We start from the raw sequence: 279,193 nt of genomic DNA, 5'->3' as shown, positions 1-279,193 counted from the left end.
AAGCCACCACACCTGACTATTTTCTCCTAATTTTAGAAGCTGGACGTCCAGGATGGAGGTACAAGCAGGGTATGGTAGGTTGCTGGTGAGGCCCTTCTTCCTGGCTTGTAACTTGTAACATCTGCCTTCTGGCTGTCCTCACGTGACCTTTCCTCTGTGACTGTGCAGAGAGATCTCTGGTGCCTCTTCATATATATATATTTTTTATATATACACACACACACACACACATACACACACACACACACATATATATATTATATATATGAAATGAGAAATGTGTGTTTAATGGCAAACTTTGGCACATTCCAACACCAGGAATGGCATGAGGTCACAGAAGCAGGTATGGGTAGGTGCTCTCCATGGAGCTTCACATGTTAAAGAGGATGAGGAAGGCCACCATCAAACAGAAGAGTCCCATGGACTCAGACAGGACAAAGCTGACAATGGCACAGGAGAAGAGCTGCTGCCTGAGAGATGGGTTCCTGGCATAGCTTGATCAAACTGCCAAGCACTCTTATATTTATTTATTTATTTATTTATTTATTTTTGAGGCAGGGTCTTGCTCTGCCACCCAGGCTGGAGTGCAGTGGCACAATCACAGCCTTAACCTCCCAGGCTCTACCGATCTTTCCACCTCAGCCCCCCAAGTAGCTGGGACTACAGACACCACTATGCCTGGCTAATTTTTGTATTTTTTTTAGTAGAGATAGGGTTTTGCCATGTTGGCTAGGCTAGCCTTGAACTCCTGACCTCAGGTGATCTGCCCACCTCGGCCTCCCGAAGTGTTGGGTTTCCAGGTGTGAGCCACAGTGCCCAGCCTGCTTAGGCTATTTAGATGAATTCTCTGGCCTATTCAGGAAGGAGGCAGATGCAGGCTGGATCAGAACTGGAAAAAGAAGTAGAGGCCCAGTGGTCTGCATCTTTTCAGTCTGCACTCCCACTGCCCTGCAGCCCTTTCTCAGCCTTGCCCAAGGTGATTTCTTCCTGTTCTTATAGGGACACTAGTCCTATGCGATAGGGCCACTCTTACAACTTCATTTAGCCTTCATTACCTCTTTTCAGGCCCTATTTCCAAATACAGGCACATTGGGGGTTAAGGTTTCAATATATGAATTTTGGTGGGGGGCACAATTTAGTCTGTAACAGGAAGGAAGGAGACAGATGAGGGCACAGTGAGAAGGTGGTAAGATGAATGCATTGTAGATAATGATCACTGGAGCTGGAGCATTAGGTGTGAGCTGAAAATAGGAGAAGCTGATTGGAGAATGGGGTGTGTGAAATTGGGAGTAAAGAAAGGTTGCAGTAATTTGTCATAACAAAATCTAGGGTATGACTACAGGGATGAGTGGCTGACTTAGTGGATAAAAAGACCACAGGAGGAGCGTATGCTAAGAAACCAAGAAGCCAAAGCATTAGAAGGAACATCTCTACTGAAATTAGCAGGAATTATCACATGAATGGTGCTGAAGAGAGTCACAGTGAGCCAGGTGTTAAATCTTCAAGGAAGGAAGGAGAATAACCTAAGGTAAAATAAGGGCAATAAGGCAGGGGTACACTGTGTTGGGGGAAAAATGCAGCATAACCAAACCCAAGTCATAGAGGAAAATATCTGCAATGCATATAACTACCAGGAGGGTCACAGATTGGATTCTCCAGATGCAGATGCTGAGATGGAATCTGAGGTGCAAAAAGCTTAGTAGGGATCAACTCTTGTGAAAGGAAGGAGAAGGAAGCAGGATTGGGCAGAGGAAGAACTTGAACTGAGAATCAGGCCCCACAAAGCCTCAACCAACCCAGCAGGGAGCTCTGGAGCAAACACTGTACATCAAAGTGTTCTAAGTTAGGCCAAAATAGCTGGGCCTTTCTACCAGCTACGGATTGCTGGGAAGCGTATGACCTTGGGTGAAGCAGCTCTCTGCAGATGAGGCAGATCCTGAAATAGCTGACAGTTGGAGGCTGTCTGCCTAATGCACTCCCTGCAGCTGGGCAACAAGTTCTTCCTTGAAGGGGGATCTGGGCAGTGCATCTCTGTGTCTGCCACAAAGAGAGTTATATTTTATTTTGCAAACATAAAGAACCTGTACAAATCACTATGAACTTCTGAGTTGCCAAAGATAATAGTGGCTGTCCAAATCGGAATTGCTTCATATCCCAAGCAACCATATAGAACAAAGGTCAGCAAATAACATCCTGTGGGCTAGGCACCTGTTTTTTTCAACACATCAATTAGTTCATGCATTGTTTGAACTTCATGTTACAAAGGCAGGTTGAGTAGTGTGATAGACAGTATGGGATGGGTGCGGTGACTCACGCCTGTAATACCAGCACTTTGGGAGGCCAAGAGGGGCAGATCACTTGAGTCTAGGAATTCGAGACCAGCCTGGCCAACATGGTGAAAACCTGTCCCTACTAAAAATACAAAAAGTTGGCCGGGCGTTGTGGTGCAAGCCTGTAGTCCCAGCTACTGGGGGAGCTGACGCGGGAGGATCCCTTGAGCCCGGGAGATCAAGGCTGCAGTGAGCTCTGACCATGCCACTGCCTGGGTGATAAAGTGAGACTCTGTCTCAAGAAAAAAAAAAAGAAGAGAGAGAGAGACAGTATGGCCTGCAAGCCTCAATTATTTACTATAAGGCCCTTTAAGAAAAAATCTGCTGGCCAGGTGCTGCCACACCTGTAATCGCAGGCAGGAGGATCTCTTGAGGAGTTCTAAACCAGCCTGGGCAACACAGTGAGATCTTGTCTCTACAAAAAAAAAAAAAAAAAAAAAAAAAAAGATTTGTTGACTCCTGATTCCTGATATAGAAAAAAATAATAACAAAAACTAAATTCTCAGCATAACTAGATGACAGAGAATTCCTAAACTTCAAATTACCTGTAAGTAGAAAAAATAAATGCCAAATTCCAGTGAGATGGCTTTCACAATTCTACTGCAAATCTTTGTGGAGAGCGAGGGCAGTCCTGGAAAAACTGTGGAAGAGAAGAGGGGGCAGGTAACAGCAGGCCAAAGATTGATCTGAAATCATTGTGTTAAAGAGAAAGTCCGACCTAAGAGAAACAACACGAAAACGAATCCTGTAGATCAGAGCACTGACCACAGGGAGGGACTTAAAAGGGCAGCGTAGCCTCAAGGAGATAACCTCAGAAAAGTCGCAATTCTGGGGGAATAGAATGCAAGAAAGGAAAGGAGAGGCACCCTTTGAAGATTAGGTGGTGAAGGGGAAAAGAATCAAAAGGTGCTATAACCAGTGAGTACCAAGGGGGAGAAAAAAAGAATCAAAAGAGGAAAATGTAGGGCATGTAACACAAAACAGAACCCAAAATTGCAGGAGTTACAATTCCCACCACACACACACGCACGCACGCACACACACACGCATGCACACACACACACAGAGCCATCCGTTAAAGCAGCAGTTCTCAGACGTTTTTGGTTTCAGGACTTTGTTACACTCTTAAAATGAGTACCCTAAAGAGCTTTCGTATTTGTAGGTTATATCTATCAACATTTACTATATTCAATATTAAAACTGAGAATTTAAAAAGTATTTTAGGAATTAATTTAAAAAGAATAATAAACTGATTACATATTAACATAACTAATTTTTAAATGAAAAATAACTATATTTTCCAAAACAAAAAATTTCATGAGAAGAGTGGCATTATTTTACATTTTTGCAAATCTGTTAATATTTGGCTAAACAGAAGACAGCTGGTCTTATATCTGCATGTCTAAATTCAATCTGATGCAATATCACATGTCCTGTAGCTCCTAGAAAAGTCCATACTTGTGGGCCAGGCACTGTGGCTCACACCTGTAATCCTAGCACTTTGAGAGGCTGATGCAGGTGGATCATTTGAGGTCAGGAGTTTGAGCCAACTTGGCCAACATGGTGAGACCCCATTTCTACTAAAAACAGAAAATTAGCCAGGCATGGTGGCACGCACCTGTAATCCCAGCTACTTGGGAGGCTGAGGTAGAAGAATCACTTGAACCTGGGAGGCGGAGGTTGCAGTGAGAAGAGATCGTGCCACTGCAGGAGACTCCATCTCAAAAAAAAAAAAAAAAAAAAAAGAAGAACAAGAAAAGAAAAAGAAAGCTCCATACTTGTTAAGAGAATGAAGGTCAGAAAGACAAAAATATATTAGTATATTATTAAAATAGTTTTGACTTTGCAGCTACTTGAAAGGTTTTGGGGACCCTTAACGGTTCTTGAATCACACTTTAAGAACTGCTGTATTCATTGCTTGAGCCTAGGAGTTTGAGGCTGCAGTGGGCTAGGATGGCATCACTGCACCCCAGCCTGGGTGAGAGAGAAAAACTCTGTCTCAAAAAAAAAAAAAAAAAATCTGAAAAACAACAACACACACACACACACACACACACACACACACACACACACACACTCTCTCTCTCTCTCTCTCTGCCCACTTCTCTCCCCCAAATTTAAAAAGAACTACTGCATTTAAAAAAAAAAAAAAAAAACTTGTACTTCGGGCAGGGTGCAGTGGCTCACACCTGTAATCCCAGCACTTTGGGATGCTGAGGTGGGTGGATCACCTGAGGTCGGGAGTTCGAGACCAGCCTGACCAACATGGAGAAACACCATCTCTACTTAAAATACAAAATCAGCCGAGCATGGTGGTGCATGCCTGTAATCCCAGCTACTCGGGAGGCTGAGGCAGGAGAATCACTTGAATCCGGGAGGCTGATGTTGTGATGAGCTGAGATCGAGCCATTGCACTCTAGCCTGGGCAACAAGAGCAAAACTTCGTCTCAAAAAAAAAACTTGTACTTCACTACACTGACAGAAGGGGATGCCACTCAGCTAAGAATCTTGGAGACCACTCTCATTCCAAAAAATAAATAGCCAAAAACAGATTAAAAGTTTCTATAAGAAAATAGAAAATGAGAACCAAAATAGCTCAAGTGATGAACATTTCTACATTTCCCTCCAAAAGAAAAATTACCATGAAGCGGAAGAAAAATGCTGTAACACAACACACCAAACTCAATGAATTGTCGTCTTCAGGCAAACATTTGAGGATATGACAAATCACCCTTTGGCTTTTTTTTTTTCCTTTGAGACAGGGTCTCATCATGTTGCCCAGGTTGGACTTGAACTCTTAGGCTCAAGCAATCCTCTCACCTCAGCCTTTCGAGTAGCTGGGTACCCTTTACTTAAGGGGTACAATGTATGTGACTTGAGTGGTAGACCCCCTAAAAGTTCTGACTTGACTACTGTGTAATCTATGCATGTAACAAAATTATACTTGTATCTCATAAATTGATCAAAAAAAACAAAAAAAGGAAAACCACCTTGAAACCAAAATTCAAAAATTAAAAGCAAATGGACATCCCCCTGCTCTGAAGGAATAAATTAAGAGTTCACTGAACTCAGGAAAGAAGAAACAGACAAAATGATTTCAGAAATAAAGCCTACATTATAAGGTACTCAAAGGAGAATAAATTCAAGTGGAAATGTAATAAGGGGCATTGAAGAAAGACAGTTTTGCTTGATGTGATCCTATTTATCCATGTTTGCTTTGGAAAAACCAAGAGGATGAAAATGAAATCAACAGAAAAGTGTTGGGAAGAAAGACTTCTCCTCTACCAACCTAAGTCCAGCTGGTTGGGGACCTGTGAATTAAATGGCAATAGAGTAACAGGCGGAAAATACACATGTGGGTGTACCCTATAGAGAGAGTAGCTCCCTGAACAGCTGGGGGTAAAAGTTTATATACCAACCTATATACTACCCCAGCGGGGCTTTAGGACTTCAAAGAATGGAAGCTTCTTACGAGTCTTGTTTATACAATTTTTTATTTTTTGGAGACGGAGTTTCACTCTTGTCCCCCAAGCTGGAGTGCAGTGGTGCGATCTCTGCTCACTGCAACTTCCGCCTCCTGGGTTCAAGCGATTCTCCTGCCTCAGCCTCCCGAGTAGCTGGAATTACAGGCATTTGCCACCACATCCAGCTAATTTTTGTATTTTTAGTAGAGACGGGATTTCACCATGTTGGCCAGGCTGGCCTCAAACTCCTGGCTTCAAGTGATCCACCTGCCTCTGCCTCCCAAAGTGCTGGGATTACAGGTGTGAGCCACTGCACTCAGCTTTATACAATTTTTTAAAAAGTGTCTTGATGTTCAAGGTCAGTGCTTTTGTGACCAGAGACCTCTGGAGGAGGGTTTGTGGCAGCTATGTCTCCTAAGCTCTGCGTTAGTTAGATAAGGGAAGTTTCAGATAAGATTTCTCTCTGAGTCTGTTGTAGCTCAGATATTTTTCATTGGAAGTTATCTCTTTACCAAGTTAGTGGACTGTTTTCTTCAGAAGTAAAAAGAGTCAGAGAGAAAGTGGTTGAAATGGAAGACAGGCAGAGAAGAAACAGTCCAAGTTAAACCTTGGACAACCTGAGTCTGAACTACGTGAGTCCACTTAGATGTGGATTTTTTTTGATCAAACAATATTCGCCAGATGCAAAACCCATGTATATGGAGAGGTGACTTTTCATATACCACGATTTTGCAGGCTGACTGCAGGACTGTTGGCCATTAGTATGTCTTCTTTTGAGAAATGTGTATTCAAATCTTTTGCCCATTTTAAACATAGGTTACTTGTTTTTTTTTCCTATTGAGTTGCTTGAACTCCTTATGTATTCGATTATTAATCCCTTGTCAGATGGGTAGTTTGCAAATATTTTCTCCCATTCCATGGGTTGTCCCTTTTCTTTGTTAATTGTTTCCTGTGCTGTGCAGAAGCTTTTTAGCTTGATGTGATCCTATTTGTCCATTTTTCTTTGGTTGCCTTGTGCTTTTGTGGTCTTAGTCAAGAAATCTTTGCCAGACCAGTGTCCTAGAGAGTTTCTCCAATGTTTTCTTTTAGTGGTTTCATAGTTTCAGGTCTTAGATTTAAGTTTTTAATCCATTTTGATTTGCTTTTTGTGTATGATGAGGGATAGGGGTCTGCTTTCATTCTGCCTATGGCTATCCATTTTCCCCAGCACCATTTATTGACAACATTATTCTCTCCCCAATGTATGTTTTCAGCACCTTTGTCAAAAATGAGTTGACTGTAAATGCATTAATTTTATTTCTGGGTTCTCTATTCTGTTCCACTGGGCAATGTGTCTGTTTTTATTGCCAGTACCATGCTGTTTTGGTTACCATAATTCTGTAGTATAATTTGAAGTCAGGTAATGTGATGCCTCCAACTTTGTTCTTTTTGCTCAGGATGGCTTTGACTGTTCTGTGCCTTTTGTGGTTCCATACACATTTTAGAATATTTTTTTCTAGTTTTGTGAAACATGTCATTTTATTTTTTTATTTATATCTTTTTTTTTTTTTTTTTTTTTTGAGACGGAATCTCACTCTCACCCAGGCTGGAGTGCAGTGGTGCGATCTCAGCTCACTGCAAGCTCTGCCTCCCAGGTTCACGCCATTCTCCTGCCTCAGCCTCCCAAGTAGCTGGGACTACAGGTGCTTGCTACCATGCCCGGCTAATTTTTTTGTATTTTTAGTAGAGACTGGGTTTCACTGTGTTAGCCAGGATGGTCTCGATCTCCTGACCTCATGATCCACCCGCCTCGGCCTCCCAAAGTGCTGGGATTACAGGCATGAGCCTCCATGCCTGGCCTATTTATATCTTTTTTTTTTTTTCCTGAGACAGAGTTTTGCTCTTATTGCCCAGGCTGGAGTGCAATGGTGTGATCTCAGCTCATCACAACCTCCACTTCCTGGGTTCAAGTGATTCTCCTGCCTCAGCCTACCGAGTAGCTGGGATTACAGGCATGCGCCACCACACCTGGCTAATTTTGTATTTTTAGTAGAAACGAAGTTTCTCCATGTTGGTCAGGCTGGTCTTGAACTCCCGACATCAGGTGATCCACCTGCCTTGGCCTCCCAAAGTGCTGGGATTACAGACATGAGCCACCGTGCCCGGCCTTTTATATCTTTTTTTTAATCCCTCAAATATTCTTCTATCCAAATTGTTGGTATTTTGATAGGGATTGCATTTAATCTGTAGATTGTTTTGGGTAGTATAAACATTTTACCAATATTGATTCTCCAGTCCATGAACATGGAATATCTTTCCATTTTCTGGTATCCTTTTCAATTTATTTCATAAATGTTTTACAGTTTTCGTTGTAGAGATCTTTCCCTCCTTTGGTTAAGTTCATTCCTATCTATTTTTTTTGTTTGTTTGTAGCTATTATAAATGAGATTACTTTCTTGGGGTTTTTTTTTCATATTGTTCAGCTGTTGGCATATAAAAATGACAAAGTTTGTATGCTGATTTTATATCCTGCAACTTTACTGAATTTGTTTATCAGTTCTAAGAGGTTTTGGTGGAGTTTTTTGTTTGTTTGTTTTGTTTTGTTTTTTTGAGACAGAGTCTTGCTCTGTTGCCCAGGCTGGAGTGCAGTGGCCCAATCTTGGCTCACTGCAACCTCTGCCTCCCAGGTTCCAGTGATTCTCCTGCCTCAGCCTCCCGAGTAGCTGGGACTACAGGCGTGCGTCACCACGCCCAGCTAACATTTGAATTTTTTGTAGAGACAGTGTTTCACCATGTTGCCCAGGCTGGTCCCAAACTCCTGGCCTCAAGTGATCCACCCACCTTGGCCTCACAAAGTGCTGGGATTACAGGTGTGAGCCACTGCACCTGGCCTTGGTGGTCTTTAGGTTCTTCTAAATCTAAGATTATATTGTCTGTAAACAAGGATAATTTTACTTCTTCAAATTTGGATGCCCTCTACTTCTTTCTCTTGTCTAATTGCTCTGGCTAAGACTTCTAGTACTACATCATTTTGAAAAAAATTTTTTAATTTTTAAATTAAATAAATTTTTGTCAGACGGATAGATGCAAAAAATTTCTCCCCATTCTGTAGGTTGCCTGTTCACTCTGATGATAGTTTCTTTTGCTGTGCAGAAGCTCTTTAGTTTAATCAGATCCCATTTGTCAATTTTGGCTTTTGTTGCCATTGCTTTTGGTGTTTCAGTCATGAAGCCTTTGCCCATGTCTATATCCTGAATGGTATTGCCTAGGTTTTCTTCTAGGGTTTTTATGGTTTTAGATTTTATGTTTAAGTCTTTAATCCATCTTGAGTTAATTTTTGTATAAGGTGTAAGGAAGGGGTCCAGTTTCAGTTTTCTGCATATGGCTAGCCAGTTTTCCCAACACCATTTATTAAATAGAGAATCCTTTCCCCATTGCTTGTTTTTGTCAGGTTGATCAGATGGTTGTAGATGTGTGGTGTTATTTCTGAGGCCTCTGTTCTGTTCCATTGGTCTATATATCTGTTTTGGTACCAGTACCATGCTGTTTTGGTTACTGTAGCCTTGTAGTATAGTTTGAAGTCAGGTAGTGTGATGCCTCCAGCTTTGTTCTTTTTGCTTAGGATTGTCTTGGCTATGTGGGCTCTTTTTTGGTTCCATATGAAATTGAAAGTAGTTTTTTCTAATTCTGTGAAGAAAGTCATTGGTAGCTTGATGGAGATAGCATTGAATCTATGAAGCTCTTTGGGCAGTATGGCCATTTTCATGATATTGATTCTAATGTAGATGACGGGTTGGTGAGTGCAGCAAACCACCATGGCATGTGTATACCTATGTAACAAACCTGCACTTTCTGCACATGTGCCCCAGAACATAAAGTATAATAAAAAAAGAACAAAATTTAAAAAAATTTTTGTGGGTGCATTATAGGTATATTCTAGTACTATGCTGAATAAAAGTGGTGACAGTAGGTTTCCTTGTCTTGTTCCAGATCTTTGAAGAAAGTCTTTCTGTTTTTCCCTTTTCAGTATGATACTGGCTGTGGGTTTGTCATATATGATTTTTTATTGTGTTGAGGTATATTCCTTCTATGCCCGGATTTTTGAGAGTTTTTACCATAAAAGGATGTTGAATGTTATTAAATGCTTTTTGATATCTATTGAAATGATCATGTGGTTTTTGTCCTTCATTCTGTTGATATGGTGTATCACATTTGTTGCTTTACATATGTGGAACCATCCTTGCATCCCTGGTATGAATTCCACTTGATCATGATGATCTTTTTGAGACAGAGTCTCACTCTGTTGCCCAGACTGGAGTGCAGTGGTGTGATCATGGCTCACTGCAGCCTCAAACACCTGGGCTCTCTCCCACCTCAGCCTCCTGAGTAGATAGGACCACAAGTATGTGCCACCATGCCTAACTAATTTTTTAGTTAGTTTGCTTATTCAGACTTAAGATTTCTTCATGGTTCAATCTTGGTAGGTTGTATGTTTCTAAAATTTATCAATTTCTTCTAGATTTTCCAAATTACTGGCATGTAGTTTCTCATAATAGTCTCTAATGACTCTGAATTTCTGTGGTATTAGTTGTAATGTCTCCTTTTTCATCTGTGCTTTTATTTATTTGGTTCACTCTCTTTTTTAATTAGTCTATCTAAAGGGTTGTTAATTTTGTTTATCTTTTCAAAAAGACAACTTTTTGTTTTGTAGGTCTTTTGTACTTTTTTAGTTTCAATTTTATTTATTTCTCTTCTGATCTTTATTATTTCTTTTCTTCTACTAATATTTTGGTTTGTTCTTGCTTTTCTAGTTCTTTAGATGCATTGTTAAGTTGTTTATTTTAAGTTTTTCCCTTTCTTAAATTATTTATTTATTTATTAATATTTATTTTTAAAATAGAGACAGGGTATTGCTATGTTGCCCGTGCTGGTCTTAAACTCCTGGCCTCAAGTGATCCTCCTGCCTTGACCTCCCAAAGTGCCAGGATTACAGGCATTAGCTACTGCACCTGGCCCTTTCCACTTTTTTGATGTAGACATTTATTGCTATAATCTTCCCTCTGAGTACTACTATAGGTTTTGGTATGTTATGTTTCTATTTTTATTTGTTTGAAAAATTTTTTAATTTTCTTTTTTATTTCTTTATTGACCCAGTGATCATTCAGGAGCATATTGTTTAGTTTCCCTGTGTTTGTATAGTTTCCAAAGTTCCTCTTATTATTAATTTCTACTTTTATTCCATTGTGGTCTGAAAAGATACTTGAGGCCAGGCATAGTGACTCACACCTGTAATGCCAGCACTTTGAGAGACTGAGGCAGGTGGATCACTTGAGCACAGGAGTTTGAGACCAATCCCAGGCAACATAGTGAGTCCCCATCTCTACAGAAAATTTTTAAAAATTAGCCAGGCATGGTGGTACATGCCTGTAGTCCGAGCTACTCAGGAGGCTGGGGCAGAAGGATCCCTTGAGCCCAAGAGCTGATGGCTGCAGTGAGCTATGATCATACCACTGTACTCCAGCTTGGGTGACACAGTGAGATCCTGTCTCTGTAAGAAATAAAAATAAAAAAGATTTAAAAAGAAAAAAAAGCCAGGGCCAGGTGTGGTGGCTCATGCCTGTAATCCCAGCACTTTGTGAGGCTGAGGCTAGTGGATTGCTTGAGCCCAGAAGTTCGAGACCATTCTGGGAAACATGGTGAAACCGTGTCTGTACAAAAAATACAAAAATTAGCTGGGCATGATGGCACATGCCTGTAGTCCCAGCTACTTAGGAGCCTGAGATGGGAGTATCCCTTGAGCCTGGGAGGTCAAGGCTGCAGTGAGCCGTGATTGTGCCACTGCACTCCAGCCTGGGTGACAGAGTGAGACCCTGTCTCAAAAAAACAAAAAGAAAAAGAAAAAAAAGAAATAATACTTGATATGATTTCTTTTTTAAAAAAAATTTGTTAAGACCTGTTTTGTGGCCTAACATATGGTCTATCCTTGAGAATGTTCTATGTGCTGAAGAGAAGAATGTGTATTCAGTAGCTGTTAGATAAAATGTTCTGTAAATGTCTATTAGGTCTAGTTGGTCTATCTTGCAGATTAAGTTCAGTGTTTCTTTGTTGATTTTCTGTCTAGGTGATTTGTCCAATGCTGAAAATGGGATGTTGAAGTCCACAGCTATTATTGTATGAGTCTATCTCTCTCATTAGCTCTAATAATATTTGCTTTATATATCTGGGTGCTCCAGCATTGGGTGCATATATATTTACAATTGTTATATCCTCTTGCTGAATTGACCCCTTTATCAATATATAATGATCTTCTTCATCTCTTTTTACAGTTTTTGTGTTGAAATCTCTTATCTGATGTAAGTGTAGCTACTTCTGCTCTTTTTTGGTTTCCATTTGCATAGAATATCTTTTTTCATCCTTTCATTTTCAATCTACATGTGTCTTTATAGGTAAAGTTAGTTTCTTATAGGCAACATATGGTTTGGTCTTGTTTTTCTACCCATTCAGCCCCTCTATGTCTTCTGATTGAATAATTTAGTCAATTTAAATTCCATATTATTATTGACAGGTAATGACTTACTACTACCGTTTGTTGTTTGTTTTCTGGGCCTTCTGTTCCTTCTTTTCTGTCTTCCTTTGTAAAAGTAATTTTTGTAAATGTAATTTTCTCTGGTAGTATGTTTTAGTTTCTTGCTTTTTATTTTTTGTGTTCTATTATAGTTTTGTGTGTGTGTGTGTGTGTGTGTGGTTACCATGAGGCTTACAAATAACATCTTACAGTCAATTATATTAAAATTTTTTTGAGACAGGTCTTGCTCTTTTGCCCAGGTTGGGCTCAAACTTGTGATCCTCCCACCTCAGCCTCCTGAGTAGTTGGGATACAAGCACACACCACTGCACCTGGCTAACCAATTATTTTAAACTGATAACAACTTAACTATGATTACAAAGAAGAGAAAAAAAAATGAGCAAAGAGAAAAGTAAAATACTCTACATTTTAATTCCAGCCCCCTAACTTTTTGTTGTCTCTAGATCTTTTTATATTGTCTATCTCTTAAAAATTGTTGTAGTTATTATTGTTGATAGATTTGTCTTTTAGTCTACCTACTAAAGATATGAGTGGTTTACACACCAAAATTATAGGGATGGAGTATTCTGTATTTGTCTGTGTACTTACTATTACCAGTGAGTTTTATATCTACAGATGATTTCTTGTTGCTCATTAATGTCCCTCTCTTTTAGATTGAAGAATTCCCTTTGGCATTTCTTGTAAGACAGGTCTGGTGTTGATGAAATCCCTTAGCTTTTGTTTGTCTGGGAAAGAATTTCTCCTTCATGTCTGAAGGATAATTTTGCTGGATATAATATTCTAGGTTGAAAGTTTTTTTCTTCAGCACTTTGAATATGTAATTTCACTCCTCTTGGCCTGTAAGGTTTTTGCTGAGAATCCACTGCCAGATATATTGGAGCTTTATTGTATGTTATTTGCTTCTTTTCTCTTGCCACTTTTAGGATCCTTTCTTTATCCTTGACTTTTGAGAGTTTGGGTCAGGTACAGTGGCTCATGCCTGTAATCCAGCACTCTGGGAGGCTGAGAGGGGAGGATCACTTGAGCTCAGGAATTGAAGATCAGTCTGGGCAACATAGTGACATCCCATTTCTACAAAAAATTTAAAAAATTAGCCGGGCATAGTGGTGTGTGCTTGTAGTCCTTGCTCCTTGGGAGGCTAAGGCAGGAGTATTGCTTAAGCCTGGGAAGTTGAGGCTGCAGTAAGCCATGATTGTACCACAGCACTCCAGCCTGGGCAACAGAGTGAGATCATGTCTCAAATTTAAAAACAAAAGAAAAGGGAGAGAGAGAGAATTTGATTATTACATGCCTCAAGGTTGCCTTATTTGGGTTGTATCTACTTGGTGTTCTTTGACCTTCTCATATCTGGATATTCATATCTTTCTCTAGATTTAGAAAGTTTTCTGTTATTATTTCTTTGAATAAACTTTCTGGCTCAATCTCTTTCTCTACATCCTCTTTAAGGCAAATAGCTCTTAGATTTGCCCTTTTGAGGCTATTTTCTAGATCTTGCGGGCATGCTTCATTCATTTTTTAATTCATTATTTTCTTCTCTTTTGACTGTATATTTTCATGTAGCTTGTCTTTGAGCTTACTAGTTCTTTCTTCTGCTGCTGAGAGACTCTGATGCATTTTTCTTTTTTTCTTTTTTTTTTTTTTTTGAGACAGAGTCTTACTCTGTCACCCAGGCTGGAATGCAGTGGCACGATCTCGGCTTACTGCAACCTCCACCTCCCAGGTTCAAGCTATGCTCTGCTTCAGCCTCCTGAATAGCTGGGATTACAAGTGCCCACCACCACTCCCAGCTAATTTTTGTATTTTTGGTAGAGATAGGGTTTCACCATCTTGGCCAGGCTGGTCTTGAACTCCTGACCTCGTGATCCACCCGCCTTGGCCTCCCAAAGTGCTGGGATTACAGGCATGAGCCACCGTGCCTGGCTGCATTTTTCAGTTTGTTAATTGAATTTTTCAGCTCTAGAATTTCTGCTTTTTAAAAAATTATTTCAATCTCTTTGTTAAATTTTTCTGATAGGATTCTGAATTTCTTCTCTGTGTTATCTAGAAGTTTGTTGAACTTCCTTAAGACCGCTATTTGAACATTTAAAAAATTAAATATCTATATCTCTATCTTTTTTTTTTTTTTTTTTTTTGAGACAGAGTCTTGCTCTGTCACCCAGGCAAGAGTGCAGTGGTGCAATCTCGGCTCACTGGAAGCTCCGCCTCCCGGGTTCACGCCATTCTCCTGCCTCAGCCTCCCGAGTAGCTGGGACTCCAGGCGCCCACCACCGTGGTCAGCTAATTTTTTGTATTTTTAGTAGAGACGGAGTTTCACCGTGTTAGCCAGGATGGACTCGATCTCCTGACCTCGTGATCTGCCCACCTCGCCCTTCCAAAGTGCTGGGATTACAAGCGTGAGCCACTGCAACCGGCTCTATCTATCTATCTATTTTATATATATATATTTTTTCCTCCTGCCTCAGCAACAGTGCCTGGTCGGTGGATGTTTGTTGATGTCTGATCATTGAGGAGTTAGGTATTTATTCCAATCTTTGCAATCTGGGCTTGTTTGTACCTATTCTTTTTGATAGGGCTTTCGATGAGTTTGAAAGGGATTGAATGTTGTGACCTACATCTGCAGTCATTGCAGGCATTTTAGCACTAGGGGATGTCCTAAGCCCAGGAATGTTCTGACTCTTGACGCTTCCTAGATATACAACCTTGGTGAACTTGGGTAAGATAAGGGAGAATTCCTTAGGTTACCAGGCAAAGTCTCTTGCTCTTCCTCTTCCCTCTCTTCCCCTCATCAGAAGGAGACTCTCTAGGTGCTAGGCTGCTTGGAGTTGGGGGAGGGGTGACATGGGCACTCCAGTGGCCACTACAGCTGGCACTGTGCAGGGTTGCACTTGTAGCCTTGCAGACCAGCACAGCGCTGGGGCTCGCCTGAGGTCTGCTTTGCTGGTTAATTCCATCATCTCTGCCATTTCTGGATTTATTTCTACTGACTGATTTTTCTTTTTGTTATGGGCCATATTTCTCTGCTTCTTCATATGTCTAAATTTGATTAGTAAAGAATTTTACATTGTTGAATAACTGGACTTTTTATATTATTTTAAAGAGTCTTGGGTTTTATTCAGGCAGGTAGAAAAATTAAGCGGATCACCATAATCCTTCTGAGGTATATTTTAAGCTATTTTAGGGTGGGTTTAGAGTAGAATTTATTCTAGGGCATTCATTCTCGACAAAATAATATTTCCCCCAAAGGGGCAAAAATCTGTTTGGGAGGGTGAAAAAATTTTACTCATTTAATGTATAAAGCACAGACGTATATATGGTACATAACAGATATACAGCATACCTGTGGTATTAAAATTTCATGGAGGGACAATTAGGAAAATATGTCTGAAAAGGTTCTTTCAGTGGGAGGGATGATAATGAGAAAAAAATTATGGCTGGGTGCAGGGGCCCATGCCTGTAGTCCTAGCACTTTGGGAGGCCAAAGCAGGCAGATTGCTTGAGCCCAGGAGTTCAAGACCAGCCTGGGCAACATGGTGAAACCCGTCTCTACAAAAAATACAAAAATTAGCCAGGTGTGGTGGCAGGCACCTGTAATCGCAGCTACTCAGGAGGCTCAGGTGGGAGCATCACCTGAGCCCAGAGGTTGAGGCTGTGGTAAGCCATAATTGTGCCACTGTACTCCAGCCTGGGTAACAGTGAGCCTCTGTCTCAAAAAAAAAAAAAAAAAAGTTTGATAAGTACTGTTCTAGAGCTCTCTCAGAGACACTTCCCCCTCTCTAGTACTTTGTCTTACAAATTTCATGTACCTCAGTCTTTTTATCCTTCTTAACCATCATGTTCTTCTTTGGTTTGCCTTCCTTGCTGTTAGAAAGTAGAAACCATTGAAGTGCTTGCCAAGTTTGTTTCCTTTCTCGTAGGGATCACAGTCTCATGCTGCCTATTTTCAATGACTGAAAACAATTGCAAAAGGGATTTTGTCCAGTTTTCTAGTTGTTTATGGAAGGAGGTCATATCTGGTTGTTACCAGATGGAAAGTCTTGACTGTGAGTTGTCCACGTTCTTGATGCATTGAACAAATAATTGAACAAAATGCACAAACAAAGCAACAAAAGAATGAAACAAAGAAAGGAGCAATGAAAGCACAGATTTATTGAAGTGTAAGTACACTCCACAGAGTAGGAGCAGGCTCGAGCAAGTGGCTCAAGAGCCCGAGTTACAATGTTCTTTAGGGTTTTTATTAAGTTAAAAGAATTTGGTAACACCCCTAGGTGCCCTGTAGAGGCCTCCAATTGGTTACGCCCTATGGACTGGCCCATGACCAATCAGAAGCTGAAGTGGAGACTTCTGTCCTGTTATCACAGGAGTGAGGATGTGGCCTGTGTATTGCCTAATCTTGCCTAGAACTGGCTGCATCTGCTGTTCTTTTGCTTATATCTTAACCCTTGGTTACTCTAATTCCCTATTCTCCTCCCTCATAGTCACAGTTATTCCATTACAGCCAGAAGTAGAAGTTCTGATGGATACTTCTTAATAAGATAAATTGCATCTACCTTAATTCTTAAGCCAGTGTTTTAATGAAGAAACATCAAAGACATTTCTACTAAGTTCAGGAACAAGGCAAGGTAGCTCACTAGCTCCATTACTATTAACATAGGCTAATACTAATTTTTAGCCTATGCAATTAGACAAGAGAAATCAATTATAGGCATAAGAATTAGAAGTAAAACAGTAAAACTACTTTTATTTGAATTTGATATAATTCTATTACTGGAAAACATTAGAAAATTAATAATAAAACTAACTTATTCAGTAAAAGAACTCAATAAGATGCGAATACAAAATTATACCAGGCAGAAACCAATAGCCTTCAGGTATATAAACAATAATCTGTTAGTGAATATAATGGTAGAGAAAAAAACGCTTATGATAACAGTAAAGAAGATAAAACACTTAGGAATAAACTTAACAAGAAATGTGCAAATTCTATACGAGGAACATTTGAATACTTCCTGAAAAATACAAAGGTAGACATAAGCAAATGGAAAGATATCCCTTTTTAAAAAAATTTTTTTTTCTTTTGAGACAGAGTCTTGCTCTGTCACCCAGACTGGAGTGCAGTGGTGCAATCTCAGCTCACTGTAACTTCTGCCTCCCAGATTCAAGCAATTCTTGTGCCTCAGCCTCCCAAGTAGCTGGAATTACAGGCATGAGCCACAGGCTCAGCTAGTTTTTTGTATTTTTAGTAGAGACAGGGTTTCACCTTGTTGCCCAGGCTGATCTCAAACTCCTGGCCTCAAGTGATCTGGCTGCCTTGGCTTCCCAAAGTTCTGGGATTACATGGGTGAGTCATTATGCCCTACTTACTTTTGGATAAGATGATTGACACATTAAAATATTAGTTCTCTCTGAATTCGTTTATATATTTAATTGTAATCCCACAAAATGCCAAAATTTGATACTAGGGTTCATATGGAAAAATAAACATGCAAAAACAAACTCGGAAGTGCTATTGAAAAAAAGGTATGAGACAGAACTAGCTCTATTGGTAATCAAAACATACTTCAGGGCCAGGCGCAGTGGCTCACACGTGTAATCCCAGCACTTTGGGAGGCCAAGGCGTGTAGATCACTTGAGGTCAGGAGTTTGAGACCAGCCTGGCCAACATGATGAAACCTCATCTCTACTAAAAATACAAACAATTAGCCGGGCATGGTGGCATGCACCAGTAATCCCAGCTACTTAGGAGGGTGTGGCAGGAGAATTGCTTGGATCTGGGAGGTGGAGGTTGTAGTGAGCCGAGATCGCGCCATTGCACTCCAGCCTGGGCTACAGGAGTAAAACTCCGTCTCAAAATAAAACATACTTCAGGCCCACACTTGTAATCCCAGCACTTTGGGAGGCCAAGGCAGGAGGATCAGTTGAGCTGAGGAGTTTGGGACTAGCCCGGGCAACATAGGGAGCCCTCATTTCTACAAAAAATCTAAAAATTAGTTGGGTGTGGTGGCGCATGTCTGTAGTCCCAGCTACTTGGGAGGCTGAGGTGGGAGGATCACTTGAGCCCAGGAGGTAGAGGCTGCTGTGAGCCGTGATCACGACACTGCATTGCAGTCTGATAGAAGGAGACTTTGCCTAAAAAAAGAAAAAAAAAACTTCAAAACCTCTCTAATTAATAATGCTGGATTACATTTGTAAGCCATGAGTAATTTTTAGAATAATTAAGATATGTTATCCTTTGATTTATTTTGTGCATTTTCCTATTGACATTCCTGTGGTTTCAATATTTGGGTTCGAGAACCTGACAAGATAGCATTATCTTATGTATTTTATTTGCTCAAGCAAATCAGTTCTGAATTTTAGTTGTGATAGATAACCAGAGTTTCTGTTTGTTTTGAGTAAGGGTCTCAAAACAAACTCTGCACCCAGGTTGCAGTGCAATGGCACCATCATAGCTCACTGGGCCCCCTAATTCTTAAGCTCAAGCGATTCTTCCTCCTCAGCCTCCCTAGTTGCTGGGATTATAGGTGTGAGCTATTGTGCCCAGTTCACTTTTTTTTTTTGAGACAGAGTTTCACTCTGTTGCCCGGGCTGGAGTGCAGTGGCACCATCTCGGCTCACTGCAACCTCCACCTCCCGAGTTCAAGCAATTCTCGTGCCTCAGTCTCTTGAGTACTGGGACTACAGGCGTGTGCCACCACGCCTAGCTAATTTTTGTATTTTTGGTAGAGACGGGGTTTAGCCATGTTGGCCAGGCTGGTCTCAAACTCCTGACCTCAGGTGATCCGCCTGCCTTGGCCTCCCAAAGTGCTGAGATTACAGGTGTGAGCTACCACGCCTGGCCCAGGTCACCGTTTTTGTTTTGTTTTTCGAACATAAATTACTTACACTGGCTCAGAGTTTTAAATTAAATGTTGCAGCATCTGATTATATTGATACCATGCATAGACTAAAGTAATGCAGAACAATTACGTAGATTGATGAATCAAGGTAGTCACAGTTATAACCTGTGTGTGCCAAACATAAGTCTTAAAAAAAAACACACAAAAATTATGTTATCAAAATTGCCAGTTGCCTTGGTAACTATGTGCAAGTTTATCTCATTGGTACTATTCTTTGCCAAAGTATTAGAAGGCTTAATAACCTTACACTGTAGTGTCAGTAACTTGACTGTGATTGACAGCAGCATTGGCAGAGGATCTCCCCAATATTGGGAGAATTCAGCAAGTCTGGCTGTAAAGAAGTCACAAGAGACATTTGCAGAGGGGATTGGTTAAGTTTGCAGGTTTTCTTTTGAGGCCTTTTATAATTAAATGAAGAATAGAACATCGCTATTCAGCTAATATGTATATATGTGTATGGTTTTCATTTATTTTGTTTTTACAGTTTCTCTCATATATATATTAGATATGCTATTATTTGAAGGAATGACTAGTTCTACAGTTTGCTCTGAAGAACTTTCGTCACTGCACTGAGTGTTGGAGTTTTTTAGTGATCATTCATTCCTTTCCAACTCTTCTTTTCCAACCTTTTTTTTTTTTTTTTTTTTTTTTTGAGACAGGGTCTGGCTCTGTTCTTTTGCCCAGGCTGGAGTGCAGTGGCATGATGTTGGCTCACAGCAACCTCCACCTCCCTGACTCAAGCCATCCATCCTCCCACCTCAGCCTCCCAAGTAGCTGGGACTACAGGTGTGTGCCACCACACCCAACTATTTTTTGTATTTTTTGTAGAGATGGGGTTTCACCATGTTGCCCAGGTTCGTTTTGAGCTCCTGGGCTCAAGTGATCCACCTGCCTCAACCTCCTAAAGTGCTGGGATAACAGGTGTGAGCCACCATACCTGGCCTTCCAACCATTTTTACATGTTTTTTTTCTTGGTCAAAATGGAGAAATGTTATTTTATTATATTTATTTATTTATTTATTTATTTATTTATTGAGACAGAGTCTTGCTCCATCGCCCAGGCTGGATGGAGTGCAATGTTGCGATCTCAGCTCACTGTAACCTCTACCTCTCGGGTTCGAGCAATTTTCCTGCTTCAGCCTCCAAAGTAGCTGGGATAACAGGCACCTGCCACCACACCCTGCTACTTTTGTGTGTGTGTGTGTGTGTGTGTGTGTGTGTGTATTTTAGTAGACATGGGGTTTCACCATGTTGGCCAGCCTGGTCTCGAACTCCTGACCTCAGGTGATCCACCCGCCTCAGTCTCGCAAAGTGCTGGGATTACGGGGATGAGCCACTGCGCCTGGCCTATTTTGTTTTACTTTAGATTCTGGGGTGTATGTGCAGGTTGTTACACAGGTATATTGTGCAATGGTGGGGACTGGGCTTCTATTGTATTCATCACCCAAAGAGTGAACATTGTACCCAGTAGGAAAATTTTCAACCCTTACCCACCCTGAAAATGTTTTTTTGATAATGAAAAGTTTAATATGCTTAAGTTGGAAATAGTTATTTTAAGTTCATAAAGACAATTTACTGAATCTGAAATTTTTTATGAATTTTCATTTAAAATGAAGTGAAAATGAATTAAAGAAGAAATGTTTAAGTGATAGTTATTATTAACTTCCTTTAAAAAAGTATATGCATCTTTTAGGCTGGGCGAGGTGGCTCATGCCTGTAATCCCAGCACGTTGGAAGGCCGAAGTGGGCAGATCACTAGGTCAGGAGTTCGAGACCAGCCTGGCCAGCATGGTGAAACCCCATCTCTACTAAAAATACAAAAATTAGCCAGGTGTGGTGGTGCACACCTGTAATCCCAGCTACTTGGGACGCTGAGGCAGGAGAATCACCTGACCCCAGGAGGTGGAGGTTACAGTGAGCCAAGATCACACCACTGTACCCTAGCCTGGGAGACAGAGTAAGACTCCATCTACAAAAAAAAAAAAAAAGAAGAAGAAGTATACACATCTTTTATTTAAAAAATAAAAAAAAAGTGGGCTGGGCGCAGTGGCTCACGCCTATAATCCCAGCACTTTGGGAGGCCAACATGGGCGGATAACTTGAGCTCAGGAGTTAGAGACAAGCCTGAGCAACATGGTGAAACCCCAGCTCTACAAAAAATACAAAAATTAGCTGGGCTTGGTGGCGTGCACCTGTATTCCCAACTACTTGGGAGGCTGAGGTGGGAGGATCGCTTGAGTCCTAGAGGCAGAGAGCCAAGATTGCACCACTGCACTCCAACCTGGGCAATATAGTGAGACCCTGCCTTAAAAAAGAATTAAAGTGAATAAGACCAAAAATCTTTTAGAATATGGGCAAAAGACATGAACAAATACATCACAAAAAAGATATGAAGGCCGGGTACAGTGGCTCACCCTGTAATCCTAGCACTTTGGGAGGCTGAGGCAGGCAGATCACCTGAGGTCAGGAGTTTGAGGCCTGCCTGGCCAACATGGCAAAACCCTGTCTCTACTAAAAATACAAAAATTAGCTGGGCATGGTGGCACAGGCCTGTAAGCCCAGCTACTCGGGAGGCTGAGGCAGTGAACCCGGGAGGTGGAGGTTGCAGTGAGCTGAGATTGCACCATTGCACTCCAGCCTGGGCAACAAGAGTAAAACTCCATCTCAGAGAAAAAAAAAAAGATATGATAATAACCTTAAACATGAAAAAATGTTCAACCTCACTTATAATAAGAAATGCAAAGAAAATCTACTCTGAGATACCACTTCTCACCCACTAGATTGGTAAAAATTAAAAATCATGACACATTCTGTTGGTGAGGCCGTGGGGAAATACATACTCATACATGGCTGGTGGGAATGCAGATTGGTACAACTCTTACAGAGGGGGATTTAGAATACTTACCAAAACTACATATGTATCTGGCCAGGCGCGGTTGCTCATGCCTGTAATCCCAGCACTTTGGGAGGCTGAGGAGGGTGAATCACTTGAGTCCAGGTGTTTGAGACCAGCCTGGGCAACATGGTGAAACCCCATCTCCATAAAAAATACCAAAAAAATTTGCTGGGCATGGTGACGCATGGCTGTAGTCCCAGCTACTTAAGAGGCTGAGGCAGGAGGATCACCTGAGCTTGGGAATTTGAGGCTGCGGTGCGCTGTGATTGCGCCACTGCACTTCAGCCCGGGTGATAGAGTGAGACCATGTCTCAAAAAAATCAAACGAAAAAACAAAAACAAAAAAATGACATATGCATTTACTTCTTGATCTATCTTCCCATTTCTAGAAGACATGCTTCCACAACACAAAAACATGTACATGGTTATTCACTGCAGCACTGCTGGTAATTGCAAAATATTGAAAGCAATCTAACTGCCATAGCCAGGAAAGTGATGGAATAAACTATGGTAAATCCACACAGATGAGTACCATGAAACTGTAAGAAATAATCCATATGAATAGTTGTTATTTCCAGTATATATTGGGTTTTTTGCTTTTTGTTGTTGTTGTTGTTTTTGTTTTGTTTTGTTTTGTTTGAGGCAGGGTCTTCCTCTGCCACTCAGACTGGAGTGCCGTGGGATGATCTCTGCTCACTGCAACCTCTGCTCCCGGGTTCAAGCAATTCTCCTGCCCCAGCTTCCTGAGTAGCTGGGAGTACAGGCACATGCCACCACACCTGGCTAATTTTTGTATTTTTAGTAGACACTGGGTTTCGCCATGTTGGCCAGGCTGGTCTTGAACCCCTAACCTCAAGTGATCCACCCGCCTTGGCTTCCCAAAGTGCTGGGATTACAGGCGTGAGCAATTGTGCCCGGCCAAATGCATATGTAGTTTTGATAAGTATTCTAAATCCCCCTCTGTAAGAGCTGTACCAATCTGCATTCCCACCAGCCATGTATGAGTATGTATTTCCCTACAGCCTCACCATCAGAATGTGTCATGATTTTTAATTTTTACCAATCTAGTGGGTGAGAAGTGGTATCTCAGAGTAGATTTTCTTTGCATTTCTCTTATTATGAGTGAGGTTGAACATTTTTTCACGTTTAAGGTATTTTTAGCGGCCGGGCGCAGTGGCTCAGGCCTATAATCCCAGCACTTTGGGAGGCCAAGGCGGGCGGATCACGAGGTCAGGAGATCGAGACCATCCTGGCTAACACAGTGAAACCCCATCTCTACTAAAAATACAAAAAATTAGCCGGGCATGGTGGCGGGCGCCTGTAGTCCCAGCTACTCGGGAGGCTGAGGCAGGAGAATGGCGTGAACCCGGGAGGCGGAGCTTGCAGTGAGCCGAGATCGCGCCACTGCACTCCAGCCTGGGCGACAGAGCGAGACTCCGTCTCAAAAAAAAAAAAAAAAAAGATTATTTTAAAATCTTTTTTTGTGATGTATTTATTCATGTATTTTACTCATATTTCTTTTTTTTTTTTTTTTTTTTTTTTTTTTTTTTTTTTTTTTGAGACGGAGTCTGGCTCTGTCGCCCAGGCTGGAGTGCAGTGGTGCCATCTCAGCTCACTGCAAGCTCCGCCTCCCGGGTTCACGCCATTCTCCTGCCTCAGCCTCCCGAGTAGCTGGGACTACAGGCGCCCGCCACCATGCCCGGCTAATTTTTTGTATTTTTAGTAGAGATGGGGTTTCACTGTGTTAGCCAGGATGGTCTCCATCTCCTGACCTCTTGATCTGCCCGCCTCGGCATCCCAAAGTGCTGGGATTACAGGCGTGAGCCACCATGCCCGGCCGTCTTTTACTCATATTTCTAACAGGTTTTAGGTCTTATTAACTTCAATTTTTTTTTTTTTTTTTGAGACAGGGTCTCAACATGTTGCCCAGGCTGGTCTCAAACTCCTGGCCTCAAGTGATACACCAGTCTTGGCCTCCCAAGGTGTTGGGATTACAGGCATGAGTCACTGTGCCAGCCAACCAATATACAGTGTTACATGAAAAAAGCAAAGTGCAAAAGAGTATCTATAATATGCTACCTTTTATGTGAGAAAGAGAAAACAAGAAAATGTGGGCCGGGCAAGGTGGCTCATACCTGTAATCCCAGCACTTTGGGAGACTGAGGCTAGAGGATTGCTTGAGTTCAGGAGTTTGAGACCAGCCTGGGCAACACCATCAAACCCCGTCTCCACAAACAATAAAAAAATTAGCCAGGCGTGGTGGCTCACACCTGTGGTCCCAGCTACATGGGAGGCTAAGGTGGGAGGATCACTTGAGCCCAAGAGGTTGAGGCTGCAGTGAACTGTGATCATGCTGCTACACTCCTGCCTGAGTGACAGAGCAAGACAGTCTTCTAAATAAATAAATAAATAAATAAATAAATATTTTTAAAAAGAAAATATGCATATACCTACTCATTTGTGCAAAAATAACAAAATAGAGAGACCAGAAATAAATGAGACCAGGGCCAGGTGCAGTGGCTCACACCTGTAATCCCAGCACTTTGGGAGGCCAAGGCAGGTGAATCAGGAGTCAGGAGCTCAGGAGTTCGAGACCAGCCTGGCCAACATGGTTAAACGCCATCTCTACTAAAAGTAGAAAAATTAGCTGGGTGTGGTGGTGCACGCCTGTAGTCCCAGCTACTTGGGAGGCTAAAGCAGGAGAATCACTTGAACCCAGGTGGTGAAGGTTGTGGTGAGCTGAGATTGTGCCACTGGACTCCAGCCTGGGCGACAGAGCGTGACTCTGTCTCAGAAAGAAAAAGAAGAAAGAAAGAAAGAAAGAAAGAGAGAGAGAGAGAGGGAGGGAGGGAGGGAGGCAGGGAGAGATTGAGACTGGGCTGGGTGCGGTGGCTCATGCCTGTAATCTCAGCACTTTGGGAGGCCAAGGTGGGCGGATCACTTGAGTCAGGAGTTCGAGACCAGCCTGGCCAACATGGTGAAACCCCGTCTCTACTAAAAATACACACACACACACACAAATTAGCTGGGCATGGTGGTATGTGCCTGTAATCCCAGCTCCTCAGGAGGCTGAGGCAGGGAACCTGGGAGGCAGAGATTGCAGTGAGCCGAGATCACGCCACTGAACTCTAGCCTGGGTAACAGAGTGAGACTCCATCTCAAAAAAAAGAAAGAAAGAAAGAAAGAAATGACACTGGTGACCCGTACTGGGTCAGATGGGGTAGAAAGAATGTGGGAGTGGAAGTGAGGTACAGAGGATGGGAAACAGAAGAGACGCTTTGCTGAGTGGACCTTTTTGTACAGTTGAGTTTTAAAACCATGCTAATTTATATGTTTTATAAATTGAAACAAAAACAAGTAAAAATCTAAAAATGAGGGGGGAACCTACGATGCAATATAAAGAAACAAATGAAACAAAATGTATTTCAAATGAATAACATAACCACACTGGAGGAAAAAATAAAAGAACTAATTTGATTAACTTTTATAGGTGTGAGCCACTGCACTTGGCTGTTTTTTGTTTTTGTTTTTGTTTTTTTTGTTCTTGTTTTTTTGAGACAGAGTCTCAGTCTGTCACCTAGGCCAGAGTGCAGTGATGCAATCTCCACTCACTGCAACCTCTGCCTCCCGGGTCCAAGCGATTCTTGTGTCTCAGCCTCCAAGTAGCTGGGATTACAGGCATGAGCCACCACCGTCCAGCCCATTCTATGACTTTAGACAACAAAAGTATAATGACATGTATCCACCATTGTAGTATACAGAAGTTTTACTGGCCTAAAAATTCTCACATTTTTAGGTTGATATCTAACATTTTCATTGTAAATTGAATAGTTGCAAAGGATATAATCTCTGGAGTTCTATAAACATTGCCATTTAAAAACACAACTACTACAACACTCTTCTCTAATACCATCTAAATACTAGGACTCTAAGTACCTTCAGAATTTTTTAACTTTTTATTTTGAAATAATTTCAGATTTACAGAAAGGTTCCAAGAATACTACAAAGAATTCCCATATACCCTCACTCAGATTCCTCAGATGTTAACCTTTTACCACATTTGCTCTATCCACCTACCTACCAATATCTTTATCTCAAAATACAGTGTAGATTTCCTAAAAATAAGGCCATTCTGTTACAGAACCACAATGTAAACATCATAATCAGGAAACTAATGCTGATATTTATACTAAATGGTCTTATTCAAATTTTTCCAGTTGTCCTAATAACATTCATTATAGGCAAAGAGAATCTTGGACCATGAGTTACCTTCAGTTGTTATGTGTCACGTCTTCTTTATGACTGAAACAGTTCCCTCCGTCTTCCCTTATCTTTTATGACCTCGACATTTTGAAGAGTACAGTCAGGTTACTTTGTGGAATGTCCTTTAATTTGGGTTTGTTTGATGTTTCCTCATGATTAATTTGAGTTATGCATTTTTTGGCAGGAATACCAGATAAATGACGTTGTGCCCTTCTCAATGATCACGTCAGGAGACACATGGTATCTATTTGTCTTTTTACTGGTGATGTTAACTTTGATCACAAATTTCTCCACTATAAAGTTACTATTTTTCTTGATATTTTAAGAAAATTAAATCATATAAAATGCTCAGTTAAAACCACAAAATGCAGCCAGGCAGGGTGGCTCATGCCTGTAATCCCAGCACTTTGGGAGGCCGAGGCAGACAGATCACTTGAGCCCAGGAGTTTGAGACCAGCCTAGGCAATGTAGTGAAACCCTGTTTCTCAAAACAAACAAAAAAAAAAACAAAAAAACCCACAAAAATTAGCCAGGCATAGTGGCATGCACCTGTAGTCCCAGCTGCTCAGGTGGCTGAGGTGGGAGGATCACCTGGACCCATGAGGTCGAGGCTGCAGTGAGCCGTGATCATGCTACTACACTCCAGCCTGGGAAATAGATTGAGACCTTGTCTCAAAAACAAACAAACAAACAAAAGAGTGGAAGTCAAAATGGGAACAAAGAGGAAGGGCAATGAATAGAAAACAAATATGGTAGATATTAATCCAACTATATCAATAATCACTTTAAATGTCAATAGTCTAAATATACTGATTAAAAGATTTTCAGAGTAGATCAAAAAACAAGACCCAACTATATATTCCTACAAAGAACCGACTTTAGGCCAGGCACGGTGACTCACACCCATAATCCCAGCACTTTGGGAGGCTGAGGCGGGCGGATCACTTGAGGCAGGCAGATCACTTAAGGTCAGGAGTGCGAGACCAGCCTGGCCAACAATGGTGAAACCCTGTCTCTACTAAAAATACAAAAATTAACCAGGTGTGGTGGTGGGCACCTGTAATCCTAGCTGCTCAGGAGGCTGAGGCAGAAGAATCGCTTGAACCCAGGAGGTGGAGGTTGCAGTGAGCTGAGATCCTGCCATTGCACTCCAGCCTGGGCAACAAGAGCAAAACTCCATCACACACACACACACACACACACACACACACACACACACAGAAAAAAAAAAGAAAAAGAAAGAAAGAAAGGAAGTCATAGCACGAACACCAGGAGTGAGTCCTAATGGAAACTGTAGACTTTGGGTGATAATGATCTGTCAGTGTAGGTTCATTGATTGTAACAAATGCACCATTCTGGCGCAGGATGTTGATAGTGGGAATAGCTGTGCATGTGTGGCCAGAGGGGTGCTCGGAAACTTTCTGTACTTTCTACCCAATTTTTCTGTAAACCTAAAACTGCCATAAAAAAATGTTGCTTGATATCTTGTCATATATATAATATAATATAATAAGCTTATTTATTTAAATGTGTGGAAGGACACAGAGTCTTTTACAGGTAAATGAGAAAAATAATTTGAGATCACTTCCCTAGAGGATTTGTGGCATGTTCGCCAGAATGCTTATATGAGAACAATCATAGCAGCAATTTTTTTTTTTCCAGAGCTAGCTGAGGTTTTATTTTGGACACACACACAAAAAGAAAAAAGCCATTGAATTGTTTTGTAGCTGGAGACATGGGCAAGGGGGTATCCCCAGGCAGTAAACTCCTCCGCAGGTGGGCTGAGGGCCAGGGCTGAGCCTCAGGTGGGTCTCCTGTTCCCTGTGCTCTCCTGCACAGCGGCCTCCCTCCCGGGCTCTGGGGCAGCCGCAGGAGGGGCAGGCTGGGAGGGGCTGCCCCGGCTGTTCACTTGGGCAGGACGTCAAAGGACTCGGACACTGGCTTCCCGTTGCAGGTCTCGATCTTCTTCACAACCACGGCCCTGGTGGAGCTGGTGCGGCTGAAGGAGCTGGAGCCCATGCCAGAGCCAAAGCTGGAGCCCAGGCCGTAGCTGAGGCCGGGGCTGGTGAGGCCCCCATAGGCCGATCTCAGCGCACCTGCATAGCCGCTGGTGGTCTTCGTATGGATACTCATGTTCTGCATCCCAGACTCCAGCCGGCTCTCCTCGCCCTCCAGCAGCTTCCTGTAGGTGGCGATCTCGATCTCGATGTCCAGGGCCAGCTTGACGTTCATCAGCTCCTGGTAGTCACGCAGCTGCCGCGCCATGTCCTGCTTGGCCGGCTGCAGGGCGGCCTCCAGCTCGGACAGCTTGGCGTTGGCACCCTTAACTGCCAGCTCCTCAGGCTGCTCGGCATCTGCGATGGCGGCCTCCAGGGAAGCCCTCTGGCCTTTGAGGCCCTCAGTCTCAACCTGGAGCCCACTGATGTTCCAGTTTATCTCGGAGGTCTCAGTCTTTGTATGCTGCACGTCATCCCAGTGCTTCCCAGCCAGTGCCTGCAGCTTCTCATACTTGATCTGGTACATGCTCTCAGCCTCAGCCCGCCTGCGGTTGGCAAACTCGTACTGCGCCTTGACCTCAGCGATGATGCTGTCCGTGTCCAGGGAGCGGCTGTTGTCCATGGACAGCACCACAGACGTGGCGGAGATCTGGGACTGCAGCTCCCGGATCTTCTCTTCATACAGCCACCTGAGGAAGTTGATCTCGTCAATCAGCCCTTCCAGGCCAGACTCCAGCTCTAACTTGTTCATGTAAGCTTCATCCACATCCTTCTTGATGAGGACAAATCGATTATCCATCTCTGTACGCGTATTAATCTCATCCTCGTACTCGTTCTTGAAGTCCTCCACCAGCCCCTGCGTGTTGCCAAGCTCTGCCTCCAGCTTCAGCTTCTCCTGGCCCAGAGTCTCCAGCTGCCGCCTAAGGTTGTTGATGTAGCTCTGGAACATGTTGTCCATGTTGCTCCCAGCCGTCTGCTGCTGCTGCAGGAGGCTCCACTTGGTCTCCCAGCATCTTATTCTGCTGCCCCAGGAACCGTACCTTGTCGATGAAGGGGGCAAACTTGTTGGTGGGGTTCTCGATCTTCTCCTTCTCTTGGGTGAGCACGGCCTGGATGTTGGGATCCACCTCCTAAGGGGGCTCAGCAGACTCTGGTTGACTGTGACAGCGGTGATGCCTCCCATGCCACTGGTCCCACCATAGCCTCTGCCCAGGCCAGCCCGGAAACTGCTGCTGCCCACTAGGGAGAAGCTCGAAGAGCTGATGCAGGCACTGGGCCCACTCATGTAGGAGCGGCATAGCAGCATTTTTACAATAATCCAACAACCCTGTTGTTCATTAATAGCATAATTGAGAAATATATTGTGATATATTTATACGATGGAAACTATTCAGCAATGGGAATGCCTGAACTACAGCACTATGAATCTTATAGATTGAGTACATGAAGCAAGATACAAATCACTCCATTTATATAAATGTAAAAAAAAAAAAAACAAAAAAACAAAAAAAACCCCCAAAAAAAACCTAGGCAGCATAGCCAAACACTGTCTGTACAAAAATGTAAAATAAAATTAGTCAGGTATGGTAGAGCATGAGTCCTAGCTACTCAGGAGGCTGAGGTGTGTGGATCACTTGAGCCAGGCTGCAGTGAGTCATGACATGACAGAGGGAGACCCTGTCTACTGTCTGTCCCTATAGAAAAAGAAAAAAGTAAGTCAAAAAACAAGCCAAATGAAACTATATTGTTGAGAGATGTGTATATAAGTGGTAAAATGGAAAACAAGCAAGTAGCTAACATAAAATTCAAGATTGTGGTTACCTCTAGAGATAGAACGGGGTGTGTGACCTGAGGGAAGTCTCGTATGGATGAGGGGCTGCTTTTGGGGTGTTGGGTAAATTCTAATTTTTGAAGTGGGTGGTGGTGGAATGTTTTAAAAACATTAAAAGTTCTTAAAATGAATGGTGCTTATAAGGGATTTAAAAAAAAAAAACATGAAGCATAACCTAAAGTTTTCATGATGCCAGTCTCCTGGTATCTTTTCCTGAATTTGGCAGACAGGATGGCCCGAGGAAATGCATCAGTGCAGAGGGACAGAAACAGCAGTGTGGCCTGGGAAAGGTGAGTGGCCACTGCTTCAGCCGTGGCATTCGCTAGAGCAGTGCTTCTTTTTCATTATTTCTTTTCCTTTATCATCTTATTTTAAAAACATTTTGCATATATATATTTTCAAGTTTCCACACAATGCATTGATTTACTTATATTTTCCATTTTTTTCTAGAACAATGCTTCTTAAACTTTAGTGTGCACACTGGGACTCTTACTAAATGCAGATTCTGGTTTAGTAGGTCCCAGGGAAGGACCTGGGATTCTGCATTTCTAACAAGCTCCCTGGTGAGGTCCTTGCTGCTGGTTCACGGAACCCCACTTTGAGTGGCCAGAAGCTAGAGCATTTCCAAGTGAAAAGTGGCCTCTGCAGCCAGGTTCAGTGGTTCACGCCTGTAATCTCAGCACTTTGGGAGGCTGGGGTGGGAGGATTGCTTGAGCCCAGGAGTTTAAGACCAGCCTGGGCAACATAGTGAGATCCCATCTAAGGAAGGAAGGAAGGAAGGAAGGAAGGGAGGGAGGAAAGGAGAGAGGGAAGGAGGGCAAAGAAAGCAAGCAAGCAAGCCACCCTGCCAGTTTCCTACCCGTGTTGACTGCTGAGTGAGGAGACCTCATCACAGGAGTACACTCATCCTATTCCTACTTCCACTCTCCTTCCATCACCACTCCTATCTCCATACTGGTTCTGAGCTCATAGGTCCCAGGGAGGGGCCAAGGATCCCTGCAGATCCACCTGCCCATCTCCATTCCACTCCCACTTATCTCCTCTGTCCCTCTCTCCATCCTCAGATTCTTCCCCAACCGCATCCGCATCTGGTCTCCATTGCGTCCATATCACTATCTTCATTTCTGTCTGTTTTCCCATCTGTTGCAATCTCCAGCTCCAGGTGAATCCCAGCTCCCATTGCTATCTCTAGCCTATCCCCACTACACCCCATCCCTATTCTGATACACTTCCTTTTCACCCTTACTTTCTCCAGAGTGAAAATTGAGGCAGATTCATAAAGAAGTCTAAGAGTTTTGGGGATGCTGGGGACTATCAAAGTTGACAGTCTCTCCATATAGAAATTCTTCCCCAGATTCCAAGGAGAAACTTTGAAAGAAATTACTCAAGTCAAGATTTCAGATATAACTTATTCACTGCCCATGGTGAGTATGGGGGAGGGCTAGGACTGGGATGGGAAGGAGGAGGGAATAAAAGGGAGATAGGGCTCTCCGGAGAGACAAGAAGGTAAAGATTCAACAAGGGAAGCTAAGAAGTCACAGACTGGGAGACAGAGGCAAAAGAGAAATGTATGGATAACAGATCTCAAATCTAGTTTAACCTCTTCCCCGCCCTCCCATCCCCACACAGGTCAGGCTTTGACACAAGGAATTTAGAGAAGAAAAAAGGTGTGGTCTGCTGTTTCATTCAATCCATTATCTGTTGAGCATTCCTTTTTTTATTCAAATGAAGCAGAAGAAAGGAGCTTGAAATGGACAGTTATCTCTGGTTTATCTGGCTGCAGAGTGCAGAGATGATTCTCTTTCAGGATGGGAGAGGGGGTGGGGAGGAGGAGAGAGGTGGGAATGTAATGATGATGGTGATGGGTTGATGAATGTGAGACCGGAGTTTTTTTTCACAGGAAGTCTCTCTCTTGTCCCCCAAGCTGGAGTGCAATGGCATGATCTTGGCTCACTTCAACCTCCGCCTCCTGGGTTCAAGCAATGCTCCTGCCTCAGCCTCCCAAGTAGCTGGGATTACAGGCGCCTGCCACCATGCCCAGCTAATTTTTGTATTTTAAGTAGAGACAGGGTTTCACCATTTTGGCCAGGCTGGTCTCGAACTCCTGACCTTAGGTTATCCGCCCGCCTCGGCTTCCCAAAGTACTGGGATTACAGGCGTGAGCCACCGTGCCTGGCTGAGACTGGAGTTTTAAATTACAGTAGTCCTTCCTCCTGTATCTGTGGTTTCAGTTACCTGAGGTCGACCACACTCTGAAATTATTAAATGAGAAAATCCAGAAACAAACAATTCATAAGTTTTAAATTGCATGTTGTTCTGAGTAGCATGGTAAGATCTCAAGCAATTCCACTCCGTCCTGCTCAGGAGGAATCATTTCTTTGACTTATCCCTTTGTCCAGCATTTCCACTCTGTCTATGCCACCCTTCATTGGTCGCTTGGTAAAGGTCTCGGTTATCAGATCAACTGTTGCGGTATCGCAGTGCTTATGTTCAAGTAACCCTTATTTTACTTAATAATGGCCCCTAAGTGCTAGAGTAGTGATGCTGGCATATTGTTATAATTGTTTTATTTTATTATTACTGTTAAACTCTTACTGTGCATAATTTATACATTAAACTTTATCATAGGTATGTACGTATAGGAAAAAAACATAGCATATATAGGGTCTGATATTATTCAAAGTTTCAGGCATCCGTTGGAGCATCTTGGAAAGTATCCCCTTGGATAAGAGAGGACGAGTGTATATTGAATGACTAGAAGACAAATGAGCCCGCCCAAGATACTGTTAAGGCACAAAGAAGGGAAATGTGACAAAACTGAGTTGAAGGCAGTGACTGGAGGAAAATAAAACAGTTTCATGTTTGTGCCCCCACTGAGTTTCAGATTGTTCAACTAACCAGTCACCTGCTGTGTAGAGCCTCTTTCTTTCCCAAGATCCTGCTGTCTTGCTTAGAGATTCCAGGTTTCTTCCCTTATATTTGTGCTGGGAATTCAGCAGTGGAAGCTCTGTCCAGATGCCTTCAGTTGGAATTAGCAATAGAATCTCACAAATTGTTTAAGCCCAGCTATGTCTCTTCTCGACTTCTGGAGTGAATCCCAAGAGGCATTGGAACTTTACTTTTGCTGACTGTTTCCCCATTTTTCCTTCTGATTCTTTCAGTTTCTGGTTATTGGCTAGGGCTGTTTGTGACTCATCTAACTTGTATTTTGGCTGTTCCATAGCCTGCCCATGAATTCAGGGGATCGGGATGAGAAGGCAGCCCACGCATTCAAGTTGAATTTGTGCAGGGTGGTGAGCTTCCCCCTGGGTAGGTAGCAGACTTGGTTAGGAGCCTGGTTTCATGGTTTGACCACTGGTGATCTCTGCTGGGTGGCTGGTGGGATCTAGTCTCTGATAGGTGAGAGATAACAGAGAATCTGGTTTGTTAGCTCTTTTTTTTTTTTTTTTGACAAAGTTTCCCTCTTGTTGCCCAAGCTGGAGTGCAATAGCATGATCTCAGCTCACTGCAACCTCTGCCTCCTGGGTTCAAGCGATTCTCCTGCCTCAGCCTCCCAAGTAGCTGGGAGTACGGGTGCGTGCCACCATATCCTGCTAATTTTTTGTATTTTTATTAGAAATGGGGTTTCACAATGTTAGCCAGGCTGGTCTCGAACTCCTGACCTCAGGTGATCTGCCCGCCTCGGCCTCCCAAAGTGCTGGGATTACAGGTATGAGCCACCGCACCCAGCCTGTTAGTTCTTTTTGTATGACAGATTGTTTATTTGTGAGATCAAGTCACTTAAACTCTTTTGTGCCCAAAAGAAGGAGAAGAGCCATTTGAGATCTGTCTGAACTGGTGAGTTTTTGTGGTTCTGTGGCTACTGACCGATGAGGAGTTATAAAAATGAAGCTGCAAACTCTGGGATCTCTAGGCCTGCAAATGAGAAAAGCCTTAAATCTCATTGTGTGAATGGGGAAAATTTTTCCACCTCCTGAGGGTATTAACAAATTAGATTATAAAGATTTAAATTAAAGGAGCTTTGTCCTGATTGGTTTATAGAGACCAGTAAGAGCTTTCGTAAATCCAATTTTGCCCAAACTCCCAGAAAACAAAGAAGCTGAACTCCTAATACTTTAAATGGGATAAGCAAAACAAAACAAAAACCTTTTTCATAGAAACTGCTAGCTCAGAAGCAATTTTATACAATAATCCATGGTTTATGTAATCAGGAAAGGTTTAATCCTTTGACAAATCAGACTGATTTGATGATTTTGCCCTAAAAACTAACATCTTTTTACTGATTTTACCAGTGTAGAGTATAATACAAACATATGTTTCAGTTTATTTTATTTTTTTTAGCTGTATCTGCTAGAATAGGATTAGTTTGATTTTTAAGAATTGCTTTTGTTTTGTTATGGAGAAAATAATCTGAATACCGAACACACAGACGTACTCCTCTGCCTCTGTTGGTCCTGGTATCAATCACCCTTCTTCCAACTTTATCAATCACCCTCTTTCCAACTTTACCTAAGTAGCTAAGTTCTGTTTCAGGGAGGGAGAGAACTGGGAGTTAGGGCATTGAGAACTATCCATTATATACAAACATTTTATCAAATCAACAGTGTTTACAAAGCCACATACATATATCTTTTTTATACTTTTTTTTTTTTTTTTTTTTGCGGGGGGGGACAGAGTCTCACCCTGTCACCCAGGCTGGAGTGCAATGGCACAATCTCGGCTCACTGCACCTCCGCCTCCTGGGTTCAAGCAATTCTCCTGCTTCAGCCTCCTCAGTAGCTGGGATTACAGGCATGTGCTGCCACGCCTGGCTAATTTTTGTATTTTTAGTAGAGACGGGATTTCACCATGTTGGCCAGGCTGGTCTCAAACTCCTGACCAGGCCGGGCCTGGCCTACGCTTTCTTAAAATGGCAATGATGAACACACTCATGAAAATGACCCAAGGGTTAAGCCACTCTATAATATAGAAAAGTAAGAAGTAAAGGTAGACAGACTATGCTTGGTGACCCATGTTTGAGCATTCTATCTTAATTAGAAATTATCCAGATACCCAAAAATTATTATTTAATATTTAACCTAGGTTTTAAAGTTAGCTGGCCGGGTGCAGTGGCTCATGCCTGTAATCCCAGTGCTTTGGGAGTCCAAGGCCGGGCAGATCACCTGATGTCAGGAGTTCGAGACCAGCCTGAGCAACGTGGACAAACCTCGTCTTTACTAAAAATAAAGAAAAAATTAGCCTGGCGTGGTGGTGCATGCCTGTAATCCCAGCTACTCAGGAAGCTGAGGTAGGAGAAGCATTTGAACCCGAGAGGCAGAGGTTGCGATGAGCCGAGATCGCGCCATTGCACTCCAGCCTGGACAACAAGAGCGAAACTCTATCTCAAAATAAATAAATAAGTAAATAAATAAATAAGTAAATAAATAAGGTTGGCTAAAGAAGAAAAAAAGTTAGCTAAAGATCTTGGGGATTATATTTAAACGGATATATTATAGAACCTAACTACTACTTATATAAAAAAATTGGTCATAATTGTGCTTCAGCTGGCATGGTGGCTCACACCTGTAATCCCAGCACTTTGGGAGGTCAAGGCAGGAGGATTTCTTTGAGCCCAGGAGTTTGAGACCAGCCTGGGCAACAAAGCGAAACCCCATCTTAAAAAAAATAATAATTTAGTTAAACGCATTATTTTGTTTTTCTTTTTTTGGAGATAAGGTCTCTCTCTGCCACCCAGGTTGGAATGCAGTAGTGTGACCATGGCTCACTGCAGCCTTGACCTCCTGGGCTCAATTAATCTTCCTACTTAAGCCTCCCTAACAGCTGGGACCACAAGTGCACACCACCACTCCCAGCTATATATATATTCTTTAATGCTTTGTAGAGATGAAGAAGTCTCACTGTGTTGCCCAGGCTGGTCTCAAACTCCTGGGCTCAAGTGATCCACCTGCCTCGGCCTCCTAAAGCACTGGGATTACAGGCATGAGCCACCATGCCCGGCCTATGTTTTTCTTAATCTTACTATCTCAAATTAGGTATCTATCATTCCCATGAATGTTTGTATGTCTTTATTACATATGTTGGTGTATCCATAAACAATTTCTACTATTTTGCATGTTTTAAAGCTTTTTGTAAATGCTGTTATTTTGCATGAATTCCTTTGCAACTTGTTTTTTTTTTTTTTTTTTTAAGCTTATATTTTTAAACCTTTTTATTTGGGAATAATTTTAGGTTTACAGGAAAGTTGCAAAAGTAGTACAGTTACTGTATGCCTTTCAGTCAGCTTCTAATGTTAACACCATACATAACTGTGGTGCATTTATCAAAACTAAGAAATAGCCTGTAATCTCAGCACTTTGGGAGGCCAAGGTGGGCAGATCACGAAGTCAGGAGTTCGAGACTGTCCTGGCTAACACGGTGAAACCCCATCTCTACTAAAAATACAAAAAATTAGCTGGGTGTGGTGGCACGCTCCTGTAGTCCCAGCTACTCCAGAGGCTGAGACAGGAGAATCGCTTGAACCAGGGAGGCAGAGCTTGCAGTGAGCTGAGATCGCGCCATTGCACTCCAGCCTGGGCAACACAGTGAGACTCCATCTCAAAACAAAACAAAACAAAAACTAAGAAATAAACATTGTACAATACTATTAACTAAGCTATAGACTATTCAGATTTCACCAGTTTTTCCACCAATGTCCTTTTCCAGGATCCTACCCAGGATACCACATTACACTTAGCAGATTGCATTTTTGAGATTTATGATGACACATGACATTTTAATTTATTCATTCTAATTGAAGTTGGATTCCCATTGTTTGACCATACCAACATGTATTTATTCTCCTATCGGTAGGTATTTAGGTTGTTTCCAAATTTCTTTTACTATTACAAACAATGGTGCAATACTTGTACCTCTGTCCTTATCTTCTTTACACTGTCAGGAAACAGAGAGCATCTATCTATAATTTACGATGAAGTCTAAGCCTGTACCTTTAAAACCTGGCTCTGACTTTTTCTTCTAGCCTCATCTTCATCTCCCACCACACCTCCAGGTTCAGGACCGGTTACTCCAGCTCTCTCCAATGTTTTCTTTTTCTTTCTTTTTTTTATTTTCTTTTTTTATTTTTTAGCATCAGGGTCTCACTCTTTTTGTCCAGGCTGGAGTACAGTGGCTCGAACACAGCTCATTTTAACCTTGAACTCCTAGGCTCAAGCAATCCTCCCACCTTAGCCTCCCAAGTACTAGGACTACAGGCACTTGCCACCATGCCTGGCTATTTTTATTTTTTATTTTTGAAGAGATGGGGTCTTGCTTTGTTGCCCAGGCTGGTCTGGAGCTCCTGGCCTCAAGCAATTCTCCCACCTCGGCCTTGCAAAGTGCTGGGATTACGGACGTGAGTCACTGCCCCTGGCCTTGAGCCTTCCCTTTTCTGGTCATCTTTCTTACCCCACTGCCAGCCCCAGCAGTGTCTATTTGAATGCTGTGCAATTTAAGAGTAAAACAGGGTTAGTAAGGAAAGCTTGGACTGGGCATGAAAGAGACTTATGTTCATGTCTATCTACCTCTTCATTTGACAAAGGGTTCCTAATTATCTCCCATGTGGCAGACACAGTGCTAGGTACCCAGAGGTTTGTCCTTAGATGCTCCCCTTTTCATTCCACATCTCAGGGGCTCTTGTTCATTCTAATGGCTTCAATTCTGAAATCCATAACTCCAGCCCAGACTTTGCTTCCTGAGCTTCTAGCTCATATATCTAACTGCTTCCTGGACATTCCCATTTCTCATAGGTAACCTCAAAGTTGATTTGTTCAAAAATTACTTCATGGCTGGGTGCTGTGGCTTATGCCTGTAATCCCAGCATTTTGGGAGGCTGAAGTGGGAGGATCCCTTGAGCCCAAGAGTTCAAGAAATTTCAAGACAGCTTCTTTCAATTTCTGTAGCTATCCAGTTGCAGACTGGTGAAATTTGCAAACCATTGTTAACCACAGACCACACTTTGAGTAGCACCAAAGAGAGGCAACAGAACAGAATGTACATATGTGGTCCTTAGAGCAGGACGGCAGAAGGCAGAAAAGAAGATTCTTTTAAGCAAACAGATAATAATGACATCGTCAGTAACTACAGTTACTGATGTAGTTCTCTACTAAGTTCTCTGTACTCAATCAGTTCTCTGTACTAAGATATGGGTAACCCGGGGCAGTGCAAGTGCAGAGGAGGCACCTAGGCCAGCCTGGGTATCAGGGAAGGCATAAGACAGGTAGGAGTTGGGTGGGGGAAGCATTAGTGACGAGTGGGAAGGACACTCCAGGCAGAGAAACAAGTTCTGGAGTCATTCTGCAGCATATGGGTTAGGGGATGACCTTTCCTGTGATTCGATGGCTACTTGTCTCTGAGCATCAGCATTAGTTTCCATGTGTATAAAATGGATATGATAATCCTTTCTTTGAATCACAAAAAAAGATGAAGCATGAGATGTGCCTGTACAATGCCTGGTGCTTGCTAATGTTGCTGTTCTGTGTGTAAAAGATACAGGAGTCACAGCTGCCACAGACAGCAAGTTGCAGCGCTTTGCAGGGGACAGCTCATGGACCCAGGACTGGAGCCCAGAATGACCAGGGTTCTGGGAGGTAACAGGGAAAATGGCAGTGGGGTAGGCAGCATGCCTGTCCCTGAGTCATTCCCAGGCCTAGGTGTGTGTCTACAGGATGGACTGTCAGTGGAGGATAGGGTGCGTTGTAAGGTTGGGGGAGGAGGCAGGACCTCAGGGCAAACTCCTCTGACCCACAAGCCCCAGGCATTCCAGATGTCCACACAAAAATTGGCTCTGAATTAAAAGGCTGCAAGGTGGGGCTGGCTCTGTCCTATTTTGATATGCTTTGAGGCATTTGATAAAGATGTTAATGGGATCATTCATAAATCAGGAAACTAATCCTCTGAGGTGCTGGTTGTTAATGAAGCAAGTGAGAATCAGTAAGATTAAATCACAGATTTCAAAATCTCAGGCTGGAATTTAATCCCAGACCTTGAGTCCAGACTTCATCTCAAACAGATGGCATGGTTCGAAACATATCCCGACTGCAGTAGTCACTTGGAAATGAGTTCCCAGTAGTCCTTGCAGTTCAACCAAAGACTACTCCTGGGAATGGGGCACGGAAATGGGACGTCGGGGTGCAGCAAAGGCTTCCTGGAGGTGACCCCAAGGGAGAGTAGCCTATAGTAGACACTCATTAAATATTGGTAAAACAAATGGAGTTAGTAGATGAAGAAATGGGGGAAGAGCATTCCAGGCAGAGATAATACAGGGCCACCTGGCAGGGTCAAGAAGACTTGGGGCCCCTTGGCATATTAAAGTGGGCAGTGGTAGCAGTCTGTCCACATGCAGGCTAGAAGGGGTGCATATCTATAAAGAGCTTAACAATAATAGATCCAACTAAAAGTTGGTCTGCCTTGTATTATTGCTGTGTGCCAGTGATTTTTAAATACTGTTGAAATACTCCTCTCCTAAAAAATCTTTTGTTGGTTTAAGTTTTAAATAATTGCTGTAGATACTGAATTTTATTTGTACATGTAAACTTCACACTAACCCATTTTTATTAGCGATCCTTTAATAAATATTGCATTCTATGTGGAAGTTCATTTGGAGAATGCTTGGTTATACAGTCACACCAATACCCATCTTTGGAGCTCACTTTATGCAAGGGTCACATCTCCAACCCCTGTGGTATTAGATACATCCAAGTTTACACTGCAGATTCAGAATAAACAATCATGAGTTACTGTCAGTGATGACAAAGACAAACAGGGCTTGACTTTTTTCAATTCTGTCATTCTATGTAACCAGTTGGACTTTTGTGTTAAAACAGTGGGACAAGCCAGGTGCGGTGGCTCACGCCTGTAATCCCAACACTTTGGGAGGCCGAGGCGGGCGGATCATGAGGTCAGGAGATTGAGACCATCCTGGCTAACACAGTGAAACCCCGTCTCTGCTAAAAATACAAAAAAAAAAAAAAAAAAATTAGCCAAGAGTGGTGGCAGGTGCCTTCAGTCACAGCTACTTGGGAGGCTGAGGCAGGAGAATGGCGTGAACCCGGGAGGCGGAGCTTGTAGTGAGCCGAGATCGCGCCACTGCACTCCAGCCTGGGCGACATCTCAAAAAAAAAAAAAAAAAAAAACAGTGGGACAGAGTGCAAACTGAGAGGCAAAACATTTTTGTTTGTTAAGTGCAAATTTTTAATTTGTACATGAAATATGTTACTGAATTTGAATAAAAATTTACCTTTGAAATGAAAACCTATTCCTTTAAACTTGTTAATGGTTTTAAAATGAAAGATGAATAAAGGAAATAAATGTTATAGCCTAAGTATTATTGCCTAAATTGTATCTTATTTAGATGTTTTGGTTTTATTAAAATTTACTTGTTGGTTGCTGGATGATCATTTACATAAGGGAGTATATCAGATTGTAAGGAAAGGATCAAAATTTAAACAGGTAGATGTGAAAATGATTGAAATAAATAATTGTGCCTTTTTCATTTTTTGGAGCCATAATATTAATTTTATGTATTTATTTTATGATGTGAGTATGCATACAAAGTTTTGGCAAATAAATTTTTCACTTTTGCCTTTCCTTTTTCTGGCCATTATTATGATTCGTTTCATTTTATGATCATTTGAAAATATGAAATTTGAATTATGGAAATAATTTTATCTTTAGAGGAGGGGGAAAATGATCTGCTCTGTGTGTCAAACAGGATCCATTCTACAAATATTTCCTAAATGCCAAGTTGGGAGAAACACTAGGTATGTGGGAACTGAAAGAGGCATCAAATGGGAGTCAGAGACGTCCCCAGGAGGAGGTGATCCTGGAGTTGAGAGCTGAGCCGTTGTTAGCCATAGAATCATAGCCACCATTTCTCAAGGGCCTGCTCTCAGCCCCACTCCATGCTAGTAGCTGGGGACCCTAAGATACATAAGAGCCTTCTTACCCCACTTGTTATGATAGAGCAAATGTCCCTGCTCTCACTAAAGGCCCACTTGTCTGTTGGTACTCCAGATCCTGTCCTTTCTTGATTCATCCATGACTTTGCTCTTATAATTGAGCCCTCTGTTTCTGTATCAGTTTCTCCTTTGGTGCATCCCCATCAGCCTATAACATGCCCTCCCTTAACTGCCACCTCATTTTTCTGCTCTCATTCGTAGCAAAACTTCTTTGTTTAGTGTTTAGAGACAATGTCCCACTCCATCAACTCCTCTTCCCTTGGCAGCCCAGTCCAATCAGGCTTCTATCCTACTGCACTTGGTTTTGTCAGAGTCACCAGTGACCTCTGTCTTGCCAAATCCAGTAGTCACTTACCTGTTTATTTCAACCTCTCAGGCTTTTTGGGTGACTTTGCTGTTCTGCTGGGCCTTAAATGTAGGAGTCCCCAGGCTCTGTCCTCTGTCCTGTTGTCAAACTATCTCCAGTGTTGATAGCATCCACTCTAATGGCCTTATAACTGCCACCTCTATGCTGACAGCACCCAAGTTTACATTTACAGCCCTGACCTTCTCTGAGCATAATTAATAGACATCTCAAAATCAGTGTCGAAAATGGAATTCTTGTTTCAGTCACCTCCAAATCTGCTCCTCTTCCTATCTTTCCATATACCAAGTGGCACAATCATCATGCAGTTGCTCAAGCCAATAATCTAGGAGCCTCTTTGATTCCTCTTTCCCTCCCTCCCTACCCCCTTCTGATGCATTACAAGTCCTGTTTTTCATTCTTTTTTTTTACAGATGGGATCTCACTATGTTGCCACGGCTGGAGTGCACTGGCCGTTCACAGGTGCAGTAATCCCATTACTGATCAACATAGGAGTTTTGATCTACTCCATTTCTGACCTGGGCCAGTTCATCCCTCCTTAGGCAACCTGCTGGTGCCCCACTCCTGGGAGCTCACCATACTGATGCTGAACTTAGTGTGGACACCCAATCAGCACAGCACACTGCAGCCCAGACCTCCTGGGCTCAAGTGGTCTCCCGCCTCAGCCTCCTGAGTAGCTGGGACTACAGGTGGGCACCACCTCCATGACCAAACACTGACATCTCTTTCTTGGACAGCTCCTTTAGATTTATTTATTTAATTTTATTTTTTGAGACGGAATTTCGCTCTTGTTGCCCAGGCTGGAGTGCAATGGCGCAGTCTCGACACACTGTAACCTCCATCCCCTGGATTCAAGCGCTTCTCCTGCCTCAGCCTCCTGAGTAGCTGAGATTACAGGCATGCACCACCATGCCTGGCTAATTTTTTATTTTTAGTAGAGACAGGGTTTCACCTTGTTGGCCAGGCTGGTCTCAAACTCCTGACCTCAAGTGGTCTGCCCGCCTCAGCCTCCCAAAGTGCTGGCATTACAGGCGTGAACCACCGTGCCCAGCCGCAGCTCCTTTAGATTTCTAACTGGTGTCTCTGCACCCCTCTGGCCCTTTATAATCCATAAGGAGCCAAATGGTTTATTTTAAAAACACGTATCAGATCATATCAAGTTCCTATTTAAAAGCATCAGTGGCTTCCCACCACACTTAGAATAAAATCCAAATTCCTTTCTACGGTCTTCAAGGCCCTATCCCTCTGTCCTCATGTCACTGTCCATGTGGTATCACTGTGGTCACCCTGCCTTCAATTTCCTTCTAGCACTGTTGGGCTCTTTCTTGCCTTAGAGCCCTTCAATCTTCCTATGGCTGGCTCCTTTCAGGCATTTCATTTTCAGCTCACATTTCTGTTTTGGTTTTCCATAGCACTCACCACCATCTAAAATTATAATAGTTAACAACTTTATTACTCATTTCTTATCTTCCCATATAAGATGGAAATTGACAGCAAGGACTTTGTTCTGTCCTGTTTACCATTTTACCCCTAGTTCAGAGATCAGTGCCCAACACACACTGGGCACTCAGTAAACACTGCGGAATAAACAGGTTGTGCCATGAAGCTCCCAGTCTTCAGTTCGTACAGACAAGGGACAGAGGTGCACAGACTGTAGCAGAAAAGCTCCAGCCTTTCCAAAGCTTATGGCAAGATCCCGACCTGACAGAATGCTGGTGGAGGCTCTCCTATCGGCAGAGGCCCTACACCCAGCCTTGCCTCTCTCTCCAGCCTCCTCCTGACTGGAGTCGGAGACCTGGGTGTCCTCAGCCCCCACTTGGGTGAAACAGTTGCTCAGACTGAAGGGTGGAATGGGTGGGGTGGGTGGGCGGACCAAATTTCTTTAAGAAGCGTTCAAGGCCTGAAGTGGCTGTCCGTGAGGCTGCCTTGGTTGGGGCATGCTGAGGGCGGGTGGGCAGCCTGGGGCAGGGCTGCGGGGGCGGCGCAGGGCGGGACGGGTGGGGTCTGACCCCGCCCCCTGGCGCAGCTGTAAATAGGTAAATAGAAGGTGATTGTGGCGTGGCGATGTACCGATACCCATACCCGCCTGCGACGCCGTGGTGGCTGGTTCCCTGTCTCTTCAGTAGAGAGTCTAGACCCCACCCAGTCTTCATGTACGGCCGACCGCAGGCTGAGATGGAACAGGAGGCTGGGGAGCTGAACCGGTGGCAGGCGGCTCACCAGGCTGCCCAGGTGAGTCAGGTGCCAGCCCCTGGCAGGCCGGGCGGGCCCAGGCTAGGGGGCGGCGGGGAGGGGAGGCCTTGGAGGAGAAGGGAGGCGGAGGGAAGCAGAAACCCGAGGGGTAGAAATCCGAGGGGAGGGGTGGCAAAGGAAGGAATGGGAGATTGGGGAGGGGTTGCAAAGGGAGGGATGTGAGATTGAGGGTGTAAATCATACGTCGTTTATTCCAACAATGTTCTCCCAACAGTGGAGCTTGTGTTGGACGCGTGGGGGGTAAGAGGGTTCCAGGCAACTTTCTGGCGAGGGACTTGAGTAGGCAGGACAGCAAAGACCAAGTTAGGAAGTGAGCAGGAAACGACAGGAAAAAAAAAAAGAAAATGTTAATTGGAGTCCTACTAAGTGGTAGGCTTTTGCCAGACCCTGGAAATACAATGCTGAATTTACCATGAAACAGATATATATAAAATTGTGTTAATAAATCGTTAACTGAATGATTGGAATTGTACAGCGTTACATGAAGGAGAAGTCAGGGGCGCATGGGAGCAGATACCAGAGGTGTCTGATCGGATTTGGGAGGCTTAGGAGACAGCTGAGACTCTGTTCTGGGACTAGAGAACCCGTCAGGTGAAAGGTTCCCAGGTCTGAGACCACAGGCTGTATGCTTCCTCTTAGGAGGAACTGAAAGACCAGGGCCTAGACAGTGATGGAAGGGTGGCCCCAGGGACACCATTGAGATCATTCAGCGTTTGTTTATTCCAAGAGCAGTGGGAAGCCATTGATGAGTTTAAACACAATCTGTCTCAATTAGATTTGCATTTTCAAAGGAGTGCCCTGGTGGATGTGGGCTGGGTTCAAGGCAATAGTTAGAAAGCTTTTGTGATAATCCAGGTGAGAATTCAAATGGCGGCCTACCTACAGAAGTGAGAGTAGAGATGGAGGAGCTAGACGTATCATAGATTGCGGAGATGTTTTGGAGGCAAAGACCACAATCTTTGGTCCCTAGGTGGTGAGGGAGACATCTAGAGTAACAGATTGCTTGCTTGCACAATTGGGTGACAACAGTGACATTTTCTGAGAGTGAAGGATGAGAAGGACAAGATTAATCCGTTGTTTGAGGGAGGTGGGCAAAGATGCTAGTGAATTTTGGATGTAGTCCTTTGGAAGAGCCTGTGGGCCATCCAAAAGGACTCAAACAATAGGTAGCTGGAAAATTCAGGAGCCATCTTCGCCAGAGCGAAGATTTCAGATTTAGGAATAGTTGGACTGTAAACAGAAACAGCCACTGGCATGGGGAAGCTTGCCCAGAGAGAGCAGAGAAAGGGAAATCTGCAAAAGAGACTGAAGGAGGGGGTCTGAGAGAAGGGAAGGAGAAAACTTGGAAAGTGTGGCCATGCGTGTTAGAGAGGACAAGCATTATAAGAAGGGTGTGGCCAGTGGTCATATAAGCTCCTGAGAGGTCAAGCGAGGAGTCTGGAAAATGCTGCTTGGTCATAGTGGGATGTAAGTCATCAGTGGTGACCTTTATGAAAGCTGGTTCTGTGGAGAGATGGAGGCCAGAGCAAGTTTGAGAGAATCATAAGGGAAAGTAGTGGTGAAGCCATGTTTAGACAACTTAATTTACCATGAAGGACTGGGAAAACAAGAGGGCCATTGCTGAGAGTTAGGGAAGAGAGGCTGAGCATCCCAGAGGTGCCCACCCAATAGTCGTTTACCTAGTTCCTATTGTATGTCTGCCTTATGCTAGTTGCTGAGCATATAGTGGTAAATAAAACAGATAAGGCCGGGCATGGTAGTCCCAGCGGCCCAGGAGGCTGAAGCAGAAGGCTCCTTTGAGCTCAGGAGTTTTAGGCTGTGGTGCACCACAATCATGCCTGGGAATAGCCACTGCACTCCAGCCTGGGCAACTTAGTGAGATCCTGTCTCTAAAATTAATTAAATTAAAAATAAAACAAGATCTTCCCAACTCTTCTAGAGTTTTTTTTAAAAATGAACATTTTTCTCTATAGCCAAAACCACATAATCAAACATATCAAAATTGTATATATATATACACTTTTTTTTTGAGACAGGGTCTTGGCGCCGTTGTCCAGGCTGGGGTGCAGTGGTACCATCTCGGCTCACTGAAACCTCCGCTTCCCAGGTTCAAGCAATTCTCGTGCCTCAGCCTCCCAGGTAGCTGGGATTACAGGCATGTGCCACTCTGCCCAGCTAATTTTTTGTATTTTTGGTAGAGGGGTTTTGCTATGTTTGTCAGGCTGGTCTCAATTTTCTGCCCTCAAATGATCTACCTGCCTCAGCCTCCCAAAGAGGTGGGATTACAGGCATGAGCCGCCACGCCCAGCCGATAATTCCTTTAAATTATCTTAGATGCAAGCCTTATTCAAATGCCCCTAGCTATTCCTAAAATGTACTTTGTAGCTGGCACATCCAAACCAGAATTTAAGACCATACACTGTATCTGGTGATTATGTCCCTTGAGTCTCTGAAATTAGAATAGTTTTATTTTTTCATGATTGGGATTCAGTTTTTCATGATGCTAACTTTTGTCTTATAGAATGTTCCTTTCAGATATATCAGATTGCTTCCTCATGATAACATTTAGCTTTATCTTCTATCACTTGTATTACCTTTAAGTTATGATTAGATCTTACAGCTTAACTGGATTCAAGATTTTTGGCAAGACTGCCTCATGTGTATGGTAGGTTTCATCTTGCATTACATCAGGAGACACATCTGGCCACCATTTGGTGATACTTGTATTAAGGTAGTGAAAAGCCTCGTTGATCTCTCTATAGAAATTTACCTTGTGGTCAGAAAGTAATCTGTGTGATTCTACCTTGTGTGTATCCAATGTCCAGTTCCCTACCAGCCATTCACCTACTGGTTTTAACACCAAATTTAAATTTTTCCTCAACTAAATTTCCTTAGGGATGGCAAAATAAATTTCCTTTTCCTTTATTGCTTTTCCTTTTTTCATTTTTTTGTCCCACATTTATGTTTATTAAAAACTGACATAAACAAACACAACCCGTACAAAAAATATCCCAAATCCCGTATGACTTTGAAACAGTAATCTTGAGAGGCATTATCGCCTAAGACCCCCTCTTCCTCTGCCACGGCCACGTCCTCTTCCTCTGCCTCTGCCTCTTCCTGCAACAGCTTCTCTTTTCTTAGATTTCACCTTAGGTTCAAGATCCACAAGTAGTGTATCCAGAGGTAAACTGTCTGGTAGAATAAAATACTGAATGTTATTTCCTCGAATACTCCGTTTCCAGCTGTACAGGTTCTCTGTTCTTCAGGGTCATTTTCACAGCTTTAAGATGTGTATTCATGCTGACATCCACACCTGGACCTGTGGATGAACACCATGGACCTGTGTTCTGTTCTTCAATGCAATGGTTCATCCTAGCGGCGCCATCACCCTTTGGGTCCGATAGCGCACAGAATCCAACAACCGAATACTGACCGACTGCAGTATGAATGGCCGTTTTTTTTTGTTTTCGTTTTTTGTTTTTTTGAGACAGAGTCTCACTCTCTCCCCCAGACTGGAGTGCAGTGGCACGATCTTGGCTCACTGCTGCAACTTCTGCCTCCCAGATTCAAGCGATTCTCATGCCTCAGCCTCCCGAGTAGCTGGGATTACAGGCATGCACCACCACGCCCGGCTACTTTTTTGTATTTTTAGTAGAGACAGGGTTTTGCCATGTTGGCCAGGCTGGTCTTGAACTCCCAACCTCAAGTGATCCGCTCCCCTCGCCCTCCCAAAGTGCTAGAATTACAGGCATGAGCCACTGCACTTGGCAGCAAAATAAATTTTCTAATTTCACCATTCATTCTACATTTATTAGTTTGTATTCTTCTGTAAAGTAGGAAGTAATATTTAACTGCAATCATTTGGTAATTTTGAATTTTTTTTTCTTTTAGAGGCAGAATAAATGCTTAATTTATTCAATTCGATTAGCAATGTTCGAAGTTAGGATAAGAACTGAGCTTTTGTCACTTGAGGCTGCAGTGAGCCATGATCATACCACTGTATTCCAGCCCAAAATGAGCCATGATTGATCGTACCACTCACATCTCAGCCTCTGGAGAAGCTGGGACTACAGACACTTGCCACTATACCTGGCAATTTTTAGTTTTTTTTGTAGAAATGGGGAGTCTCACCATGTTGCCTGGGCTGGTCTCGAACTCCTGGCCTCAAGCGATCCACCTGCTTTGTAGTCTCACTGCAGGCTCCGCCCCCCGGGGTTCACGCTATTCTCCTGCCTCAGCCTCCCGAGTAGCTGGGACTACAGGCGCCCACCACCTCGCCTGGCTAATTTTTTGTATTTTTAGTAGAGACAGGGTTTTACCATGTTGGCCAGGCTGGTCTCGAACTCCTGACCTCAAGTGATCCACCCACCTGGGTCTCCCAAAGTGCTGGGATTATGGGTGTGAGCTGCTGTGCCTGGCCCCTTTTGTATGTATTCTCTAGCTATGTCCTTTGTGGTTGCCATGGGGATTACATTTGACATCCAAGTTATAACATTCTAATTTGAATTTATACCAGATTAACTTCAACAGCACATAAAAACTGCTTCTGTATAGCTCCATTCCCACCTCTTTTCAGTTACTGATCTCACAAAATTACATTTTTATGCATCGTATGTCAAAAAATAAAAGTATAAATTTTATGCATTCTTTTAAATCATGTAGAAAACAAAAAGTGGAGTTACATATCAAAGTTAAAGTAATACTCAGTTCTATAATTGTCCATATATTTACCCTTATCAGAAATTTTTCTTATGACAGATTTCTTCGCATGGCTTCAAGCTACTGTCTAGCGTCGTTTCATTTCAACCTTAAGGACTGCCATTAGCATTTCTTGCAGGACATGTCTAGTGGTAATGATCTCTCAGCTTTTGTCTACCTGGGAATGTCTAATTTCTTCCTCATTTTGCAAAGACAGTTTTGCCGTGTATAGGATGGTTGATAGTTATTTTTTTTCCTTTAGTACTTTGAATATATCAACCCATGGTCTTTTAGTGTCCAAGGTTTTGATGAAAGAGCTTCTGGTAATTTGTGGGATCCCCTATAAGCGATGAGTCACTTCTTTTGCTATTTTCAAGATTCTCTCTTTGTCTTGGGCTTTAAACAGTTTTATTTTTTATTTTCGAGACACGGTCTCACTCTCTGGAATGCAATAGTGCCATCTTGGCTTACTGCAACCTCTGCCTCCTGGGTTCAAGCAATTCTCGTGCCTCAGCCTCCTGAGTAGCTGGGATTACAGGCGCCCGCCACCACACCTGGCTAATTTTTGTGTTTTTAGTTGAGACGGGGCTTCACCATGTTGGCCAGGCTGGCCTTGAACTTCTGACCTGAAGTGATCCGCCTGCTTCGGCCTCCCAAAGTGTTGGAATTACAGGTGTGAGCCACCGCACCCGGCCTCAACCATTTTATTATAATGTTTCTTGGTATAGGTCTGCGAGTTTATCCTACTTGAATTTTGTTGAGCTTCTTTGATGTTTGTATTCATATCTGGAAGTCTCTTCAGTGGGAAGGGGAGGGGGTTGTAACACTGGGGGTTGAGTTGCCACAATGGCTGCCTACCTCTGTTTGCACCTCATAATCAGAAACAGCAACTAACAATCAGGATATAGATTTCCCCAATAGTTGGAGGACAAGGGTTTTGTTTTGTTTTGTTTTTGTTTTTGTTTTTTTGAGACAGAGTCTTGCGTGTCGCCCAGGCTGGAGTGCAGTGCGTGATCTTGGCTCACTGCAAGCTCCGCCTCCCGGGTTCACACCATTCTCCTGCCTCAGCCTCCCAAGTAGCTGGGACCACAGGCACCCACCACCATGCCCGGCTAATTTTTTTTTATTTTTAGTAGAGACAGGGGTCTCACCATGTTAGCTGGGATGGTCTCGATCTTCTGACCTTGTGATCCACCTGCCTTGGCCTTCCAAAGTGCTGGGATTACAGGCGTGAGCCACTGTGCCCGGCCGAGGACAAGGTTTTTATTGCCCACTCTGGCTCCTGCAAGCTGCATGCAAGTTGCTCCGGGAACATGGGGTGTGTATCGGTAGCTACTACCTATCTAAGAATTTAGGTTGACCAAAATTAACTGCAATTTACTTTCAAAGCCTTCCTTTGGAAGTTACAAGCCTTTAATACCCTTCATTGTTCCAAAAAACTTGTAACAGACAAATGCTGCCAGTGTGATAGTTACCTTGCTGAGGATACAGGTTCCTGGTGCTTCCTACCCTGCCATCTTCCTTGATGTCGCTTCCTGTCTCCTTTGACCCAATCCTAATCTTTGAAAGCTCCCTTATTTTCTGGCACGAAATGTACCAGGCTCCCTTAAACCTTCCTTTTCCCAGTCTTGGAGTCAGGAAATTCTTGGTCTAACTTTTAGCAAGGAATAGAATTAGAGACAAGTCTAGGCTCTAGAGGCACACGTTGTTATTAGAGTCACAAATGCTTCGATAGGCTATTTTACTGGACAGAGCTAGAAAAAATATATATATTTTTTACATTGTGAATTTGTATAGAATATTTCCTATTTAAATTTAGCAATATTATTATTTTTTTTGAGATGGGGTCTCACTCTGTCACCCAGCCTGTACAGCAGTGATGCGATCACAGCTCGCTGCAGCTTCGACTTCCCAGGCTCAAGTGATCCTTTCTACTTCAGCCTCCTGAGTGGCTGGGACCACAGGCACATGCTACCATGCCTGGCTTGTTTTTTTTTTTTTTTTTTAATTCTTTGTAGAGATGAGGATTCCCTATGTTGCTCAGGCTGGTCTTGAACTTTTGGACTCAAGTGATCCTTCCACCTGGGCCTCCCAAAGAGCTAGGATCATAGGCATGAGCCACTGTGCCTAGCAATACTAACTTATTTTAAACCATATTGGTAAAAATGACACTCAAACAGAAAAGTGAATGTAAGTACAGCTTCTACAAAGTAATGAATTGTTACAAAGTAAAACCTGTGAAACTGTCACTCAGGTCAAGAAATAGAAGCCCGTCCAGTGTCCCTTTCTTACCTTTCCCCATTCCCTGCTCTCTAATATAACCCCATCCTGTTGTCTGGATGTAACTTTTTTGAATTTCCCTGTTTCTGACCTGTGATGTTCCTATAACTGCTGCAAAGGTTGTAATTGCTTCAAATTTTTCCTTCCTTCCTTCCTTCCTTCCCTCCCTCCCTCCCTCCCTCCTTCCTTCCTTCCTTGAACTCCTGACCTCAAGTGATCCGCCTGCCTCGGTGGATCTTTTTCTTTCTTTCTTTCCTTCTTTCTTTCTTTCTTTCTTTCTTTCTTTCTTTCTTTCTTTTTCTTTCTTTCTTCTCTTTTCTTTCTTTCTTCTCTTCTTTTCTTTCTTCTCTTTTCTTTCTTGTGTTTGAATGTTGTTACGTTTTCCCTTGATTTGTAGCAACAATTTTCTGGTGACTTTTTTTTTTTAATTGCAATCTTTAATTTCTGTCTTGATGGTTTAGTATCTTGTATGGATATTGTATTTTAAACTTCTCTTTTGGTTGTCATATTTGAATGGATTGTTCTTTTCTGGACCATCCCAATTGAAGAGTGAATAGGAGATGATAGGATAGCTTTATTCTTTTCTCAACTCAAGAGCTCCCTCTTCTATTGCTACAGTAATGGACTTTTTTGTTGCTGTTGTCTTGAGACAGAGTCTCACTCTGTCAGCACAGGCTGGAGTGCAATGGCACAATCTCAGCTTACTGCAACCTCTGCCTCCTGGACTCAAGTGATTCTCCTGCCTCAGCCTCCCAAGTAGCTGGGACTACAGGCACACGCCACCACACCTAGCTGATTTTGTTTTTCTTTTTGAAATTTCTGAGCTCAAGCAATCCACCTGCTTCGGCCTCTCAAAGTGCTGGGATTACATAGTTGTGAGCCGCTGCGCCTGGCCTACTGACAGTTTTTAAAAATATGGTTCTTGGCTCCTATCCTATTTTAAGACCTTCTACCACCAATCTCTTTCTTACCCTTCATGCAAGTCAGTCATTAAGGGATACTGCCTCCTGACTTCCAGACAACCCCCATCCCTTTTTTTAAGAAGTGTTTTTTTCACATCTGCCTTTTCCCCATATCTCCTCCAATGCTTGATCTCAGACCTGCCCAGGCAGTTCCCACTCAGGGCAGACGCTGTAAATATTTGCAGATGATGTCTAAGTTTTGCCAAAGCCAAGACCCATCTGCAGCCTCAATTCCTTCTATCTGTGTGGCTTTCTGCACCCGTTCTGCTGGTTTAGGATGTTCTTTCACTTTCACACTTATGTATAATTTGGAGTTTGGGCCGGGCGCGGTGGCTCACGCCTGTAATCCCAGCACTTTGGGAGGCTAAGACGGGAGGGTCACCTGAGGTCAGGAGTTCGAGATCAGCCTGACCAACATGGAGAAGCCCCGTCTCTACTAAAAATACAAAATTAGCCGGGCGTGGTGGTGCATGCCTGTAATCCCAGCTACTCAGGAGGCTGAGGCAGGAGAATCACTTGAACCCGGGAAACAGAGGTTGCGGTGAGCTGAGATCGTGCCATTGCACTACAGCCTGGGCAACAAGAGTGAAACTCCGTCTCAATAAAAAGAAAAAAAAATTGGAATTTGAACATTTTCTCAGTTTTGCTGAAGGTGTAGGTTATGGACTGTTTTATTTGCTCTCTTCGTTGCTTTGTGTGAAATAAAAACCAAAAACATGTCCGAGGGAAAGTGGCATGAATTACATTTAGGCTTCCGTGGGGCTTGTATTAGCCAGACCGCATGTTAGAAAGCCCAAGCTGGGAGATGGTCTGGAGGCAGGATAATTCAAGCAAGAGATGGAAATAGAGGGCTGGATTAGGATGGGGTCTGGGGATGAAGAGGAGGAACATGTGGAACTGGAATTTGAGCAAAAATCACCTGACTCTTTTTCCCCAAGGATAACGAGAACTCAGCGCCCATCTTGAACATGTCTTCATCTTCTGGAAGCTCTGGAGTGCACACCTCTTGGAACCAAGGCCTACCAAGCATTCAGCACTTTCCTCACAGCACAGAGATGCTGGGGTCCCCTTTGGTGTCTGTTGAGGCGCCGGGGCAGAATGTGAATGAAAGGGGGCCACAGTTCAGTATGCCACTGCCTGAGCGTGGTATGAGCTACTGCCCCCAAGCGACTCTCACTCCTTCCCAGATGATTTACTGTCAGAGAGTGTCTCCCCCTCAGCAAGAGACAACGATTTTCAGCGGGCCCCAACTAATGCCCGTAGCAGAGCCCAATATTCCAAGGGTGGCCAGGCCCTTCAGTGGGAATCTAAGGATGCCCCCCAATGGGCTGCCAGTCTCGGCTTCCACTGGAATCCCAACGATGTCCCACACTGGGAACCCTCCAATGCCTTACCCTGGCCTCTCGACAGTACCTTCTGACCAAACATTGTTGGGCCCGACTGTGCCTTCCACTGAGGCCCAGGCAGTGCTCCCCTCCGTGGCTCAGATGTTGCCCCCACAAGATGCCCATGACCTTGGGATGCCCCCAGCTGAGTCCCAGTCATTGCTGGTTTTAGGATCTCAGGACTCTCTTGTCAGTCAGCCAGACTCTCAAGAAGGCCCATTTCTACCGGAGCAGCCCAGACCTGCTCCACAGACAGCAGAGAAGAACTCCAGGCCTCAGGAAGGGACTGGTAGAGGGGGCTCCTCAGAGGCAAGACCTTACTGCTGCGACTACGAGAACTGCGGAAAAGCTTATACCAAACGCTCCCACCTCGTGAGCCACCAGCGCAAGCACACAGGTGAAGGAGGTGTCAGGTGGGGTGGGGATGTAGGAGTCTCTGGGCTTTAGATTTGTCCTGGGCCACTGGTGGGTAATTGCTTGGGATGAGCCTTTCATCTTCCAAGCTTGGAACTAAGCTAGACTGACCCCCCGACTTGCCATACAGGAGGACTGTGCCAAGATGACTGGGGCGGGCACTCCTGATTGTGTTGCCCCTCCCTGGTTCCCTGGACCTTCCCTTTTGAATCCTCAACCTGGACTGCTCTGCCTCACAGGGTCAGACCCCTTCCTTCCTACTCTATTCTAAATTCCATCTCTCCCTTGTCATTCCCAGGTGAGAGGCCGTATTCTTGCAACTGGGAAAGTTGTTCATGGTCTTTCTTCCGTTCTGATGAGCTTAGACGACATATGCGGGTACACACCAGATATCGACCATATAAATGTGATCAGTGCAGCCGGGAGTTCATGAGGTCTGACCATCTCAAGCAACACCAGAAGACTCATCGGCCGGGACCCTCAGACCCACAGGCCAACGACAACAATGGAGAGCAGGACAGTCCTCCTGCTGCTGGTCCTTAGGTCAGTCTCCTCTCCTCATTCTGGGTTTTCTTTTTCCTTTTTCCTTTTTATTTTTTTGAGACGGAGTCTCACTCTGTCTCCCAGGCTGGAGTGCAGTGGTGCGATTCGGTTCACTGCATCCTCCACCTCCCAGCTTCAAGTGATTTTCCTGCCTCAGTCTCCCGAGTAGCTGGGACTACAAGCACGTGCCACCAGGCCCGGGTAATTTTTTGTATTTTTAGTAGAGACGGGGTTTCACTGTGTTAGCCAGAATGGTCTCGATCTCCTGACCTCGTGATCCGCCCACCCTGGCCTCCCAAAGTGCTGGGATTACAGGAGTGAGCCACTGCGCCCGGCCTCATTCTGGCTTTTCTACACAGATCCTACCTGCCTCTGACCAGCTCTTCTCTTTGGTAGGTGTAGGATTAGATGAAGACAGGAAGATTATGGGTCAGTGTTAAAGCCCACACGGAGCTCTGGAGCCAGAGACTCCTCAAACCCTGTGTCGGATGCCCTTAACCTCTCTGGGGCCACCTGCTTCTGCTGGAGTTTAGTCAGATGGGAATGTGGAGCACAGTAGAGACTGAGAGCTTCATTAAAATGCTCTTTATTTCTTGTCGCTCCCCAGCTTAAAACCCTTTAGTGACTCCTTTGCTTGCTACATAAAATCCAGTTTCCAGAGCCAGACTATTTTCAAATCCTGAATTTGCCACTTAATATCCATGTGACCTTGAGAAAGTTCTTGGATCACTATGCTTTGTTTCTTCCAGAAAATGAAAAAACTAGTTTTGGACTGTATTGGACATGGCACATATACTGCATCATTCTCCCTGGCACTCACTGGCCATGTACCCAGAGTTTCTGTTTCTTCCCACCACTTTACAGACTTGGATGGAATGCCCTAGCATAGGGCATGGGATCTGGCATCTCAAGTTGCTGCTAGCAAACTTAGAAGTGTGGAGAAATTTATTTATTTGAGACAGAGTCTTGCTCTGTCACCATGGCTGGAGTACATTGGTGCGATCTCAGCTCACTGCAACCTCTGCCTCCCGGGTTCAAACGATTCTCCTGCTTCAGCCTCCTGAATAGCTGTGATTACAGGCACGCGCCACCACACTCAGCTAATTTTTGTATTTTTTGTAGGGATGGGGTTTCACCATGTTGGCCGGGCTAATCTCAAACTCCTGGCCTCAAGTGGTCCGCCCACCTCAGCTTCCCAAAATGCTGGGATTACAGGCATAAGCCATGGTGTCTGGCTGGGAGTTAATATTTATGGGATAAAATTTGAGGCCAGGCGCGGTGGCTCACGCCTGTAATCCCAATACTTTGGGAGGCTGAGGCAGGTGGATCACAAGGTCAGGAGTTCGAGACTAGCCTGGCCAATACGGTGAAACCCTGTCTCTACTAAAAATACAAAAATTAACTGGGCATGGTGGCGTGCGCCTGTAGTCCCAGTTATTCAAGAGGCTGAGGCAGGAGAATGTCTTGAACCAGGGAGGTGGAGGTTGTGGTGAGCCAAGATTGTGCCATTGCACTCCAGCCTGGGCGACAGCAAGACTCCATCTCAAAAAAAAAAAATTTTTTTTTTGACTAGTGGAAAATGGGAGATAGGTGAGACTCAGGCAGATATCAATTCCCCCTTTTTCCCTGCCTTTCATGAATTGCTGCATGGCACCAATTCTCCAAAACAGGACCATCAGTGGGGAGACCTCCCAAGTAGCCAGTTGACACAACTACTGTGCCCTCTGCAAGGCTTGTCATGAAGCAGTGCCCACACCAGCCTGTTAAATACATCACCTTGCATTACTTCCCATTCCTTCCTGCCTTTCTTCCATTTTCTCACTTCCAATGCCTTGGGTTTGCACCTCTCCAAATAAAACACCAGTACTTAGTTCTTGTTTTCAGGCTCTGTATTCTAGGTGACTGAGGACTAGGAGGGAAAGGAGGACCTAAGACTGGGGCGGATAAAGATGAATCTCACTGTAACTTCTCCTCCCACCTTCCTTAGGTCCCTGGACTACCAAGCACCAGATATTAAGTGGCCTATCTTTCCCTCCTCTCCCTTGGGGTTAAGGGGATAATGACTATCCTGACAAACCAGCCAGGTAGTTTAGAACCTCATATTTAGACTCGGCAGGCTGTTTTACTCCAGCAAACTGATAGAGAGAAAGGAACTTGGCCAAGCTATCAAGTGCAGAGCTAGAATGCCAACCAGGATCTGTCTGCCCCAGAGGTGGTCTCTTCCCTAAGAAGATGGTGCCTTCTATGGGTGTTTCCTGAACCCAGGCTGGTGCCAAGCACAGAGATTAATTAGAGCTGGTTTCTGTGCTCAAGGGACCGTCTTGATCTGGGGGCTCAGAGGTCCACCTCGGTACAGTAGCCATGGGGAAGGGGAGCCCCTAATGGAAGGGTCAGAAAGGCTTTCTGGAGGAGGTACTCCCTGGGCCCAGTAAGAGTGTGACACCTAGTAATCCCTCAAATTTTGAAATAAACTGAACAGGTGAATGAAGAAGGAAGAGGATTCCAGGCAGAGAGCACTGGACGTGGCAACTGCTCAGAGGAGAGGCAGTCTTCAAGTTCTACATTCATTCAGCAAAATGTTTTTTGAGCCTACAATACTGAGCGCACCAAGGCTGTGGAGACTCATGGTGAGGAGCATGGAGTTAACTAAAGGATGTGTCAGGGAAGAAAGACTTCTCAAGGAGGTGCCTCCATCAGACCGAAGGACTCATGGGGGCTAGCTGCACCTCACATTTCTTGGACATATACCGTTGGACATGTCTATCTTCTGGAAACTATGGCATGGACAGTAAGGATTCAGAGGTGCGTGAAAGCACCCTGCCTCTGCAGAGCAGAAAGATCATAGACAACACTTATGAATGTGCCCAGTGCTGCCAAGGAGAGAAGCCGGTCCTCTGCAGGCTCAAGCCTATCTGGGCCTCTGGGGAAGCCCCACAGCCTTGGCTGTGCCTGCCCCTGCCCTCTCACCCCTACCCTGACCCTGTCCTGCTTTGCTGCCTTTGTGTGTGTTACTATGGCCCCAGTATACCTGGGATGGACATCCAGGTGCCCTTCATCCAAGCTCCTATGTGAAGGGAGTGGACATGATTAAAAGAACAGGGGCAGAAGGGGCTCATTTATGACCCATTCACTAGCCCCAGGGATTGAAGTCTTGGGTACACAAAGTGTCTTTCTACCAGGGCACCAGATCCCTTCCATGGAGCAGGCCATCTTGGGTTCACTGGGTCAGGGCTGGTCTCTATTCCCCAGCCCACCTGGCTCACACACAGCCTCGTGGGTAGGGTCAGCAAACCAGATTGCTTGTTGTCTGCTTGGTGATCTAGCGTTTTCACCAAGAAGTGGACGTGGAGAAGACCAGAGTGATCAAGGGTATATGATGTGCACTACAACGGTGGACAAAACAGGCTCCTGCTCTTGTGGAGGTCACAATCTAGCGGAGGAGGGATGTTACTAGAAGTGCACAAATTGGGCCCGGCATGGTGGCTCATGCCTGTAATCCCAGCACTTTTGGAGGTCGAGGCAGGCGGATCACTTGAGGTTAGAGATTCGAGACCAACCTGGCCAGCATGGTGAAACCCCATCTCTACAAAAAATACAAAAATTAGCCTGGCATATGGTGGGTACCTGTAATCCTAGCTACTCGGGAGGCTGATGGGAGAATCACTTGAACCCAGGAGCCGGAGGTTGCAGTGAGCTGAGATCTCACCATTGCACTCCAGCCTGGGCGACTGAGTGAGACTCTATCTCAAAACAAACAATCAAAACAAAAAAGACCTGTGGACTCTAGTAGATTTTGAATCCTGCCTCTGCCATTTCCTGGCTATAAGGTGTCTTGGGAAATTTACTTGTCACTCTTGCTTCTGATAGTAAAGGTGATGGTGAGATAGATTCAAGATGGAGAGATAAGGTTAAGTGTTTTCTTTGGCTGCAACATGGAGATTAGATTAGAGCGAGGATGTAAGGGAGAGGAAGGGACATAGCAGTATTTCAGGTGAGAGTCAAGGTGGCTTTGGCCAGGGTGTGAGAGTGGCGGTAGGGAGAAGTAGGAAAGTGAGAGTTAACTGGATTTGGCAGGTGAGGGCGAGGCCAAGGGTGACTTCCAGGTTCCTGACTTGTGTTATAAGTAACACAGAAGAAGAATGGATCAACTTGATTCGTTTTGCATTGATTGTGATATCTCTCATACCTGCAAAAAATATTTTGTATATATCCAATTTAATAATAAATGCACTCAGGAAGGTCAAAAAAGAAAAAAGAAAAATAATACAAAATAATAAAAATACTTAGGATAACTTGAGGCCAGGAGTTTGAGACCAGCATGACCTTGTCTCTGTAAAAAATAAAATTAAAAGAAAAAGAAGGAAAAGTGATCTACTAGTACATTTAAAGCTTTGAACTCCCCATCCTTCTTTGCAGAGGTAACCACTATACTGAATTTTGATTAATCTTGCCTTAGCTATTTATTGTTTTTACCACATAATCTGTCTGTTCTTAAATATAGTGATTGGTTTTTTATGGTTCTGAACTTACCTTTATTCTGTTTAGGATTCATTGAACTTTTTCAATCTAAATGTTTAGTAGTCTTAATAAAATTTGGAAAAATTTTGGGCGTTGTTTTGTCAAATTTTGGGGTTCTCCTCCACCTTCTATTTCTGACACACAGTCTGCCTATATGATGGAGCACTTGATATTGTCCTTCAGGTCACTGATGCCCTGTTCATTTTTTTCAGTTCTTTTTTCTTTTCTTTTCTTCTTCTTTTTTTTTGAGACTGAGTCTTGCTCTGTCGCCCAGGCTGGAGTGCAATGGCACAATCTCGGCTCACCACAACCTCCATCTCCTGGGTTCAAGTGATTCTTGTGCCTCAGCCTCCCGAGTAGCTGGGATTACAGCCGTGTGCCACCACACCCAGCTAATTTTGTATTTTTAGCAGAGACTGTTTCTCCATGTTGGTCAGGCTGGTCTCGAACTCCTGACCTCAGGTGATCTGCCCTCTTTGGCCTCCCAAAGTGCTGGGACTATAGGTGTGAGCCACCACACCTGGGGGTTTTATATAATGTGAAATCCTTGGTGGATTGTTATAATATATAAGGGTTGTAGTGAAATCTGAAGAAATGTTTGGGGTTTTTGGATGGGTTGGGAATATGTTACTATTTTTCATATTTAGGTTAATGAAATAAAAACTCCTTTAGTCTAAAAATTTATAATCTAGCAGATTAGATCTGGATAATGAGGAACAGCTGTATGATCTTTTCTTTTTATAGTTGTACTTCATGTAAGACTCTAGTGCACTCTCAGATTTCTTTGGTCTCTCACTCCCCCACCCCCACCCTGGTGTGTTGACAATGTAGAGAAGTTTTGTTTGGGGTTGTTATGGATTCTTTTTATTGGCCTTAGTAATAACATGGATGAAATCTTAGAGATAATGTGTTGAAAACAAGGGAGTTTCAGAAGAAACTTAGTATAAATTATATAGCTTAATATAATATTTATGAAGCTCAAAACAAAAAATCTCTGCAAATTATCTTTGAATACATGCATTTTTGATAAATGTATCAAGGGATTTATGTATACAAAATTCAGGGTAGTCATTAATTCTAGAAAATAGACAGAAGGATGGGTAGAGGAGCTCACCAGACTTGGCACATAGCCGGGGCATTGCAAGGTTTTCTGAAAGGAGCTATAGTCAAGGACTTGGAATCCCCACTGTAAAGCAGGTTCACTGTGCACTGGTTATCAGCTTGTCTGAGTCCAGTGAGATCCAATGACACCCATACACACAGCAAGTTAAATAAAATAGGTTTATTACTAACAGGCAGCAAGGGACAACAATCTAGGATTCATTGGGAATGAGTCCCCCAAGGCTCAGGAAAGCTGCCCAGGGGGATGGAGTCTTAACTGCATGTGTCCCACTTGTACCACAGCTGAAGGACCCCAGAAAGCAGCCAGCACAGAGTTTTATACCCTGGGTTTATGTGGATCGTTGAAGGACGATGGTGCTTCCATGCAGAGGCCTCCTTATTTGGGGTCTCGGCTAAGGCACTCTCCCATCTGCTCTGTAGCGGTCAGTAAATAAGGCTTGATCATTCCTTTCCATCTGGCTCATTGTTCCGATTGGCCATCTCAACACCTGATTGCATGACACTGGGTGATAAGCTCTTCTTACAGGTGCTCATTTTTTCTACTTATAACTTAAATATCTTATTCAATATATTTCATATATAATATTACACAATATCTTTTTTTTTTTTTTTTTGAGACAGGGTCTCACTATGTTGCCCAGACTGGAGTGAAGTGGTGTGAATATAGCTCACTGCAACTCCAACTACTGAGCTCAAGTGATCCTCCCAGCTCAGCCTCCCAAGTAGCTGGGACTATAGGCGTGCACCACCACACCCGGCTAATTTTTGTATTTTTTTTTGTAGAGACAGAATTTCGCCATGTTGCCCAGGCTAGTCTAGAACTCCCAGGCTCAAGCAATCTGCCCACCTTGGCCTCCCAAAGTGCTAGGATTACAGGCGTGAGCCACCACACCTGACTGAGGTTGAAACTTTGAATAGGCTAAGTACTCTTCTAAGCAAAGTCCATTTAACCTGAGACCACTTTATGCTGGACGTGACTGAGCGTCCCCTCCTTTTCACCTTATAGGAATGAAGCTCCAAAGAAACGTGGACTCAGCTACAGACAAAAAAAAAGTTTCGTTCTTTACCCTCTGAGCTATACACATATCAATCTCAATCACCTACATAGATACATTTTTAAAAGTACACATACAGGTAAATACAGAGTAAGATCTAGAAGCATTCACAGCATGCTGATAAAAGCCGTTACCCTGAGAGAGGCGAATGAATGAAGAGTGCTTCTTGTTTCAAGTTGAAAGTCATCCAGTTTTTACATGAAAACGCATACCTACTTTCTTTGTATATTTTAGAAAACTTATGAATAATATTAAGCACCTACTAGCTACTGGCATAGGGAAATAGGGGAGCTTGTTCAAGGGAAACAAACTCAGTAGGGAGAATCTTTTAGCTGTACACATTTCCTTATGGGCTGAAGGGTTCATAATCCTGGGCGAATGTTGTGGACCTTTGCATGCTGCTTTAGGTGATCAGATCTTGCAAAATTCTTGCTGCATATTGAACACAGGTAGGGCCTTTCCCCAGTGTGCCTTTTCTTGTGTCTGTTGAGCTCATCTGAGCGGGCAAATTTCCACGTACATCCCTCTACATCGCATACATAGGGCTTCTCCCCTGGACCAGACAGAGAGAGAGAGACCTGTCATACATCAGGGTGAGGTAGGGCAGGGACATTGAAAGTGAACAAGAAAAAGTTTTTGAACAAGTTGGAGTGGGAGAGGGAAAGCCAGAGGAGATGGGAGTGGGGGAGGTGAGTGAAGGAGGAGGGGAATGAGGGCCACAAAAGCTGGAGAGACAAGAGGAAAACTGTGAAGAAGGGAAGAAGAGGAAAGGAAGAAGAAGAAAAAAGAAACAGGAGGAGAGACAGTTATTGGCAGGCAAGTTAGTGGGGGGAATAAGGAGGATGAGGGAAGTGGGGCCTGGGGGCCCTGTCACTATGAAGTGACGGTCCCAGTAGAAATAGCGTCAAGAACATCTACCTGCAAGAGGCCAAAGAAATCCCTCCACTTATTCCCATCAAACCAGCAGTCAACACCACTAAAGGCTATAGCCAGCCTGGCTCTGGTCCAGGACTAGAGCCTGTCCCTAGGACTGCTTTATCCACTCTTCTGAAGGTGCCAACCTTTTCTATTATAGAATCTTCTTGAATCCCTGGCTTAAAGGAAGTGGCAGCAATCTCAAATGCTCCCAGGGCTTTGTAAAGGCACAAATCTGTAGCCACTTGCCCCTCACCCCTGTTCCTGAGCCCTCACTCACCGGTGTGCTTGCGCATGTGTATTCGGAGGTGGCAAGCCTTTGAATAAGACATCTTGCAGTCCTCGTAAGTGCAGACATAGGGCCTTGAAACCTCAGGATTCTTCCAGAACTGGCAGCTCTGTGTCTTCTGCTTTTCTGGGAGTTGTCCTTGAATCAAATGGGAACTTGAAAAGCATAGGAATCCTGGGTATGGCAATGATAAGAACTGATGGGGCATCATATATCCCCCATAAAGGCTGTGGTCATCAGTGAGCGTTGTCATATTGCCCACCTGAAGAGTCAGCATCTGGTCCCCATAGAGGGTTGGGTTGCCACTATACGTTGCCATCTGGCCTCCATAGACGGCCTGGTTATCAATGGGGGTCATATTCTGCCCCCCGTAAAGGTTCTGGTTAAAAGTGGAGGTCATCATATTCTGTCCCCCGTAGAGAGTCTGGTTACCAGTGGAGGTCATCATCTGCCCCCCGTAGAGGGTCTGGTTACTAGTGGAGGTCATCATCTGCTCTCCACAGAGGGTCTGGTTACTGGTGGAGGTCGTCATCTGTCCCCCGTAGAGGGTCTGGTTACTGGTGGAGGTCGTCATCTGTCCCCCGTAGAGGGCCTGGTTACTAGTGGAGGTCGTCATCTGTCCCCCGTAGAGGGCCTGGTTACCAGGGGAGGTTGTCATCTGCTCTCCACAGAGGGTCTGGTTACTAGTGGAGGTCATCATCTGCTCCCTGTAGAGGTTCTGGTTACCAGTGGAGGTCGTCATCTGCTCTCCACAGTGGGTCTGGTTACTAGTGGAGGTCATCATCTGCTCCCTGTAGAGGGTCTGGTTACCAGTGGAGGTCGTCATCTGCTCTCCATGGAGGGTCTGGTTACCAGTGGAGGTCGTCATCTGCCCACAGTAGAGGGTCTGGTTACCAGTGGAGGTCGTCATCTGCCCCCCGTAGAGCATCTGGTTACCAGTGGAGGTCGTCACCTGCTCCCCACAGAAGGTCTGGTTACTAATGGAGGTTGTCACCTGCTCCCCACAGATGGTCTGGTTACTAGTGGAGGTCGTCACCTGCTCCCCGTAGAGGGCCTGGTTACCAGTGGAGGTCGTCATCTGCCCCCCATAGAGAGTCTGGTTACCAGTGGATGTTGTCACCTGCTCCCCACAGAGGGCCTGGTGACCACTGGAGGTCGTCATCTGCTCCCCACAGAGGGTCTGGTTATCAATGGAAGTCATCTTTTGCCCTCCATAGAGGTCTAGACTGGTTGTCATCTGGCCCCCAGAGAGGGTCTCATCACTACTGGAAGTCACTGTATGACCATCAGTGAGGGTCTGGTCACTACTGAAGGTCACCTGGTCCCCACAGAGAGTCTGGTTATCACTGAGGGTCTTCATCTGATCTCCATGCAGGGCTGGTGTCTGATTCTCATTGAGGGTCTGGTCACTACTTGGGGTGTTCAGCTGGCTACTTTCACTGGAGACTGTTATGTTGCTTGCAGTGATGGTTGTCTTCTGGCAATCAGTGGGTGATGACTTTGGGGTGTCAGTAACATCTGTCATCTGGGAACCTGCTGTGTGTTTTATCTGATCATCAAAGGAAGTCACTTTCTGGCCCATGGAATAAGTCTCACTTAGGTCTTCAAGGGCTTTAAGAGCGCACATTGTTAAGTCCTGGGTGAGAACTGTCCCGGGGGTGTTAGTGCATGCAGAAGTCATCATTGTGGACCCCAAGGGAGGCATCATCTTGCTCTGGGTTGACTCATGTTGGCTCTCCTCAGCATGGGCAGTCAGAGGCATACAGTTCTGTGGTTCTGGTGCATCTGGGGTTTCTGCCTGTTCTGCATGTTGCTCAGAGAGATGCTGGAAAAAATTCTCAATTTCCTCAATTGCCTGGAGGAGACTGGAATCCATCTCTTTGCTGTTGCCTGATGACTGAACTAGATCTTTAGTTATGGGATCCTGCAAAAAAAATTAATAGGTCAGGGGTTCATACCAGCTCAAATTCCAATCCCCAGGTATGCTCCTTCTCCATCCCTGTTGACCCTATCCTAATCCAGCCCACCATCATCTCTTGCCTAGAAGCTTGTAGTTTCCTCTCAACTGACTCTGGAGTTAACTTCATCCAGTGCCCCCTCCACACACACAGTAACATTTTAAAAGTGCAAACATTTCTCAAGTGCAAACTTTTACTAAGATACTCCTATCTGCCAATGGAGATGAGAGTCTAGATGCATGCTGTGAATCTCCTATCATCCTCTGAAGAGATCTTACCCCAGAGGCTTTTCCAAAGTCTCCTCTCCAGACATCTTACTGGAGATTCAGCTGATTAAACTTTCAAATAAATTATCTCATTTCATTTCCACCATGACCCCAGAAAATAAGGGTCATAATTAATCCCATTTTAAGGAAAATAGAAGTCCCGGGAGGTAAATTGACTTGGCCCAGGTGGAAGACTCTTAATTTGTACTGGACCTATCTGGCTCTGGGTCCTTACAGTCCCCTAGATAAATGGGGACATTTCTCCCAGAGATCTCCCTGGGGGCACCCACTGATTCTAGCCTCCTGAGAACCATCCTGGAAACCACCAGCTTCTAGGAACCATTCTACTATGGACTGAATGTGTTTCTCCAAATTTTATATGCTAAAACTGAATTTCCAGCGTGATTGTATTAGAAGGTAGCGCCTTTGGGAGATGATTAGGTTATGGAGACAGAACCTTCAAGAATAAGATGAGTGTTCTTCTAAGGGGCTGAGGGTCAGAGTTCTTTACTTCTACCAAGTGAGGACACAGCTAAAAGGTGCCATCTATGAATCAGAAAGTATGCCCTTACCAGACACCGAATCTACCAGCTCCTGGACAGAATAGACTAAGACACATTCCAAGAAGCAGTTTCTTTGGAGACAGAGGCCTAACTGTGCATATGGACAAGGTTTATATTTCTGTTCAAAGTGGCCATCCATATGCTTCTAGGCTTCCTATGTCTCTGGTATCAAGTTTATGTATGTATGTACGTATGTATGTATGTATGTATGTATGTATGTATGTATGTACTTGTTTATTTATTTATTATTTTCTCTTTTTTCTCTGCCCCATATGATCTGCAGGAAAAGTGTCAAGTTTATAATGAGCTCCCTGAAGCCACCATCTGGGTAGCCTCACATCTTTTTCGTCCCCTGTGCCTCTTCCTGCTTTTGTCCTACTCTAGCCAGATCAGTCCACTCAGTTTTGCCATGTTCCTATCCAATCCATTGCTCAGTCTGCCTTGCCCAGCCAAGTTATCTTATCTAATATGCTCTCCTTTCCTATCTCTGCCATCAAAGTCTGGTCCCTCCTGCCTTGTCCTGACTCTCAGAATAGAGAAATACCATAATTCCCCCAAGCTGTATTCAAAATGTGTGACGGGACTGCCATTGAATATGGTGGACTGAGGAGACCCTGAAGTCCTTCCCTTCTATACCAAATCACAGAAATGATAGATGGCTTTAAATATATATAAATATATATATAAAATATACGTACATGTATATATAATATATGTACATATATATATTTAAAGAAAAATTTAAAAAACCCCAAAGCATGTACATATATATCTATTTATGATTGAAAATAAGTGGAATTTCCCAAGAACTAGAAGGAGGTGCCCTTAAAAGAAGGGAGATAATTGAAGCCCACAGTGGAAGCAGAAGCCACTTTCACTTGGAGGTCTGGGCTGATGCCACTTCTTGTGGTGACACCCTACCAAGGGGAGCTCTCAAAACCTAGGAATTCTTTTTATTTTTATTTTCAGAGATGGATTCTCTCCAAGTTGCCCCAGCTGGATTTGAACTACTGGGCTCAAGCGATCTTCCTGTCTCAGACTCCCTAGTACGTGAGACTACAGGTGCTTGCCACCACATCCATCTCTAAATCCATAATAGAGATCCATAATAGAAGTAAAACTGGAAGGCCGGGCATGGTGACTCACACCTGTAATCCTAGCACTTTGGGAGGCCAAGGTGGGTGGATCATGAGGCCAGGAGTTCAAGACCAGCCTGGCCAAGATGGTGAAACCCTGTCCCTACTAAAAACACAAAAATTAGCTAGGCTTGGTGGTGAGCACCTGTAATCCCAGCTACTCGGGAGGCTGAGGCAGGAGAATCACTTAAACCTGGGAGGTGGACTCCAGCCTGGGCGACAGAGTGAGATGCCATCTCAAAAAAAAAGAAGTAAAACTGGAAAATTCACAAATTTGTGGAAGTGAAAGAATATACTCTTAAGAAACAATGGATCAAAGAAGAAATCACAAGGGAAGTTATAATGAAAACAAAAACACAATAGACCAAAATTTATGGGATGTAGCAAAAGCAATGCTAGAATAGAAATTTACAGCTATAAACACATTTAAAAAAACAAGAAATATCTCAAATCAGTAACCTAACTTTACAATTTAGGGAACTAGAAAAAGAAGAACTAAACTTAAAGTTCGCAGAAGGAAGAAAATGATAAAGATTAGAACAGGCCAGGCACAGTGGGTCAGGCCTGTCATCCCAGCATGTTGGAAGGCTGAGGTGGGAGGATCCCTTCACCCAGGAGTTCTAGACTAACCTGGGCAATATAGTGAGATCCGGCTTCTACAAAAAAAAATTTTTTTTTTAATTAGCTGAGTGTGGTGGCACATACCTGTAGTCCCAGCTACTTGGGAGGATGAGGCAGGAGGATCACGTGAGTCCAGGAGTTGGAGGCTACAGTGAGCTGTTATTGTGCCACTGCACTCCAGCCTGGGTGACAAAGCAAGACCCCACCTGTAAAAAAACAAAACAAAAAAGAATAGAGCAGAGATAAATGAAATGGAAATTTTTAAAAATACAGAAAAATTAATGAAACAAAAAATCGATCTTTGAAAAGATCAGCAAAATTGACAAACCTTTAAGCTAGATGGACTAAGAAAAAGAGACTCAAATTACTAAAATCAGAAAGAAAAGTGGGGACATTACTACTACTTCTACAGCAATAGAAAGGATTTTAAGACAGTACTATGGACAGTTTGTACACCAACAAATTGGATAACCTAGATAAAATGAAGAAATTCACAGAAACACAAAACCTATCAAGACTGGATCAAGAAGAAAGAAAATCTGAAGAGACCTGTAACTAATGAGACTGAATCAGTAATCATTATCTCCTAACAAAAAAAAAAGCTGTGGACCTGATAGTTTCACTGGTCAATTCTACCAAATTTCAAAGAACTAATATCATTCCTTCAAACTTCTACAAAATATTGAAGAGGAGAGAATACTTCCTAACTTACTCTACGAGCCCAGCATATACCCAATGTCAAAGCCAGATGTGATGCTGCAAGAAAAGAAAACTACAGACTCATATCCCTTAAGAACATTGATGCAAAAATCCCAAGAAAGTACTAGTAAACCCAATTCATCAGCATATTACAAGGATTATACAACAAGACCAAATGGGATCTACTCCCAGAATGCAAGGATGGTTCCACATATGAAAATCTATTTTCAATATATTTATTGAAGAAAATATAGCTATAAGTGGACCTATGCAGTTCAAACCTGTGTTGTTCAAGGGTCAAATGTATATACAAACAATGGAATATATAACTGAATATCCAGCCTTAAAATGGAAGGATATTCTGACACATGCTACAACATGGATGAACTTTGAGGACATTATGCTAAGTGAAATAATCCAGCCACAAAAAAGTGACTCACATAAAAAAATCATGTGATTCCACTTATATGAAGTACCTAAGAGTAATCAAAATCAGAGACAGACAGATGGTTGGGGGGAAAAGGGGGAGGGGGAATGAGGAGTTAACTGTTTAACTGGTACAGTTTCAATTTTATAAGATGAAAGAGTTCTGGAGATGGATGGTGGTGATGGTTGCACAATACTATGACTGTATCTAAATACCACCACTGATCTGTAAACTTAAAAATGACTAAGATGGTAATTTTATATTACATATATTTGAAGATCATACAAATAACTGAGAAAAATTCAAAAAAAAAAATTCCAAACAGGAAATATTTGAAATGATGTCCTCTGAGATTAAAATCAATCTCTAGCTATCACAGCACCTCTAGCTCTAGGTACTCAGAGGCTGTGAGACGAGGTTCCCTTGAGCCAAGCAGTTTGAAGCTAGCTTGGGCAATATAGCAAGAACCCCCTCCTCTCTAAAAAATAAATACATAAAATTGAACTTTAAAAATCAACTTCTAACAGCATCTTACTCTTACACTTAGTTTCCCACCATTCCTACTCATGTAAAAGCTTAACTCCTGTCTACCCCCTCTCCCCACCACTGGACTAGAAGCTCCTCTGAGCAGACAGAACTCTATTTCGTCCTGAGCAAGGCCTGATGGATCCCACTGGGAACCTTAGAAAACAGGAACCCAGTGAAGGACTGATTCCCACTCCACTTGCTCTAGGTCTGCTTCTGGTCCCTAAAGTTTCTGGCCCTTGGAAAAACAGATGGATTTCATCCCCAGTTTAAGGAATTATTAAAACAATAGTCCCGGCTGGGTGCAATGGCTCAGGTCTGTAATCCTAGCACTTTGGGAGGCCAAGGCAGGCAGATCACTTGAGGTCAGGAGTTTGAGACCAGCCTGGCCAAAATAGTGAAACTCTGCCTCTACTAAAATTACAAAAAAGAAAAAAAAAAAGTCGGGAATGGTAGTGCACACTCTGTAGTCTCAGCTACTTGGGAGGCTGAGGCATGAGAATTGCTTGAACCTGGGAGGCGGAGGTTGCAGTGTGTGGAGATCGTGCCAATGCACTGCAGCCTAGGAGACAGAGCAAGACTCTGCAAAAAAAAAAAAAAAAAATCCAAACCAAACCAAAACAAACAATAAACCCTGATAGTTCCATCCACGGGCTATGCCTCCTTCTCTTGATCTCTAATAATTCAACCCAACCCACCCAGGCCCCTCTGACTCATGGGCCTAGCGTTCCTTGTATACTTCCATGAGACTTCGACCAGACCACGATCTCGTCCTGGGCTCCTGCCAACGTGATAGAAAGACCTTCGGGTGCCGTCGAGAGACCCCCAGGATCACAACCACAGCCTTCTCTGCAGGCCCCGCGTCTGTCTGATGAAAGGCATGCCCTGCGGAGGGCAGGCTCATGGAAGTAAAAATGGTCCTCAATAATGAAGAGCTTCAGACACTTCTCTGTCCTCCCCTATTAGCGGGCTCCCTTGCTAGGATTCTGGACGCCTACATCTTTGAATTTCTGACCTACCACTCCATGACACCGACCTTCGCCCTTTCGTTTGGAGATAGACTCACCAGAAATTGATCGATATTGCAGGCCGGGCACTTTGCTACTTGCAGACGGAGAGGAACACACTCTGAAACTGCTGGGCGCCTTCTGGGTCCTGGGCTTTTATACAGCCTAGGCCGGATGCACCCAGGTCACTGCTTTGCGTCTTTGGTCGGCCACACCCCTTGGGGCGGCGCCCAGGGCACCAGCGACCTACCGCCTGTATAGGCAGAGTGATTGAGCTACCTACCAGAGGCCTCCAGACATTAATGCAATCACTTCCCCTGTTCTCATTGTGCAGGGAAGCAATTGGCATTAATTAGCGAATTTTACCCTCACCAGTATTAGGAGGTGGATTTTATCATTGTTAACATGTAAAGCGAAAACTGAGACTCAGAGATATTAAGCATTTGCAGGAGGTCACAGAATCAAACACAGATAGTAGATTTGAACTCAAACGGTTTTGCTCTTATGATCTGAGTCCTTAAACACACTAGAGGCGTCAGATTCAATCAGCTGTTCACTTATGCAGACTCCACCTCTTTGGCAGCTGTAAACTTAATCAAATTACATCTACTGTGAAATCCTGATAATTCCATCAGTTTACCCTGGAAACTTAATGGCTTTTTTTTTTCTGTGGTTTTGACTTATTTACTTATTTATTATTTATTTATTTATTTTATCTTGCATAATTATCTTGATAATTCCATCAGGTTACCCTAGAAATTATCATGGTACTTTTTTCTCTTTCTTTCTTCCTTCTTTCCTTTTTCCCTTCCTTCCTTCCTCTTTCTTTCTTTCTTTTTCTTTCTCTCTTTCTTTTTGGCTGTGGTTTTTACTTACTATTTTTAATTTTATCTTGCCATCTATTTATTTTTGGGACAACGTCTTACTCTGTTGCCCAAGCTGGAGTGCAGTGGTGCAACCATGGCTCACTGTGGCTAATTTTTAAATTCTTTGTAGAGACGGAGTCTCATCATGTTGTCCAGGCTGCTTTCAAACTCCTGGACTCGAGCGGTCCTCCCACCTCAGCCTCCTAAAGTGCAAAGATTACAGGCATGAGCCACCATGCCCGGCCTTCATTTTGAACGTAAAAAAAAACCAGATAATTTCATTTTACATACATAGCACATTCATCCACTCATTGTTGATAAAATTTTAGAAATATTTGCCATACAAATTTAGTATTTGATTGGGAATGAATTTTTGTTTTGTTTTGTTTTGTTTTGTTTTGTTTTGTTTTGTTTTTGAGATGGAGTCTCGCTCTGTCTCCCAGGCTGGAGTGCAGTGGTACGATCTCTGTTCACTGCAACCTCAGCTTCCCAGGCTTAAGTGATTCTCCTGCCTCAGCCTCCCGAGTAGCTGGGATTACAGGCTTATGCTGCCACGCCCGGCTAACTTTTTATATTTTAGTAGAGACAGGGTTTCACTGTGTTGCCCAAGCTGGTCTCGAACTCCTGAGCTCAGGCAATCCACCCGCCTCGGCCTCTCAAAGTGCTGGAATTACATGTGTGAGCTACTGCGCCTGGCCGGGAATGAATATTACAGCATGATTTCTACAGGTACAATGTTCCCATCCTCACCCTCATTCCTACTAATTCTGAGAAATTCTAAAAACATGGAAAAGTATAAAAAATAAGACTAGAGATCCATATACCACAGTACAGAATTAATCAGTATCTTCCTCTATTTACTTGTACTTTTTTTTTTTTTTTTTTTTTTTGAACACGGAGTCTCGCTCTGTCGCCCAGGCTGGAGTGCAGTGGTGTGATCTCGGCTCACTACTTGCAGTCTTTTTAAAGAGAAGAAGATGTTTAGATACAAAGCTGAAGTCTCACACTCACTCTCTTCCCTTCTTCACTCTTCACAGGTGACCGCTAGCAAGTGTTGGGCTATATTCTTCCAAACCATTTCAGAAACATTTACGTACATACATGTATAGTATGTGTATAGTACTGAATTTTGTGAGGGAAATTTTAACTCAAATTTACAAAAAGTGGCTGGACATGGTGGCTCATGCCTATAACCTCATCCTTTGAGAGGCTGAGGTGGGAGAATTGCTTGAGTCCAGGAGTTCCAGACCAGCCTGGGTAATGTAGCAAGACCCTGTCTCTATTTAAAAATAAATTAAAAATTAGGTCGGGTGCAGTGGCTCACGCCTGTAATCCCAGCCCTTTGGGAGGCCGAGGCGGGTGAATCACTTGAAGCCAGGAGGTGGAGACCAGCCTGGCCAACATGATGAAACACTGTCTCTACCAAAAAATACACAAAAAATTAGCTGGGCGTGGTGGCACGCACCTGTAGTCCCAGCTACTCAGGAGGCTGAGGTAGGAGAATCGCTTGAACCTGGGAGGTGGAGGTTGCAGTGAGCCGAGATTATGCCACAGCACTCCAGCCTGGGCGGCAAAGTGAAATCCTGTCTCAAAAATAATTAATTAATTAAACACACAAATAAATACATAACACAAAACAGCAACACATTTACAGAAAGTCATTGTACTATATGCATCATTCTGCAACTTGATATTCCCCCGCCTCAACATGACTCTGAGATCTTCCTGTTAATACTTGCGGATCTCAGGTGTTGCACTTACAGATATATATTATTCCATCATAAGGATTTCTCCTTTTCAATGTTTCCAATTTTTGGCTACTACAAATCAAACCATAGTAAATATCCTAGTACATATTTCCTGAGCATACACATTCAAAAGTAGAATTGCTAAGTATTTCTGAAGTTGTTACAAGGAATGTTTCCCTACTCCCAAAGTCATACAATTTTAATACATAGCTTCTTTTCATCTCTGTGGCTTTTACTTTTGTGTATAGTTTACGGTCTATTTTCCCCTAATTGGAGGACAGATTACCTCCAAACCATTTTTAAAAATCGTCCCATATTTCCTCCCATCCTGATTCACTTCTATCATATTCCAAATTCAAATAATGCATAGGTCTCTTTCTGAAATCTGTTCTGCTCTGTTCAGTCAACACCACAAGAGTCTTATGTATTTATAGATGATCATATCTAATTTTGTGTCTTCCTTTCCAATGCTTACAACTTACTGCACTGGTGAAGATCTCCAGATCAATGCTGACAGCAATGCTAACAGGCATCTGTTTTCTGTTCCCAATTTTAGTGGAAATGTGTCTAAAGTTTCAGCATTGCCTTTGCTGTAGGTTTCTTTGTTGGACCCAGGCTTTTTTTGGTTTCTTTTGTTTTTGAGATGGAGTCTCTGTCGCCCAGGCTAGAGTGCAGTGGTGCCATCCTGGCTCACTGCAACCTCTGTCTCATGGGTTCAAGTGATTCTCCTGTCTCAGCCTCCCAAGTAGCTGGGATTACAGGCACCCGCTATCACACCCAGCTAGTTTTTGTATTTTTGGTAGAGACAGGGCTCTCCATTTTGACCAGGCTGATCTTGTACTCCTGACCTCAGGTGATCTGCCTGCCTCAGCCTCCCAAAGTGCTGGAATTATAGGCATGAGTCACTGCACCTGGCCAGACTCAGGCTTTTTGTCATAAGAATACCCTTCTCTTCAGAAGGACATTGAATTTTCTGATGTCCCACAAGTTACATACATCAAGTATCTGTTAAAATTTACCTTATTTGTGGTGCTTTGCTGCAAAATGATTATTTCTGATGCATTATGAAGTGTACATTCCTGATAAAAGCATTCCCATTTTCAAGGTTTTTATTAATTTTTTTTTTGTAGAGGCGGGGTCTCCCTATGTTACCCAGGCTTGTCTCGAACTCCTGGGCTCAAGTGATGCTCCTGCCTCAGCCTTTAACAGTGTTGAGATTACAGGTGTGAGCCATCACGTCCTGCTGGAGTTTTTAAATGAGTATGACTTTTCTGGAGTCTGATGTGGTGTGACTTTGGCTGAAAGCCTCCCACATTCACCATATTGATAAAGCTTCCTACCTGTGTGTATTCTCACATACAGAACAAGAGTTGAGAATTGGAAGAAAGCTTCCCCACAGCCATGGAAACCATAGGTCTGCTCATCTGCAGGGCTGCTCACACACACAGTAAGTGATGAACTCTGAGACAAGGCTTTTCCACAGTGAGTTCATAGGGTTGATCATCTGAAATCTCACATCTACAATAAGTGGTATTTGCTGACAGAAGACGTTTCCACATTCCTTACACTCATAGGATTTCTCTCCAGTGTGTATGTTTTGGTTTCTTATGAGGTCAATAGCTCTTCTTCTGGCCAATAGCTGTTCCACATTCACTACATTTAAAGGGTTTCTCTCCAATATGAAATTTCTCTTGCTCAGTAAGGTTTGATTTTCCACTAAAGGTTTTTCCACACTCCTTATACACAAGGGGTTTCTCTTCTGTGTGCGTTCTCTGGTACTGGATGAAGTTTGACTTCTGAATGAAAAATTTCCCACAGTCTTTACTCTCAAAAGGTCTCCCTTCAGTGCGAATTTTCTGACTGGTAGGGAGACTTTCCTTCTGGCAAAAGGATTTTCCACATTTGTTATATTCACAAAGCTTCTCTGCTGTTATGAGCGTTCGGATGGTTAATGACATACTGCTTTTAGTAAAGGCTTTTCCACATTCATTACATTCAAAGGGTTTCTCTCTAGTGTGAAAATGCTCATGCTCAGTGAAACTGACACGTGGCTGAAGACTTTCCCACATACCATGCAGGCAGAGGGGCTTTCCCCACATAAACCCTCTGCTGACTGTGAGGGATATCTAAACAAAAGCTTTCCCGCATTCACGAGGTTTCTCTCCAGTGTACATATTTTTTTTTGAGCTAGGAGTTACTTTTGGCTGAAGATATTTCCATATTTCTTACATTTATAAGGTTTATCCGTGTAAGACCTTTCAAATGCAGAGTAAGGAATAAGGTGTGAGAGAAAATGTTGTCATATGTAGTACATTCAAAGCTTCCTCTGCAGTATAAATTGAATATTAATTCAATGACGTTTTTGCTGCTTTCACTGGCTTCTCTCCAGCATGAATTTTCTGCTGCTTTATGAGATTGGTAATCTAGCTAAAGGCTTTTCAGTATTCCTTAGAGGCACAGGGTTTCTCTTCAGTGTGACTTCTATGTTCCATAAGATGACATGTGAGTAAGTTTCCCCACATTTGGTAACTTCATAGTTTCTCTTCAGTATGAATGCTCTGGTCTCAGATGGGGTACAAATTTTTTACCCCATCAGAGGTAAAATGCCTTTTTAAACTGAAGGCATTTTCACACTGATGTATACTTAAAGGAGGTTAATATCATAAGGAGTAAACTGTGGTGGAGGGGTTCCAAATTAATTAAATGAATGATTCTTTCCTACACAACATCCCTCATGATTAAGTCCAAACTGTGTTTCAAACTCAAAACTTCAAAAGTATATTTCCTTAAAAGAAATAAGGTCTGAGATCAGAGGAGAGAGCTTTCCAATTTTCTTTTTTTCGTTTTTATTTTTTTTTGAGACAGGGTCTTGCTCTGTGGCGGAGTGCAGCAGCTTGATCTTGGCTCACTGCAGCCTGGACCTCTGGGGCTCAAGCAATCGTCCCTCTTCAGTCCCCAGAGTAGCTGGGGCTACTGGCACACTCCACCACATCTGGCTAATTTTTTAATTTTTTTGTAGAGATGGAGGTCTCACTATGTTGCCAAGGCTAGTTTTGAACTCCTGGGCTTATGCGCTCCTCTTGTTTCCGCCTTCTAAAGTGTTGGGATTACAGGCATGAGCCACCATGCCCAGCCTGCCTCCTAAGTCTTGTTGCCTCTCCATCTGCTAATCATGTTCTCAGGCTTCTGGATAGATTTCTTTTTGACTTCTTGCTCCACCATCCAGTTTGTCTTCTTGCTTCAATAGGGGATCATATAACCTACTATTGGGGAAATGACACAGCACTCCATCATTAATGCTAGGGCTGAAGTACCATCCTAGAGCTCAGGATGAGCCCTGGGGCCACCCTGCTTTCTCCAGGATGAAGATGGCACAGTTTCCAAGTTTGCACAAGGAAGCAGCCCCATTGGGCAATTCTACTAGTAGCAATAGATTTTAGAGATACTCTTTTAAATACTTTTTTAAAATAATACTTTTTAAAAATAAATAATCAATTTATTTTTTGATTCTTTTTTATTATACTTTAAGTTCTAGGGTGCATGTGCACAACGTGCAGGTTTGTTACATATGTATACATGTATACATGTGCCATGTTGGTGTGCTGCACCCATTAACTCGTCATTTACATTGGGTATATCTCCTAATGCTATCCCTCCCCACTCCCCACCACACGACAGGCCTCGGTGTGTGATGTTCCCCATCCTGTGTCCAAGTGTTCTCATTGTTCAATTCCCATCTATGAGTGGAGATACTCCTACTTTTACATCACATGGACCCAGGGGCCACACTGACCCTGCCAATAAAGATCAAAGTGTCTACCCATAATGGCATTTTTTTAAAAGCCAGCCAAATTTCACAGTGGAGGGTTGTATATCAACTTTAGCAACACTAATGTTGATAAGTTCTGATAACCCACTACCATTGGGCCAGTCATGATAATGGTATTTTTTGTTGTCCATTTCCTCCCTGTCCCCATGTCCAGAGACTATTTTACCCTAGCAGGTCCCAACACACACTTGGAGTCATGCAAGTGACTTCTGACTTCACTCCAACTCCACTCTAAGTCTCCGTTGGGTCCTCAACACTTCTGGCTCATCCATCACCAACAAGCCCCGGGCTTTACCAATTTTTAGAACAACGAGTCTCGCCCAAGGCCACCCCTCCTGGCCCAGGATTCTATAAGAAAATTTTTCACCAATGTCTCCTGGAGAGTGAGGAGTTTAAAAAATGGCCCATGGTATGAGTCCATGATTTTACAATTATGAGAAATAAACAGGCAATATATCATTTTAACTGATGCAAGACTGGATTTTGTTTAAATAAAAAGGCTAAATTAATCACCTAAATTATTTAGAATTGCTTATGAGTCTTATAGTTTATTACTGTTTACACTATTTTAAAGAATCCTAAATGTAAACATGGATATACAATTAAGTTGAATCCTAATTTAAATAACCAATGTTTTTATAAATTCTGTTCTTGTAAATCTGAGACAAAACTGAAATTCATGTGAATCTGTGGAGTTATTCTATCCGCACTAACTGGGGAACATTTTTATTTGTTTAGTTTTTAGAGACATGGTCTTGCTATGTCACCTAATATTCTTGGCCTCAAGCTATGCACCTGCCTCTGCCTCTCAAAGTAATGGGATTATAGGCCTAAGCCACTGGGCCCTGCCCACCTGAATAGTTTTAAGGGGTCGTATTTCACTGTCAGATTCTTAAGATTAACAGTGATTGCATCATTCTTTAATGATAATTTGATTATATTATCCAGAATGAACTGACTTAAGGATCTTGGACTTATATAACATTGAAATAATTAGTAATCACTGTTTACCTGGAAGCCTTCAAAGAAATTAAAATTCGGGGAAGAGAAGTAAATAAAATTCATAATAGCCATAGACTATTTAAATGAATTTTAATCTGAATATATATTTTAATAATTCGAGCTTTATTCATAAATAAGACTCCATAAAGTTAAAAGCAGGAGCAGTTCCTGTTTTAAAAAGGGAATATATAAATGCAACATGCCATTTTATTTATAATTGCAAATTAGGTTATTTTAGATGGATGAGAATTGAGATATCATTAAATCCCATTCCTGCTTCTCAGATCCCACAAAATAATAGAGCATCAAGTCCTCAGATCTAAGCAATCATAGCAGATTCCAAATGGCCTCTGAATATTGGCAGGAACAGCCCAGTTTCTTCTCTTGAAGTAAAGGTGCTTCATTTGGTAAACAAGGGAACACGGCATTCAGATTCCTACACGATTATGTCGTAGAAGTAACTTCCATGTCTTCATTCGCAGTGTGTATTCTCACCTTTATTTCCCATTCACTGACACTGCCAGTTTCATCATCTTTACTTTCAACTTCATTTACAAGAGGATGCTGATTGCAGACAACATACAACACAGGCATTTCAAATCAGACAAGAGAGTTACTTGAGATATACTCGATTTTAGTTTTAAGCTGAATAACTTCCTGGAGAGTTTTAGTTTCAATACCACAGTAATGATGATGGTAGAAAAATTTACAATAAACATTTGGCAAAATGTTAGGTTACAAGGCAGTCATCACCTAAAAACACTTCATCAGGTTGCATACACGAATTGTGAAATATCGTGGATTTAAGCCTGGCATAGAACCAAAACTGGGTGCATTGGACTTGAACAGCTGCTCAATCCCCAGCACAGGTCCATATCAAGGAGTGAACCAGAAAGAGCCTTTTTAACCCCAGGAAAGTCTTTATTTGCGCAGATTGGAAACTGAATCTTACTCAGAAAACAGTTATTGGCCGTACAGTGACTCACGTCTGTAATCCCAGTACTTTGGGAGGCAGACGTAGATGGATCATTTAAGGTCAGGAGTTCGAGACCAGCCTGGCCAACATGGTGAAACCCTGTCTCTATTAAAAATACAAAAATTAGGTGGTCATGGTGGCACATGCCTGTAATCCCAGCTACTCCAGAGGCTGAGGCAGGAGAATCACTTGAACCCGGGAGGCGGAGGTTGCAGTGAGCCGAGATTGCACCACTGCATTTCAGCCTGGGCAACAGAGCAAGAATCTATCTCAAAAAAAAAAAAAAAAAGAAAACAGTTATGTATTTTTGACTATGTATTTGTTCTTTATGACGTTCAAATTAAGATAATAAAGCCAAGTCTTAAAATCATTGCTCCAAAATAGCACCTTTGGGCTGGGGGCAGTGGCTCACGCCTGTAATCCCAGCACTTTGGGAGGTCGAGACAAATAGATCATCTGAGGTCAGGAGTTCAAGACCAGCCTGGTCAACATGGTGAAACTCCGCCCCTAGTAAAAATACAAAAAAATTAGCCAGGTGTGGTGGCACACTCCTGTAGTCCCAGCTACTCTGGAGGCTGAGACAGGAGAATCGCTTGAACCTGATCGTGCCACTGCACTCCAGCTGGGGAAGACAGAGAGAGACTCCATCTCAAAAAACAAAACAAGACAAAACAAAACAAAACACAAAATAGCACCTTTGCATTAACTTTAGCGTTTGTAAGCACCACCTGGAGAATCTATTAAAATACAGATTTGTGGGCCCAGCCAGCTGGGCACAGTGGATCACGCCTGTAATTCTAACACTCTGGGAGGCCGAGGCAGGTGGATCACCTGAGGTTAGGAGTTTGAGACCAGCTTGGCCAACATAGTGAAACTCCGTCTCTACTAAAAATACAAAAATTAGCTGGGCATGGTGGCTGCATGCCTGTAGTCTCAGCTGCTTGGCAGGCTGAGGCAGGAGACTCACTTGAACCCAGGAGGTGGAGGTTGCAGTGAGCCAAGATCATGCCACACTCCAGCCTGGGTGACAAAGCAAGACTCCATCTCAAAAAAAAAAAAAGCTTTCAACAAATAATCATTTAAGCATGTTGTTTGGTGTGACTATATAAATGTGTAGATGTACACACTTATCTACCAATGCATAATAAAATTATTGAACATAAGGAATGTGTAAAAGAGATACTGGTAGCTCAGAGAAAAAGGAATTGGGCTCTGGGTATATAATCTGTCTTCAAAATTCTGTACAAAAATATTCTTCTTTGTTTTTCATCTCTTAGACAGGGATCTCACTCTGTCACCCAGGCTGGAGTGCAGTGATGCAATCATAGCTCACTGCAGCCTAGAACTCCTGGGTTCCAGAGATCCTCCCACCTCAGCCCTCAGAGTAGCTGGGATTACAGGTATGCACCACCATGCCCAACTAATTTTTGTTTTTTTGGTAGAGATGAGGTTTTGCCATGTTGCCCAGGCTGGTCTCGAAGTCCTGGGCTCAAGCTCTCTGCTGGCCTTGGCCTCTCAAAGTGCTAGGATTACAGGTGTGAACCACTAACCCTGGCTCCGCTAATTTTTAAAATCATGTGTTTAGGTTGGGAATGATTGCTTGTGGGTGGAGTCAGTGGAGGGAAACTATGGTCAGGCACAGTGTGGCTAATCCCTGTAATCCCAGTGCTTTGGGAGGCTTCGGCAGAAGGATTGCTTGAGGCCAATTAAAGTTGGAGACCAGCCTGGGCAACACAGCGAGGCCCTGTCTTTAAATAATAATAGCTATATATATATATATATATTTTTTTTTTTTGAAATAGTCTCGCTCTGCAGCCAGGCTGGAGTGCAGTAGCACAATCTTGGCTCACTGCAACCTCGGCCTCCCAGGTTCAAGCAATTCCCCTGCCTCAGCCTCCCGAGTAGCTGGGACTACAGGCGCATGCCACCATGCCCAGCTAATTTTTGTATTTATAGTAGAGATGGGGTTTCACCATGTTGGCCAGGATGGTCTCAAACTCTTGACCTCGTGATCCGCCTGCCTTGGCCTCCCAAAGTGCTGGGATTACAGGCGTGAACCACCGTGCCTGGCCTAATAGCAGTAAATTTAAAAAGCAAATTAAATCAATAAATTAATAATTTTTTAAGGACACGGCCTCACCCTGTTGCCCGGTCTGATCTGGAGCTCCTGGCCTCAAGATTTACAGCCTCAGCATCTTGAGTATCTGAGATTACACGCATGAGCCACCACGGGCTTTTATCCCTTCTTCCTGTGCTGTCTCATGAAGCTACTCCCTGAGAGTGTTAACCTTTGGGTTGACTTGCATTACATTTTTGGATAGTTCAACTTGGGACACTTTTGAAACCATAAGGCATCTTCCATTTGAAGGAGTATTTCTAATAATCCTCATGTAACTTTCTGTTGAGATGTAATAAAAATATTCTCACTGATTAATAACATAGGCAAAAGTGTGGCAGTTGCTCATTGTCAAGTCACCTTTGGTCTTATCTCTGTGAACTGACCAGTTCTTTCTCGCCACTTTTCCTGATACTGCCTCTCTCTATGATCATGGTTTCTCTTGCACCCAGGCTCTTTTTGCCTGTGTCCCTCCCAGATGGCCACTTAATAGCATCAAAGATTTGCTTCCTCATCTTGCTTGGGCATCCAAAGGCAATGCGCCCTCAAAGGCATTCTAGGAACCATTTGCTACACTCCAACTTCTTCTGGAGTTGTTCAACAGTACATTAAAAACTGGCTTGTCATTTTTACAATGTGGGAAAAACTGGCAAGACAAAGAGAAAAACATTAGGGGTGCCATGAGGTTGTTTCTACCCAGAAAAGTACTAAGTTATCTTCATATCATATTCCCTGGGTAAGGTACTTCACCTCTGTGGAATTCTTCCCCCAAATCTATAACCGCAGTCTAATCATGAAAAACCCAAACTGAGGGACATTCTAAAAGAATATGTGACCATGGCCAGGCATGGTGGCTTACGCCTGTAATCCCAGCACTTTGGGAGGCCAAGGCGGGTGGATCACTTGAGGTCAAGAGTTTGAGACCAGCCTGGACAACATGGAGAAATCCCGTCTCTACTAAAAATACAAAAATTAGCCAGGCATGGTGGTGCACACCTGTAATCCCAGCTACTGGGGAGGCTAAGGCAGGAGAATCGCTTGAACCCAGGAGGCAGAGGTTGCAGTGAGCCGAGATCGCACCACTGCACTCCAGCCTGAGTGACAGAGCAAGACTCTCCATCTCAAAAATAAATAAATTAATGTAATATAATATCATATCATATGATATGTGACCAGCACTCTTCAAAAATGTCCAGGTCATGAAAGTCGAGGCAACACAGAGAAACTCATAAACTGGTGGAGAGTGAGGAAACATGCCAGTTAATGCTATGTGGTATCTTGGCCTGGATTCTGCAAAAGAAAAAAGAGGCTAGTGGACAAACTGTTTTAAACCAAATATAGTCCTCTTAGTCAATCCAGTTAAAGGTTTGTCAATTTTGTTAATGTTTTAGAACAACCAGCGTTAGGTTTCATTAATTTTCTATTTCAGTTTTCTATTGTTTATTTCATCTCTGCTCTAATCTTTGTTATTTCCTTCCTCTTGCTAGTTTTGGGTTAGTTTGCTGTTCTTTTTCTAACTATTAAAGTCTAAAGTTAGATTGTTGATTTATGATCTTTCTTTCTTTCTTTCTTCTTTCTTTCTTTCTTTCTCTCTCTCTTTCTTTCTTTCCTTCTTTCTCTTTGTTTTTCTTTTCTCTTTCTTTTTCTTTCTTTCTCTCTCTCTCTTTTCTTGTTTTTTTGGATACAGGGTCTCACTCTGTTGCCCAGGCTGGAGTGCAGTGTTACAATCACAGCTCACTACAACCATCCAGGCTCAACCAGATCCTCCCACCTCAGCCTCCTGATAACTGGGACTACAGGTGTGCAACACCACACCCAGCTAATTTTTGTATTTTTTGTAGAAACAGGGCTTTGCCATGCCCAGGCTGGTCTCAAACTCCTGGACTTAAGGAATCCACCCATCATGGCCACCCAAAGTGCTAGAATTACAAACGTGAGTCACAGCACATGGTCTGATTTGAGATCTTTCTTCTTTTTTAATGTTAAGCATTGACAGCTATTTATTACTCCCTTAGCAACTGCTTTTACTACATCACATAAGTTTTCATATTGTTATTAAGTACTTTCATTTATTGTGCAAATGAAAATAGTGTGTTTTTAATTCCATTTGTCTCTATCTCCTAATTTCTCTAGGATTTCTTGTTTGACACATTGATTGTTTAAGAGTGTGTTTTTTAATTTCCACAAATTTGTGCATTTTTCAGTTTTTATTCTGTTACTGATTTTTAACTTACCTTTGTGGTCAGATAAGGTACTTTGTATCTACTTATTTTTAAAAAATCTATTGAGAATTGATTTGTGGCCTACTCTATGTTCTATATTGGAGAATGCCCATGTACGCTTGAGAAGAATGTGTATTGTGTTGTTGGGTTGGGTGTTCTGCATATGTCTGTTAGATCTAGTTGGTATATCGTGTTGTTCAGGTCCTCTGCTTCTTTCCTTATTTTCTGTCTGATGGTTCTATCCATTATTGAGAGTGGGGTACCGAGGTCTCCGATTTCTTTCTCTTTCTTTTTTTTTTTTTTTTTTTGAGAGAGAGTCTTGTTCTATAGCCCAGGCTGGAGTGCAGTGGCACCATCTGATCTCGTCGGTTCACTGCAACCTCCACTTCCTGGGTTCAAGCGATTCTCATGCCTCAGCCTCTGAGTAGCTGGGATTACAGACATGTACTACCACGCCCAGCTAATTTTTGTATTTTTAGTAGAGATGGTGGTTTCTGCCATGTTGGCCAGGCTGGTCTCGAACTCCTGGCCTCATGTGATCTGCCCATCTTGGCCTCCGAAAGTGCTGGGATTACAGACATGCGCTACCATGCCCAGCTGATGTCTCTGACTATTATTGTAGAGCTGTTTCTTTCTCCCTTCAATTCCATCAGTTTTTGCTTCATATATTTTGATGGTCTGTTATTAATGGCATAAATGTTTATAATTGTTTTATCTTCATGCTTTATTTTACCTTTTGTTAATATGTAATCCCTTTCTTTGTCTTGTGTAAACTTTTTTGATTTAAAGTCTGTTTTGTGTGATGTTAGTATAGATACCCCACTCTCTTTTGTTTACTATTTGTATATAATATCTTTTTCCATCCTTTTACTTTCAACCTATTTGTGTCTTTATCTAACATGATCTCTTGTAGACATCATATACTTGATTCATGTTTTTTATACATTATGCTGATTTCTGTATTTTGACTGGAGAGTTTAATCCATTTACATTTAAAGTATCTACTGACAAAGAGGGATTTAATTCTTCCCTTTTGCTATTTGTTTTCTATATGCCTTATACCCTTTATGTTCTTCATGTCTTGCATTACTGTCCTGTGTTTAGTTTTTTGTGGTGAAAAGTTTTAAATGCTTGTGTGTGTGTGTATGTGTTTGTGTGTATCCTTTTGTACATATGCTATGGATATTTTCTCTGTGGTTATCATGGGAATTACATTTGACATCCTAAAATTATAACACTAGTTTGAATTTATTTATTTATTTATTGAGATGGAGTCTTGCTCTGCTGCCTAGGCTAGAGTGCAGTGGTGCAATCTCAGCTCACTACAACCTCTGCCTCCCGGGTTCAAGCAATTCTCCTGCCTCAGCCTCCCGAGTAGCTGGGATTACAGAAGTGTGCAACCACGGCTAACTTTTGTATTTTTAGTAGAGATGTGGTTTTGCCATGTTGGCCAGGCTAGTCTTGAACTCCTGACCTCAGGTGATCCACCTGCCTTGGCCTCCCAAAGTGCTGGGATTACAGGCATGAGCCACCGCGCCCAGCCTAATTTGAATTTATACCACCATAACTTCAAAGGCATACAAAAACTCTGCTCCTGTGCAGTTATGTGCCCATCCCTTTCAGTTACTGATGTCATAAAATTACATTTTTGTGCATTTTATGTCCAAAAACACAAGCTTCTAAGTGATTTTTTAAATGCTTAGTCTCTTAAATAATATAAACAAAATGTGGTGTTTTAAATCAAAGTTACATTAATACTAGCTTTTATAATGGTATACGTATTTTTTTTTTTTTTTTGTAGAGGTGGGGTCTCACTGTGTTACCCATGCTGGTCTCAAACTCCTGGGCTCAAGTGATCCACCCATATTGATCTCCCAAAGTGCTGGGATTACAGTTATAAGCCACCATGGCTGGCCTCTTAATTTCTTCTTCATTTTTGGTGGACAGTTTTGCCAGGTAGAGGATTCTTGCTGGACAGTTTTTTCCTTTCAACATTTTGCATATATTGATCCACTGGCTTCTGGCCTCCACGGTTTCTGGTAAGAAATCAGGAGACAATCTTATTCAGAATCTCTTGTATGTAAACAATTGCTTCTTCCTTGCTGTTTTCAAGATTTTCTCTTTGCCTTTGGCCTTTCACAGTTTGACTATAATATTTCCTGGTGGGACCTCTCTTGAGTTTATTCCACTTCAACTTTTTTGAGCAACTTGCATGTTTGTATTCATGTCTTTCATCCAGTTTGGGGCATTTCTAGCCCTTATTTCTGAAAAAAAATAAAAATAAAAAATAAAAAATTCCTTTTTCGCTTTCCCTTTTTTTCTTATGAAACTCCTACAGTGCATATGTTGGTCTGAATCTTTCTTCTACCTACTCAAATCTGCTTTTGAATCCGTTTAGTCAAATTTACATTGTAGTTATTGTAGTTTTCAGCTCCAGAATTTTTTGTTCCTTTTTATGTTTTCTGTCTCTTTATTTTTCAATAAATATTGAAAAATTTTTTCATTTTATTCATATATCATTTTCTTGACTTTGTCCACTTCTTCATTTAGCTCTTTGAGCATCTTTAAGACAGTTGCTCAGGAATGTTTTCTGTTGACATTTTTTTCCTTAGATAGGCCATACTTTACTGTTTCTTTGTATGTCTTGTGATTTTGTTGTTGTTGTAGTTGAAAACTGAACTTTTGAATCTTATAATGTGGTAACTCTGGAAATAAAATTCTCTCCTTCCCCAGGGTTTGCTTTTTTTTTTTTTGGCACATGGATAAAAAAGGCATGCTGTTTTTATTCTATTTTATTTTTATGGTTGTATGGTGTCTCTAAGCTGGGGATAACATTGAGAAATAAATTGAAGGTCTTCTCTGAGTCTATGCCTTTCCCTGGACATGCACGGTGACTTTCCATATTCCCCTGTATATGTAGTTACTTCGGATGTCCTAGTCCTTAAATGTCTGGTCCCTAAAAGGGGGAAAAGGGAAAGATGAAGGGGAGGAAAGCCAGTTATTGGCTTTTTAAGTCTCCTGGAAGTCACTTTTCCAGTGTAGATTGTAAAAATGGCAATAGGGTTTACAAGAATGGCAGCTCACTTCTGTGTCTACACCTCTACCATCAGAAGCAGCAATCAGGGATCAAAACATAGATCCCAGATACATGGAAGACAAGGTTCTTATTGCCTACCCTGGCTCCTGCAAGCCAAGTCCAAGTTACTCCAAGAGTATGAGAGCTGAAATTGACTGAAATTTAGCCACAGTCTTCCCATGGAAGTTGCAAGCCTTGTAATAGATTCCAGAGTTCCAACATAGTTATATTAGACAGATTCTGTCAGTACAATTGACTAGGTAGAGAGATTGATTCCTGGTGTTTTCTACTCTGCCACCTTCCCTGATGTCATTATGATCTTATTATTTTATTTTGAGACACGGTCTCACTCTATCATCCAGGCTGGAGTGTAATCACAGCTCACTGCAGCCACAGCCTCCCGGGCTCAAGTGATCCTCCCACATCAGCCTCCTGAGTAGCTGAGACTACAGGCACCGTGCCACCAGGCCCAGCTAATTTTTTTGTTGTTGTTGTATTTGTGTAGAGACAGGGTTTTGCCACGTTGCCCAGGCTGGTCTTGAACTCCTAGGCTCAACTGATTTACCCACCTCAGCCTCCCAAAGTGCCAGGACTATAGGCATGAGCCACTGCACCCAACCCTTATTACTTTGTATTTATTCCTTTCAATAGTTATTTCTCACTTGTCATTTATTTGGTTTTTATTGTTGTTGTTGTTGTTGATTTGTTTTTGAAACAGGATCTCACTCTGTTGCCTAGGCTGTGCAATGGTGCGGTCACGACTCACTGCAGTCTCAATCTCCTGGGCTCAAGCAATCCTCCCGCCTCAGTCTCCCAAGTAGCTGGGACAGAGGCATGTGCTACCATGCCAAGCTAATTTTTAATTTGTTTTGTAGAGACAGGGTCTCATTATGTTTCCCAGGTTGGCCTTGAACTCCTGACATCAAGCAGTCCCCTCACCTTCGCCTCCCAAAGTGCTGGGATTATAGGCATGAGCCACTGCATCTCACCTGCTTGTTATTTCTTATTTGTTTATGCTATATAATGGTTTTCTATAGTTTTGATATTTTTCAAAGAACTAATTTTTAATTGACTAGCATACTTTTTATTATGTAGACTTTTTTGTTTTCTGATTCAATATTTCCTGTTTTCATATTTAGCAATTTCATCCTTCTGTATTTTTTCAATTTGCTTTGCCATTCTTTTCCTTTTTAAGTTGTGTGTTTAATCCATTTATTTTAATCCACTTATCAATCACTTATTTTTGTTTTCTTCTAATAGGTCTTTTAAGCTCATTTACGTTTATTGATACAATGGATTTGTTTAGTCCCTGTTATATTATTTTGTATTATCTTTACTGAATTTTCTATTTTTACTATACTCTGTTGTGTTTCCTTTGCTCATTTTTGTTCTTTTTAAAAAAAATCAGAGCAGCTGAACAACCGCAAATGGTACAAGTAACAGATTTATTATAGGTACTAGGCCTTATATAACTTTAGGATTTAGTGAATAAGTCTTTGTAGGACTTGCCTCTGTGACTGATGCTGGTCTGAAGTCAGCAGGGCCAGCAGTAAGGAAAGGAAGATGGATGTGAAGTTAGGAAATCAGGGACGGGCAAATGGGAACTTCTGAGGACAAACTAGAATGGCATCAAATCTCATGCCTCATGTCTCAATGTTGTAGGTGACCTGTAGGAGAAACTGGTTCTCTTCATCATGGGTAGCACACACACCTGGCCCAGGATTCAGAGAAGCTGAGAGAGATCGGACAGGAGCTGGGGTAGCAGCTGGTCTGGCTGTCCCACTGCAACAAAGTGAGCAGTAGATCAGGAACAACACAACTGTAATTGTATCTTGTGGCCAATCCTAACTCAGAATGATACAGGGAAGGACATTTGGAGAAACTGTTTAAATGGATTTAGCTAAACTGAAACATCACAAAGTCCGTGTGTGTGTGTGTGTGTGTGTGCACGCGTGCGTGTGTGTGTGTGTGTGTGTGTGTAAACTGTAATTGTATCTTGTGGCCAATCCTAACTCAGAATGATACAGGGAAGGACATTTGGAGAAACTGTTTAAATGGATTTAGCTAAACTGAAACATCACAAAGTCCGTGTGTGTGTGTGTGTGTGTGTGTGTAAACTGTAATTGTATCTTGTGGCCAATCCTAACTCAGAATGATACAGGGAAGGACATTTGGAGAAACTGTTTAAATGGATTTAGCTAAACTGAAACATCACAAAGTCCGTGTGTGTGTGTGTGCGTGTGTGTGTGTGCGTGTGCGTGTGTGTGTGTGTGTGTGTGTAAACTGTAATTGTATCTTGTGGCCAATCCTAATGTAGAATGATACAGGGAAGGACATTTGGAGAAACTGTTTAAATGGATTTAGCTAAACTGAAACATCACAAAGTCCGTGTATGTATGTGTGTGTGTGTGTGTGTGTGTGTGTAAAATTTAAGGTTTTAATTTTTTCTAATTGTTATATTTTATACTTTCAGTTCCCACTTTCCTTTAGGCAATGGCTTAAACAAAAAAATTTTTTAAAAATATTTTCTGTAAGTTGTTACTTTTTTTAGAGATGGGATCTCACTACGTTGCCCAGGCTGGTCTTGAACTCCTGGGCTCAAGCAATCCTCCCACCTTGGCCTCTCAAAGTGCTGGGATTACAGGCATGAACCACCAGGCCTGGCCTCCTTTAGACAATGTCTATTCTTATAAAACTAACTTGTGCGGGGCACAATGGCTCATGCCTGTAATCCCAGCACTGTGGGAGGCTGAGACAGGCAGATCGCTTGAGGTCAGGAGTTCAAGACCAGCCTGGCCAACATGGTGAAACCCCATCTCTACTAAAAATGCCAAAAATTAGCTGGAGGTGTGGTGGTGTGCGCCTGTAGTCCCAGCTACTAGGGAGACTGAGGCAGGAGAATTGCTTGAACCCAGGAGGAAGAGGTTGCAGTGAGCTGAGATTGTGCCATTGCACTCCAGGTTGGATGACAGAGCAAGACTCCTCAAAAAAAGAAAAAAGAAAGAAAGAAAAAAACCCAACTAACTTGTAACCTCTTCCTCAGTCTTCCCTCTTTTTCCCCCACCATCCAAAGTTTAGTTTTTCTTTGTACTTTCAAATAAACCTAGGCTTCCATTTTTTGATTTTTCAGCTTTATGTAGTATCTTGTGACATATAGCTATTGCCTCTGAATCAGTTAATGAGTTTCTGGGCTTTCTGTCTTCTCCCACTTTTGTTTTGTTTTGTTTTGTTTTTTGTATTTTTGTTTTTGTTTTTGTTTTTTTGAAGCGGAGTCTCGCTCCGTCCCCCAGGCTGGAGTGCAGTGGTGCGATCTAGGCGCTCACTGCAAGCTCCGCCTCTCGGGTTCACGCCGTTCTCCCGCCTCAGCCTCCCGAGTAGCTGGGACTATAGGTACCCGCCACCACGCCCGGCTAATTTTTTTTGTATTTTTAGCAGAGACGGGGTTTCACCCTGTTAGCCAGGATGGTCTCGATTTCCTGACCTCGTGATCTGCCCGCCTCGGCCTCCCAAAGTGCTGGGATTACAGGCGAGAGCCACCGCGCCCAGCTTCTCCCACTTTTTAAGCGGTATTATTTCCATTTTGACAGAGTATATCAGATTTTCATATTAGTTACTATCCTTATCTCCACATTTGTTTTAGCCTCACATTTTCAGCTAAACACAGTCAAGGTTTGCCACAAATATTTTTGCCAAAGTTTTCCCAATTATCTTTTCTAGCCCATTCCCTCTTAGGTTCGTCAAGAAGAGGCAATGGGAACAATATTCTCCAAGTTCTGGCATGTTTGAAATTGCTCTCCTACAGCCTTGATATTACAAGTTAACTTATCCACAGTGTCTTTCCTGTGTTTTCTTGTATTGAACGTTTATGTCAAGAACATAATATCAATATATGTATCATGATCCATGGCTATTCCTGCACACTTTTGGTTTCTGTTTGTGTGGATTTTTTTTCCCATCCCTTCATGTCTTGTTTTGTTTGTTTGTTTGTTTTTGTTTTTTTGAGACTGAGTTTCGCTCTTGTCACCCAAGCTGGAGTGCAATGGTGTGATCTCAACTCACTTCAACCTCCGCCTTCCAGGTTCAAGCGATTCTCCTGCCTCAGCCTCCCGAGTAGTTGAGATTACAAGCATGCACCACCACGCCTGGCTAATTTTTGTATTTTTAGTAGAGATGGGGTTTCACCACGTTGGACAGGCTGGTCTCGAACTCCTGACCTCAGGTGATCTGCCCATCTCGGCCTCTCAAAGTGCTCGGATTACAGGCATGAGCCACTGTGCCTGGCCTCTCATCCTTTCATGTCTATGTATGTCTTTTTTTTTTTTTTTTTTTGAGACAGAGTTTTGCTCTGTCACCCAGGCTAGAGTGCAGTGGCGTGGTCTCCTGGCGCGATCTCCGCTCACTGCAACTTCCGCCTCCCAGGTTTAAGGGATTCTCCTGCCTCAGCCTCCCAAGTAGCTGGGATTACAGGCACCCGCCACTGTGCCCGGCTAATTTTTGTATTTTTAGTAGAGACGGGGTTTCACCATCTTGGCCAGGATGGTCTCAAACTCCTGACCTCAAGTGATCCACCCTCCTCAGCCTCCCAAAGTGCTGGGATTACAGGCGTGAGCCACCACGCCCAGCCCTATGTATGCCTTTACAGGTGAAGTGAGTTTCCTGCAGGTGGCATATAGTTGGGTCTTGTTTGGGTTTTTTTTTTTTTTAAATGCATTCAGCCAGTTTATGTTTTTTAATTGAGGAATTTAAATCATTTACAATCAAGGTTGTTATTGATAGGTGAAAGTAAAATACTCCTGTCATTTTGTCAGTTGTTTTCTGATTGTTTTGTATATCTTATGTTCCTTTCTTCATCTTTTATTGTTTACCTTTATGATTTGGTGTTTTTTTATAGTGATAATGTTTGAGTCCTTTCTTTTTGTCATTTGCATATCCTATCCACCAGTGAGTTTTATACTTTCATGATAGTTATTGTCCTTTTTCTTTCAGATGTAGGACTTCCTTAAGCATTTCTTGTAGGGCCAGTGTGGCGATGATGAATTCCCTCAATATTTCTTTTTCATTTTTGAAGAATAGCTTTGCTGTATATAGTATGCTTGTCTGAAAATTCTTTTCTTTTTGCACTTGGAATATATCATCCCATTCTTTTCTGGCCTGTACAGTTTCTGCTGAGAAATCCACTGTTAATCTGATGGAGATTTCCTTATGTGTGACTTGATGCTTTTTGCTTGTTGTGTTTAGAATTCTCTCTTTGTCTTTTACTTTTTTTTTTATTTTTTTGAGATGAGGTCTTGCTGTGTTGCCCAGGCTCGAGTGCAGTGGCTACTTTACAGGCACAATCATAGCACACTACAGCCTCAAACTCCTGGCCTCAAGCCTCCCAAGTAGCTGCCTCAGCTTCCCAAATAGCTGGGATTACAGCTGTGTGCTCAACATCTTTGACTTTTGATAGTTTGATGATAATGTGCTTTGATGAAGACTATTTTGGGGTTGAATCTATTTGGGGATCTTTAAGCTTCCTGTATCTGGATATCTATATCTCTTACAAGACTTTAAAAGTTTTCAGCTATTATTTTGTTAAATAGGTTTTCTATGCCTTTGCCCGACTCTTCTCCTTCTGAAATTGCCAAAGTTTGAATATTTGGTTGCTTTATGGTATCTTATATGTCATCCATGCTTTCTTCATTCTTTTTTCATTTATTTTTGTCTGACTGGGTTATTTCAAATGACCTGACTTCAAGTTCTGAAATTCTTTCTTGTGCTTGATCTAGTTTATTGTTAAAGCTCTTGAATGAATTTTTTAATTGATTCATTGAATTGTTTGGTTCCAGGATTTCTGTTTGTTTTTTTATATCTTTGTTGAATTTTATTTCTTTGTTGAATTTCTCATTCAGATCATGAATTGTTTTCCTGATTTCTTTCTATCATTTATCTGTGTTCTCTCGTATCTCACTGAGTTTCTTTAATATCATTATTTTGTATTCTTTTTCAGGCCATTTTATAGATTTCCTCTTCTTTGTGTTGCTACTGGAGAATTATTGTCTTCATTTGGAAGCATCATGTTTCCTTGCTTTTTCATGTTTCTTGTGTCCTTATATTGATATCTGCACATCTGGTGTAGCAGTTACTTATTCCAGTTTTACAGATTGGCTCTTGTAGGGGAAGGCTCTTTCCTAGAGCTGCATCTACAGTTGGTTGGCAGGGTACTTTGGCTTTGACTCTGGGTGGATGCAGTAGTGTAGTCTCCATGTGATGTCTTCATCTATAATCAGCATCAGTGGTGGTTGTGAGTTCCTCGGTGGCTTAGGATGTGGTTATTAGTAGAGGCTGTGACAAGACTTTCCTGCGGAAGGGGATACCAGTTGAGCCAATTCTCAACTGCTTGTGGTGGCAGTGGTGGGCCAAGTGTGCCAGTCTTCAGGCCCTGGATGGTGTATGTGGGTGCTGGCAGTGGTGGGTATGAGCAGACCAGTGTTTAGGCTTCCAGGTGGCATGCTCAGGTACCAGCGGTGGCAGTAGTGAGCTGAGTGGGTATGCCCTTGGACCCCCAGGTGGTGTGCGTGGCATTGGTGGTGGTAGTAGCAGCAGTGGACAACCCTTAGGCCCTGGAGCAGGATGCATAGCAGTCAGTGCTGGTGGTGGGCTGGGAGGGCCAGTCCCTTGTCCCCTGAGAGGTACACATGTAATCTGGTGGTGGGCAGACTTGTCCTTATGACCCTAGATGGCATACACATGCACCAGTGGTGGAGGGCAGGGTGGCCAAATTATCCCCAGGCCTCTGGATAGTGTAAGTGAGTGGTGGTGGCAGAAGACACGATCCATCCTGAGGTCCCTGGATGATGCACATGGGTGCCAACTCTCCTCCAGCATAAGGACAGTACACAGGTGGGCTGTTCCCCAGGCTTTCTGTAAAGGCACATGCAGGTGCATGGTGGCCCTTCTTCAGAAAGGAGTGGGGTTGCTGTCAGTGGCTGTGGCCCTGGGGCAGGCAGCACTCAGGCTCTGGGAAGCGCATGCTTTGGCTCCCTCTGTCCCAGGTCAACCTTCCTGGTGCACTGCTTTGCCTGTTCCCTAGGGTGTAGAACACTGCATGGGCTAGAGTGCTGGAAACCCAGCAACACTGCTGGCGTCTCAATGCTACAGCCTTCTGAGGATGTGAGGGGATGTCACTAGGGTCCAGGGATGTGGAAGTGCAGGGGCTGTTGGGCCCCAGGGCAGGATGCAGTCTGGTGGGGGCTGAGCTCTCAAACAGCCCTATGCTGCAGCTGCTTGGGTCTTGGGGGGATGTGGGACTAAGCGTGAACTCCCTCTCTGAAACAATGCTGTCACGTGTCTCCAGGCAGCTCTCTATTCTAGTCTCAGGGCTTGCAAGAGCCAAAGGGCCTTCCCATGGCTAGGCTTGCAGGAGTCTGCAGTGGGAATGTAGCTTGCTGGGGATCTCTCAACGTCTCCCTGCAATTGGGAGTTGTGAGCCGGTCCTGGAAGGCCCGGCTGCTTTACTTCTCTTGCCTTCCGTGCCTCAGAGATTCCCTGCCACTTCCCTGATGAATTCCAGTGTTCTCTCTTAGAAGCTCTATTTGACACGTGGTTATCTACTTGCTGTGTTGGTCATTCTTTGTGGAGGAGGCGGGTGCCTGGCGCCTCTAGTCAGCTATCTTGAATCCCCTCTTAAGGGTTTTTATAATCTCTTGGAGTCTAGTAGCAAGCTAGTTCTCAAAGGAAGAGTGTACTGAAGAGGACACGCTTTCCAAATGATGCTCTATCTAATAGAGGAAAGCTGGGCTCCACTGGAAATTTCTAATGAATTGTCCTTGTAGCCTTAATGTACTTACATTAATATCAAACCAGAGATTCTCAAACCAAAGGCCCTAAAGCTCCCATAGTTTCATTGTTTTAACTAGTCAAATAAAAGATTACTTCAGGCTTCAATGTTTTCCCCCATTTTCTCCTATTGATTAAGAAAAAGAAGAAAGGAGTATTAGAGAGCCTGTGATACAATAAGTAATACACATCTGGTCTTTGTCCTCAGTTGCTGACACAGAGTTTCCAAAACTTGGAATTTTCTGAGTGATAGGGGTGATAGGGCATCTTTTGTTATTCATAAAAAGCCCTTTTCAACCATACTTGAGTTTATGCTAATAAGGTGACTCTTGGTGGCCCCTGCTAGCTAGGGGGCTGGCGGTCAGAGGAACCAGTCTTGTGATTAGAAGGTTGGAACTTTCAGCCCCATCCCCGGACCTCTAGGGGGAGGAGCTGAGCTGGAGATTGAGTTAATCACCAGTGGCCAATGATTTAATCAATTATGCCTATGTAATGAAGCCTCTGTAAAATTCCCGAAACAATGGGGTTCAGGACCATCTGGGTCAGTGAACGCATCCCTGTGCCAGGAGGATAGTGCACCTCAAACTCCACGGAGACAGAAGCTCCTGTGCTCAGCACCCTTCCAGACCTCGCCCTAGGTGCCTCTTCATTTGGCTGCTCACTGGTATCCTTTATAATATCCTTTATAATAAACCAATAAACCAAGTAAAGTGTTTCCCTGAGTTTTGTGGGCCATTTTAGCAAATTATCAAAAGTGAAGAGGGGGTCGTGGAAACCTCCAATTTATATTTGGTTGGTCAGAAGTACATGTGGTAACCTGGGACTTTCAACTGGTATTTGAAGTGGGAGCAGTGTTGTGGGACTGAGTCCGTAACAGGTTGGGCCTGCACTAGCTCCAGGTAATTTGTATCAGAATTAAATGGAATTGTTGGACACCTAGTTGGTGTCCAGAGAGTTGGAGAACTGGTTGTTGTTGGTGTGTGAAAAATCCACACACTGGTGTTTGAAGTGATGTGAGTAAAAACAGTTCAGAGAGCCCTTTGGGAAATTTTCCTATAGTGGGCCCTGGATCCCATAAAACTGCCATATAACTATTTATCCTTCTCATGGGAAGCATATGGGATTAACAGACTATGACAGTGGTCTTTTATTTTTCCATAATATTTTAACTTTTATCTGATAAAACACGTGGAAGACCAAAGAAAGCTACTTTTTTTTCCCCCTCAAAACAAGCCAGATGCTTTAATGGCCTGCCTCCAGGGCCCACAGGCTCATCACAAATCCTTAAATAAGGCCCAGAGCTTGCCAGCCTCTGGCTCTGCCCAGCACCCCACAGGCAGGTGGCTCACAGCAGGCCTGGCTGGTGGGTTCTGGCTTAGGGAGTACCAGGATTCCCAGTCCAGATCTTCAGAGACCTTCCAGGACTGAGCTGCCACTCAGCCTGCCTGCACCAGTCCCTCAGTCCCAGCAGCTGCTTGGCTTCCAGAAAACATGTTTCCTGGCATAATGCCTGGGGTGGGAGAGGCAGTTCAGGGAAGCCACTGAGGACAGGCCTGGGGCGTCCTGAGGTGGGAGCAGCAGGCCCAGAACAAGGATGCCAGCCCCACGCTGCATCACTGCACCAATAGCGGGGATTGGGAGTGGGCAGCGCAGGCTCCCTCAGGGAGCTCCAGGCTCGGGGGTTGGGCCAACCCAATCCCAAATGCTGGTGGGGGTGGTGACTCTAGAAAGTGTGAGCCACATCCACCGCACAATGTACCACTCTCAGATAGCCAAGTCCTAGGACACATGAAGACTTTCTACAGGAAGGCTCTCAGCCTCCGATTCCAGGTCCTGTGCTGGGGAGGAAGCAGAGACCAAACCTTAATGGGATGTGTGTCAGGCAGCATCTCTACAACAACCCTGTGAGGTAGGTTGCGTTGTTCTATGTACAGATGGGGGATGAGGGCTCAGCAGAGGTGAAGAGTCTTGCCCAGGTCATGCAGCAAGGAACGCCAGCCAGGATTCAAGCCCAGGTCTGTCAGGTTCCGAAGCCCACGTGTTTTCTCTAGGGAAGACATAAGAAGCGGTCCTATCCAATAAAGACCCTCAGATTAAAAGCTCAGGGGCTTTCAGCCCACCCTGGACGGGCCCCAGGGGCAAAGCTGAAACCCCTCCAGGGGAGTAGCCACAGCCCCAGCATCTACTTCTGGCCCTGGGGCAGCCAGGCAGGCAGGAGTGGGGCTTAAGAGTGATCGCTACCCACAAAGCACCTGCAACCAGTGCCACAGGTGATGGCTCTGGCTGCCCAGAAGCTGTGGGTGGGGCAAGGGCTGGTCTGGTCCTGAGGCCCTGTGGCCCCAAGTGGGCAGAGCCAGGCCATTGAGCCAGGCAGTCTCTAGCAGGCTGCAGAAGTGGCCTTCGGGGGGGGCCAGATGGGTTGGCACTGGCAGCAGGGGTCGGTGAGGCACCACAGGCCTCTTCCCCAGCGGCTGCTTTTGTTCAAAGAAAGCAACTTAAAGAAAGTAATTTATATTAAAATTTTTATTTGATCTAACACTTGACCTTTTTAGCTCAAAGCTTCACCTGGGGAGACAGGAATGAGGGAATTAATACCTTTTTATTATGGAAAATGTCAAACACACACAAAGCAGAGAGAATGGTATAAGAAGTGTCCATGCACCTATCACTCCGTTTCAACAGTGAGCAACATTCTGTTGCTCTTAGTTATACTCTATCCTCCCCACCACTTTTTGTTCATTTGCTAGAGTATTTTAAAGCAATCAAGGATAAAATATCCTTTTACTTGTAAATTCTTTAGGAAAAATCTCTAACATAGACAAATTGTATAACCATAACACAAACACAATTTTATGACCAGATGCAGAAAACTTAACAATAATTCCTTATGAACACAAAATATCTGAGACAGGTCTCAGTCAATTTAAGAAGTTTACTTTGCCAAAGTTAAGGATGCACGCCTGTGACCCAGCCTCAGGAGGTCCTGACGACATGCGCCCAAGGTGGTGGGAGCATAGCTTGCTTTTACACATTTTAGGGAGACATGAGATATCAATCCATATGGATAAGTTGTACATTGGTTCAGTCTGGAAAGGCAGGGACAACTCAAAACGGGGAGGGGGTTTCCGTTTCCAGGTCATAGGTAGGCGAGAGACAAACTGGTTGCATTCTTTTGAGTTTCTGATTAGCATTTCCAAAGGAGACAGTCAGATGTGCATTTATCTCACTGAGCAGAGGGATGACCTTGAATAGAATAGGAGGTAGGTTTGCCCTAAGCAGTTCCCAGCTTGACCTTTCCCTTTAGCATAGTGATTTGGGGGTCCCAAGATTTATTTTCCCTTCATATTTCCCCCTTTTCTTTTTGAAGTCTTTCAGAGAAGGCATTTTAGAAGAAACTGAGTCTCTGGTCTCAGGTTTCCTGTGATTTCTCATTATTAGGATGTTTTCCTAATAATTCCTAGACAGGTAGGTCCCATGTTATTAGGAAAGCTCATTTTTAGCAGGAGTTTCATATCCTAGGAAGAGAAAATAGAGGGAGGAAGGGAGAAAACAACAAAAAACAAAAAAGAACAATCCTGGAAAATTGATATAGGCCATATTACTCTGAAGTCTGTACATCAGTAGGCAGGTATGAAAGTGGCTTATGTATATAAATACGTTGCTGTTATTTGCTTTGGAAATTTGTTGTCTAGCTTCAGTTTGCAGGGCTTTAAGAAACCACAGCTTAGTTTTCAGTGATTTCAAATTAGGAAAAATGGGGCAGGGGAGGAGAAAAGAAAGAAGGCAAACAATTGAAAACATGTTTTGGAGACTGGTAGCCAAGAAAAAATAGAATTCGGTTCAAACTGTAGAAAATAATAAAAACGGAAAAACATTAGGCAAGAGTAGAATCTAACAACAGGTATACTATAGTTTTTGAAACATTTTTCTCTCTCCAGTTTTCAATTTTTACTAAAGACCAATCATGGTAGGACCAATTTGCTTTACTATTCTTGGCCTGATTATACAAAAGTGCAGCAAGAGTAATTATTTTTCATATAGGCTTTTAAAATTGGCTTTGATGGAACTTTGTTCCATAGAAGGAATCTCAGATAAGACTTTTTTAAAGCTGAGCCCAGCCACGGCTTTATACCATCAAATATCTATGAGTTGTGTAACTTCCTCTCCTCTTGAGGTCTCAGAATAGCTTGGGGCTTCTGGGCCTATCAGAAAGTGACATTCTTTACTTACCACAGGTCAGGAACGCTGTACAGGGGCTGTGTAGACAAGGTATGAGGCCAGTTTTCTCAAGGTGCTTTTATTGGCTCTATAAGTCAAGTTTAATTCTTTAAAGGAAAGCATATCATTCCAGTCAAAGCCTTGATAAATAAACAGTTTCTCCAATTACGTCCTGTTACAAAACAAAACAAAACAGATTCTTATTGCACTTATGCAAATAACTATATTGTCATAAGTTAAGAATACTCACAAACAGTTTCCAAATTCTCAAGAAATCAGATAGAAATAAACAAATATGTTCCAAATTTTGTTTACAGGAGTGTGTCTAAGAAAATTTTTCTTGACTCTGAAAAACGAAATGAAGGATCAGCAACATTTTAAGCAAAAAGTCAAAAAGGATTACTTCAGTCTTCTGCTAGTTCGGTCCATGCAGTTAACTCCTGTTCTGTTTGATGTTCATGAATATTTCAGCTCTCCATGAGAGTCCTGAAAGTTTTTTTCCTTTGTTCTAATGTCACAGCTTCCAAAGTTATTAGAAACCTGCATTCAAGAGCACCTATCAAAGTCCTATCGCTGACTATAAACCACCTTTTGAAGAGGATCAAAACAAGACAACAATTGTCTGTGGATGACAAAAAGTCATAAGACAGCCATTATTAAAACCACAATTGGGCCAGGCACAGTGGCTCACGCCTGTAATCCCAGCACTTTGGGAGGCCAAGGCAGGCAGATCATGAGGTCAAGAGATCGAGACCATCCTGGCCAACATGGCGAAACCCTGTCTCTACTAAAAATACAAAAAATTAGCCAGGCATGGTGGCGGGTGCCTGTAGTCCCAGCTACTCAGGAGGCTGAGGCAGGAGAATTGCTTGAACCTGGGAGGTGGAGGTTGCAGTGAGCTGAGATCACACCACTGCACTCCAGCCTGGGTGACAGAGTGAGACTCTGTCTCAAAAATAAAAAAACACACAATTGACTAGGAATTTTGGTTATTTACTTCTACAGCATTCAACAATTTTACATAACGATTATAATTATTAATAATAACATACACTAAGTCATATCAGAATTATAGGAGTTTCCTATAGTTTTGGAACACATACCAATAACATTTATACAAATACAGTCCTTGTTAATCTGACACAGGGGCTCATATACTGGTCTTGCATCAGTGTGCCTTTGACATCAATGGTTAATTTACAGAGAACTTGAACTTATTTTATCTCTCAAAATCGGCCCTTACAATCTCATATGCCCATCTCTTCTGTGATAGTACCTGAGTCTTGAGGAATTGAATAGTTTTAATTTCCGGCCCTGTGTCTCACGATTGCAATTTATTTTGATTGGCATCTTCTACCAGGCCTGAAGATGAGGATTTAATTGCTGTTAGTGTTTAAGATTTAGCAAGACTTGGTGTCCTTTTCAGACCCAGAAGTCAAAGCCCTGTAACTCAATGGCACAAGGACTTTAAAAGTACATACAAGGCCGGGCACGGTGGCTCATGCCTGTAATCCCAGCACTTTGGGAGGCCGAGGGGGGCGGATCACCTGATGTCGGGAGTTTGAGACCAGCCTGACCAACATGGAGAAACCCCATCTCTACTAAATATACAAAATTAGCTAGGCGTGGTGGCACATGCTTGTAATCCCAGCTACTAGGGAGGCTGAGGCAGGAGAATCGCTTGAACCTGGGAGGCAGAGGTTGCGGTGAGCCGAGATCGCACCATTGCACTCCAGCCCAGGCAACAAGAGCGAAACTCTGTCTCAAAAAAAAAAAAAAAAAGTAGCTATACTGATGTAATAAACTTAATTAAAAAATTTTTTTTAATCTCAGTTTTTTTCCTAAGCAAACCAAAACTTTATAGTAGTGGTATAGGAGTTGTTTTGATAAAATATAAAATCTATTGGGCCAGTTACCAAAATGTAAAAGAAAAGACCTTCTGCAATGCACAAAATATTATATGGGAAGAAAACATTTCCTTTAGACTTTAAGAAAACATTTTTAGCATCAGGCACAACAAACAGAACCCAAGGCAAAAAATACTTATATGAGCTGAAAATGAGTTGAAGGAGAACATTATTATTTTGCACCTTTTAAAAGGGGAGAGGAAACCAAAATGGTGAGATGCAATAAAAGTTGAACTTCAGGTTAAAAAAAATTAAAATATCATATAATTTATTAAGAGTAAATGAATCCCTAAAGAAAATTTCATTGTTCTAAACAATTCTTGGCCAGGTGCGGTGGCTCATGCCTGTAATCCCAGCACTTTGGGAGGCTGAGACAGGCGGATCACGAGGTCAGGAGATCGAGACCCATCCTGGCTAACACGGTGAAACCGCATCTCTACTAAAAATACAAAAATTTAGCCGGACGTGGTGGCGGGTGCCTGTAGTCCCAGCTACTCAGGAGGCTGAGGCAGGAGAATGGCATGAACCCGGGAGGCAGAGCTTGCAGTGAGCCGAGATCGTGCCACTGCACTCCAGCCTGGGCAACAGAGTGTGACTCTGTCTCAAAAAAAATAAATGAAAATTAAAAATAAATAAATAAATAAACAATTCTTTAGTGTATGCATTTTTTTTAAACATCAAGACCCCATCTCTAGAAAAACTATTATAAATAATTTCTCTTTAATTATAGACAACTTGATACAAATCATTTATGACTTACTTGGACTACCTGTTTTATCCTAGATATCCTTCTTTCTTAAATAACCAGTTATTTTATTTTAGGACAAAAATTTACCATACAAGATTCTTTCCCATAGAAAATTATTTTTCTTTTAAGATTTCTTGCCCAAAATACCTCTTTACGTTTATAACTTTCTTTACATTGTTCTTATTCACTGATTACCTTTACCTAATTTCTTAAATAACTCATAAATACCCTTTGAATGAGATAAAAATTATTTTCCTTTAAATAAGAGCACCTTTCTTTTTTTTTAGAAAAATGTTTTCCTATAATTTAAAAAAAAATTGGAAATGGCCCAGACATTTAATGAATATCTATTATTTAGCTTAATATAACTTTAGACTTTAAATTCTATGACAAGATTATCTACAAACATTTATTCCATTTACCTAAGTAAGTCATTTAAAAAAAAATAGTTTACTCAGATTACTTACTAAAACTGTGATAGTTATAATTTAAAGATATTTCCTTGTTAACCATTTTTATGACCTGTGAATTTCAGGTTTTCATAAGTAAGAAACTTAAGGTTACATAGATGGGTTTGTTTGTTTTTTGCCAATAATTCGGGATTTAGCTGTTTTCATTAATCAAACAATATTAACTATGTTATTTATTACATTGTCCATAAACAAAGAAAATTCTCTTTTGAGCTGCATTCACAGCTTTATAACCCTCATGCCAAATTTTGACATCTAGCAGAGATAAATAATGTATGTTGACAATTCCGAAGCCATTTCTAATTCTATTTCACCAAAAATTTTAAAACCAGTTTATTTATTAAAGTTTACTTAAGTCATGTGAACTTGAAAAAGCATTTGGCTTAAAGCCTCTGTTTTTTTGATAAAGTATTTGATTTAAGCACTTTTTAAAGCCAATTAATTACAGCTCTTTTATATATTTTTAGTACTAAAACATCATATGCATGACACATACATACATAGATATATTAGACACTAGATATAAGTCAATCTTACAGATTCATAAGTCCTCTATTTTTTTCTCCTATTTTAGACTTTCAATTTCTTGATAACCTATTTTATTACCCTAGGCAATTGTCAGCTAGACAGCCCTAAATTTGCATATTAAAGGAACTCTCAGGTTAAAAAAAAAATCAGATAGCAAAATTTACATCTCAAAATAGAGAGAGAGAGAATCTGGTAGTGGTAGAGGGAGATTAAAGATCGATACCAAATCAAACAAAATTATAGAAATGTATCATAGGATTGTATAAGGAGACCAGTTTTATTTAGATAGGAACTCCTTATGTTTAAGTGGATCCCAGAGCTCTGGGCAGAGCCCACACTGAATCCTGGGTCTCCAAAAAGAAAGAATTAGTATGAAGCTAGACCATAGGATGCTTTTACTGTGCACTTAAAAACAAAAATATTTTTTTTAAAACGAAGACACTTCTAAGTGTCTAAATTACATTCTTCCTTGGCCCGGCATGGTGGCTCCCACCTGTAATCCCAGCACTTTGGGATGCTGAGGTGGGCAGATCACCTGAAATCAGGAGTTTGAGACCAGCCTGGCTACCATGGTAAAACCCTGTCTCTACTAAAAATACAAAAACTAGCCAGGTGTGGTGTCATGCATCTGTAATCCCAGCTACTGGGGAGGCTGAGGCATGAGAATCACTTGAACCTGGGAGGCGGAGGTTGCAGTGAGCCAACATCATGCCACTGCATTCTAGCCTGGGTGACAGAGTGAGACCTGGTCTCAAATAAGTAAATAAATAAATAATAAATAAATAAGTAAATTACACTCTTCCATAAAAACCCAAAAGTAGCCTCTGTTGTAATAACTATTTTAGTCAAAAAAAAAAAAAAAAAAAAAAAGCAAGCAGTTTAAGATCTGAGACAAGCTTGTCTGTTTACATTCTTGGGGTTCCATAAGAAAAAACAGAGGTTACTACCCAAAAGAAAGTCTGGTCCTTCTCCATTTTCCTTAAGGAACCCCAGGCTATTATAAACTATTTTAGGTTCCTCATGCAGCAGAGGGTGGCAAGAGAAAGGAGAGACAGCAGAAGTAGATGAAGGAAACAGAAATCAGTCAACTGAGAAAAAAAAGCTTTTTTTTTGAGATGGAGTTCGCTATGTCACCCAGGCTGGAGTGCAGTGGTGCGATCTCGGCTCACTGCAACCTCTGCCTCCTGGGTTCAAGCGATTTCCTTACCTCAGCCTCCTGAGTAGCTGGGATTACAGGCACACACCACTGTGCCTGGCTAATTTTTTTGTATTTTTAGTAGAGACGGGGTTTCACCATGTTGGCCAGGCTGCTCTCAAACTCCTGACCTCAGGTGATCTGCCCGCCTCAGCCTCCCAAAGTGCTAGGATTACAGGCGTGAGCACCCAGCCTGAAAAAGAAAAAGACAAGGTCCTAGAAGAGAAAGAAAAAAAAAAGGCCTTTTAATACAAACACACATCTTGTATGTTAGCTTTTAATTAAGTTGACTTTTGAGCTCCTTTAAAAAGTCTTTTTAAAAATCTTGTTACCATATTTTATCTAGGACAAATTGCTGATATTTCAGAAGTAACAAGTATCAAACCAGAAAGGACATAATTAGGAACCAAACCTAGGCTGTCATGGTGAAAAGGGAAAAAAAAAGGCAGGACTACAGTGATGGCACTGCAGCCTGGGACAACAGCCATTTGGCTTGGCTGGCAAAAAGGTGGCCTTGTTATGTAAATAAAGCCCCTTAAGTAGTCAAAATAAAAAATCTTTCCTTTTTTTTCCCCTTTCGCTGGCCGTTTTTCTCTACCCCCCACCTTCTTTTTTTTGGCAAGAATTTAGCCACTTCAGGGGACTTGTTCCCCATAATTTGGAACTTTTCTTCAGATTTGATCAAGTTGAATAGAGTTGGTCAAGCCCAATGGGAAAAAGACCAAAACAATAACAAAAATAGAAATAAACAACAGCAACAATGAAGCAGTTAAGCAAAACAAAGGATTACTGCAAAGGATTACCGAGTGCTCTAATGATAATGAGAAATTAAGACCAGCTGGTCGTTAATCTTAATTTTAGCCTAGACAAAACCCCAATTCAAGAAAAAAACTCAAACCCACTGTCACGCGTTTCCATGTGAAGAGATCACCAAACAGGCTTTGTGTGAGCAATAAAGCTTTTTAGTCACCTCAGCCCGCCTGCACCCGGGTGATTAAAAAGCTTTAATGCTCACACAAAGCCTGTTTGGTGGTCTCTTCACAAGGACGCGCATGACACCCACCTTCCCTGTTGGAAGCGAGCTCAAACTCCAGAAAGGAGTTACCTGCCTTCCGTCGTTATGGAAGCAGGAAAACTTGCCTTCCGTATTGGAAGCCAGTAAAAATCCAGAAAAGGGAGTGTACAGCAAAATAAACTTCAGCTATCTGGGATTCTCTGGAGGGCAGGGAGCTTCCAGGCCTCAGCAAACTGTCCTATAGGTTTGAGTCATAAGGATATAGCTCAAGCAGGCCAGGTGCGGTGGCCACGTCTGTAATCCCAGCACTTTGGGAGGCCGAGGCGGACGGATCACGAGGTCAGGAGATCGAGACCATCCTGGCTAACACAGTGAAACCCCGTCTCTACTACTAAAAATACAAAAAAAATTAGCCGGGCGTGGTGGCGGGCGCCTGTAGTCCCAGCTACTCGGGAGGCTGAGGCAGAAGAATGGCGTGAACCTGGGAGGCGGAGCTTGCAGTAAGCCGAGATCTCGCCACTACACTCCAGCCTGGGCGACAGAGCGAGACTCCATCTGAAGAAAAAAAAAAAAAAAGGTATAGCTCAAGCTGGTACCAAGCACCAGTAGGAGATTTATCAAAGGTCAGGGCCACCTCCACTCAGGGTCCCTTCGTGGTTGCCAAATGTGAACACAAAATATCTGAGACAGGTCTTAGTCAATTTAAGAAGGTTATTTTGCCAAAGTTAAGAACGCACACCCATGACACAGTCTCAGGAGGTCCTGATGACATGTGCCCAAGGTGGTCAGGATGCAGCTTGGTTTTATACATTTTAGAGAGACATGAGACGTCAATCAATAGATGTAAGCTGCATATTGGTTCAGTCTGGAAAGGTGGGACAACTCGAAAAGGGGAGGAGGGGAGGGGGTTCCAGGCCATAAGTAGGTGAGAGACACAGTTACATTCTTTTGAGTTTCTGATTAGCCTTTCCAAAGTAGGCAATCAGATATGCATTTATCTCAGTGAGCAGAGGGACGACTGAATGGAATGGGAGGCAGGTTTGTCCTAAGCAGTCCGCAGCATGACTTTTCCCTTTAGCACAGTGATTTTGGGATCTAAGGTTTATTTTCCTTTCACATCCCTAGTATAATGACCAGTCCGTGTTCAGTTTTCCTAATTGTCCCTAAATGTCTTTTGAAGGTGGTTTATTTAAATCAGGACTGAAACAAGACTACATATTTCATTTGGTTGATAAGTGTCTCTCTCTCTCTTTCTCTGTCTCTCTGTCTCAAGTTAAATACACACTTTTCTGTTGAAATAATTAATATTTTTCCTAGTTTCTAAAACAGAAATCAGATTTCTTTACTTTTTCTTTTTTTTTTTTTTTTTTTTTTTTGAGAGGGAGTCTTGCTCTGTTGCCCAGGCTGGAGTGCAGTGACATCATCTCAGCTCACTGCAACCTCTGCCTCCCAGGTTCAAGCGATTCTTCTGTCTCAGCCTCCCAAGTAGCTGGGAATACAGGCATGCACCACTGCATCCAGCTAATTTTTGTATTTTTAGCAGAGACCAGGTTTCACCATGTTGGCCATACTGGTCTCGAACTATTGACCTCAAGTGATCTGCCCGCCTCGGCCTCCCAAAGTGCTGGGATTACAGGCATGAGCCACCACACCCATCCCAGAAATCAGATTTCTAAACAGAAGAAAAGGCCTTAGCCAAAGAGATGAAGATTGAACATTCAGATTGGCCTAAAAAAAACTGACAAATTGAGTAAATTAACTTGAATAAATTGAACACACATTCAGAAAAGAATTGTGTCTTTTGGTCAGCAACATGTAAACCAAAGGCAAAAGTCTGCCAAGATTAAAGCAGGCTTTCTTCTCTTCTCTTTTTTTTTTTTTGAGATGGAGTCTCGCTCTGTGCCCAGGCTGGAGTGCAGTGGCACGATCTCAGCTCACTGCAACCTCCGCCTCCCAGGCTCACACCATTCTCCTGGCTCAGCATCCCAAGTAGCTGGGACTACAGGCGCCTGCCACCACGCCCGGCTAATTTTTTGTATTTTTTAGTAGAGACGGGGTTTCACCGTGTTAGCCAGGACAGTCTCCATCTCCTGACCTCGTGATCCGCCCGCCTCGGCCTCCCAGAGTGCTGGGATTACAGGTGTGAGCCACCGCGCCCGGCCGCTTTCTTCTTTTAAAAAATACATACAGCACGATGTATTTTCTTTTTTCCAAGTTCATTTAGAGTTCACTTTGACATTATTTAATGTGTATTGCTAAGTTGGAATGCAAACTTTCTAGTTAAAAAATATATATATAGTATAGAAAGTTTGTTTTATTTTAGTCTTCTTTATACTTTTTAAAAACATTTTTGACCTCACATACTTAGTGTAAGAAATTACTGCAATAATCATATGACTTGAGGCAAAGGTTTGGGCACAAAGCATGCTGATGGTGATAACTCTTGTGGTAGTTTAAATAAAAAACAGAGAGGCTTTTTGTTTGTTTATTTGTTTGTTTTTTGAGACGGAGTCTTGCTCTGTTGCCCAGGCTGGCCCAGGCTGGAGTGCAGTGGCACGATCTTGGCTCACTGCAAGCTCCGCCTCCTGGGTTCACACCATTCTTCTGCCTCAGCCTCCCTAGTAGCTGGGACTGCAGGCACCCGCCACCATGCCCGGCTAATTTTTTCCATTTTTTAGTACAGACAGGGTTTCACCATGTTGGCCACGATGGTCTTGATCTCCTGACCTTGTGATCCGCCCGCCTCGGCCTCCCAAAGTCCTGGGATTACAGGCATGAGCCACCGCACCCGGCCCAGGGAGGCTTTTTGAAAGAAAAAGGTATTTACATGGGACTAGAGTATTGTAATAGTAATATGTTATAGTATAACTATAAGACACTGTATTGTGTGAAACCATGTGTATATTTATGGAGGTAAAGGAAGACAAAAATTTTTAAAGAAAAAATGAGGATTTATACAATTGTTTTGAAATAATTATCTTGGGCTATAAATATCAATAACAAGAGTGACACCATTTGTAGTTGTTGGGCAAGTGTCCATGTAGAAGTGTTCTTTTTCTACAGAACTGTGATATCTTTGTGTAAGGTTGTAGTTTTGTAGTGTTTTGTGATAGTTTTTGTTATTAGGCATGCAAGTATGACAACTCTCACTTTATCGCTTAAGTCTTATGAGTTGTTTTCTTTTTTTTTTTTTGACAGGGTCTTGCTCTGTCACCCAGGTTGGAGTGCAGTGGTATGAACTGAGTTCACTGCAGCCTCAACTTTCTGGGCTTAAGCAATCCTCCCACCTCAGCCTCCCAACTGGCTGGAACTACAGGTGCACACCACCATACCTGGCTACTTTTTAAATTTTTTGTAGAGACAGGGTCTTGCCATGTTGCCCAAGCTGGTTTTGAACTCCTCGGCTCAAGCAACCTGCCCACCTCAGTCTCCCAAAGTGCTGGAATTAAGGCTAGAGCCACTGCACGCAGCCAATTTGTTATCATTTTTAAAATATTCCTGATTTTATTATGATTTTACCAACTTTTATATATTGTTTTTGATTAAAATTTTTTTAAAGAATTAATTTAATTTTTAAAAAAAGACAAAAAGACAGGGGTCTTGCCATGTTGCCCATACTGGTCTCAAACTCCTGAGCTCAAGTGATCCACCTGCCTTGGTCTCCCAAAGTACTGGAATTACAGACATGAGCCACTGCGCCCGGCCCAAATCTGTTTTTGAAAGTATTACTGATCAATTACTTTGTAGTTAGGCTTTGATGTCCTTCGGTGTCAGGATTAACCTGTCTTGGTTGTTGGTCTCATCTCTTGTTGCAGGGAATAATTGGCAACTGAGAGTCGATGGCAAAATGATTTTAGTCATGTTTGAGTAACAATGGAGTTTGAAGAAAATGGCCCTTAGGCTGTTTATCTAGTGTGTATTATTAAGTTTATTTTTGTTCGTTTTTCAGTCTTTTTTTTTTTTTTTTTTTTGAGACAGAGTCTCGCTCTGTTGCCCAGGCTGGAGTGCAGTGGCGTGATCTCGGCTCACTGCAAGCTCCGCCTCCCAGGTTCATGCCATTCTCCTGCCTCAGCCTCCCTAGGGGCTGGGACTACAGGCGACTGCCACCGGCTACTTATTATTTTTTTTTTGTATTTTTAGTAGAGACAGGGTTTCACCCTGTTAGCTAGGATGGTCTTGATCTCCTGACCTCGTGATCTGCCCACCTAGGCCTCCCAAAGTGCTGGGATTACAGGCTGTTTTTCAGTCTTTTGTTCTTATTTTAAAGTTTTGGGGCAGCATTATTTTGTTAAGAGCTGTATTTTTGTGAAAATTTAACAAGCAATAGATACAAAGTTTTAAAAGGGAAAATTAGAGTAAATTATTAGCAATATGACAATTTTAGTTTGTATAATGGTTTTGGGCCATGAACTGAGACTTAAAGACTACCAATTGAATAAATTAAACGACCATAGGGAATTTAGTTACACTTGTAATTATATGACCTGTTTTGTTAATTTTCTATAAGTGGATCTTAGCCTTTTTAGAGGAATTTATTTAGGTATAGCATGTAATATTAGTAATAGTATAGACTTTTAAAATTTATTTATTTTAAATTTAAATTAAATTAAATTTTATTTTATTTTGAGGCAGGATCTTTCCCTGTCACTCAGGCTGGGTCATGCTAACTGCAGCCTTGATCTCCCAGGCTCAAGCCATCCTCCCACCTCAGCCTTCCGAGTAGCTGGGACGACAGGCGCGTGCCACCACAGCTGCCTTTTTTGTTTGTTTGTTTGCTTGTTTGTAGAAATGGAGTCTTCCTATATTGCCCTGGCTGGTCTCGAACCACTGGGCTCAAGCAACCCTCCCACCTCATTCTTCCAAAGTGCTGGGATTACAGGTGTCAGCCACTGCACCTACCACTCTAGCTTTTTAAAATTTCAACTAATGGATATTAAAGGATTTTTTTTAAGTTCTTCTTCTTCTTCTTCTTCTTTTTTTTTTCAAGAGACAGGGTCTTGCTCTGTCATCCAGGCTGGGGTCTAGTGGTGCCATCATAGCTCACTGTAGCCTTGAACTCCTGGGCTCCAGGGATCTTCCTGCCTCAGCCTCCTGAGTAGCTGGAACTATAGGCCTGCACCATGAAGCCTGGCTCGCTTTTTTTCTTTTTTGTAGAGACAAAGTTTCATTATGTTGATCAGGCTGACCTCAAACTCCTGGCCTCAAGTGATCCTCTTACTTTGGCCTCCCGAAGCACTAGGATTACTGGCATGAGCCACCACACCTGGCCTAGGTTAGCTTTTATGTTACTAGCAGAAGTTATTGATTGCGAAATTTTAATTATATATTTCTGTTCAATGAAAAAGGTAGGCATTAAGAGGGATAAAAGTTTTATTATGATACAGACTCTTGCTCTGATATCTTGGAAAAAGTTGTCTATAACATGAAAACATTAACTTTTTTTTTTTTTTTAACCAAGACTTCCTTCCACAAGTAAAAACCATTAACTTTTTCTGGGGGTTGCAGTTTTAATGTCTTTGGTCATAATATCGGTGGTTTGGTGAATGTTTTGTGTGGCCCATATATCAGGCATGAGACTTGGTTTTTAAAAGTTATTTCGTTTTAGTTTAGAAACAGAGTATTTTTTGTTTTTCACTGGGGAGTTGTACCCAAATTTTGGAGGAAATTGGAAAAATTAAGGATTTAGTATAGTGTACAGGTAGATAAAAGGAATTTGAAAATAATGGATGGGGTTATAATCTAATAATAGGTGTTTTATAGGCTTTTTAGAAACATAATTTTTTTAAAAAGTTGATTATATAGAAATCTCAGATTTAAAAACTTTTTTCAGGCTGGGAAACCAAATCAAAGCAGATTTTAGATTTTTTTTATAGTCTTATGGTTTTTGAGCCTGTAAGAAAGTAACAATTTTTATTTATTTATTGTAAGGTTGAGAACTCTTGAAGTTAAGCATTTTATGTGCATTTAAAAATATGACAGTTTAGTTTAAATCTTAGTAATATAACTAACATTTTTAATTGTATTTTTTTATAGAGTAGATGTTAATTGAATTTGTGTAAATAATTATGTTGTTATAAAAATAATACAAATAGTTTTTGAATTTTTTAAGAAATTAAGGAGAAAAAGCAAATGTTTTTTGTTTGTAAAAGTATAATTAGTAAATTATTAATATTATTATTTTTGAGACAGGGTCTTACTCTGTCACCAAGGCTGGAGTACAGTGGCACGATCAGGCTCACTGCAGCCTCAATCTCCCAGGCTCAAGCGATCTGTCCACCTCAGCCTCCTGAGTAGCTGAGACCACAGGGCATGTGCCACCTTGCCCAGCTAGTTTTTTTTTTATTTTTAGTAGAGACAAGTTCTCGCTATGTTGCTCAGGCTATTATTGTAAACTATAGATAGTATATGAGAGAAAATTTTCCTTATTTTTATTTTTTATTTTATAGAAATGGGGTCTCACTTTACTGCCCAGGCTGGAGTGCAGTGATGCATTCATAGCTCCACTGCAGCCTCTGAACTCCTAAACTCAAGCAATCCTCCTGCCTCAGCCTCCCAAGTGGGGACTACAGGTATACGCTAGCACACCTGACACATTTTTAAAAATTTTTTATAGAGATGGGGGGGTCTCACTTTGTTGCCTAGGCTGGTCTTGAACACCTGGCTTCAAGTGACCCTCCTGCCTTGACCTCCCAAAATGTTGGGATTACAGGTGTGAGCCACCATGTCCGGTTGAACATTTTTTAATGGAAAAGGAAACAGTACTTAAAGCACTACTTAAAGAAGTAACAGTATTTTATTTTATAATTGTTTAAAAAGTAATAGAGACAAGGTCTCATTATGTTGCCCAGGCAGGTCTCCAACTCCCAGGCTCAAGCAGTTCTCTCACCTTGGCCTCCCAAACTGCTGGGATTATGCTTAGCCAGAACTAACAGTATCTTGAATAACAGTTATAAAACGTTGTTTTTATTTTTTTAATTAGTTAACTTTTTGTTTTGTTTGATCTTGTTTAGTAGTTTTTATGAACCTATTAGTTTTTATTAGAGTTTTAATAATTTTCATTTAGTTGACTGATTTTAAAGTTATCAGAAATTTGTGTCTAAGAATATTTGCTAGAGGCCTTTTTAGTGAAAAGTAATTTTATATTATAGCTGATGGCAAATGTTTTTAGGGAAGAATTTAAAATAATATCTGTGGATTAAACAAAGTCTTAGAATAGCCATGGTTAAAATTTGATGAGAGTTTTTTTGCCCAAAGCCATACAATTGCAGGGAAATTAAACAACCTGCTCCTGAATGATTTTTGGGTAAACAATGAAATTACGGCAGAAATCAAGAAATTCTTTGAAACTAATGAGAACAAAGATACAACAAAGCAGAATTTCTGGGACACAGCTAAAGCAATGTTAAAAGGAAAGCTTATAGTTCTAAATGCCCATATCAAAAAGTTATAAAAATCTCAAATTAACAACCTAACATCACACACAGAGGAACTAGAAAAATAGGAGCAAACCAACCCCAAAGTCAGCAGAAGACAAGAAATAACCAAAATCAGAGCTGAACTGAATGAAATTGAGATGCAAAAAAACCAACAAACAAACAAACAAACAAAAAATTAATCCAGAAGTTTGTTATTTGAAAGAATAGTAAGATTAATAGACCATGAGCTAGACTAATAAAGAGAAGAAGAGAGAAGACCCAAATAAACACAATTAGAAATGACAAAGGGGACATTGCTACTGACCCCACAAAAATACAAAAAACTCTCAGACACTGTTATGATCACCTCTATTCACACAAACTCGAAAACTTACAAGAAATAAAAAAAATTCCTGGAAACCTACAACCTCCCAGGATTAAACTAGGAAGAAACAGAAACCCTGAACATGCCAGTAATGAGTTCTGAAATTAAATCAAGTAATAAAAAGCCTACCAAGTGGAAAAAGCCCAGGACCAGATGTATTCATAGCTGAATTCTACTGGATGTATAAAGAAGAACTAGTACCATTCCTACTAAAACTTTCCCAAAAAATTGAGGAGACAGGACTTCTCCCTAACTCATTCTATGAGACCAACATCATTCTTTTTTTTTTTTTTTTTTAGGAAGAGTTTTGCTCTTGTTGCCCAGGCTGGAGTGTGGTGGCACAATCTTGGCTCGTTGTAACCTCCACCTCCTGGGTTCAAGCAATTCTCCTGCATCAGCCTCCTGAGTAACTGGGATTACAGGTGTGCACCACCACACCTGGTTAATTTTTGTATTTTTACAGAGTTGGGGGTTTCACAGTGTTGGTCAGGCTGGTCTCGAACTCCTGACCTCAGGTGATCCACCCACTTTGCTCTCCCAAAGTACTGGGATTACAGGCATGAGCCACTGCACCTGGCCACTTGTAGTAATTTTATTAAGTGTAAATTAATATTTTAAGAAAATCTTATTATTTTAACATAGGGGACCATTTTTTTTGTTTTGTATTAATGTAGTTTTAGCATTAAAGTTTAATTTTTAGAAAGATAAATAATTTTTTAATTAGTCAATTTGATTATGCACGAAACTTTTAAAATAAACTTTTAAAATGAACCTTATTATGACTTTTTTAGATCATTGATTACATGTTTGGACTTTTTGTCTTGATTTATTTATGGTTGACTGTTGAGCAACAGAAGTTTGAACTGTGCAAATCTACTTACATATTAATTTTTTTCAACCAAACATGCATCAAAACTACAGTATTAATGGCATATGAAACCCTTGTATATGGAGAGCCAACTTATTGTATATGCAGGTTCTGCAGGGCAGACTGGGGGACTTGAGTATGCATCGATTTTAGTACACTTCGGGGTCCTAGAACCAATCCCCCTGTGTATACCAAGGGATGACTGTGTGTGTGTATATATATACATATACATATATATATACACATATACATATATATATACATATATATATATATTTTTTTTGAGATGGAGTCTCGCTCTGTTACCCAGGCTAGAGTGCAATGGTGCTATCTCCGCTCACTGCAACCTCCACCTCCTGGGTTCAAGCGATTCTCCTGCCTCAGCCTCCCGAGTAGCTGGGATTACAGGCGCCTGCCCCCAAGCCCGGCTAATTTTTGTATTTTTAGTAGAGACGGGGTTTCACCATGCTGACCAGGCTGGTCTCGAGCTCCCGACCTCAGGTGATCCGCCTGCCTCAGCCTCCCAAAGTGCTGGGATTACAGGCGTGAGCCACAGTGCCTGGTCTTCTTTTTTTTTTTTTTTTTTTTTGAGACAGAGTTTTGGTCTTGTTGCCCAGGCTGGAGTGCAGTGGCGTGATGATCTTGGCTCACCACAACCTCTGCTTCCCGGGTTCAAGGGATTCTCCTGCCTCAGCCTCCTGAGTAGCTGGGATTACAGGCGCCCACCACCACGCCCAGATAATTTTTTGTATTTTTAGTAGAGATGGGGTTTTACCAAGTTGGCCAGGCTGGTCTCGAACACCTGGCCTCAAGTGATTTGCCCACCTCAGCCTCCCAAAGTGCTGGGATTACAGGCGTGAGCCACCACGCCCGGTCAATTGTATATATATTTTTAAATAACTAGTTACTTTATTTTACGACAAAAATATAGTGTATACAATTTTTTTTTTCCTTTTTATTCAGAGACAGGGTTTCACTCTATTGCTCAGGCTGGAGTGCAGTGGCATAATCATAGCTCATTGCAGTCTCAACACACTGGGCTCAAATGATCCTCCTACCTCAGCCTCCTGTGTGTCTAGGACTACAGGTGTGCCCCTGTAACTTATTTTTTATTTTTTATTTTTTAGGAAGGCAGGGTCTTGCTATGTTGCCTGGGTTGGTCTTGATCTTTTGGCCTCAAGTGATCCTCCTGTCAGCCTCCCAAGGTGCTGGGATTACAAGCATGAGCCACCATGTCAGGCTGAGTTTTTTTAATATAAAATATTTTTAACCTTTTTTAATTAAAAATATATTTTCAAAATATGTATTTTTTCATATTTATAACTTTTAATATATATTTTCCATTTATTGTTTTTTAATTTTGTTTCCTATTTTGAAATAACCATTAAGTTAGATTAAAAAATTTTTTAAAAATAAAGAGCATATTTTAAAAGTCTTTTTATAATTTTTAAATTAAAAACATTTTATTTGGAAATAAGCTATATATTTAATGAGTACTTATTATTTAATTTAACATAAGGAATTACTTTCTTCCTCCACTGATGTCAATTTGAATGTTGGCAGTTTCCAAGGAGGAAGTTGAGGGTTTTGGTGAAGATTGTCATCCATCTCCAACGCTAAGCCTAAAATAACTATTTAGGAGAGCATCGCAAAAGGAACGCAGGTTGGAGAGATGTTCCAAATGTTCTTGTAACTGAACTTGAGGAAAGTGCACTTTACACAGAGGTGCAAGGAAACCAAACACATAGGTAACCAAAGTAGAACGCGTATATCCAAGGAAAAGCTGAGATGTTCACAGTCTATCTGCCAGAAGATTTAGGCACTTCTTAGCATCTCTATATCCATGATTCCACTTCTCACAGGCGGTAAAGAAGAGGCTCTCCTCTGGTCAGGATAATCCGATCAGTGCTGTTGCAGACATTTTTCCAGGCAGGATCAAACCCAAGGGAAAAGGAATCTATGAAGCAAACCAACACCATGGCTTTGTCACAGTAGAGTAATTGTGGCTTTCAACCCAGAATGTGTGAAGCGCTAGAGGAGGCAGCTTCTATTCAAGGAGAGCATTGAAAGCCAGCGTGTCTGCCCTTTGTTTGGCTGGAAATTCGTAATAAACATTATATTTCTGTTTTCCTTAAAAGTTTAATATTTTTACCAGCTAAGAAACAATGTTGTCTTCAGTTGTCAAAATTGATATATCTTCCCTTGAACCTCCCCAGTGGCTATCTATGACATTAACTTTTTTCTTTTCTTTTCTTTTTTTTTTTTTTTTTTTGAGGCAGGGTCTCTCTGTGTCACACAGGCTGAAGTGCAGTGTCACAATCTCTGCTCACTGCAACCTCCGCCTCCTGGGCTCAAGGGATCCTCCCACTTCAGCCTCCAGAATAGCTGGGACCACCGGCACGCACCACCACACCTGGCAATTTTTTTGTATTTTTAGTAGAGATGGGGTTTTGCCATGTTGCCCAAGCTAGTTTCAAACTCCTGAGCTCAAGCGATCCGCTGTCTGGGCTTCCCAAAGTGCTGGGAGCCACAACGCCTGGCCCGACATTAACTTTCAAGCATGCAACAGATAATTTGGCATAAGCCATCACCACCACATACTCGCTGTGTACCAATAGGAGCCCCAAGCTGCCTCCCAGCCACTGAGCTCCAAGGAGCCACCATCTTGACAGGGCCGATGGCTGCTGCTCTTAAGTCTCTTTTAATCAATAGAATGGCTTTTTGTTGTTGTTGTTCGTTGTGTCATTTAGTTCTAGTTTTATGCCATTTATTTATTGAAGAAACTGGGTAATTTGTCATGTGTGATTTCCCACATCCTGGCTTTGAATTTGTAACCTTGGAATGTCATTTAACATATTTCTCTATCTTCCATGTAAACTGATACTATATTTCTCAGAGTTCTCCAAAGAAACAGAACCAATAGAATATATAGAAATATAAGAGGGAATTTATTATGGGAATTGGCTCATGTGATTATGGAGGACAAAAAGTCCCACAATATGTCATCTGCAAGCCGGAGAACCAGGAACGCTGGTGGGTGGTAATTCAGTCTCAGTGTAAATGTCAGAGAACCAGGAGTGGGGAGGAAGGAGGAATGGGGGAGGATGAGTGTCACAGATCACAGACATTTCTTTTTCTTATAAATTATAGCAACACAAATGGACTAAAACACACCGAAGATCTTGGTTCCTAGTGGCATTTGCTTTATCCCATTATATAAATATAATAGTTTTGAAATACCAATACCAGTATTATTACCAGCAATAAGTCTACTGAATACTGCTTAAGATTTCTTTATATTTGTTTTGTTCAGATATATCTCACTATATATTGTACAGCCTGTATACACTGTCCCACTATACGCTGTACACAATTATACTGTTTCAAAATTACGTGAAAGAATTCGCTGTGTGGTTATGACACAGCTTGATAGACCAATGGGTTTTTATTCAGTTTTTTATAGTGATTACTTTTTTGTAAAATTTATTTTTAATTTTGTATATATTTTTATCAAAACTATAAAACAAGGCACATCAGAAAGTTATAGCTTCCACCCCTATCCTTTTTCCAATAGGTAATTATTTCCATTAGTTTTTAACACCTTTAAATTTTGAAAATGGAAGCAAATGTATATGCATATACTTTTATTTTTATTCCATTCATACACAAAAAAATGCAATACTATAATACTCTTCTGTATGTTACTTCTTCTCATTTTCATTCTCTAACAACTTATAGAGTTTTGTTTTTTTTTTTTTTTTGAGACGGAGTCTCGCTCTGTTGCCCAGGCTGGAGTGCAATGGCGTGATCTCTACTCACTGCAACCTCCACCTCCCAGGCTCAAGCAATTCTCCTGCCTCAGCCTCCCAAGTAGCTGGGATTATAGGCACCCATTGCCATGCCCGGCTAATGTTTGTATTTTTAGTAGAGACGGGGTTTCACCATGTTGGCCAGTCTGGTCTCGAACTCCTGACCTCAAATGATCCGCCCACCTCGGCCTCCCAAAGTGCTGGGATTACAGGTGTGAGCCACTGTGCCTGGCCTTATAAAGATATTCTTTTTTTTTTTTTTTTTTTTTTACAGCTGAATAGTAGTTCAGTGCATGTATGTATCATTCATTGTCTATTCACCTATTCTCTGCAGATAGAGATGTGGGCTGCTTATAGTCTTTCATGATTACAAAATGTGCTGTAATAAATAGCCTTGAGCAGTCATCATTTTGTGGTTTTGGCATTGAATTCTCAGATGTAGATACTTGGAAGAAGGGTTGCTTGGGCAGAGTAAATACATATGTAATGTTGCTAGATGTTGTCAAATCCCCCCACATAGTTGTACCATTTACATCTCCATCAACAATATAGGAAAGTACCTATTTCTCCACCGTCTCACCAACTCAGTGTGTCAAGTTTGGGATTTTTGCAAAACTGATAGATGAGCAATGGTATCTCCATTTAGTTTTAATGTGCATCTCTCTTATTATTTCTCTTAATATGAGCAAAGTGAACATCTTTTCATATATTTAAGAGCCATTTTCATTTGTTTTTCTGTAATTTCCCCATTTTTCTAATGGGTTGTCAGAATAGGATTTTACATATTAGGGATGTTGGTATTTTGTGATATAAGTTACAAGTATTTGGTCTCAATTGTTTATTTAACTTTTGACTTTCCATACAGTATTTTGTGCATACAATTTTAAGAATATTTAGGTAGACAAAGTTATCCATTTTTCCTTTATTAAACCTGAATATGGAATCACAGTTAGGAAAGTCCTCACCATTTCCAGATTGTGAAAAAATTAACCTATAGTTTTCTCTAATTTTTAAATTATATATATTTTTTGACAATGAATACCTAAGAAGTTTTTCTCTAATATTTTATGACTTTACTAATTTTATGTTTAGATATTGATCGATTTGGAATTTATCCTAATATAAAGAATGAGGAATTAATCCAATTTTATCTTTATCTACACGATTATCAGTCATCCCAACACCATCTGTGTTAGGTCATTCTTGCACTGCTATAAAGCAATATCTGAGACTGCGTAATTTATTCTTATTTTTATTATTTTTGAGATGGGGTCTTGCTCTATCACCCAGGCTGGAGTGCAGTGGCACGATCTTGGCTCACCGCAACCTCTGCCTCCTGGGCTCAAGCAAATCCTCCCACCTCAGCCTCCCGAGTAGCTGGGATTACAGGCACCCACCACCACACCCAGATAATTTTTGTATTATGTATTAGAGATGGGGTTTCACCATGTTGCCCAGGCTGGTCCTGAACTCCTGAGCTTAAGCGATCCACCTGCCTCAGCCTCCCAAGGTGCTGGAATTGCAGGCATGAGCCATGGCGCCTGGCCTCTCATCTGCTGGTTTCTGATGGTTTTTTCACTTCATCCCATGGAGACCAGGAAATAAGTCCTGCCAGTCTCCTCCATCGTAGTGCTAGTCAAACTGTGGTTACAGACTGGTGCCAGTCCATGAACTGTGGCTACCAGATGCAACAAGGTAGATGCTTGCTCCAGAATGTAAATCAATGCATTATTTCTTTCACAGAGAAAATCATGCTTTTTTTAAAAAAAGGCAGCGGAGTCTAAATGTGTGCTCAGTGACACAGGAGAATGGTTACTTTGAGTAGTACTGACCTAAACATCATAGTCAATATGGAAACTTACAAATACATATAAAACTTGGAATTTCAATACCGGAAAATATACTTTTTGAAGTGCAGATGGAATGTGCATAAAAGTAGATATTTTAGGCCAAAAGAAAAAACCTCAATCAAACACAAATAATACATATAGTATTTTCTGACTACAATGCAATAAATTGATAATTGATAATAATAACAAAGTTTCTTCCACTGGGAAGTTTTTAAAAATGCGCATATTTTAAAATAATTCCCACAATAAATGGAAAATAAAAAGTTTAGAATTGACTTATTGAAAATGATAAGCCGGGCATGGTGGCTCACGCCTGTAATCCCAGCACTTTGGGAGGCTGAGGCAGGCGAATCACCTAAGGTCAGGAGTTCAAGACCAGCCTGACCAACATGGTGAAACTCCGTCTCTACTAAAAATACAAAAATTAGCCGTGCGTGGTGGCAGGCACCTGTAGTCCCAGCTACATGGGAGGCTGAGGCAGGAGAATTGCTTGAACCTGGGAGGCGGAGGTTGCAGTGAGCTGAGATCGCGCCACTGCACTCCAGCCTGGGTGACAGAGCAAGACTCCGTCTCAAAAAAAAAAAAAAAAGAAAAAAGAAAAAGGAAAATGATACTACTGGCCGGGCACAGTGGCTCACGCCTGTAATCCCAGCACTTTGGGAGGCCGAGGCGGTCAGATCACCTGAGGCCAGGAGTCCAAGACCATCCTGGCCGACACTGTGAAACCCCATCTCTACTAAAAGTACAAAAATTAGCCAGGCGTGGTGGTGCGTGCCTATAATCCCAGCTACTCGGGGGGCTGAGGCAGGAGAATTGCTTGAACCAGGGAGTCAAAAGTTGCAATGAGTTGAGATCACACTACTGCACTGCAGCCTGGCAACACAGCAAGACTCCGTTTTTTTTTGTTTTTTTTTTAAAAGAAAATGATACTACTGACAATGAAAACATCACATATGAATAGTTACAGAAAAAGCAGTTATGAGAGGAAAATTCATAGTATTAACTATCTATGTCAATGAAAATGAAAGTAAATAAATGAAACACCAAAGTCACGAAGAACAAGATCAAAGAAAGGAATTAATACAATAAGAGTAAAAATTGGTGAATTAAAAAATAGAAACAGTAAAAGTAATACCTAAATAAAAAGAATTATTTGAAAACACCAACTATTAGATAATTTTTTTTGGCGGGGTGGATGGAGTCTCACTCTGTCACCCAGGCTGGAGTGCAGTGGCATGATCTCAGCTCACTGCAACCTCTGCCTCCCAGGTTCAAGTGATTCTCCTGCTTCAGCCTCCCAAGTAGCTGGGATTACAGGTGCTCACCACCATACCCAGCTAATTTTTGTATTTTTAGTAGAAACGAGGTTTCACCATGTTGGCCAGGCTGTTCTCAAACTCCTGACCTCAGGTGATCTGAACGCCTCGGCCTCCCAAAGTGCTGGGATTACAGGTATGAGCCCCTGTGCCTGGCCTAGATAATTTTTTTAAAAAAAGAATTTTGTGGTTAGTTGAGAAGAATCAATGGTTGATGAACAGAAGCAGAAGGGTAAAATGGTTGAACAAGCAAGAAAGCACAAGTGTACCAGGGAAACATGGCTGTCCATCAAAACAGAGCCTACTAATTCGTACAAGTCTATGCAAATAAATTTGAAAATCTAGATGCAATAGATAATTTTCTAGAAAAATATAATTTATCAAAATTGATCCCAGTAGAGACATAAAGTTTAAACAGACAGATTTCTGTAGAAATACACATTTATAAACAGAAACCCAACAAAAAAGCCCCAATTCCAAATGCCCTAACACACCCCCATCTCTACCCATACCTGTCTTCATCTGTCTGTTTGTGTCCCTTATCATAAAATGGCAATCATAAATATAGCACTTTCCTGAGTTCTATAAGTTGTTCTTAATGCATTGTCAACCTGAGGGGGTTGTAGAAAGTCCCAGATTTGAAGCCAGCTGGTCAGAAATGCAGGTGACTTGGGGATACCCAGCACTTGTAAGTGGCCTAAGAAATGGAAGCAGTCTTGTGGGACTAAGCCCCTTAACCTGTGGGGTCAGATAGTTAGTGTCAGAATTAAATTGAATTCTAGGACCCCAAGTTGGTGCCAGATACTTGGTGTTGAAATGTACTGCCAAAATCAGAAACAAGATACGTATGCCCACTATTTTAATATAAGAGAAAGAAATTAGAGGGATAAAAATTGGAAAAGAAATAAAATCACATTAATGTACAGATGATATATTTCTGGGAAACTTACTATCATCAATGGAAAACTTCTATGAACAGTAAAAGTGTTTTGTAAGTAGCAAGATATAAAATTAACAAACAGAAGTAAGAAGTCTTTATATATACACATTAACTACTTGAAAAAAATAATGGAAGAGATCCCAAACTCCATTGACAATAGCAAAAACAAACAAAACCAAATACAATCCCAAGTTTAATAAGAATTATGCAAAATGACACAAGGAAATCTACACAAGACTCCTAGGGGCTGGGTGTGGTGGCTCACGCCTGTAATCCCAGCATTTTGGGAGGCCAAGGCAGGTGGATCACTTGAAGCCAGGAGTTTGAGACCAGCTTAGCCAACATGGGAAACCCCATCTCTACTAAAAATACAAAATTAGCTAGGCATTGTGGTGCTTGTGCCTATAATCCCAGCTACCTGGGAGATGAGGCAGGATAATCGCTCCTGCTGAACCCAGGAGGCAGAGGTTGCAGTGAGCTGAGATTTGTGTTGCTGCACTCCAGCCTGAGTGATGAAGCGAGACTCCGTCTCAAAACAGACAAATACACAAAAACATCTTATGGGACCAAAAGTAGACTTGAACTAATGGAAAAACACACCATGTTCTTGATTAGAAGATTTAATATCATGGCTGGGCGCAGTGGCTCATGCCTGTAATCCCAGCACTTTGGGAGGCTGAGGCGGGTGAATCACAAGGTCAGGAGTTCGAGACCAGCCTGGCTAACATGGTGAAACCCCATCTCTACTAAACAAAATACAAAAAATTAGCTGGGCTTGGTGGTGGGTGCCTGTAGTCCCAGCTACTTGGAAGGCTGAGGCAGGAGAATGGCATGAACTCGGGAGGCGGAGCTTGCAGTGAGCCAAGATTGCGCCACTGCACTCCAACCTGGGTGACAGAGCGAGACTCCATCTCAAAAAAAAAAGATTTAATATCAGAAAGATACCAATCCAATTCTAAGTTAAAATTTATAAACTAAATGTGATTTCCATTTAAAAATCTGCAGTTTTTTTAAATTTTCTGGAACCAGAGAAATTGATTATAAAATTCTTTTGGAAAATAAATAGGGCCCAAGTGCAGGGTGGCTCATGCCTGTAATCCCTGCTCTTTGGGAGGCCAAGGAGGGTGGATTGCTTGAGCCCAGGAGTTCAAGACCAGCTTAGGCAAAAGGGCACAACCCCAGCGCCACCAAAAATACAAAATATTAGCCGGGTATGGTGGCGCGTGCCTGTATTCCCAGCTACTCGGGAGGCTGAGGCAGGAGAATCGCTTGAACCTGGGAGGTGGAGGCTGCAGTGAGCCCAGATCGCACCACCGTACTCCAGCCTGGGTGACAGAGTAAGACCCTGTCTCAAAAAAAAAAAAAAAAGAAAGAAACAAGCAGATGAGGACTAAAACGATCCCTAGCTGCCCTCATTTCTCATTAGCATAAGACATTCATACTAGTGCCATGACAGCTTATAAATGCCATGGAAATGACCTGGAAGTTACCGCCCCTTTCCTAGAAAGTTCTAAATAACCTGCTCCTCAATTGGCATTAGTCCACCCCTTAATTTGCATGTAATCGAAAGTGGGTATAAGTGAGTATAAATACAACTGCCAACAACCCATAAGTTGCTGACTTTGGGCACATTGCCTATGAATTAGCTTTGCTCCCAGAGGAGCAGTACCATTCAATAAAAAATTGCTGTCTAAGACTACCTTCTTGTCCTTGAATTTTTTCCTGGGGAAAGCCAAGAATCCTCCTGGGCTAAGCACCAATTTTGGCGCTCGCCTATACTGCATCAGAGATTTGATTTTCTAAATACTTATTCACTTTTTTGTCCACTTGATTTGTCTTGGAATGAGTGTGTATTAAAATTTTCTCTTGCTAACGTGTTTCTACTTTGTCTATAGCTCTTGTAGTTTTTACTTTATGAAAGTTGATTGTTGTGTTGAGTATATATATACATTATATATGTGTAATATATATATATATGTAGTATCTCCATTGTTAATTTATCCATTAACATTATGAAAAGGTCCTCCTGGCCAGGCAGGGTGGCTCATGCCTATAATCCCAGCACTTTGGGATGCTAAGGGGGGCAGATCACCTGAGGTCAGGAGTTGGAGACCATCTTTACTAAAAATACCAAAAATTAGCTGGTGTAGTGGCGGGCACCTGTAATCTCAGGAGGCTGAGACAGGGGAATCACTTGAACCTTGCACTCCAGCCTGGGCAACAAGAGCGAAACTCTGTCTCAAAAAAAAAAAAAAAAGTCCTCCTTTTTCTTTTTAATGCCCTTTGGTCACAATTCTATATTGATAGGTATCAACGTCATAACCTCTGCCTGTATTTTACATTTTGCCTAGTATGTGTTTGTCCTTCCTGTTATTTTTAAATGTTCTTAATTTCTTTGTTTTAGATGTATCTTGTACATAGCATAGAGCTAGACTTTGCTTTGACAACTTGAAAATACTCTCATATAATATGTGAGTTAGCCTCATTTATAGTATAGATACAAATCAATCCATGTGCTTGTTTTTTCAATCATGGACTATTTTACTACATGGTCATCTATCTTCTGTCTCTCATTATCTAGCCCTTAAAAAAATATTGCACTTGGGATTTAGGGAGTTTAATATTTTGTTCTGTTACCTTTAAAATAATACATTTGCAGGCCGGGCATGGTGGCTCACGCCTGTAATCCCAGCACTTTGGGAGGCTGAGGTGGGTGGATCACTGGAGGTCAGGAGTTCAAGACCAGCCTGGCCAACATGGTGAAACCCCATCTCTACTAAAAATACAAAAATTAGCTGGGCATGATGATGGGTGCCTGTAATCCCAGGTACTCTGGAGGTTGAGGCAGGAGAATCACTTGAACTTGGGAGGCAGAGTTTGCAGTGAGCCAAGATCGAGCTATTGCACTCCAGCCTGGGCAACAGAGCAATTCTCCATCTCAAAAAATAAATAAATTAATTAATTAAATAAAATAATACATTTGCATAATACCATTTTCCATCTTCTTAAAGATAATGGTCTGTTGGTTCCCTGTAGAGATGGAGTCTTGCTATGTTGCCCAGGCTGTTTTTGAACTCCTAGCCTCCAGTGATCCTCCCACCTCGGCCTTCCAAAGTGCTGGGATTACAGGCATGAGCTACTGCGCCCGGCCTTCCCCCATTTGTCATGGTTGCACTTTATCTACATTGTCAGCACATATAACAATTATGTACCATTCTGTCACCTTTCTCCTCAATATTTACTTTTAGTTCTACAATCAAATATATTCAATATTTACCACTACTCCTCATTTTGAAGCATATCCAGGTTTTTCTTGATGTCTGAAGCTTGTTCTCTAGTAGATTCCTCAGAAATAATCTCATGGGAATGATATTTCCTGAGTTCTTACATGTTCATAACAGTTTATCTATGGCCTTTGTACTGTATGGTCAGCTCAGCTGGATAAAAATGCATGGTTTACATTTTCTTGAATATTTTAAGCATGTCACCTTATTGCCTCCTGGCATAAAGTGTTTCCATTGAAAACTCTAATGAAAATCTCATTTTTTTTTTTTTTTTTTTTTTTTCTGAGATGGTGTCTCGCTCTGTTGCCCAGGCTGGAGTGCAGTGGTGTGATCTCGGCTCACTGAAACCTCAGCCTCCTGGGTTCAAGCGATTCTCCTGCCTCAGCCTCCTGAGTAGCTGGGATTACAGGTGCCCCCCACGATACCCAGCTAATTTTTTGTATTTGTAGTAGAGACGGGTTTTTACCATGTTGGCCAGGCTGGTCTCGAACTCCTGACCTCAAGTGATGTGCCCACCTTGGCCTCCCAAAGTGCTGGGATTACAGGTGTGAGCCACCATGCCCGGCCTCTTTTCTTTTTTTTAAGTTCCTGCCCAAAGGTCAAAAAGTTCAGTAATTTTTTTTCCTGTGATTAAGAGCAATGGAGAAAAGTTCAATACTTTTACGTGTCTCAGCGTTGATCATTCTGGGCTAATTTTACCAGCTATGAGATATGCCTTTTCAATATATCTTCTTATATTGCAGGAATGTTTTCTTGAATTACAGTTCTTAGCATCTGCTTTGTTTTATTGCTTTGACTTTCTTTTTCAAGTTCTCCTGTTATATACATTCTGAATCATGTTTCATGTTTGCCTGCCCTCTATTATCTATCACTTTCTCTCAAACCTTTTCTTATTTCTCCTTTAATTCTCATTTGATTCCTTTTTTTTTTTTTTTTTTTTTTTTGAGACAGACTCTTGTTCTTGCTCTGTCACCCACGCTGGAGTGCAGTGGTGTGATCTCAGCTCAATGCAACCTCTGCTTCCTGGGTTCAAGTGATTCTCCTACCTCAGCCTCCCGAGCAGCTGAGACTACAGGCATGCACCACTATGCCCAGCTAATTTTTTTGTATTTTTAGTAAAGATGGGGTTTCACTATGTTGGCCAGGCTGGTCTGGAACTCCTGGCCTCAAGTGATCCGCCAGCCTTGGCCTCCCAAAGTGCTGGGATTACGGGCGTGAGCCACCGGGATGGGCCTTGTTTCCTTTCTTTTTTCTCCTTTCTATCCTCTATTTACTGTAATTTTTAGTGCTATTTATTATTCTCTCTTTTGTTTCTTCCAGTTTAGTCTTTATTTCTGAAACATTTTTCTGTTATTTCTAATTCTTTTCTAAGCTCTGTTTTCTCTTTATGTCTTCTTATTGCCTACCCACTCCATTTCTGAGTGAGCTTTAAACTGTTAAATTTGTATAATTCTTTCATAGCTTCTATTATTTTCTTAATTTCTTTTGTTCATTTAAAAATATTACATTACAGGCAGGGTGCAGAGGCTCACGCCTGTAATCCCAGCACTTTGGGAGGCCAAGACAGGGTGACTGCTGGAGGCCAGGAGTTTGAGACCAGCCTGAACAACATATTGTCCTGTCTGTACCAAAAACTTTTAAAAATCAGCCAGTCGTGGTGGTGCATGCCTGTGGTCCCAACTACTTAGGAAGCTGAGGTGAGAGGAGCCCTTGAGCCCTGGAGGCCAAGGCTGCCATGAGCTGTGATTGTGCCACTGCACTTCCAGCCTGGGTGACAGAGCAAGACTCTGCCTTTAAACAAAATTACATTAGAGTCTTCTGCTTTGTGGCCATATTTTTCTGGTTGCTTCATTTCTGTAGGCATGTTATTGCTATCCTATTTTTTCTTACAATTTCTATGAGGTTTAACCAAAATATTTTTCGGTTGCTCATGTTTAAGTGAAATTGGTTTCCCTGTGCTTTCAGGAGAATGTTCCCGTACTGGAGTGGCGTTGGGCCAGGATAACTTCCCCAGCTTCATGGTGCTACAGATCCCTTTTCTGTTGTTACCTTGAAGTCTTAAGAAATATGTTTGATCAGGTGGCTCATGCCTGTAATCCCAGCACTTTGGGAGGCTGAGGCGGACAGATCACCTGAGATCAGGAGTTCGAAACCAGTCTGGCCAACATGGTGAAACCCCATCTCTATTAAAAATACAAAAATTAGCCAGGTGTGGTGGCACGCACCTGTAATCCCAGCTATTCAGGAGGCTGAGGCAGGAGATTTGCTTGAACCCAGGAGACAGAGGTTGCAGTGAGCCAAGATCACGCCACTGCACTCCAGCCTGGGGCATGGAGCGAGACTCCGTTTCAAAAAAAAAAAGAAAGAAATATATTTGCTCAGTGTAGCCACCTTGCCAATAGTCTTGGATATGTATCCCCCTTGTTCTGTTTCCAACAGGTATCTACACCTTCTTTCTCCTTCATCTCCAGACTATCTGTCTGGGTCTATTTGTACACTATTCACTTAGATTTTCCTCAGTGAGTGAGGGCTTCAGGTTTCTCTCTGGAGATTTTCTGGAGCACCAAGGACCCAGGCTGCCCCACTTCCCTCAAGCCTTCCAGCACTCTCATTGTACTCACCTGAAAACCGGAACCTGCATAGCCGCCTTCAGCTGTGACTGTTCTCAGTTTCACCAGCCAAGGTCTCCAGTCTGAGTGGGCTCCTTCCCTTCGCAGGTGAGTACTTGCTGGTGATTTCTAAATTCAGCCTTTGGCTTCTCTGTGCCTCCTCCTTCACTGTTGATGATACTCCACAGGTCCTTCTGCAGTTTGGTTGCACCAGCTCATATTGTAAGGTTTGTGGGGGGATATTTTGTCCCCTGGTTTGTTGAAACAATCACTTGCAGCTTTTTTTTTCCTTTTCTTTCCTTGTTACTTTGCTTGGTGGGTTCTATGCCACATGGATCTGTCTCCCCAGCAGCTGAAAGCTAAAATTGTTTCACTGAATAGAGTTACCTTACTCAAGAATACCCCTTCTCAGGATTGCTCACATCTGATGGCTGGTTGACATGGGAAGATAAGGGCCTGGGCTCCTCACCCCATCTGGGGACAATTCTGAAGGGTCGGTCTACCCATGGGATCAAGTAAGGCCTTATTGGGACTTCAGTCACTGTCACACTTCCCCCTTTGCCCAGTCATGCTTTTCTCTTTCCCTCCACAGGTGTTGATACTGAGAGTACGCCCTAATAAACTTCCACCACACTGATCTGTTTCAGAGTCTGCTTCCAAGGAACTCAACTGGTGGCACTCTTCTTTTTTCCTTTTTTTATTTAGAATCTCATCCCCACAACAATTTTCTTTAAAGATCTCAATTGGCTTTGTTTGTCATTCTAGAATCAGGTAACACTTCATTTTATAAAAGAGAAAAAGTGTTTCCGTTACTCAGTTTCCATGAGGGGATATGGAGGGATACAAACAACTCCCCTATTCTCTCCAGCGTACTCTGGCCTTTCGCTCTAGAATAAGGTGTGTGTGCTCTTGCCTAGAGACGGGAGGAAAACATGTAACTTCAGGTCACCCCCTGCTAGAAAGACTCCCAGACAACTTTGTTTAGAACCCATCTCAGTGCTTTTGTTTGTTTGTTTTTAAAGAATAAGCTGGCCAGGTGCGGTGGCTCATGCCTGTAATCCCAGCACTTTGAGAGGCTGAGGTGGGAGGATCACTTGAGACCAGGAGTTTGAGACCGGCCTGGGCAACATAGTGAGACTCTGTTTCTGTGAAAAAAAAAAAAAAAAAAATTAAATTAGCTGAGTGTGGTGGTGCACACCTGTAGTCCTGGCTGCTCAGGAGGCTGAGGCAGGAGGATTGCTTGAGACCAAACATTCAAAATTGCAATGAGCTATGATGGCCCCACTCCATGCACCCTGGACAACAGAGCTAGACCCTTTCTCAAAAAGTAAAAGAAAAGAAAAAAGAACAAGCCTAGCTCATAGTATACAGAACAAGCTAAGAGTGACAGGATTTCAAAACGTGCCTACAATTTCTGAGCGTGAGAAAGTTATCACAACCTCATCCCCATTTTTTTGGCAACTGTTTGTGCCCACAGATTTTTTTTTTTTTTTAAGACGGAGTTTCGTTCTTGTTGCCCAGGCTGGAGTGCAATGGCGTGATCTCGGCTCACCGCAACCTCCACCTCCCGAGTTCAAGCAATTCTCGTGCCTCAGCCTCCTGAGCAGCTGGGATTACAGGCGCGTGCCACCACACCCAGCTAATTTTGTATTTTTAGTAGAGACGAGGTTTCTCCATGTTGGTCAGGCTGGTCTCGAACTCCCAACCTCAGGTCATCCACCCGCCTCGGCCTTCCAAAGTGCTGGGATTACAGGTGTGAGCCACCATGCCTGGCCTATGTGCACAGGTTCTTAGTTGCATTTCAGGCATCCGTCTCGGGTCAGACCCCACTGCCACAGAAGCAAAAACAGCTCTGGGTCTTAGGACTTCTTGGACAATTAAACATTCTTCCCTTCAATCAGAGGACAAAAGCAGTGTGAGTGAGTGCTTGGCAATGGCTTTGATAGGGAAAAGGAGGAAAGACCCTTTTGATCAGCCTCAGTCTCTGGGTAAAAGGTGAAATTTCAATTTCCATCCTATGTGGAACATAAAATCAAAGTAGTCTTGTTTATAGAGAGGACACATGGCAAACCCTGGAAAAGTTTCTATTATATGAAGCTTTTATTCCCCTTGTCAAATCCTCTGTTCCATTTTTACACAAAACAGTTTTGAGGGATGGTGATGGTCCCTGCATTGTTTTTGTCTTTGATGGTAATGCCTTTAATATTTAGCCACTTAATACGTTTGCTCTTAGTGTCTGAAAACAAAACTACACACACAAGACTCTTTATCATGATTAGGAAATGTCCTTTTTCTCGTGTTTTACTTAGTGTTTTTACTAGAAATGGTTCTTGAATTTTCACTACTGCTGTAAAATATAATTGTGTGGTTTTCTTTTTTTTTTTTTTTTTTTTTTTTTTGAGACAGGGCCTGGCTCTGTCACCCAGGCTGGAGTATAATGGCACAATCTCAGCTCACTGCAGCCTCTGCCTCCTGGGCTCAAGTCATCCTCCCATCTCCGCCTCCCAATTAGCTGGGACTACAGGTGTATACCACCATGCCTGACTAATTTTTGTATTTTTTGTAGAGATGGATTTTCATCATGTTGCCCAGGCTGGTCTTGAACTCCTGGGCTCAGGAACTCCTCCTACCTCAGCTTCCCAAAGTGCTGGGATTAGAGGTGTGACCCACTGCACCTGGCCTGTGGTTTTCAATTTTATTTTATCGATGTGATTAATTAGATTGTTGGGTTTCCTAATGTTGAACTATTCCCAAGGGCTTCAAATAAATTCTATTTTCAGGTTTATTCTTAGGTGCTTAATAGTTTTTGTTGCTATGGTGAATGGGATCTTACTTTCGATTACATTTTCTAATTGGTTATTGCTGTTATATAGGAAAGCTATTGATTTTGTACATTGATCTTGTATGCGGTCACCTTGCTGAATCCTCTTATTAGTTCTAATGGTTTGTCAATTGATTTTTTTAGGTTTTTCTATATAAGCGATAGTGTTATCTGCAAATAATCACAATTTTCCTCTTCTTTTCTAATGTTTATGCTTCTTAGTGCCTTCTTTCTCTTCTTGAATTAGAGAGAACATCTGATACCATTCTGAACAGTAGTGGTAAAGGACATTCTCATCTTACTTCTAACTCCAGTTGGAAAGCTTCTATTGTTTCACCATTACCTATGGCATTTGCTGTAGGTTTTTAATCATTGTTTTATTAAAAACAAAACATGTATCAATTAAGCATTTTTCCCTAGTTTGCTAGGAGATTTTTTCTTCTTTTATATTATTAATGTGCATCTAATTTATTCAGATAATTGGGTTTTTTATGTTTACATCATTAATAAGTATATATATTCTAATGCTGAGCCATCTTAGCAAAGCTGGGATAAATCCTCCTTAGACTTGATGAATTGTTCTTTTTTTTTTAGACAGAGTCTCGCTTTGTCACCCAGGTTGGAGTGCAGTGGTGCAATCTTGGCTCACTGCAACCTCTGCCTCCCGGGTTTGAGTGATTCTTCCACCTTAGCCTCCTGAGTCGCTGCGATTACAGGCACACACCACCATGCCCGGCCAATTTTTGTTATTTTTAGTAGAGATGAGTTTTCACCATGTTGGCCAGGCTGGTCTCAAATTCCTGACCTTAAGTGATCCACCTGCCTCGGCCCCCAAAGTGCTGGGATTACAGAAATGAGCCATCGCACCTGGCTAAATTGTTCTTTTAATACACTGCTATATTTAATTTGTTGTTGTTGATTTTTGGGACAGGGTCTTGCTCTGTCACCCAGGCTGAGTGTAGTGGCACAATCACAGTGCACTGCAGCCTCCAATTCATAGGCTGAAGTGATCCTCCTGCTTCAGCCTCCCAAGCAGCTAGGACTACAGATGCGTGCCATCATACCAGGCTAAGTTTAAAAAAAAGTTTTGTAGAGGTGGGCTCTTGCTATGTTGCCCAGGCTGGTCTCAAATGCCTGGCCTCAAGCAATCCTCCCTCCTCCCAAAGTGCTGGCCTTACAGGTGTGAGCCACTGTGCCCAGCCATGCGAGATTTAATTTATTAACATTTTATTCAGGATTTTTGTTTTATTGTTCATAAATGAGATCTTTTTTTTTTTTTTCTGTTGTCTGGCTTTGGTTTCAGTATATACTAGTCAGTAAATTGTGTTGGGTGGCATTCCATCTTTTCTTACATTCTTTTCTTCTTTTTTTTTTTTTTTTTTGACAGGGTCTTACTTTGTTGCCCTTGAGTGCAGTGTCCATGTCCTGGGCTCAGGCGATCCTCCTGCCTCAGCCTTCTGAGTAGCTAGGACTACAGGTGCATATCACCATGCCCGGCTAATTTTTACATTTTTTTTTTTTTGTAGAGACAGGGTCTTGCCATGTTGCCCAGATTGGTCTTGAACCCCTGGCCTCAAGTGATTCTCCTGCCTTGGCCTCCTAAAGTACTGGCAATCCATGTGTGAGCCACTGTGCCCAGCCCTTACTTTCTTAAATAATTTACATAAGATGAGAATTACATATTCTTCAAAGGCTCTCTTGATAGGCTCTGGTATTTATATTACACTATTTTCATAAGTTGAGAACAATTTTAACCAATATGTTCTAAAGCTGGGGTCCCCAACCCCCAGGCCATGGACTGGTACCAGCACCTTGGTATGCCGAGGCGGGCAGATCACTTGAGGTCAGGAGTTCGAGACCAGCCTGGCCAAAATGGTGAAACTCCGTCTCTACTAAAAATACAAAAATTAGCTGGGTGTGGTGGCGGGCATCTATAATCCCAGCTACTCGGGAGGCTGAGGCAGGAGAATTTCTTGAACCTGAGGTTGCAGTGAACCGAGATCGCGCCACTGGTCTCCAGCCTGGGCAACAAGCAAGACTCCATCTCAAATAAAATAAAATAAAATAAATAAATAAAATAAAGTTGACTTGAATTAACAATAATCTGTTACTTGAAGGTCAAATAGAACTCACCTATTTATAATTTTATACTCACCTATTTATACTTTTCAAAATTTATACTTTTCAAAATTGTAGCTCATTCTTGTTTTTCTATGGTTATTGCTCTATCTGGTTCTCCAACTCTTTTTGGAACAATTTTGGCTACTTGTACTTCCTAGAAAATATAACTAAGAACTAAATACTAAAGCGGGCGGATCGCTTGAGCCCAGGAGTTCGAGATCAGCCTGGGCAACATGGTGAATCCAATATCTAAAAAAAATTAGCCATGTGTGGTGGTGCGTTCCTGTAGTCCCAGGTACTCGAGAGGCTGAGGTGGGAGGATCACCTGAGCCCAGGGAGTTGGAGGATGCAATGAGCCAAGATCATGCCACTGCACTCCAGCCTGGGCGACAGATACCCTGTCTCAGAAAAAAAAAGAAAGAAAGAAGGAAGGAAGGAAGGGAGGGAGGGAGGGAAGGGAGAGAGGAAAGGAGAGACAATTCCACAATCATAGTTGGAGACTTTAACCCCCCTCACCAACTGATAGAACAATAGACAAAAAAAAAAAAAAAAAACCAATAGAGACATAGATGATATGAATAATATTATCAATCATTTTGACCTCATTAACATTTACAGAACCCTATACCAAACAATTGCAAAATACCAAGATACACATTCTGGTTTTTTTTTTGAGACGAAGTCTTGCTCTGTCGCCCAGGCTGGAGTGCAGTGGCACAATCTTGGCTTACTGCAGCCTCTGCCTCCTGGGTTCAAGCGATTCTCCTGCCTCAGCCTCCCGAGTAGCTGAGATTAGAGGTGTGTGCCACCACACCTGACTAATTTTTGTATTTTTAGTAGAGACAGGTTTTCACAGTGTTGGCCAGGCTGGTCTTGAACTCCTAACCTCAAGTGATTTGCCCGCCTTGACCTCCCAAAGTGCTGGGATTACAGGCGTGAGCCACTGTGCCTGGCCGGTACACATTCTTTTCAAGTACACTTGGTACATTCACTAATGAACCATATGCTGGATCATAAAACAAGTTTCCTTAAATTTAAAAGGCTTGAAATCAGGCTGGGTATAGTGGCTCATACCTGTAATCCTGGCACTTTGGGAGGCTGAGGCAGGAGGATTGCTTGAGGGCAGAAGTTTGAGACCAGCCTGAGCAACATAATGAGACCTTATCTCTATGAAAAATGTTTTTTAAAAATTAGCTTGGCATGATGGTGTGCACCTGTAGTCCTAGCTACTCAGGAGGCTGAGGTGGAAGCATCACTTGAGCCTAGGAGTTCAAGGTTGCAGTGAGCTATGATCTTGCCTCTGCACTCCAGCCTGGACTGTCAGAGTGAGACCCTGCTCTAAATAAAAATAAAATAAACAAAGAAGAAGGCACACAGAAAATTAGAATGATAATGAAAATGTAACAATTTGCAAGGTACAGCTACAGCAGTGATTAGAGTGAGATTTATAGCTTTAAATATTAATAATGGAAAGGAAGGAAGGTCTCACACATATCTCTTACATGTAATAGTGGATTGTTGACTTACACCCCCAACTTCATGGTTCAGTGAATTGGATAATTCTCAGTTCATGCTGGGCAGTTCCAGTTAGTGTCTCATGGTCAGGCATTCAGTTTCTACAAGTGCCCAACTGTAAGCCAGAAACTGCCTGTTTGTTGTTGTTGAGACAGGGTCTTGCTCTGTTAACCAGACTGGAGTACAGTGGAGTGATCATAGTTCACTGCAACCTCAAACTCCTGGGCTCAAGTAATTCTCTTGCTTCAGCCTCTTGAGCAGCTGGGACTACAGGTACATGCCACCACATCTGGCTAATTTTTCTTTTTCTAAAGTAAAGACAGGTCTCACTATATTGGCCAGGCTGGTCTTGAACTCCTGGACTCAAGCAATCCTCCTGCCTTTGCGTCCCAAAGTGCTAGGATTATAGGCATGAGCCACTGCACCAGGTAAGAGAAACTGCTTTTTAAGCAGCGGTAGTTGGTTATAGGTGAGATTATAGCCTTCAGAACTCTGGGTGGCTGTGCTGTGATTCTGCTATTAGGATTGCCAGAGACTATACATGAGATCTTTGTCACCAGATACTTCCAATATCGTTAGGTCTGTTGAATAATCAGTCCCAAATGGCAGCATATCTTGCACGGTGACCTGGATGTCACACAGAACCCCTTCTTGAGCCAGGCCCCTCTCAAAACTGATAGGTTACCTTGTAAATGAGTCAGAGCATGATCAAATATTGTTCATATGCCTCCAAATCCAAAGAGGATCACCAACTTTTGTAACTTTGTCTTCAAGGTGGGTGGAGCAAGGTGCAGCACTTTATCTCTTACTTTAATTTTTATTTACTTACTTTAGTTTGGAAAGCAAAATAATGACTTGCAAAAAAAAGTCTGTAAGAAAGTCCAGACTTTAGAAGGACTGGTTAACCAAATAATAAATACAACATAAAAAAGATAAGCAAACTTACCAATTTGTTCATGGTGGAAAAACAGCAATTCTCCCTCAAAATTATGAGAGTTCTGTCAGAGATGAGCATTGCAAAAATCGGGAATAAAGTTGTCTTTGCTACGGCATCAGTAGTAAGGTACTGGAAAGAATTAAGCTTTCATTTATTTTGGGTTTAGAACTATTCAGTGTGGCCCTGTTTTTGTATTGTTTTGTTTATCTCCAGGAACAAAGTGCTTGTTTTTTTTTTTTTCACTTCTTCCCTGATTGAGGGATGTGATTTGCAAGTCTACTCAAAATACAGGCAGAGAAAGATGTCAGTCTTGCTCCAGTCCCTCTTTGGGGTCTATTACCATTCATAAGCACAGATTTGCTCATCTAAGTTTGTTTAGTGATTTCTGATTTGATCTGATGTTTTGTTGCTGTCATTGTTTTGAGACAGTATCTTGCTCTGTCACCCAGGCTGGAGTTCAATGGCATCGTAACGGCTCACTGCAGCCTCAACCTTCTGGGCTGAGGTGATCCTCCCACCTCAGCCTCCCAGGTAGCTGGGACAACAGGTGTGCGCCACCATACTCAGCTAATTTTTGTATTTTTTGTGGAAATGAGATTTCACCATGTTGCCTAGACTGGTCTTGAACTCCTGGGCTCAAGCGATTCACCCACCTTGGCCTCCCAAAGTATTGGGATTACAGGCATGAGCCACCACACCTAGCCTGATTTTTGTTTTATTTGTCGAGTTTTATTCACATAGGTGTAACGGAAGGTATTAATTTATTCACAGAGACCTCCTTGTTGTTTGGTCAACAAAACACTAAATTTTAAGATTTAACTTTTGTTAACCCTAGGTTGTAACTTACTTTTATATAGTCAAATTTATCAATTATTTCCTATATGCTTAGTACTTGCTTCCTTTTTATTGAGGTGTAACTTTCATACAATAAAAGGCACATTCTTAAATGTACCAGCTCAATGATGTTTACATAGGAATGTATGTAACCATATACCAACACCCAGATCGAGATGTAGAACATTCCCAGCACTCCAAGAGGCTCATGCCTTCTCCCCCTTGGTGCCCCTCCCACTGTTTTGATCTCTATCATGATAGATCAGTTTTGTCTGGTTTTGAACTTCATATGAATGGAATTATACATTATGTATTCATTTGTGCCTTTCTTCTTTCATACAACATTTTGTCAGTGAGATGCATTCATATCTTTGCATGTAGCAGTATTTTTTTCTTTCTCATTGCTTGTGGTATTCCATTGTATGACTATACTATAATTTATTTATACTTTTGAGAGACTTTTGAATTGTTTCCAGTTTGGGACTATTATGAATAACAGTGTTATGATCATTTCTGTATATGTCTTTCTGTGAACATAAGCACTTATTTCTCTTAGGAATATACCTAGGAGTAGAACTGCTGTGACATCAAGGATATGGATGTTTGACTTTAGTAGATAGTGTCAATATTTCTATGTGGTTACAATAATTTTATTTCCACCAGTAATGTATGAGAGTTCTGTTGTTTCACATCCTCACCAACACTTGGTATTGTCAGTCTTTTCACTTTTAGCTATTCTTGTGAGGAAAATATAAACTACTAATATTGAAATCAAGAAGAGATAGACTAATAAGTGTTTAAAATAATCCTTAAAGACTCCCTTTGCCCCCCAAACAAAAAAAGGCCTGAGGGTTTTTGGGTCATTTCTACTAAACTAAAATGTATGTGTGTGTGTGAATGTGTGTGTGTGTTGCGCATTGTTCAAAGGGTAGAAAAAGAATGAAGGTTCCTGACTCATTTTAGAAGACAAGCATAATTCTGATTCCAAAATCACATCAGGATAGTTAAAAGAAAAGAAAATTATAGGCCCATTTCAGTTATAAATTGATTTTTTAAAAATCCTAAATAAACTATTAGCTAGCTAAGCCCAAAAGTATACCTTCTTTACATATGTTTTATGATCAGATGGATTTCATTCCATAAATGTAACATCACAAAATCTGTTAACACACTTCAGTAGTAGACTAAAGGAGATAATTCTTATAAATATATCAATTGATATCAATTGATGAAAAGCATTTTTTTTTTTGCTAAAGATGATCACCTTAAGGAATAAATAACTCTTAGAAAACGAAGAAGAATGTTCCTTAATTTGGGAAAGAGTATATACAAACAACCTGGAGCACATGTTATGTTTAACAGAAAAAATTTAAATGCACTCCCCTTAAGATCTGGAAAAAGACAAGGATGCCCACGACCACACCTGCCGTTTAACCAATTACTGGAGGTACTGGAAAATGCTAAAAGAAAAAGAAATAAGATGTATAAATTGAAAGGAGGGGATAAACTTGTCATTATTTGCAGATAACATGGTCATCTTTCTCTAAACATCTGGAATCCATTGCCACTGCTACAACCTTAGTTCAGTTTCCCAACACCTCTAACCTAGATAGTCACAACTGCCCTCTAGTCTCCTAAACTCTGGCCTGGTCCACCTCCCACAGCACACAGTCTGCCTGTCTTTCCTTCTTCCCTTCATTCCTTCCTTTTATTATAGAAGAGGTACACATTCATTATAGAAAGTATAGAAAATATAAATTGCCAGATAAAAACAAGTGATAGAATCATTTCGTCCTTTAGTCCTTTCCAGAATTGACTAAATGAGTCCTGGAATCATTTAGTCCTTTCCAGAATTTTTTATATGTATATACACATTTATAAAAAGAGAGAGACCACTAACTTTCCCTGACCAGACTATGGAAAGCAGTTCTCCATCCCATCGATCTATTTCATTTCCTTCCTAGCCTTGTTACCATCAAAACTTACATTATCAATTTTATTGTCTATTTCCTTAGTGTTTCTCCTTCTCCGCTAAATATAAGCTCCACCAGTAGCTATTTGTATCTCGTTCACCCACTGCATGCCCAGAGTCTAGAACAGTGCCTGGCACATACATTCATTTATGTACTGTGATCCCTGTCTTCACAGAAATGAGTCTATTAGAGATATATATTAAACAAATAATTACACAGTTAACTACAACTAGGGTCAAGCGTTTCAGGCAGCCAATTGCTCCGTCCCCTTCCGGCTCCAAGGACCATTTCCTTACCCTGTGGACAATTTCTGCTGTAAGACTGTGACTTCCTCTGGAAACTGTTTGGAGCTCAGTGGATCCATCCAGGAATCAGGCCCAGGAACAGGTTTGTACCTCCGGGCCTAGTTCTCCAAAGTTTTGGGGACTAGTCAGGCTTGTGGCTACAGCTGTTGTATACCCTTGTCTTCTCCAGGCCAGAACAGGCTACACCACTTACAGCTAACTTGTGCAAACTGTCTGCTCCTCTAGTCCCTGCTGGTATCTTTGGCAGGTCTTGACTTGGGGTCTGGCCTTCTTAATGCCTTAACAAGCCCCACCCTATCCCCCAGGCTATGTGTCCTTCAAATTGACAGGCTGGTTTGCAGACTGCTGAAGCTGGGAGCTGCTTTCCTTGTCCCTTCTGCCCTTCCTCAGGACCTCCTGTCTGTCTCTCTCTTTCCAGGAAGATCCCCAGGTTTATTCCCTTGAGGGATACTTCTAAGCTGGTTCCTGCTTGGGGCTGTGTTTTGGGCTTCTTCGTAGCCCAAAGAGTGCAGCTAGCTCCTGTACTAGTGAAGTGCCACGAAGCTGGCCTCCAGGAAAGCCCCACGAGGCCACAACCCAAGGATATCTCCATCAGAGGAGGTGCAAATGAGGGCCCACACCTTACTCCATTTTGGCAGCCGCCCTAGGAAGCTCTGCCTTTATTTCTTCATCTTCAAGCTTATCACAATTTAAAGTTTATCGCTTCACCTCCAAGCTTAGCACAGTGCCTAGTACATATTAACACTTAATGAAGAGGGGGCAATTCAAATCATTAACTCATTTAATAAAAAAATAGTAAATGTCCCAGGCACCGTGCTAATGTTTTACAAGGATTCTTGGTATTTCATTTACACAGGTGCCATTACAATTTCCATTCTGCAAATGAAGAAAAAGGTCCAGAGAAATTAAGTGATTTCCCAAAGTCACAAAGTTCTGGTATCGCTTCACTGCCTGAGACGCAACGGAGCATCGTAGACGGAAAATGCCAGAAAGCAGGCAGTGCACCAATGAAAACAGACTCGCGGGAGAACCAAAGGGTGGCAAGCTCAGCACAGCCAGTAGCTTTCACCCTCGGTTGCCAGTCGGCTTCGTTTCCTACAACACCGACCGGAAGTGTTTCTGTCGGCCGGGTTCCGAATGAGCACCGCCGGAAGTTTCTGCCGCGGCTTTGCGGGGACGGGGGAGTGGTAGTGGGGGCTGCAGCTGCGGGACCCAGGTGCGGAGGTGCAAGGGCCCAGGTGGCTGAAGGGGCCGTTAGGAACATCCAAGCGGTGGGACACAGGCAGAACCCCGACCTGACCTGGACCACCCTTCTCCTCTTGGCCCGCCCCTTCACCTCCGCTTGGGTCTGGATTGGCCCCGCCCCCTGACCTGAGCCCGGTCCTTCCTCAGGCACTGACCCTTGACCTCCGGTGGCTCCCCCATCTCTCAGGCGCGATGGCTACGGGCGCGGATGTACGGGACATTCTAGAACTCGGGGGTCCAGAAGGGGATGCAGCCTCTGGGACCATCAGCAAGAAGGACATTATCAACCCGGACAAGGTAGCAGGGGCACCTGAAAGCGTTGGCTAGGGGAAGGTAGGGGAGTGAAGATGGGAAGGAGTGACAACGGAAGAGAGATGGGGCAAGGGATGGGTGCTACACTTAACAGTGAGTTGGGCGATAAAAGGGGTGACATAACAGGATAGGGAATATGTGTCATCCTTGATGGGAGGGAGGAGGTGGGACATCGTGGGAGATGGTGGGACAAAGAGGGTATGACACCTCTAAGAGATGGGAGGACCAGGCAAGTGTGATTTTTGCAAGATATTGTTGGGGAGAGAGCAAGACATTGTAACAGTCTGAGAGTTGGTGGGATGGGGAGGAGACTGCTCTGATTTGGGGTTAGGGTGGTGTCCCTGGGAGTGGGTTTCTGTGCCTTTACAGTGTGTCAGTTTACCTGTCATTGACCCTGTAGGTGCTGGTTTGTTCAGGGATTGAGCTGGACTAAAGAATTTTCAGAAAAGGGTCTAGGCTGTGGTTCCTTTATGTGGTTTCCTTCCTCAGAAAAAATCCAAGAAGTCCTCTGAGACACTGACTTTCAAGAGGCCCGAGGGCATGCACCGGGAAGTCTATGCCTTGCTCTACTCTGACAAGAAGCAAGTATTGGAGTCCCAAGTCCCCCAGGTTTTGGCCCTTGATTCACCTGCCGTGCCCCTAACTCCTAGTTTTCTCTAACAATTTTCTCCTCCCCAGCAAGGGCTCCTGCTTGCTTAGCAGGATGCAGGAGGACCTGAAATCTCTTGCTCCAGGACATGAGTTTCTTGCTATAGGGTAGGGTAGATCAGCTCCCTGGGACAAAAAGCTCTTTAACACACCTTCTGACTCTAACCTCCCATCTCCGTAAACCTCACTGCCAGGGATGCACCCCCACTGCTACCCAGTGACACTGGCCAGGGATACCGTACAGTGAAGGCCAAGTTGGGCTCCAAGAAGGTGCGGCCTTGGAAGTGGATGCCATTCACCAACCCGGCCCGCAAGGATGGAGCAATGTTCTTCCACTGGCGACGTGCAGCGGAGGAGGGCAAGGACTACCCCTTTGCCAGGTTTAATAAGGTAAGCTACCTTCATTCGGACACAGGCCAAGATTGCCCTCCCACTTTGAGCCGTTTGTGCGAGCTCTCCACTCTCCTAGGGTTGGTTCTGGGGGCACGCTCATGCCCAACTGTGATTACCCACTCAATCCTCGTGGCAAATGCATGCAGAGTAGGACTCTGTGGGTCTTTTCTGCCCAAGAGATCCTGTTCTTTCCCGGACCTGCTCTGGTTTTTCATGGCTTTTCTTGGTCTTTCAAATGTTGCTGTTCCTCAGAGCTGTATCCTAGGTGCTCTAGTCTTCTTGTTCTCTACTTTCTTGGTATGAACCCTGTGGCTTCAGTTACCCTCTCTACAAGTCACCAGTCCAGAGCAGTGGTTCCTTCGCATCCAGTCATTTACTAGTATCTCTTTCTGAATGCCCCACAGGTACCTTACATCAGGTAGGTACCCTGAACAGAACTCATCATCTTCCCTCTGTCAGTCCCAAATCTGTTCCCCATCTCAGTGAATGGCACCGTCTTCCACCCAGTTGCCCACACCAGAAACTTGGGGGATCGTCCTTGACTTAGTCTTCTCCCTTAGTCCTCACAGTATTTAAATCAACAACAGAACAAAGAAGGTAGGGGAAAACAAACAACAAACATGTAAGGAAATAAATTGGAGTCTTTCAAATAAGAGCCATCAATAACACGAAACCAGGATTTGAATGGATATGAAATGAGATAAAGAGTGAACTTGTAGGTGTAGGGGAGTCCTACCTTAGGTTGGTCAGCGAGGGCCTCTCTGAGAACGTGGCATTTGAGCTAGATGCCAGTGATACATCTATTTATTGAGTCCTGTTGATTCTTTTTCCATAATAAATCACATTTCTGACTATATTCTTCATCCCCTATGCCAGCCCCCTAGTCCAAGCTGAGTTATCTCTTCTGTAGCTCAGCAGAGCATGGCCTTCCCAGACTCACCCTGTCAGTGAGAGGCAGAGCTAGATTGGGCTAGGTTTCCTAGTCCATTACTTAAGTCATTGTACAGTGTGGCCTCACAGCTGCTGCAGCCTGGAATAGCCTAGACTTAGAGCCTAAAAGCCTCATTTACCTCTTCTCTAACCAATCTTTGTCCCCGGGCTGGAGTGTCACTTGTTATACCCTATGTATCAAACTTCCCACACGGTACCAAAATTATTTTTTCAGCTGCAGTATGAGCTTTGAGAGGCTAAGATCGCTGCCTGTCATATGCAGCACTGTGTCTCCAGCATAGGTATTGCAGCCACATGGTAAATATTTGTTGAATGAATGAAAAAATGTCTTCCTCACTTGACTATGAGCTACTTGAGAGGACTGGCTGCACAGTTCCTGAGGGTTTTTTTTTTTTTTCCTTCTTTGAGACAGGGTATCTTTCTGTCTGCCAGGCTGAAGTGCAGTGGTGTGATCTCAGCTCATTGCATCCTCCACCTCCAGGGCTCAAGTGATCCTCCCACCTCAGCCTCCCGAGTAGCTGGGACCACCAGCATGTACCAACATGCCTGGCTAATTTTTGTGTTTTTTTTAGAGACTGAGTTTCACCATGTTTCCCAGGCTGGTCTCAAACTCTTGGGCTCAAGCGATCTGCCCACCTCAGCCTCCCAAAGTATTGAGATTACAGGCGTGAGCCACCGCACATGGCCCTGAGTTGTTGGTTTGTTTGTTTTTTAGTTAAACTGAATTAAAATGCATAGGAGAAATAGGTAACCAAACCTGGGAAACCAGAGAGACTTCCCAGAGGAGATGATGCCTGAGAGCTTGAAAGGTTGAGAAAGTTATCTAGGTAGAAGGAATGTGGAAGTGGAAGGCATTTCAGGCAAGAGCAGAGGTCAAGGGGGAAGTCTGCTATGTTCTAGAAACTGCTAGTCATTTGGCCGCAGTTTAGGGTTCATGAGGGACAGTGGCTGCAGGAGGAGGCCAGGTCATTTATATGCATGTTCATTAATTGATTTGGTAGACACTGATACATACAGTGTGCTGAGTCCTAAAGGTGCAAGATGAACTGGACAACCCTTGCTCTTCCGGAGTTTGTGAATTATCTAGAAGATGCTTTATCTTAGATGGAGAGCCTCTGAGCAGTTTAATAAGGGATAGTTGGGGGTAATGATAAGATATATATTCTAGAACACTAGGACAGTGTGTCTCAAATCATCTGTGGTGAAGGACATTTTTCTATTTCCAAACCATCAGAGACTGATAAAGATAATAAAATTATAAAGACAAAATACAAGTCCGTTTCTTCATATTAGATTCAACAGCATACAATTGCTGTAAAATTGTTATGTAAGTTTTTCAGTGTCTACTCTCAGTTTCCATTCTCATCATAGACCAGGGGTAAGTGTAAACAGCACTGGTTTGCAGACTGTTCTTTAAGTAGCACTGTTCAAAGAGATCACGTCTTAGCTGCAGATGGAGAATTGATTGGAAGAGGATTGAATGTGGGCAGAGATCAGTAGGGAGGCTATTTCTCTGATCCAGGCACGTGACAGTGGGTAGGCTGGACTGAGAAGTGGCAATGGAGACAGAAATTTTGGACATAAAAGCCACAGATTTGGTGAAGGGGAGGAGTCAAGGGGAAAGATAGGAATTGAGATGCCTCCCAGGTTTCTGGCTTGAGCAGCTGGGTTGGGTGATGGTGATAATTGACTGAAATCTGGACTGGAGAAGATAATGTTTGAGACAGGGCAATGAGTTCAGTACTGAGCTAAGTTTGAGGTGCATGGGGGACCTCCAGTAGGAGATGTCCAAAAGGCGACCAGTTTTGGAGCTGGTTATGGTCTTTAACTGAGAAGAGAGACTTCCCTGATCTAGTCTAGCATTGACTCCTTCCTTGGGTCTCTGACAGACTCAGCCGGTGGTAGTGCTGTTTGTCTCTGGGGGAGGTCTGTAGGATTGGGGGTGTGGAAGAAGGGAGGAAGGGACATTGGCAGGGCTGCGTATGTTGGGAGTAGGATTCAGGCCCAGCTTCTGTAGAGATGCCTGACCTTGGCAAACTCTGGGGAAGCGGCAAGTCCCACTGTGCCCATTGGGTGGCAGTAGTGCTTCAGACGAGTTGTATGGACTAGGGGCTGCTGGGCCTTTCTCTAGGTAATTAGCCATCTGTCCTACTCCAGAGTTGACCTTTGGACTCCACAGAAGCACTTACATGTGGGCCCCTCACCTTAACTATGGGGGCAGGAGTGTGTGTCCCATGACTGAGGCTCTGGAGCTGGAGACAGTGAAGTTGATCCTGGAGTAAATCAGAGGCAGGCTACAGTCCCAAACCCTGCTAGGACCTCTAGTCAAGCAGACAAGTTCTTTCCTCACTCCATGCTGCAGGGGCACAGGCCTAGGGGCTGGCAACAAACAGGAGGAGCTGTGGTCACTGGGGGCTGGAGCCTGCTGGACGTGACATGATGTGGGCATGCCCCTACTGTGTCCCTCTGTGCTAGTAGACTGTGCAGGTGCCTGTGTACTCGGAGCAGGAGTACCAGCTTTATCTCCACGATGATGCTTGGACTAAGGCAGAAACTGACCACCTCTTTGACCTCAGCCGCCGCTTTGACCTGCGTTTTGTTGTTATCCATGACCGGTATGACCACCAGCAGTTCAAGGTGAGCCATTGTGCATTTGCATGTGTGCCCAGCTCCTGGGTCTAGCAGGCCCTACTTTTATGCCATCTCTTCCACATGCCCCTGAATGTTCATTCCTCTACCCTGTCTTGCTCCTCAGAAGCGTTCTGTGGAAGACCTGAAGGAGCGGTACTACCACATCTGTGCTAAGCTTGCCAACGTGCGGGCTGTGCCAGGCACAGACCTTAAGATACCAGTATTTGATGCTGGGCACGAACGACGGCGGAAGGAACAGCTTGAGCGTCTCTACAACCGGACCCCGGAGCAGGTAAGCCCAAGGCCACATACCTGTCCTCCATGCCCCAAACCCCTTGCTCATTGTCTCCATCCTCTGTACCCCTCAACTCCCACTCCCAGGTCCCCCTGCCTCCCACTGATACCCTATTAACTGCCCCAAGCCCATTCCTACTTCTCATGGGCCATCCCCGCTGTTTTTCATAGCCCTTCACCTCCCTCATGATCCATTACTTCTCAGATTCCCTCACAGACAGCCCAGCACCCCGTCACCTCCGTGTCTACCCTCACTCCTAGAAGTGCCCTCACACACTTCGCATCCCTCACTTTCCCAGGTGGCAGAAGAGGAGTACCTGCTACAGGAGCTGCGCAAGATTGAGGCCCGGAAGAAGGAGCGGGAGAAACGCAGCCAGGACCTGCAGAAGCTGATCACAGCAGCAGACACCACTGCAGAGCAGCGGCGCACAGAACGCAAGGCCCCCAAGAAGAAGCTACCCCAGAAAAAGGAGGCTGAGAAGCCGGTGCGGAGGTTCCGCCAGCCTAGCTCAGGGTGGAAGGGTCACCTGGCATAAGGCCCCACCCCAAGTGGAGGGTTCTGAGAGCACCCAGTGCTGACGGGGTGCTAGGACTAACCCTGGGCCCTCTCCCTGTGACACTCTCCATAATGCCTTCTCCCCCAGGCTGTTCCTGAGACTGCAGGCATCAAGTTTCCAGACTTCAAGTCTGCAGGTGTCACGCTGCGGAGCCAACGGGTACGTGAGTCACCTCCTTTAACACGTTTGGGTCCTGGGCTCTGCTCTGGGCTCCATGTGGCCCAAACGCTGCAGGCAGGTGGGGATGGAGTGGTAGGAGAGATTGCTGCAGACAGAGGTGGCCTTGCCAGGATCTCAATGATGTGGCCAGGCTAAGGTCACAGCAGCTTTCACTATATTCAGCTTCCTGGCTATTTCCTTTTCTGGCCCATAGTTAACCTCCATCTGTTACCATCTCTCTTCCACCGTCTTTCCCTCTGCCTTTTGTCCCCTTCATCCTAAGCCTCTTGTGGCTGGGACAGGCTTAGCTTGCCAGCTTTCATTGCAGATGAAGCTGCCAAGCTCTGTGGGACAGAAGAAGATCAAGGCCCTGGAACAGATGCTGCTGGAGCTTGGTGTGGGTGAGTGTGGGAACTGGGCCCCATAGGGTTTACCCACCTGAGGCTGTGGATATAGGTTGGGCAGGGGAAGGGGAATTCACGTTGCTGGCCCTCTACCACACCTGGGCTCTGCCCCTGTGCTGCCTGCCGCCTGCCTGCAGAGCTGAGCCCGACACCTACGGAGGAGCTGGTGCACATGTTCAATGAGCTGCGAAGTGACCTGGTGCTGCTCTACGAGCTCAAGCAGGCCTGTGCCAACTGCGAGTATGAGCTGCAGATGCTGCGGCACCGTCATGAGGCACTGGCCCGGGCTGGTGTGCTGGGGGGCCCTGCCACACCAGCATCAGGCCCAGGCCCGGCCTCTGCTGAGCCAGCAGTGACTGAACCCGGACTTGGCCCTGACCCCAAGGACACCATCATTGATGTGGTGGGCGCACCCCTCACGCCCAATTCGGTAAGAGTCTGGACAGGCTGGGAGGCATGCCTGGGCCCTGCGAGTGAGCACATGCACATGGGTGTAGGGGCTCCTCTCCCTCTAGTGCCTGCAGCAGGAATGATCATCACTTCTGTGCGGGTCTGAGACTGAGGTTAGGAGTGGGTTGACCAGTGGGCGTCCTTGTCCCTGAGCGTGTGAAGCACATGCACTAAGCCTGACTCAGGCCTTGGGGGGTCACTGACCTCAATGCCTTCTGTGTATCCTCAGAGAAAGCGACGGGAGTCGGCCTCCAGCTCATCTTCTGTGAAGAAAGCCAAGAAGCCGTGAGAGGCCCCACGGGGTGTGGGCGACGCTGTTATGTAAATAGAGCTGCTGAGTTGGACCAGGCTGCTTCCTTTTCCTTTCCTTCACTTCTGATGCCCCTAGTGGGAAGGGTGGGCCAGAAGGGGATTGTCACAGCCACTCCACAGGGTGGCAGGTAGGTCTGCCTGTGTTCAGGCCCTTAGCAGCTCTCTGACCACTAACCACTACCAGTTTCACCCAAACTCCTGCACCTCAGAGCACCTGTGGTTTACACTCAAGATGGCTTTGCACACAGCTTGTACTGATAGTCCCCACTCTTCCACAGATGTGTGCATATTGAGTGAGGGTGTCACAGGTGCTGCAGTGATGGCCAGTCACACACGGATGGCCTTGTGCACAGAGGCAGTCTGGAGCATGCTCTACCTACCTTCACATCCTGACAGCTTTGGCGCAGCAGCAGCCTCACACACACAGATGGCTTTGCACACACACCCAGTGCCTCGTTTCCCCGACTTTATTCAGTGGCACGTTCACAGCGGGGATGGGGGTAGACACAAGGTGGGGCCTGATCTGTCCTGGAGCCCTGGGGGCACCACACACCATGCACTATGGATGGGAGGGGGCACAGGGGAGGCTTGGTGGCCCCACAGAAGCCTGTGTACCAGGGAGGAGGCGGTGAGTGCCTGGGTCCCCCTAGCCCAGGCCCGCAATGGGAGGGGCTGATACTGGGCTGAGATTGAGGGGTGGGGATGGGGGCACAAAGTGTCTGCTCCAGAAGGGCCAAGTGGCCAAGCCCTTGCAAGGGCACAAGCCCACGCCAAGGGCACGAGCCCACAGGGCAGCTGGGGACACTCTGGACACAGAGCTATGCCACTCTCCCTCATCCCCTCTGGTGAGGGAGAGGAGGATTCTGGGCTGGGCCAAACAGCTACCCTGTCCTGCCCCATCCTGTCCTCGGCCAATCAGAACGGCTTCGATGTCTGCTTGAAGATGAAGCCTCGATAGGCAAGTGTCTTCATGATGTTGGCAATGTTCTTGCAGTCGTCTAAAAAGGAGAGAAGACATTTAGATCGGCCCCAGATCCTTCCCCTCCATGCCCACAGGTGCTCTTACAAGGGTGGGGGTGGGAAGCAGGGTCAGATTCAGGAGCCACAGGCTTTACAGAGGGTGGTCCCATCCCCCGGTGGCAGCATCCCTGGCTTCAGGTTGGGCTGGGTGATGCTGGGCCGGCAGGAAGCCTGGTCTCGATGCTTCTCAGTTCCATAATTCATGCTGGAAATTGGCCGGCATGTCCCGCCCCGGCCCCAGCGGTGATGTATGGGCGCCGTCGCAGTAAGAAAAAGGCAGAGTAAATGTGTAATTTCTCCCTTGACGGCCCCCGGCCGCTGGGCGATCCTTCTTGTTGCTGCCGCGTGGGGACGGCCCGTCCGCCACACTCCGTCTTCCCGCCACCCGCCTTGATGTCTCCATTTCATTACTGCGCGGCCATTCATCACACCCATGGCCAGGGTGACTTTGCCGGCACTTTCGTGTGTGGGGGAGATGTGACCCAGGCCATAATCACTAGTGACAAGGCACAAGGCTTGGCACTGCTGGGCCAGGGCCATGGGAAACACACCTGCCCTGTGTCCTGTGGAGCTCTGACAGGATGGGGAGGGTCCAGATTTGTGGTCCTCCTCTTAGCCTTGGCCATCAGCCGTCTACCAAACCCTCCCGTATACATCGGCGGAAGCCCTGCCTCTGTCCCAGTAGGTGCAAAGTGGGTGCTAGTCACCTTTTTGGGCCCTGTTTCTGCCCATACCTCGTGGAATATGTCTGCCTGTATCAGACTATCACAAACAGTTTCTCCAGTATTGAATGCTTTCAACTGTCCTAGAACCCTGGAGGCTGAAGGATCAGTCCTCTGGTGCCTCAGTGTCATGGACATGGGCCAGGATTTGTTTCACAACCACCACCACCAGCAGGAGGTGCACCTGCCCAGAGCTTATTCCACTAGAGGAAGCCTAGGAGAGAAATAGCCTGAGTGCGTGAGTTTTTCTGTTCAGCTGCCCACAGCAGCCACCAAACTCGTTATCCCCTCACCTGCCTCTTCTCCCACCTCCCTTAGATGCTCCTGGGCCATAACCAGGGCCTCAGCCACCACCAGCCTTCATAGTATCGATTCTGTGATTGTAGAAATATTGTACATCAATGTCATAATCAAGTGTGGGGGGGTATTAAGGTCAAGGTGGGGTCAGGAAGCCTCTGCATGTCAAGGCCCACCTTTGCCAGGACCTTAGCCTAGGAAGGGGGACCCTCCAGCACTAGAAAAGGGCAGTAGGAGGGCACAGTCTCTGATCAGCCCAGGCCCTGTATCACTAGCCAGATCCTAGCTCTGCAGAGCCTGCTTTGGGCAGGCAAGTCAGACAGGGTCCTGTCTCGCAGAGATCAGCGTGGATGCACCTGCAGTGGATGTGGGCACGGAGAGGTGACACCTTCCCCCAGGGACTCAGGAAGCCACACGGGCTGGTCTGAGGCAGAACAGTGGGAAGACAGATGGGTGGGTAGTGGCGACCATGGCAACTCCAGACGTGACCCATCCCCGTGGTTTATGGGCCGGACACGCACCCCGCTCAGCTGAGGCCCCATCATTTGTCTCTCTTAGTGTGTGCGCCTGTGCTTTGGGGGTAGTGGGTGGAGGAGGGAGGAGCTGTGCTAGGCAGTTGACAGGAAGGGGAATGGGACCGGAAGGGGCCTAAGAGTGGGAGGGGTTAGGATGGGGCCCATGGGCTGTGGTGGTGCCAACAGAGGGACCATGATAGGGTGATTTTCTTCCCAAATAAGTCTGGCCCTATCAGGGCACCTCCAATCCTTCCTGTCTCCGGTACCCTAGGGACCATGGCCGCTGTGCATATTAAGAATAAGTCCCCTCGTTATCTGCAATTACCCAGCAGCCACACACCTCATTTCTTCCAGCAGAAAAGAAAATTAGTTTTCTATTGACTTCATCTGGCTCCTCCCTCATTGCTGGACAAATCATTCAATTTGCTTCCCCTGGCCCAAGTGAATGTCCCAGCCCCAACCCCCAGGCCACCAGCCATCCAGTGGGCAAGCACTGTTCTCCCACCTGTGCCTGGCCCTGTGCTGGGAGAGGGTCCCCATGTCCCAGTCTCTGTCCTTGACCTCTCCCCACTCTACACACTGGATGACTTCATCTAAATCATGAGTTTCAGCTACCCTCTAAAGATCACCGTCTCCAGCCTGGACAGCTCATGGGCTCTACACCACATATTCCTGAACATCTCTTTCTAGATAAACCCTAAACGTCCAATCATGAGCTAATTTTCTCTCCAAGCTGCTTCTTACCCCTCACCCTGCTATGTTCTCCATCCCAGTGAATGGCACCATAATCCACCCAAAATGCCCAAAGAAATCTGAGTCATGTTGCCACTTTGCCCTCTCCCTCACTCTCCAAATCTAATCAAGTATGAACTTATTCAGATTTTCTCTTCTTCTCTGCCTAATCATCTTGGATTACAACAGCTGTCCTCTTTCTCCCTCGAATTCATTCTCTTACAGCCAAACTGATATTTCTTACATAAATCTGATCATGTTCTTCTTCCTTAAAGCCATTCAGTGGCTCTCCTTGCCCTCAGTTTAAAGTCTACACCAGTAATATGTCTTAAAGGCTCCGCAAAAATTGATCCCTGTTATTTCTGGTCTCTGCCATGCTCAACCCTCAATCCCTGGACTCCAATCTCAAGGACCCACTCACTGTTTTCTGAAAATGACAAAGTGGGTTTTGGAGGCAGAAAGACACGTTTCCAATCTTAACTTCACCCCCTGGCTGCATACCACGCAGCAAGGGCTTAGCAAGTCTCTAATACTTAGGTTCCTCCACTAGGGTGATAATGGCCTTGCTGTTATCGTGAGGACCAAACAAGGCATTGCACCCACGTCTTTGCACATGCTGTTCTTTATGCTTGGAATGCCTCCTCTTTCTGAAGAAAAGGCAAGGAAGCTAGTTTTCTGGAGGACCTAGTGGTGAGAAAGTGTATACAATTGATAGCACAGATGACTGATAGGGGCCAGCAGACTTAGTGAAACCAAATGGCATTCACTCCAAATTCTGACTTCAGATCCTGTTTACTGGGTATTTCTGGAGTCTAACTTGTTGCAATTGGCCCACTACAATAAAGAGAGACCAGGGAAAGGAAGAAATTTGCTCCAGTTCACCTAACAAGTCAGTGGAATGGCAGTCATGGGCTTCCAGCTCTAGGCTCTTTTTCCAGCCCTTGAAACCTTGATAAAAAAAAATTATGTATGTATGTATGTATGTATGTATGTATGTATGTATGTATGTATGTATGTATTTAAAGTCTATGGCCCTGCTAGAAAGTGAGGAAGCTTGGCAGAAGAAGCACTAGAGACAGATCTGGGGCTTTTAATAGGCCAAAAATTCAGAGAGAACAGCAGGGTGAGTCTCGTGGCAACACAGTCTCTTGGAAAGTTTTCTGCTTGAAGCTCTGGGGGCCACCTGGGTTAGCAGGCTTACCTTCCAGCATCTCTCATTGAGCTAAGGAAGCCAGCATGAAGCTGCTGTAGGGTGGGAGTGGGGTGGCAGGGAGCACAGCCTTGCACCCACAATAGAGGCCTCCAAGAGGCCTCTACCTCACCTTCAAATTCTAGAAGGCTAACCTTTGGTTTTATTTCATTTTGTTTTGTTTTGAGACAGAGTCTCGCTCTGTTGCCCAGGCTGGAGTGCAGTGGCGTGACCTCAGCTCACTGCAACCTCTGCCTCCAATTCTTGTACCTCGGCCTCCCAAAGGGCTGGGATTACAGGCGTGAGCCACCATGCCTGGCCAGGCTAACCTGTTTTTATGTTTCTGCAGGATCATCAATTTGTGACAAGATGACCCTCTCCTCTTCTTTTTTGGGGCATTAATATTCTCAGTGTTGGAAATATTTTTATATTGCCAAGACCATAATGTGAGGAGTGCAGCTGCATAAATCCCTGAGAGAAGATTAGTGGGGCTAGCACTTTACAAGGAAGGACAAGCTTGTTGGCTGGGCCCAAGGACAGTCAAATGTCTGCCTGACAATCTGCACACAGAAGAGTTGCTCAGATCACTTAGGACACCCAGAAAGAGCTCACAAAGGGCAAACAACCTGAGGCTGATATTCTCCATTAGCGGTACTTACCTGGGAACTGAGTGGTAGTGGACAGGAAGCAGGGCCTGGGCTAGGGAGACCCTCAGGAGGAAGGGGACCCAAGAATTTAGAAGTCCATTCATTCATGTACTCATTCATTCAGCAAACATGCACTGACACCTTCTGTATGCTCAGTGATCTTGTACCATACTGCTTTTGAGGGATGTGCAAGACTCTGTAGCTCCCTGCCTTCAAGGAACTCAAAGAAAGCCCTGTCAGGTGTGCAGTGCTATGAGAAAAGGATGCATGGAAAAGTCATCTAGTTCTGTTTGAGGATTAGGAAAATATTCCAAAGTTAAGCAGAGGTCTTAGGGGATGGGGGAGGGAGCTAGCCCACCTAGTTAGGGCTGGGGTGAGGAAGGTGTTCTCGGCATAATAAATAGTATAGGCACATTTATGGAGGTGAAATGTGGAGTGTCCAAATAAGTTTATCAGATGGGTGGGGGGATGAAGAATCGGGAGTGGCAAGAGATGAAGCTGGCGGTCAGTGACTGACTAAAGGGAATCCTGAAGAACCCAAATGCTAAACTAAGGAGCTTAAGATGTTAATATTCTGAGAATGATGGACATTAACATGTTTAAGGAGGGGAATGACAGTACCAGATCTTGTTTCAGAATTATGATCCTAGATGTGAGGACAGGATTGGAAGGATTAACCCTGAAGGCAGACAGATCAATTAGCAGATTGTACTATGGTCCATACCAGAAATAATGGCCCAGAACTAGGCCAGTGGCAGTGGAAATGGAGGAGATCTATTGATGATGTGGGGGAAGTGGATGGAGGTGAGAGAATTTTTAGGAAATAGAACGAGCAGTCCTTAATGGGGGAATTAGGACAGCACAGGGGGAGCATCTAGGATCTCAGTGCCACTCACTGAGATAAGGCATACCAGGGAAGGTGCAAATTTGGATGAGTTAAGTCATATTCCTATGGGACATCATATTAGCTTTGGATGAGTTAGTCATATTCCTATGGGACATCTAAATTTGTCAGGCATTTCTTTATGGCTTCTAGGCTAATGTCTTGCTTCTCTATCTCAGCATTATTAAACACACACACACACACACACACACACACACACACACACACACACACACACAACTATCCTATGTTTTCTTCTAATATTTTCAGTTTTTTTTATATATTAACTTTTTAATCTGTCTGGAATTTATTTTTGTGTGTGGTAAGAAATAAAGACTCTAACTTTTTCCCCCCTAATAGATAGCCAATTGTCCTACCACCATTGATTGAACTGTCAACACTTTTCCCACCCTTTTGAAATGACACCTCTATCATATATACAATTCCCATACATGTGTCTGTTGGAGGCAGGAGAGAATGTATGTGAAATGATCAAAGAAGCCAATCAAACTGGGGGAACAGGAGGGACAGTAGGGTGGCAAGCTGCTGATCTTATGGGACTAAGAGGCAGTGTGGCCTAAAGGAACATGCAGACACATCCTGAGGTCTGCTGGAGTCTCCACAGGCCTCCTGCCTGCGGAATGCTTAGCTTGGTAACACACTTTATTAGTGATCTTCAGGACATGGTGAGGAATGGGGCAAGAGTCCATAGAACAGGGACCAGCAGAGGTAGGGTAGGGTGATTGGGAGGTGGGTGTGGAGAACAGTGCAAGGAGCAGGAACCATGCATGGTAAGGGTGACCCAGCAGGATCCTTGGGTGTGTCCACATTCTAGAACCTCAACTGTTGCCACATCTGTCTGTCCAGACATCCTGGCAGCAGTAATGCCCTGAGAGCAAAGTGCCAGTGCCTAGGCCTGCTTGACACAGGACTGCCAGATTAAATGCAGCCCCAGCTCCATACAGGACATACTTACACTATATTTTTTAATACTAAAAATTATTTATCTGAAATTCAGATTTAACTAGTGTCCTGTATTATTTGTAACCCTGTATTATCTGGCAACTCTGTGATGGGGACCCAACAGCTGGGTGCAGTTTCAGGTTTAGCATCAAATGTTAGCTTAGAAGGAAGATGAGGGCCAAGGCAGTGAGTTTAGGACTGACACAGCAGATGGCCCCAGTATATCCTGCTTCTGGGTTTGAATCCAAACTCCACCACTTAATAACCATGTGAACTTGAGCAAGTTCCTGAATTTTATTTAACTTCTCTTTGTTTTGGTTTCTTCTTCTCTAAAATGGGAATAATAATAATTATAGCAATAACTTCCCTCAAAGTGTTGTTAAAAAGATGAAATGAGTTATTTGTGAAGTGCTTAAAACAGTAGCTCGGTTAGTTATTATTTTTGTTATTCCAATAACATCTAAAAATAATGTTATTCCAACAATAATATCCTGATATCCCCACCCCCCTGGTTCCTTGTCTCAGACATGGCCTACACAGTCCCCTGCACCCCCATTCACGGCCACCTTGGCCCACCCGACACACTTCCTAGACACACACTCCCTTCTCCCCACAGCCATGGCTCCCATAACTTCCTACCCCTCCCCCAGACAGGGTCCTTACAGCCTCCACTCCAAAATGACCCCTTCTTTCAGCCCCGCCCCTCAGCCCCCTCCACCCCACCGAGGTGCCTGGAGGTGCCACAGGCTGATGGTGAAGGATGACGATGGTTCCACAATAAGGGGAAAAGGCAATTTCATCTTGATTAGCAGGCGATTTCTCTCACCATAATAAGCGTGCTCCAAATAATTAGCGTGTTTTACGTAATAATGAAATTACAGAAATGCAGTCCACTTATTCAAACAACTCACCATTACCATATTTTTAAATATTAGACTTAATTAGAGTTTATCACTTCAGAGAAGTATGCAGACCGAAGATGTTTTTAAAAAAATCCTCATAAAGTGTTTATTAAGCGCTGGTAAAGCTGGGATAATGATGTGTTTGGAAATTAAGGCAATCAAACACTTACCGCCGCTCCTGGAGGCCAGGCATGGAAATGAGGCCATTACACGCCCATTACCCGCCAGCTCACAGCCACTTGGGGGCAGTGGGGTGGGGGGGGGATGTGCCTGGCCGGGAGGGCACAGTGCCCGGAAACCCCTTTGCCAGCATCCCAGAACTGCCTGACCAGTAAGCACAGCATCAAACCCCTTATGTCGCTTACAGTGCATTTGGCCACCAGGAACTCAACTCAGATTTGGCTAGGCAAAGGACATGATTGGTCCCAAATGCCAAAGATGATACCCAAGACCAACCCTTATCCAGACTCCCAGGCCTGGCAGGACATGTCAGTGTCATTCAAACCCTAATACAGAATGAGGACAGAAACCACGTTGGGCAGCCAGGGAGGTCCACAAGAGGAGGTGGAGGGTGAATCCCACCTGCTGGCTCCAGCCACTGCAGAGGAAGCTACAGGCCCAGACCAGGTGACCACTCCCAAGTCTCAGCCACACAGGAGGAGGTAGCTGGAGTGGTGGGGAGAAGCTGAGGAATTGTGCTGCAAGCCAAAGAGGCAGAAGAGTCAGGGGCCAGGCTCAAGGACAGACATGGGGCCAGAACCTGGATCAGGGAAAGCAGGCAAGAACGGTGGCAGGGAGAGTGGCTGGTGGCTCCGGGCCCCATTTATCCCAGTGAATAACTAATTCTAGAATTTATAGTGCTGGGTTTTTGTTCTGTGGCCATTTATATCTGCGAGGGAAGGAAATGAAGAGGCAGCACGGACGCCACATCTTTCTGTGTTATTGCTTGTCTGCCATTTGCAAATCATTATTAATTGTGGGCCCTGGTGGCAGGCTGGGTGGGGGCCGGGCTGGGTACATCCACATAGCTCTTCATCAAGGACCCCAGCCGCTGCCCCAGAGAGCCAATTACCCCGCCCTGATTGGGATCAGATAAAGAGGGAATTTTTACAAATTAGGGAATAAATAGAATTTCCACACAGGGCGCGGGCAGGACCTGAGAGGCTATAATGAAAAACCATCCGTCACCATCAGTGCGGCCTGGGCATGCAGCCCCGGCACTCCCTCCCTTGTGGGCCCGCCCTAATGCTCAGGGGCCTGGGCGTACAGGTCTGAGGACACCCCCAACCCTTCCAAGGCCTGGAAGCGGGAGCAGAGTTCTCAGAGGGTGCATACACCCTTTGGGCTGAAGATGCTTGGGCCCTAGCTCTGGCCTGGCCCTAATGCTGCCTCTTCCTTCCCCTACCTCTCCCTTCCTCAGGCTCTTGGGAAGGAGGAGACTGAGGCAGTCCTGAGAAAGACCAGAGTTGGGGACCACAGGACAAAGACCACATCCATGTCTCCACAGCCATGGCAACCCTAGGGCAGAGCCCCAGCCCCATGGACCACTCACTCGACTCCCATTACTGCTCCTCCCCTTGGATCATTAAATATGTATATCTTATTACACGCCTTGTTAGAGTATCGAGCTCTATTGACTGATGATAAATCCTGAGCCTCGTCCTGGCCATAAATTTATCTGGAGATGATGAAGACTCAATAATCTAGTCAGGCAGATAATATCATCGGGCCTTAAAAAAGATCATTACATTATATGTCAGAATTAAAAGTGAAATACGCTGTAGTAACAGGGTGGCTGCTCTGGCCATTACAGAGGATGCCCGCCTCCCCCAGATCAATCCCAGCCAAGGCCCCATCCAGGTAGAGGGGCCAGGAAGCCTCACCTTCCTCCTGGTCTGGGATGCCACAACTAGAAGTGCCAGGTTATAGCCAAATCACCTACAGCCAAGTGAAGGCAACCCAGCCAGGGAGGGGTTGGCTATGGAGAACAGCTGAGCAGATCTGCCATACCTGGCAGCCTCATCAGTCTTCTGAGTCCTGTAGTGGTTTCAATAGGAAGGTGTCAGGGCCTTACCCTCTTGCAGAATGGCCTGAACTACCAGGACAGATTCTTTGCAAAATGAGGGCACTGAGATACAGAGAGGTTATGCCACTTGCCTGTGCTGCCCCAAGCAGCTGGAAAGTTCCAGGACCTGTGACCCGGCCGCAGACCCACGTGCCAGCAGACTATCTGGAGACTTTCTTGTGAGCACATGCTATTAATCCAGACCATGGCCACCTCCCTCCCGAGAGACCTGCCTGCCACAACCTCTATATCCTGACCTTTTGAGAAATCTTGTTGCCAGCCTCTTCATTCTTTGACTTTAGCACTAATGGCCTTCTCCATTGTATCTAATTTCCACCCATTTTCACAGTAACACAGTCAACCTTTTAAACATCCTACTACTCTTCCTTTGAAATAGTAAATCCAAATATCCCTTGTTTCTGACAATAACAATAACAAGGTTATTATCCAAAGTGCTTGGAGACCAGGAGTGTTTTGAATTTCGAATTTTTTTCAGATTGTGCAATATTTGCATATAAATGAGACATCTTGCGGATGGGGACCCAAGTCTAAACACAGAATTCATTTATTTATGTTTCTTATACACTTTATGCACATACCCTGAAGGTAATTTTATATAATCGTTTATATAATTTTGTGCATAAAACAAAAGTTTTGACGGCGACTCATCACATGAGGTCAGGTATGGAATTTTCCACTTGTGGTGTCATGCTGGCAGTCAAAAAGTTTCGAATTTTGGAGCATTCTGCATTCGGGATTTTCAGATTAGGGATGCCTAACCTGTCTATATACTTTTTTTTTCACTCACTGAAACCTTAAAATTTATACCCTTACTCTCTCCATATATATCGTCTCTCCTGTATTCACATTTTTCCTTGCCCACTTCTTTTTCTTTGAGTTAGAGCCCTACTCTGTCACACAGGCAGGAGTGCAGTGATTTGGTCATAGCTCACCGTAGTCTCGACCTCTTGGGGTCAAGCAATCCTCCTGCATCAGCCTCCTGAGCAGCTGGGACTACAGGTATGCCACCATGCCTGGCTTTTTTTTGTGTGTGTACACATAGGGTCTTGCTATGTTACCAAGGCTGGTTCCTCCTACCCCAGCCTCCCAAAGTGCTGGGATTATAGACACGAGCCATTGGTCCCGGCCCTTGTTCACTTTTGATGATGTACCCAACACCCACCCCCTTCTGCTCTGCTGGCAGAGCCCACTATCCCTTCAAGTAATCAGAATTAATCCTCTGTGGTCCGAGTCATTTTTGGTGATCCTTTCTCCCTTGCCAGTCATTGGCACAGGGATGGGCATGTGTTCTGACTACTGAGACGTGAGGGTAAGTTTGCTGAAAGGCCTTCAAGGAAGGCCTTTCTTATCTCTTATGAAGACAAGCATGAGGGAAAAATAGTCCTTTATATTCTGCTGGATGTTTTCGTATCTGCACATAATGTCTGGGACTGCAGAAGCCATCTTCCAACCTTGAGGGGAGTTAGCCTGTGAAGACCATGCTGAAGATGAAAGAAAAATGGAAGCAAATCTGGGTCCCTGACAACATTGCTGAGATGCTGAATTAACCGACCTTAGGATCGCCTTACCACCAAATTTCTTTTGTGAGATAATAAATCCCCTTATTTAAGATATTTAAAATTGGGGTCTATTTTTCTTGCAGCTGAAAGTATACTAACTGATACAGAATGTAAAGGCAGGAAGGAGAATGACATAAGGAATGGACCTTACAACATAGAACTCACTGAATAAAGGAGGCAGGCCGAAGGACAAAGAGGACGCTGCTATTTCAGGCTGGGAAGTTGGTAACCCTTTTTTTCTTTTGCTCTCTTGAAACATTTGATCAAATTGTTTCTTGCTGTATCTCAGGACACAGGCTATGTTAGGAAAAAGGCTAAAATAATCAAGTTTAGACTAAAACCCCAGTGAAAACAGAGAGGGAAGAAATATAGCTTTACTAAGAAAGGCATTCTATGAGTATGGCTTGCAATATAAGTTGACTAAACACCCCTCAGTTCCACAAAATCATCAGACTATTCAGACTTCTTCTTTCTTTCTGCCCTGCCATTCTCGGCATGTGGTTTCCAATCCTCAGACTATTTCATAGTCCAAAACAGCTGCTGGAGCTCCAACCATCAAATCCACATTCCAGGAAAAAGAAAGGGGGAAGATGGGAAAAGGCAAGAATAGCGTATTTCCCAGCTGAGCTGTTTCCCTTTAAGTATCATCCCTGGAAGTCCCAGACAACACATTTCCTTTTGTTTCACTGGCCAGAGCTCAGAGACATGACTGTATCTAGCTGTTTGGAAAACTAAAAACGTAGCCTTTTAACTAGGTACACACTGATTATTATACAGGGGTTCTATAATTATACAGGGGTTCTATTTAGTGAAAAAGAAGGGAAAAATCATAGTTTCTGTCCTAGCAACGTAACTGACATGTCTGCCTTTGGAGCCTGGATTGCATGGTCCATCATTTCAGTCTTTTTCTTGCCAATCCTCAACTCTCTTATTCCCTTTTCCTTGTCACCCTTGCCTGGAAAAACTCAGACTCTGCCTTCTCTGTGCCTGCCACCTGGAGCGTATGACTAGAGAAAATCACAACCATATAGACTAGTGCCACTTACAAAATCAGAGTCATCAGCCTCAGCTGGGTATATAAAACTGCCCAGCCAATCTTCAGTGTTCCTGATCAGTGTGCACTCTCTCTCCCTTCACCCCTAGTGACAATTTCAAGTTTCTCTACTTTCCACAAATCTCAAATCCCCTGCCCTCAACATCACCCCAAAACCCTCACCCATGCAAACAATCTTATCTCCTACTCCACAGGAGCCACACAGAAGCTACTCTCCTGAGTCTGCCCCAGTTCTCTCCTCCTGTCACAGGAGAGGGCCAAGCCTGATGTCACTTTCTTTTTTTTTTTTTTTTTTTTTTGAGATGGAGTCTCACTCTGTCGCCCAGGCTGGAGTGCAATGGTACGGTCTTGGCTCACTGCAACCTCTGCCTCCCGGGTTCAAGCAATTCTCCTGCCTCAGCCTCCAGAGTAGCTGGGACTACAGGCTCTTGCCACCACGCCCAGCTAATTGCCTGATGTCACTTTCTAAGCCCATCCCTCCACTCCAGCTGGGTAGGGTCCAACCCAGAATCCAGGCCTTTTCAGGGTCCACACATTATTGAGTACTCCTATTTCCACTGATACAGCTTCACTTTTTTCTTCTGCATTGGTTCCTTCACATAAGCATGTAAATATATTAATTCTCTCCCATCTTGGAAGTAAACAAGTCTCCCTTTAACTCCCTTTTCCATTGGCTAGTACCCAATCTCTCCTCCCTTTTAGAGGCAAACTTCAGAGTTGTTTACACTCAAGATCTTATTTCCTCATCTCCCACCTTGCGATCTGATCACTGCTTTACCAACACTGCTTTCTCTAATGATCCCTATGACTCGTGAGGATGACTCACGAGGTTTTGATTGACAGACAATTGGTGAACAATCCACTCCTTGAAGCTCTCTTCCCTGGGCTTCAGTGACCCACTCTCACTTTTCATGCAATTCTCCTTGGTTCCTTTGAACACTCCCTTTCTTTTGATCACCTCTTAGATATGGGTGTTGCTCAGAACTGTCATTGGTCTCTTACCTTCTCACTCTCTCTCCGTGGGCAAACTTATCCCCTCCTGGAGCTTTAATTACCATATATTTTCCAATAATTTCTAGGAGCTTTAATTACCATATATTTTTCAATAATTTCTAAGCCCATGTTCCCATTACCAACATCCTGGCCCAGGCCACCATCATCTCTCATCTAGGTAACGGCAGTGCCCCTGCCAATCTTTCTTCCATGGTGTCCTTTTAAACCACCAATCTGGTCATTTCACTCCCTGTCTTAAAACCCAGGCTGGGTGTGGTGGCTCACACTGTAATCCCAGCACTTTGGGAGGCCGAGGTGGGCAAATCACGAGGTCAGGAGTTCGAGACCAGCCTGGCCAACATGGCGAAACCCCATCTCTACTAAAAATACAAAAAATTAGCTGGGCGTGGTGGCACCCGTAATCCCAGCTACTCGGGAGGCTGAGGCAGAAGAATTGCTTGAACCCAGGAGGCGGAGGTTGCAGTGGGCCGAGATCACATCACTGCACTCTAGCCCAGGCAACAGAGTGAGACTCTGTCTCAAAAAACAGCAACCGCAACAACGACAACAACAAACCCTTCAACGAACCTGGAGCAGAAAAAGAACATTAATGGAAACACTGGTGAAATTAAAATAAGGCTTTTTTTTTTGAGACAGGGTTTCTTTCTGTTGCCCAGGCTGGAGTGCAGTGGCATGATCTCAGCTCACTGCATCTCCGCCTCCCAGGTTCAGCTGATTCCCGTGCCTCAGCCTCCCAAGTAGCTGGGATTACACGCGTGTGCCACCACACCCGGCCTAAGAAGCCCTTTAATGTAGCACAGTACCAATGTTAATTTTCTGGTACTGATAACTGTATTGTGATTATGTAAGATGTTAACATGAGGGAAAGCTGGGTAAGGGATACATAGAAACTTTCCTACAAATGTAAAATTAATTCAAAGTAAAAAGTTTAAAAGTCAAAAATTAAAACCACCACCACCAGCACGACTTCCAGTGGCTCCTCACTGCTCTCAGGACTGCTCAGCTAATCCCCATTAAGTTCAATATTGCCACCTTGCCTGACTCAGCTCCCAATGCATCCAAACCCCTTTATAAAAGTCTGAGTTCTGGACCTGTTTACATCTCTGGTCTCATCAGTCCCACTCCCCTGTTGTACGGCCAAGTTCAGGCTCATTTGCACCTTGAGTTTTCAAGTCCTCAATTCTCATCTGGCTCATTGCCTTCACTTCTCAGGACCCAGGCTTGCTAGTGCTTCCTCTAGGTGCCTTCCCTCCATCCCGCCTTTGTGTTAGGAACCTCTTGTGTGTGCTCCCACAGCAGCCAATTCTCCGCATATGGTAACTGCCTCTCCTTCACCTCCTGCTAGACCATGAACTCTTTGAGGGCACAGATGTTATCCACAGAGACACTCAAGAAATACATACTGAAAAAAAGGAAGGAAGGACTAGAGGAAAAGAAAGAGGGGCAAGATCACAGGCAAACCTACTCCAGCCCTGACATTTGCCACCCAAAGCCTTGACATGCCCAGGCCCTGAAACTCTGTCATGGTCTTTGTCTCCAGCTTCCAAAGCCCTGAAGGTTTCAGACCCTTCCCCACCTCCGTTCCCTTCTAGCATCTTGGTTTCCCCAGGACTTCACTGTGCCAGGAGACTGGCTAGGACCTGAGCTCTCATCTGTCTGGCCAGCCTGTCCTGCAAACTCAGGCAGTCAAGAGTGGCAGTGGTGGTGCTGGGGCGCCCCAGTCCTAGCCAGTGATGCCCTGGAGAAAGGCCTAGCTATGCCTAGGGACTCTGGGAAGGGAGGATGCCCTTCCTAAGCCGTGTCCCACCTGGTAAATATTTCATCCTCAAGCTGCTCAGCTAATCCCTATTAATTTCAATACCGCCGCCTTGCCTGGCTCAGCTCCCAATGCATTATTTATCCCCTTTGTTTGTTTGTCGCTAACAGGTGGGCCCCAGCGGAGGCACTGACTGGGGACAAGCCCACTCTATCACAGTGTGGCTGTGAATTAATCATGAGGACTAATGGGAACCACCTCAGCTCCAGGCACTTCCCTAGCTGCCTCCCCCTGCCCTGGCACCCAGGGGTGGGCCAGGGCCATCTCAACTCAATTTAACTCAATTCATACAGCACATTTTATTTACTATCTGCCTACACGTGTCAGACACTGTGCTATGCTTTGGGGATATAAGCCAAATGAAACAGACATTTCTTGCCCTCAGGGAACTTACAATCTAGTGAGGGAGACAGGCATTAAACAACTTTCAAACAAATAATTTCTTAATTACAACTGTGATTAAATGCTATAAATGGGGAGAGCAGGGTGCTGAGAAAAAGTACACGGGGAAAGGGGGACTTGATCAAGTCTAGGAGTCAGGTAAAGCATCCCTGAGGAAGCAAACTTTAAGCTGAGCTCTGAGGGATGAGGAAGAGTTAATTAGGCTGCGGAGTGGAAATATGGGGCTCTGGGGGAAAATAAAGCCACATGGGAAGGTGATAAGGTAAAAGAAGGTGTGGCAGGTTCCAAGAGATGAGGGAAGGGTGTGGAGTGTGGGGAGCAGGAGGAGAGTGGCTTAAGGGGGGCAGGAGAGGGCAGCAGAGGACAGAGGCTGTGAGTCTGTGCCCAAGTAGACAGGGGACTCCCCCTAAGCCAACAAGGCTCAGAGTGGGGACACTCTTCTGCCAAAATGATTAAGCTGTCCTGATGGATCACCATGGAGCCCTCCTGAACACAGGATTTTCACTCACCACCTCCAAAACACACACTCCCACTACCTCTGCCGACTTGAGCAACTGGTGATTTCTTGATCTTGTGCTTGTGGCCTTCTAAGGCTGTCCCTCGTGCTAGGCCCACCTCCTCCAGGGACTCCAGGAGTCCTACTTGCTCTTCTTGCCCACCCTTGAGGTAGTCAAGAGCATTAACCCTCAAGTGGGCTGGTCAGGGGACTCAGGAGAGCGCCTGGCCCGGGGACTTGTGAGAAGACCTGCATGAGCCTCTCAGCACCCTGAAGGCTTAGGTGCTTCCATGGAAGAACAGGGCTGGATCTGGCACCTCAACCCTATGGTAGAACCAGGAACACGGCTGGCAAGATTGACGTGCCTCAGCCAAAAGTGCTCACTTCACCTCCCACGAAGGAGCATCTCTCACCTCTGAAGCCCTGGTACTGGCCTGGGAACCCAGAAGACCTCAGCAAACATTTTCTGAATGAATGACTGAACACAGGGAAGGCTCCATCATCTCCCACAATGATCTTTCCCAGACACTTCCCTCAGAAACTTTTCTAGAAATTTAAATAGATGACGGAGCAAATATGGGCCAAGGATTTTACAGTTCTTGCTTCCAGTGAGCCTGACAGTTAGAGGCCAGCATCAACCCCATTTTCAAGATGAAGAAACATCCCATAGTGAATGACTTACCTAGTACCGCTCAACCTTGAAGGCATGAGCCTTAAACTGAATGAGGTCAGCCCAGCTCCAGGCTCCAGCATATCAAGATATGCTCCCTCTGTGGGCATTTCCCCAGGAACCCTAGCTCTCTAGAACAATCCTAAAAGGCACCTGGTTTATGAACTAGGTACAGCTCTGCCAGGGCAGAGGCCTCACTGTGCACATGCTCAGGGTTTGGAATTCTATTCAAAGTGGCCACTTTGAAAATCCATATGTCTCCAGGCTCCCTGTACATCATGGTGTCAAGTCTTGGAGCAGAGGCATCCATCAGGGGCTCCCAAAGGCCACGGTCTGCATGCCCACATGCCTGATCCCACCCACGTGCCTGGCCTTGGCTCCTGGCGGCCGGCAGCACTACCTTGTCCTGTGCACAGGCTCGCTGTAGCCCTAGCCCGTCTGCTTGGCCCTGTCTTACCCTGGCCTTAGACTCCTCTGGTTGCCCTGCCTCACTCCTTCCCCAGAATACCTCCTCGGCCCTACGCGGCCTCTGCTCTTTTCTCTTGGAGCCAGGCAGCCAGCACGGAGGCAGCCTCCATAACTCGCTAACGTGCTGCCCATGCTGTTCTTAAAAATTTATGACTGTGCAACAAGAAAAATCCGGCTGAGGAGCCATCATTAGCGGTGCTGCCTCCCTCCCCCACCCAGAGCCACCCTCGTAAATTGAGATTTATGGCTGCGGCAGGCGGGGCGGGGGCGTGTGCAGGCAATGAGGATGTTGTGGGGGAGACAGGGAAAGACCAATGAGGCAGCCGCGGGGCCAGGGGCTCCCCCCTGCGGCAGCTCCGGTTTATCGCAGGCTGCAGTGATAATCCCTGCAGAGAGTAAGGGCCCAGCGCAGCGCTAGATCCCGCCTAGCAGTGGGACGGGACAGGTCGGGGAGGGGCCTAAACCAATCACCGGCTCCTTTCGGTGTATAGGGCCAGATCTTGAGGTGCCAGGTTCCAAGCAAAGGCCTCTAGGGAGGAAGCATCATCGTTGCGGAGATCACAAGGCCTGGCCACCGGAGTCAGCTTCTCCCACCAGAAGCATCTGGGTTGGGCTGACTGTCCTATCCCAACCCAAGAGTGACGGGGAGGCAGAAAGGATGCCTGAGAGCCTCCTCTCCCCTTCCTCTGGTAAGATGGGCCCATGGAAGGGATATTCACAGCGAGAGTATAGGACTGAACCCCATCACATAGCCTCCCCCCACAGAGGCCAGACTGGGGCTGAAAGGAAAAGGAGGTGATCCCACAGCCTGCATCTACCCTGCAGGAGGGAAGGAAGAGTCCCCTCCTCCTCCTCCCCTGCTCACTTAGCCCTGTCAGCCAGGCCATTATGAAATTGGGGTTTCATTTACAGACTAATTAAACATTACAGCTTGTTCACAATTACAACGCGGGGATGAGGGAGTAACTAATTACGGAAGAAATGAGCTAACATTTATCTCTGCTCCCACCCTCCCTCTCCCCACTGCTGCCCCCTCCCCCCCCAATCCAGCTTCCTCCCACTCCCTGGTCACTACCAACTCTCTAGGCTTATTTCCTAGGGTGGGAGACTGGAAGGGGCCTGGTAACCCCCAGCCCTGGACATAAGATCTAACTGCTATTCTTAGCTATTCTGGGAGAGGGGCTTAAGAACTCAGGGCCCCGTGGCAGGGGACAGTAGGTGCTTATGTGCAAGACCCTGTGGGTATGGCCTGTGATGGTATGTGTAGCTATGATATCTGGTGTGGGGGTCTGCTCTGGGGTGTGTGACAGTGCTGTGGGGCTGCAAGACTCTACGTTATCTCCATCTTGTGGCAAAAGGTCTTGATGTGACTGCTGCAGATCACTGTGTGATGGGATATGAGCGTGAATGAATCACGCCCTCAACCCTCAGCCCCAGGCCAGGATAGAAAAGAACTAAGCGGCTGCAGGAGGTGATGGTTAATGCAGGCCTGGGATATGGCCCCGAGAGCCCAGAGTCCAGAGCCCAAATTCCCGCTGGGAGGCCCCATTCACTCTCCTGCCTCAGAAGCAAGAGGGGCAGATATACCCTGCCCTGGGGCTCAGCTGGCCTGGCCTTGGCCTCTGGCCAGATGTTCCCTCTGGGGCCCAAGGAACCTCCTGGGGGCCTAGGGTGCCCCCTGTGGGCAGGAATCCTGGGGTCTGGCTGGCCTGCCGCAGGGTTTAATAATAGTAACAGTGAGTGTAAGCGTTTCCATCCTTCCTGCCTTTGGGCAGAAGAAGAAAGGAAAGAGGAGGGAGAGGAGGGAGAGGAGGGAGTGGAGGGAGCCGGCTGAAGGGAGGCTTTGAGGCCTCAGAACTCACATCAAACGGCAGGATCTGGGCCTAATTGTCTGACCCCTGCCCCTGCCTTCAATCAGCTCTGCGGCTCCCCGCCCGCCCCTTGCCTAACTAGCAGCCATGTTCTCCTCATTAGGACAAGCTCCCCTTGCACACGTGTCCCCGGACATGTCTCCAGCACTCCCAGCTCCCAGCCCTGCCTGGTGGGAGGGTACAGCAGGAACCCAGTTTTGGAGGGGCCTCTGGGACAGCTATACCCTCAGCCACCACAGCAGGCTGGCTTGGGCTACACCAGCCCCTCCTTGAGCTACATGGGCCTGGAGGCCGTGTGCTGGGACACACTCCTGCACTGGCTCAGCTGCTGGGTACATTCTGTCCTCTGTGTGTCCTTCTTGCTACAGCCCAACTGTCTCAGACACACAGCTCCTGAGAGCAGGGCCTATTTGATTCCAGTCCCCTTTGGCCTGGTTCTGCCTGGCTTGGGCTGGTTTAGCCTAGTAGGAGGTCTGAGTCAGGGTCTGTGTTCACAGGCTAGTAGCTGAATGAACTTCTCTGCCTACGGTACAAGGATGGCTCTCTTAAATGGATCCAGGCGTGGTGACATGTCGCGTGTCTGCAGCTGGTGGAATGGAAGGAAAGCAGTACTCACGGTGGTGAAGAACTCCAACCCTAGACTAGGAGAGATATGTTCAAATTCCTGCTCTCTCACTTCCTTGCTGAGCAGCAATCGGTCATGACAACCTTCTGGACCCTCAGTTTCCTCACATCCAGTAGAGATGACAGCCCTTATCACGGGGTTTGAGAATTCAATGAGAGAACAGATATAAAGCCCTCTGTACTAATACCTGGCCCTCAGCAAACGTAGAATGACACTGGTGTGATTCAGACCAGACCAAACAAATTCCCCTCTCTGCAGGCCACAGGCCCCACTTTGCCCAGTGGGGCCTAGGCCTGGTCAGTAGTGTCCAGGATGGGAGGAGCTAAGAGGAAGGGTCCAGAACCCTGCAGAAGGGTAGGGGCAGCCCCAGGGGGCACAGCTAATACTGAAGACAGAGCACCTATGCTGGAGCCAAAGCATAGGGAGGGATGTCCCACAGTACCTGCAGGTGGAAGGGCAGGGCCCAGCTTAAGGAATGTCAGCTGGCATTAGGTCAGATGGGGTAGGTCAGCAGGGCTGGCCCATGAGGTGTGGATTGTCCCATGAGTACTGTGGGCCTGAAAGGAGGGGCTGCTGTGAACGCCACTGGAGTGAAGGCTGTCTGTGCCGCTCTAGGGATTGATTCTCAGGGTACCAGGAACTGGGGGAGGGGCTGGCCTAGTCTGGGCCCTGACATTGTCTCTCACCTTAAACCAGTGGTAATGACTTGCAAATATTGATGAAAACACAAACTACAGATATTGTGTTTTCGGGGAGTGAAGGTGGGGAGAGGGGATAAGGAGGAAAATAAACTGAAATGAAGTCAGGTTATCTCCCATCTGTGGCTGCTCCTAATCCCCCAGCCCAAAGGAATCCAATGCAGTCCCTTATCTGCCCTGTCAATCACTCAATCACCGCCCAGTGCTTGGTGGGCACCGCATGCCCTCACACACACTCAAACACATGCTCACACATGCACACACACTTCACTGACTCTTGCTCTAACACTCCCTCCCACCCCCAGCCCATTACTCCTCTGAGTAGGCGCAGCCAGCACGCGGGTCCTGCCAGATGGATGCAATTTGCATAATATCAGCAGCGGAGGCTGCAAGATCACCAGGGGTCAGGGCGCTGACATCCCTGCACAGTCTATCTGCAAGTGCTAATTTGGCCGGCATTGATCTGTCTTTCTGATTTCTTTGTCATTTAAGTCTGCGATGGTTTGACAGGAGATACAGAGAGAGACAAGGGGAGGCGAGCACGGGGCCTGGGGCTAGGAAGGTGGGAAACAAAGATTGTACTTCCTGAAGAATCAAACACACATAACACATACATACATACATACAGCAGAACCTTCCTCCATCCATCTGTCCATCAACTCACCCATCCATCTAGCCATTCTTCCATCTATGGTTGCTACTGAAGAATAGTCTGGTGTCTGGCAAGAACCAATTCCTCAGATGTCTCTGGGGCTCCAAGGGGGTCAGCTCAGCGAGGAAGGAGCCAGCACCCTCTCCCCAGGCACTATCCAGGCAGGCCAGTGCAGACCCTGTCAATGACGGGAGAGTTAACCCTTCTCATGACCATCCATCTCCCTGGCTTCTCACTTTCTTAGGGCCACACCAGAAAGAACTGGATGGGAGGGGGCAGTAGTGTTTGGGAAGCAAACACTCTACTGTGCTCTGCCCTTCCCCATAAGGCAGCTGGGCTGACTCCTCCCCTCCCAGCCCTGAAGGTGGCCAAAGCCGGGGGAAGCGGGCAAGGTACCTCTCTGGGACAGATGGGGAGAAGGACATCAAGGTCTGTAGAGGCCTCACATGAATGCATCACCACTCAGGTCATCTGAAGCCCAGAAGACTTCATGAATCTCGCTGATTCTGAGGCTCTCTAGCTGAGCCAGAAAGTCCCACATCCTATCAGATCTAAATGCTACCTCCTAAACCCTCAGCCAAAGTCCTCACATTCTTCCTTGCCTTGAGTGCGGGTCCCCCACAGGAATGGGGACACTGCCAGGCTAGATGTCATGGAGAAAGGGGATGGGAGGAGAAGACTGCAGCTCTGGGAAGCAAGAACCCTCTGCAGAGAGGTGGACATGGTCACTCTGTCAAGGGATGCAGAGGGGCTTGAGGCTTCCCAGAGGTGCAAGGCCCCCTCCCCCAGGCCACAGTGGCTCTATCTTGGTACCACCCCCTTTCCTTGCCTATGGCAGCAGGAATAGGGTGATCAGAAGGAACTCCCTGCTGGGCAAGAGGGGAGCTGGCGTTTGGTGTGTGCTAATCCTGGGCCCGAGGTCTTCAGAGGGACCTGGGAAACTTCAAGGAGGGAAGGCAAAGCTGTACTGCAGACGAGCTCATTAGCCAGCACCCCCACCCCCCCGCAACGAGGAGGAGGGCGGGCAGCCCAGTGAGCGTGGCGGCAGAGGCGGCAGAGAAAAGGCTGTCACTGTCCTTTCTTCCTTTTGGTACAAGCGTCTCCCTGAGCCGACGATTCTCCCGCAGTGACACCTCTCACGGGCACTAATGAGATCCGTGTCACAGAGCTAATGCGTTCTGACTGGACTCTTGATAGACACCCCACTCCTTCAGGGGAGACCACAGGCCAGCCCACTGCCCCCCTGGGGCCCAGGCCCCCACCCTGCCACCTGCCAGACCAGCTCTCTTGCCAAACAGTTCTGGGTAGCAAGCTCTTGAGAGTCCACTTGGTTTCTGGCCATGCCACCTGTACCACAAGCCTCAGCGGGCTCCTTCTCCATCCCAGAGCAGAGGGGCCAAGCTCCTAGGCAGGACCACCCAGCTGGGCATCAGGGAAGGTTCCAGTTACTCTCCTAGCCAGCTGAAACCAGCAGTAGTCTGTGGGGCCTCCAAGTTACAATAGCAGGTGAGATTTTACTGACATTTCCTGTGCAGATTTCCAAAAAAGAAGGGAAGGAGGCCCAGGCCCTGCCCTTAGAGAACCCAAGTACGTAGGGCCAGATCATTATCTCTGACAAATTATAATAGGGCCCAAGTGTGTGTTTTGAACACTCACACTGGGAGGGCCAGGCGTGATTCCCAGAGGAGGTGGCCCCTGGAAGATTAGCAGAACTTTCCTGGGCCATGAGGTAGAGAACTGAAATCACAAAGAACCGTCAGGGCCAGAAGGAGGTCAGATGCCAACAGTTGCAGGTCCCTGGCTCAGGGTGACTGTAGCAGCAGAGAGGGAGTGGTGATGCTGCCTTTGCTTTCTTCCTCAGCTGCTGCTACCGAAGCTCTGTTCAGGCCTGCATGTTTCACTTGACACTGAGGGAAATGAGGGAAGCGAGCTTGCTTTCTTCCACATCGTCTCTATTGGTAGCGCAAAGCCCAATACCAAAAGGGTGCTTCATAGTTCCGCAGTGATAACAACACAGGCTCTGCACTCAGATGGGCTTGGGTTTGAATCCTGGCTCCTCAACCAACTGGCTGTGTGACCTTAGGCAGTTCACTTCACTGAGCCTCAGTTTCTTCATCTATAAAATGGGAATGATGATGCCTGCCTTCATAAGACTGTTGCGAAAACTGAATTAGTTAACATAAAGTGCTTCCAAATAACGTGAGTGCTTACTGCCCCTTTGCTGAAATGAATGAAGGACCACTCAGCAGTCCCCTGTGGAGGCTGCCCTCTCTCAGAGCCTGTGGTCCAAACTAAGGATGCTGACAGAGACCATGGGCAGCCCTGGAGTCAGCAGTTCTAGATGCGTGCAGGCCCTACTCACCACAACCTGCTCTGGCACCATGCTGTTCACCAGGCTCCCAAGGCCAAATCCGCTACCCCAGTAGGAAGTGCCCTCCCCTGACTATGATGTCACGCTGACAAGCCTCCAGCAGCCTTTCTGTCCAGTGCTGCACCACCTCCGGACCCTCCTTGGCCATCCCTAAACCTGACTTCACCCTCAGTCCCCAGGGCCAAGCCCACAACTCCATTTGTGAGCTCTGTGGGGGCAGAGCACTGTGTCTGCCATTGTTACCAATACATTTCTAGCACCTACCATGGTTCCTGATATATGGTAGGTCCAAGGTAGTGTGTACTGAATGAAAGAAAGTTTTACCTGGTGTCCTACCTCTATTTCCAGGGCCGATGCACTCTTGCTTACCTTGCTGCCCCTCCCCTTCAGCCTCCTTGTCTGCAGTCTCTCCTCACTAGTCCTTCCCCTACAAACTATGAGCATCCTCTGACTGAAGCCAACACTGACCACGTAACTCCCCTGCCCAAAACACTCCTACAGCTTTCCCACGCACAACCATCCTAGTAGCCCCCTCCCCTATGACCTGAGCCCCTTCCCCACACCCGTCACCCCAAGTCTGCCTCCGTGCTCTCTCAGCACCTCCACACCACCCATGCCACACCCCTGTGGCACTGCAGGAGGACTGAGCAGACCCTGGACATGGCTCAGCTGTGGGATCTGCAGCACCCTTGCCTGGAAGCCACCCAATGCTGCCTCACCCCCCCAGCCAATACACATACCACTCCCCACTCCAGGCTGGCAGCTCCTCACACAGTTAATTAGCACCATGTCACTAAGGACCAGGCTGAGTGGCCAGTGACAGGAGCTGACCTCTGACCCCCAGGGCTGGGAAGCAGTCCACATCAAACTCTTACAGCGCGACCCTTTTAGCACGCACAGTAACTCGGGGCATCGCCAGCTGAAGCTCATTAAAGCTGTCTCTTTGGTGCGAGGGCCATTAACCTCACTGCTCAAAACCCACGCCTCCCCTTCCCCGCCTCTCCCAGCCCAATTAATGCCCTGCATCCTCCCTCCCTTCCAAGCACCCTCACCCACACCTCAGAACCAGCCTGGAGGTGGCAGGGCAGCCCTCTTCATTCAAAGACTACAAAGATCAAGTGTCAAGAAGCCCAGTGTCCTGGGGAGCCCCTGGTGCTGGCAACGGAGGAGGGAGCCCCTTCAGCCCCACGGTGTGCCCAGCAATGCATGAACACTTTCCCCAGGGGACTCACTGAGCCTTCCCAACAACCCAGAGAGGCAGGTGGCACTGTCCTTCATCTAAGGTCGCAGGGTTCTGGGTGGAAGAACCAGAACTACTTCTGGCTCCAAAGCCCTTACTCCATTGTCACTCAGAGCCTTGGGCTGCCCCATGGGGCCCAGCCAGATAAAGAAACCTTCTTCTCTGAAAAAGGAGGGGATACCTCAGAGGTCCTAACCTAGGGTCAACAGGTGAACAGACAACAGGGGCATTGCTGAGTCTCAAGAAGCACAAAGAGTGGGAACAAGGAACCCCTTCTCACACACACACCCTGGGACAGATGATAGAAGGGGCACCCAGATAAAATATATGTGGTGTGCATTAACCCACGCTGTCCCTAGCCCCCAGCCAGTTCTTCCTTCCCTGGACCAATGCAAGTCTTCTCACTGGTCCTCTTTGGTTCCTCCCTTTCCCATTACTCTTTCATTGATTCATTTACTCACCTACTCATTCATTCAACCACCCGTATGCATTTATTGAGCACCTACTAAGAACTACTTTTGTGCAACACAAACTGCCTCACTGATTTTGAATCAGAGCTTTGATCACGTCATTCTCTCACTCACAAACCTCCTATGTCTCCTCAAAACTGCAGGAAAAGTCCACACCCTTTAACCAGGCATTCAAGGCCCTGCTTATGTCTCTGTTTATTTTCTAGCTGTTTCCTAACCCAAATTTGCCACTCCAGTCATGGGAAATTTCTTGTAGGTGTCTGAACTTGTCCTCGACACACTGGGTTTCTCATGCCCACAGGCCTTTCTACTGAGTCCTCCTATCTAAAATATGCTTCCCCCATTTTTCTGCCCAGCAAACTCCTATTCATCTTTCAAAGATCCCAATTCAAGTGTCCTCTTCTCTAGGAAACTTCCTGCTGACCTCCCAGGCACATTACCCCGCTGGGTTTGGCGTCTTCTCTAGATTGTTTGGAAAACATCTATGAAACATCTATGAGAGGGAACAGCAGTTATGGTGGAGTACCCCCAGTTCCCCAGGCCTGTTGGTCACTTCCTCTTAGCCTGAGCCCTGGGAAACCCTTGAGATGTCCCAACAAGAATATGGGGGCATCCCTCCTGGGGTGAGATGCCCCCATATCACTACCTCTTAGTTAAAGGTAACTGAAAAAGTAGAAGCTACTTGGCAACTGAGGAGAGGGAAAACCACCTTTGGGGCAACCCAGGTGTTTTCTATCACAGCCCTTAGTACCCTGGGTGGCAAGCACCTATTTCAGTCCCTGTCTCTTCCCAGGATGTGAGCTCACTGAGAACAGAAACTTCTACTCAGCATGCCCAGCATCCACAAGGCACCAGTGAATGTCTGGAATGGATAAAGGGTCTACTCTGAAGGAGGTGACTGGGTCCTTCAGTCCTGGTATTCTCTCTCCAGTCCCCCCAACAATGATGCGACCCCAAAGGCTCACAGGTTGTGGTAATGTCAGCACACTGCCCAGAGACACTCTGGCCCTCCCCACTTGGAACAAGGCCTATGCTTGGTCAGGTGCCCCACCTGAGAGCATCTGCATGCACACATGTGCATATGCAAACAAAATAAGATATACAGAACTGAACAGACACACCTGACAGATACACACACAGACTGGTAGCTGCTTCCACACAGACTCATGCCCTCAGAAAAATACAGATATACTGTTACACACTCCCCAACAGACATGTATAATCATGGACACATTATACTCTCAGTCTGACACAGAGACATACAGCTAAAGGTGTCACACATATGCAGACACACAGATACAGACAGGTAACATATTCATACTGATAGATCAGAAACTAACAGAGCCTCCAACTGCCTGGAATCATAGCCACTCCAGTTTCCTTCCAAACAAGAATCCCCTTGAGGGTATACCCCCATTTGGTACCCCAAGTGGCCCCCCTCAACCCAGGCACCGCTCAATGGAGGCTGCTGCTCCTGCGGGGGAGTCAATACCCTGTGGATGGAGTCATCGGTCAGAAGGACCCCGACTAATTAAAAGCTGGTGAGGTTTAAATAATTCATCTCCTTAACTCCCATTGATCGTCCAGTTTAGTGGCCACAGACTTGAAACAATATTAAACAGCCTCCTCCAACTCCATGGGGGGTGGGTAAGCTGACATGTCCCCACCCGCTGAGGACATTGCCCACTAGAGATGCAGCCAGTGAGGGGGGACCTTGGCCTGAGTCCAAGGCCACCTGTGACTCACCGAAAGCCCAGACCCCAGCCTCCTCCAAAATACCACTTTGAGTGGTGCCTTCCAGTGGTCCCATTCAGTAATTTTCTCATTCCACCCCCCTTCCGCCATCCCCCCACCTATGTAGAGAGCCCTGTTGGGGCACTGAATGAGCCATGGAAACTCTGTGTGCCTGGGGACTGGGGCATGCGGGCAAGGGACGATGGATGGAGCTGCCGGGGGAATATGCGAAGGGACTGACCAATGCCGCTGTGGGGCCGGCCTATGTGTTGCAGGCTGAGGCCCTTGTTCATGTCTAGAAGTCCATTCTTGGGCCAGCAGCCCATGGCGAAGCTGTAAGCCTGGAAGACAGGAGGCAAGTGGTTAACGGAGGCCCTAACCCTCTGAACCAACCCCACTCACAAGGTCTTCCCCGCACCCACCAAATCTTTCCAACAAGGAATCCCTCTCATAATGCCATCTCATGAGAGTCCCTTCTCCACCCAGGTCCTCCCCCGACCCAGCAGAAAGTCCCTTCCTTCTCCAGAGTGCCTTTTCTCCTGGGCTTCTCCCCATCTGAGTCCCTGGCCCTCAACGGGTGCCCCTCACCAGGACTCCTCTCTAAGGAGTTCCGGTTCACTAGGCTCCTCCTTCTCAGGAGCCCTCCTCTCACAAGGGCATACCTGCACCTTGCTCCTCTCCTGAGGATCTCCCCTTTCTGGAGCCCCCAGCACTTTGCTGGGCCTCCTCCTCACAGTATTACTGTTCACAAAGACTAGCCTCAGGCAGGACCTTGGAAACCAGTGCATCCAAACTGCACTCCACAGACAGAAATGTTGAAGTGAGAGCTGGCTAGCAAGGTGCCATGGTCAAGGTGCTTTTGACCACAAGCAGGCCAGGCTATGGAAGGATCTGGGAGCTTTGTGGTGGCTCAACTGAGGAGAGGAGTAAGGTCACTTGGTCAACTCAAGCAGCTGGGAGGGGAGTACATGGGGCGTGTGTGTGTATGTATGTGTGTGAGAGAGAGTGTGTATGTGTGTGTGTGCGTGGTAGGGGGAGCAGATGCTCTGCTGAAGGTCAAGTGCTCACTTATGCATATTCAAAGCGGCCACCCATCGATCTGTACTTAATTGTTTTCCTGGGGCTGGGGAAGGAAGTGCTGGGGGCATCGATCTGCTCAGGCCCCGGCACTCCATTGCCCCCCCCCCATCCTCTTCCCTCACCACCTGGCTGCCAGCAACCTCCACCTGGGGGGGACACATGGCAGGGCAGGGCCAGTGCCTTCCCTTACAGTCCCTCTTAGCCATGACTGACCTGATGTCACAGATGAGGAAACTGAGGCCCAGAAAGAAGAGACTTACCATAGGTTAGATCACTATGAAGTAGCCGAATAGGATTTAATTCTTGCTCAGCCTGCTAACCAAATCCTGGGCTTCTCCCGGTAGGCCTGGTAGCTAGTTGGGCCTTCAAACATTACCCATCCCCTCACTTTAGAAGTCCCTAAACACCAGGCTGCCCTTCTACCAGTGGCAGGACAGCGTACAGGGCAGTGGTCAGAATGAAGCTTGGGTGAGTTTCCAGAAGTTGGATAGGGGGTCCAGTGATGGAACCAAAGTGACTGCCAGCTGTGAGTAGATGAGCACTGCAGTGGTCTAGCCCTTTGCTAGTCCCAGGAGGTCTCCATCCCACTAACACACAGGGAAGAGGGCCCAGCACAGGGTCAGAAACACAAAATGGGAGGCGGCACACAGTGTCTGTGCCAGGGCCCAGGGCCCAGATTCTGTGTCCACCCTTCCTTTCCAGCTGCAGGAACCAACACTCCAGCCCCATGGGTACTAGGAGGCTAGGAGAGCGTGTACTTAAACCTTAGCACCCTCTAAAGCCATTCTCCTTGACCGCAGAGGTACCAGCCACAGCCCAACTTCCCAGCCAGCCTTCCCCCACCCTTTCCCAGGCCACAGCTGAACCCACAATCAGGGGCTGAGTGTGAGGCTCAAGGACAGGGAAGAAGATGCTGGCCCAGAGCCCGGGCAGAGCTGGGATGGAGGCAGTGAGGGAAGCAGCCAGTGGGCGGTGCATAGCCAGAGGAGCCGCTGAGCCTGGTCAGGGCTGAGGCTGGAGCACAGTGGGCCAGAGAGCAGTGGCGGCCGCCTTTCAAGTACTTTAAAATCACTTACAAAGGCCGGATTAAACGATCAGAAATTCCATTTAATAGGACAAATAAAGAAATAACAATCTACTCTATCAGCCTGGAGAAGGCGAGCTGGATGGGTTTTTTTCCCCTCTAAAAAGGAAAAAGAGAAGGAAGGGGGAAAAAAGAAGGATAATGTGTGTTTACTCAAGCAAAGAAAAAAATATTTAAGTGATGTCGGGGAGAAGATTGCAGTAACTAGTGAAGAATAACATCGTCTACTTTGCTGTCAAATCACACCCGAATTTCAGTAATAGATTCTCGGCTGACACTCAATTCAATTCGAAGGTGATCCTGCTTTATCCCAGCCCATCAAATATTAAACACTTGCATTAGCAGGTGCTGCCGCTTCCCGGCTTAAAGCGACGGGTGGGCGGCAGGGCTGCCGAGGCCCCTCTGCTCTGCTTATGGCTCGGGGACAGGGCAGCTCAACGTTATCTGCACATCATCCTGAGTCTTACGGCAGCTAAGCAGGAAGACCACTTCAGATAACATTAGATGCTTGCCCCGCCGCGTCACCGTGATTAGATTATTATTGTAATTATGACTCCCCAAGATCTTCCACAGACTGGGACGTGTGAAAGGGGGACGGAGGACAGCAGAGCCCAGGAGGGCCAGGCTGGACCAGGGAAAGCTGGGCCCCTGGCAGGAAAGCGGAGGTGCCAGGCAAGGCGGCAACCCAGTCCCGCCTGACGGATGCCTTTCAGGAAGGGCAGTCTGGCTTGTCAGAGCGAGGGCAAGATGAATTGGCATCTCCACTGTGGCCACGGGTGTCATGCCACACAGTTTCATATTCCCAGATAAGGCGTGATAACCAATTGCTGCCATGACATGGCCTCATCCAGCACTTCCTCAGGGGGGGCATGGGGCGGGGGAGGGGGTGGCGCATGCACATGGGTCTGCCAAGCTCCTAATAAGAGGGATTTAATTTTTACAAATGCTGCTTCCAGCGGGACCTTCACATACCAGCCAAAGTCCAAAATGATATTAAAAACGGTTAATTAAAACTGCTCTCCCTCAGCCTGGGCTCTCCCGCTGTTGGCCCTGCTGAGAGCCCTGGCACGGCTTCCCCAGGTACTAACACATGCACCTGCAGAGCCTAACCTTCAGATGTGACCACCAGCCTCACGGGGCCACCCTAGGCATAGTACCAGGGCCCAGCACCTCATGCTTCCCCCAGCTCCTGCCATCTTGGGTACTGCTTAGGCACAGCCAACAGACGCAGATAGCTGCCCACAAAACATAGGTGGTCCCACAGCAACCTGTGCTCCTGCCAACATATGGTCTGGATCCTCACACCTGCTACCCCTCTGCACCTGTAGTCATCTGTGTCCACCACTCACTTTTAAAGCCCATGCCTCTCCCCACAAGATATGCAGGCCATGGAGTGGCCCAAGCGCACATATGCTGGCATGCTACAAATGCATCGGACTTGCCCTCAGGTGACTGCCACCCTTCCATTACTTGCTCCCTCCATTCGCCCTCCTTAAGAGATTGTATCTGTCTACAAATCTCAGCAGAGACCTTCCTGGGAGTCCCGATCAGGGTGAGGTGTCATGGGCTAGGTCTCAGAGATTCCAGCTGAGGAGCCAAGGCTGGCACTCAGAGACCCATCAGAGCAGGAGGATCAGTAAGGCTGAGCCCTTTGGATTCCCTACAGGGGCCAATGAAGACAAGCAGATCCCGGTGAGATTGGAGGAGGCTAGGAAAGCTTCCTGGAGGGAGTGGTACTGGCAGGCTGGGACGGTTTGACAGGTGGCAGGGGAGTACAACATTCCAGACAGAAGGCACAGCAAAGACAAAGGAAAGTGGCATGAGCAAGCACAATAAAGGCTTGGGTGTGGCTGGGACAGCCAAATTAGAGAGGGGAGCCACATCTTAAGGCACTGCCTCTCAACTCTGCATACCTGGCAGCAACATGGCATCAAGGGGCCTTGTGTCCATCTCTTTACTCCTGCTTGCTCCCTCTCACTGCTCCCTTCCCTCTCCTGCCAGCTTGGGGGAATGGGGGTATGGGGCTCAGAAGCTTTCTGATCTTGATCAGTGTGGGGCAGGAATCTGCTTTAAGAGCTCTCTCCAAGAGCTTGTGCCCGAGCCTGTTTCCCAAAGCTGCTTCCAAATCCTCTGGGTGCCACTTCTTTGGCTGCATCTCTCTCAGCCATCAGGGTCCACCTGCCCAGCTATGCACAGTCAGCACCTAGCCCCTGGGGTTCCCAGCCAGAGGGTGGGGCAGGTAGGAGGATGACTGAGGAGCTCCTGAGTCCTGTCCAGGGCAGGTACTGATGCGAGCCACAGGGACAGGTGGAGCTGGCTGAGGTGAAAGATGCTGGGCCTACCAAGCCAAACCACCTCAGCCCTGTGCCAGGCAGGCATGCAAGCTTCCCTTCCCCTGGGCTGCTGCAATTTCCATGCGCAGGGAAGCAGGTGCCGAGCTGCTCCCGGCTGGCTCTCCCCTCTCGTGGCTCTGCCCGCCTTGGCTGCTGCCCCATTAGCTTAGTGGCCAGCCATCTGCGACGGGCCTGCCGCATAGCCCTGCTGTAGGCGCGGCGGGTGGCCCCCTGTGTAACAGGGAGCTTTGCCATTAGCGCCTTTAATATTCTGACACCTCAGCACAGCCTGCTATTACATGCAAACGCTGATCGCCCTGTGAAATTACATTGCTGGGCCCGCGAAATGGAATCGTGTATAATCAGCCTCCTCCATGCACTGTCAGTCCCATCACAAACACGGCGCCCGGCGGCTTATGGGGGCTTAGCAGCTGCGACAAGTGTATTGGGTTTAATAGATGAAGTAGCCCTCATCAGCTGCAGCATCAGATCCTTCAAAGAGGAAAGAGGCCTCAGCAGCTGCTACGGTGTCTCTGCCCACCCATATACTACCTACCAGGACCCTGAGAGTGGAGTGGACACACAGTGGGAAGGGCTGTGGTTGGGCTAAACCACTAGAACCCAGCTCAGGCTGCAGACAGAATAGGCTGCTCTGCAACTTTCAGAAAACCCAGAGTTTCGAAGCCTGTGCTAGCACATTCAGCCTATCCAGCCCACCTAGAGGTGAGGAGGAGCAGGCCTTTAACCATACCTCTGGATGACTTGTCACCCTGCAAGAGATTGCTCAAGACTAGGAATCAAATCAAACCAACTGCCATTCCCCTAACCCTCAACAGAGATGAAGCTGTGATGGTGATACTCCAGAGGACAGGGAAGAGAAAGTCTGGCAGACACAAATACTACCTAACTCTCTATCCTGACCAACACTTCCACAGCTGGCGAGCCAAATACCTAAGGCCACAGGTAAACACTAGGCTGGAGTATGCCACATATACTTATGGCACACCCAGCAGCCCATGCCTCATAGAAAGGCTCAGTTCTGCCAGCTATTAGCACTATAACTTTGGATGAGTTATTAAACCTCTCTGAGCCTCAGTTTCTTGTACTGCGAGATGGGATGACAGTACTTTCCTCCAGGTATATCTGAGATCACCCAGGACTACTCACTCCCACTGCTACCTCCAGATATTCTTGGTGCCATTGCTCAAAATGCACCTTGCCTTTGAGAATACAGTTCCCTCTCCCTTTCCCAGGGAACGCTTTTCCAGGTTCAGCCTAACACCAATTGTGGCAGAGTGTATTTTCCTGTGATGGGTTGCAACACTATCTCCCATCTCACACGCTTTTCTTTCACTGTGACTTTGACATGCCTACCATCAAGACTAAGTCTCTGTCACCATCCCTGCCCTTCAAGACTACTGCAAAAATGCTTAGGCAGCTTCCACCTCAATCACTGGAAAGTTTCCCTGCAGTCTGGGACTGCTGTGTTAAGTAGTGAGACTGCCTCAAGGTAGCCATGCCGTGAGGAAGCCCAAACTAACCCATGCAGAGAGAACACAGATAGAAGCCATGAGACTCGGTGAAGAAAGAGAGAGGCCCAGCCAGCCCCCAACTGCTCTGACCATTGTACCAGCTCTAGCCACTGCCTGACTATATAACCACACAAGAGATCCTGAGCCAGAACCACATTACCTATCCCCTCCTGAATTCCTCAGTCACAGAAACCATGAGGGATAATACAGTATTTGTTATTTTAAGTCACTAAGTGTCAGGGTGATCAGTTATGCAGCAACACTAACTGGCAAGCCAATACCTACTCACTCCTGGATATACTCTGCAGATGTCTTCAAATGCTTTCCTGCTGCTTCTAGACTATTCTTCCTCTCCCTCTGGGACTTCATTCCAAATCATCATCACTCTGGGTAACTTCAGTATCTACAAGATAACCCAGCCATGGATGTTGCCTCTCAATTTCTTGACTCCCTGTGCTCTAATGACCTTCTCCTCTACCTATTTCAGTCATCTTTCCCCACAGCCACCCCCTGAGCCTTGTTATCACCCAGAACTGCCCTCCCTCTGAAATCTCACAAGGACGAATTCCACTCTGGCCCCAGCCTTCTAACCTTCTAGCTTTTGTTTGCTTTCTCCCTCTGCTCTTGCTTCCTCCCAGCCCCCGCCCCTAGTCTGTCTGTCCCCTTTTTGGGCTTCAGTACTTTTCTACTAAGCCTGAACCCTTGAATCTATCACTTCAACCACCCATCCCCCAATTTTCAACACCCTGCCCACTTGTCCTAGAGCACACCTTTTCTGGAAAACCCCAACCATGACTCCGTTTCTCCACACTTGCTCTTGAGCTCAGCAATGCCAGAAAAAGTAATTCTTATATACAGAAAATGGTTACTACAGATCCAAGACCACACAACCTTAGCAACCCTCAATGGTACTCACCAACCCTACTTCCTTCCTACTTTCACAAAGATAATAAAGCCACTAGGCAGAGCTCTTTCTGCATGCCCCTTATCTACAAATGCATCTGCATCCTTCCCCACCTGCTCCTTCACCTCCCCTGTTCTAACAGGGGAGACACTACACTTCTTGTCTAAGGCCAACCCTGTACTTGTGCTTTACAGGCCATCCTTTTCCCACCTCCTCAGGCCCTTGCTCCATCTAGTATCTCTTGTCTTTCTAAATCCTTAACCTCCTCTTCTCTGCTGGCTTCTTCATTAACATTCAAGCATATGCTTAGATTTCTATCACTTTCACATAACTTCTCTGTGTCTTGGTTTCCTCTCTGTAAAATGGGGGTTATAATAGTTCCCACCCCATAGAATTGATGTGAGGATTAAATGAGTTACTGTCTGTAAAGTGCTTAAAACACTGCCTGGCTCTCTGAAACCTATGCTAAGTTTTAGACTATTTTTAAAGTTCTATATGCATTTCACATCCTATCCAGCTACTGCTGTTCTCCTGTTAACGAGCAACTTCTCAAGACTGCCTCTACTCCCTTCCTCCTTCACTCCTTCACTCCCTGCAGTCTGGTCAAGCTGCTGCCTTGCTGCCCCACATCTGTGGACAGTTTCAGATTCTTACCTGCCTTCGCCACTTTGCAGACTGCTCCATCTCTGAAACCCTTCTCCCTTCTTGACACTCTACTCAGTTTTCCTAGCTCTCTGCCATTTTCCCCACAATCTCCTGTATAGTCTCCTCTGCTTTTGGTCATTGTATCTGTGTACTCACCCACTCTGCACTCTCCCTTCCTATTTTTTTTCTACATGCTACTACTCTCCTTGGGTTCCTTGGGTGATTTCCTCAAGTCCATTGTCTTCAACCTTTCTAATTTCCAAATCTGTATTTCTTACCCCCACTTGAGTGTCAGACATATATATTCTATTGCCTACCTCGAATCTCCCCCTGGATTTCACACAGACACTTGATTCTCAATATGTTTAAAGCTCATTTCAACATCTTCTCTTCAAACTGCTTCTTCTTCTGGGCTCCCAAATTGCAGTGAAAGCTATTACCATCTACCTGTCTACCAGGCCAGAAATGTGGGGGTCAATCTTGATTCCTTCCTCTTCCTTACTGCCCACCAAGTCCTGGGATTGCTGTTTCATGCCTTCAAGACTTTGATGAAGCAGTTCCTTCAGCCTGCCTAGAACGCCCTCTGCCTTCTCCCACATTTTGTCCTAATTTGAACACACACTCCTCTTTCAACATTCAATTCAAAAAGTACCTTCCTTTATAGTCTTTCCTGGCTCATCCCTCCTTTAAATCCCCCATACTGTGAATGGCATCTGTAACATGGATTTTTGTCTCCCATTATGCTGAGAGGTTCTTGAGGGGGTTGGGGGGTTGTATTTGCTGTCTCTGAGTAGTCTCCACTGAGAAAAGGGGAAGCGAGAGGAGAAGTGGAGAGGAAGAAAAGACATCTCTTCAGGTATAATTCTACCAAGCCTAGAGGCCTGGTTTCCGGAGCTGCTACTCCTGCCAATCCTACCCAGTCTCCTTCAGGAACCATAGCTGTTCTTGCCCAGCAGAACAGCAATGGCCCACCCCACAGCCATTCTTGGAACTGGGGGCTCAGTTGCCTGTTTTAAGGAAGAGGGAACTGTTGCTGTCCCCTCCTTTTCTGTACTCTCAGCCTATATATATCCCCCAACCCATTCCTCGGGCCCAGCAGAGGCTTGACCCGCACAGCTAAAGCAGCAAAGGGATGGACACTTGCATCAGGTGACACAAGCCCATCCTCCCTAACCCCAGATGGCAGTTCTGTTGTGTGTACAGTGTTCTCTGGCTACCAACATACTTCAGGGGCCCCAGAGCTGCTGCTGCCTCTCTTCATCAACGGAACCTGAGTGGGATAATTATCGTCTCTGTGTACTTAACCTTACTGCTCACTGCCTCCAACGCGATGGCTGCCTCTAGTGTGCTGGGCCACCACTACAGCAAAGGCAGGGGCTATGCCACAGGTCTAGGTCCCACAGCATTTGGTACTGGGGGTCCCGGGAGTGGAAGACAGCTACCAGCTCAGTTTGATCCCAAGTATTATGGTCCCAAGTATTTTCAGGTGGAGTTTTCTCTTTCTTGCTCCCAGATTTCTTGGCTTCACTGCTGAGTCAGAGGGGCCTTGGGGACAGCGGAGTTTCTGGGTTGAGAATAAGATAAGTAGCTCCTGAACCATGCTGCCTCAGTCCCTGCAGAAGAGGGTGGCCTGTCTGGGGCTCCACGTGCACTGTCACAGAGTCTAAGGCAGCAGGTCAGTCTGAGCCAGCTGCCCAGGGTGAGAGCTACATTGTGAGTTCTTTGTTTTCATTACAATTTCCTCTCCCACCGCTTCTTTTTAGCCAGCCCTTTCCTCCCCGGGGTGCTGGGGATTGAATGAAACACCACCCCCGGCTCCAATAAGTGTATTTCAATTACATCTGTCACTGCATAACGATATAATGATATATCATGTGATATTAAATCCATGGTAATCATATCAGAGATTTTTTTTAATCGTGCACTAATCGCATTATTACATCTCTATAATTAACAACAGGAGGTATGGAAATTCAGTTAAGGCAGTTGGCTCAATGTACTCCCCCCAACCCACCCCCATCCTAGCTCCCCCAGATCAGGACCCGATCAGGAAACAGGGACTGCAGGGCACTTGCCAGCTGGGCCAAAGCCCCACTCCCAGTGCCTCAGTCATGGGCAGAGCTTTCCACATCCAGGGCTGGCAGAGACAGTCCAGGGTGCTGGTCCATCTTGTGGTTCCTCAGGAAAGAAGCCTGGGGCAGAAGCCAAACAGAGAGGCCCAACTACAGGGCTTAGCTGGGGCCTTCCAGACTTCCCACCACTGCTGCACCAAATCATCTCCACGTGGAGGGATGTCACCTTTTCTTTCAGCAAGGCCCTCAAAGGCGCTTGTAAGGCACAGGGGTGAGTTTCTCCCTCACGGCCTCCTGCGCCAGAATTCCCTCTGCTACTGCTACACACACACCCTCCCTCTAACCCAGCCCTCTGATGGCTCCTAACAGCACCAGGTCCAGCAGCTGTGATGTCTCTGCCTCTTGGTCCTACCGCCCCTGGTGATAGCTGACCAAACCCAACTCCCTGGGGCCATTCCTCCCCAATCCTCTCTCAGAAGCTGGCCCTTCATATCATATAACAAGTGAGTTTTGATAACCACTGGGATGTTCCTCCATTTCCCCAAAACAGTGTAAGTTCTTATGTTCTCCCACCCAGGCCTAGATGGAGAGAGGAGGGGCTAGGGACTGCAGCTTGAACTATGTCAAATGACCCTGTCTCTCCCACCCCCCTTCCTGATACTGAGCTATTAGGGCTAATCCCCTCAGGGGTGTCAGAACCAGTCTGCAAAGCAGAATTCTGTGTTTCAAGTCCAAAGCTTTGAACCTGGCATGTAACTAGTCCTCAGTAAGGGGCAGGCATTTTGCTAAGTTTGACTCTCAGAAGTTGGACAGGCCTGAAGATAAAAGAGAAAAATCATGTCCTTTTTCCTAATAAAAAGGAGACACTAATAGCAGTCAGCACTTAGACAAAGCACTTTAAGTTTCTAAAGTGCTTTCCAAATTAAAATATAATCCTTTATTGAGCATGTGGCACTACCGCCACCACCACCCACCCAGCCACCCCTCACATACAAAGGTATATGCATGCTTGCACACAGCATACACGCCTTCACTTTCTTTCCCCCTGGGAAAAAGAAGAAGGGTGTTCAAAACATTCATCCCAGATCCCCCTCCCTCTTCATTAGATTGTTCATGTAACACCCATTTATTGAGGAACTACCATGTGCCAAGCCCTGTGCTAGGTGCTGGAGATACACAGATCAAGCAGACCAAGCCACTGCCCTCAAGGAGCTCCCAGGCTAGAAGGAGAGACATGTAAACATATTTGCAAAACAACACTGAAGGAAATCAGCAAGAAGGACCCACCTGGCCTTCAGTGGGCCATAGGTAGGGCACCCAGGGAAGGTGTAGGCTAGGAGCTCAGACCAGCGGTCTGAGCTGAGACAGAATCCTAAGAAGTAGATGAGTGGTACAAGAAACTAAGAGTAGATAAGATCACCCAGGAAGAAAGTAAAAACCTTTAGAATCAGATGAAGCCCTTCTCTTCTCTGATGTTTAGAGGGAAAAAAAGGATGAGAAGGTTGAAATTCCAGCCTCCAGAGCTAAGGCCCAAAGAACCTTCTCTTTGGGGTGCACCCAACATCCTGGCTCCTGTATCTTCCTTCGTCAAATCAGTCTTCACTCTACTGTAATATGATGGAAGAGTGCAGGCTTTGGAATCACACTGACTCATTCACAACAAACATTTAACGAGAGCCTATTACATGCCAGGCTATATGCACATATATAGCAACAGAGCACAATACCGTCCTCAGAGAGCTTCCACAGCTTTCTCCAAGAGACTTAAGCTCAAAGGAACTGTAATAAAGGTTCCAACAAGACACATAAACTTTTATAATAGGACAGAAAAGGGGAGTCTGACTTAGGTGGGGAATGCTTCCCTGAGGACAGGTAAGTAGAAGCTGGCTGGCTGCCTGGCTGGCTGGCTGACTGACTGGAGGTGGGGTGGGGGAAGGGCAGAGGTGGGGTGACTGGGGGCATGCTAAGGCCTGGAAGGAATCAAATCAAGGCCAGAGTGCCTGAGCACAGAAAATCAAGCATGAAATGTGGCTGATGAGGAAGGCAGGAGATGCAGCCCATGCAGGACCTCAAAGGACACGGTAAGGGCTTTGTACTGTTTCCTAAGGCCATTCAGGGGCCCTCCACTATCACGCTATGTGATCTTGGGGTGCTCTACCAATATGAAAAGGTAGTTCCAGCCAGGCACAGTGGCTCATGCCTGTAATCCCAGCACTGTGGGAGGCTGAGTGGGGAGGACTAATTGAGCCCAGGAGTTCAAGACCAGCCTAGGCAACGTGGCAAAATCCTATCACTACAAAACACACACACACACACACACACACACACACAAATTAGCCAGGCTTGGTGATGTGCACCTGTGATCCTAGTTACTAGGGAGGCTAAGGTGAGTGGGAGAATCCCTTAAGCCCAGGGGGTTGAGGCTGCAGTGAGCTGTATTTGTGCCACTGAACTCCAGCCTGAGTGACAGAGGAAAACCCGATAGATAGATAGATAGATAGATAGACAGACAGACAGACAGACAGACAGAAGTTCCTTTGCACATCTACCCCTCCTTATTCCTAAGGGTAGCCAGACCTGGGAAAAACTAATAGAGAACCAAGATAATAGATCCTTCTAGATTTTCCATCTAGAAGGAGAGGAAGAAAGTACACAAGCATTCATTCACTGAATATTCACACGTTCACTGAAGGCCTGCCAGAACCCAGCAACTCAAACAGAATCACATGTAGACCCTGCCCTCAAAGAACTCACAGTCCTTTGACGGGAAACAGACACAGAAACCAGTAACAGCCCGTAACTGTGATACAGTGAGTGGAGAGAGCCACAGTAGGGATTGAGAGAAGGAAAGTTCTCAGGACCAGTGGCCTCTGGAGCCCAGAATGGTGTGTGTTGCTTCTGATCCTGCCTCACTGCACAGGCAGCAACTGGTTGGCTGGGACAGCATGACCCACACAGACTGCAGATTGAGCAGGGGCAGGAGTGTGAGGAGGACCCTAAGCCAAGGCTCCTGGGAAGGGGCTGGAGACCAAGTAGCAGTGAACCTAAGCCTGGACCTTCTGGTTACAAAGATGAAGGTTGAAAGGACGTGATCACAGCCACAGAGGAAAGGAGAGAGGCCCATTGTATAGACTCTGGATGGCTAGAAGGGGGTACCTTTAGAAATAACAACAGAGCTTGGATAAAAAATAATTTCAGAAATGGCAACTCTAGCCCCTGGGTCTCAGTTTCTTCACTGAAAAATGAGGGACTTAATTACTGGATTTCTTAGGTCTTTTCTTGACCTGAAATTCATCAGATCTGAGGTACTTCATTCAACTCCCTCACCCCCACCCCAAGAGTCAGGCTTATTTCTGCCCCACATGTTTGCTTATACTATATTTCCCCACCTGGAATGCTCAACTTCCCTTCTCCAAATCCTGTCTGCTAGGACACTACCTTCAGGAAGCCCTTCATGATTTCTCTTTCCCACTCCTCCATGTCCCACCCTGACCTCCACACCCATTTCTCTCAACAGCACTTTGCTTAATCACATATTACATAGGGTCTGGTACTCTTACCTGATTGGTCTAGGGATTGTTTTTTTATCACTCCCTGACCCCTGACATCCATTTCTTACAGGTCCTAGAGGCAGGCAGGTGCTGTTCCAGCCTGAAGTCTAGGTCCCCATTCCCTCTGCCCACAGTCCTTTGAGAACTCGACAGGCCTCGACTTGAAAAGGGTGCTAAAAGCAATGATGTCTCCAAGTGCGATGGGAGATATTTGTGTCTGCTTTACCCTTGGCTTTTTGCTCCGGTTCAGGTAGGAGCGGGGTGGGCCGGCTGGCAGATCTGAGAGCGCGGCACGCCCCAGCGGGCAGGGCGCACAGCGCGGAGGAAGGCGCGAGTCAGTCTGGAGTGCTCCCCATTTATCAAGCTCACGCAGGCCGCCAGCCGAGCGAGTCTTTCTATCATTACACCTCTCAAAATCCGATTCATACCACTAATCCTGCCTTCATTCTCCCAGATTAATAACATCTCTTTCAACCTTCACAGTGTGATAAATAGACAAAGAGAGAACAAAAGGAGAGACAGAAGAGAGAGAAAGAGCTGGAGCAAGTCCCCATAATAGAGAGAGCTGAGAAAGAGGAGAGGGAAAAAAGGAGAGCGAACGAGAGCAGGCAGCGGCCAGAGACTGCAGCTACCTTAGAGAGCCGCTCTGAGGAGAGCCGGCGGCTGCGCCCCGCTATGCGCTCTGCTCCGTCCCCAAAGAGAAAGAAAGGCTCGTTAACAGCTCCTTCCTGCCTGCACTTTTGTTCAAATTCTTTTCTTCCCTTCCAATCCTGCTCTAGGTCAAATTCCAGTGAAAATGAGTCTCCTGGCTTTCCCATCTACTCCCAGCTTCCCAACCAGGCTCAAGAACCCACCTGGCCCTTGGCAGAAGGGCTGGGTCTGGGTACAAGACAGGGCTGGGAATGGGTGTGGCAAAAGCATGCCTAAAGCTTTCCCAGAGCTGTTCCCCTAACCTGAAACCTCACCCTTTTCCTGCTCTTTCAGCAGAACAGGAAGGGAACAGAGTAGAGGGAGGATCTGCTTGGGGTCGTTCCCGAAGGCTCTGTCCTCACATCTTTCCAACCTTAGGCTCCAGACAGTGCAATCCAAGGCCCTCCACCCACGGCAGCCCAGCCAGATGGTGAAAGCAGGTGTCCCTCAGGCTCGCTAAAGCAGAAGGTGGTCCATGTCTCCATATTATAATGGAGAAGTGTGACAAGGACAATAACCCCCACTGGGCCCAGCTCCACCCTAACCAACTGATCTCTGACACTTGCCCTCTCTGCCCCATGCTAGGCTACACTTGTCTCCACAGCACACTCCCCATCCTCCACAGAGGCCCAGTTCAAGGCCCCCTTCTGGATGCCCATCTGAGCTCTCGCAGGAGAATTCAATTACTCCCTCTCTGGAAATCCAGCAGTTCCATTAACCTTCCTTCTCTGGGCTCTGGAAGGCAACACCATTTATATTACCCTGTAGAGATGGTGTGCTTCTCTCACTCCCCTGGGAGTCTGTCTTCTGAGTTCTCTATCTCCAAGTCCAAGCTGCCCATGGCACAGCACTTCCATCTGGGCACCCACGCCTTCACAATCTAGCAGAGTGGGGGAGGCGGGGCTACACCAGGCTCTCAAGACTACCCTATCCCTTGGCACGCTTGCGGCAGGCGTGGGGTCAGTGGGGGTGGCACAGGCAGAGGGAAGGCCCGCCCTGCCCAATCCAGCCTAGTGGGAGGAGCCTTCTAGAAGTGTCAAGGCTTCTCTGAGGACAATGCCTTGTGAGGTACAGGAAAGACCTAAGCGGACCTTCAGCAGAAAGCTGGTGGCCTGGTGGTCTATTTAGAGCAGGTCCCATCTAGGGAACATCTTACTGACTACTCTCCAGATTCTTTCCTCCCAAAAGCTTCCCTGCTTCCCTCCCTCTATCCCCTGCCCCAAAACTCTGCCTTTTTCTGGGCCAGAATGGCTGCTGCCTACTCCCACCGTTCACTCCCAGGAACCCCATCACTTCCAGCCATAGCTCTCAAGTTTGCCCAGTCACATTTCCACTTGGGGAAATAACCTGAAAGCAGAAAAAAAGAGGCTTCACAGGGCCAAGTAAAAGAGCAAGCCACAAGGGGAAAGGGATGTTGAAATGGGCAGTCCTTGGGATCCCTTTCATTAAAAAATCCAGAGGTTCCATTAACCTTCCCTCAGCTCCTACATCAGAAGGATTCTCACACTTTTTTCTATTTCACTAGGCCTCCAGGATCAGACACTTACAAAAGGGAGGGTGAAGAATGACAGTAACTGATGTTCATCCATGGGCCCAAGCGACCCAAGGAGGTTGGGGGCTGAAAAGGAAAAGCAAGAAGGAGAGAGATTGTACAGTCTCAGTGAAGGGGAACTGTCCTCCCTAAAATAAGCCCAGCCTGCTGGTGCCCTGGCTTTCAGGGCAGGCTGGGTCCAACTGGCCACACAGGCCCACACTGCCTCTCAGCCCAAGGTCACAGTAGGGTTCCAAAACATGGAATGGATCCCTGGTCCTTCTTCCACTAAGAGCCTGTGTTGTTGGCAGATCAGATAGCCTCAGCCGGAGTCAACTTTGTAGTACCTTAGATACAGACAGGCAGCAGGCCCAGACACCCTCAGCTTTGTTCTAAACAGCTTCCACACTCTCTAAGCAACCAGGTGGCTTCCTGGACAGCTTCCCCAGGGGCTCAGAAAGATGCTCTGATCCTTGTGGCCCCACTTCTGAGAGGAGTATAGGCTTGGGCTCTGAGAAGAGAAGTCATAGTATCCTCTCTATTCTCTGCTGCTATTGCCAGTCCTCACCCAACACACACTCTTGCCCCTCCCCTGGCCTTGCTTCCTCTAACTCTTCTAGCCCTCTCTGAGCCCTGAGCCCTTCCTCCCAAGATAAGCCACCACCCGGGCATTCAAGTCTGAGGAATAAACCTCATCTCCTCAGGAGAGAGACAACCCTAGACCCCAGTAGGGGACATGTCTGGGGATCAGGTAGGAGGAAGTCAGTCAGATACCAAAAGTCAGTCTGTCTCTGGCAGATCAAGAAGCCAGATTCAAGTGATGCTCTTCCCTCACTCCCTGAGTATTCAGTTCTAGAGCTCACTCCCTCCTCTAGGCAGCCAGTAGCACAGAGCAGGAAAGAAGAAGTTGGGTCCTAATGTGTAAAAAGCTCCAGCAAAGCAAAATCATTTACTCTTCGGTGCGACTGCTCAGCAGAGCTAATAAATCTTGCATGAGCAGGGCCAATTCTAATTTCCTAATATGAAAAGGCATTTGGATTGAGAGAGAGGGGGAGATAAAAGTGATTGAATCTCCAATAGTCCAGGTTACTGACAAGAAACATCCTGCTCAGCCCTGAGAGAAGGATGGCAGCACCCGCCCACCCGCACACACCCATCCGTTCTGCCCCCCTCTTGGCGCGATACATCTCAGTCTCTTCTATTGACAGGACGTGGCTTTAAACACAGTTACACAAGTTATCATTTCTGCCTTCTGATCAATCTGAATTTTCAGGACAATTACCCTCTTAATCAATGATTGCTATCAGCAGCCCCGCGCCTGGACGGATTTCTCAGCAAGGTAATCATGCCGCCAGGCTGGACGGCGCGTGCATAGGCAATGAAGCTCCGGGTGGGGTCTCCTCCCTCCTTCCTGAGCCCCCATATCCCAGCGCTGCTGCCAGCATCGAGGACAAGGACAGCAAAGTGTGAAGGCCACTTCAAGGAGTGGTGGCAGTACAAGGAAGGGGGGGCAGCCACCCAGTCAGCCTTCCAAACCATCTGATTATGGAACAAACCTATTAAAAGCCTAGATTTACTGCCCACCATGCTGATGCATCTCCACATGCCCTCCTGCCATCATTCCTTCCTCCTAATTAGCCTAATAAAGCCCAATTCTAATTATGGGCTCAAACTATTAGGGTGAGTAAGTACAAAGAAAAGAGAACTATTGGTTTTACTAATCTCTCAGAAGCTACTGGTTCTAGAAATTCCTTTTCTTCCATGGACCTGGTTCATATGGGCTACTGACTGGAATGGCAGGGGCAGCCTCTTCTCCTCAGATGCCCAGGTATCCAGAGCTATCATAAAGCCAGCCTGGCCTTGAGCCAGGAGGCCACCCAGCCCAACACTCCCTCCTGCAAGCATCCTCTCACAGATCTAGCCCTCCATGCTTAAAACAATTCAGCGGCCCCCAGAAGAAGGAAGGAGAGAGAACAGTGGAGTCAGTGTTGAGTCTGCTCGAGGCCATTATCTGCTACCCTGGGGACAACTCAAGGAAGTTTCTCAGATCACCTGCTGTTGGTGAAGGACTTAACTAGAGAGGCTTGGTCCAGGGCACTGATGAATGAACTTACACTCCTGCACAGGTGGCAGATATGCCTATACAGCTGTACTCACAGCAGAGTGGGCTGGGGGTAAAACAGGTCCCAACAATTTGCTATTACATCACAAGGGGGGAATGAGAATGAGAAAGCTTGCATGCTTTTATTCACTGACATTTACTGAGTACTATCCACAGACTAAATGGTGGGGGTACAGCAGTCAACAACATAGCGTTGACCCCTATTCTCACGGAGCTCACAATGTACTAGGAAAGACAGACAAGTGTTTTTTTAAAAAGGCAAAAATGACAAAGTGAACTCGCACATGAATGTTCATAACAGCCAAAAAGTAGAAACAACCCAAATATTGATCGCCTGATGGGAGAATTAAAAAAAAAAAAAAGTGGTACTATCTATACAATGAAATATTATTTGGCAGTAAAAAGAAGTACTAACTTATAATACAACATGGATGAACCTTGAAAATATACTAAGTGAAAGAAGCTAGTCACAAAAAAAACCACATATAAGAAGTTCCCAGAATTGCCAGAATAGGCAAATTTATAGAGATGGAAAGTAGATGAGTAGTTGCTTCAGGCTGGGGCATTTGCGGGGAAATGAGAAGTAGCTGTTAATGGAGTTTCTTTTAGTGGGGACAAAAATCTAAATTTAGATGGTGATGATGGTTGCACAACCCTGTCAATATACTAAAAAACAACAAATTGTATACCTTAAATGGGTGAATTGTATGGTATATGAATTATATCTCAATAAAACTCTTTTTTAAAAGAAGTTAATTCTGATCAAAGAAGTGCAAGGAACCCACAGCAGGTTCATCAACTGTGAACAAAGTGAGTGGAGGCTCTAGCACCATGCCCAGCTTTCTGAAGGCACTCGATACAGGTGTGTGAAGAGGGAGGAAGTTCCACTGGGAAACTGGAAAAGTCTTCACTGAGGACATAAGAGGAGTTAGGTCTTGAAGGATAAGCAGGAGTTCACTAGGCAAGAATGCAGCAAAGGACTTCCTAGCCAAATGGAATAATTGTGAATAAGGCTTGGAAGTAGACCATACAGGCTATCTTGACACAGCTCAAAGGGACTTCGAGTGTCTCAAAGGTCAGGCTAGAGAGCTTATACTTTGTTCAGTAGACACTAAGATTTTTCAAGTAGAGAAGATCAGTACATTGATAGTCTAGGGTTTGATGGTTCAGGCACAGGAAACAACTTATCACAGTTGAAAGGGGATGGTTTTCGGAATCACAATATCCAGAGTTTAAATCCTTAAGTCCTTCTCCCAATAAACTCTAATGACCAGTGATGGCTAGGATTTTGTCTATTTTGCTCACTATTTTATCCCCAGTGCTTGGCAGAGTGTCTGACCCAGTAGGTGCTCAAAAGCCATTTACTGAATGAAAATGAATGAATGAAGGGCTATGTTGAATTCAATCCCATTTGACACACATTTATTGAACACCTACCATAAACCTTGGCACTCTGGTTATATAGTGTGAGCTCTTCAAGGGGAGGGTCCCTGTCTGATCTCTGATCTCTGCCCTCAGTGCCTTACGCAGGTTCTGTTTGGCACAGGGCAGGTCCTCAATCTGTATTAATTCCCTTCCCTCTCATAGTCTACATAGTTTCCTTAAGACCCAGTGAATTCCTGGATAGGCTCGTCCTGAACATACCACCGTAGCTAGTAAGAGAAGGGAAGCTGAAGGGGTGGAAGGCTTCAATAGAGCAATAGGAGCAGGTGGCAGTGCCAACGATATTTGCCCCAAAGCAAGCCATGGTGCTCTAGGAGGCCAGTACGCAATCTGAGTCATCCAAGCTGGGAAAGAACTGGGTGGGAATGAGAGACCATTCTCACAATCCCGTCCTGCACCCAAGGCAGTGGGCCTAAAGCAGGGAGAAGCTAGCATACTTGGGTAAGGTGGAAACATAAGCTGCAAGACTTGTAGGTGGATGAGGAGGGGATGATCTGGGGCTTATTTCCTAAGCAGTTTGTCCTGACCCTGGAGATCTGCCATTTCCATATCATCCTTCTGGTTAGGAGAGCCCTTCTGACCACAGTAGAAAGGCGCTCATTCTCCCAACCCCCAATTCCTATGGGCCTCTCCTCCCCTCCCTCTTCTTCCCTCCCTTTCTTTCCTGCAGAGCTTCCCTCGAGCCATAAAAATAAAATAAAACACAAACACCCACAGTCCAGGAGGAGGCCCTCGGACAGATAATGGGCATTTTATATCTTTTTATGACACTCCCCATAGGCAGCTCAGCAATCACAGCGCAATAAAGGCAGGCATGCAGCTTGCATAGTTAAACAACTGCCGGGTAATTAGGCACAGCAAACACACCACTGGGGAGGCCTCAGGCTTGCCCTGGGATCTGCCTGCAGCCCGCCTGCCTGCTTGCAGCCAAGCAGGTGCCAAGCCCAGGCCTAGCAACATAAGACCTGGTTGTGGTGCTGGGGACAGGCCACTGACAGCTGCCATAAACACACTTGGGTTCATGCCTGTGCAAACTCAAGCCTACCTGCCCACACCCACACAACAACACTTCCTAAGCCAGCCTGGACCTTATCTCCCCAGGAGGGCCACCCTCTTTTCCAAGTAGGGCAATCTAGGGTATCTTGAGGGCCCCGCTTTAGGGCCTTTGAAGAAGTCACAGCAGGCACTAGCAAGGACTAGCTCATCGGGGTAGCTCAAACCTTATCGAGTGGCACAGGCAGGAGAGGCACAGGAACATACAGACGTGTTTACATGGATCCTCTGTCTCTTGTAAATTTTTACTCAGTACAGAGCTGAATTCAAAATAATTTTTTAATACAGATGATTCATACACACCCTATACACATATTTCTATCACTGTACTTATCACTTCTATTGTGTTTTTCCCCCATCTGCCTATTGACCCATCCATCTTCCCTACCAGACCAGGAGCTCTGTACAGGTGGAGATCAGGTCTGAGTCACCTCTGAGTCCAGAGGTCCCAACCCATAGGACTTCACGGGGTGACTGGTGGCTGGAGGTGAATATAGATGTCCCAGCCCAGGCAGAGCACAGGACTCTTGCTACCTGAGACCTAGGTCCAGGGGATGTTAGCCCAACCAAGAGAGAAATGTCTTTATTAGGGCTGAGGGCACTGTACCATACATTGCCCATCTCTTCTCTAGTGCCCCAGCTGGTCAAATTCAGAAACTAAAGAGAACTGAAAACCAATTAATGGGAAAAATAAATAAAAACCTACTACAATCCTACTTGAAGACTGAGATAGCCAAAGGTCCTATCTATAGCAGCCATCCAGATCAGCCCTGAGGAGTCAGCCAGGGAAAGGTAAGGCACCCAAGCTCAAACCACTCTTCCTCCCAGGCAGGTGACAGCAGGCCAAGTCAACTCACAGAAAGACCATGGGTTGAGCCAGCATGGTCGCATATGAATGTGAACACACATCCAGCTACTTTTCCTAGTCTCTACCTGGGCATCACTCGGTGTCTGCCAGGACAACAAACAGAGGATAAAAGACCAGAGGAAGGGCCCAGGCTGCTCCCTGCCGTTAGGGTACTCAGAGGCCCCTCTCCTTTCCACCCACAAAGAAACAGGGAGACAACGAGCTTCTTCTCACCCTGTATTCTCATGGTGAAGCCCAAAGCCTAAAAGCATTTGGCTTCAGTTCAAGCCAGCCCAAAATGTGACAAGTGACAGCTATCCAAACTCCTCCACAATACCTGAGTCCCCAGCTCTCCTGTCCTGATGCCAAGCAATGCCCTGCCTTCCCTGGACCCTCAACTTCTTCCAATGGGACAGTGGAGCCATCCCAAGGCCAGACATTGAAGTTGGTAAGGGTAAAAGAGGAACTTCTGCTGTCTTCCTTGCATCTGTCTCATGTTTAGATGGGAGCAAAAAGGGAAAGCCTAAGTTTCCATGAATGATCTCATAATGGCTGAGGTAGAAGAGGCCAAGAGACCACAAGAAGAAACCCCTCATCCAACTCCCTTATTTGTTAGATGAGGAAACTGAGGACTCAGAAAGGGCAAGTAACCCAACACCAGAGCCCATGTCTTTAGTTTCTAGCGTCAAGTTCAGTCCAGATCTCTCTATGTTGCACCATACTGCCCTCCAAGGACAAGGGCCTCATCTGCCCACCTCTAGTGCCTAGAGTCAGAGCACAAATCCCATACCGACACATTCACCCACATTCCCGTTTGTGGGCCCGTGCACACATAAGAATATACACAGACATACTCAAGCCCGCACAGACCTCCCCAATTGGGTGAATGCACTTCTTTAAACACATACAGACATGCATATACAAATGGATACACCCTCTTACACACACAGTGGTGTCACTCTCAAGAGACCTGGAGTACAAGGCCAATCCCTATCCTTGCCCATTCACTGACTTTCATTGAACACACAACTGATAATGGCTGCTGTGTGTTTGCCTGGGTCTCCAGTTCAAACCAGGCCAGACTGCCTTCAGGTGGTATCTGCTATGGGCCAAGTGACAAGAGGGAAGCTATGGAAGGAGAGAAACTGAATTTGCATCCTCCTGGTCATGTGGTGGGCAAGCTTCTGAGTTTCTATTTCAGCACCCATAAAATAGGGACAATAGCCCTCATCACAGCCCCTCAGTAGCTGTGAGGATTAAATGCAATCATGTGTGTAAAGTATCCAACACAGATGGCATCAACTGGGGCTCAATGCATTGGTGTTCTATTATTACTGATAAACATGGTGAAACCTGCCTTTGCAGACTGACCTACAGACAGTGTGGGAGATGGAAGGCAGGACTGTGCTTCTGGCCTTGAAGGAAGTTACCCTGTCTTTTCCTCGTCTTTTCTGCAACTACTCCCAGTTTCAGGGTCTAGAGTAGCAACAGCAAAATCAAAAGAAGGGGAAAAAAAACACACACACACAAAAGAAACCCTGCGGACAAGGCAGACTAACTTTACCCTCTCAGACTCAATAGATAAGTTCATCTTTCCCCTGCCACCACACCCCATCTTTCTCCCAAACTGTCCTCAGCTTTTCTACAGTATTTATGCCTCTTAGTTTACTGAAGTCCCCTCTATTTGCCTAGCTCTGTGGATTAAGAGAAGCAGTATATCTAGTCCCTTTCCTCAAGTGGCTTGTGGTTCCTCACCTAGACAGACCAGCCCATACACAATAACAAAGAGACATGGGCTCTGAGCTGCACTGGGCCCTAGTAACTGGCCCAAAGTGTTGGAGTACACACTCAATAGAACGCCTAGGTTTAAATCCAGGTCCCAAGCACACCCAGCAGAGCTCCCAACTTTCCTGTCCCAAACACACCCAGCAGAGCTCCCAACTTTCCTGTGCTCCAGAGCAAGCCCAGAATTCACTTCCTCAAGGACTCAAGAGAGGCAGGTGGGGCTCATCATGGGACCCAGGACTAAGAGGCTACCTCATTTGACAGAATACAGACTCTGAGCAGCAGCCAGCAAGAGAAGGCAGGCCCTAGGGTGGGCCTGCCACGGAGGGCACTATAAGAACTCCAGTGGAGAGGTCACTTTGCAGCAGCTGCAGGGAACCTTGAGAGAGAGACAGAATCCCAGCTGCCTTGAGCTGATTCCCTCACCTGCTTCTTTCCCCCGTGTGGCCACACCCACCAGGGATGCAGAGCAAGCCAGGCTAGCTCTCCAGCTGAGCGTGTGCCAAGCTGCTCACCTAACACAGAGTGCCAGCATTCCTCTAAGAGCTTTACAAGTATGATCTAATTGATTCTTCACACTGTGATTTCCCACATTTACCATAAGGATACAGAGGTCTTCTGCCTATGGTCTCAGACTGTCCATAGCTAATATGCCAAAAGGTAGGGTGGCTGCTTCCCTCCCTGCTATCCCTGGCCCACGGGCTCCCTCTTCCCTTCATGCACATAAACGTGGCAGTTTTCTGGAGCTACTGTACCACTCTTAGAAGGCAGCTTAGGCTGGCACCACTCTAGACATTGGCCAATGATTCCTTACTGCACATGCTCACTCTCACTCCTCTTTTTCTCCAGTAAAAGCATACGCATGGCTGGTCCACATGAGTAGCTTAAAATACCTGAAAACTGCTGTGTGTAGTTGCCTAATCCTGCAAAGTGCTTCACCACTTCAGGCCTTTCTTCACACTTCTCCCTTTGCCTGGATGCACTTGCACCGTCATCTGAGAACATACTCATCTTTCAAGACTCAAGTATCTCCACCAAAACCTTTCTTGATTTTCTCTCCCATGCCCCAAATAAAAATGACTCCTCCCTCCTTTGCACTGGCAGTAACAAAGTAAAGCAGTTAAGAGCATGGATTCTGGAGTCTACTGCCTAGATTCAAATACTTACTCTATCACTCACCAGCTGATGAACCTCTCTGCCCTTCAGTTTCCTCACCTGTACAATGGCTAATAATAGAACTTCTCCCTTAGAATTGTTTGAGGATTAAGTGAGTTAATTCATATAAAGCATTTAGAACAGCACCTGGTTTTATTATTATTATTAATTATCTCTACCTTACAAATGAAAAAAACCAAGGTTCAGAGAAGGTAAGTAACTTGCCCAAGATCATAACACAGGTAGATGATAAGGCCAGGAATTGACCTAAGGTAAATGTGCCTCTGTACTCCATTGGACAGCCAGGCATGCTGATGGCAGCTGGAATCAAGGGTGTGAGATGATCGACTCTGTCCCTCAGTGTGAGCTGAGGGTAAGCTGGTCCAAGGACAGCATTAAGCTCATCCTTGCCAATGCTCACATGAACTCTGCTGTGAGAGTCTCTTTTTCCTAGCTCCTGCCCACAATGTCCTGTATGTCTACCTGGATCTCCCGTCCCCCTGACTCCTCTTCTCCCGGTAGCCTAGTCATCTCATCTCCAGTGGCCAGTACCAGGGGCAAGGGAAGGGCAGGGGCATAGTGCTACCATTTCATCCTCAGGTCAAGTCTAGAAGGTGGATATGATTTTTATTGTTTTATAGAGGGAGCTACCAAGGCTCAAAGAAGTTAAGTGACTTTTCTAAAACCCCACAGTTAGTAAGTGTAGAGCCAAGATTCCATATCAGGTCTACTTGACTCCAGAGCCTAAATTCTGTATGACAGATATTAATCATCATTTACAGGTTCAGAGAGGGACTTGCTCCAGATCACACAGCTATTGAGTAGCAATATTAGAAATCCAAGCCAGACTCCTCTGGCTCCAAAGCTCTTCCTTTGCACAGCAGTTTCTAGCTGTGAGCCACATCCCATCTCCCCAGGACTCAGCGTATATACCATGTATAACCTGAAGACTAAATGGGGGTAAATCTCACATACAGCCGTACTATTTTTCCAGGTTTTTGCAGATAATATTGTAATTAATAAAATATAGGCCAGGCACAGTGGCTCACGCCTGTAATCCCAGCACTTTGGGAGGTTGAGGCGGGTGGATCACTCGAGGCCAGGAGTTCAAGACCAGCCTAGCCAACATGACGAGACCCCATCTCTACCAAAAATACAAAAATGAGCTGAGCATGGTGGCACACCCCTGTAATCCCAGCTACTCTGGCGGCTGAGGCATGAGAATCACTTGAACCTGGGAGGCAGAGGTTGTAGCAAGCCAAGATCATGCCACTGCATTCCAGCCTGGGTGACAGAGCAAGAGACTGTCTCAAAAAATAAAATTAAATTAAAATAAAATAAAATACAAATCCACGTTAAAAAAAAATTTACTATAGCTTTTTTTCCATTATGTACTTTATCATTATATACCCAAAATACAAGTTCCACCAAGTCCTGAAGAACGAAGGGAATATCTGTGGAGTTTTCTGACATTGCTAACAGCTCCTTGTACTCTGCCTGCCTACTTCTCTACGAGCTCTCCAAAACCACACTTAGGTACCTTTCCCAAGGTACTGTCCTGATTCTTGGTTACAAACTCACAATCGAGAAATGTCTTCTGTATGGAATACCTGTCCAAAGGTCAACAGCAGCAACAGGAGGCACAATCCCTTCTGGGACCTGAGTCCCATAAATGCTAAGAACTAATGCAGTTTCCAGCAAAGTGGACCTAAGTCCTGGGCTATGGAAAGAAGGAGTCAGGGCAATGAATTTCTGTCTTTCGCACCTTAACGTCTAACTCCTTCCCTGCCCACTTCCCTAAGATACATGGTCTGGAGAAAAGACCACACTGACCTGGATTCAAATGCTAGCTTCACCTCTTCCTGGCTATGTGCCTTTAGGCAAGTTTCTTCATTTCTCTAAGTTTATTTGTCTGGGAATTCCAGCAGAGGAATAGGCATCCAGACTCTGGAGCTCATCAGTCTAGCCCAAGATTCAGTGTGGATTCAATTAATGCTTGTTGATGCCTAGTATGTGCCACTGGAAATTCAGAGATGGGTGGTATATTGACTTCAGTGAGCTCACAGTATAGTGGGAAACAAAAACATGTAAGCAGATAATTACAAAAGCATGTGATACACTCAATACAAAGTTCTGAAGCCATACAAAGGAGGAAGTGACTTACTATTTCTACCAGAGGTGGGGGAACATCAGAGAAAGCATCACCCACAAGGGTTTTGAAGGATGAACAGGAGCTTCCCAACACACTAAAAGGGGAAAGGCAATGTAAGAAAAGGGAACAGTATATGTAAGGGGAGGTGAGAGAGTCATGTATATTTGAAAAACGACAAGAAGTTTGATATGGCTGGAATGTTATGGAGAGACAGGAGATGTGGAGACAGGAATGATGCAATGAGCTGGATCATCCAGGGCCTTCGTATCTTGCTCAAGAGAAAAGATGGAGCAGAGCCTTCCATACCTACCCTTGGCTCTGGTGCTCTTCCTGTCAAAACAAGCACCCTGCAATCACACCCTTTCCTGTGCCTTTGATTTAAGAGTTCCTCTCCTGGCCCTGACAGTAAGGCATTTCTGTCCCACAGATTATAACTCACTCTGGGCTATTATTCAGCTCCCCAGCCCTGGCCCTGCTGCAGTTAGTCCAAACATAATATCCTTCATGCATATATTATCTGTCTCCCTATTATCTGGAATCATTTCGGAATTAAATTTCAGTCCTGCAATATTGGCTTCAGGAGCGGCGCGCTTTATGGGCTAGTCAAAGGTTAGAATACCAATCAAAATAACAGTGCCGATGCAGCGAGACATTTTAATATTCCAAAACCCGGTAATTGTAAAAGGACATAATATTTTTTCCCTGATTACCCCAAAGGCAACACATGTTAACAAGGCGAAGGAAGGAGTGAAAGAAATTTCAGAGTTCAGACAGCTGTAAGACATATTTAAAGGAAAAGCCCAGGCTGGGCACTACACCATGGGGGCAGGGAGATGGGAAGAAAGGAGACATTCCCTCTAGCTCTGGCAGCCCCTGACTCCAAAGACAGCACTATCCCTCCTCTATCTCTGGACTACACTCCAAGAGCTTACCCCAACAGCAGATGTTGCAGAGAATGGGATGAAAGGGGAAAGAGTTCAAGATCTGGAGTCTCAAGGCTCAGGTTCTTGTTTCAGCTTACAACTCAGTAGCCTCCAGCTCACAATTCAGTAGCCTCCAGCTCCCAAGACTGGTCCCTCCCAGGGTTCCAGCATCAAACCCAGCAGCAAGCACTCTGGGCTGCTCCCCCACTCACTCTCTTCTTATCCCATGCCTGTGCTCACACCTCTGCCTCATCTATACCTAGCGCTCTGTGCGTGTGTTTTTTCCCAAAGACAGATGAAGGCCCTGATCTACTTGGCCTGCAGAGCTGATTCCCATCAGGACACCAGCCCACAACTGCCCACTGCCCCATGGACAATGCTCTGCACTTTGGATGATGCCAAAGACTGAGACCACGGCCCCAGTCTGGTTCTGACCTCAGAGGGACCCAGAAGTAACTGCTCTCAGTGCAAACTCTCCCCCTCTCCAAAATAAAACAAAACAAACAGCTTGCGGAGACCCTAGCTATTCACACCTCTCTTGGTTTTCATTTTTGTTTGTTCTTTTTTCCAAGTTAGTTTCTGAATAGCCCCAGTAGAGGAGCTCTGTGGCCAGCACCTTGCAGCCACCCTTCTATAGAGTCCTAGCTTCTGTAGCAGCTTAATCCCCACAGCCCCCAAAAAGTGAACTGACTAGCAGGGTTTTGGATCCCCTCACTCCTGATGACTTCCCAGCCAGCTCAGCCCACTTGCTGAAGCCTCCAATCTGCATCATCCCGACCTGCTGACCTGCTATGGCCCCCAGCAAAGAACTTCATTAAGGCCGAGAATTTATTCCTCCATAAGCCCTTAATTTATTACTGCACTGATTGGGACTCTGAATGCTCCAAGGTCAGGAAAAGTCACACTCAATCGTAGACATCAACCCTCCCTTCGGCAGTTTCTCCTGCTGCACCCTCCCATGGTGGGGGGAGAAACAGAATGTTTCTTGGAGGGATCCAAGATTTTCTTTAAGAGCTGGTCCTCATTCAATCCTCTTCAGAGCACCCAGAAATTGCAGCAAGGCATAGTGTATGGATGGCAGAGGAAAAGTGGAGCAGCAATCTTCATACCCTGATATATCAAGGTCTGTTAAATTCCAGGTGGCCCTTATCCCTACAGCTGCTGGGTTTGACTGGCTGAGCCCTGTCTGCCAGGACTGACTCAGAATCCTCCTAAGGCTGCCTGCCTGCTTCCCCAGAAGCCCACCTCCCTCAGTCCATTTTGTGTTGCTATAAAGGAATACCTGAGGCTGGGTAATTTATTTTAAAAAATCGTTTGTTTGGCTCATGATTCTGATGCCTGGAAAAGTTGGGCATCGGGTGGGCATCAGGATTGGGCATCGGGTGAGTGCCTCAGGCTGCTTCCACTCAAGGCAGAAAGTGAAGGGGAGCCAGCTTGCACGGAGATCACACCGGCAAGAGGAAGCAAGTTGAGACAGAGGGGGAAGTGCCAGGCTGTTTTTAACAACCAGCTCTCTTGGGAATGAATAGAGTGAGAACTCACTCACATCCCCTACTCCTGCCCCAGGGAGGATATTAAACTATTCATTCACAATGCAGACACCTCCCATTTGGTCCCATCTCAAACATTAGGGATCAAATTTCAACATGAGATCTGGAGAGGACAAACATCCAAACCATAGCACCACCCTATCAGGCCCAGGTGTCAGAGGGAATTCCACACAATTTGCAAGTATGTGCAGTGTGCACACACTTGCGTGGCTATGTGTGTAGGTATGCATTTGTATTACATTTATACATATGTGTCCATGCATAAGCAATAGGTAAACATATTTTATGTGTGCATGCGTACATACACATACTCACATCCTTATGGAGGTCTCATCCATCCTTTCTGTTTCTTGATTCCTTATTCATAATAACATTCTTTTCCATACAACATCAGCTACCCACTTCCATGGCCATACCTTGGAACCTGCCAACACCTAGAACTGCCCCATCCCTGAAATCACTAATTCAGACACCTATTCTCTAACCATAATCTCTAATCCTTCCATCTGGCATGTTAAACTATATCCACTATACCAGTTCCTCATTTTGTTGGTACTTATTTACTTTTTCCATATCCATCAGACCCCCTGCTATCTTCTTCTCCCCCAACATCCAGCTTAGATCCCATAATTCATCTTGCCAACTGCTCTCTTACCAATATTTTCAATTCCCTATCCCTTTCATCAAACCTCCCTGAGGAAAATCTCCACCCTGAATGAATCTAAATGTCTACTTTCTCCATGCCCACAACCAGGCAGCTGAGGTCCAATAAAGAAGAGTCATACAATTGAACAGAGTGGTTCCACAATGAATTAATACCATCAACCTCAACTGGATCCTCAACACTGCATAGAAATCCTACTATACTTCTCAAGTCAGCTCACACATCTATTCTTTACTAGAACTATGGCAATCCTGTAAACCCTCCCAGCCCTTCCCTATTAGTGATCAGCAAATGACTCATCTTCTGTTTCACACAGAAAAATAAAAGCCATCAGATGGTAACTACCTCAACCTGCTGCCACCAAATCTACAAGCCTACCTACCTCCATTTGTGCCCATCTTCCTCTCCTTCCCTCCTGTCCCAATAGAAGCAGGGACCTTCCTCCTAAAGAAAGCCAATTTCAAGAGCCTAGGTTCTCCATCCTTTCTCCTGTCACCTCCTCAGAGGCCTCCCTTACTGGCTTCTTCTCCCTCCTGCACCTTCAACAGGATTTCCTTCTCTAATAGATCTTACAGAAAAACACGTCTTCTACCTTAAAAACAAAACCCGCTTTAACCCCCACTTGCCCCACCACAGCTCTTGTCTTTTCTCTCACCTTCAAAGCAACATTTCTGAAAAAGTTGAAGTTTCTCTACCTCCTCATTTCTCATTTACTCTTTAGTTCACTCCAATTTGGCTCCTGTCCCTATCATGCCACTCAGGGCTAAGGTCACTGAGGCCCTTGTTATTAAGTTCAGGGCTCAAATTTTAGTCTTCATCTTTGTGTAGCCCTCTCTGACCTGACCACTGCTCTTCTTCTGAAACACTTTTTCTTGGTTTCTGCAATACCACACTCTTACGGTCTTTCTTCTTCTATCACTTTTTTACTCTCTGTCTCTTCAGCATTTAGCAAAACTAAATTTAAGTTCTGGCTCTGCCATGTACTAATGTGAAACCATTGAGCAAGTTTCATCATTGCTCCATGCCTTGGTTTTCTCAACCTTAAAATGTGAAAAATAATAGCAACCACTGCACTGGGTCCTGCGAGGACTAGACAGTGTAGGTACATAACCATAGTGTCTAGCACAGCACTGTCCAATAGAAACATAACGTGAGCCACATATGAAACTTAGAATTTTCTAGCAGCCGCACTAAAAAGCAAAATGAAACAGATAAAATTATTTTAATAATATATTTTATTTTAGTATATCCAAGTATTATTTCACATGTAATCAATACAAAAAATTGAGACAATTTGCATTTTTTCATACCAAGTCTTTGAAATCTGATGTGTAACTTACACTTACTGTACATCTCAATTGGGATGCTAAATCTTCATCAGAAATACTTAATCTGCCACGTGCAGTGGCTCACGCCTGTAATCCCAACACTTTGGGAGGCCGAGGCAGGTTGATTGCTGAGGCAAGGAGTTGGAAACCGGCCTGGCCAACATGGCGAAACTCTATTTCTACTAAAAATACAAAAATTAGCTTGGCATGGTAGCACACGCCTGCAGTCCCAGCTACTCGGCAGGCTGAGGCACAAGAATCACTTGAACCCAGGAGGCAGAGGCTGCAGTGAACCAAGATCATGCCACTGCACTTTAGCCTGGGCAACAGAGCAAGACTGTCTCAGGAAAAAAAAAAAAAAAAAAAAGGAAATACTTAATCTGTATTTAGATTTTATACAATTAACAGTTTAAAATGTAGATTCACCAACTCAGGCTGTACTAAACATAAAATTTTTCAGTAAAGTTTTTAATTAATTAATTAATTTTTTTGAGATGGCGTCTCGCTCTGTTGCCTAGCCCGGAGTGCTGTGGCACAATCTCGGCTCACTGCAATCTCCATTGCCTCCTAGGTTCAAGTGATTCTCACACCTCAGCTTCCCGAGTAGCTGGGATTACAGGCGCCCGCCACCACATCTGGCTAATTTTTTGTATTTTTTTAATAAAGATGAGGTTTTGCCATGTTGGCCAGGCTGGTCTCAAACTCCTGACCTCAGATGATCTGCCCACCTCGGCCTCCCAAAGTGCTGAGATTACAGGCATGAGCCACTGCATCTGGCCAAGAAAGTTTTTAATTTAAATTGATTAAAATTAAATAAAATTTAAGATGTGTTCTTCAATCATACTAGCTACATTTCAAGTGATCTACTGCCACATGTGGCTAGTGGAAATTATGTTGGAAAACACAGGTCTAGCACACAAAATTCAATCTGTAATTCAGGACTATTTATTATATTCTCTTTCTATTTTTGACTATTCCTTCTCTATCTCGCAAATGTTGGTATTTCTCAGTGTTCTATCCTAGGCTTTCTTCTCACTGTATACCCTCTTCTTTGGCAATCTCATCCACTTCCATGCTTTAATTATCAATCACAGACCAATAACGCTGCCAATTTTTTTTATTTCTTTGAGACAGGATCTTGCACTCCAGGCTAGAGTGCAGTGGTACAATCATAGCTTACTGCAGCCTCAAACTCCTGGGCTCAAGAGATCCTCCTGCCTCAGCCTCCCAAGTAGCTAGGACTATGAGCATACATCACCAAGTCTGGCTAATTTTTAAATTTTTTTGTAGAGATGAGGTCTCACAATGTTACTCAGGCTGGTCTTGAGCTCCTGGCCTCAAGTGATCCTCCCACCTCAGCCTCCCAAAGCACTGGGATTACAGGTATAAGCCACCATGTCTGGTCTTCAAATCTGTATCTCTTATCTAGGCTTCACCCCTGAGCCCCAGACCTATGTACTTAACTGCCTCCTCAATGTCTCAAAAGCATCTTAACACATATGCCCCACAATGACTTCATCTTCTTTTCCAATCCTGAAACTTCTCCTTCTCCCATTATCTCAGTCAACTCATTCCAATTCACTCAGTTGCTCAAATCATAAATCCTGGGGTCATCATGGTCTCTTCCTTCATCCTCAACCCTCACAACCAATCACCATTTCCTATTTATTATACAATCAGTGCTACTATAATACTCTTTGAAAGAGCAAATTTGTCCAATGCAACTGATGTATTGGGAACAATTTATAGTAACACAAATTTTGCATTTGTTAATGTGCAATTTTGTTCACAAGAAACACTAGATAAACACAGGAAACTATACCTCACTGAACAGGGCTGGGAAGGAATATATAAAACACATACGTGCACACAACTGAAACATCTACCAGCCACCTAGATCACCACATGTTATGGACCACATTCATCTGGTTACAATTTTCCATCTGATTTCAGATGATCTTCTTCCACTACTTCATAATAACTCACAAGCTGCAACCCTTCTCATGCCCATTTCTATAAGCAAACTTTGGGGTTTTACAGAGTAAAGTACCATATTTATTGTGGTATTTATGTATTTCTTAAGCATTTAATGTGTAAAACTATGCTACCATTTTTATTAGATTCCTATCTTTTATGTGTCACTAACTGAATTTTTATTGCATGACTTTCTGTAGCATGGTGATTTTCAGAAATCTCTATGTTGCATTACAGCAGAACTGACTATACCATTTAATACTCAGGAATTGGCCCATTTCTCTACATTTCCACTGCTATCAGTTCAATCCAAGTAATTACCGTCTTTCACCTGGACCACAGAAACAGCCTAATTCTGTGGTTCTCAACCAAGGACAGTATTCCTCCACTCCCCCCCTGTCCAGGCCACTAGAAATGTATACAGGGTGATATTTTTTATTATCACAATGACTCGGAGAGGGGCACTATTGGTATTCAATCAACAAGGGCTGGGGATGCTACAAGTTCAGCGATGTCACCCACACAATGATTTGTCCCACCCAAAAATGCCAAACATAGCCCTATTAAGAAAAACCAGCAACTGGTCTCCTGTATCTGCTCTGAGCTCCCTCTACACTGCAGCCAGAGAGAACTTTCTTAGAATGCAAATCAGATGATGCCCCTCTTATATTTAATACCTTTAACAGCTTCCTCTTACCCTAAACATCAAGGTCAAAATCAAAGTGTGGTCTATAGGCTCCTGACTTCCTTCTAGCCTCATCTCATGCCACTTTCCTTTTGCCACCTTTAATATGTTTTAGGCATTCATTCACTCAACAAATAAGGATTAAACATCTGTGTGCCAGGAACTATTCAGAGCGATGGGGGTAGAGCAGTGAACAAAAGACACAAATTCTTTCTCCTCTTAGAACTTACATTCTAGTTTCATGAAGCTGCCAGGCTTCTCCTCACCTCAGGGTCTCACCACATGCTACATTGTGCTTAGCCAATTTCAACTTATTCTTCAGGTCTCAGCTTAGACATCCTTCCTCAGGGAACTATTCTCTGACCCCACCCTACTAAGTTAATTCCTTCTTATATGATCCATGACTCTGAACTGTTTCGTGTTACTCAATGCAACTAAAATTATTTATTCAACATCCACCTTCTTATATCCCCAGGCCCTCACACAGTACCTGGCACACAGAAGACATTCAAAATATTTGTTTATTGGCCAGGCACAGTGGCTAATGCCTGCAATCCTAGCACTTTGGGAGGCTGAAGAGGGCGGACTGCTTGAGCCCAGGAGTTTGAGACCAGCCTGGGCAACATGGCAAAACCCTTTCTCTACAAAAAATACAAAAATTAGCCGGGCATAATGGTGGGCACTTGTAGTCCCAGCTACTCGGGAGGCTGAAGTGGGAGGATCATCTGAGCCAGGGAGGTCAAGGCTGCAGCGAGCCATGTTTATACTACTGCATTCTAGCCTGGGTGACAGAGTGAGATCCCGTCTCAAAAAAAAAAAAAATATATATATATATATATATATATATATATTTGTTTATTTATGAAGATATATATATATATATTCGTTTATTGATGAAGATATATATATATGTGTGTTTACCTGTGTGCATGTATCTTTATACTTTATGAATATGTATGTATAAACACCTTCATGTCTGGGTATGCCTCCAATTATTTCTGCAGGTGACTGCTTATATGAATATGTGCATATACATGAATGCATGTATGGATACAGACATGCAATTTGGAGTATACTCACTTGGGGTGTATGCATTCACATGCACATACATGTGTATATTTATGCATGTGCATATGTGTGTGTGTGTGTGTGTGTGTGTGTGTGTGTGTATTCTTCAGGCCCCTCAGTGACAGCTCTGATCTCCTGGAGGGAGCTGGGAGCAGGGCCCCAAGTCCTCTCTAAGATGACAGCTCAATAAGAATGTAAGATCATTCGATGACATTCCAAATGTCAGCAAACACGGGCCTGCTCCACTCTGCTACAGGGGAAGTAGGTGGCAGCAGGAGATGTGGAAACTTGGCCATTGAAAAGTTCCTATTTCCTGATGCAACCCACACCATTTCTGGAGAAGTAAGGGCAGGTGAAAGACATTTTGCCTCTTCTCAGATTAGAGGTCTTAGGAAACAGGCATGGTGAATTCATGCCCAGTTGCTCACTCACTAGGCAAGTCTCAGGTGACCAAGCAGACCAGGCCCTTCCCCACCTTTCTCAAGGAGTAATGCTCTGCTGGGGGAGCAGAGGAGGAGGAGAGAAGAAAGGGAAGGCGGAAACACAAAGTAAGATCAAGGACGGGAGAGGACCCTGTAGAGAACCAGAGCCTGGGTCACACAGGGGACACAAGGCATGGAGTAAGTCTTACATGATATTCCTGCAACCTTGGCAATGACCTCTCTGGCTTTGCTTTTATCATTACTCTTTTTAAGCAGGAATCTTAGTGCAGCCTGCACCAAGTCACACAGCATAAAGGTCAGAAAGACTACCATGCCCCTGGGCCTCCAGACTCAGCAGCCTCTATGTCCTGAATGGCTGTTGGTAAGGACTGAGCTAAAGTCCAGAGTTAAGCCATCTCTCCTGTTGGGCCTTTAAGCACACTTGCAATACAAAGTGGCTGGAGTGCAGAGAGGAAGGGGTTAGACCCCTTATGTCTCCCAGACTTGCTCAACTTACCTCACATGAGGAAATCACAAGGCCAAACAGGAACAGAGTCCTCAGTTTCGCCTTGTACCTATTCCCTTCCTCTTCAGGTCAGCACAGTCTGCAGGGGAACCAAACTGAACAGACTCTAGGCAGCCTGCCTCTACCCCCACCCTTTGGGCCAGCAGCACCAAGGTGGCCCTGAGCAACAATGTTACCACACGGGTCGGCTGCTTTCCTGCCTTTCTGCCAAGGAACCTGGAGGCAGGGAGCTATCCATACACCAAAAAGTCTAGTGAACTTCACAGGGTAATTGTTCATGGTCAGCGCCTGCCTCGCCTGGCCGGGCCTTCACATTGCATTTGCTGAGGCCAGCAAGCAGCCTCAGATGTGCTCTGACAGCCGGTATGCTATATTCCAGGGGTCCATGCCTAGCCCCACCACATGCCTAGCTCCACCCACATGCCTAGCTCTACCTTGGGGTACCTCTATGGAACTAGTTCTCAAAGATGAATCCGTCAGCCAGTAATTACTCACTGAGCACATACTCTACAACAAGCCCTGGCCTAGCCACTGGAGACACAGAGAGGAACCAGACTTCATCTCTGTGATCCAGATGGCCATGTCTGGAAGGAAATACACATGGATTCAGTTTCAACTGAGATAAGTGATTTCCCAAGTGCCAAGGAACCTCAAGGCAAGAGACTGAGCTGGGCTTCTCAGCAGAAGTGATACCTGAGGTAAATCTTCCAGGGCAGGGAATATGTCTGATGAAGATGACTGAGGGACATTTCAGACAGAAGACAAGCCATAGGGCAAGGCCCAAAGCTAGGGGAGTGCCTAGCTTTTTCAGCACAAGAGGAGTAGTAAGCAGCAGTTGCCCAGTTTCATGGGAGATCAGCAGGAGAAGGGGGTAGGAGTCAAACTGCAAACAAGCCAAGTGCAAAGCACCTGTCCACCAGTGGAAAGCAAAGGACTTCACAAATGATGCCACAAAGCATGGAACTAAGTCCAAGGTCATTGTCAGTGTGGCACAAATACTTATAAAGCTTTCTCTTCCACTGCTCCTCCACGTTTGCTTAGCTCCAGCCCCCACACACACCAAAAGCATGCTGCCCTCCCTGCCAAGAAAGCATTCTCTCCTCCTCCTATCCATATCCCACCTTCCTTGAATGCCCAGGTCAAGACTCAAATCCTCGCCATACCTAGCCTCACCCCCCTTGACCTCTCTCTTCTCTAAGCCCCCTGGGAGCCACTACCTTGACCCCTGGTGTGTTCTCCTTTCTCTGAGCTTCCTCTGACTGGTAGCATGAGGTTCCTGAGGCTGTTCCAGGACTGCTGCCCTTAGGTCAGAATGATTTATGGGGGTGAGTCTCCCTAGTGGACTGGGCCTCCTGGAGCAAGGATCCCTCTAGAGCAGGGATGCTCTGCTAGGAAAGTACAGTTTTCTAAGTGATTCATTCTCTGCCAGGGCTCACTATTGTAGCCACACAGGGTCCTTGCCAGTCTGTAGCCTGAGCGCCAACTCCCCAGGTGCTTGATGCTACATAAGTTCCAGTCTCCGCCCTCATGTCCAGAGGGAATTGGACTCTAGTTTCCATGGCTCTTCCTCACATGAGCCAGGCTCTCCAGGAGCAAGGCAGGAACAAAGCCAACTTAAATGTACTCTGCCTCCCAACCAGAGTGATATATCAGGGCCAGTTAGGAGGGTCAGAGGCCACATTCATGGTGATAACAAAGGAGAATACTTTCCCAGAGGCTCAGCTAGTGCCATGTCTCTCCTAGAGACAAGCCAGCTCTGCCCACAGATTCAGCTCTGAGCAAGAGCCCCCAAAAATCTCCTTAGCTGGGACTTCTCTGCATGTCTGGGGGACACCAACTAGGGCAGTGTCATAATCTGCCCAGCAGCCGGGTCCCCAAGCAGCTCTCCACTGTCAGAAATAACCACATTTCAGTGCATATTAGCTAAGGAAAAGGATGAGGTTAAGAAAAGAGAAGAACAAAAAGAAAAAGAGGGAGAACAGATATAAGAAAAGAAAGCAAAGGACGGGAGCTCTAAGGCACAAGAGCACCAGGGGAAGCACCCAGTTGGGGCTCAGACACAGTACCTTTTTCAGATTAATCCACTGCTTGAAGTAATCCGCCACTGGCAAGCCCAAGTACTGGCACTGGCCTGGGAGCCTACAAAAAAAAGGGAAGAGAGAACAAGTTGGGCGCATCCATGTCCCAGGTATGAAGTCTTAAGATGGGAAGTCCAACAGAGCATACAAGACAAACAGACCTCAAAAGGTCAACCCATTAGCCATGGGTCCCACCCCACCAAAGAAAGGGACCCCCACCTCCAGCACCATGGACACTGGGCTCCAGCTCTAGCCCTCAGATCCAAGTGTGAGAGCCCAAAAACTCTTTCCAAAATAATAGCAGCAGGCCACTATTTCCTAATGGCTCACAGTATGCCAAGCACCTTATATTTTCATATTTAATCTTCAAAGCAATGCTGAGACACAGGTACTGTTGTCTACATTTTACAGACGAGAAAATGAGATTTAGAGAGGTTACCCAAGGTCCCACAGCTAAAACATGACAGTGCCAAGAACTGAACCCAGTTCTGTCTGACTCCAAAGCGTATGTTCTTTCTATGCACTGGTTTGTTATTTTGTTACAGAAGAGAGGCAGACAGACAAGACAGGAGGAGAGAAAGGCAGAGTATATGATTTAGAGATAGATGAGCAGGGGTTTCAGCTCACATTTAAGCCTCTGGCTACAGGTTTGTTTCAGATAGAGAAGAGGCCAGGTAGAAGGATAAGAAGAGGTCAGAATTCAAATCAAGGGTCTGTTCTTGTTTTTTTCTTTAAATTAGAATTTACCAACTATCTCCCCCTCTAGCTGGTGATGGTTTTACTCAGACAAATCCATTCAAACAAACATGCATTGATGCTTAACGAGGGTCAGGAACTTAGGAGTCAAAAAGTAAGATGTAACTCTTGTCTGTAAAGGGCTCAGTTTGTTCAGAGGTATGGGCAATGAAAGAAAGACAAAAACAGCCTTAAGTTGGAGTATGGGGGCATATGCAAGGATGGAGGAAGACAATACTGGAAATATCAGCCAGGAAAGATCATAGTCTTATTCCTAAGAGAAGAGCTTTGCCACAGGCAATGGAGAGCCTCTGATGAGTTGTGATTTACCAAGACTGTTCTGGAGGCAGCAAAAATAATAGACTAAAAGAGCAGGGTAGAAGCCAGGAGAGAGAAACAGTAGTGGAAAAGATGGTGATCAAGAAACAGACATTAAGATGTAAAGGAGGCCCCGGTGACTAAATGAAATGTGGGACCCAGTGAGAAAGCAGTAGACCTCTGCTTGGCTAGCTTCGTGCTACTCACTAAGATGGATCCAAAGAAGTAAGCAGTGGCATGGAGAGCCTATGTGACATCTGGAGCAAGCCAGCATTTGGTCAATTTTATTATTGTTTTTAAATGCTCTACCTGTAGCATACCCACTTTCTGCCCAAACTGTGGGAGAACTGCTCCCCTGCCCCATCTTTAGTACGCCACTAGAAGGAAGCATGAGTTTGGGAATGCAGTTTTAGATATATGCTTGATACGCAATAAGCACTCGATGTCTGCTGAGTTTGAGGTGCCTAGTTTGAGGCGCCTAGGAGATATGTGGCAGTGGAATGGTGCCTCAGAGGCAACTGGATATCTAGTTTTGAAGAGAGGTCTGGAATAAGACTATGGATTGCCAAATCATTAATATAATTATTAATGTAATCATTAACATAAGTAAAATTAAAGCCAGGAGAGTAAATAAGATCACCCGGGGAACAGAATAGAGCGAGGTGAGCAGAGGGCCCAGGCTAATGCCTTGCAAGTTTTATTGAGCTAAAATGAAACCAGGTTACCTCCATCAGACCATCATCACACACAAGGACCTCACTTCATGAAGCGGCCAGATCTAATTTTGGACTCGATTCTTAGAACATCCTTCCTTAAACACTAGTCTGTCTCCCTGTAACTTCTACCCAAGGGTCCAAAGTATGTCTTTAGAAAATATAGAGAACAATACTTCCAATTTTTCCTCACAGAACCCTTCCAAGATCTGAGAGTCCAGAAAGCTTCCATCAGAGTTCCCTTCTCCAAGTCACATATCCTTATCAACTTCAAGAGTTCCTCAGGAGACAATATGCCATGAGTCAGGACTTATCCAACCTATCCCCACTCCCAAAGGGCAGGGCCCTAGACCTTTCTCAGGGTATTAGACACCTCAGATCAGACATGCTCTTTTGACCCCACTTCATATTACCTGTGGTCAACCTAAACTGTGATAAAAGCGTGCTTCCCCTTTCTGGAACATATAGAACTGATTTTTGAGTTTGAAATGTAAGTCATTAGTGTCAACAGCCATAGAGTGGTCAAGCAAGATGACAGCTGAGAAAAACCCAATGGATTTAGTAACGAGGAGGTCACAAGTAATCTTGGCGAAAGGGGCACCAGTGGACTGAGTGTGGGAGGCAGAAGGCAACCTGCAAAGTGTGGAAAGAGTGAGAGATAAGACAGTGGAGATTACAAGTGCAAAATCCTTTTCTAGAAAGTTTGGCTACAAGAATCCAGTTGAGATGACTGATTCCACTCCAGAAAGTTCAAGGCAGTCCAGCCTTCCCTCCATTACCCTTCAAATATTTGACAGATAGTAATAGAAAATTGATCCCTTTGTTTCAGGCAGTGTATAGTAAGGATTTACTTTTATAAGACCCAAGATATCTCACCTGAAGAACAGGTTACTCTCAAACATCCAAGTGGCACAGTGACATTAACTACAACTGGTCAGTTTCCTGGAAGGGAAATTCTGGCTGAGGCCAACATGATGAAGGGGTATCCAGATAGATGTGCCCATGTGGGATGAAGGACCAAGAACATGAGGAAATGAGGCAAGGTTTTTAAGGATGAAAGGTAGCCTTAGGAGCTAGAATGTGGTTGCCTAAGAAGCAGAACTGTAATCTGACAATAATTCTATTTCCTTCGATCTTTCTTTCATGTTCCTTATCCTTGGTATTTGTGAAAATGCTTACTGAACTCAGCTATTTTAGAAAAATCACATTAAGGTCTATGAGTGAAGGGGGCCACCAGAAGCAGCAGAATCTATAAAGGAATAAGCCAGGGGGACTGGCCAGCAAAAGGCAGGGAGCCTCGATCTTATTCTCCCCTAGCCAATTGCAGCACTCTCTGATTCTTTTAGTTGACACAGGCCAGGAGTCCTTGTGGCTCTGGTTAGCCCTGGGAGAGAGACAGGCTCTCTCTTTAGCAGAATTTTAAGGGTAGACATAGCTGTAGGCATTTCCACTGTCTAGGAAGGGTCTAGGTCAGTAGGATGATGCCTATTCTTCTCAGAGGAGGACCTATCCCAGAGGGGCCACACTGAGGACAGACCAGACAGTCAGGTTGGATACTCAGCCTGAGATATGGTTCAGCAGCAGTCCTGAGTGCCATTCTGAATCCCATGTCTGACTGACGCACATGGGGGTTAGGCAGTATAATTCTCACTCAGGGACTCTAGTCGCTTGCAGGTACACATGCAGTTTGTAGACTCACTCGCAGGCATTCAGGTTGCTGAGTAGTCCTCTGGGTCATCCTAGCCCTGTGACTCCAAGACACAAGCTGTACAAATGCAGCAGGGCCCAGCTCCATCTTCATGAGAGACATAGGGCCAAACGCCAGAACTTGAGCTTGCAAGTGCCTCATGGGAAGACAGTTACACATCTCTATCACACACCTTACCCCAGCTTAGAGAGGATCAAGACAGGAAATCTGTGAGGAAGGTGGGTTAGAGTGGTCATCATCCCTTACACAAAAGAGGAAACTGAGGCTCAGAGAAGAAAAGGATTTGCTCAATCATACAACAAGCCAAGGGTAGTACTAGAAACGGAACCTAAAGCTTCTGACTGCACAGGCATAAGCTGTATAGATACACTCAGGGCTCTTTACAGTCCCTGGGAAGGCAAAGCCTGGGCCTTAGAGAAGCAGGTAGCATAGTGGTCACTGCTCAAGGTCACACCTGGGTTCAAGGTTCTTAGGAGCCTAAGGTCAGTGGGTATCAGTGGGTACATGGTTCCACCAATTTCTCAGGAAAAAAAAAGGTTCCCCAGGCACAAAGGGTCTGAATGCTGTACATTCCTACCAGATCGTGATCCCAAGAAAAGAGCCACTGGCAGTGGGCCCTGGACTAGCCTGCGGGCACAAACGTGCAGGCAGGTTTATGGTGCCCAGGTCTCCATGCAGCTGGATTCACTGGGCACAAAGCTCCCCAACTGCCCAAACATCATCTGGTCATGCTTATTACCGTTGCCCAATGAAATTTTATGCACCGAGTCCACAGGTGTGATTTCCCCTTCTTTATGAGGGCCGGAATGACATCACTGATGGCCAATAGAAAAGAGCCAATTATGTCCAGGCCATAAAAAGGAATGAGATTTTTTTCAACCAAATCAAAACTTCCTTCAGCTTCATGAATGCAAGAGGCCCCTTTAAGGAAGGGTCCCCCAGTCCTGCCTGTGGGCTCTAAACCAAGGGACATGATTGCTTTCCAAAGACTACGGGTCTAAGGCTAGAAAGGGGGTCCACCCTTGGCATTTATCATATGATCCTTACCACACTGGCCCCTCAGGGTCACCTGAAAAGATTAACAAGCCCTACCCTCAGACCCTAACCGGCTCCTCTCTCCTCCATCCAGGGAAAATGAGAAGAGATGAGATACTCAAGTTCCTTTATTACTCCTTTTGAATAACAGAAAAGAAAGCAAAGAGCATTCCCCCTGCTTAGAAAGAAGAGAACAATATAGAGGAAATAGGAGTGTAAGAAACTGCCCCTCACCCCCATAAGCACACAGCACAAAGCAAAAGGAGCCAGCCTTCCCCACCCCACTCCTCATTCAGCCCTACCACCTGCAACTGAGCCACAATGGCTGGGCCGAGACAGCCCTGATGGCAAACAGGTGTGGCTAGCCCGGCGCCAGCCAAGGCAGGGTAGTAGCTCATTAGGGGAACACCCCCCTCGCTAATGGGTATGGCCACGGTGAAGCCATTGTGAGCCAGAGCTCAGCTCTGAAGATTAGGTGAGGCAGACGTCAGGGAGAGCTGCTAGGCTGAGGCAAGGAAAGCTGCACATCCATGGAGGTCTGCTGGACAGACTGGCAGACAGGCCAACAGCCAGGACCAGCAAAAGAGCAGGCACCATACTGGAAAAGGCGATGGACACTCTGCCTTCCATGCTTTCATCTCTTTAAGACTTAGGGGCAGACCCAACTCAGGGAGATGCATGTCATTCTCACTTTTAGCAGACTCAAACCTTTGAAGAGGAGGGAGACCAGCAGACTCTGGAGGCCTCCTTGGCTCCTTTCTCCCTTTCAAGAAAGGCTGTGGGACCTGGATCTTGGAGTGATGTGGGCTGGCAGTCCTGGTGCCCACCAGCTCCAGGACAGGCACATACTGTTCGCCTGCAGGAGCAAACTACTGTATTCCATGCGATACGCAGAAATGGGGGAGTGTGGAGAGGCTCTGTCTTCTTCAAAGTCATCATGGGACCACGTAGGCACAGAAGGCCCAGGCTTGGGGAGGAGCGGGTCAGTAGAAGCCAACCAACCAGCCAGTTGGAAGATCTTGCCACAGGGACACCTGTGAGGGGTGGGTGGGCTTGCTTCCATGCAGAGTTGCCACACTTGCTCATTCCAATACACTCTCAAAGAATGCTGTCCCTAGTGGCCCTGCAGCTCATAACTGCCACGATTTCCTATGCTTCTCTCCAAGTCTTGAGCCTCAGGAAAGGGCCCATTCCCACTGGATCCCAGTCAGGGAGTCCTATCTAGTCAGAGCCTCCATGGGCAGCACAATGTGAGTCTGTATCCAGAACGTTCAGGCTACTCCAGCCGAGGCAGCACTTAGCTGGGGACACAGCTCTTTGTCTCTCCTGTTTCCGTTCCCCCACCCAGAGGAGATAAACAGACCCTGGGTGATAAACAGCCCGCCTTCCACGATCACTTTTCCTCAAGTTGAGGAGAGTAGCTAGTGATGGATGGGCTGGAATTTGGTTATCAGGAAGAGCTGTCAGCCAGAGGTGCCTATCTCCTCCCCCACTACGCAGGGCATCATTACACTGTGGCATCGAGGTAAAATATGACCAAGGGGAGGGAAGGAAGAAAGAGGGGAAGGCTGAGCTTACACACGGAGCAAATTGAGCAACAATGAGAGCAGGCACGAGGCTGGGACGTTAGTTATCTGCCCGTGACACCTTTTATCTCTGCACAAATTGGTCCTTCCTCCCCCACTGCATCCTCTTATACAAACAGAGGCAGACACAATGTGTCACCACTGCAACAGCATAGCAATTTAACCCGAATTAGTGAGGGGGTCAACCTAGGAAATAGGGGTTTCTCATTTCAACAGGTTCCTTAGTCTCAGCTCTGAACTACCACATTGAGTGGAGGAGGGCAGAGAGAAGGCAGACTCATAATTGAATTCACTCACTTGGCCGCTACTGATGTATAAAAAATTAATGCATGAGCCTCCTACTTATCAAAGCTGGTTAGTATCTATCTCACCTGCAAGATCTACCATGTCAGAAGACACAGCATGGCAGGCATAGCACTCAGTGCCTTTAGCCGGGATAGGAATCAGCAAAAACAGGAAGAGAAAAGCACTGCCCAGGTGTCCTGGAAGCATCCTCAAAGGCCATTGCAGGTTTGGTCTCAATCGATCTCCTTAAAGCCAGAATCCCTTCTATGAGGCCTTATTTGTAAAGCATGTTACCCTTGGTTGGCCATAAACCCCTGCTAGAAGCCTACAGGATAGAGTGCTGGGGAGGGCTGGGGAGACTATAGGAGCAGATCACATCAAAGCTGGTTCTTGACAGTTCAAGAATACACTTCAGCCTACACAGAAAAAAGGTTGGCTCCACCTCCAACAGAAGATGTCCAGGTTGTTTTATGAATAACCCCTCAGACAGAGAGTCCCACACTGCTGCGCCTGAAACTGAGGATGCCAATGGCAGCACTGATGGCACTGACAAGGCAGAAGAGCAAGGAGGAGAGGAGCCTGGCCTTTTCCCCAGTGACCTTGCCTACTGCAGGACCTGGAGTTACAGATGGAGAAGGCACCTTGGGACTCATTCTCTCCATCAAAGTCCCCTGATGGTGGGGCATGCAGTTCAACCCCTGTCCAGTACCACGGCTCCACTACACTAAGATAGCTTGGTCAAATGACTGTGTGTCCTGGGGTAAGTGACTTACCTCCAGGCCCTGCTCTGTGAGGGTTAAAGGAGCCAACCAAGGGTAACATGCTTTACAAATAAGGCCTCATAGAAGGGATTCTGGCTATAAGGAGATCGATTGAGACCAAACCTGTAATGGCCTTTGGAGATGCTTCCAGGCCACCTGCATTGACAAGACAGTGCCTTGGTCAGGAAAAGGATACTGGAGAAGGCTTGCTAGGGGTGACAGGAAAAGGGAAAGTTCTAGAACCACTCCACAGCTGCAAAACGAATTCCAAGAAGCTTGGGCTGAGGGAAGGAGTTATGAATAGAGGAAGCACCTTGGGACTCATTCTCCAAATCCAAAGAATCAGCACACAAATACCAAGGAACAAAAGCCAAGACCCCAGGCCAGACACAAAATGAGAGAGCTTTCTACCTCAACCGACCACTTTATATTCAGGAGTATCACTGAGACCCAGGACCCTCACACAGAGGCTAATGGAGCCTGATTTCTCTCTTGAGAGAGCTTCCAGGCCCACTCAGAAGATAACCATAGCAGACGCAGAATGCACTGCAGGAGTGACTACTGAGAAGTGGCCATCTCACTTCTGCCGGGGGAGGGCAATGTTGAGGGCACTCAGAGACTCAGCTGCAATTCCCCAGGCTCAAGCAAGCGTGCGTGCGTGCACACATGCGGTCCCTCCATTCTCCTCTGCCTGCCCACAGCCCTGGGGGGAATGCACTGCTGACTTATCAGCCCACTTTGCCCCCACACTTGCCCCCTTCCTCTGGGACGGCTGCAGGTTACAATTCCAACCACAGGCTTCAGAAAGATGATACACTTGCTGGAGCCTGCAAAGGGTCAGGAGAGAGTACTGTTTGAAATACCAGCATGACAGCTGGCTCCTTGTCTGTCTCTTCCTCCCCAACCCCCTCCCCAAACTTGTCATGGTGCAAGAAGTCTATAAGCAGCCCATCAGCTTTAAATATCAGTGTGCGTGAAGCAGGAGCACGAGAGCGAGGGAGCGGGAAGCCGACAGCGAGCGCCTCTGTCGCCACTGCCTGTCAGAGAACACTAATGAATTTCACCACCAACAGCCAGGCTTCAGATGGGGGTGAGCTGGGGGCTGGGGGGTTTTCTAGGGAGAACTCTGGCAGTATTAAAACATATTTTCCCAAAGCCCTGTTAATAAATGTCATGGCGGAGCTGAGAACTACGGCCTACCACCAGGACTTCAAGGGCAGAAAGGGGTGGGGCAAGCCCCGCTGTCCTCTCAAACAGGGAGGAGAGTGCAAGCATGAGGCTGGAGGGAGCTGGCTGAGCCCCAAGGTGAGGCTGGGTGACCTCAGCAAGCCTCTCACTTTGTCTTGCCATCGTTATCCTTATGCAACTCATCAAGGCCTTGGGATGCCTTGTTGAGAGGACTAAGATAAGAAGGAAAGGCCTGAGGCAGGGAGAGATGACCAGCTGTGCCTTCCTGGCCAGACTTACCACCCACCCCACCTCAACCAACTTCAGCTCACTCACTTCACAGTGAGGCCCCACGGCAAGGGGTTACAGGCCATGCTTCCAGACCCAGGCGAGGTGGGGTGAGAAACTCTGGCACCAGTCCTAACAGGAAGCTACATTTCCCCACAGATGTCAGGAGCCAGAGCTCCTTATTATTTTACAGATAAAGGAATGGAGGATGAGAGTGGGAATGTGACTTTCCTAGGACCCTACAACTAGAAAGCAGTAAAGCCAGGAATTGAAACTAGATCTCTTCATTCTAAAAGCCCTGTTCTTTCCACAATGCCACACAGCTTCTTTGAGGAAGGGCTGATCACCTCACTGTCTCCTGTGTGTCCTCTACTCCCAGGCTCTGCCCTTCCCCTCCACTTCCCCCTACTGGTACACACGCACCTCTGGCCTGGCACGGGCCACAGCTGCCATGTAGCACTGGGCTGGGCTCCAGGCCAGGGTGAACCCAGCCGGGCAGAGAAAGCCCTGGGAATGAGCCAGGCCATCACCTGGGAGTCTCCACAGCTCACAGGACATGGCTGCAGGCATAAGCCCTCCCACGGGTGCCCTCTGCACAGCCCTGAGCAGGAGTGTCTGATCTGGCAGCGACCTGCTGTGCAGGGGGCAAATGACATTTAATTTCCTCTTGGTTTCCCTATAGTACAGACGAAAGGCCGTCACCTGCGTCTGGGTCTGGCGGCACAGCTGGAAGTGTTCCCAGACATGCTGCTCTGTAGAGTTCCCAGCAGAAACCAAAACACAGGCAGTGCAGAGGGATGCTCCGTGGTCCAGGCTGCTGGTGTTCCCAAGGAAAACCAGCTTCAAATCCCTAGCGCCAAAGTTGCTCAAAGTCTCCAAAAGGCACTGTATAAGCACATAGTGCCTCCCTGCTCCATGGCTCTTTAGCCTATCTGCCAACTATCTCTCATTTCTTCCCTATGGAGACCACATGAAGCATACAAGTGCCACAAACACGCTGTGGAACCGTATGACAAACACCTCCCCAGTGCCACAAATGGTCCTTAAAATTCTATAACTTGTACCTCCCCAGCCCCTCTCTAGAGAAACAATAGGACAAGTGCCTCTCCGGTGTCCTTTCCATGGCAACTCATCAGGGAAAGGCACAGTGCCCCACCTGTCATGACTGTAGAAGTGCTGGAGCTGCCACCAGGGCCTGGCCAGAGCCCTCTTTCCCAGATGGAATGGCAGAAGCCCCAGTAGGGAGTGGGTATGGAGAGCAGGCTGAGCAAGTGATGGGAGGTTTCCAAGACACTTTGGTCAGTGCCTCAGCTAATGAGCTATTCTCTTTTTGGCCAGGGAAACCAGGAGCTCCTTAGCAGATTGAGCTGTCTCCAAGATAACTCGCTCATCCCACTACAGTCTTCCCCTGGCCTGTGGCCATCTTGACCCTATGTCTTAACTGCCGTTGTGTGGCCTACGATGCCCTCTGGAGGCTCCGCAGAGAGGCATCCTCCTAGCGTTCAGGATCTGGGTTGCAGTCTGACCTCCGCTCTCACATAGGTACTCAAGACACAGTTGTACCCTTAACCTTCTAGCTGGTCTCCTCTGCCCTGATTCCAGCTCCCCTGACACCTTCAAGAGGTATAAGCACTTGTCCTATACAGAGTAAGACTTCTGGGCACGCATTAGAATAGGCTAGTGATCTTTAAAGTGTGCTCCATGGAGTTCTAGGGTTCTAAGGAGGAACATCAGGCTACTTCATGGACTGGGGAAAAAGGAGGAAGAATGGGAGAGGAAGAATTGGCAGGGCTTTTCCCCATCTTCAACCAGATTCACATTGGGCTTTAAAATTATGTTCAAAAGAAAAAAAAGTTTAGTACTAAAAAAAATACTACCATTCCATCTCTCTACCGTGCTCCTCTGGATTCTCACAGCATTTGTTCTGTGCCTTCATTGTAGTGTTTTCATACTCTACCTTACTTACCCTATAATTAGGTATATGTGTGCTGGTCTTTCTGTCCTGATCACTTGGCAGTCCCCATAGTCCCCAGCACAGTACTTACAGGGCCCAGAGCAGCTCTCAACAGGTGCTGACTTCAGGCTACTACCGGAATGCCAGCACTTCCGGGATATAATGGGGTCAGCACCTTCAATGGCAATTTCCAACAGGATTCCTTGGGAGAGAAGAGCTGCAGTGGAGGGTAACTGATATTTACTCAAAGGTCCTCGTGAAGATGTATAGCTCATGCCACTCTTAAATCAATGAATGGGACACATCTGCTACCACGAACAATCATCTAAATCAAGTTCCAAGGGACCAAACAGACGTTTGCATTTGGCCAATCTTTGGGAAAAATGCAACAAATTTCAATAGGAAATATCACTCATTAGAAGCTTCCAAACCCTGCGTGTGGGACCATGGGAACACAGGATGACGTTCATCAGCTGAGCATTCAAGGGTCTGTCCCCTGGCTTCCTGTAGCCTGTAGAGGAATCACTAGTCCCATGATTCTGGTTATAGGACTGAGAATGGGTAAAGCCCCTTGGCCCCATCAACCAAGCCTACTGTGTGGGTCTCCTTCTCCAGCTAGGTTTAGGGAGGGGGCCGGGAAGGCAAGGGACTGTGCTCATCCTAGCTAAAGCCACTTGTTAATAGGCCCTAGATTCCTTTATCCCTGGGGAAAGGAAGGTAGCAATGAGCTCTCTTCTCCACCCCCCTCCACCGTGCCTCCCAGCAGGGCCAGGGAGGACAGCCATTAGTGTGTGCCTCAGCAGACAATGGGGAGGAGAAGTCTCCAGAGCAAAGGACAACTGCAGCAATTAGAATGCAGGGAGGTTCAGAAGCTATTTAACTGGGTGACCCCTGAGGTCGCTGCATCTGACTCCCATCCCTGGATAAATATTGTATGAGAGGGGAGGGGGTGAGCGAGGGAGCCAGAATGCTGCTCCTCCTTCCATTCCTTTCCCCACCCCATGCGCTGCCTCCAGCCACATACACCAGGAACATTATTTACAGTCCTGACAGTCAGAGCAATCACTCTGCTAACCAAGAGGGAATGGACAAAGTCGACTTACCAAAAATTGACTACGGCAATTGAAGAAGAAACCAGAGCTGAGCCAACACAGATGCAAGGCTCCCTCCACAATCTGGGTCCAGTTGAAGCAAATGTTCTGTAACCCCAAAACCCCAAACTAATGGCAGAGAGTAAATCAGAAAAATAGAGCATCCTTCCACCTTTTAGGGGCCCCATAATGGAAAACTCCTGGCTCTCATCACTACCTAGGTGCTCCTTGGCAAAGATGGGAGTCCTAGCTACCTGCCCAGAGGAAGCCGAACCAGCTACATGCCACTTGTCCAGCTTGCCCCTTAGCTGACCTAGTCGGGAAAGGCCAAGAGCAAGAAAGTCAGATATCGCAGGAAGGGGTCAGGGTGGGGGAAGAAGAGAGTGTTTGAGTGCAGGCTGTGCCTCAGCCCCCACATGCACCGCTCCTCCAGTCCTGCTCTAATGCACCCTGACATGCCTCTGAAGACAGAGAGCTGTTTGCAGTCAGCACCGTGATTTGTTAGTAATTATTTCCATGGTGTCACATTGCTGTCACTCTGTTAACAAAGAGACAGGCTGCCTCGGGCTGCCTGCGAGAAAGAATCGCAGAGAAAAAGGCCTGTCAGGCTCCCGGGATTCTCTGGGCTGGCTGGCTTTCTTCCCCAAACCAACATCCTCGCAAGCTTTGGAAGAAACAGTTTTACAGAACTATCAAGTCTGAGTTGTGTCACCCTTTAGCCAGGGACACTGAGAATTTATCCCACCCACTCATAGTTGCCCTTCCCAAAGCCCTACAAAGCTAAGCCCCCAGAGTCCACAAATTATTCAGGCATGGGCCACTATGCCAGTTGAAGCCTTGAGTTCCCTGGCCTTCAACTCCTAAGACCTCTGCTCCCTGACTCATCATCTTCACTGGGGTGTTCACAGCCTCTCATGTGCTCTTAGGAACCTGACCAAAGAAACCTAATTCAGACCAAGCAGAAGCAGCCACCCTATTGGCATGGCTGGGGAATACGAAGAATATGATGGCAGGGCATCTTTGCCTCTTGAATCTGCCAGCCCCAGTTCAGGAGCATAGTGGCTCAGGTGCCAACACCCCTGTAGCCTTCATGTGCCTCTGCATCTGTGAAGAGTCACTTACGGAGCTGTCTCCGCATGTGACCTGTCTTTCCCAGTGCCTGGATCTGCATAGCATCTGCACTAGAACTGGTGGTTTGCTTTAGCACAAAGTAATGTCTCCATTACCCTGGCTGGGAATTAGAGGACAGATTGGCAAGCGCTGACAAAACAGAGGTCACTCACCTTACAGGCATGGAAAGTTGGAGATTAATTCTCTCCTCTCACAGAGGGAATCAGATTCCAGGATAGTGGAATGGAAGCACCAATATTGAGAAACCCTTTCACTGCCAAGCAGCAGCAGCAGCTAATGTCACCTGTACCAATATCCGCAGAAAAGGAAGACAAAAGCCCACAAGCCCTAGAGAAGTCCTGCCAAGGTGGCAAGGGCTTCACCATCTAGCTCCTGCAGAATCCCAAAGGACAGAAGAGACTGGACATGACTAAGATTCTTCAAGCATTAGGTCCAAAAGGCAGACAGCTGCAAGCGCTGGAATGCAAACTCCATGAAGGCAGGATGTTTGGGAAGTTTTCTTTCTTTATTCACTGCTGTATCCTTAATACCTACAGCAGTGCAGGGCACATAGCAGGTAGTCAACACATCTGCTGAAAGAATAAATAAATGAGTCAATACAGCTCAAAGGCCACTTCCACAGGGGCCAGTCTCTCTCTATCACAAGACCTCAGAGAAGAGGGAGGACAGTGTGGGTTCCAGAACAGACAGGGAAGACCACATGGCCAAAGGACTGGAATTAGGTTTGAAAGGGTGAGGGGGATTGGGACAAGCTGATGGGCATAGGGAGATTCTCATATTAAATTGAAGATTCACATATTCATTCAGCAAACATATACTAAACAACTAAATAAAGTATAATAGATGTTCCAACAAAAAAAGAATAAATAAAATGTAGTATAATACAATGGACTACTACACAGAAATATAATAAAAAGCCTAAATTCTTGATACATACAATGCACAGGAATCTTCTATACATTATGTTATGCAAAAGAAGTCAGACACAGGTCGGGTGTGGTGTCTCATGCCTGTAATCTCAGCACTTTGGGAGGCCAAGGCAGGCAGACTGCTTGAGCTCAGGAGTTCGAGACCAGCCTGGGCAACATGGCAAAACCCTGTCTCCACAAAAAAAAATACAAAAACTAGCTGGGCTCAGTGGCACGTGCCTATAGTCCCAGCTACTCGGAAGGTTGGGGTGAGAGGATGACTTGAGCCCAAGGAGGTGGAGGTTGCAGTGAGCCAAAATGACAGCACTGAACTCTAGCCTGGGTGGAAGAAGTCAGACACAAAAGAGTATGCCTTGCATGATTCCATTTATACGAAAGCCAACAATAGGTAAAAACTAACCAAAACTAACAGAAGTCAGAACGGTGGTTAGTTGGCAAGGGGAAAGCATCACTGACTGGGAAGAGGCATGAGGGAACTTTCTGGGATGATGAAAAAGGTTCTTGATCTTGACCTGGGTGGTAGTTACCCAGGTGTATACTTGCATAAAACATATTGAGCTATACACTTCACATTTGTGTATTTATGCATCTGTACCTATTTCATACCTCAATTTTTTTTTTAAGAGACAGGATCTTACTCTGTTGTCCAGGCTGGAGTACAGTGGCACAATCATGGCTCATTGCAGCCTCAAACTCCTGGGATCAAGCAATCCTCCAGCCTCAGCCTCCTGAGTAGCTAGGATTATAGGCATGTGCCACCACACCAGGTTATTTTTTATTTTTATTTTTATTTTTAATAGAGACAGGGCCTTGCTACCCCAGGCTGGTCTCAAACTCCTGGCCTCAAACAATCCTGCTTCAGCCTCCCAAAGCACTGGGATTCCAGGTGTGGGCCACTGTACCAGACCTCAATTTTTTTTAAAGACCCAAAAACAAGCTGATGTTCAAAAAGGGTTTAAAAAAAACACAGATCTAAGCAATATCTCATACAAAGGAAAACATTTTCCAGAAGCACCAGTGGTTCCTTCTTGGAGCTTGGGAAAAAAGGTCTTCCAGCCTTCACTCTCTATCTGACAGAAGTCAGAAAGGCCCAAGCAAATGGGCCTAGGAAGGTGAGAAATGTTCAAAATACAAGAGTAGAGCCCAGGTCCCCCACCTAGGAGGTTGTGGCCTGGTGGGAAGCTGCATGGAACCTCTATTCCATGCCAGGTGAGCTATAGGAAAGCAGAGATAGGTCATACAGTCCAGCCAGGTGCCCAGCTGGTTCTGAGGCCCTCTGAAGCAGCCTGTCTGTTGGATTCCGCTACAGAACACAGAACCAGATTTCCAAAGACTGTCCTGAAGAGCCACCAACATAGGATCCAATTTGTCTTCCTGACAGATCAGGCAGACTGGCTAAGTTAGCCCAACTCTGGGCTAAGGTGAAAGTCTCAGAACATACAGCCCCTCCAGCCAGCAAGGAGGAGGTGATAAGACTCTCATCCATGGTCAAGGGGAGAGCCTCATATCAAATCCAGGGCCAGAACGAAGGCAGCAACACTTGCTTCTGGACTAGTTAAGCAGTAAAGAACTACACAGTTATCAACTCAGGCCAAAGCACGAGGCTCCTACTGCCTTGAACATCTCGAAGCCTGATCAGTCATTAAGCAAGTATCTTTATCTTTTATCAGGGTTTTCAATGAGCAGAATTTCCATTCCAGGGGTTCCTATAATCACTACAATGATTTAGACCCTCTGACACCTTCCTAGTGGGTGAAGAAATGAGGTTGCCACTGGGGTTCCACCCTACAGCCTAGAAGTGCCCAGAAAGTAAAACGCCAGACGCCCTGTCTGCCTTGGAGGGATTGTGCTTGTTGATCAGACAGCAGAGCTTCTCTTCCAGTCCCCATTGAGGCACAAAGTCCTTCCAGAGCAGAGCAACTATCCCAAACTCAGGCTCTGAGGGAAGGACGTGGGGTGAGATGCCTGTTGACTTGCAGCTCCAGGATCACATGGATAAGTGTGAAGGGAGCCAAGGTTGGGAACCAGAAGAGATGCTATGGCTCCACAGAAACCCGCTCCTACCCTCAGGCCTGCATCTAGGAAATGGTTAATCCCCAGCCAAGCCCATCATCAGGAGCCCCTTTAGTGCCAGTTCTGGGCCCGGGGACATGTGCAGGAGGGGGCTTTCATGTTTGTGAGTAGGCTAGCCCCAGGGGCATCAGGCAGAGGCGGAGCACCCCTCGCTCCTCTAAGCCCAAGAACTCTCAGCCCAAGGAGCTGTCAGGCTAACGAGGCTACCCCACCACCACTCCATCTGAGCGTGGCAGGCTGCACCGCACGACTGGCTTCAGGTGGCTCTTCTTTAATTAATGGCATCCTGGGCTCTGCAGGGAGCTTCACCCCACAATGAATGGCCCTCTCTCATTAGAGGCAAGCCTGCCATGATGTATTCAGGGTGAGGGCCAGGATTCATTTCCCTGTCTGTGGGTTGGGGATGGGAGGGAGGGGAGAGGCAGCAGGGAGAGATTTATATCAAGTGACTTGGATTAGCTGCAGCTGAAACATGACCCCATCAACTCACGCTGCCTTCTTGGGGCTAACCCGGTGCACCTCTGCTGACGAGAGGGCTCTAGGGAAACTGAAGGGAGGGCAGAAGATCTGGTTCCCACTCTCTCTGAGCTCAGACTACAACTCTAAGGCCCAGAATTCCTATACAACCTTCAGAACCTCCTCCCCCTGCCCCCACTGTGCACTGGGAGCCTGGGCTGATTCTGAGCCAACCTTACCCATCAAGACACTTTTTATGGCCAGGAAGCTGACCCACTGCCCTCATGTCCACAGGACTGAGGCCCTGACTACAGCCTCAGTTGGCTTTTCTGCTTTTGTAGTAAGCAATACCCTCATTCCTCACCCCAGAGAAGGAGGCCTCGACATAGTTTGCCCCCATAACTGCCACCTGGATAGGACCCAAATATGTTCTGCCACAGGGCATCTCAGACCTCAGGCCACCCCACACTAGGGAAAAGTCTCCAGGCATCCGTCTGACACAAAAACATGCAATCAGCCATTACCTCACTAGGACGATCCACTATGCTGAACCCCACCTCCAGGGTAGGGAGGTTCTGGGCACACTATTCTCCTTCCCTCCACTACGCTGACCCACCCACTCCAATGGCTGAGCAGGAGGAATTGCGGTCTTCTAGGCAAAAAGAGAAATTGGGGCCTTTGGCTATCCAAGTTTCTGATGTATTTCTCACAGACTTGGAAAGGTCACCCTGCACTCTGCTAGCCACATAGGTGGTTGTAGGCCTAGGAGCTAGGTTGATTCAGACTGGTAGCAAACAGCACATAGCCCTACAAATTCCTCATGCAAATATCACTAAATTTGACTTTCAACTTTGCTTGTGCTTGGGAGAAAAATACTTCAGAACCTGCCCTCTTTCCATTCTCAGCCCCCTTAGAATGCCCAATTCACGAAGAGAGCTGGAGGGTGGGCTTTCACCTGTCCCTGTCAGCCAATCAGAAGGCTGTCTGGCAGACCTGCTGTGTCCCTAGGAAGGCCAGGCAATGCCTATCATCTGCACGCATTCACTCCATGTCATCCATGCTTCTTCCTGGCCCTGTGGAGGAGCATTCATATCTCTTTCCTTCTCTACTCAGAAAGAGATGTAGCTCAGTTCCGCTTTGCTAAGCCCTATTTGGCAACATGTCTAAACACATGCAAACTTAATTAGTTCAGGAGGGGAGCCCAAGCACTTGCAATGACAGATAAAAGTAATGGGAAATGAGACAAGTCAGGACTGGCAGGGAGTTCTTACTCAAGCCCCTTCCCCCAGCAGGCTGCTAATCAAGGGTGATGCAGCTCCGTGCTGGTACCAACTGGTACACCTGTGGGCAAGGGGCAACAGTGCGATGCCCCATGTGCTTCCAAACATAAATACAGAATAGAGGTGTCCAAAGTGAAGTTGGCTGAGGTTTCCTTAAAACAGACCTGAAGATTCATTAACTTGTAACCCTGCAAGGAGGCTCTCAGGCAGCCCCAAATCATCCCCACCACATCTCCTGGCCAACTGGGCTCCCATATCAAATGAACTTAACAGTCCACACCTCTACCGATACCAAATGAGGAACCAACAACCTACGGTGTCAGAAAACATCCCGAGGCTCTGCCACTCAGTGCGAACAAAGGAGAGGAGAGGGGCATTCCCGCCGTGTATCACCAAACCACAGCCCATGAAGGAGGACGGTCAGACAGGACGGTCGTTAAACACATGGTTCTAGAGTCAGAATGCTCAGGTTCAAATCCCTGCCCTGCCACAAACAGGTTATATGCCCTTGACAAATTACTTATCTCTCTAGGCGTCAGTTTCCTCATTTGTTAAAAAAGGATTATAAAATGAACTTATTCCACAGAACTGTGGTAAGGACTAAATGACATCATATGTGTAAACAGCACAACAGGGCTCCTGATAAGTAATAAGTGCTCAATAAACACTCTCTTTATTCTCTGACGTTCACTTTTCCAGGAGTCCCAACCCTCAGTTCTGGAGGCACAAATCTCTCAGAGAAAGCATTTTGCACTGCTCCTGGGACCAAGCTCCTCCTCCCTGGCCTAAGCCCGTGGGCTATCTCACCCAGTACTCACCATCGAGGGCCCAACACACAGTGGCAGTGAGGAAATCCAGGGCTTCCTGAGATAAGCAGCATAGTTCTCTAACTCTTCACATTCAGGCTGGTGTAGCAAGGCCTGAGAATTCCTCCTCTAGTCCATTTGTCCTGTACACTGGCAATGAATGCTTCCTGAATCTACCTACTAATAGTCCTCTGTTGTTCTTCCTGAGCAGAGACTCCACAGGAACTCCATTACTTAGTTGTCACTTATTCAACAATTATTTACTGAACATCTACTATGTGTCAAGCCTTGTCCTTGTCCTAGGGTTACAACAGTGCTCACAATCTAGTGCGAGAGAAAGACAAGTAGAGGCAGCCACAGCACCATTTTATGTATTAATGTGTACACGTGCTCCAGGAAAACAAAGGAAGGCACCTAGAGAAAGAAGAGGGATCACTAGGAACTGGCCAGCTCATGCATGTGGCTGGTGGGGAGGGGTGCGGGGGTGCCACAGAGAGTATTGAGAAGTGAGGCTAAAGATGTAAGCAAGAACCTTGAAAGTCCCAATAAACACTTTGGACTTTACCCTTGAGGGCAAGGGCAAACCTTGAAAGGTATTAAGCTGAGGGGTGACATAATCTGCTGTAATTAGGAGAATGGAATAGGAGCAGCAAAGCTGGACTCAAAGAGACTAGTTAGAAGACTTTTGTAGCAATCCAAGAAGAATATGATCATCTTGACTAGGGCAGGGCAGTAGGGATGGGAAGAAAGGAATAAATCTGAGAAACCTCTGGGAGGCAGAATCAACAGGATTTGGCAATTAATTGGTGTGGATAGAGAAGGGATAATTTTCATATTTCTGACAGAACAACTCAGTAGACGGTGCCAGTCATTATTTGAGGGAATGATGGAGGACAGGGTGTGAGGAGAAAGATAAACATCTGAGCTTGAAGGGGCCTATGGACGTCTAGGTGGAGATGTAGAGTAGGTAGCTGGATATGCAGGTGTGGTGTTTAGGTGGCAGATGAGGCCGATTTCTTTTCTCCACTTGGAGAAAAAGATTAGAAGACATCAGCATACAGAGGATACTTGAAGCTATGGCAAAGACGAGATCACTCTGGTAAGTGTGAATGTGTAGAATAAACAGAAAAGACAACCAGGATAGAGATCAAAGAAACACCACTATTTGAGAAACACCAACATGAAAAAAAGGAAGGTAAAAAGTATTAATAATCTACCCAAGTGACTGAGGAGGAGAAGTCAGAGAAACAGAAAACATAACGAAAGTATAGATAAAGATGATTTCAAGAAGATTGAAGTAGTCAGCTGTTGAGCAATGCCAAGAGGACTCAGCCCGACCCGCAGCAAGCACGTCACTAGGCCACCCTTCCAGCCATCTTCCGCATCCCCACAGGACGGTCACTACCCCACAGTGCTCGCCCAGGTGCGTGGTTCCATCATGGCACCTTTCACCCCAGGTAGCAGCAGTCTCTTCAGTGGTCTTGACCGCTTGACAGCAGCCTCGAAGAAACCTCAGTAGCCCCTGCTGAGTGCATGCTCCCCATCTCCAACAGTGATAGTGTAATCTGGGCAAGTACCTTTCCATCTCCAGACCTCCTAAAACCTGAAGTGAACTCCAGGTCCACACCTGCAGAGCACAGCCAGAATGTAGTATGCACACCCCAGCAAGAAGGCAGGGGAAAAAAAGGAAGTCAAATGCCTGCATTTACGTGTTCAACCTCTCTCCTCCCTCCAGGGGGAGGAAAACTTCCTGCTCCAAAACTGAGGCTGAGCCCAGGTGAGGGTCCTCTCACCAGACTGAGCAGGCCCCTGGCCCCTATTCCACCAGAGAAAAGCATCTGATTCTCCTACCTTCTCTAAAGGGGCCTCTTCCCAGACTGCACTAAGGGCCAGGGCCTCCCTCAGGTCAGCTCTTTCCCTCCAGTCTTTCCCTCTTCTCAATCTTCCTTCTTCTCAGACTCACGGCCCACTGGGAAAGCCTCTAGTCTAGGTTCTCAGCCATGCTGTGCTACATGGCTGGTGAACGTGGATCTTCAAGCTACAGGCTAAAATCTAAGTTCCTCAAGTGGGTGCCTGTGCAGGTGTCCCTTCTCAGTCTACACCAGCACTAACCCCACCACCATACCAAAGATGGAGCCCTTTGAAAGAGGCACTTTCTACCTGGGTAAGCAGAGAAACAACACCAAACCCTATGGGAAGCTTCAAGAAACACCAAGCAAGGTGAAGAAAAAGTGGGTCAGGTAGGGAAGGCAAGCTGACCAAGAGCCAGACCCACAACAAATGTTGTTTCTTGAAAAAATTGAGAGGGGAAATTAAATCCACACTACTAAATAAAAACTCGCCTTAGCAGGATCTGTGACTACACATCGAAGCCCACGTAAACTTGGAGAATCAACTCATCTGGCTTTGACAAAAGATGGACATAAAATGATTTGTCAGGATGGGAGCAGATTTTTTTTCTCCAGTGGGATTTATGCTGCCACTTCAGTTCCCATTTCCCAGTGCCCCACTTATCAGCCCCTTTCCAACAAAAGTGATGCGAAGCTGCTGAGGGGAGAAGGGGAGGAGGAGGTAAGGACAGCAATGAGAAGGAACCATGGCTTCCGGAAACTAGTGTGAAATGAAAATGTTTGCTGAATTCCTAAGACTTAGTTAAATCTGAAAATGGATGTCAAAATAAGAAGTAAGCCACAGACTAACAAGTTGTGAGTGTCAATTTAACACCACCCTTGTCAGGCTCATCTGCAGCCTTTACCGGGCACATAAAAAGGTGATGGCTCTGACGAGAGCCATCTGACGAGCCTCTGCCGAGGTTCCAGGAACACCGATTAGCTGTGCGCTGTCACGCAGCACTACTTAGGTTTCCTCTCCGGCTGTTTTTATTTTGTTACACATTTAATTAAGAGGCTTCCCAGCAGTTATGCAGAGACCTGCTTATAAGAGGCAGCCACAGAGCTCCCTCCCGCAAGCCCTGCCACCTGCTTCCTTTCTGAAAACCCTTTTCTGAAGCTTCATCAGCCTTCCCAGTCCAAACCCAAACCAGCCCACAAAGTCTGCCCTACCCATCTCTTTTGGAAACTACACGGTCTTAGAATTCAATTCTGTCTAGCTACACATCTTTAGCTCTCTGAGCCACAGGGGTTTTTGGTTTGTTTCATCTATAAAAGAAAGACAATACCACCACCCACCAGAGACGGCAGTCAGAAGGTGTGGATGCAGTAAGGTATGTGCTCATTAAAACTTGGCTTCTTTTCATATATGGTTCGGTTCTACAACTCAATCTCTTTTCTTGATGATATCATTTTTCAGGAAGAGGCAGGGCAATCTCCTGGGTCACCAACACCTGTCCAGGGCCCACTGTGCTACAGAACAGGCCAGACCAAAAGAAGACAGCACCCTCTGAAATTCCCTCTCCATCTCATGGGGAGACCAACTCCAAGCTTATAGTCTCCAACCTCATACACGGGAAAGTTTTCATATACACATATATGTACACATCGTGCACAGTTAAAGTAGAAGATTCTGAAATGTGTGTGTTTAGAAGGTGAAGATGCCAAAGAGAGAACAACACTGGATGAAGGGAGTCCTGGTGAGGCTACCTGGAGGAAGTGGACCTCTGTACTGGGCCAAAGGGCCTTCCTCCTGGGCCATATGAACCCCAGAATTCTGGGTATCAGCCTGAAACTGGCCCCACCTTGAGTAGCTTCTCTTGGGCTACAGAGATCCACGTTAAGTCCCTTCCTCGCTTTAAGGACTCAAAGCTGCCCAGGACGCTATTAACAAGAACAAGAGTCTTCTCCCTCCACTCCTTCTCCATGGACTCCTCCTCTGATTCATATCTGCTTCTAGTCCTAGCCTGTATAATTTCCCTGACAAAGAGATGTCATGTGGCAATATGGAGACCCTCTGGAGTAAACCAAGAGGGGTGCAGTCAGTTTGTGTACACACCTGATGGGTGTGGGAGATGAGGTCTCTGTGTGCTCATGTGATTTGCGGCCTTTTCTTCCTCCTGTCTCACCTAGAAAGTTGGGGTCCAATAGCAGGCTTGACACCCACCTGGGTACATAACTTCACCTCAATGCCCAGCATCCAAAAGGCTTACAAACGGCCTTGGTGAGGAGATGACACCTCATGTGGTAGAAAATGTTACTGCAGAGCTGCTACACCACACCCCTCACCAACATCCCACTTATGCTCAAGTTCAAACACACACACAAACACACACAAACACACACACACACACAGACACACATACATGGAATACTTGCTGCTACCTTCAGTCACAATGAACGGAGAAGTAATCGATTCTATGACTTCTCAGCAAACAGTGCCCCCACCACCTCCATCCCACTTCAGTTCCCTGGGGGCCATCTGAAGCCATGTATCCTTGAGGGCAGACAAGATGCACAAGTGTCAACCCAGCAAAGGAACTGGTTCTGTCTTCCATAACCGGGACAGGATCAGGAGACAAGGTAAAAAAACAGTGGGGACAAAGGAGGAAAGAGGAGGCTGGTGACGTGGGCAGCTTCCCGGAGCAGCCCTCGCTCATCCCACCACTGGGCTCCCAGTTGGATCACCAGGGTCTTGCAGGCCAGATAAAGCGGCAGCATAGTATAATAGTTAAGAGCAAGGACCTGAGTTTGAATCCTGGCTCTGTGTGTCCTTCGGTAAATTACTTAACCTTTCTGTACCTTTACTTCCTCAGCTATAAAATAGGAATAATAATAATGCCTACTTGATATGGTTGACAAATAAGTTACTATATTTCATTACATAGTAAACATGGTATTTGGCTTAAAATTTTTTTTCCAAGACACTCTTTTAACTCCTCCCTTCCAGGGCAATAACATACAGCCCCAGCAATCGGAAGGGCTCTCGTGAGCAGTGAGGCCTGGCAAAGGCAGGAAGGCCCCAACCATCCAGGCAGGCCCTTGACTTGCCCACACCCTGCTCCAGAGAGGCAGAAGGCAGGGCTCCCAACCCTCTTCTATCCCTGATAGCCTCAAAGACCTGAAGAATCCCTGACCCAGCTGCCTTGTAGACATTTAAGCCTCCAAAAGGCAAGACCTGGTCCCACAGATTCCAAGCCCTGCCAGCAAAGTAGCCCTTCTCATACTCACATGACTTTTAAGTCCCAGTCTCCACAGGTGACAAAAATTGACTTGACGTTTGGATCTAAGAGGCCTTCCTTCGCCATCCACTCATCGACCCTCTGAAAAGTACACAAGAACAAATGAGATTTTCCTTTTTTTTTTCCCTGAGCCTGTGAAGAGCCACGACAGCAAAACACAGATAAGCTGCTTGTAATCAGAGCAGGAGAAAATTGTAATCTTATCCAGCCATGGCCCCACTGTGGGCTCTCAGGCTTGGCTCAGAACCACGGAGGCATTTGGAAGACAAACCCTTAGGAAGATCCTGCAGCCCGAGTATGTAGCCGGAGGGAGCCCCTACACTCGCCTATTGCCTGGCAGCCTGCTCCAGATCCCAGCAAATCAGTCCAAATACCTTGCTCTGACTTGGCTGTTCCTGTCATTGGTCCCCTGGCCCAGCACAGAAGGCTGTTGTCCTGGGGCATGAGAACAGGGTAGTAGGAGGCCCCAAACAGGAGCTCCAACCCACAGCCTCACTCATTCATTTATTTGTTTTACTATTCTACCAAATGTTTATTAACCAATCTTACAAATTTGGTTATTCACCGAATGAAGGTGACGAATATTTTCACCTTAAGAGGCCCCTTTACTGGACTGGAGCCCCATCCTGACACCTGGGACAGTGCTGCCTGCTCCAGCTGCTAAAAGTTCAAAACTGGCCCCCAACTTCGTATTTCTCCTCTTCATGGTTGAGGATTCAAATTCAGCAGAATATTTTGAAGGCTGAGCTCAATTTCTACACAGGGAGAAAAACTGCTCCTAAACACTCTAAATCTTTCTTTCCCTTCATCCCTTTGATCAGTTTATTTGTGTTCACACTGGAAATTCAAATACTAAAATCAGTATACAAGAGAAATATCATAAACAATTCAAGACTGGGTGTGGTGGCTCAGGCCTGTAATCCCAGCACTTTGGGAGGCAGATGCAGGTGGATCACTTGAGGCCAGGAATTTGAGACCGGCCTGGTTAACATGGCAAAACCCTATCCGTACTAAAAATACAAAAATTAGCTGGGTGTGGTGGTGCACGCCTGTAATCCCAGCTACTTGGGAGGCTGAGGCAGAAGAATTGCTTGGGCCTGGAAGGTGGAGGTTGCAGTGAGCTGAGATCACACCACTGCACTCCAGCCTGGGTGACAGAGCAAGACTCTGTAAAAAATAAATAAAAAGAATTCATGAAGCATTGCCTATTTTTCAGAAGACCCCAGGCATGGAGAGGGAGTCACACCACTGCTTCTACCCATGCAACAGATGTCACCCAGGCTGGAGTGCAATGGCACGATCTTGGCTCACTGCAAGCTCCGCCTCCCAGGTTCACGCCATTCTCCTGCCTCAGCCTCCCGAGTAGCTGGGACTACAGGCGCCCGCCACCATGCCTGGCTAGTTTTTGTATTTTTAGTAGAGACGGGGTTTCACCATGTTAGCCAGGATAGTCTCGATCTCCTGACCTCGTGATCCGCCCACCTCGGCCTCCCAAAGTGCTGGGATTACAGGCGTGAGCCACCACACCCGGCCAAGAGATTATTTTTTAAGGCTATCTCACATAGTCATTAAAAATGCAGGATTGGAAGTCAGACGCATCTGGATCCCAACCCTCCAACCCTTGGCTATTCCATATCCTGGCTGTGTCACTGATGGGGAGTCATTTAAAAATCATGTAACCTCTCTGAACCTCAGTTTCCTTCATCTATAAAACCTTACACAGAGTTGTTCTGAGAATTAAATGTAATAATGTTTTAAGTACCTACCACAAAACAGGTAGTAGGCTGAGAAGGGGAGAAAGGCAGATCATCATAATACAATAGATCCAGCACTGGAGACGTGACCACAGTGCTACAGGACCAAGAAGAGGAAGTGGCTAGCCCTACCTTTCACAGGGAGAGGAGTCAGAAAAGGCTTCACAAAGAAGATAATTGAACTAGGAGCCTGACATGGTGGAACACAGTAGAGGATACTACAGGTAGAGGCAAAGGTACATGTGCAATAATTTTGTATTTGAAGCAATTATCTGTTTAATATCTGCCTTCCCTGCGAATATAAGCACCACAAAGGCAGGAACTCTGTCTTACTCACTGCCTTAATCTCTCATTCAGCACAGGATCTACTCAAGAGATACTTGCTGACTGACTGAAAACATGAGTAGGTAAAAGTTTAGGGTGACTGAAGTCCACAGTATATAGAAAGAAAGGACAGAGGCTGGAGGACTAGGTTAGGCCAGACTGTGAAGGGCCTCGTGTGCTCAGCAGGAAATAGAGAGCCCATGGATATCTTTAAGTATCTTAAGTAAGATTATTCTAGCAGGTATAGGCTGGCTCCCTGGATACCTCTGAGATGCTAGAGGCCTGGCCCACGCTAAAGTCATCCTTGACTAACGCCAAGGATCCTACCCTAGCTCCGGGCTATAGCAGCCCTACCAACCAGAATGTCAGAGCTGCTCCCCAGTGCCAGACTATGCAGACCATGTGGTCTCTAAACCCTCTTTACAGTCTGTACACCAGAGAATCCTCCTCAGCCAAAGAATCTTCCCAAAAGATAAATTCTGGATCTTCCACTGATAAATGGTCTGTCTCCTCTGGCCTAATTCCTTGCATGTATGTGCATGCGCACAAGCACGCACACACACACACACACACACGTGCATGAATCCTTTTCCCAGGGTCACCTAAGAAAAGAGGTAAGGTGAAACTAGGGCTCCCTAAATCAGCATAACCTCCCCCAAGCTCACTGTTTTATATCCCCAAGTTAAGTGCCCCACATACTAGAGGGGCTCCCCAGTGCCCCAACTCCTGCACAGTGAGAGAGCAAGACACAACAGGAGGCCACACTCAGCAAAACTGGGACCTTACCACAGGAAGCACTCAACACTCAATGGGGTCCCTGGAAGCTTAGGACCCAGGCCATTCGCTTGCACAGCAGCTATTCAGTGAGCACCTTTTACCATGAGTCAGGTAAACATCTAGCTGGCTGCCTGCTAAGGGCCTTGGTTCGGACAAGAAATGAGCTCTTTATCTCCATAACCAACTCAGGACTAATCAGATGAAGCAGAGCCCGGTCTGATCTCCTAGTCCTGCCAGAAACTCTCTATTCAGGCTGATACCAGGAATTTTCCCTCCTTACCCACAAAGTATGTAGAAGCAGCAGAAAGTAGCTTCCTGGGTGAGACTCAGAATTCTTTAAGCACTCTGCTCCAGGGCTGGCCTAGGGTTAGCAGGGGGTTGCCTCCTCAAGACCACATCTCCTCCTCGACTGGGGCCACTGAGAAAAAAACCCATAACCTCAACAGTCCTGGTTTGCTGCTGGCCCAGAGCAAGTATCTTCCTCCAGGATCCCAGCTACAGATGTTCCAGGAAAAAGGTGCCTGTCTTCTGGCATCCCCTCAGGAGCCAGGCCCTGGCTGGGGATGGCGGCTGGGACAGAGCAAAGAATGAGTTCCCTCTGTCTCCTTGAGTCTGGTTTAACAGGGAGCAGTCCATTCTGAGCTCCCTTGGTCACAGGAATGAATCTCTTCAAAAAAAGATGGTCAATATGGCTGGGAAGCATCTCAGAGCTCATCTTATCTTCTCCCAATCTACTGCAGGTGCCCAAACTCTGACTCCCAACCAGACTGGTCACAGCCTGGGTTCCCACACTCCCAGGGACAGGAAATACACTCTGCCACTGAGGTGAGCCTAAACTTGCCTCTCTGACCCTGGCTCCATTGTTGGGGGCCCCACGAAATTCAATCTGCATCTCTCTCCTCCATGGGACAGGATCTCTCGGCTAAAAAAAGGTATCTTGCCCTGCTCCCTGCCACTATGCTACTTCCTCTAGGCTGCACACCTCCAGTGCAGATGTGCCCTGCTATTCCTGCAGATATTCTGCTCTCTCCTATGCTTTGATAAGGTCTGAGCTTTGGCTTTATTGGTCTTAAAAAATAAATAAAGCACTTAATGAGATCCACAGGCTTTTTCTCTTCTCCACTCCCCCTATAGAGAAAGACATGGGAGGGGGACCTTCTCCCCCTGTGAAAATCTCCAGGCCAGAGGAGGGTGGGAGACAAGCTAAGACCAAGCACTGCCCTTCCTTATTCCCTCGGGCTACAGCACAAGAAACAGCATCTTAACCTTTTCTAACTCCCCGAGGAGAACATCCTAGAAGTGTGGTCTCTGCCAAGGGTTTTAAAGTCTTTAATTTGATTTCCCTCACATAGGCAATTGTTGTAATTATTCTGATTAGGAATCATTACCCAGTGCAGCCTCTGCACCCGACAGGCACAATGCATCCAGTGGCAAGCTGCAGTGGGGCAGGCGGGCCCAGCCACAGCTCCTGGAGGAGCTCTCAGCAAACAAAAGCCATCGATGGGGAGTTCTGGGTGAGTTAATGAAGTGCTCACATGCCACAAGAAGCCAACACTAAAGCTAAACAAAAACACCTCCAGTCCCCGGGGCTAGTCCCACAGTACCAAGCTCAGCTCCCCTACTCCCCAGCCCACCCAGCATAGGCTACCCCAGAGCCAGCCAGCACAGGGCCATAGGCCAGGAAGGGGTGGGGGCCCCTCTGCCCGACTCCTGGCAGCACTGGGACATCTTGTCAGAAACCCTGACGGGAACAGCTGGAGATGACAGATCAATGGTTCAATACTCTCAACAGCATGTCACTGATGTGACAGCAAATGTTATTCTAATCAAGCCATAATCACAGTCAAATTACACGGCTACATTCTCAGGAGGGGAGGGAGAGAAAGGCAGCAGGAAGGGGTCAGAGGTCAGGAATTAAAGGTCACTCAACCTACCTCCAGCACTTGCTGCAGGCTTGGCTGACCATCCACCATGGCTTGAATAATCCCAGTGAGCTGAAAGGAAAAAGAAATAGCCGATGGGTAGAAAACCAGGGTGAAGGGACTCAAGGCTGAACAGGACCCTTTCCTTTCTGTTTTTCTCCTTCTGTTGTAAAAGGCTCTGATCCAGCACTGCTTTAGGTTCAGAGCCCAACTAGAAGACTTGGGAATAAAGTCCCAGGACCCAGGACACAATGTGTGCTTCTCCCATAAAATCCTGCCCTGAGATGGGTGTACACATACACATGCTGACCACAAGGCGTGTTCTCACACCTGTTTCCACAAGGCATGTTCTCACACCTGTTTCAGCTTTCAGTTTGCAAACAAATTGATGTTACATGTCTTTTGTACTCAATAGGCTCAATAACTTCCCACAATTAAGTCTCAAGTAAATTCAGCTCCTAGCTTCACAGAAGTTCCCGTAAAACTTGGGGAGTGCTCATACAGGACAGGCACACTTGGCTTCAAGTCCACTCCTTCTCTGAGCCTCGATATCCAGCACTGCCCCCTCCCACACTCTCCCTAACACCTTCCCTAACATCCATGAAGTCCCACAGGCTCCTATCCTTCACCCTGCATACGTGGGCCATCCATATGAACTAGCCAAGCAAGAGACAGAGTCATCTTTAACCAATGGGGAAACTAAGACAAAAAAACCTAATGTTCAGACTATGACCTAGAGAATTTCTGACTCAGTCCTATGCTCCACCTAGGTCAGGCCTGGGTTCAAACAAGCTTGTTGTTTTGCTTTGTTTTGGTTTGGTTTAAAGTAAAAAAAAAAAAAAAAAAAAAAAAAAGGCCAGGGATAGATTGCCTACAAGGATCTGAGGGCATGAGGCCCCCATGTCCTGGACACCAACTGGAAATCACCACCCCCAGCATGTCCCTGGCTACTTCCAGAAAGAGCAGTATCTCAGACTTGCTTGGAAACTTCTTTTTTTTAAAGTGTGTTGGGGGGGGAGATTAAACTCCAATTAAACTATAATTACACTTAATGAATACCAAATACCCAACTCACAGAAATCACTGGCTCTAAGAGGGAAGGTTATTTTCTCATGGTGACTTACATGGGATGGTAATATACACCTTTTAGGGAGAAATTTTCATTTTAAAAACGCTGAGCTCCTCTACATGGGTTTCTGTAGTTCATCAAGTCATTATTAGGTGGTATTTTAAGGAAGTGTAAGGACACAGCCACTCTATTTTATATTCCAGAAACTGTTTTTATATTAATCTGTATTTTAATTGGGTAACAGCTGCTGCCTACAGACTTCCCATGGTCTAAAAGGAAAATAAATTAGAAAGATTAACTACACTGTTGTTTCGCAAAGCTTTAACCCACAGCATGCCCACCCGGCTGGCACCTCCACACCCTTTCCTTGCTTGGAAGACCAAAGAACTGCCCAGTAGAGGGAGGGCCTGAGTCAAAGAGAAGAAAAGATGGTCCGCTAAGGGCTGGGGGGCTGGGAGTGGGGAAGTGCCCTCGGTCAGCAGCTTCAATAATCTTGGAGTACAAAGGACTTCTCCTTTTATTTAGTCAACAACTATTCATAGAAAGCCTACTACAGGTTGGGCCGCATTACAGGAACTAGAGATCCGGCAGTGAAGAAAAATGTAAAAACTCTGCCCTCATGGAATACGTCTTCTCAGCAGCCCCCTCCTACACCCAGCCCCAACTAGTACCCAGAGCCTCTACACCTTCCAGAGCCACAAACTGAGCAGGCAGTTGCCCTGTTTTGCCTCAGGCATGAAGGGGCCAAAGAGAGTCAGGAGGAGGCTTATTACCAACCCCAGATTAGTGACAGACACCCACAGGCCCACCACTGCCCATTCTGGTCCAGCTTCTCTCCTGTTAAGCCTAGGGCTTAGACACATCTTCAGGCCTGGAGCTGAGGCTCAAGATCAGGACCATCCTGGAAAAGGTGGACCACAGCCACTTTCACTTCTTAGGAAGCTCCAGGGTCCAAATGTTAGTCTTGTGCCTGGTCTGAGTTTCAGGGGGCAAGGTTAGGTCTACTCCTTCTCTTGGCTCCCACCAAGGGTCTCTCAAATGAGCTGAATGCCAAGGGCTTCAAGAAAGTCTCACTCACACAGGAAAGCAATGCACCCTTGCCAAGAGCCCTCCCTCCCTGGAGATAAGGCTTAGGTCAGCACCTGTGTGTACCCCATAAGCCCCTGCCCTGGGCCCCAGGAAAATCACTGACGTGGGGCAAGAAAATCACTACACCAAAATGGAAAACCAGGGTGCTGCTCCGGTGTTCTGCTGCAGGATGCCTCACTGCAGACTAAACCCAACTCTCCCACCTGGAGCTGGGGAAACGGAGCTCCAGCAGCCTGGGGCTTTCACAAACTCCACGCCAGTGCTCAGTGATCCTAGAATCATCAGCCTGGGAGGAGCCTAGTGAGGTCAGCTCCTTCTCTCACCATGCTTCCCAGACAACAGCCATTTTCATTTGTGGCCCAGTAAAGCATGGCTCACAGCTGAGCTCCTCAAGGATTTGCATTTAGCCCCCAGAGACACAGGGTTTGAGCAGTTGGCTCAGCTAGACAAAGCCTTCTCAGGGAAGGCCTCAAGCTCCTGTATTAATCCCTCCAAGGATGGACCACCCCTTATCAGCTCTGCCAAGGCACTAGACAAAGAAGGGATGAAATTAAAGTTAGTTCTGGGCTGGGCATGGTGGCTCGGCCTGCAATCCCAGCCCTTTGGGAGGCTAAGGCAGGAGGACTGCTTGAGCCCAAGAATTTGAGACCAGCTTAGGCAACAGAGGGAGACCCCATCTTTTTTTTTTTTTTTTAAGTAAAAATTAGTTCCTCTACCTGATACTAATGACCTATAAGACACGTGTAAGGTTTATACAGGATGCTATGAGGGAACGAGACAATTTTATCAAATTAATACTGGGAAGTTCTATCTTAGGCCTAACTTAAATCCTTTATGTTACAGTTTAAGCCCAGTCCCACCTGGGTTAATACATGTTTGTAAAAAGCTTTCACTCCTCACAACGAAAGGTACTAGAGCAAAGCCAAGTATTATTAAGCTGAGAACCAGGGCTCACAGGCTAAACAGAGCTCAGAGACCTTAGCCACTTAAAGCAGGAGAGGTGAGAGGAAGAATTAATGTGTGCTCTGTGGCTCCATTCAATGAGGGATTACAGATTAACTCCCACTTCTCCAGACTCAGAAACCACAAGGCAAGGGGCTTTTGACCCTGACTGATAACATGGCTAGTTACTGAGATCCCCTACCTTCACAAGGGCTTTGTCCAGGAATAAGCTGGCTTCATCATAAACACTAGCAACTACAGGAAGCAGCCCAGGAAACTCAGTGCCAATAGCATGTCAGCATCCAGCGCTTTCTCCTTTCACAGTTTATCTCCAACACAATCGTATTCTGACACCAAGACAGTTTGTTGATTACATAAGCACTTGTCTCTGGTGTGCAATCTGATAATCAGACCCACTCTTTCTCTTCAGACAAAGAGACCAATAAATCTCACCCTTTATAAGTACAGGTGCAAGACAAAGCCCTTTACTGGCATTTAGCAAAATGAGTATTTTTCTATTTTTTTTTTTTTCATGATAACAACAACAAAAAGAAGACATGGTTAGGGACTGTGCAGCAGCCCACCTGCTAGAGACAGAGACTTGATGAGCTGGAGCAAATTCTAGAGGTCACAGGGAAAGGGCTCGGGAAGGAATGAAACACATCCCATCCTATCTGTGTCAGAACCATGTCTCCAGGCCGACTCTCAACTGAAACTAAGAAGGGACCTCAAGAAGGGTACAACACATTCCTAATACGAAGCAGTAAAAGTAAGAGTCTCTCTGTGTGTGCTAGAGACTCGTTCAAAGTGGAATCCTTCTTTCTACTGTCCAGCACTGAGCCTGCTTCTCTCCCCAAGCATGTGCCCATGTGTGTGCACGTGTCATATGCATGTGCGTGCACACACACACACACACACACTGGGGTTAAGAACTTCTTGTGCACAAGAGAGAAAGTCCTGCCAGAGGAACTACTTAAGTATAATCTGGAGGTTTGGGACTGTTCCTCACACTTACTAATGAGAGATTTTCTCTGGTTGGAATGACCTCCATCCCTACCCACAAAAGGCACCAACTGCCAGGCTGGATGAGGTCTCAGAATGACAGCCCCCATCCGGTGTCTATGCCTCTCGGAGATACAATTCCATCTGGTACGCAGACAGGGCAAAATATATATGATCTGAGGTTTTCCAAACAAGACTTTACTTACTTACTCAAAAGAACACGTCAGCAGTACAGTTGTTTTTGGGAGAGACAGAAAATAACTCCTTGACAATATTCATTCATTTAAGGGACACGTATCAAGTGTTTACTTGGTAGCAGACCCTAATGATGGGATGGAGATGGATCAGGTCTAGTTTCTTCCCTCAAAGAACTTATAGTCTAGTGAAAAGACAGACAAATAATTATAGTATAAAGTATCTGAACAGTTCTATGTTGGAATAAGCACAACTCAATCTGGGGATCAGGGAAGGTGACCCTAAGCAGAGTCCTGGAGGTCAAGCAGGAGTTGGCAGGGAGAGTGGTAACTCTGTGCAGGCAGGAGGACCATCATGTGAAAAGACAGACTGTAAGAGGGCAACCTCTGGGTGAGGGGAGCTAGGTGGGAGATGAAGCAGAGAGATACGAGGCTGGCCAAAAAAGGATGACAAGTATCATGGCGAGTTTTGAGCTCTGGAAACCTGAGACAAAATGGCAGACCCGGTGCCTACAGAACAACCACATTTTCACTTTTAGAACAGCCTTCATAATAAAGATCTCAACTACCACTCCTACTCGCCTCCAAATTATGTATGTGCATCCTTGGGTGAAGCTTTCTAGAAAGAAGAAACTGTTCATCATAGCCTCACAATCCCTCCACCCATCCCCACAAAAGGTAGCAGCAGCAGCCTTACTCTAAAAGAAGTCCCTCTTCTTCCGATACTCTCAAGCATCCACTCCTGCCCAGGGTCCAGCTCCAGCAGAATACTGTTCCATTCCTAAACAGGTAGCAAACTTACCAAAATTTGGGCCTGCCTGTCTATGTAAGGACAACAGGACATTAGCCTTTCAAGGCCAGTGGAGGGCTCAGGTAACTGGCTGGCTTAAAGGAAGTCTTTCCTTCCCTTTGCATAAGCAAGGGAATTTTCATCATCATTAAAATGGTGATTTTTCAAAAAGGGCAGAAAAGTCAGATTAGCGCCCCCTGGTGGTATAGGTAAATCCCAGGGGAAAGGGGAAACCCCAGCAGAGGAAGGCGATAACCAGAACCCAACATCATTAGTTGGAATAACAAAAGGCTTAAGAGGCTAGGCGCCTTGACAGATGGATGCCTGCAACAAAAGCCCCACCTGGGTCAGCTGGCAAACACTGGCATCAAATTCAGGAGCACCTCGAGACCTCCTATCTGGGCTGAGTCAGCCTCAGGGCCCACCAGGGTCAAACAGGCTCGTCCCCAGCCTTCTCACCAAGGAGACTGTTTGGGATAACTCAAGAACCCTTTTCCACCTATTTCATTCACATGTAGAAGATAGGTCTCTAAATGAAGGCACAAAGTCTCTAATGTACCTCAGCCCCAGACTCTTAAAAGATTCTCATCACCCCGTACCACACATTCTTAACCCCTGATTGCACCACAGCCTGTTAGCCACCACTGAGTGCATTACATGACATGTCACAGGGAAAAGTAGCCACAGAAGGCTTCACACAGTTCTGGGAGTTAGAACTTGCAGGGGCTCCTCCCCTCTGCCAATGGCTCTTTTGAGCCTCCAGCAAGCATCAAAATCTCAGTTAGGCCCAGTTTCACAATCTGTAAAATGGGATTAATACTAACCTGCTGACAAGGAGGCCAAGTACAGTATCCACCTAGGATAAGGAGATTTCAGCCTTGGCCACCCAGGTCTCATGCTTCACTCAGACCACTCTTCTCTTCCCTTGGTGACAGAATGTACCTCCGACAAACTCAACCTACGCTTCACGCAGGACCACTTTACAGGAGGACAGAGTCAACAATGCCAGAAAGCTAAGAAGGCCTGAACATAACTCTGCCTTCCAAGTGGCTGAAATCTTTACCTCTTGCCAAGGGGCCCTAAGGGAAATTGAACTGGAAAGAACTTGAACCCCAGAAATGCCATTCTGCTCCTGGTCTCCAAGTGCCAGTCACCAGGAAGGGATGCTGGGGAAGCAAGGGTAGACTAAGCCACTGCTCTCCCTGGGTCCCCAGTAACAACAGTGACCTGAGTGGAGTGGCAGACTTTATAAAACCTAACTGCTAGGTCTAGTATGCACTTGCCTTAAGCACTGATAAGCCCTATGCTTTCTCTAAGTGGCCTATATAGAGCACCAGGGATTCCAAAATTCCCCTCCCAGCAGCCCTTGCTGCCCACTTCCAGGGCCCTTACCTCTGTACAGAATGGGGTAAGCTGTGGATGGACTACAGGCTGGACATACATGTGAAAGGTAGACTCAATCTCCATGGTCCGGCCATTTAGCTTTAGGATGGGGAACTCGATGATTTCCTGGAGTGTCAAAGATACAGAAAAGGAAAAATAAGTTATTGTAATCAATCATTTCCAACAGTAGCTCCAAGTCAACTAAGAATGAGTGTTTTGGGTTCATTAGCTCCTGCCAGGCCAAACCCAAGACTGAGTGAGACGGCACCAGCAGTTACAATCCTAACCTTCCTACTGCTAATATCCTCATAGGTTCCAGGGACTGGACACAGCTCTCATCCCCATTGTTTCTGGAAATGGGAAGGAAGACAGTGGTATCATCTGCCCCAGTTTCTCCAACTGGTTCTCTAGCAGAGGCTTGCTAACTTGAGCCCCTAAGAATACGCCCTTCTTTCTCTTGCCCAGGTCCCTGTCCTGAAATGGGTCTGATCTCCTGCCATATAGACAACCAGCCATCAGACCAATACATAGATTTCCTTTTATGAAGTTTGAACCAAGCTGGTAAGTTTCTTCATTAGTTCTTATTTTTCAGAAAAAGATAAAAAATAAAGCCAAAGGGGATCCCAAGGAGAAGGAGAAAAGTGAGTAACAGTAATAGGAGCTAGCGCCTCCCACCTTTCAGGCAGCACACACTCCCTCTACACCGCCAGCCCAATCGCTTAGCTAGCCTTTCCCAGTCCACTGAAACATAATGGAAGAGGAGGAGGAGGAGTGACAATTTGTTTGGTGTCTCTAAGATTAATTTGTCTCCGCTATTTAATAGAGATGCACAGCACCAAGGTCCTGGTGTGCAAACAGGCTTGCAGAACGCTGGCTGTGCAGCACGCCTCATACATCGCTCCTGGGAAGGGAGGAACGCACCAGAGAGGGGAGAGGGCAGGAGAGAGCACATGAGTACCAGAGAGAAGAGGGAAAGCAAGGAGAGAGAATAAAAAAAATTATTGCTTTTTAATATTCAAAAAGAGTTTGCAAAATTTAATCAAAGCAGAGGAAAAGCTAACATTTTTACCACTTTGACATTTTTATTAGCGCTTTCATAAATTTTTAAAACATGAATGGAATTAGTTTACAACACACAAAAAAACTGCCCTGAAAACATCTGGAAGAGACAAATAGGAAATAATAAAAAAAAAAAATAAAAGCAAAATTCTCTGAGTAAAATTAGCATGTGGAAAGGGCCTCCACTGCAGAGAGAAAGAAAGGGGGCTCTGCCCATTCAGTGGCCCCAATAGTCAGCTCCGGCAGCACCCCTTCCCCAGGTCCTTCACTCTGGAGAAGACCTTTCCAGTATCATTAAAATCAAGGTAAACTGGTTCTCTCCAGAGACAGCCTGGAGAAGCAACACGAAACGGATGACACCTGACTGCACTTAGGAAATTAATGGGTGGGAAAACACAAAGAGAAATGGTCCATCTCCTTGATGTCCCAGGAAAGCCAGGTATCTTCCCCACAAAACATACCCACTAATATTGGGCTTGTTTTTAAAGCATCTATTTCAATCCAACACGTCAGGACCGAAAACCAAATCAAGTCAGTCAGACTTCACGCCAGAGAGATTCAAAGATTCTGGTTGCCTTGTCTCCGTGGGCTGATCTCCAAAGATGAGGAAGCTGACAGGAGCTTATTCCCAGAGATAGAAAGGGCAAAATGGCTGCAAGGCTGAGGCAGAGGGGAGAGAAGGGAGGCCCAGGCTGCTGCTTAGACCAGGTAATACCTCTCCTTCCAAGATGAAGAGAGGGGGACACTCATTTCCCAATTCCTGGACCTTCTGTTCCCCATGAAACATTACATACAGAGTAAACGGGGGTTTGGAACTGAATAACAAAATCGAACACACACCAAAAAAATACACATTGGTCCCCCCGCAAAATCAGGTATCCAGGATTCCAAGAGCCAACTCTGAGGTGTGGCCCATGAGTCAGGCTCATCTGACTCCTGATTTTTCTGATGTGTCCTTCCTCTTCCCCTAAGTAGAAGAAACACTTCCTCAACAGAAAGAGCTCTATAGCCTGGTGAGTTTGGCTGCCCTGGTGTCTAAGGAAACAAATACAGCCAGCTCCTCACTAACAATGTTAGCTGGGCCCACAGTGAAATTTAACCTGTGACACAACTGTACTTTTCATTTAAACTTTCATTTGGAGAGCAGCAGTGTTTGGAGACCTACAGTTTGTCCTGCTAATAAAGACAAGTGTTGGGACCTTTAAGGATGCCATTCATCTTTGGCTTTTTATTAAATTCAATTTTCTTAAGCCCATGATACATTATGAAATTAGGAGTTGACATTCCTCTGGAAATAAAAATATCTATCAAACATAAATAGAAAAAAACCCTCTATTACCAAGAATTTATGGCTTAAAGTTGATCTCTTTCCACTTTTTTACAAGCACATGGTTTGTTTTAGATATCTGAAATGCTATTATAGATCTAGGATTTCATTAGTATTTATTATAAAATAGTATGTGCTTCAGCTTCCACTCTGACCAGCACCAAGTCAACATCCCCAGCAGACTCTCTGGAAACTTGGCCTTTGGGTTTCCCCACTGCAGCAAATAACAGCAAATACTGCAGCTCAATATTCAAACTTTCCTGATGTTAGCTTCCTCACCCATAGGGAAATGGGGCCAACTAAGTGCTGAAACTCAGTGCCATGCTCCCAGAGAGGAAGAACAAGCCAGACTTGGATCCATGCAAAAAAAAAAAAAAAAAAAAAAAAAAAAGGGAGGGGGGTAGGCCCCTGAAATTCCCAGGGGGCCTAGACCCAAGGCTCAGGACACATCAAATTGGGCCTATTATAAACATATCTCTGATAATGCTAGCTCATCAGCCAAGCCTTCTCCCCAAGACCAAGAAGAGGTGGTTTCAAGGGCCACTCTCAAAACGTGACTTTGCAGGGGCCCTTCCTCCACAACATGAGGAGCTGTTGTTAACAATGAGCCTACACACTGGCATATTCACTTGAGCCACTGAGGATGCAAAAGAGAAGCTTCTGAGAAAAGACTCTGAGAAATTAGAGCAGCAACGACCTCACTGAGGTACTTCTTACCTTCCCATATTGCCCAGCCAGTACTTCCATACTTCCCAGAACCTCAAAATACTGGCCCAAACAGCCCAGCAGTGGGAGAGGTGCCCCAATCTGCACCAAGTTGGCACAACTCTGCAGCCAGGGCACCTGAAGCATGACAAATATTTTGAAGATTTTTAGCTGACAATGATCAGAGATGGAACCCCAACACTACAGATTAGTGGCATTAATCCCAACACAAAGTTTTGTGACAATGTGCCCAAGTGCCAGCCTCTATGTCCAGTTGCTCAGATAATGAAACTGTTATTCCTGACCCTGACCTTTTCTCTCAGCCAATTTCATCATTCCCCTAGGAAGAGGTTTATTTCAGAAACAGTTTTGTGTAAAAGTAGCACCAGGAAGGAAGGAAGGACCAGTCGTATTTACCAGCCCTCTTTCCCTATCCTAATAATAGCTTTACAATTCTTTGCCTTTGTATGCCATTTGCATTCAATTAAACTACCTGAGTGCCTACTTTGTGTAGGATATCAGACAGGGGCTGGAGCAGGACTAGAGATAAGATGTAGTTTCCACTTTGGAGAAGTGCATGGACTATGAGTGGAAAAGATAGGCAAACAAAGAACAGTACACTGTGATAAATACCTTAGTGGAGGGACGTACACAGTGTTATGTTTTTCCATTGACAAAAGTGTAGTTTCACACACATTTTCTTATTTTACCCTCTTTAATCCTGGGAGACAGGTTATATCATCATCACCATCACCATCTTCAGGTCGTAAATCAATATTATTAAGCATCTACTATTCACCAGGCAGAGGCTGGCTGTAGACACAGAGATGAATACAATGAAAGGTGGCTCCTCTCTCTGAGATGCTCAAGTCTGGGCAAAGGGTGAAGAGGAGCTGGCCTCTAATGCTCTCCAAGACATGTGGAAAATGCAATCATTTTATTCCATTTATTGTTTACTATGTGGCAGATACTGTGCTAATAGGAACGATCTCATTTAATCCTCCTAACTCATGAGGTGGGAATCACAGTCATCCCTATTTCACAAATAAACTAAGGCCCAAAGATGTTAACTCACTTGCTCACACTTACACTGCTTGTGAGGGACAGAGCTGGAACTCCAAAAGGGGAAAATGAGAATGAGACTTAAAAAGAGTAGGACTAGCAGCTTTCAAAATATGAAGGGTCAAGAAAGACCTGGTTCTCTTTGTCTAAAAGGCTATCCTGTAGAGAACTCAAGTCTACTATCTCCTAGAAAGAGAGGCTGCCCTCAAATTTTAAGAGCAATGAATGTGGACTATCCAGGCAGAAAAGTTCTAGAGGTTTGCTACTGAAAAGACTCCACCATGGCTGCAGTAACACAGATGGCACAGATGGCATCAGGGAAGGCAGGAACCATGTGCCTTCAGTGTGATCTCCAGCACCTAATTCCTATGCTGGCACACAGGCTTCACTCTCTCAACTTTTGTTGTGTAATCATATGAAAGGGCTGCTAAGTGGAGGAGACAAGCCAAAGGCCTGGCTGTACCAGAAGACACAAAACTCTCCACAGAATCAGAGAGGGGAAATGATTTGCCTAAGATGTCAAAGATGGTCAGTGGTACAGCCAGGATTCAAACTCAGATATTTAACAGTTCAAAGCACTTTCTACTAGATCTAATCTCATCTCTAAGTGGTTTCCTCCCTGAACTACTATAAACCACCAAATCCCAGTCTTACCTAGGGTAATCAACTGTTTTGTTGATCAGGACCAAGGGTTTCCTGCAACACAGACTCTTTTTTTTTTTTTTTGAGACGGAGTCTCGCTCTGTCGCCCAGGCTGGAGTGCAGTGGCGAGATCTCGGCTCATTGCAAGCTCCGCCTCCTGGGTTCACACCATTCTCCTGCCTCAGCCTCCCGAGTAGCTGGGACTACAGGAGCTCGCCACCACATCTGGCTAATTTTTTGTGCATTTAGTAGAGACGGTGTTTCACCGTGTTAACCAGGATGGTCTCGATCTCTTGACCTCGTGATCCACCCGCCTCAGCCTCCCAAAGTGATGGGATTACAGGCGTGAGCCACCACGCCCGGCCAACATGGACTTTCAATGCTAACACTGAAACACCATTCACAAACTACCTACAGCACTGGGCTGTCTGCCAATGGTGGATGAAAACTGGCCATAACTTAACAGCTAAGAACAAAAGCCTCAGAATAGGGATTTTTCAAATATCCAAGGTTCCAAACCTATTGTACCTACTGTCTCCCTCAATATTGTCCCTGCAAATCTTTTGTTTTTTGAGGAGAGAGAAGACAGAAATAAAAAGGAAGCACCAAACAAGCATTCATCTACCTTGTAAAATGGGTTGGAGCAGAGATTTTAAACCCAGCTTTTTTTTTTTTTTTTTTTTTTTGAGTCGGAGTCTCACTCTGTCACTCAGGCTGGAGTGCAATGGCACAATCTCCGGCTCAATGCAACCTCCGCCTCCCGGGTTCAAGCAATTCTCCTGCCTCAGCCTCCCGAGTAGCTGGGATTACAGGCGCCCACAACCACACCCGGCTATTTTTGTATTTTTAGTAGAGACAGGGTTTCACCATACTGGCCAGGCTGGTCTCAAACTCCTGACCTCAAGATCCGTCTGCCTCGGCCTCCCAAAGTGCTGGGATTACAGGCTTGAGCCACCGCGCCCGGCCCCTGGCTGCTCTCTAATTGCTCAGCTAGGAACCCCCAGTGATTTCCTTGATAAACTGAGGGCACAACTGCAACAGCATTTCAAATGAAATTTCACACCCACGATCAGTAGATTACAAGAAATAAATGTGTAAGTTGCTTTCGGGGTATTCAAACTCCCTCCAACTGAAGTGTCTGCAGAAATAAAAATAAATTTGAAGACAGAATAACAACAAGAGGATTTAAGCAGAAGGCACTTAGGTTAGACTGTTGGGATTCATAAAACTGGGACAGAGGGTTTATAAATTCTGTTTTTTTGTTTGTTTGTTTTTGAGACAGGGTTTCGCTCTGTCACCCAGGCTGGAGTACGGTGGCACGATCTCGGCTTACTGCAACCTCCACCTCCCAGGTTCAAGTGATTCTCATGCCTCAGCCTTCCAAGTAGCTGGGATTACCACACCCAGCTAATTTTTGTGTTTTTACTAAAGACGGGGTTTTGCCATGTTGGCGAGGCGGGTCTCAAACTCCTGGCCTCAAGAGATCTGTCTGCCTTGGCCTCCCAAAGTGCTGGGATTACAGGCCAGAGCCACTGCACCCAGCCCAGAGGGTTTAATAGAGTAGCATTCTAGCCCTTTTTTCCTAAGCATAGATTCTCCTCTGCCTGAGCTGATGTTTCTATGTCCTATCTGAAATAAGAGAATGAGCAGATCATTTTTCATGGCTTCCCCCTCCCAACTTAGGAAGGAACTGGCTTTCCTTCAAAACAACTAATCTATTCCTTCAACCCTCGGAAGAAAATTCCAAAAAGTGTGTGTCCCTGCACTGAAAGGCTTGATAAAATCTAAAAGCAACACATACCACAAGGTAGAAAATGCAGTCCCTAGAAAACATGTGGGTTTTACCCAAATATTTAGTTTTGGATAAAAGTCTCATGCAAAGACGGGCCCTTTCTCCAAGGATCAAGAAGCCTCCTGGCCACAGGGAAGAGGGGAAGTTGGATGGGAGAAGTGAGGGCTACACTGGGCAATGGGATATGGTTTGCAATAACAGTTTCCCCCTTGGAAAAAAAAAAGGCATTTTATGCACAAGGAGCTTATTTCTTAAACAAACACTCGTGGTTTTGATTTACACCACAGTCTGCTCCTAAATAATTTATGGCGGGTTAAATTTATTGCCAAGCCCTGGCTGGCTGCAAATTCGAATTGCCAAATAATTAGATTTTAGGGCAAAGCTTATAAATTACCCGTCGATTTGTCCGGACTTGTTTGTCAGTTGCTTTGTGCTTCGGGTCATCTTTGGCATTTGGCTGTTTGGGTTTTAATTGCTGATTTACACTTTGACAGATGAGAGCTGATGCTCGAAGTTTCAGGACAAGGAAGGGTAAAAAATCGGAGCTTTAAAAGGCTGATTTTTCACCTACATGTCCCCCTCTCCCCATCTCCATAGACCCCAAAGCAATTAAAATATAGAAAAGAGGCTGAAAATAGACACTGCTATTCTTTATTCGAGGAGAGTTATGGGCGCAAAGTGAATTATAATTTACCTTTATTGAAATCTGAATTTTTCAAAAAACATAATACCAATAAATGAACGAGACCAAGTCTTAGAAACCACATCCTCACCTGAGGTGTGCACACCTGTGTCTACCTCTGTATGTACATGACTCAGAAACAGCCACAGTTCAAACATTTTTACATATTCAATTGTAAATAACTTCAGATATTAGTGGCTTCTTGTGAAGCTGACCCTTCAGGGCACCAAACAACCAAGACTTCTTTGTAGCTACCTGTAGACACACATTTGTCATGAAATTAATTTAAACAAATCTCAGGTTATGTGCTAGAGAGGTCCCCTGGAGACATCACTAAGGAAGGGCCTAGAAGTGGAAGGGTGCCAAGCCCAAAAAAATCTCTCTGGATAGTAACCTGGCTCTATCACTACGTTGATAAGAGGGCCTGATCTCTCTGTGTTTCCCAGAGAAGCAGGGCCTGCCTCCCAGTCACCTGCTGTATCCCAACAGCTTACGAGGAGGTTGTGGATCAGAATAATACTAGTACTAATTCTACTAATAAGAGCTAATACATAAGCCATTACATATCAAACACTGTTTTGAGCACTTAATATGTTTAACTCAGTTTATCCTCCCATCAGTCCTATAAGATTGGTACTATTATTAACCCCACTTTGCCAATAAGGCAACTGAGGCATAAAGAGTGCAAGCAACTTGCCCAAGGTCATGCCACCAGTAGGTAGTCAAGACTCAAATCCAGACAGTCCAGTTTTGGAATCCATGCTTTTAACCACTATGCTCTACTGATTCTCATCAGAACAGCGTCTACCTCAGCTCCCCTCACTTTGAAGGTCCAGAGTCCACATTCTGGGACTTGGGCACATGCAGCCAAAGCCTGTTCCATCAGTCACCCAACAAAGTGGAGGAAAGGCATGTGTCTTGCTCAGGATCACAAGATGAATCCGAGGCTTGGTTAGACAAAGATCATTTTTCAAACCAATTCAAATATTGCCTTAAGATACACTAGCTGGGGGTGAAGAAATGGCGGTGAGTAACAAGTGATCAAGACAGGACCAGGCCCACTCAGGCAGACTGAGAGTTCTGGTCAGACCACTTGGCCAGGAGCCAGGGAAGCTGGCTGGGCTACAGGAGGCCTTGCTCAGTAATCCCCATCCATAGCCCCAGGGACTGCTGATCTCTTCACAGAATACTGCATGCCTGTGGGGTGGTTCATAGATTCCCTGTTCTCTGCCCACAAATGACAGCCAGCAGCCAGGAAGGTAAACAGTTGTGCTGGCATGACAATAGATTTTTAAAAATGCACTGACTAGTAAGCAAGCAATACACAGATGGATACCCGCCCCCCACCCCCACAATGCACTGCACACATTTCTCACACACTGTCCCATATGATCCCACATCTCCTTAAGCAGGCAGGAATCACTCCCCTGTTTTGCAGATGAGAAAGCTAAGAGGGTCAACTGTTGTCAAACCACAGTCCCATCTCTTGAGAACTTGTTAGAAATGCAAATTTCTGGCCTCCACCCTAGCCTTTCAGAATCAGAAGCCCTGGGGATGGGGCCAGCAGCCTTGGTTTTAACAGCCCTCCAGGTGACTCTGATGCTCATGAAGTCTGAAGTTTGAGAACCGCTGGTCCAGACTACAGCAGTGTTTCTCAGACTTCAAATGACCTGAAGAATGTGTCAGATTGCAGATTCTATTTCAGCTCTGGAGTAGGGCCGGCCTGACATTCTGCATTTCTAACAAGCTCCCAGGTGATGAGGATGCTGCTGGTTCTCAGACCACAATTTAAACAGCAAAGGTGTAGTCTAGAACATTTATGTGACTAACTCCTTATCGCTGAGGTACTGACCAAGTGAGAATCAGAGCCCATGGCTCTCAGCTCCCTTCTCAGAGCAAACCCTTACTTGGCCCACTTTAAGCACCCGAGTCAAGCCCTCTTAAGTCTGCTAACCATCCCTAGCTCTTATCGCCAGACATTTCATCCTCCTTGCTGCCAAGAGCTAGGGCAGAAAAACAGGCCTGTCACATCCAAGAACTTCACAGAGTAGACTGGCACATCTCTGTCAGGGAGCTAGCAAAAAGTCTTCTTGTCATGGCAGTGCCTGCTTCCTTTAGGAATACTGTCAAGACCAGGGCATCAGCTACCCTCAGAGTGCTCAGCACACTATTGTCTCAGCCCTCCAGAAAAAAACCTTCCTCTGTCCAGATGAACCAAAACGCAGGACTGGACACCTCTCCTATGAGAAGACCGCTCATTACAGACACAAGTCAGGAGCTTATCTGGTGCATCTAACTGTCTCTGGTCCTGAGAAAGGCCTCTCCAACTCTGGCCACAAATTTGGAGCAAAATCACAGAATTCCTGCATATCCTAAGGCACCTACTTGGGGACTCCTTGCTATCCTCACCAGCCACCACATTCAACACCATCAACCATGAATTTCCTTTCAGGTCTGCCCCCCACATTGTTTCTCTAGTCACATTACCTTTCCAGTGAAAGCAGACCTGATCAAAATGCCATGTTCCATCTCATTCATCAGCCCTACCCACCCATCTGCAACTACCAATCCCGTTCAGTTGATCAGTTAGCCTTTAAAATGCTGCTAGTGTTGTGAACGACGCAGACACGTCCCTGCATTTCCAGACAATGCAATCACAAATCATGGCTCTCAGTTTTATCACACTTTTAGAGAGCAAGATTCCAAGCTTTCTAGCCAGTTATTATCCTATCCACCTAACCATCACTACCTACCTCCTCTAGGCCAATGGCCAAACAATGCATCAAATAGGTCCTAGAGGAATAACTACCCACATTACCACTATGGAACTCAACCATAACAGCTCTGCCTGTTATGTTCTCCCTGATACGGATCTTCTACTCAGAGTACCCCATTTACAACAACTATAGATTCCATGCGCCACTCCTTAACAAACCTCAGAACCACTGACTCCTCAGTAGCCCACTAGTCTCCAAAAGAGTTATGAGCTACATAAGAACATGGTTCTCAAGCCTGTTTCCTTCCCAGCACACCTAAGGGTTACAACATGTAACTTCTCCCCATTCTCACCATCACCAACCAACTAACATCCTAGTCCAACCCACTAGCATCTCTCTCAAGTACTGCATCCGTACCAGTCTCCCGACATACATTTTTAACCTCTTGAAACAACTTCCTTTCCATTCCCATGAACTCTGGCTTACAACATCTATTTCTGTTTCTTGTTTTCCACTCAGTAATAAAATGTCCTTTTCTGGCTCCCCAACTGTACCCCCATTGTAGAGTATGAACACTCCTTTACTTTCAGCAATGTCAGCATCTCCAAATAAGTGCCTCTGCCAGCACCTAACCCTCAGATCAGCCCTTGGCTGGAATGGCATTCCAGGACTAGACACTGAGCATACACTACAACAGAAGTAGAGCCACTTGTGTATCAGATCTGTTTTGCCACCCACACGCCTTCCAGATCTCCTTAGTGGCCAACTACATGCAGGGACAGGACCCAAACAGCAGCCTATCCCAAGGCACCTCTACATCCAAATAAAAGCTGCCCTGATGTTTGTCTCTCCCTCCAGATTTCTCCTTTCTGATTTACTTCCTTTCTGACTCTCCCAACACCTAACAGGGTTTTGTCCATGGTAGTAGCATCAATACATATAAACGCCTTTCTGCCTGTGCCAGCCTGTTCACCCTTCTGCTGCAGACCTGCCAGCCTTTGCTGGGGGTGGGGGGGTAGCTGGTGTCAACGTGGGTACACTCTTGTTTCAGGCTTTTAGGCTATGGCTCAATTTTCACAGCTAGAGCTCAAAACTCATCACATAAATGTAAGGCTGTGGGGTTTTTTTAAGTATCGTGAACACCCAGGATAAGAGGATAAAAAATAATCATCCCAATGGCATCTTAATCAAAATGATGCAAGATCCTTTTTCCCAATGAGATACAGAGATGGAGAAAGGGTCTCCTGATATCAGTTTCCTCATGTCAAACAATGGAGATCAGTCTACAAAAGAAATGTAATCAAGAGGGGAGAGGAAAAGCAGGGCAGGACGGAGGTAGGGAGAAGTGAAGCCTATGGACTTAACCTAAACACTCTTGGATTTCACTTCCCCCACTGCCCCCGCTTTCCGACCTGCTGGCTTTGCTTTCTATGGCTGTACCTGTTGCCAATGCTCAGAGGAAGCTCAGCCTCCACCCCCATGCCCTCCAGTCCCTTCTGATCCCACCAATCTCCACAATACCCAGACCTTCCTGCCTCTTCATCAGTCATTCCTTCCGCACTAATCTCAATGTTAGTCAGCCAGCTGTTTATCTTTTTGAAGGGTCTAAACCTCCCTGGTCTATTGAAGGTGCGTCCTAGCAGATCCAGATCCAAATTCCCAATTTTTTTTTTTTAAGCAGGGGGAAGGTGAAGGGGAGGCGTCATGTCATTCCCCAGCCTTTGACTCTCCCTACAGACCCAGCAGCCCACCCAAATGCTATGCTGAGTATCAGCCTCCTGATAATGCCTCAGAGCCTTAGCTTTCCTGACAATACCTCAGAGCCTTAGCTCACACCATATCCACTTTCACCCACACCCCTTTTACCCACACTTTATTGGGTAAAATGCTCTTAAGCCTCTTCTAGCCTTTGTACTTTCACTTATAGCATCCCAATAACACCTTCTAGCTCGAATGTGAGAAACAGCATAAAACTGATATAGATAATCCAACTAACTGAACAGTGAAATACTTGCCAGGTTCAAAGTCTTTATTCTCCTTTTACCTCATTTTCAACATTTCTACAAACAAGCCTGTAATCAAGCTCAGTTCTTCCAGACTTACGCCATTTCATTCTGGCTTACTATGTGAACCCCTTCTTCTCTTCCTGCTATAACAGTTCTGAATGGCCTCAGGCCCACTTGGCCCACTCTGGTCTCCTGAATTTCTTATAACATGAAAACTATGCAGCCCTCCCCCACAGTGTGAGCAGGGTTGATCATTCCCATCCTTTGTGCCCCCACTGTACCAAGTACTTACCCGTGTCATGGTGGCTATCATACGGCCTAATGGTTGTTACACAAATGTCTGCCCTCCTTGACTATGAGCTCCTTGAGGGTAGGGACCATTCCTTACTTGTCTTTATACCCCTAGCATCTAACACAGAGCTTTAAGTTACTATCCAAAGAGTAAAAAGAAGCCTTTTCATTGCCTCTAAGGTGGTTATAATGAGGTCTTCCCCATTCCTTTGCTGACTTAGCTGGTTTTGTTATGTCCAACAAAAACTTTAAAAGGCAGCTCAGTGTCACTGTTATTTTACAGTCCCTGATTTCATTCACCATTTATCAATGGCCCTATTCTTTAGAGCTCTTCCCCACCACCAACCTTAGCCCACTGCCCAAAAAATCTGCATTCCGACAGCTGTCTCAGCCCTGGGGAGGCCACCAGGATAATAAGAGGCTAGGGGGGATGTTTCCTGATTTGCACTAAATTATGTGGTGATTTTGTTACCAGTGACCCAGTGTTCCCCAAGGAAAGTTCCTGGCCCCACCCCCAGGCAACTCCACAGCCTACTACACACCATGGCAGCTTAAAGGTATAAGCCCTGGGGAAGGTGCAGAAGCAGTCTGAATAGAGCAAATAAACCGTTTCGATCCTGCCTCTGCTATGCCAAACACACAAGCCAGCGCCACCATGCATCAGTGCTCCATTCCCCGAGATGTATATTTTGCTTCTACATTGCTATGTCTGCTCCAAATACAGACAGGCCCTTCGGCTTTCACATGAAGTTGCAATACAGCCAAGACTCGGACACAGCAAATGCTTGTTCCCATTCTGGGAATACTAGTGAGGAGCCATAGTGGGAGCCGGGGGAGGCCCATCCTTATGAGGGACCACCAGGAAACAGCAGCCTGTGGAGGAAGATGGCTTTGGAAGAAGTGGGGGCAAGGACCACATTTATGGAGGCAGTGACAAAAAAGACAAAGGGGCCTAGTGGGCCACCCCATTCCCACCATCACTGGCCATCAATAGAGGAATTCATTTATAGTGACCCTGAAAGAAGAGATGTGTTAAAGTAGAGATATAACTAGAAAGAAAGGCAATAATTGCTCTGATGGGCAGGGGAAAAATTATTCCAGGAGTCTGGAGCCTGTGCAAGAACACTTACAGCTCATACAGTCATCATAACTCAGCCCCCTCAAGCATTTTGTGCTCTGCTTATGGTGTTAACTTTAATGTCTTAACATATAACACCATCCACACTAACACAAAATACTACACATGCCAGATGAGGCTGAGTTATAGTTGCTGTGGGAAGCATAACTTTGAATTTCCTGATTTTGGTGCATTTAATCTCAACCATAATGTTACATTAACGTCGGTTTTGCATTTCATTTCCCAGTTTAGAAGAATAGCGTCAGCGCCTTTGCCTGTCTGAACAGAAAAAACTACATGCTGACTGGGGCCACAGACAGAGGGACCACAATCCAAGGATTAGGCTCTCCAGGAAAAAGGCCTTGGCCCCATCCCTCCCCACTGGAGGAGCTACAACCAGGACAAGCACATGGGAAGGGAAGGGTGGGTTCTTTCTCCAGGGAATTGTTTTCTGTCCACTTAGTCACGGCAGGAACCAAGAACAGAGAGAAGGAAAGAAGCTAAACATGGAGCAAAGAGCAATGTGTGGGGCAGGGCGGGGAGGCAGCACGTGGGGTTAAGAGGATTCCTGCCTTTCAGCCTCAAATGAAGGAGAAAGAAATCAATACAGTTTGCTTTGTAGGGATCTTAACCAATTTCCTGTAAAGTTTTCCAAAATGTCTCTTTCACAAAAGACTAGTAATGATGTGGCAACTCTAGGTCACACTGAAACCCTCCGAATCTCTTCTATATTAGCCCTCTTTGTTACCATCAACCCTCCCCACCTACCCTTCAAAAATAACAGCACCTGAACAATTTTCTGGAAACGAGAAACTCCTTTACTCATAGTTCTAACTCAAAATGCAGATGGACTCTCTCCAAGGTTCCATAAAAAGGAAAAAAATGCCCCTGTGGACAAAGACCAAACACTAGAAACCTCAACCCCAAAGGTCATTTTTCTCCAAAGTTATGGGCACTTGAATACAGATGAGAAGGCAAACAGTCAGTAGGGCTGCTGCAGAGCACAGACAAAAAGACTACCCAGGAGCCTGACAGATAGCCAGAGCACTTGGGGAGGAAAGTGGGTAGCCGCCAGGATGGCAGCTCCTCGGATGGGGAGAGCTGTGCTGCACCCTCCCTCCCTGGTCATCCAGACAGCTGAGGTTACCTCCTCCTCCCAACATGCTGTGGCCTATTCCTCATTTTCCTCACTTACATTTGCTTTGGTCTCTTCTGAACACTGAGGTGGTGAGCGAACTTGCCCCAAGGTTAAAGATGCACAATTAAAGATCCCACCAAAGCTTTCAGGCTGCTCTCTGGGCCTCAGGGTCACAACAACCATCACTCGGTGCACATCCACACCAAAATGAGCAACATGAACTCCTGCTAGCGAGGACAAAGGAGGCACAATTCTCCTAAACCAGATAAAAAACTGCTTCTATGTCAGGAAACAATTCCTAAAACAAGAAAGGAGCCGCATTCCTGAAATTTGGACCCTCTAAAACATTTTAAACCATCTAAATTACATTTAAGTGAAAAAAATGTTTTCAAATGAAAAAGTCTCCTATTCAACCAATACCTATCATGTTAATCTGAATCAAAACATGTAACACAAATAAAATGAGTGCAAAAACCAGAACACCAAAGCCTGTAACTGGCAAGCCAACCACTCCAGTTTCACCTAGCTGAACAAAGTACAAAAATAAACAGCAAAACTGATGACAAATGGAAAATACCATGTTTTACCATGTTTATAACCAATGCTGTTACTCACCCAAGTACAACAGGGCTTACACTTGTTAGTTTTTTGTGATGGCATTCCTTTAAGATAGTCCCAATAAGCCGACTCAACTAACTCAGGAACTTCTGGAAATCAAAGATAGATAAAAGAGCCCCACATTAAGCCTCCAAATAGGGCATGGCCTAAAACTGTTTCTGCCTCCTATATACTCAAGGGGTATGACACACTGTCATAAAAACAGAAGTGTACCATGCAGGGTCTTGAGTACTGAAAGTTCCTGCTGGCTGTGGTGGCTCACACCTGTAATCACAGCACTTTAGGAGGCCGAGGTGGAAGTATCATTTGAATCCAGGAGTTTGAAACCAGCCTGGGCAACATAGTGAAACCCCATCATTATAAAAATTAAGCAGAAAATTAGCCAGGCATGATGGAGCATACCCATAGTCCCAGCTACTTGGTAGGCTAAGATGGGAGGATCGCTTGAGCCCAGGAGGTTGAGGCTGAAGGTTGAGGCTGCATTGAGCTGTGATCACACACTGCACTCCAGCCTGGGCAACGGAGCAAGACTCTGTCTCAAAAAAAAAAAACCAGAAAGAAAAAACAGAAAAGGGAGCTGGTCAGGAGAGGCGCCTGGATGGTTCTCATTCATAAGCTCAGCCCTACTCCCAGGAGGCATGCAGACCTTACTCATTAAGAATCAGGCCGGGGGCGGTGGCTCATGCCTGTAATCCCAGAACTTTGGGAGGCTGAGGCAGGTGGATCACCTGAGGTGGGGAGTTTGAGACCAGCCTGACCAACATGGAGAAATCCCATCTCCACTAAAAATACAAAATTAGCTAGGCATGGTGGCGTACGCCTGTAATCCTGGCTACTCGAGAAGCTGAGGCAGGAGAATCGCTTGAGGTAGAGGTTGCGGCGAGCTGAGATCGCGCCATCGCACTCTAGCCTGGGCAACAAGAGCGAAACTCCATCTCAAAAACAAAAAAAAAAGAATCAAAGAATCTCTGTCAAATGGACAGCCATCAAGCCGTTCTGACAGAGCACTAAGGAAGGCTGATCTAAGGTGTATACCTTATTCTGGTCCTTTTGCTGTCTCTTCTGGCAGTTCATTCTCATCCCAAATCTCAACCTTTCCTGCTTCCATTTAAACTTCTTTCTTTTTTGTCCCTATTAAAATCAAGAGCAAGTTGTTATCACACTCCTTGGAATAATTACTCCTCACATGATGAATTTATTCAGTCTGAACAAGAAATCAGTCACCAAAGCTATAATCAATTTATTTTCTAAGTTCTATTTTTGTGCCTCTAATGATTTGTGGTCTAATTCCTGAGCTTTTCCAATTTCTCCACTTCCCTTGTTGACCAGAAGACCTAAACAGCACAGGGGCTCTAATAAGAACCTGACCTATATCGACCTCAATGGAAGGATACTATTCTATCTAGGACTGACAACTTCTCCAATCCATCTTCTTGGCTTTCTCTGAATCCCATCAGGATCCTGCTACCTGCAAACCTTAAAAAAGCTCTCCCATAAAAAAGGGAGATTTTAAGTTGCTACTAACAAGTTTCAACCTGCCGTCCCTTTCCTGAAGGTGGTCTGATGGGTAGTCCAACACAGATGTCTGGCCCCAAACTCACCTTGCCAACTGTTGATCACAGCATTGTAGAGGTTTAATGAAGTCAAGATGCATTACATTTATCACTTGCCCTAGATCCACTCAAATCCATCACTATGTCACAGCAAGAAGTTAGATTGATCTGACAGGATTTGCTCTTCTTCACAAACCCATGTAAGTTATTACTCAGTGCCCCACGCTCTTCTAGCTGTTTGCTGATTGATTATCTGACGATCAGGTCAAGTATCTTCTCTGGAATCACAGTAAACTAACGGGTCTATAATTTCCAAGATCATTCATATTCTCCTTTTAAAGATAAGCAAGACAGCAAATGCTTCTTCCCGAGTTCTCTAAAGCAACAGCTAATGCTTTGCTAATAATGAACCAGGGCAGCCAATTCCTTAAGTGCCCTTGGAATCACATCATCAGGGTTCATTGATTCTGGAGATAATCTTTAATCAGGCCCAGATCCTGGTAAACAATGTGAAGCCCTAACTCAGCCTGGGTCTGGAAGGTCTTAGTGCCTAAGTCTGGGAAGGAAGTTGGTGATACAAGCTGTTTAAATCTGTACTGCATGATGTCTTCAGCATTGTGATTAATAAATAAATAAGTAAAAATAAAGCCTTTGAAAGAGAGATAAAAGGTGACATTGACAGACCAAACTGAGACATGATTCAGGCTTCACCTTCAGGAATATTGGCAGGACCCTCCACAGGACAAGAAAACAGAGCTACATAATTATCTGAGCTTATAATCTAACTGAAAAGGTAAGAAAACACACATATATAAGCATATGCCAGAAAGCAGTAAATGCCATAACAGAGGTGCCAAGCGATTATGAGGGATCAGAAGCGGGATGAATCATATGTGACAGAGATGTGTTAGATTTTAGTCTTATGTCCCACTAGGGCTTACCCAGTGACTGAAGTAGAAGAAATAATATGACATATTAAGATTTGGATCCCTGATTCCCAACATGGGAGAATCTAAATAACCAAAATTCCCAACGTAACCACCAGCTGCCCTCACCACACCAGAGAAACTCCAGTAGTTTGGGGAGGTATGGAAGAAGACTCTACAGTACAAGCAGGAGCCAGAGGCAGAGAAAGTAAGTGTGGCTGGAGTAGCTCCCAAGCTGCATTCCCTTTCACCCAAAGGACCTTCCTTTAGGATATTCTCCTTATCCAGCTCCTGGGTTCCCAGCCCTCAGTAGGCCTCATTCCAGTGTCCCAAAGGCAGACCAATGCATTAAGAGAGTACAGGAAAGAGGAAAGGAGAAAGGGAAAACTAGAGGTTGTCGTATCTGCTTTATGTAAAATAATTTACCATTCTAAAGACAGATCCCTTCCTGAAAAAACCAACCACGACAGACAAACCCAGTTTATCTTTGAATGGACCACACTCCTCCCTACCTTCAAAGTGCCAATGCTGAGGTCCCCTTCTCTCCGTCCTCCTTACGATTGAAAGCTGTTCCCAGAGCAACATGTCTATGCATCCCCAAATCACACACTCTATAACCTAACCCTATAGAGAAGAGTTACAGTCCTAGAGCCAGGCATATTCAATGCACCAACACTACAATGAACTGCTACATCAGCCCCCAATCATTCCCTCAAAGCAAACACCACATACTTCAATATCACCTGCAGCTAATCCAAGCCTCCTAGTAGCATTAACTTAAAAGCTAAAAGGTCTTTGAACACAGCTGGTGACTAATGAAAAAAAGCAAGCAAAGAAATTGTCCTTTCCAACAGACCAACAATGGTACTTGCTCAGGTTATCTAATGCTGCATAACAAATCATCCCAAAACCTGTGACTTAAAATATCAATAATCATTTGTTATCCCTCACAGTTCCTGTGAGTCAGGAATTTGAGAGTGGCTTAGCTGGCTAGTCTGGCTCAAAGTCCCTCCTAAGGTTGAAGTCACATGTCCACTGGGGCTGCAGTCATCTGAAGGCCTGACCAGGGCTGGTAGATTCACTTCTAAGATAGCTCATTCTCATGACTGGCAAGTTGGGCACTGGATTTTGGCTAGATTCACTTCTAAGATAGCTCATTCTCATGACTGGCAAGTTGGGCACTGGATTTTGGCTAAGAGCCTCAGTTCCTACACACATGTGCCTCTCCACAGGGCTGCTTGAGTGTCCTGGCAGCATGACAGCTGGCTTCCCCCAAAGCAAGTGGTCCAAAAGAGCAAAGTGGACTGCAATACTTTTTATAACTTACCCTCAGAAGTCATACATTATCTCTTCCACTGTATTCTATTAGCTATACAGGGATATCTTTGATTCAGTGCAGGAGGGGAACTACCAAGCGTGTGAATAGCAGGAGTTAAGGATCATTGAGGTCATCTTGGAGGCTAGCTACTATAGCACTCCTTAAAGGAACAAGTGGCAGTAGCAGGAGAACGGAGGAAAGAAGAGAACAGAGAAAGGAAGGACGGGAGAAGGAAATATTTTGATTCCCAAAAGCTGAGACTAGAGAGAAACAATGTACCCAGTTCTCTCCAGAGACTTCTCAGGTCTACCTTACACTAGCATACCTGAAACAAGTCCTGCTTCCTAGACAGGAACTCTAAATGAGTAGCTAAAAGACAGGAAGGCATGAGAAAGCTCCTTTGGGTCCCAGGAAGAAAACTATCCTCCCTCCCTCCTTGCCCACCCCACCTTTTCTAAAGCAATGATGGAACAGTTACCTGAGGATGAATCTGTGGCTTGTCGCACGTGGCCTCAAAGTCCAGCACTAAAAAGTAGTGATACCTCTGGGGAGGGAAGGACACCATTGCCGCCATGGATGCGCCAAAGCCGTGGGCCGCCAGCTTTCTGGTGGATATGGAGCAGAACTCCGGAACACCACAGGGAGAAAATAAGTGGGAGCCCAGCACTTTTCTTGCTCTTGAAAGTAAATACGAAGAAAATCGAGCTGCTCCAGTCTGTAAAGGTGCTAGCATTGAACATCCAGAAGCATCTAAAACTTAGGGGAGGAAAGTTTAAAAAAAAAAAAAACAAAAGAAAAAAAGAAAAAAAAAGAACAGAGAGCCTGGGTTACTCCCTCCCACTGTGGCCCTGTTCCATCTAGTCTTCAGGAATATCCACGCAACATGGGCCACTCCCCAGTGTTTCTGGGCCCCTTTTCTAAATCATAGTATTCATTACTAAAGTTCAAGACCCTAATAGCAGCACCTGCAGCATTATTACAGCTCTGAGTCTCCCAGATCATTCTCAAAACAACATGCAACACTGGCCTTCATCTTTAAATGGAGCTCTAAAGTTCAAAAGAGAGGAGAGAGAAAAATTGTGCAGTCACTTCTCAGGTGGCAACAGTTAACATTAAAGCTATGGGTCCAAAGTAACGTGAGGTGACCCTGTTGTACAATCAGTCCTGGAAGCTAAGTAGACTCAGACAAGCAGCAGAAAATGTCCAAGGCTCTTTTCTCAGCTCCACTAGGAGCCATTTGCCCCTGGCTTTCCAGTCTGTATCTTGATGTCTCCACATACCCTCCTCCCCTCTCCCAAGGTGAAGGCAAACAAAGCGAATCACAGGGGAGTTTGCTCTCACATTCTGGTGATCCCCCAACCCCCACACTAGTAAGTGGCACCCTGGGGGAATGAACAGTGCCTGGAGAGCACAGCTGGCTACAGCCTTAGGCCTTCTCATTTGCTGCCTTAGACTCGGTCTCTACTAGAGGCCCTGAATGACTGCGGGACTTTTTAAATAGGGAAGAAAAAGAAAACCCAGATGTGGCAGTAATAGGAGCATGGCTAAAAGTCTAGTAAAGTTTTCTGAGTGAACATGTGCAAAAAAAAAAAAAAAAAAAAAATCGAATCACTTTTCCTTTAAGTTTTCCCCTTAAATTTGCAGAATGCCTGCTCCTCAGAGGCCTAACTAAATATAAAAATCAAAGCCTAAGTTTTACTCACGAATAACTCAAACTTCCTTAAAAAGAAAAAAGGAACAAAGCAGAAATGTTGTCTTTCTCCCTTTAATACTCAACATTCAAATTTCTCTCAACTTTAATCCTCAAATAAGAAATCTCACTGTACAATACAGTAATGGCCACAGTTTGTGCTTTCTGAAGCCTCATTCCAACACAGCCAAAGGCTTGCCTCTGATGGCTGCAAGTGGGCAACTGGCTCCCTTCACATAGGGTAGAGGGATAGCACCCTGTGAAGTCCAGCGCATACTCAAAGGCAATAAGGTCACTACTACCTGAACAGAAGCAGATAATGCCAAGTATGGCTGTCTTCCCATCTCTCTTCTGACTCACTGAATGAGCTACAGTAACTTGCCTATATATTTACTAGGATATATGCTAGTGTAGGTCCTCAATTTCCCTATCCCTATAATGAGATTTCAGGGGGATTCAGTGGAGCTAAGACCAAAAAAAAAAGTTCTTCATGGATCCTGCACAAGCACAGCACTTGTTTTCACCACTGCTTTATAGCCTCACCAAAAATACAGCCAAAACTCAGCCCAGGTAGACAAACGCTGGCTTGAGTTTCAATATGGAGTCTCCTGGAAAGGCAAGAGGGCCAATATCCCTTTGAAAGCCAGAATCTTCTCATCACCTATTCCTGAATAGTACTGGAAGCCTTAATGAGATGGAAGACACCAGTCTGCTCAAATTACTCATTCTAGTTTGGATCCAAAGTCCCTCAAGGACTTAGACTCTTCTCTAACCCCATAAAAGTGTAAAGACTTCCGAAAGTCCTAATGTTCTACAGTGTACACAGAATATGTGTAGTATATACAGTCAGTCAATCCTGTCTACTAAATACTATAAGCAGTTAAGCATAATGAGTAAGGAAGGCTTCCAAGTTTGAATCCTGGCTTTACCACTTACTACCCATGGCACCTTGGGCATGCTGTGTTCTTCAATTCCTCATCTGTAAAATGACAATAACAATAGCACCTACTCCTTAAGTGAGAATAAAATGAGACAACACATGTAAAGCTCTAAGAGCAGTGCCTGGCATATAACGGCTTAATATATATTAGCCTAATGTTATTACTACTATCCTATTGGGCTATGCCCACCTGGCCAGGCCTGGATCCCCAGATTCTGGGCCTACAAATCCAACTAATTCATAAGGCAGCCTCAGAGAGTAATATCGATGTCTTCTGCAACCCTAAAATGCTCTAGACCTCTGACAGAGCATACTATATATACCCTATTCTGATGGCCAGTGGTCCTCTTGCCTGCAGGCCTTGCTCTCTCACCTGATTTCATCTACATCAAAAAGCTGCTTTTGGCGAAGCACAGTGACTGATACCTGTAATCCCAGCACTGTGGGAGGCTGAGGCAGAAGTATTGCTTGAGCCCAGGAGTTTGAAACCAGCCTGGGAAACATAGTGAGACCCAATCTCTACAAAAAATAAATTAAAAATTAGCCAGGCGGGGTGGTGCATGCCTGTAGTCCCAGCTACTTGGTAGGCTGAAGTAGGAAGATCGCTTGAGCCCAGGAGGTTGAGGCTACAGTGAGCTGTGATGGAGCCACTGCACTCCAGTCTGGGTGACAGAAGCAAGACCACGATTCAAAAACAAAACAAAACAAAACAAAAAAACTTCTCCTGTAGGAAGTCTTGAGAGTAGACATTAGGAGGTCAGGCCTCCACATATCAGCAGTTACTGGATTCCACACTTCCCTTACTTCTAACAACCAAGTTCAGTTCAAGTCAAGAAACAGAGGGTAGCTCTTCCTCTTCCCTTCCTGAAAAACTCAATCCTAAAGCCATTAGGTGCAGCAGAAGAGAGCAGATATCTACAACAGGTGGAGTAGGGTGAGCCAGAGAGGTCTGGGGGACACTGTCAGAGCCCAGGCAGGGTGAGGAAGACATCCTTGCAGAAGTGGGAAGGTGTGGTGCAGCATGTCAGAGCCAAGGGGGATGTGGAAAGCATCCATGTCGGCTGGCAGTCTGATGTGGGGTGACACACGCAGGGTAAAAGAGGCACTCATGAGGGGTAAAGGGCAGTGGCAGTAATGAGGATTAGCTACCTACAGAGGAACTGATCAAAGAAGTGCATATATTACGGATAATGGGACCCAGGTTTCTCACTGTTAAGAGAAAGGAGTTAAAATATGGAAAGGGAGAAAATCTGTGGTGTTGGATTGGAATTGGCAGGAAGAATGCGAACTCATGGTTTCTGATTAGATGTGTATCAGATAGATAGATGGATACACACACACACAAATATACACACATATGCATATATATTTTCTAGCTCTATTTAAGGAAGAGCCAGGGAGCAGTAACAACGGCAATGAGCACACCTAGCACTCCATTGCCTTCTTGTTTTTTTTGAAGACAGGGTCTTGCTCTGTTGCCCAGGCTGCAGTGCAGTGGCACAATCATAGCTCACTGCAGCCTCGAACTCCCAGGCTCAGGCAATCTTCCCACCTCAGCCTCCCAAGTAGCTTGGACCACAGGCATGTGCCACCACATCCAGCTAATTTTTTTTTTTTTTTTTTTTTGTAGAGATGAGAGTCTCACTACGTTGCCCAGGCTGGTCTCAAACTCCTGGGCTCAAATGTTCTTCCCACCTTGGCATCCCAAAGTGCTGGGATTATAGGCATGGGCCACAGCACCCAGCCCCAGTTGCCTTCTAAATACCATTCCCCACTAAAAGAAACAGAGGTCCTTGGAGAAATGGCTGATTCCAGGGATGCAGCAAGAGAAATACAAGATGAGCGCATAACATCTTGTACCAGAAAGCAAGGAAACACCCAAATCATGATGGGAACATACCAAAAGGATACAGAAGCCACCCACTGGCCAAGAAACAATGATAGTAATGGATTATAATGCACTGAATAGAAAACCATGAGTCCATAAAGATATAAATCAATAAAATTAAACTTTGATGTGAGATATTTACATAGTTTCAAAGTATCTTCCCACAAAATACTTATTAATTACAACTAGTAGTAATTTTATGATGGAGAAGCCTGGCAGACATCACCTTGATCAAGTGATCAAAGTGAACATTATCAATAATGGGATAAATCAAAATCATGCGACGAAAAGAACAAAGCATCATTTCTGTTATATTCCTGAAGCTACACAACCTAAATCTAATCATGAGAAAATGTCACACAAACCCTAATTGAGAGACAATCTGAACAATAACCAGCCTGTAATCTTCAAAAGTATCAAGGTCATGAATGCCAAGGAACGTTTACTGAGGAAAGTCTAAAGGAGACTAAAGAGATTTGACAACCAAATGCAACCCACGATTCTGAACTGGATCACTTTGCTGCAAAGAACATTCTTAGGACAACTGGCCAAACTTTAATGGGGTCCAAGGTTTATATAGAGGTTTTATATCAATGTTAATTTCCTGATTTTGATGGTTGTATTGTGACTAGGTAGGAAAATGTCCTTGTTTATAGGAAATGCACACCAAGTATTCAGGGTGATGGGGCATTAGGTCAGCAACTTAACCCTCAAATGGTTCAGGGAAAAAATTATTTCTACTGTACTTACAACTTTTATGTAAATTTGGGCTGTTTCAAACCTTTTTTTAAAATTGTTTTTTAAAATCAGCTGGGTGGGGTGGCTCACACCTATAATCCCAGCACTCTGGGAGGCCAAGGCAGGCAGATCGCTTGAGGTCAGGAGTTCAAGACCAGCCTGGGCGACATGGCAAAACCCCATCTCTACTAAAAATACAAAAATTAGCCAGGCATGGTAGCACACGCCTGTAATCCAGCTACTCAGGAGGCTGAGGCAGGAGAATCGCTTGAACGTAGGAGGCAGGGTTTGCAGTGAGCTGAGACCACATCACTACACTCCAGCCTGGGTGACAGAGACTCCATCTCAATAAATAAATAAATAAATAAATAAAATTGTTTTTTAAAATCCATGTGCAATGTGGTTACAATTTTAAAATTTAAAATATCACACAGACAGTATTTGAAGAGACAGATCTCCCTGTAATGCCCACAGAAGGTAGGCTGCATGTTCTCTCTGGTAGAGAGGCTCAAAGCATCTCTCAGCCCAAACAGTATCTCTATCCAGCCGAGTTTCCATTAGAAGAGCCCCGACTCAATGCCCACTTCATTGGCACTCCTGACACCATAGAGCCTTCTCAGGAAACACACCTGCTCCCTGCAGCAGCATCCCACCTGCCCTCGCACCCTCCGGTGTCTTAGGGATTTCTCTTTTCTATCGATGTCTTTATGTTTTAGTCACAAATTTGCAGGCTATAAGTCTATAGCTTATAATATCAACTGGGACTTCAAGTATCTAAATGAGGGCCAGAACTCAAAAGAAAGTTTATGATTCTGCCTATTTCTGCAAACTATCTTTCATCAGAGACTAAGATTTATACACATTTATTCTCAGACATCCTTTTCCCTCTCCTAGCAAATTAAAGGTATTAAGTAGCCCATGGCAAGGAGGAAAATGAATGATTCTCTCCTCAATATGAAGGGCCCAGGTCCCCAGTGGGGGCAGGGGAGGGGTAAATGGGACTGCCACGGGGCCAGCCCGATTTGGAGAAACAGGCCTGCTCCAGAGCCCCTGGAGGACGGTCTCTGTGCAGAGTATTTACACAACAGACACCAGTGGCTCCTCTGCAGCCATTACTGTCTATCAGGTAAATAACACATGTGCCAAAACACACATTTAATGAGGGAAATAATATGCCTTTATAAAAAGACTCAATCTGTATTTACCTGAGAGACCAAAGAAGCACCAAATCACCAGATTAGAGGAACCACAGAGGAGTCGTTCTGGTGTCTTGGGTAAATAGACATTTTATAGCCTCCATTACTGGAGGGGTGAGCGGAGGGGGTCAACCTTTAACATCCACACACACAGGCCAAGGGAGTCCTCAGGATGGGAAAACAAGAGGAGCCCACTGTGAAACAGGTGGTCTACTCCCACTCCCACCTCCCCAGCCACAGGTACTTGGGATCTCGGATGGTGTATGTTTATACCACCCCTGGATTCAATTCATTCCATTAAAAGCCAGACTAGGAGACAGGGATACATTCGAGTAACTCCAAGTTACCTGTAACAGGTTCTGAGTCCAGCTGACTGAAAGCACCTAGGAATACAACAATCATAGCTTCCTCAGTTCTCAGTCCTGGTGTAAGTCCCCGACCCAATCTGACCTGCAGTATCACAAGTGCTCAGGCACGTGAGTCACAGAAACAACAACAAAAAACACAGTAATACCTGTCTGGAACTCACTTAGTCACAGGCTTTGACTCAAGCAGCTAAAAATAGCCTGGGCAAAAATACAAATAAACTGCATTCCTTCAAAAGTCATAATCTTCAATCTAATGAATATATCCTTACTGCCAGAGCACTCTCTGTGTAAAAAACAAACTGTCAAAGGTGAAAGAAAACCTAAGAGGCAACACAGTCCAACCAGCCAGGGAAAATGAGATTAGAAAGAGAAAAGGACTGCCCAAGGTTCACACTGCAAGAAATAGTAAGAATAGAACCCAGGCTCTCGACTCCAAGGCCAGGGTCTCAGGCTACTGCTCCAACACAAGGAAAAGGCCTCACTAGTCATTTCCCAAGCTGTGCAGTCTCACAGAAGAGGCCAGGAGCCTGAGGACTCCATCTAGTTTGCTGAAGGCTAGAGGTTGAAGACAAAACAAAGCTTGACATGCCCTGGAACCTCCACATGGTCCCAATGCAGAAAGGAAGCAGGAACTCTACAACTGGGTCCTCACCTCAACAAAACAGTCTCCTCTACACTCAGTCCCTGCCTTGGCCTGTAGCTACAGCTGCTTCTGCTCCAAGGCACAGCTACGGAGAGCTCCCCCAACTCAGAAGCAGCTGCTAATAATCCCAAACTACCAGCAGAGCTAAAATCACTAAAGATCTTCAGGAACACCAAATTCTGAGGGCAACATCACAGGTCACAGCAGGCTTGCTCTCCCCTTCAATTGGTCTGTTTCAGCAGCTCCAAGAAACACATAAAAAGAGGCAATTGTTTGTGATTTTCCTGCTGTTTGCTAAACCAGCAGCCATGCCCAGTAGCTTGGGCAAACTCCTTTCAGCGGCCAAAGCTTGAAGACATCTTTTTACAAAATCCTGCAAGTCAGTTGCAACCCCATCACACATGAGAAGGGGCAAAGCCTTGCTTCCTAACACACCATAAACAGACTAGAGATGGATGGATGGAGGGCAGGGTATGGTAGCATCATCCCTTTAAGCACCTCTCACATTTGTAGACAGCATCTGATCCCAGAAGAGAGGTACCCAGAACTGTTAAATACTTCCCATACTCCTGGTCCCAAGATGGGGAACTGGTGTAAAAGCAAGGAGTTATATAATCTAGTGTTAAAACACTGGTAATAGACAAACCTAGGTTCAAATCCTGACTCTAATACCAATTATTTGTAATAATAGCTATATAATAATAATACCTATATCTTTGGGATTCAATTTAACCATGCAATGTACAAAAAGTGCTTTGCATAATAGCAAGTGCTCAATAAAAGGGAGCTGTTACTACATGAGAAAGAGAAAAAGGAAACACCCTTTTCTGAAAATCTACTCCAAGCCAGGCATTGTATCGATGATTTACATATTTTATCTTATTTAATCCTCCCAAGTATCAAGCAGAATGGGTAACAGTATGCTCATATTACACATGAGGAAACTAAGTGCTCGGAGGTGCTCAGCCCTTTGGGGCCCTATTCTCTACCACGTGTGATGGCCCACATTTCCCCACGACTGATTCCCTCCATCCGACAGAGGACCAAGAATGCATATCAACTGCAGTTTTTCTTTTGAGGCAAAGTGTAACTTTAACTAAAAGTAACTCAACCTTAAGCAATAATTAAGTCTATCCAAATCATCCTAACTAGTTTTCATATTTTTTTTATATTTTAAAAAGAAAAATTACAGGCCTGAGCACAAGAGCAGAATTAAAAGAACGGCAGCACAAGGAACTCGAAGCCTCTTCTCAAACAAAATTCCAGAGGAGCAAATCTTTCCATCTTACAGAGTGGAAACTGGCAGGAGGCAGGGTTATAACCAATTCTTACTCAAGTACCCAAATGTGAGGTTTCCTTTTACAAATTTGTGCTTTGGCAAATGCTGCTCCCTATTTTGGAATGCACTTCCATTTTTCGCCAGACAAATTATGACTCCTTCCTCAAAATCCAGCTCAAATCTCCCCCCTTTTGGTGGGTTTCTCTGACACTCCATCATAAAGCTAACTGTTTAAGTATAATCCAGTGGCACAGTTTATTTCTACTTCATAACTTTTATCTCACTATGTTGTAAGATATTAGGTATGTTTCTTCTACTACCAGTAATTTTCAGAGTTAAGGAAGAAGGATAGAAGACAGCAGTATAGGTGTATGTGTGCATGTGCGTGTTAAAAAAAAAAAAAAAAAGCACATTTGACATAATTATTTGACTTGCTTGTCAGACTAATGCATTTTAAAATTTCAAATAGCATTAAAGAGCATGAGATTGTTTTGTTGTGTGTGTGTGTGTTTTAATCCAAACTGTGCTAAGTCTAAACAGAGTTTTTAAAGCCTGAGAAACACTGAGCTAGATCCCTAAGGTAAGGACCACATTTTATTCATTTCTGTATTCCCAGCACCCAGCACAGGACCAGGCACAAAGTAAGCAAGAGTAAACGTTTGCTAAATGAATTAATATGCCCACAGTCAGGATGCCAACTGCTCTGGAATTAGAACATGCTAATTAGAACAGAGCAGGGTCTAAGCAGCAAACAAAGCTTCTTCTCTTCCTTTCTTTATCCTTTCTCCTAGCCCACCCCATTCTGTCCTCCCTAGTTAAAAAGAGCGAAAAAGAGCGAAAGAAAGAGTGAGAGACAGAGAGACAGAGAGGGAGAGAGAGAATTGCCTTGGTGCCGGAATACTATTAAAAGGATTAATTTAGGGACCAGTGTTTGGACTGTCACATCCAATCACTACCCACAGATCTACAGCTTCCCAAATCAGGCTCATGCAAAGAGGAATCAATTGCAAGGATACAGAGGGTCTGAACAGGCATACTAATGGCCTCCTGAGGTGCCAGCGGCCAGCTCTGACACTCCCATAAATTATCTGCCTTTTGATTTTACCTGTAGCTGTGGGGCACAAGGCACAATTTTGAACACATCAAAGCAATCCCTGGTAACCCAAGGCTCCTCAAGGAATGTCCCCAAAGAGGAAAGCCTAAAAACAATGACCCAAAAGGGAGTCTGCTTCCCAACAGTTCTGGTTCTAGCAATCATTAATTAAAACTCAACAGAACCAAATGGATAATGTGGGACCCAAATCAAACCTAGTAGATCTGGACAAGGCATGCATCAGACTGCAGTTCTGCAATGACTATGCACCTCTCACTCAAGGAAAAGTGAAATCACAGCAATAAACTAACACACTTTCATCTGGATGGCAAATCTGCCCTAGCTTTGACAGTACCTCACAGCAGGACCTCAGGCAACTCATTTAACCTTTCTGGGCCTCAGTTTCTTCATATGGTATCAAGGACAAGAATGCTGACCACCTGACCCACTTCCCAGAGTGCTGGTGAAAAGTAATTTTTAAAAATTGAGAGGCACTTTACAAAGATGTAAGGCCACAGGGTGTCAACACTAATAAATGACCCCAGACAGACAGGGAGGAATGCTGGTCACACTGGTGAATTTCTATCGGGAAGCTGCTCACTCGATTTGCTTTACTGATGGTGTTGGGACTAAGGTTCACACTGAAAAAAGTTCTGGGATTGTTTTTTGTTGTTTTGTCTTGAGATGGAGTCTCACTCTGTCACCCAGGCTGGAGTGCAGTGGCTTGATCTCAGCTCATTGCAACCTCCACCTCCCGGGTTGAAGCAATTATCCTGCCTCAGCCTCCTCAATAGCTGGGACTACAGGTGTGTGCCACCATGCCTGGCTAATTTTTTGTATTTTTGTAGAGATGGGGTTTCACCATGTTGGCCAGGCTGGTCTCAAACTCCTGACCTCCTGACCTCAGGTGATCCACCCGCCTTGACCTCCCAAAGTGTTGGGATTACAGGTGTGAGCCACCGCGCCTGGCCAGTTCTGGGATTCTAAATGGAACACCCATTGTCTGAAAATTTTCCATTATGAAAAGCAGTGCCTCGCTTTAGTTGTAAATTCCTCCTGTCTGCTGGCTGCCACCGCGAGCAGCTATGTTTTTAGCATATGTTCACAACGACAACTGTGAGGACACAAAAAATACGAAGCCAAAAGCCAAGTCACCCAAATACTGGCTACTTTTTAAAACCTTATTAATTATATAAAATTTTATTAGTGATAAAAGTTATCAAGACACTGTGCAAAGAGTTTTACATACATTATTAAATCCTTCAGCCAACTCGATTGTCTCATTATCTCCATTTTACAGAGAGCAAAGTGAAGCCCAGAGAGGAAGTCACTTGCCCAAGGTCACATAAACACTGCTATCAGAAACCTACACTGGGGCTTGTAAGATGAAGACCTCCTACAAAGGAAAAGTAGGAAGAAAGGGAAAGCGCAGACATGGGACTCTCAGCTCTAACCTATTCATCAGACGCTCACCAAATACAATACTTTATTGGGTTCCTGTCCTTGACATATACCATCACACCTGAACTAGGAGACATCTCCAAAATGTCTGGAAGAGGTCATCAGTCTTCTACAAGCAAGGAAAGGAGAGACCAAATAGGACATATATAGAATGAGGTCAATTTCCTGGAAAGCTTAGGAAAATGGGTCATCCTCTGTGTGTACAGTTCAAGAAGTTCAAATTAATTGACAATAAGCTATGAGCCCTAAGACCAAGACTCCTTCCAGGGCTCCGTTTATTCCATACTTCATTAAAATATAGTTTCCAAAGGATTTTAATTCTTTTTTTTTTTTTTTGAGACAGAGTCTCACTCTGTTGCCCAGGCTGGAGTACGATGGCACAATCTCGGCTCAGTGCAACCTCCACCTCCCAGGTTCAAGCGATTCTCATGCCTCAGCCTCCCAAGTAGCTGGGATTACAGGCACATGCCACCACGCCCAGCTAATTTTTATATTTTTAGTAGAAATGGGGTTTCGCCATGTTGGCCAGGCTGTTCTCAAACTCCTGGCCTCAAGTGATCCACCCACCTCGGCCTCCCAAAGTGCTGAGATTATGGGCATGAGCCACCGTGCCCAGCTCTTTCAATTCATTTTATACCATCTTTCCCTTTCTACATCTTTTCCAGTCTGTAAAATAGAAGCCAGTATCTCCAACAAATTCTTTGGTAGACATTCTAGTAGATGGGTAGGAAGTTAGTAAAGAGAACCGTTATACTCACATATGCAAAGATTCAGTTATACTCTTTTTTTAATTTATAAGAAAAGCATATTTATAGATCAGTTTTTGTTGTTTTTGGCTTTTTTGTAGAGTTGGGTCTCAGTATCTTGATCAGGTTGGTCCCAATTTCCTGCCTCAAGCCTCAGCCTCCCAAAGTGCTGAGATTATAGGCACAAGCCATCGTACCCAGCCATATACTCAATTTTTAAGGACCAAAATAATGCCACAAAAGGGAAAAATAAAATGCTATCCATGTAATTACCACAGCCTCCTGACTAGTCCTGCTGCTTCCAGTATCGTCTGTCCCCTTCAATCCATTTTTCACAATGAAATCAGAGCAAACTTTTTTTTTTTTTTTTTGAGACAGAGTCTTGCTCTGTCACCCAGGCTGGAGTGCAGTGGTGTCATCTCAGCTCACTGCAACCTCCGCCTTCTAGGTTCAAGCAATTCTCCCGCCTCAGCCTCCCAAGTAGCTGAGATTATAGATGTGCACCACCACGCCCAGCTAATTTTTGTGTTTTTAGTAGAGATAGGATTTCAACATGTTGGCCACGCTGGTCTCAAACTCCTGACGTCAAGTGATCTGCCCGCCTCAGCTTCCCAAAGTGCTGGGATTACATGCGTGAGCCACCACGCCGGCCTGCCAACTTTCTAAAACATAAATCTAACGTCAGTCTACTGCTTAAAACCCTTTAATGGCTTCTTACTGTTCTTAAATCTGATCCAGAGGTCAGCAAACTATGTCCCATGGGCCAAATCTAACTGTCACCTTTATTTTATAAATAAAGTTTTACAGGAATACATCCATGCTCTTCCTTTTCATACTGTCTGTGGCTACTTTCACGCATAACTGCAGAGTTCAGTAGAGTTGAGAAGTTGTGACAGAGACCCAAAGCCTAAATATTTATTATCTTATCCATTACAGAAAAAATTTGCAGAGCACTAATCTAATCTTTTTTCTACTCCCTGGTCTAATCCTAAGAGTTTATAAGGCTAAGGCTCTGGCCTCTGCTTAGCTCCGGCTTCATCTCTCCCCATATCCTCCTGTCCCCTGACCACTAAGTACTCTGTTTCAGCCACATTGAACTTTCTCAAATTCAACAAAGCTCTGACACTTGGTCCCTCTTGTCTTCATCTAATTTTCTTTTCTTTTTTTTTTTTTAATTTTCCGTGTTCTTTGAGGGTTCGTTTACTTCCTCTGAGAGGCCTTCCCTGAGTCTACAAGTCTGGGTTAGAGACCCTTCTGAGTATTCCCAAAGCCTCTATACTTCCTTTACTATAGCACTCTCAGATCATATCATAACTGCCTTTTTACTATCAGTCTCTCCCATGAATTTGTAAGCTCTATGGTGTCAGGGAAGGTGGCTTTCTTGTTCACCACTACAATCCCAGGAACTAGCACAGTGCCTGGCCCTTAGTTATTGAACAAACAAGCTCGAGTCCCTGGATATCAATCATCCAGAGTATGCCTCTTTAGCTGGTCCCTGATCCTTGTAACACAGACAGTTTGGAACTAACCATCCACCAAAAGGTGACATGCAACCTAAATTAAACCAAGATCCCAAAGGCCTTGGTCAAATACATTAGCAAAAGCCAAACGAGAGACAGGTGTAGTGGCACATGCCTGTAGCTCCAGCTACTTGTGGGGAGGAGATAGCTTAAACCCAGGAGTTCGAGCCCAGTATGGGCAACCTAGCAAGGTCTCATAAATAAATAAATAAATAAATGTTTAAAGCCAAATGAAGATGTTTCTTCCTATTTTCTTAAGATGTGTATTTCTCAGGATAATGGGCTATTCTGGTTCTATTCAACCATCCTGAACCTAAAGTAGGTGCTCATGAGATGCCCAGAAAGCAACTGTGGCAGAACTTGAGAGTCTGGATCTCCCACCTCCAACTCTTACCACTTTAGAAACTTTAAGTAAGTTTCTACAGACTTTGAGCATATGTTACCTTATCAGAAGAGGCTACAAAAAAAAAAACGATTCGTTTAGACTTTGCGGATACATGGGAAAAAAAATACAATCTGCATCAGCCCCCACCCCCTACCCTCCAAGCCCAAATACTCAGAAGGAAATAAAGCCAAACTTGACCATGCAACAGGATTCTCACCTCTCCTTACTTCGAAGATGCCAAGACCGGCAGCTGGGGATGCTGAAGGTTCTGTGAGAGCTGGAAAGCCCCAATGCTGTGGATAAATACACATCTCTGCAACAAGTCTATTTCAATACCAAGGATTAAATCCCCATGAAGGATACTACACCTCAAACTCTAAACTCAAACTTTGGGATAACTGCCATCTATGTGGAAAGACAGTGCCCCCATAGAGCTTTCAGAAACTATTAGTACTACATTTGTAATGATTTTCATGTTCTCTAGTCATATACTTTTGCTCCTATGGAGGCTCACCTCCTAGAAACACTAAACATTTACCGAGAAAGACAGCCATGAAGTGGTGCCTCTTTGGGTAGTTTCAGAATCCTAGTCTAGTCAAGGAAGAAAACACTGGTAAGGCTGGCAATATTCAGAACTAAGGAACTAAGGCTGGGCCAGGACTGGGGGAGGGGTTGGTTGCCACAAATCCACAAGCCATACTGCAAATGGCCATATAGACTAGGAAACACTTTCAGGATACTTCCAAGCCTGCTTCAAGCTCTAAGAAAGTCAAGGTAACTAAATCCCAAGTCAAAACATCAATAGATACCTATCATCCTTTTCAACTAATTCATATCCTCCAAAGGACCAGAAGTTGCAGAGATGCCCCTGTTAGTGATGTCTTTTGCATAAAGAAACACCTAGGGTTGGAACTAATATATTCCTGTCTACCATTCCACACATTTAAGACTTTCTTCTACTCAGATCCCCTGGGAAAAGGCCACTCACCAATTTACACCACCACAAAGAAAACGCTTTTTAAAATGAAAGGGAATAAAAGCACTTTTATTTGGAAATTTCAAGTTGGAAGAAGAGCTCTTAGCCAAGCTCTATGACCTAGCTAGCTGATTATTTACAGGATCTTTGGGCAGGAATTGTTAATGAGCTTTTAATTTGGAGTGCTTAAGTTGCCAAAGTGCTCTGAGCTCCAGTGAAGCACCACAGAATCCATAAAGGAAACCTTATCAATCACTTCCCGGCAGCTCCCTTCCCCCAACCCCCACCTCCTGAGGAAAAGGCAGCCAAGTGGGTTTCTAACCAGGATCACAGACACACATTAGTGGAGTCACACTCCAAGTCCCTGTTTATAAATTGGCTTTTAAATGGTAGGAGATTCAGGTATAATAAACTTAAGCTCCAAGCAAGAACCCACTAAAACAAGGCATGCTGTATATGATAAAGTCAGAATAAAGCAGAATTTCATGAAGCCATTTCTGGAAGAAACTCTACAATCAAAACTCATTTAGCCACTCACAACCTAGTATAGTTTGAATAGCGTACAGTCTTTTAGCCAATAGGATTCATGTTTTGCTGCCCTTCCGCTGGGAGACTGATTAAATGTCTGACAAGAGTAAATGCCATTGAAGTGGCCAGAGACCTCTCGCAGACACAACGAAGGGCACTATTCGTTGCAAAATCCAGCTCTAAGGACAAAATCCAAACCCCCATTGAGGGGCCCCACATCCAGCATCTTCCAAGTCAACAAGGAGCAGTTATATTTTGCAAGAACTCGCAGTCAAGCCTCAATCCAAGTTCATGCTTTTTTTAAGAAAACACCTGTTGCTGGACCATTTGCAAGAGAGGCAAACAGAAAGCTAGCCAGGTTAGGCCCTTATTCACTCCTTCCACCATTACTACTACCACCGCTTCAGATTTACAAAGAGGTAAACTGCTAACCTGGTGTGTGGGCATGTGTTGGGGAGAGGGTCAAGCGAATGTTCTACCTACAATCTCCTTGCTCCATTTCTAGCCTCTCTGGTCAAACCTTTTCCTTCTCTAGTAATCCCAGTAAGTCAACCCCCTTAATAAACTCACCCATCCTGTCTTGCAAAGCTCTGCCCCGCTCCCCCTCCGCCAGAACGTTACTCAGTAGATTAAGCATCCAGGGTGAGCACATGGGCCAGCACCCCAGGTTGCATAAATTCTGCGCACCGCGACCCTCACCCCGCATGCATTAACTAGGGCCCAATCTTGGGGGGGGCAATTCAGCATCACCCACCCCGGGGTGTTGCCCCCAACTCGGGCCCATCCAAGTCCAGGGGAGAGTAAGGGGAGGGGCGGGGGGCCAGGAGACCAGCCCTCCTTCCCAGGGCCGCCCCCGCCCCCCGTCAGCAGCGGGAGAGGCTGTCGCCATGGCAACGCCCCCTCCTCGGGGCCAGCGCGGCAGGCTCCCTCCAGGTGCAGGCCCCGACGTCTCCCTCGGCCTCAGCAAGCGCTCAGGGCAGTTGGCGGCGGCGGGCGCGGCCCGCGCCGACTGCGGCGCCGGCCAGGCAGAGGCAGGGCCAGCTCCGCCCGCTCCCCACCGCCCGTTCCCGGCCGCCTGAACAGCGGCAGCCAGCACCACGAGTCCACAACACACCGACTCACCTCCGCGCACTCTGACCCCGACCGACGCGGCGGATGGGCGGGCGCTGTGGCCAACCGCTGAGCCCGCTGCCGGCCCCTTTGACCAATGGGCTGCAGTCGGGCGGGGCTTCTTCTCCCCAAACGCTCGCTCTCCCGCCGACATGCGCGCTAAGGTATGTCAAGATGGTGACTCCCGGCGGCCGGCGTTATGGGACTTGTAGTTTTGACGTTGCACAAACTCAGAAGAGAAGGCGGGGGCGGGGACATCACTTCTGATCGGTGAAAGGAATTATTTTAAAATGAAACTTTCTATGGCCTACAGCGATCTAACCAGGATCACAGACACACATTAGTGGAGGCCCCCATCTCCGTTTTCCCGCCCTCCAATATACCTGTA

The 279,193-nt window shown here is 45.2% G+C and overlaps 5 protein-coding genes and 1 pseudogene across 21 annotated transcripts; 2 read left to right on the top strand and 4 right to left on the bottom strand.

Annotated features, from left to right (window-relative positions):
• Positions 1–28,316: 28,316 nt before the first annotated feature.
• Positions 28,317–29,714, bottom strand: LOC129045253 (keratin, type II cytoskeletal 8-like). Its single transcript, XM_054503788.1, has one exon. It carries the CDS (start codon positions 29,712–29,714, stop codon positions 28,317–28,319), a length of 1,398 nt encoding a protein of 465 aa, XP_054359763.1.
• A 13,941-nt stretch (positions 29,715–43,655) lies between these two features.
• Positions 43,656–58,730, top strand: KLF17 (KLF transcription factor 17). Of its 2 annotated transcripts, none has more exons than XM_054490894.1 (4): positions 43,656–43,829; positions 52,729–53,572; positions 53,888–54,132; positions 56,612–58,730. In XM_054490894.1, exons 1-3 carry the CDS (start codon positions 43,662–43,664, stop codon positions 54,130–54,132), a joined length of 1,257 nt encoding a protein of 418 aa, XP_054346869.1. In that variant the 5' UTR covers positions 43,656–43,661; the 3' UTR covers positions 56,612–58,730. The 2 variants fall into 2 exon arrangements, with proteins under 2 accessions (XP_054346869.1, XP_054346879.1); XM_054490904.1 differs by lacking the exon at positions 56,612–58,730 and adding an exon at positions 54,217–54,333 and having other exon boundaries at positions 43,671–43,829.
• A 2,459-nt stretch (positions 58,731–61,189) lies between these two features.
• On the bottom strand, positions 61,190–63,907 carry KLF18 (KLF transcription factor 18). The gene is made up of 2 exons (XM_054503652.1): positions 62,023–63,907; positions 61,190–61,380 (listed from the first exon to the last, which is right to left on the bottom strand). Exons 1-2 carry the CDS (start codon positions 63,905–63,907, stop codon positions 61,190–61,192), a joined length of 2,076 nt encoding a protein of 691 aa, XP_054359627.1.
• Positions 63,908–113,144: 49,237 nt separating this feature from the next.
• LOC129045146 (metaxin-3-like) lies at positions 113,145–114,299 on the bottom strand (annotated as a pseudogene).
• A 22,667-nt stretch (positions 114,300–136,966) lies between these two features.
• DMAP1 (DNA methyltransferase 1 associated protein 1) lies at positions 136,967–144,337 on the top strand. 3 transcript variants are annotated; one of them, XM_054490743.1, is made up of 11 exons: positions 136,967–137,165; positions 137,342–137,491; positions 137,996–138,087; positions 138,349–138,544; positions 141,977–142,135; positions 142,254–142,421; positions 142,723–142,908; positions 143,068–143,139; positions 143,468–143,540; positions 143,681–143,973; positions 144,223–144,337. In XM_054490743.1, exons 2-11 carry the CDS (start codon positions 137,387–137,389, stop codon positions 144,280–144,282), a joined length of 1,404 nt encoding a protein of 467 aa, XP_054346718.1. In that variant the 5' UTR covers positions 136,967–137,165; positions 137,342–137,386; the 3' UTR covers positions 144,283–144,337. The 3 variants fall into 3 exon arrangements, with proteins under 3 accessions (XP_054346718.1, XP_054346727.1, XP_054346708.1); XM_054490752.1 differs by having other exon boundaries at positions 137,084–137,220; XM_054490733.2 differs by having other exon boundaries at positions 137,095–137,187.
• A 420-nt stretch (positions 144,338–144,757) lies between these two features.
• ERI3 (ERI1 exoribonuclease family member 3) lies at positions 144,758–278,933 on the bottom strand. Of its 14 annotated transcripts, none has more exons than XM_054490806.2 (9): positions 278,818–278,933; positions 276,409–276,484; positions 262,723–263,000; positions 243,301–243,417; positions 236,835–236,894; positions 232,035–232,126; positions 208,587–208,659; positions 171,643–171,742; positions 144,758–145,303 (listed from the first exon to the last, which is right to left on the bottom strand). In XM_054490806.2, exons 3-9 carry the CDS (start codon positions 262,975–262,977, stop codon positions 145,221–145,223), a joined length of 780 nt encoding a protein of 259 aa, XP_054346781.1. In that variant the 5' UTR covers positions 262,978–263,000; positions 276,409–276,484; positions 278,818–278,933; the 3' UTR covers positions 144,758–145,220. The 14 variants fall into 14 exon arrangements, with proteins under 14 accessions (XP_054346781.1, XP_054346740.1, XP_054346792.1 ...); XM_054490765.2 differs by lacking the exon at positions 278,818–278,933 and adding an exon at positions 278,450–278,812; XM_054490817.2 differs by lacking the exon at positions 276,409–276,484 and having other exon boundaries at positions 278,818–278,909.
• Positions 278,934–279,193: the final 260 nt, after the last annotated feature.

Source organism: Pongo pygmaeus, chromosome 1 (assembly GCF_028885625.2).
Source record: "Pongo pygmaeus isolate AG05252 chromosome 1, NHGRI_mPonPyg2-v2.0_pri, whole genome shotgun sequence".
Taxonomy (NCBI): Eukaryota; Metazoa; Chordata; class Mammalia; order Primates; family Hominidae; genus Pongo; species Pongo pygmaeus.
The sequence above is the reverse complement of the archived record's forward strand: the minus strand, read 5'-3'. Positions and strand labels throughout refer to the sequence as shown.

Bases quoted from the DNA above. Each gene is read 5' to 3' on its own strand.
- ERI3 (XM_063665481.1), bottom strand. From the start codon at position 278,584: ATGGCGACAGCCTCTCCCGCTGCTGACGGGGGGCGGGGGCGGCCCTGG. The intron at 276,485-278,449 runs GTGGGTGATGCT...ATTTATCCACAG, and splicing joins GTTGGGGGCAACACCCCGGG to CATTGGGGCTTTCCAGCTCT. The intron at 171,743-208,586 runs GTACTGTGTCTG...CCTGTCTTCCAG, and splicing joins AGTGGATTAATCTGAAAAAG to GCTTACAGCTTCGCCATGGG.
- KLF17 (XM_054490894.1), top strand. From the start codon at position 43,662: ATGTACCGATACCCATACCCGCCTGCGACGCCGTGGTGGCTGGTTCCC. The intron at 43,830-52,728 runs GTGAGTCAGGTG...TTTTTCCCCAAG, and splicing joins CGGCTCACCAGGCTGCCCAG to GATAACGAGAACTCAGCGCC. The intron at 53,573-53,887 runs GTGAAGGAGGTG...TGTCATTCCCAG, and splicing joins CCACCAGCGCAAGCACACAG to GTGAGAGGCCGTATTCTTGC.
- LOC129045253 (XM_054503788.1), bottom strand. From the start codon at position 29,714: ATGCTGCTATGCCGCTCCTACATGAGTGGGCCCAGTGCCTGCATCAGC.
- DMAP1 (XM_054490743.1), top strand. From the start codon at position 137,387: ATGGCTACGGGCGCGGATGTACGGGACATTCTAGAACTCGGGGGTCCA. The intron at 138,545-141,976 runs GTAAGCTACCTT...CTGTGCTAGTAG, and splicing joins CCTTTGCCAGGTTTAATAAG to ACTGTGCAGGTGCCTGTGTA. The intron at 142,422-142,722 runs GTAAGCCCAAGG...TCACTTTCCCAG, and splicing joins ACAACCGGACCCCGGAGCAG to GTGGCAGAAGAGGAGTACCT.
- KLF18 (XM_054503652.1), bottom strand. From the start codon at position 63,907: ATGGATTCCAGTCTCCTCCAGGCAATTGAGGAAATTGAGAATTTTTTC. The intron at 61,381-62,022 runs GTGAGTGAGGGC...TGTCTGGTCCAG, and splicing joins ACACATGCGCAAGCACACCG to GGGAGAAGCCCTATGTATGC.